This window comes from Nyctibius grandis, chromosome 17, assembly GCF_013368605.1.
Source record: "Nyctibius grandis isolate bNycGra1 chromosome 17, bNycGra1.pri, whole genome shotgun sequence".
Taxonomy (NCBI): Eukaryota; Metazoa; Chordata; class Aves; order Nyctibiiformes; family Nyctibiidae; genus Nyctibius; species Nyctibius grandis.
The window spans coordinates 3143587-3403072 of NC_090674.1; the positions used below are offsets into that span (position 1 = coordinate 3143587).

The window sequence follows — 259486 nt, forward strand, 5'->3', positions numbered from 1 at the left end:
AGGCTCGCCACCCTCTCCTGCTCTCGGCAGGGTTTGGCGGTTCTATATGGGGCACGGCGTACAGCACGGTGTGCCACAGTGGTTACACAACGCGCTGCGCAGCCACGCTTCATTTAACACCGCTGTTCACAGCTTGCAGCCATTAGATCGAGTCAGTACACGTCCCTAAAAATCAGAAAGCAAAAAAACAAGCCCACTTGTCTGGGCTGGTTGGGGAGTTCTGTACCTGCTCAGCATCGATTACCTTCTCGCCCAGCGAGACACTGGGAGCAGCTCAGCAGTGCAGGAGCACACCGGTGCCTGACCTTTACTCTGAGCAGCAGGCCAAGGGATGCTCCAGTTCAGCTCAGAACGTTTTGCCCCTAAGAAATGACCCTCTATGAGGTACAGAAATTTTCCTGTGTTATTTGCCACTTACTTCCCTGCAGCTCACCTGAATTCTATGCACGCAGCTGACAACTGCGTTGCTGTGCCCAGTCCCACGCAGGATCCAGTGCTGGATTTCCTCCTCTGAGCTCCCGTGCTTACCACAACAACCTGAGGTTTATTTAACACGTACAAGGTTCCTTAAGGTCCTCCCCGTTCTGCCAGTGTCACTGCTAACTCCGTCAGCCACAGCCATTGACCCCACAGAGAAAATAACTGCTAATAAACCAGACAGACAACCTGGCTCAAAGCTTGTCTTTTTAGGGTGAAAAGGAAATGTAATAGGGTAGGAATAAAGTGATCCTTGTTAAGACACTGGAGCTCAGTTGAAGAGGTGCTGTGCTTGCAGGCAGTGAGGGAAACACGAGCATGTGCTACACTGGCAGCGCAGGAGGAAGGTGAAAGGGAGAGGGTCAATCTCTGCCCATCAGTAAGTGGGAGCTTATTCTGCTCTTCTGCTTCCTAACACAATCTGAGTGCTAAACTCATTTTCTCCACACTGATGATCAGTCGGTCTGACCGGGAGCTCAGAAGTCCTGAGATGCAGAGGGAGTGGCTTCGTGCCCCTCCAGCACCCAGCCCACGGTGACAGCAGCATAGAAATGGTTCACACCAGGACAGAAGAGTAAATGCCAGCTTAATGGATATCTGCTTCTCTTCCTCATCGAATTATCTCACTGAACAGACGACAATGTGCCACACAAATATGTACGAAAGGGAAAGAAACTCGGTTAAACTCATTACATCAATAGAACAGGCGTTTCATAACAGTAATATTTAACATCTCTAGAAATACCCTGTGCAAGAAATGAGGGTTATTCACAACAATGTTCTTAGTAGCAAAGGATTCTGTAATGGAGGAGGACTCAGGAAAGAACACAGAAAAATTCAGACATTATCCTTAATGAGATGTCATCAGCACCGAATGGTAACGAGTGAGAACTTATTTCTCGTGTGTCAGAAGCCAGTGTTCCACTGCTACAAGGCAGAGGCTCTAAAAAAACAACAACAAAAAAACAGATAAGGATTTTTGCATTTGCTTCAGCACAGCCCTGTCACAAGGAGGGCTGGCAAAATCCTTGCCTGCATGCATGGAGAAATATGGATGCAATTATTCCACCACAGACAACACTACTGAGATCAGTTCTGGAACCACTATGCAATTCTGATGCCTGTGTCACATGAGGAAAACGAAGTCTTTTGTAGAACTCAATGAATTTGAAGCAATGCACTCAAAGTTTGGCATCAGAGACAGCAATTAAACATATTTCTCCCTTCCTTCAGATTACATCTCCATCAGTTATTGGCTGAAAGAGAATTTTGTTTGGTTGGGTTTTATTCTTTCCAAAAAAAAAAAGTTTGAACGCTACAGAAGAGTGGTGCAGAGAGAAGGAGTCCTACTCTAAAAGACTTAGAGAATTCTGCAATCAGTTCATCAAAAGTAAGACTGAAGTATGGCTTAATTAATGTATAAATACCCCTGCAGAAAAGAAATACCAACTATGAAAGGACTCTAATCAGTCAGTGCTAGGCACAAAGAGAAGCTGAATTCAGATACAGCCATTATCTGCTACAACAGAGGACTAGAGGAAATAGTCTGGATATTTCACTTCTCAAGGTTAAATTAAGATGCCTTCCTAAACTGGTACACCCTAGGTAAGCCTTAATCACTGCACTTAATAGAGAAACCAAAGAACGCCCTTCAGGGAGTCTGTGGGTTAAGCACTCTGGCTGCAGGAAGATTCAACGTATGAGAGAGCAAATATATTGGGTAGATGACAGGATGTGGGTATAAGGAGCAATATCTTTTATAGTACATATTTTCTGATGTAATGCTGGCCCCCAAACAGTCTACTCCACAGAGCTTCAGCTGGAGGGATGAGGAGGAGATGAGCCTGGAGATAACACCCTCTCACCTGGCTCTTTGCACAGCCATTCACCCTGGCAAAGCAAGGGCAAAAAAAAAAAAAATAAAAAGAAAACCAACCCTGCTAAAGTCAAGGTGACCCAAAACTTAGCAGAGCAGTAAAAGGGGAGGGGGAGGCTATTTGCATTAGCATCTCATATCTAAGATAATATTTCCAGAGCAGTCTAATCTTTAACAACTGCCTCTTCTTCTTCCAAGGCAGCTGCAAAGCAAGTCATAAAACAAATGCAGCACAGCTTGAAATTCTCTCCTACCCGTCAAGCACCTGTCTGCCCCCCTCCTCTTCTTCACAGGGGAATAAATGACGATTGTTCACGATCAGTAGGCCAGAACATGCCTCCCTGTCAACTTCCCAGGCTAGCTCATCCCTAAACCAAGAGAAATGTCCCTTGCATCAAAAGGCACAGCGCTATTTCTGTCTGCCCTTGTGGGACCGGGCTGGGAGCATCCGCTCTTCACTTCACCCGGGCTGCTAGTCATCAGCCGCAACGATTTCTGAGCAGTGACCTTGGCTCGATGTAAGCCAACGGCCCAGAGGTGAAAGGCTCCGTTGCTCACAATCCAGGAAAATGTTACTCAGCAGTGCTTGACGTACATTTCTATTTCTGCTGTTCTTCCACAGCTGACACATCTCGCATACGAGGTGATGAGCTGTTGGGGATCTCAGGTGCGATGTACTGGTGTCCTCCCTGTCCACTGTGAGTTTTTTTCTTGAGCACACACAATACTCTGTATGTCCTACAGCCCTGAATGTCTAGTTACAGTTGGCACTGGCATCAAAGACCGAAACAGCCTAACTGGTTTTCCTGACTGAGATTTCGGGAGGGGATTCTGCACCAGCAGTGTCCTGTGGTCTGCATCCTTCTGCCTCCTGGCAGCTGCAAGCAGCGTGATACACACAGTGGTAAAATAAACAGCATTAAGGCAGCGGCTTCATTATGAGAAAGCTTTTTCTCCTTACCTGTTTTTGAAGGCAGTCTTCTTCCAAAAAAGCCACAGCTCTTATAAAAAAGGAGTAATTAGTGCTGCTTCATGTGGCAGCACAGACAGATGAAATACAGTATGTAGCTATTTCGCTAAAGAATATTTCAGAAGATTCTCATGCAGGGAGAGAATTACAGTTCAGCAAAATCTGCTCACTCAAAACTTCACTAAAACTGAATGCCATTTAATAAAAATCAGGTAGGCTGCAACACTGCAAGAGGAGGCTGGCTGCTGCAGGCAAGGCAACGCCGTGCCGTGGTGACAACAGCAATTTTTTACTAACAGGTCAGATTTATAATGCATAAGGAATCTTCAGATTTTCTGGGGCGAAAGAGCCGTTTTTAGCCTATGTGAAATTAATATTAATACCGATACTTCAGCTGTTCCCTGTTTGTTGTATCTGCTATTGTTTTTAAAGAATGCAGCTGAATTAACGCACCGGTGATGAACGGCTGCCCACCGACCCCCAGCGATTCCCTTACAGAACTGCCAAGTCCCAAAGCCCAGGACAAGGTATAAAATTCCCCCTCAAGGTGTGGTGATGGACCATATTCTTTAACAGAGATGAATGAAACAGGCACCATTTCTAGGAAGCAAAAAACCCTCCCACTTCGTGCCCTGCTCAAACTTTCACCTTCTGACAGAGGACAGCAACCCAGTCTCTTGAAGTTCATCGCATTGTGTTGCTTCCACAACGCTGCAATGCTTCAACAAGAGGTTTGGCTTTGAATGGAGAGTCCAAACCACAAAGGGCTTCTGTGCTGCGTATCCAAGAGCTTAGACCCAGAGTCGGAAGCTGCCAGGTCTGCAGCGATTACTGTTAGCATGCATGGAGCTTGATGGACCAAGCTGACATTTCTATCTCCTTTCTCCTCTCCTGCCACCCACCAGAAAAACCCCAAACCATTCAGTTATTTCAGAGCTAGAATACACTGGATCCCCATCTTGAAGACTTCCTTTGCTGAAATAATAATATGTATTTCCATGATGCGGTTTGTCACATTAATTTATTGTTTTTTTTCTTTACATGGCAGACAGACAACAGAGCTTTCAGCCTTCCAGAGCAATGTTCAGAACCCAAGCACCAACCAGGTAACACCACATCTCCACAGAGTTTATTTTTAAGAAACTTCTCGGTATCAGCATTGTCATGAGAGCACTGCAGAGCTACCGGTGTCAGCCTTGCAAAATCCTACATGCAAAACCTGAGCTTTTTCCCCATCCTCTCCTTGAATTGTCACAAGAACTTGTGATACTAGTCAAGGGCAAAATTTCACGTTTCATCAGCAGGCACGGGGGAGGTTAAAAAGTTGCTGCAAAACTGTGAAATTCTGCCTTGGGAAAAAAAAATGGCATACTTTCCTGAATTTACTGGGAATAAAATATCCTCATTGTTCCAGAGAAATGACACCATTTTGAAGTTATTCTCTTTTCTGCAAGAAAAATCAACTCCCCCACCCTCCCAAAAAACCTGCATTCGTTATCTGAGGGAAAATGATGAAAAGACTGGTGCAACCATGGGTTATTTCTTGTCAGTGGCATGGATATTTTTCTGCCACAGCTTAGATGGTAATGGATCCTTCAAACAGACCAGTACAATATAAAGCTGCATGCTGTGGTCTCTTGGTTGAGTAACACATGTTATAAAACTTTTAAAAACGGAGCATTTACAACCAGGGACATAAAGACGTGCTTTTAAAATCGTAAATACATATTTACAGGCTTTTGTGATAAACCAGAATTTCTCTGGGAAAAAAGTTCATATGTCACAACAGTTTACACACTCCTCTCCTTGAGTTTGTCAGTTATTATAGTTAATACCGCTCTAAAAAAAGCAGCAAAAATACATTGCACAAAAGTGACCTCTAATAACCTCATTGGTATGCCTTAAAGGCACTGAACTCAGCAGCAGCCGTGCCAGAAACTCTGTACTTTATTTAACTTACTGTTGCTGGAAGTTGAGTGGGTCTCAGAAGAACTGATAGTTCAAAGCAGGATTTAGGCTACATGGCAAGAAAGCTCTTCCTCAGCAACAATCCTTGTGTGACCAGTGAAAATTCATACAAGTAAGTGTGATCTTCGACAAAATGCCTAACAAAGCTGCACTGGGAAAATCAAGGGCATGTCATACTGGTACTTTAAGACAGAGTACATTGGAGCTGGTTTTCATTAGCACTGTATATTCATCCTTCAAATGGTCTAGATGCTATCCAGACACCCAGGAAGATCATTCCTGTTTGAAAGAACAGGGTTTACCATACTAACAGTAGATGATGAGAAGAAGGAGGAAATGTGGAGAGAAAACGATAACACGCAAAACTCAAGTGAGCAAAACTGATTAGAGAACTGTATGTGCATGCCAGCTTCTTTGAGATCTACATAAGGCAAAGAAACTTAATTTCTGTGCTATCTGACCAAGATGTACCAAGCTGCCTAGCAGATTTGGATACTCACTTCCGACTAGTTTTAATGAATAAGGAGAATCTCAGTCTTCCAAGGCTGCTATGAAAAATTTCAGCCTTTGTTTGGAATTAGTACATCACATATTTCAAGAGGAAATTATTGCTAGCCAAAAGCTCAGGAGGGGATGAATCCTAGAGCCTCTCCACCCTAGGAAAGAGACAGAGCAGCCAGCAACGGCACAAGCTCTCCCCACAAAGCCTGCATCTCCATGGTCTCACAGTCCTGAACTGGAAGCATCACTTCCATCACGGGAGGGGATGTAGCTTTTTATGGCTCATCTAGTTCTCAGCATCTCAGCCTTCCCCCAAACCACAATTGCACTTAGAAAGCCTCCAATAGGGGTTTATCCAAAAAAGCTGTAGCTAGATAGTACAAGATCCTGAAGATCTTTTCTTTCCAACTCTAACAACACGTAGCTAAAATATTTTTACGGTGAACAAACCAATGCTTTTACTTAAAGCTTTTGTATTCACTTTGAGCCATTTGATTTTCATCAAAACTATAGAAATTAACTGTTTTCAGCAATTTCATACATATATATTAATATATATGTCATATATATAGATAGATAGACATAAAATTGATCCTTTTTTTACTTTTTCAGGGCGGTGGTGGGAAGGAGTATCAACTGGGCACTTGTTTCTTCTCAACTAACATGTGCATACACAGATGTGTGCTTATCTGTGTGAAGTGCAAAGACAAGGAGAGGAAGAAATTGACTGAAATATGGGGGAAATAGGGCAATCGACCCCCTTGGCCTCCTTGAAATATCCCAAACTCGGACACTACATTAGCAGGGATCCTGCAAAAATTTGTCTTGACAGAAGGAACCCTTCATCTCAGAGGTGAAGTCTGCAGGGAAGCACCCCTGCCTGATGATGATGCACCTGCGTGTGATTGTCACCACTTTGGCAAGAGGTAAGAGACCTTTTTGCCCTGCGTTTTATCAACCACCTGGATGTTTCTGCAACTTGTCTTCACTGGCTGCCAGCTACCTTCATGGATGCCCTCTCTACAGGACCATTGCAACTAAACACGCTTGTATTGAGAGTCACAAACACAAGCTCCATATTTAAGGAAAAGTGTTGTGTGATGCTGCACAGCAACATGCGTGTTTGATACTCTCACTGAAGAAATAAATCCTGACTGGAACAAGAGTACCAGACTGGCAACAAATGTAATGGCAGCTTTTGAGGAATGGGTGCTGGTCCCTTTATGAAACTGGGCTATCAGTGCATTTCAGAGAGATCACTGAACCGGCGGTCTTCCAAAAAAAACGTGGGTCCTGACACACTCTGAAAGCAAAGGCATCGTGCCCATTAAAGCTAATGGTACAAAGTCAAGAGACTGGGGTACCCACAGACTTCAGATGTGGAAACCTCAGCAAAACCTACCGCTCCCTTCAGTGGATTCTTGTGGGATGCCCAGTTCTTTACCCGTTAGGATGTAAAGTAGAAACTAAAATGATGTAACAGTCTTTTCAGAATTTAATTGCATAGTATGTTAAACCCCTCTGTGTTCTACCAGAAAGAGGAGACTCATCCAGACCCACCAACCCTCTGAACACAGTTAATCTGCCTGCAAATGTCTGAACATTTCTCCATGTTATTCCGCTGGCTGTTGATGTGTGGACTCCACGTGGCAGGGGACCCAGAGATCACCCTCTCACCAGCATCCACAGTTCGTCACTCTCTGGAGAAGGCAGGAGCCCTGCTCTGCACTCTCTCCCTCTGGACGGAAGGACAATATGACAGAAGCACGCCATTGCTTCCAGCAGAAGAAACCGCTGTCCTTGTTAGCTACGGAGGAACCGGTCTCACCTCATCTGAGAAAAAGCCGGAGAGGATAATGCTTGAGGATTACTTCACCTCACCTTTTCCAGTCACAAGTTCCTAGTACCTGCAAATACAGAGAGTTGCATTTAATCAGAGTCAGCTTCAAGATTAAGTAGTTAGAGTAACCGCCCTGCTACGCTGAGCTGGAAGCAGGACAAGTCATTCAGCGAGTGCCACGCAGGAGAGATGCCCAAGATTTAAGTTCTGCTTGGGTTTCCCACAACTAAATGGTCTATGCCACAGTTAGGGATGTTAACATTTCATTAGCAACCACTCCCGTTATTCAGGAGGTAGTAAACTTCAGAACTTCACTAACTTTTCCCCCAAATGTTATTTTTTGAACATATTTAACAAAGATTAAATTTCAGGCTGCAGAGTCTTGATTTTGCTGGCACTCATTCTCACTTTTCCCTTTACACATGTAAGTATAATGTTCCTTACCTATCACATCAGTCTAAAGGAGATGATTATCTGCATGTTACAGATGGGGAAATGAAGGGGCAGAAGACAGCGTCTTGTTTAAAGTCAACCAACAGGAGATCAGTTCAGCTTCACCAGTAACACTGGACCAGATCATTAACTTGCCCAAGCCCATATCGCTTCATTACACCAGTTTATCTTGTCACAACCCCAACTCATGTTTTTGTATGTTACCCTGCTATGGCCATGAGGGGGGGTCTGTGCCCTGTACCGGCTGCGGGTGGCCATGAGGGGGGGTCTGTGCCCCATGAGGGGGGGCTGTGGGCGGGCCCGCGGCACCGCCCGCTTTCCCGCCTTGCCCGGCGCCAGGCGGTGGGGCGACATCTAGCGGCCCGGCGGAGCCTCCGAGCGCTCAGAGGCCCCGGACACCCGCACACGGGCTGGGTGCGGGGGGGGAACCCGAGACCCGCTTTAGGGGGCGGGTGAGCGACGAGACAAAACCCTCCTCACCGCACCCACCCTGACAGTGCTGAACCGCTGCTAAAGGCAAGAGGGTTTTTTGCCTTGTTCTGACCCAGCGCTGTCGGTTTACTTCAGTAGGAAACAGACAATGTCAACTGCAAGCGGCGCCCAGCCTCGCGCCCAGACCCTCCAACTGGGACAGACAGACCCACAAAAACAGTTGTGTAAACAACAACTAAAAGAGTCACAGTCTGTTTTCTCAGGACAGTCCATATCAGGTTCTAAAAATACATATTTAAACAAAAGGAACTTTACTTTAAATACGCAAGTGTCCCTGTCTGCGGCAGGGGGGTTGGAACTAGATGATCTTTAAGGTCCCTTCCAACCCAAACCAGTCTGTGATTCTATGGTAATACCAAATCTGGTCATTTCTCCCAAGGTCAAGGTCTGCACTATGCTTTTGCCACTATAAGCAGATAAAGAATGACGCAAACAAGTCACTACAGTGAGCACTGTTACAGTGCCTTCACTGCAGATAAGTTAATTTCACTTCTAATATTGAACTGACTCCAAGAATCCCAACATGAAAGTGAAAATCGGAGATTTTAACTGACAGCATCACATCTCTGTCAACTGTGATTTCAAGAAGAAACCCTGAAAACATGAATCAAAGCAATGGAAATAGGGCTTATGCCCTATTGTAAACATACAATCTCAGTTCAAACGTATATCCAACCTAAACTTCCTCACAGTAAAAGACAAAAAAAAAATCCCCTATTTGTTTTTAAATTCAGCATCTTTTGCCATCTTGCACATACTTGTACCTCCCTGGTGCGTGCAGACGCACGTCTGCTCCCCCTCGCACCTGCGCACCCCCCATACCTGCAGTAATTACATACCTGCCTTCTACACGCAAATTCTTCAAAGGGCTAACCAAAACCAACTACTTACGTTCTTCTAAAGGAACATCTTTTGAAATACAATTTTATTACACAACAACATGTCTAAGAAGTTAAAATTTAGGGTTTTCTCCAGATTATTTTGAGAGTTCAATATACACCCTTTAAAGGAGATTCCTGTTTTTGTTTGTCCTTACATACAGATTTTGCAGTGCAGCGTAACTGCAAGTTAAGACATAAAGTGCAAAATTTTCCATTACAACAGAAAAACAAAACCACAGAAATTTTGAGAAGTAAGCAATTCTATTATTTCCAAATTAAAATTTGTGGTTAAAATCGTCTGCCAAAGTTTTGTTATTGTTATATGTAAATCATACTCTCCAGCCTCTGTGGATTTAATACTGAAGCATTCATCTAGTGTGTAAGAATCAGAAAGTGGTAATGAGGAAGTCAACAAAAGACAGATTTTGTTGTCCCATATAAGGACTGGTACCAAGGGAAACAGAAGAACATCCAAAATAAGTTTAGGTTGTTTGGCTTCAGTTCTTTACTATAAAGTAGATGAGAGAAATTTTAGTTTCTTTTTATTTAGAATGTTTCCATTTAAGTAATGCTTAATGTCAGAATATTAATTATGCCTTGTAAAAGTGCTTCGATAATCAATAACATCTGCGTGTTATTGCATGTAATGAGCCAATGCCTAGGTCTTGTGGGAAACTAAAAAAAAAAAACCAACAAAACAACAAAACAAAGCCTCAAATCCAGAGACAAAGTATCTGAGAAAATCTGACCTGCATTTTCAAATGCACACCCCTCATTGTGCCCCCAAAACCAACATGTTAAAGGGATCTTTCCCCTCTTCCATGTAGGAACAGTTATTGAGATTTGCTATTTTTAGCACTGTCACTTTGCACCTGCTTTCCCCATCACCCGTGCTGGGGTAACTGGAGACAGGCAAAAGAAAAGGAATTCTTAGACGCCCTGTGCAGTCAGGACTTTACCGGGCAGGGGCGAGGGGGCCGTACCCCAGCCCCATCGCACCACCGCGCACAGTCCACATCACGGCCCGAACAACAGAGGACAGACAGCACACCCCACGCTACAGCCAGCCCCAGCCAGCCCATTGTTTAAGAACATCCTAGCAGGAAAAAAAGAAAAAAAAAAAAAGAAAAAAAAAAAAAGAGAATAACATCAGAAAACATCCTATGCTTGCAAGAAAAAGGGCACAGAAACCAAATGTCAGGCAGCAGGAAGGACTCGTCTACACTAAGTTTTCTCTGTCAACGAGGACTTTTAAATCAGCATAAACAGTTTTGGTAAATGTACTAGCTATACCATAAATTAAAGCTAAATTATAAGTCAAATGATGCTATTTTTTTTACATATAGGCAGGGCCTAAAGCACGCGCTCCCAACTGAAAGCATGCCCTAGAGAGAGACAAATCACGGAATTTGGTGAGACTTGCTACAATAAAAACACACTGATCTCAGGTCTTACAGTCTTCCATCCTTGGACCTGAAAGTGTTTTGCAATCAGAGTCAGTACCATAACCCCCATTTTCGGATGCAGAACTGAGTCAGAAGGAAAGTGATTTGCCAAGGTCTCCCAGAAAATCTGCGGTCTTAAAGCAGAAGCAAGAACAAAGGCAATGGTTCCCCTATCACACTGCATCACTGTTCCCCAAGCTAAATTGTCTCCTGAATACTTAAGAAGTTCCACCTTATTTATCTAAATCAAATTCCTCCTTCCATACCCCTTCTTAGGCCACTGAGCCTTGAAATGAGCAGCACACACGAACTAGGCAGCCAGTAAAAACGCCCGAGCCTGGCACTCACCCTTCCCTCAGACATCCTCAAAATATATTTGGTATTTTTAATGCAAATTACCTCGTCTTCTACCACACTTGTGCAATTAACACTCTTCCAAGTTGTTAGTTTAGTTCACTAGAAACATCCCAGAAAAATAAGTCACGTTACTCGTGGGAATGAAGGCCGTAGCGATCTGACATGGCTGCTGCTCACACCAGTGAAACTCAGTGAACACAACAAAGTCATCACAGTATGTGACAGAACATTCAGGTAATTTAGGTTCACATTTTTACCTCAATTAATTATTCTTGCAGAGCTTATACTTTTATGCTTCCAATCTAAAAAACTCAAGCATATGGCCTGACATTTCACAAACACACACACTCCAACATATCTCCTAACAACAGACATTTCAGGGACATATTCTATCAAAAGCATTTACTCCTCTTAAATAAAACAATGTCTAAGCTGACACGGACTCACTTCTAAAATAATTGACTGCCTGGGAAAAAAAAAAAAAGTAAAGAGGTGTGGATGATTAAGCCTAAATTCCTGGCTTTGCAGAAGTAGGCAAGGTAATTTTACAAGCCAGAAGGCAAGAGAGGGGGTTCGGGGCGTGGATAAATGAGATTTCTGGGCTTTCTGCTCCCAGTGAGAACTAAAACATCGTGTTGCTAACCCAACTGGCGTGTACTCTCTTGCACTAGCATATTGCTTAGTGGGAAAGTAAATACAGAAAACAAGGACTTGGAAAAACATCAACCACCAATTACGTGAACTTTTTTTTTTTTTAAGTGAAACAAAATATTTAGCAGGACAAAAAAGGTTTGTGGATAGAATTTTGTTGAGGAGGAGAAAAGAGGAGTTGTCCCTCTTTTCTGTCTAAGAGTCCTGCCTCTGTGTACAAAAAATGGGGGAGCAGCAAAAAGGATCTTAATGTGCTGTACTGCAGCTATTTTGAGACTTACGTGCATTTATTTATGAAAGCGGTGAAAAAGCTGGAACACGCCAGGATTTTATCTTGCAATCACGTGACGCTAAAGGCCGTAACATGAATACTATGGTTTTATGGTCAGGCCTTTCATGAATCTGAACTGGAAAAACCTGTTGTTGGGATCCCTGCATTCCCAGCTTCCAACCAGACACACAGCAGCACTCTAACCACTGCCATTCAAAGGACTTAAACCCTTTAAAGTACCATTTCTCCCTCACAATGATTCAAAAATTGTTTTGTTTCATGCATGTGCTCCACAGTTCAAGTTTCTTCATTGTTGACTTAGTTCCACTCCCAGCAAAATCCTGCTTCAGACCACTAATAACTTCAGTGACGAACACCAAACCAACACTGAGAACTGAAGGAAAAAATCTCACACTGTGCCTATAACTCACCTGGGGGACTACCTAAAATTAACGTATCAATACCTTTTTACTTGAACATAACTAGATTTTCAAAAGCAACTAGTGATCTAAAGTAGTCACTTTAAAGGGAGTCAGCACTGAGGATGGCTACTGAGCTGTTTTAGAAAATCAGTCTTCTTGATTGTTCTTCAAATTGAGCTCAAAGAAATTATTAGTCACTTTAAAAGATCTTGGTCTAGGTCTATAAATTTAGATGAACAGAATCACGTCAGCAATTTATCTTCCTGCCCTTTTAAAGAAGCACTGAGCATTGTGCGAGCCAAAAGGTGAAGAACGTTGGATTAAAAATAGCAGTACTCAAATACATCTTCTACACTGTCAAGTAACCTAAACTGATAATTTGATAAAAAGTTTGTATCTGCTGAATCCCATTCACGACAGAGGGAAATAATGAGAAAAATTGATCACATAGAGAAGACTGTAGCTGATTTTTATCTAGCTTTATACACAAATGGTTACTCCAAGTAAGTTCAAAATGTTGACTGAAGGCTAGCAGAACTAGTATGACCCCTCCACCTTGCACATCTCATTGCATAAAGAAGAACAAAATGTGCTTTTGATTTAAAAAGACAGATGAGTGAAAGCATTTGCCATACTGAATGGGGAATACAACTTCAGTCAAATGCCACTGACAACGGTGTTTGAGTGTGCAACTCTTCAAAGCAGCTCAATGATGGAAGAATTAGTTATTTCTCACTTTCCTACCTTCTTCCACACTGCAATGTTTAGCAGAAAGCACAGTACCTAAATGAAATGCTAAATAAATTCTACCATCAAGTCACAGTTGGGACACAACTAACTGCTGCTCACTCACAATCTGCACCAGAGCGAGTTTGCTTGGCCTGCCTGGCACTTCCAAAGCCAGTTCCCTCCAGGAGCAGCATCAGCGCTCGGGGTTCAACACCAAACCACAGCAAGGAGAACAGACTGAGCTCTCTCCTGTTTCCACTTGCTGCCAGGCCTTCAAATGCCTTTAGCACACCCTCTGCGTTCTCAATAGTACCACTTCCCTAAAAAGAAAGGTCCTTGCATTTACTTTACCGTGGGCATTTAACTTTGCTGAGCAGCATCACCTAAGCTGCAGAAGGAACTGGGGCAGGCTCTGCTGAAACAGGCCCAGATACGAGATTATTATTCTTTTTTTGCCTGGCACAGGGCGTTATGAGTAGTGCAAGTCTCAGTGTTGCCGTTCATCTGAAAGGCAGCACACCTCCAGCGTGCAACACCACCTTGTACCGTACACACTGAATGCTGAGCCTGCGCTTCTCAAAAATGGAACATCACCCGCTGAATAATCAAAGCTGTTTCTCACAACCCTTTGGCAGTTTCTGGGAATACCGTCATCCAAAACATGACTCAGAGACCCTGTTTGGCTTGTGAAACAGAAGTGTCTTACAAAAAAATAAGCAGAGAGATATACAAAGTACACGTTGCTGATTACTATACTATGTTCCACAAACCACTCGAGCTTTGAATAAATTAGGAAAATGAAGCTACTACCTATCTCTTAAGAAAAAGCCTCCCTCCAACTTGATGCCTGCTCAAGCTTCCCTTTGAGTTTCAGTGTTTTACTGCCTTGTATCTGGAAAAAAAAAAAAAAAAAGCAGTATTTCAATGCTCTTTTTCAAACGCATGCTTTCAAAAGTACACTCAACCAATTCTTAGAGACTTACTAAGAGAAGTAAACATGCAGGATCAGCAAAACACGAATGAAAAGTGATGAAGTATGCACGGGACGCAGCTGTCAGAGGTGACTCGATAGCAGTAAGGCTTCCTCTTAACTAAGGAAGAGGTTTAGAAGTAGATGGCGGCTGAAGAGACTGTGGTTCAGAGACAGAACGGGACTCCAATAACTGCAGATGAGATGCAACAGCTATAGTAACTATAAAAGTTGTACATTTCCTATCTGCGATGAATAGCCTATTTAGGAATGAAACTCCTTCCTTGATGACTAGCTCTCACTTTGGAATACAGATGTCCATCATACAGAACCTCATTTGAGAACTGGTGTGCATGAATGTCTGTGAACCATCACAGAGTGGCAACATCCTTGGGACACAACAGGATTTAATATCTCACCAAAGAAACAGCAAAGACAATGGCAACAGGGTTTTTGCCATAATATTAAGGAATGAGGGAAGGAAGCTGGTTTATTTATGATCAGTTCACTGCTAGACATCTCTAATAAATCCTTACAAGGTGATCAAAATACGAGACTGCAGTAAAACCAAACACCAACTGGTATTTCAGTTGTCAATAACAGAAGGAAGATGCGAAATGACTAGTTAAGTTTACATCCCACCCTCGGTAACTTCAAAACTACAGGAGAGTTTTTACCTTTTTTTCATGTTTCCTAATTCTTATAACATATCCAAATACAACTATGGGTATGCAAACCAAAATGTTTTCACTTAGGTAAATATAGTAAAACCCAATCAATACTAAAAACTTTCACTGTAGCTGTCCTACCACCTAATTGACACAATTGCTGCTGTAAGCTAGACTAAGAATTCACCTCTTTAATCATGGTGCAACTATTAAACTGCCATGTATGTTATCACAATGCAGATGTGCCTGCAAAAACACTCTATGAACAATGTTCAAACTTCCGCATCGTTGCACCAGATTTTCCCTATCAGTTAAAATTCCAGGAAAACTTTGCTATGGAGAGGGTAACATGTTCCAGGAATGACATATCCAATGAGAAACTGAACAGGGAGTTCTTGCCGAAGAAACTTACTCAATCAGAAGTATTAATTTGAAGAGACAACTACATGGAATATTAACTTACTCCTGGATTAGTAGTGAACATGCTAAGAAATGGGCTACTGTAACACGGGTGATCTTTACGATGCTACGTTATCCCATCCAACTGCCGCACTAATATGGACACAGATGCTTCCAGCTCCGCTGCAGGAGGCAGAATGCAAACCCTGGGGGTGGAATGCAGCATTCCAAAACTCTCAACAGAGCCAAAACTCTTTACACATATTGTTTTAATTAAACCATTTCAGAAGTTTAAAGCATATAAAAATAGAACATAATAGTATCAGAAAATGTTGAAATACTGTGTCTAATTTTAATTAAAATAGTTTAAATTAATTAACTGTGTAAGTTAAAAATCTAAGACTAACACAGAAGTGTCAAAGTGGTATAAACTTGTTTCAGTGAACTGGGTGTAGACAACTAAAGGATGCAAGCACACTTAATTCCTTCTAGATGTACATTGTTTCATTTTTCCTGGCACATCTGGTTTCCACACAAAAGGCAAGTTTCCCACAAGTTTTTAAAAAGTTTACTTTATTGGTTACAGTTCTATAAAATGTGTCATGATAGTTCCATCTAGTTGGTCATTAAGTGCTTGCAACACCACAGAGATTCTTTTAATACATCTGCAACTTACATGATGTATTGCATGCTGGAGGAGAAAAATCCCTCTTCAGTTGCTTACCTGCATTTACAGTATATCTTCAGCAAGGCTACAATGTTCAAAAGCAATGACAACCCCACTTTTATGTCAAATTGTAATTTTTAATGTTTGCATTAGAATAGTCTTTATATCACTCTCCAATAGAAGAAACAATATAACTAACAGCAAACTTTAATACAGGAACATGCTCCAAGATTAACAACCCAAAACGAAAACAAAACGAAATTAATGTAAAATGTAAATCACATATAGTACAATTGAAGTGTCCAAAACAATTTAAATAATTTTAAATATTTTATTTTTTTTTTAAACTTGCTACAAATGCTTTATACAATATTTCAACATAAAGTCCCCATAACAGAAATGTAACAAAATGGGAATGATAGTGATAGTGAAAGTGGCACAAATTCACCAAACAAGTATTAAACTACAAATTTTAAGAGGTAGATTACTTTTTAAGTCAAGAACAAAAAAATAAAAGGGGTGGCTGTATAAAGAAACTAGTCACTTTCCATCAGTTCTGTCATTAACCTTGAAAGCTGTATGAACACATGACAAACGGTATTTCCATAAAAAGCTGTTACGAACAACAGACCAATTTGTTGTCTTAAGTTATTAGATAGAGGTGTACGACCTTTTAGAGTAATTATATATTTAACTTTCAAAATATACAGGTATGTAGTCCTGGTCTAGCCTTCTTATCAATAAAAAGATACACTGCATTCATTATATATATGGTATTTAGAAATCGATATCGGTAATTCATTGCTATATAAAGTTTCATTTGCATGTATAAATAGGGATTTGGAAAATCCATAAAACATCCAAATCAGGCTTTTTCCCATTGTACGCTGGACATCTAAAAGACTCAGAAAGCGAGGAGAAGGTGGGAAGGGAATTCTGTGGTGCTAGGTTGGCCTCTACTGATTCATCTAGACAAAAGGCTTTAAGAGACTTAATACATGACAAAAATACTTCGAGTGCAGCAACATTTGTCGTCCCTGAATCTACACTGAATTATTGACAAAATTAAGGAACCTGCTTTGCCAATATACAACTGAGCTGCCTGTACGCCGCTCACGAAGGTACGGACAAAACCAGGATCGAAGCAAACACGAGCGCAAAAGATTTGGTTTGGTTCATCCCACTATTTCTTTTGATGGTTTCGTGTGGGTTTTGTTTTGTTTTTCATAGTACCCTTCTGTTATCTGAATCATCCTGTAGCCCAGCATGCGTGTCAGGCATGAAGTAAGAAAATCTATGCCTGACACTGAATATTAGCAAGAAGCCTGCAGGCAATTTTATGATTGTGAGTCAGCTTCAGCTGGTTTCGCAACCTTGGTGGATTTCACATCCATTGTCGTAGTGCTTATCCTAAGTTGAGCATGCAACAGCTCTACCATGGCATTAAGGGATTTTTTTGTTTGTTTTGTTTTTACAGGAGATTCCTAGAAAATAAAAAAAAAAACAAAAACAAAACAAAAAAAAAACCAAAACCTGAAGATAAAAAACAAAACAAACTATTTGTGAACAGAAAAAGTTTACACAGAAAAACTGAAAGGTGAAAAACAAATTTGGAGACAAATATTACATGAAGCAAGTCTTGAAAAAATGTTAAGAATTACGATTTCCTGGGCGGGGGGGGAACAACAGTGCCTACATAGAGTAGAATCAAAGTTAGCCTGTGCTGACATTCATGTATGAAAGCAAAAAAATTCTTCATATTATATACTTGATATAAAAAAAAGCTGACTAGACAATCTAGATTTATGAACATTATTTCAGAAATAAAAAGCAAGAATTTTCCAAGCATAACTATTCAATAAACCAGTAAAGGCTGCAAGCTGCCAAAGTAAACTAACAGTATTTGAGACAGTCAAGGAAATCCTACCCCTAGGTAAACTGTTATTTACCCCAAATACTATTAAATAATTTCCATATGCACAGATTTCCAAGTACTCAGTTATTTTGCTTAAGGTTAAATGATTAATTCAGACGGAAAGATGCGTCATTCTGGCTTTAAATTTTACTGATCTCTGGCATCATGTAAAATACAGTTTCACACTTAACACTACGAGAGCAGCTGATGAGAATTAAGTAACACGAGGATGTTTATGTCCCAAGAGAACAGGCCTGGCAGACAGTTCTTGTTCCTTAAAGGCATTTTTTACACCATTAGTCTCCAAATTCCAGTAACACTTCCCTCGTTCAACACGCCCTAATTTGGGTATTGACTATGTTAAGTCAAATTCCCATCTCTAGGTCTATTCTGTTATACTGAACCTTTACTTTGCAAATTATTTCCTCAAAATTTTCACCTAGGAGGTCCTCACCACAAGACACGCAAGCTGCGAACAGTTTGGATTTTGACACTTCTTGACAAATTCTACTAGGGGACACTTGTTCTGAAGGAGGCAGCCAGTTCCTCCCCCTCCTCCAGTATCAATTACTTTTTGATAAAAAAAATACTACTTTTGGCCATAAATCTGGTGTTAATCACAGCCATGCACTGCAACTAGCAAAACAAAAAGAACTCTTAATTACCAGTGAGCTTTGTGAAAGTTACTCCGCAAATCAGATACCTATTTCCAAGAATAAGAGGGTAGGAGCATGCTAATAAAAATTATAAACAGTTTTCAAAATATCCTATTGATTTGGGAGACTACATGAAGACGTAAGTCGGGACTCAGGCACGTAGATTAATTTTATTTATTTATTAAAGGATTACCCTTTCTTGTGATTAAAATGCTTCTTCTCAAAAAGAAACAGAACTTTAATTATAAAATTTGTTTATACTGAAACATAAGAACATGATACTTCTAAGAAATTTACATGTTCATGTAACTTTTCTTACACATCATTTCCCTTATATTAAGTATTTAGCCATCTGACTCAATTAGTATGCATATACATTTTTGAAGTATTTGGTCATGGTTTTCTTTTTCATATGACACGCAGAGAATGCTTGTTATTAAAAACCAACAATGCAAGTTATTTTAGTGGGTAAAAAACACAGTCCTGACTTTTAGCTTAGCGAACCACCATAAACTAAATCCAAAATAATTTCGGGCCACCATATATGTTAGATATTAAATACAAGGTCATTGTCTCCAATAACATTAAGTTTAATGACATTAAGTTTATTTGCACTCAAGTACTGATACTTTTTCTCCAGAGTTTTCAATTCAGTTTATAATTAAAGACATTCTCTATACAATGTATTATTTCATGACAACATGACAAAATGCATCAAGTATGTACATCATACCTCAGCGTGACTGAGCTACTTAACCGTGTTTTAGGAAATATAACCCTTTTTTTTTATTTAAGTATGAGCAACTCAAAAAAAGACCAAGAAAATTGGCAAAACAGCAAGCAACGTGTTCCTGTGTTGTTTCAACTTCAAATTAAATGCTTACCTGAAATCTTTTAGTTCTTGCTTTGTACTGCTTTCATCTCTCTTGTTTTCTGCTGCCTCTGCATTTGCCGCCTGCTGTAGGCTTCGTGTAATAGGTCCCCCAATCCTCTCTCTAGATTTTACAGTGAATCTGTCTGCCTTTTTCTTACTTGCCACAGCAGACTTACTTGGCAAAACAGCTTTATTATTCCTTTGTATTCTGACGTGCAATTTCCGGGACGCTTTGCTTGAGATTCCAGAGGAACTGTTCTTTGCGACCCCCTTAGTTTTTTTCCCATCAACATGGGACATTTTGGACACTCTTACAGGACTAGAGTTCCTCAGTGACAAAGATGAATTTGGCTTTTTAGATCGAACAGAAGGTACAAATCTAACGTTTTGTTTTGATTTGAAGGATGCAGAGGGCAGCTGGATTTGTGTAGGTCCTGAGGTTCGTGCTCTTGTCTTGCCCAGGTGAGGCTGCATGCTTTGCATTTTGATTTCTGCATCTGCTGTTCGCCTACGCTGGTTGTTGCCTTTTTCACCGCTCACAGGTGAAGAAGAGCTTGCACTTTTTTTTGAAGAATTCTTTCTAGAGGAGGGAGAGATGGGTTTTTTGGGACAGCTATATGACGCGTGTTTATTCAAACTTCCAATATAAGTAAACTCTCTATTACAGTAGGGGCAGATGTGAGAGTCTGAGTCGGACGGATTATTTCTCAATTCTGCCTTCTGCTGGGCAGATTTCTTTTTTTGCAAGATAGCTTTCTGGACAAGCTGGTTTTTCTTTTTCAATGCACTTATTTTTAGTTTATTTGAGGACATCTTGCTAATCTCAACATTGAAATTAAGTCTTTTAGGCTGACCCATTCGTCTGAAGGCATTCTTTCCAGGGCCAGCTAGAACCACCATGCCATTCTTAGGCTGCACTGTCTGTTTCAGTGGTACTGGATTTTTTTTAGGTGTGTATCTCTTTTTATCACTGGCAGATGCACAGGCCAATATGTGTTTGTGTAACTCAGGCATGTTATCAACACTTTTCCCACATTTTGTACATCGAATGGCAGTAGTAAAAGTCTGGGGAATATTGTGGGTAGTGAAGTTTGTTGCCGTAACTCCAATACCCATAGGATTACGATGGTGATACTGAAATGGAGGTGGTTTAAAGCTTGGGTAGTGTTGATTGAGGCCCATACGAACATCCGGATCTTTAGATTTTACTCCAGAAGCCATTATTTTTATAGTAGTATAAAGCTCTTCAGAGGAATCATTTAGATCTTCATCTTCCTCCTCTTTAGAAGGTTCCAAAGAATCTTCTGGCAGGCTCTGCATGTGCTCCACGTTCGCCTTACTGGGGTCAGTGAAATTCTGGGGTCTCAAAGTCCCACTTTCAAACTCATGGTGTGTGCACTCTTTGTCTGGATGGAGATCCCGCTGATGCTGTTGCAAATTGCACAAAAAAGCAAACTCCTTTTTACAGACGGAGCAAACAAAGATATTTCCTACTCCATGAAGCAGAAAGCGATGTTCCGACAAGGCTGTTTTATGCCTAAAAAGCTGTACACAGAATTCACATTTGAAGGGCCATTCTTCAGCATGAATGGATAAATGCTTCGTTAGGTCTTTAATAGAAAGAAAAGGTGATTCACAGACATTGCACACAAAGCTTTTATTGAATGTTTCCTGCACTACTCCTGATTCACTTGAAGTATGAGGATCTTCTCTTGCCTTCTGTTGTTCGTTTTCAGCTTCTTCCTGTTTTATTACTGGGAGAGTGTTTTCAAGATTATCAGCAGAGGAAACAACAGAAGAAACTACAGAAAGAGGAGGTGGAGATGGAGATGATGAAGATGAAGAGGAGAAAGAGGAGGAAGAGGAGGAGGAAGATGAGGAAGAGAGCGTAGGAGGACCAGGTGAAGCAGCAGAAATAAGAGGTTCAACAGAAGGAACAGGAGATGGAGAAGGAGAAACTGTAGGTGAAAGAACTGGTAGTGGGGACTGGGTAGTCGTGTTAGAAAGCGGCGATGGACAAGAAGAAGTGTTAGTGGCACTAGCAGAGACATCTGGAACTGGTAACGGCATTGTCGGAAGAAGGGGAGGAGGCGATGTAGCAACTGTTAACACAGGTGGGCAGGGCGGTGGGGAAGGAGGATTGGTTGGTGTTAACAAAGGAGGCAGCTGGCACACGGAAGGGACAGCAGATGTCTGTGGCACAGGGGAAACAGAGGAACTCAGGGGCTGAGCGTCAACAGAAGAGGCTGCAGACAGACTGGGATCCACATCAGGTTCTGCCTGAGGCTCCAGGGATGTGCTTGGGCTCGCACTCCTGTTTACACTGGGTGTGCTGTCTGTGGCTGCATCCGTTCCATTATACTCATTCAGCAGAACCTTCTGTAACATGCACGTAGTTGGTTTCTTCTTTTTAACACCACTACAGGTTGGCTGTATGGAATTTTCTTTATATTCCCTAATTTCAGGATCGCTGCAAGGCTTCTTATGCACACTTAAATCTAACACAGATTCCCAGGGAACCTGATTCTTATTTTTGACATCAGACCTTTGTTTCACACCACTAGATAAATCCAGTGGCTGCTGGTTGCACACATTGCCAAAAGTTGGAGCTGCTGTCCAGTCTTTTGATATTTTATAGTCTTCAAAGCAAAGAGGGCTCACAGTCTCTTTTTCCTCCCTTCCAGTCAAGCTCCAAGCAGGTGGGTTGCTGTGGCTTTCTAACTTTGGCATTTTTGAACTCCGAATATTATCATTCCACACAGTTTTTCCCTCACCTGATTTGACAAAGTCTCGAAGCACTGGACTGTGCTGTGGAGAACTGGGAGGAGAGCTGGTCCTTCTTTTAAATCTGCTGGTCACTGGAGGCAAAATAGGTGATGATGTAACAGAAGGTCCTAGTTTAGGGATATCACTTGATGGAGTTATCTTCTTATTGTCCTGTGTCTGAAGAAGCTGTTTTAATTTTGATGACAAATAAACACCTTTTTCTTTATGAAAAGGTAAGCTTTCTGTTGAAATGCTAAGAGGAAGATTTAAGGAACTAGTAGGAGTTATAGGTTCTGGGTCTATTTCAGTTTTTATTTTTGGTACAAGAGGAGGGCTGGCAGTTCTCCTCTTTTTGGATTCATTGCTCCCAGTGCTAGAGGGTTCCTTGGGAGGTTCATTCACGTGTGTTTGCGTAACCTTTAAATTTGAGGAGATTTCCACCGTGACTGGACTGATTATGCAATTTAGTCCATACAAATCTGCCGAGTTGGACTCCATCTGAATCACATCACAATTGCTAGTGCTGCTGTTGGACTGGATTTTACCATCAATATAATAATTTAAATTTTCAGAGATATTGCTGGAAATATCCATAATATAGACATCATCTACTTCACCATCCTCTTCTATTTCTGTACTTGCTATATATACACTCTGGACTGGTGGGGCCTGCTCTATCTGAAGCGGTGGCTCTTCAGTAAAGAATCCTTTTCTTCTGACACCTTTGGGAATAAGATGACGCTCATGAACCCTACGCTGATGCCTCCGCATGTTGGTGTGAGTTCCAAAAACCTTTTTGCAGTATTTGCATGGATGCAATTCTTTGGGCTCCTTATTTTCCTCAGCAAAAGCAGAGTTTGACATTTCTTGGGAAACTTTCTCAGAATCCAAGACAACAGTCTCTTGCACAAGACAGGAAACGTTCAGGTCATCTTTAAGACCATCGTCCACAATTACTTGGTTATCAGCAACATTATCCAAGTGTTGTGATGACGTTAGTGTTAAGAATGGTTTCCTTTTTGGCCCTGCCTCATGGCGTCGCTCATGTCTTCGCCTGTTAATTTGAGTACCAAAGGCTTTCCCACAATATCGACACTTGAAAGCATGGTTAAGAGTAGATATATGGATGTGCATGTGGCGTTCAAGTCCTTGCTTTGTTGTAAACTTCCTCTCACAATGCTGACAGGGAAACATGAATGTTTCCTGAACATCACCATTTGATTCACCTCTCGCTTTTGGAATTTTCACAACAAGTTTCTTCTTTGGAGAGCTTTCTGGAGATTCTTCTGACATACTCTTTTGCTCTTCCATAGAGTCTAACTTTTCTTCACATATCAAAGGCATTTCAGCATTTTCTTTAGGCATATTGGTATCTTCTATCTCTTCTTCATCCTCCTCCTCTTCATCATCCTCCTCTTCATCATCATCTAAATCATCTGATGCACAGTTTATTGCTTCTCCTTGTTTGTCTTCAGTTACCATTTGTGGTTCACTGGCAGGACTGGGGATCACCAGCTTTGGAAGTACATCTTGATTTACCATTTCCTGAATCACAGCTGTTTGTTCCAGGGACAGTACAGCAGAAACAGACGGCGTTTCATCTTCCTCTTTATGACCTGATACACAAAGTATGAAAACAAAAGCATGAGACATTTTTACCAAACACTTCAAAGTATGCTACACCTTTCTTCTACCTTTTCCTCTTAACACAACAAATCCAACATTTATGACCCAAGACAATACCACTACTTCTCACTGTTGCGATTCAGTACTGAGAGTAAAACTGTATTCAGAAATTTCCTTTCTGGGACTTCAGCAAAATGTAGGCAACTGCCTATACTTAACAGAGAATCTTTGGATGGAACATTGTGGCCAAGAAACCCAAAACAGCCTGAAGAGTGCCAGAACATTTCAAGGTAGACTTCAGAACATTTCAAAAAACCTCCAAAAAACTTTCACTGACTTTTCTTATGGCAAATAAGTGTCAGGAAAGTACTGCAACATATATAGATAATGTATAGAGGAAGCCAAATTTGGATTTTGACCATTCTCCCCAAATTATTAACAATAAAACAATCTGGATTTGTACTGTAATGCATAGCAAGGTGTACTTTTTATCTGGCATAGTACTTTCCATTCTTTCTATCAGATTTTCTATTAGCTATTGCCTGAATGACTATTTCCTACGCTTCTGAATCAGAGCCCGCATGCAACTCATTTATTGGTGTGAAGAGATTCTTTATTCACACCTCCGCAGGCTAGTTTTACCTATCTGCTGTCAGATAAATCCATTGCTGATGAAAATAACTTTGCTGCCAATTCACACAATGTTGCATAAGTGGTTGCACGCATAGAGCAAGAAGTTCCTCTCCATTCCCTAGCTGGAGTCTAAGATGCCTGGAACAGTGGTGCGGATAGTATGCAAGCAGAAGGGCAACAGAGTGAAGGAATTGAAGAATTATGGGTCAAAAGTTCCAGAAAAGAAGCTTCAAAGAATGAGTACTTATACAGAGCTTGAAACATTATCAGTTACACTCATAACAGTGGCAAGTTTTATATTCCTGTAAAAAAACAAGACAAAAAACTACATATTTAAAATATCTTTCATGCATTTTTACAAACATACTATGTGAAAAAAGCCAAGTAAATCTATAAACATCATTTGCAGATAATCTTTAGGACAAATATCATGCTTAGCTAGTTGGTGCATTAATACTGTAATTTTTTCCCTTTGACACTGAATTCTGTTACATAGCAATAAATAATGACACTATAACTATGCTCCAAAGACATTATTTTAGAATAAGGACTTTTCTTTGCTCTTCTGTCGTGAAGAGTTTAGATTTATGTCTAAATTTTACAGGGCATTAGTTTTTCCTGTTGTCAGAGTTGTATGTTTAATGATATACTTCTGATATCCAAGTTACTTACTAATAAAAAAGTTCAGGCAAACAATATAAATGTTCACTTTGCTACACTAACATAAGATGCTAACATATTAAACACGACAAAAAATGTCCTTTGATTCAAAGAGATAGTTAGAAGGAAACAAAATCAGATACTTGAGAACTTACCCTCTTTAGAATCCCTCATATCTGCAGAAGTAGAATCCAAATCAGCCTTTTTCTGTTTTGTATCCGCTGCCTTCTTTCCCTTGTTTTTACCTTCCTGAGACTTTTTCTTTCCTGGGGAAAAAAACCCAATATTTATTATTCCTGTTCAACAATTCTAATTTTTTATATTTGAGCGGCAGAATTAAAACACCCAGCTTTAGAATATAACACACTTCTGTAGAAACCCTATTTTCCTGAGGAATATAAATGACAGATCAGCAAAAAGGACAGCATTCAGATAAAGCAGTCAGTCTCTAGAGCCCAGAAGACATAAAAAGTAACGTAACAATGAGCTTCTAAAAACCTAAGACTCCAAAATACTTTACTCACTTTCAAAGCAAGAACAGACTATAATAGAAATGTATTGTCCAGAGTTAACAAGGTCACATCATACAGTTACCCAATACCTTCATATGGCTATTTAATTACTGTATCGCATACAAGTATATGGAAAATATGAAATTTCTTTACATACTATTAATCCTGAATGTTAATTGGAAGACCTTATGAAGTAGAAACCCATAGAGGCTTCTCTACTTGAATGAACATTCTGAATAATGACTTGAAGAGAGTTATAATAAAAATAATGAAGTAATAACATTATGAGAAGACTAAAAGCAGCACGATCCTGACCAACAAGGCAAAGACAGTAAAACCAAATTAGATGGAACCAAGTAACAGTAAAATATAAAAGTATTTCATCACGTCCACTGACAGAAACCAGTTTGCTAATGCTTTCTGTTAGCGAAATAAAGCAGCATGGATTAGTTGCACAGGATGATGAGCACAACAGAGATCAGGGCAAAATGCCATTATGTGAAGACCTAATCAGTGCCGCAAGATGTAAAGACATTGAAAACTCCATTTACCAATGCACTACAAAGTTATACCGCTAATTTTTTTCCATTAAAGACTCAGTCCTATAATATGTAGAAATTATGATAAGGACTGTGTAATAACAAATGAAACTTTAAGGTCTTCCAATTCATTTCATTGCAAAGACCACATTCTCCACACAGAGCGGTTATTTTACATACAACACTGTGGTTGAGACACCAGTCTCCTCTGAAACTTCAGACCTCTACAGACCACCTCTTAGGAACAAGAATTGTCCAGAAGCAGCAACCTAAATTCCTCCTTTGCTCCCTCTAACACACAAAATGCTACTTCTTAATGCACTGACCCTTCCCTCTAATCAGAAGCGTACAGCATAGCCCTAAATCCATTTCTTATTTAGAAGCACATTCTTCCAACTCACAATCCTGTCAACAAGTTCCTCCTTTTTTTCCTTGAAAAAATTTTTCACATCTTGAGCCAAGAAATTAAAATGCCTTTTAAAAATGTTCCTTTCTTCAAACTGAAAATTTCCAAAGTATGCAGCCCCTCCAACAGAACAGATCAGAGTCAGGTCAGCTTTAAAAGGAAATGCTTGGTTTTATTTGAACATTCTATCCTATCTAAGTAATTATCTGTATTTCCTCTCAAGGAGCTCAGATTTCACAGGCTCTCCCCAAATTCCAGTGTGTTTCAGTGTCATGCATGTAATTATCCTTTTTTTTCTTATCCCAGTTTAACAGTTTTTAGTCTGAGAAACCTGACAATAGTCACTCAGAATGAATTTTGTCACCTTTGGAAAATACACATGCACCCTTCGTAAAGTCAACTAACAATTATCTCATAATATCCTCAAATATTGTAACAATCCCTGTGTCTAAACCTGCCATAATGAACCAACACTGGTTTATTTGACAACACAATATTCAACCGTATTTTATACCAAACACCTGCAAGTTACCAGAAGATTTAGTGTATATTTTAGTGTTCACACAGGCATGAGGAGTTGAAGCAATCTTTACCTGACAGGCCACTGAATGTCCAACTTGAACATAATTTTACACTATCAGCACCTCTAATGTTTGTAATTACAACTGGTAGTACCAAGGTCTGAGTCTGAAGGATTTCAAATAAGTTTTCAGAAATACCTGCCAAGCCACCCGAAATCCCTCTTGAAACGTACAGTAACACAACCAACAAACAGTTCCATTTCCAGGTAAAAGGTCTCCATGTAAAATTTCCGTACATTCCTAGGGAATCAAACACACATCACAATACACCTCAGGAGCGACGTAACAAAATGTGTTTAATTGCTAGAACCCTTTAAGAGCTACCAACTTTTTTGCAGACCGCTTATCATTTGAAGACCAACACCAGTATCTTGACTTAAATGACAAAATTCTAGATTCATCTCTCATCTCTACAGGTGAGACTGGAAACAAGAAGGAACAGATTGGTCCACAGGCCCCTCTCATCTGTGCCAAGCTTGGCCACGGTCAGAGACAGTATTTTACTAGACGGTGCAGCACACAATGGTATTGCAGATGAAGTCACTGGGCAATTCTACATCTAATTCTACAGCCACACTGAATTTCATAGCATAATGACAGGTTACTGTAAAAGCCTTCAAACCAAGACCCAATTAATTCTTTCTTATAGCAAGATTAGAAATATATTGTGCTCTTTAAAGTGTGAGGAAAGTATGTAAAAGCAATAACAAAACCACTCATAAGTGCTAAAGTGTGCATATGTTTTCCAAAGTGTCATCCATTTATAGAATATAAAATTTATAGTACCTCAAAATGCAATTATAATCTGTGAAATTGCTAGAATTGCAGGATTTGTACACAAAACTGAGTTACTTAAATCACATACTTCCTTACACTATTGATGGAAAGATCATCTGCAAGTTCTCCTGCTACACTCCAAAAAAAACCCAACAAAACACCAGCAACCTGCTCACTGATACAGCTGGAAATGTTTCATGTTCTTGGCCTTTAAGCATAAACGCATTTGAAGAGAAGATTACTTTAGCACCTACTCACCCTTACTCGGAATAGCGAGCAAAAATACATAATTTTAGGTGTGTCAGATCAATTTTTGACACACATGAACTAGAGATACCAACCGATTTTTGATGTTTTCCTTTTACCAGCTTCAGTTTGTTCATTTTCTAGCTTGCAGCTTTCTTTATAAAGGTTAAAAGAACCTCAAGCACAACAATGACTGTTCCAGATGCATCCATTTCATGGTCCTGAATGTTCAATAGCAGATGCCCAGGAAGATAATGTAATGATACAGTAACAGTACAGTGATACTTCATTGGTATGCTCTCCCAGCTTTCAGGTATCTAGAGTCCAGAAACATCTGAAGATATGTAATAGCTTTTGATAGACTTTCCTCCCTGAGTTCTCAAAGTGCTTTTTAAATCTATGTAAACCTGAAAGATTTGCATCATTTTCATCCTGTGTATTTTCAATGAAATCCCCAATGGTTCTGATATAAAGGATATCGATGAGTAGCCCAAGGTCTGTCCCTTAATTTTCTTACAGTTTAAGACGTCAAGAACTAACAGAAGCCTGCAGGAGGGGGAAAATGTCTCAGAATACAGAACCTGGTGGAAGCCTGAGTATAAGTACACACGTGCACTTACCATCAGGTTCCTGAAGGGTCCTACATGGCTGCTACTGCCAGCTGGATCCTCCACTTGGTCTAAACAAGAAAGATACAGGAATGAAACACAGGGAAAGTGAAATGGAAACAATGACAAAAGAATAAATGAAGGGCAGGACTTAATATATGCGTATGTGCACTAAAAGAATTGCAAAAGAAAGATGCAAAGGGAAACGAATGAAAGAAACAGATGGAAAGTAGCTACTTGTCTATAGAGACAAAGATCAAAAGATGAATGCATCAGTTTTTGTCTTGCAACTTATTTTTTAAATATGGCTCCTTTTTCCTCCCCTCTCCTTCATTTATGTTGTAGATAGGTCAGCACAAGCATTATCTGCCTTTACCCCCTTACAATATGTGTGTAACATATAGCACAAGCGTTGCAATAGGCACTGATCTCACACTACTGCCAACGTCCAGATAATCGGCTGACGCTTATACTGTAGTCCCGCTTATTTCAGAGAAGTTCAGATGACAACAGAGTAAGAATTTAAAAGAGAGAAATAATCTTTATTTGCCCATACTTCATTTTATTGATCAAACCAAGACACCTCAAAACAACCTCCAGTTATCTGTGCTCATATTTTTGCTGTTAACCAGAATACAAATGGAACTGTAAAACCACTGAGTTATTTCTGGTGGGATGGGATAAGCATACTCAGATGCCAGGAGGGAAGAAGTAAAACACAGTCTTTCCATACACTTGGAGCTGAATTCTATAATTAAATATTGCTAAATTGTACAAGATGCTATTATCTTTAATAACCTTTAAGTGCAGCACCAAACATGTTCACAGTTAAGATCATAAAGTAAGAAGAACACTCACATCTGATCTCAAACACTGTTTTGATCACTTACATGAAATATGAAAGACAGACATTTGCCTCCCCAAAAATCTTGGGTTAATAAGGGAAAAGAATTACTGGTATGAGTTTCTGGTATCCCTTTGAAATCTGTAGTCAACAACTAACTGCAGCCCAGTAACACACCGACCCCACAGCCCATCTGTGCTGTTGCTTAAAAGCACCACAGATACCTGCCCAAACCTCAAGTCTCCTGGAAACCAGCGGAGAAGCTACCCCAGAAACCCCCTGAAAAGCATTCTCAGGGCACAGATGAGTGTAGCCACCTTGAATGGGCCCTGGCTAAAGTGAAAAGGACAAAATTGCTGTTATACTTTCACAAACAGTGATCACCACACAGCTTCCTGATGCAAATTACAGTGTAATAATATAAACTCGCTAGTCAAAATCCCTTTGGGAATGGTTCAGATTAGTGAAAGTTTGCATCAATCCCATGCAGTAGTTGCTACTATTCTATAAATCAACTTTTGGGTTTTTTTTCTCCTGTCAAAAAAAAAAAATCACTATTTTGGCATTGGAGAGTATGAAATAAAGATTAAGCGCACATACAAGCTAAAAAATCCTTACGGAAAATTCAGCAGAAGTCAATTGCACGGCCATTTCCACATTTATTCTGATTAATGAATTCTAATATACTGATGCTACTTGATTTTTAATTTGAGAAACAGTTTGCTGTGCACCAGAATTTCTCTGTTCCTGTATCCAGAACACTGGTAGATGTCATGCTTTTCAAAGTAAATTCCTTAAACCTTCAGGCATCTGTAAAAATCTGACAAGCTGTTTGTTCTGGAAGACAGGCTAGAAAAAGTTAATGCCTTTTACACACACAAAAGCCATATCCAAAATAACAGCATAAACTGCTCCAAAAAATTAAATCCAAGTTGTGTTGGCTGGAAGAGCATGAAAAAATGCAGAAACATGTTGCAGTGACTTCTTAGAATCTTGTCCAACTCTGAATGTCATAGCACATAAATGTTAAAGACCTTACATATTTAATAAATGGAACTGATTAAAGACTAAATTAACTAAGCATCAAAAAAAAAGGTATTGAACTCAAAATGCCCATTATGAAGATGTGAATACTGAGGCTCTTCTTTTTCCTCTGTTAGCATTTAAGTGTCTTCATTTTGCTTTTTATTTTTTTTTATTTCTACCATTAGCCACAGTTCACTACATAGGGAAATCTTGTTTACAAAACCTTGCATTATTATCTACCAGCACCTGCTCAGACAGCAAAGCCAAATCATAACCCACTTGGCTAAATAAATGCCAAAATACCTGTGTGTTAAGAGCTGCTTCATTACTGAGAACAGCTAAGAACACTTAACAATTAGGGAAAGCTGGTAGGTATGACATGCCTCATATATATAAATATGTGTATATGAGGATTATTCATATAATCATGGGGATTATAGAAATTTGCTGAAAACATGACCTCAAACCCACAAGGTTATGCAAATATTTTATTTAAACATCTAAGCCAACAGCCACATTTCAAAGTATATACTACAGGTTCATTACAGTTATTCATTCATTTTTGACGAGGGGCTGCATGTTCAGCACTGCAGACTTACACCTCCATCACACTTCTGCATCAAAGAATATTTGACTCACAGCACCCACCATCTCACAGCCTATGGCAATTAAACCACTTTTAAATTGCTGTCCAAAGTTTTAAGTCATCTAGGATAGGTGAGGTTATTCCTCTACACTGTTCAAAATGTCACACTGCAAATTACTGGAGAAAGAGTAAAAATGGTAGAGATAAGTCACAAAGCCAGTAAATATTAGGCTAGGAATAGAAAAGATTATAACCTTGAAAGAAAAAACCTCAACAATTCTGCTTTACTAAAACAAAGTTACTTTATTATGACATCAACTTCCAGTATTTCTTACATATTACTGTTAATACAACAATTTACCAAAGTTCCTTTTAACTACTTGCATTTAAATATTGCTTTGAAACTTGATTAGAGCAAGCTTAGCTGAAAAGCCTCTGAAGTGTACATCTGAACACACACACACTTTATTACCTGGGGAGGGAACGTCTTTTGAACTCAAAAGCTTCCAACTTAACATGAAACAAAACACGAAACCAAAGCCTACCAAATGCTTTGGGGAAAAATGCTCTTGTACTGGCAAGAAGGAATTACTACAGAATCCAACAGGATGCCTCCCAAGGCTCAGATATTCAAGTGCTGCCACTGAACAGCTTTGGTGGTAGACGACTTTTTTCACAGACTGAACTGGTATGAGTCAAGCCAGAAAAAACGTTTATTTTTATTTCATTGTTGGTGTGAGATATGCCATACTAGGAGCATTTTCCAGTTTGGCTGTAGAGATGCATCCCACTCGGTGTGCACACACACATGAAACCCTTTCTAACGCCTCCTGACAAAATTCTTCTCCCAGGTAGGAAGGTACCTATCACTCTGATTCAAAAATACAGACTAAGTAAGACATCATTAACCAGCTTTTCCATTTTCAAGACTAAATCATCCTAAAACTGACCATTAAAAAAAGATGTAAAAGGGGTGCAAAAGCAGCACATTTTTATTCATATTCCAGCAATTCTAAGGGTCAAATTCAAGCCACAGAAGGCCCAGATCAATTTTTGAAACAAATATCTAATTGAAGGGGTTATCAATTAGATCTGAAGGGCTACATAGACAGCATCATTAAGAGGCCTATTTCAACAGTGCTGTCAAGTGTGCATGACAACGTGCAGAAAAGGACAACATTTAAATGCCTTTATTACCCTGTTTTCCTCAATCCATCATTATTATAATGGGTGGGGCATTTTTCTTGCAATACCATTATAAAGTTATCAGATACAACTAGTTTACGTAGGCATAATTTTAAGTACTGTTAAGCAAATGAAACACTAAAATTGACATAAGCTGTTCCACAGAGCGCAAAAATTATCACAACATGATTTTCACTTCTGACCCCTGAGAATCATGAGAATAATTTAGAGCTACGGGAAGATCTTAGTTCTGTATTGTCAATCTGCCCAAATTTAATATATAAAATAATCTTAAAGGGGAAGGGAAAAATACATATAGCTATACTTCTGAAAAAAGTCTGATCTATAGCCAAAAAAAAATGATCTATAGCCAAAGTCCCATCCCTGTTCTACAAAACTGGACATACATCCTATGCTGGCCTCACCATTCTCTGCTGGATTGCTTCCTCCCACAGCTGGGGGCTCGTATCATCCGTCAGGCGTTGTGCTTAGCACAACCCCACCACTGTTCCTGCGACAAAGACTTGGCAGGGCACTGCACTTGAACTGCCTGCGGTCCAATGCCAGGGGCTGCCCACCCTCGTCTTAGTTCAGCTCTCCACATCCTTCCCCTACAGCCTGGCAGGGGAGGCAAAAGCAGTGCACGCACACAGTCTGTCCCGCAACAGGTTCACATGTGTCAAGTGATACTGAAGGTCTCCAGGAGGGATCTTTCAAAAGTAAAAGCTATAGAAGCAAGGTGTCTGAAGAGAAACTGCGTGCCCCATTGTACTAGATAATATATTTTCCTTGCTGTAATTCAAAACTCAATGACCAGCACTGCTACTGCTGTTTGAAGACCGCAGCAGAGATAAACGGCTGCTTGACATCAAGAATAAAAGCAAATGCCAGTGAGCAAAGGTTCTCCTGTAATTTTTTCCAGCAGAACTTGCATCTCCTCTTCCTTGAAAATACACTTTCAAGCTTACAAGTTAGAAGCAGGAGAAAGAGGAACAGAATAAGCATGGCAGACAAGCTTCACAGCAGTTCTATTAACATCAAACTGCCTCTTGTATAAACATATTGCTACACAATAACCATCACCTCACATACAAATAGTAGTTTTTTAATCACTGCATTTCCCAACGGGATTATAAATGTTGCAATAAACTCTCACCTTGGGAAGATATTTCAATACACCTGAAGACAGATGCACATACATCTAACTGTACGAGTGTATTAAAATGTTTGTACCAAGCACTAAATACCCATTTTGCAGAAAGAAATAGAGCAATGCATTTAGAGAGACTGTTAACATGACATTTGCATAACAGATGAACTTGTTGCCATGGAAAGTGTAAGAAAATTCTGAGCGGGGCTATTTAAAACACCAATTTCTGCAAATGTTTGGCAAAGCCTCCACTTTAATGATAGCACTGAAAATTATGTTACTGTACCTCACCACTAACTTCTTAAATTATGTAATAATCAGTACAAGAAATGTTAGCATGGCATCATAGGGTATGCTGTGCCAACATAAAGAAATGATGCAACGGTCTGCAAGAAGCAAAACGGAATATATTGCCATTATACCGAGTTCTTCATGAGCCCAGAAAAGCTTAGCTGAAGCTATTCACAAAATTCAGATAAACAAATAATAAAAATAACCATTTAGGCTGAAAAGTCCTACAAGTGGGAAGCCTATCTTAAATGTGTGGTATTACACCAGTCCACAAAAATTGAAATAGGAATTGTCTCCAGTATTCTTCATACACTTCATGTTTTGTAAAATCAATTATGTACCATCACCCTCTGTAACAGAAAGAGGGGCAAAAAGTAGTTTCTATTATCTGTTTGCAATAGTATGGCACCCACATTTGCAGCATCTCATTCAAATCCTTAACGTTGTGCCTTCTGACTAACCTTAGTATAAATCAGAGGAAGTCTTAAGTTTACAGAGTACAAAGCTTACTCATCCGTAATGACTTAAGTAGCACAGAATGTCACCTAACAATTACAAAGTATGGCAAACAAACATCCACAGGGTTTAACTCTACGCAATTTTAACCCACACAAGAGCTGTGCTGAAACAATTAAGTGTAAATAATTAAACACAGAGCTTTTATCTTAGCAAGACTTAAAAATGTTATTTCTGCCTCTACGCCAGTATTCCTAAAACTAAAATAGCAGATACAGAGCACACAAATATGCAATCAGACTTGCTCTAGAATTCCTCACTCACTCAACGTAGTTGTGTACTTCTACCTCCTACCCTCCCTAATCACACACCGTCCCACCATTCACCACAAATTCCTAGCCAGTCACTTGATAGCTAACCACAGCTACCATTGACACAGCCAACCCATTACAGAAAATATGATAAACATTCCTCTCTGTAGTTATATTCCACTAGCTTTTATTTTGCTAAGTATTAGAAAAGAAGCAGCAAAAGAAATGACAGCTGCCACAGATTTTTCCAGAAATAACTGGTGTTCTCTACATTTAGCCAGTTTTTATGTACAATTCCATTAAAAATAGAGCATCCAAATTTTGTATTTAACTATAAAAAAATCAGTCAAAACCTAAATCTCCACTTCAACTAATATAGGCTTTTACCTGAATCCAGAAAATATTGCTTCTACATTCACTATAGCTCTGCCCAAAATGTTTTTCTGACCCTGAAATGAAGCTAATTAAGAAACATGCATTTTGACAGCATCATTTGCAAGATAATGCAAATAAAAGACCTCACATGACTACTTGTACGACAAAGTTTAAAACTATTACTGTTAGATAAGTCTGCCTTTATCTGTAATAAATAACCCAAATATTTTTCATGGTCCTATTTGGATCACCAAACATTTGAGAGGGTTAGATCAAAAATATCTGGTTTTTTTTAGCTAAGTTATCTTCAAAGATAACTACTAAGGACTTTACCTGCCATTTTGTTCTGCTGTTTGACAAAGCAGGCATGTTCATATTCAGTAGTGGTCATACCAATAAGTGACATTTTTAAAAAAATAAAAAGAAGGACTGCTGAGTCCACATGCAGACCCCAAAGCTAATGCCCTTCCTACACTGCTGATAAAGGCAGTGTTCTGCTATCAAGAGCGATTTTGCTCCACCACACCAAACAGAACTCTCGAAAGGTTACTGAAAACCTGCAATTGCACGGAAGACCAAAAATGCAGTTTATCCAAACGTTTGTCCAGACATGGGCTATGGCTTTACTTGGAGAGTGCAGCTGCACAAGGGCTACAATTCCCAGGAAACAGGGCTGCCTTTGTATCTGACCAGAGCACTGGGATTACTGTAACAGGAGTCTCCAACACTGGGGAAACAAGAGCAAAGCCTCTCACAGATGTAGGATCCGGACAGTGCTGCTACCACCAGATTAAATCTCCCATGGATAAAACTAAACCCCTCAGAACTGCTACAAGGTCACACCATTTTTTATTCACACTGACTCAAATTTGTCCTCTGTTATTCATTTTTACCCAACTAAATCCTTTTGGTTACCATACCTTCAAGATGTCATTTGTGAGACATTTTTCTCCAGCAAAATACTGAAGTATTCTCAGTAAAATCACCTCCTTCTGTTTTACAATGCATTTCATTCCCCTCCTAGGCACACATTTCCAGTTTTCTTTCCTTTAACCTTCTTATTTCTCTTCTTTTTCTTCAGTACAACTTGCAGAGGTAATCTTGACTTTGGGGGATTCAATAGGGAAAACACACATACAGCACACATTTTTATTGAAGAAAATCTTTTTTTAATGTTATCAGCAGCATTCCAATAGATTTGCAATAGATTCATATCTTGCATTTCAAAAAGGGAAAATTACTTTGGAAAACATATTCAGCAGTATCTCCCATAGCACACACTCCTTTATTGCCCTCCTTTCACCAGCGCACTCCGAAGTGCCAAGGTATCAGTTTTGACATGCAATGTGAGCTTGCTTTAAACAAGATTTCTTTTTTCTGTACAGTTTTTTTATTAATAGAATTATGATTTATTAATTTCTAAAATTAATAATTTTATTATTTCTTAATTTCTGTACAGTTTATTATTTACTGCAAGCATAGCATTATTAATTTCCCCGAGCCTTTTGCTCAGACACTAAGAAGAGAAATGAAAGCAAATATGTCAAATGACATGCACTCATATTTGTACAAAGTAAGGAAAACAACATTATTAACAACTTAAGCAGAGATGACAAAGATGGAATTACCAACTACCTACTATAGTAAATATTTAGTGTGTTTCTGTTAGTCCCCATTAAAAATATTATAGCATTTTATGAACTGGGTCTCCAATCTAACAAGAAACACCTTTAATTGTTAATAAGCAGGTACTGTCATGACACATTTGCAGGCATCAAAACTTTGCTTCCCTGCACCTGTTAATTTTGGAAAGACTCATCTCCTTCCAACTTCAGAGTGACAACCCAAGGTCGTATGGCAGAATAGCACTGCAGGTCCTTTCTAATATATAAAAGTAGATAAAGGAGGGGGGTAAACATTACATAAACTCATGATTTTAATGTACAATATAGTCCCTGAATCATTTTTATCTCCTGAGAAATTGTGAAAGATTTGCTTAGCTTTCTCTGCGAAACCAAGTGCTTCATTCACTTCAGCTGCAGCCCACTAGTATCTTCTTAGAGAAATGCTTGTCAGACTTCTCTGATAACAGACGATATACTGAATTATATTTACAACGGAACTCTAACTGTAATGCTCCAGTTGCCCAATCAGTGCATTTCTCGAGATGTAGAAGAGAGGACAACAGCAACAGTTGGCGCTCCTGTTAACAGAGCCGACAACAGAAGTTACTAAATTTATAGTTTGCCCCAAACCAGACGACAGCAAACTAGTATATGCTTAATTTATGAAATCAAGAAAGGTCAATAGGCTCATAAAGCACTACAGGGAATGGCAACTTCCTCCATTTTTCAAATAAAGTGAAAACAAATCCTGGTCAGAGCACAGATGTATTTGACTTCTGCTCAGTTAACTGCTACATTCAAGATTAACCTGTTTAGATCGAATTAGACTTTCAAGTTGTAGAAGTTTTTTGCACACATCTTTTCATAGCATAAAATGTCAACTAGAACAGAATACAAAAATAAAACATCACTGAAAAGTAACTTGGACATTTTCATTTGCAGGCAAGGAACCAGAAAAAAACATAGCTCTGGTATACGAGAGTGGAGAGGCTGGAGGCTGACACTTAACAGTTAAGGATTTGGGAGCTATGAGCGAAGTTTCATGCAAGTCCACTCCAACACAAAGTCCACTTTGCTTTTGCAATCCCTGACAAGGGTCCGTAAGATCTGAAACACTGGACTCTTTGCTCTTTACCTGCAACTTGAAATAGAACACGTTGCAGGAAAGTCAATTTTTTACTCAACTCACTGAAACTTAGTATGACTTACTCCTTGGTAAAAGCCCAAGACAGCTCTAGTATTTGGCAGCAACATCACACACGTTTCCTTTTAAGAGCGTGACTCTATGGCAAAGGTGTGCATTTTAACATTCTCATACAAACTTACTGCTGAAGAGAGGTCAGCTATCATTGCAGTTGAGGAGCTTTACACCAGAGCTTACTACCTAGGCACTTAGTTTCCAATTTCACTGGCAGCAACTCAAGAAGTTTGCATTGGACTTGGTTCTGAATAATGGTGATGCATGAGAAAACTTACCAAGATTTGTACGAATCAAGTCACTTTCAGAAACACTAGATCTTTCCCATTCAACAATCAAATTGTTTCTTATGGACTGCCAAATAAAACAAGATTTGTATTTGACTAGACCCGAGCGATGCATCTGGGTCCCAATGCAAGCTAGAATAGATGTACAGCTGACTACCCATTTCCGTGGCATTTTGCAGTAATAACAATCAAGATGATAGATTTTCAGCTATTACAATATTCTCACTAGAGTAACTTTATGTCAATCATTGCATTAATAATACTGTCTCTTTGAAGTTCTAAAGCATTAATCATAGCCGATTAAATGCTCTTGCAGAGTGTGACAACAAAATTAACTCTTAACAGCAACCCTGGTAAGCTCGTAAGTGCTTCTGAAGGTTTCATCTTAAATAACTTACATGTGCTGATGATCCAAATAAATATTGTGCTTGCTTAGTCCAGGGGAAAAGGTTTATAAAAGGTACGTAAATATTTGCTAGTGAATCTGATGATCAGACATTATCTAATTTCTTAGCTGCAAATGTTGAAATACCAGTGAGTCTTATTTCAATAACTGTTAAACCCAAGCAAAAACTTAGACTGCTATAACATTTCCTTGAGGAACTTGACACAGTGAGTGTAGGCCAGTGAGAATTCCTCAGAACAAAGTAATTCTGTCAATCTGTCAAGGCTTTTTGCAGGAATAACAAAACAAATTTGAAGGTTTGATAGATTAAAAAGAAATCAAATACACTCTGGTCTGACAACTGTTTTTCCTTTTTGTTCATTCAGAAAATGTACTAAATAGTTAAGTAGTTAAATATAAAATTACTTTGATACTTTGCAGTTTCATAATGCAGTGACATGAGAATCTTGAGAGACTTTACAAACACGAATTACCTTACAAAGTAAGGAGATCTCACAATTAAAGAAAACTGCTCTCAGCCACACACACAAATGGAGTCTGCCTCTCTTGACGCAGAATTATGGCAAATTGTAATAAAAACAAGCACTAAAAAAGTTTAGTACCATTAATGAAACAGAATCAATACGAATAATATTGTTCAAATGTTTTTTAAAAGATGAAGCATAAAAAGAAAATATCTAGAGAAAGGCAGAAAAAATTAAGATGTATGGAAGATTCTCATTACAAGGAGAACTTAAGAGCCTTCATTAAATTAAGACATGACTCAAGCTAGAGATAAGAATACATTGAAAGTCAATCATTGACTTTACCTTTTATCCACTGTAAAAGCCAGAGTCTCCAACTATAAAACAAAAAATGAAGTAGGAGATTGCACAGGAGGGTAAGGAAACCATACAAAGAGCAATAGTGTCTGCTAAACCCTTAATTTAAGGTGAGACAGCACAAAGGGATTTAAGAAAGGATTATTCATGTGAATAAAAGTCATCCAGATTCAAACAAGACAGCAAACTCAAATACTTTATTATAGGTAAGGCAGTCAGTAACTCATTGAGTTTGCTCTCTTGCATGCTATAAGCTACAGGACAATTCTAAATCACAGAAAAGGTCACTTGAGGGAATAAAAAAAGAAAAGCACTTGTTTCACTCGGGGGAAAAAAAAGTGCCTATTCTCCTGTTCTGCAGGAATTCATCCCCTCCTATTTTTGAACACAATCTCCAAATCTATTTACCTCAAAGCTCTTCCCTAAAACAGCTATCACCAAACATTCTCTGCATCTTCCACACAGAAGCATCTTAACAGTTCTGTGCTTCAGAGGGGAACATTCTAAGGAAGTTTTGGAAAATCCTAATACAATAAAATATTTCTGCAAGAAAAGTAATATTTCAATATTTCAATAGAAACTTAGTAACTTTTAACTTACTTTCAGGAAAACTAAAAAAGTATTTTCCTAAGAAAGGAGGAGAATAATCTCAAAATACACCAGCTTAATTAAAAAAAATTAGCAGTGGAATACCAAGCTTCTTTTCTTCAGGTCACTCATTGTTTCACAGCTAAACCTGATCAATAAAAAAAATTGATTAAGACTGGAAAGCTGTCTGGTGCCTTATTTCATTTCCCACTGTGGGTTATGTAACTGAAGACAGCATTAGAAATTTGCTAGGAAATGCTGCAGCTGTGGTCTAGATGTATTTTATTTTTTTAACTTGTAAAAAAAATAGTATAAGGCAGTGTGGTTGAAAAGAGCAAAAGCATAAAGAAAAATATGGAATCTGAATAACCAAATAAAATATTTTTATTATGTTAGACATAAATATACATTTGCTCTAACCAAAACTAAGTTAGCAGCTAGAAACACGCCAACTTGTCACAATCATGAAGGCCATATTATTTTAAGCTATTATTTTATGTTAAGGACAAAAACCCACAGAGATAAAGTAACAGAGAGAGTATGCAAAGTGCTTGTAGTACTTGTTTTAACAAAGATCTGATAATCAGCACTGAGTCCTGACACTGCATTCCTGACCGACTTCAGACCCTTTGCTAAACTCTTAAAAGAAGTTCTGCTTCCTTAGTGGCATCACCAGTCAGGAGCTTGTGTAGACAAAGCTGGGGGCCCCCGTACGCCAAACATCAGGATGTCTGATCCCACGGCTAGTACGAACGCATACCGTGACACCCTGATAGCTGTGACAGCCCCAACGTGGCCAAGAGAGCACACCGAGAGGATTTCCATTACCGGCTGCACATGTGGAAACTTTTAAAGGGAGTGTATACACAATAGTACATCTGAGGCTTAGAAGAAACAAATCCTACAGCCTTCCCTAACCTTATAATTACAGCACATAAGTAAACAGGTTTCCCAATGTTCACATAAATATGATACAACCTGACTAAAGCTAAAACACTGATATAACCTAGGAAATATCCGCATGTGCTACAGCCTCATATTTCCAAAAGTTTATCTTTAGAAATACGGAGTTTAAGGGGTCAATAAATGCAATTTAGTGCTGAATTACCTCTGAAACGAAGGCTTATCTTCTCCTATTCTTAAACCCGTAGGCAGGAGCAAGGCTGGAATGAATCATCCCAACTTCATTCTGCTGTTTGGGAAAGCTCAGAGCAGCAGCAGCTATCATAGGAACTGGGGGCGTTGCTGTAGAAGTGAAGATGGGAATTTAAAGTAATACAAGTCTCCTATTCAAAGAGTCCCATTTATGAGGGATAAAAGAAAATTTCTGCTGGTTAGAAGACCTCAAATATATTAGATATTCAGCAGATAGAAGCTGCCACGAGAGACACAGTTCCCTTGACATCCCAAATGCAGTTTTTGAACTGAAGTCATGTAATTCTTCTTGTAAATCAGTGTGATTTAGGGAAATCAAAGCAAATTTCATTTTAAGGTTTTGTTCCAGGTGATCTTGTTGACCTTCTCCTTCCTCTCTCATCTTTTCCCAGTCATTGGCTAAGAAGATTTGAATCCTTCAGTTCCTAAGTTTTTCATTACATCTATTGGAGAGAGAGCTTAGATAAGAATATCATTTCATTATATCCTCGCTACAATGTACAACTTACCAAACTTTAACATCCTTCTATGAGCTACATTCCAATTAATACACAATCATTGCTCTCACAAGCTCTTTTCTGTTGGGAAATAAATGTTTAAACTTATTCCAAGTACAAGTCTAACCAATAAATTCATGTAACTTAAAAATCAGACAATCAGGGCATCATTTGGCCATGATTTCCATGTGATGACATCCAGATGGCAATCCAAGGCCTACCTTTCGTAAACAGGATGCATATTTATGTGACTCTCAAGTACAGCTAATTATTTGGAACTAAGTGAGAATGCCCATGAAAGTATTAACAACAAAAACCTGCAAGGATTTCTACTATCGCAGAATTTGCTTGTTTCATCTTTACATTCCCCTGTTCTGCAGCAGCGATTTGACCCTGTTTCAGCAATAGTCATGCTTACAGACATAAGAAAATCCAGTGTAACTTTTATTATGACAGCACTGATTTAGAATCTGTGAAGCAGAAGCCTAAAGTTGCACTTTGCATTCAGACTGATAAAAACCAAGGCATAATAATTATTTATAACAGATCATAATTGGTTCATAATTCACTCAGCTTAATCTCATGCTATCTCTAGGACAGTATTATTTACTAAGAGTTACCCTATAATTCATGCTCTCCCTGAAATCTGATTAAGAACGATGGGAAATAGCAACAGTAGAGCCATAGCAGTAGAGCCATTTAAGGTAGTAAAGTTTTAAAAGATTTATTAGCAACGGTTTGAGACTTTAAAACTGTAGTACAATAAATAATCACCGGGGGCTGTCCAGGATATAGGTGAGCCTGATTCAGGTGTTTTGCCTGCACTACGACAGAAGACTCAATTTTAAGAGGTCACACAACTGGGTTTTTTTTTAAGAGGTCATTTGGTTTCATGACAGACTCCCACTCGAGTTGCCTTACGCAGCATGTGCTTTTGGCAAAATGAAATTACAGACTGCTTTTGCCCCCCTCTTGACAGCTGACTTTGTACAGAGAGAAGATAGGAAAGAGGCACACGCAGTATTCAGTCCAGACAATAGTATGAATTATGCCACTGGGGTTTGCTGCCTAGATAAAGTGATAAGTGGAACACAGCTAAGACACAAACACAGCTGAACAGCACAGCATGGAACCACTACCATAGAGATATAAATAAGCACAGGAGAAGTAAAACATTGCCCTCTTCTCCCTCCCCAAAAAAAGGTTTTTTTCAAAGGTATTATTCACAAGCATGTAGCAAACTTTCATCCTGTGTTACATCCGTATCTTTCTTCCTCTGCGAACAGACTTTTGATCTGCCACATAATCCATGACAGAAACTGCCTAGGTTATTTTAGCTTTGTTTGATTACACTTTGGAGCCTACTCAGCACCTTAAAGCAGATTATAGTTTGATAAAACCACCGGATATTTTTATGTATGAACTTTTTTTTTAAATACTTTTATGTAGTTAGTGAAAAGTTACTTCTGAAAGGAAGACTGAGTCTGAAGCCAGAGACTCCAAAAGAGTAGTTCTTGAAGGAAACGCTCATCTTCCATATTAATGTTTACTACTACATATTAATACTGTCATAAATAAAGGAAGAAATGCCCTGATAAGAGAAAAAAAAGGTCCACACTACTGCTCTAATGGACACATGAATTCAACTGTGAAGTCAAAGCCAAGCTGTTGTCTTCTTTTCCTTAGAAAGGGAATTAATGAAAAACCTTGTGCTAATGCATTTGATTTGAACAAATTTCCCTACAACCTTGGCAGGCAGAACAGGAGCGTATTAACTACAACTTGGGAGAAGCAGATGATAAATGCTTAACAAATAAACGAAATTTCATAAAGTACAAAAGTAACAAAAAATGTATTAGATCATTTTTCTGCTAGTTGTTGACCATGCACTGGCTCTTAACCACGCAGTAAGCCTGTCAAAGATAACAACAGGGCTTGGCTCTGATAAAAATGTTTGATGCTACCCAAGTTCATCAAGTTGGGTTTTCTTTGAGGGGGGTTGTATTCCTCCCCTCAATACCCTTTTATCCTACTAAATTATTTCGAAATCTCAAACGCACTCATCACCTTAGCAACAACATGCAATGTTTCAATGCATAAAAATAGATTAGTAAGAACTGCCTCTTTTCCTCAAGGACTCCGAAGCTACTGCGCATGGTAGAAGGAAGATGTAAAGGATTTACTCCAGCTATGAAAACCTACGACCAAGCAAAGCAGTAACTACTGAACATTAACACCTGGGAGATGTAAAGTATTTTGAATGCAGACTACAAGAACAAAAAGATGCAAGATATTGAACTGCTGAAGAAGCTGTGCAAGTAAAGAGCAGGGGAGTTTTGAGAAACGTGACTGAGGCATAACCAAGATGCCACCTTCTGCAAATGGTTAGAGAAGACTGGTACATCGAGGAGAATGCCAGGTGCCATCCTAAACACGCTCTAAAGGAGATTATGAACCTTGTGTCAGTAATCGCTTGCAAACAGAGGTCAGATCAAGGTCAAGGAAAACCGTTCAATCTGTACTTTGTGTCGACCCTAGACTTGGTCAGCTGTTCATTCTTAAATGTCATCTCAACTTTACAAATTTAGTAAGGCCTACCTCTTATGGTAAGGCAGTCTGAACTGACAGCGTGTGAGGACTTATTCAGAAACAACGAGTATTCCTACTGCAATATGAAAAGTTTTACAATAATGAATGCTTTGACTGGGCAAAACACATCACATTTTTAATACCTGTGAAAAGGTCACCTTTTCTGATATAATCAGAGTTCATTAAAAAAACTGCAGAAACCAGACCATCTGTCGAATGTTAGATATCTTAACTGTCCAAGGACAAGGCTTAAGATGCATTAAAAATTCAAAAGGATACTTGTTTTACTGAACACAGAATAATTATGAGCTATTTAATAACTGCACGTTTTGAATAACTAACTTATAATACACTTCTCAAATAAGGTCTTGTCTAGTCATTTCTAAGCTATTAAACTGTCAGTTTCCTTTTCTGGAAAATGTGTTTCTAAAGGACACACTCATTCACAGTTGTTTAAACTTGGCAGTTCTTGTTTAGTTCTATTTTCTCCTCAATGTGTAAGACGACAACCTGCAACACAGGCCAAAATCAAGTTTATAAAAAAAAGAATTAGTTGATCTGTTTAGGCAGCTAATAAATTGAAATTTCACACCCCTCTGGAGGAGCTACTCTCTAGCAAGTTTCTTAAATAGGTATTTAACCTAAAACATTACTATGTACTGACTCCTAGTTTTTCACATGCATAAAGTTAAGTCACAATATCTTTCTCCTCCCTTCCCCTTTTTATCATATAGTTAGATTTTTTTTTAAATTACTTTTTAACCCTGCTCATCACAATTTCCTTTATTTTCCCATAAAACCTAACCTCAGGGCTAAGAAACTTCCATATCCAAGAGATACTGCTGAATCTGCAAAAGAAGGGTTATCAGTAGAAACCATTTTGGAATCCTAACTGCAGCTATTGCTATCAAATCAGCAGAAAAATATTATGTTTCTTATAAAAAAATCGCTGTGAATTGCAAATATTAGCAGATGTTACTACAAATACTATAATCACTGAGAATAAATGTAGAGAAGTAAAAATAATTTCAATGGAACCTACTAAAACCAGAACTGTACAATTTCAAAATATACATGTAGTAGAAAAGAATAAAGCATATACTATGAATTGTCTTATCTTTTACAGCAGGGATGCTGCAACTTTAATCACAACAATTCAAAGCAACTAAATAGTAAGAATTTGGTCTTTCTGCTTCATGATACAAGAGTATAACTCCATAGGTAATTATTCTTGATTATTCTCAAATGCTTTATCTACATTGTGTTTGGGGTGGGTTTTGGTTGTGTTTCCCCCCCCAATATTTGTGAGCCTTGGTAAGTAGCTCGTGTTTATAAAATGAGGGAAAAGATCTATTGTTCCTAATTATGACAGTCTGAAATCTGTAAAACCATAGCAGTTAAAACTTTAAACCTACAAAATAGCACAAAACCAAAACCCAGGAACCACCCAATTAGTTTACTGATATTTTTATCTATAACTTCATGAATGCAAATAAAACTTCTATGCCATGAAAAATTACCTTAGAAATTATTCTGTCTGGCTTTTCTGATTTATAATATAATCAAATTCTTTCAAGTTGTTTTTCTAGCCTTTCAGGTAAATCACAGGCACACAAATTCTATTTGCTAAGATAATGCACATTTAGGAAAAAGCATAATACAGCCTCTAATTTACCAAGCATTATTTATATACGTGCTAAATATGCTTTTCTTTACAGACAGCAAAATAAAAATCAGTGCTTGAACTTCAGTTTGTATTAGCTTAACCTACGAATTACTCTTCAAAAGAATAACCAATTGTGTTGAACCTCTCCCTTCTCCCAAGCCCCCTCCTCAATTTCTAAAATAAAAAAAACTTATACAATAACTGTTCTCCTAAATATTTGAGCTTGTTCCCAATGCCAGTTCCACAGTCAACTGCACTACAAGTAAGATCACGCCCTAAATTGTAAGTTAAAAAGATTGACAATTATACTGTTTAAAATATTACCTCCTTTCCCTCTTTGGTTCATTTGCAGCCCTCAGAGAATACCAAAATATACATATTCACCTACAAGAGGAATCGATACCCTCGTGCTACAACTGCAAATACTTCCTTTTCCCTGTAAGTGACAGCTTCTATTGCGATTTTGGCCTAAAACGGTAGTCAAAATGTCAGTTACATAAGGCCATGCGTGGAGGCACACGCACTCTAAAAAATATTGCTACTTTATCAATAATGGAAAAAATAATGGATGTCTGATTTGACATACGTATTTACATAGACTGATGTGCATACCCCCCCCGAAATTCTTCTCCCATCCTTCCTCCCCTGCCAAAGTCACCCAAAAGTAGTCATTCACGCTGCCTGCAAGATTTCATAACCAACACCACCAGTACCCTAAAAATAACAAGAAATTAAAACCCACAGAAAATAACAAAGCCTTAATTTTTCATTTGCACCAGCGCTCGACTACAGCAAAAAAAAATAACCCTTGCGCGTAACAGAAACCCGCTCCTCGGCGACACGACACTTGTTAACGCTGCCCGCACACATCTGTAGCACCAACCCCACCCACAGAAAAGTTTAGTTTTGGGAAGGCGGACACAACCCCGCGCGAAGGCCGCTCCCCCGCTCCCGGCCAGCCCCGCGGAGCCGCCGGCGCTGCCCACCGCGGCACGGAGACATTTTCCCTCCCCGCGGAGCGCCCGGTTGTCGGAAACAGCCCAGCGCGCCTCACGCCGCCTCGGCCAACTTTTCCAGCCGGGCCGGGACACACCGCAACTTCCACGTCCCGCCCCGCGGCCCCGCCGGCCCCTCCCGAGCGGGCGGCGGAGGGGGAAGGTCACGGCGGCCGCCGCCGCCGCCGCCCACCCGGCAAAAGTTTGCGGGTCGCCCCCCCCCCCCTCCCCCCGCCGCCATGCCCGGGCGCCGCGGGGTGCGGGCGCGGCAGGGAGGGTCGGGGCCGCGGCGCGGCGGGCGGGGAGGGCCCTACCTTTCTTGGCTTTCGGGGAGTGCCGCCGGCTCCGGGCGCTGGCTCGCTCTTCCTCAATAGCGGCGGCTATCTCCGGGTCGTCCTCCCCATTGTACCACACCAACAGCTCCTCGCCGGGCGCGATTGGCTGCCGGGAGAGAAGAGAGAGGCGCGGCGCCAATCAGGCGGCGGCTTGTTGGCGGCGGGCCGCGGGAGCGGCCGAGGCGGCGCCGACGGCGGCGGTGCCCCCGCGCCGCCCGCGGCGCCCCGCGCGCGAAGGGCGCCGCCGCCCGCGCCCCCTGCCGGCCGGAGGGCGCGCGGCGCCGAGCTCCCGCGACCGGAGTAAAACCCGCGCGGAAACGGGGCCGGTTTCCGCGGACCGGCAGCACCCCAGAGCACCCCCCCACCCGCTTTCCGGCTGTAACGGGGATGCCTTGCCGCCGAGAAACCGGCCTTTTTAATTATTATTAATTAATGACACAATAATACACAATTATCAAACACGCTTGAAACTTCAAGCTGGAACACCCCAAATGTCGGTTTGTCTCAAATCGGGACATCGCTGTAAACCCACCCAGGCTGAACTCACCGCAGTGAAACCCCCCGTGTTTGTTACTAGTGTTATTTACAGGTTAATTCTTTCCCGGAGCTATCAGCACTGCTCCAGCTAAACTCACCTCCCTCACACAAAGCATTAAATGACTAAAACTTCACTCATCCACTAAAGTTGGAACTTGGAATAAAATCTCAAGATACAAGTAAAGACTGTCACAGTGAGTTAAAGGGAATATAGAGGAAAAGAGATAATTACTACATGTTTAACAGATCTGCTTAATCACAATTATGAAAGATTTATTTGCCATTCCAAATTTACTATTTCTAATTTTTTTTTATCCAATTAAAAAATGCACAGGAAAGACCAAATTAGTCCAGTAGGCATCACTGCAGTTACTACTCATACTCCCAGCACTGTCACCAAACTGATCAATATTAGTTTCTCTGGTTGTTTCACATGCTCCTTATAACATTACCAGACTCAAACTCTTAAGTCCCTAAAGTTTGCAGACTAAAGATGTATTTGTACCTAATTTTTAAATCTTCATAATTATCTTTCCATTTGCCAAAGCATTCTATCTAAACCCAAGAAAAATCAACTTATATGCCTTCTTTTACCTTAACGACAAGCCCCCTTTTCCAGGGCTTAATGAACATTGGGCTTGTGGAGATCAGATACTATTTTTAGAGACACTACGTTAGAGCAAAGGGGATCCTTACACTATTATTTCAAGTCTGAAGCCAAAGGGAATTTTGGTATCAAGAACAATAGTAACATTTGTTTCTTCTAAAGCACTTGATAAAATGACAGTTACCTTTATATCCCCAGACACTGGAACAACAAGAGATGCAAGATCCAAACAACTATGTTGTTTAAGTTATAATATAAGCAAAGCCTACGGTTTGGCTTCCTTAGCAGTTCTGGAGGCCTGATAGGATAAATAGTGGTAAACCGATTTGCATGGTCCCATTTCGCAGCTGTTTAGCGGCAAGGAATGCAGGAGAGTTGTCTGATGCAAACAACTTATCATCTAAACAATATACAAACTCAGAGAAAAGAGCTGGCAAAAATTGTAAGCAATGCAAACCCAGGATGATACGGAGCATGTAATTTGTTAGCTGCATGGCTGGAACTAACATTCGACTTGATGAATTCAGTGTTACTACTCCAGAATCTAAATTAAGCCCTCTAACCTAAAATGAGATACAGCACCATCTTCAAAACCAGGCAATTACAACAGCTCCCTCACTAGCTACACGAGGAAGAAAAGGACCACGCTGACCAAGTGCCACTTCCACCGCTGCTCTGACACTACAGAACACACGGCCACCTCTTACTGATGACACCCTCCACAAACCAATCTCCTTCAAGCTATTACCTACAGATTATTTGTGTAGTAGTGACAGGTTGGGATAGCTTGGTTAAAAAAGTTATGAGTTTTGGAACAGCTCATTAGGTTAATAACTCCCACATGCCTTTTGGTGCTTTATGTTTTGACTGCAACATTTAGCATTCCTTAATTTGAATATTTTCTGTTCAAAAGGTTTAAAGTAATTTCAAAATTTGTTATTTTCAAGAGTAATATCCTAACAAGTTATACCCTAAGAAATTCTAGCACAGATTGTCTAAAATTCTATTCATTGTACACGTACAAGCACTGCGATGTGTCTTGAACAGACTGAGATAGGCATTTGCCTGTCTGACCTTATCAGAGCACTTATTTTTCACCACAGAAACTGCATTTTACTGTGACGCTGTGCTTCTGCACCTGGATGTGGCCTCACCTCCCCAAACGTCACCACAGTGGACAGCTGTGGCATTAGTACTTGTGTGCATTTTTCACACTGCATAACCCTGTCACATTGTGTTCCTATGTGCCACAGAGGTTCCTGAGTTATTATAAACCTGTTTGACAAAACATTCTCCCATAACAAATTAATTTCACCTTAATCAAGGACAGTTTCACAGCCAAGCTTACTTAGAAGACTTTTTGAAGCTGAGTTTTCACTGCAATTTTACTTCTTCCAGAATTACACAGTCCTGTACCATGCACAGAACCCCACTATTCAACTAGCTCATTTCACTAGGAGAGGCAGGGAGAGCTTCTGAAACCCCGTAATGAGTTTAAGCTGTTTCAATGAAACATCACAACTCTCACATCTCCATCCTGGGGAAAGCATACGCAAAGCAGCCTACAAATATCCTCAGTCCTTCAGTTAAAGATGAAGAGAAGATGGAAGAAAAAAATATTTGCTTGTGCTCACTTAAAAATTCTATGCTATTCATTTACAGCCGAGAACAGGGAAGTTAAAGCTCTGTGCAGTTTTGAGGTTCGTTTACACCAAGCAAATTTGGACTTTGCTTATCTTGGCAATGAAGCTTGGAAATCAGCCTGTTTAACTTACAAATTAGAAACTCACAAAAAGCTGAAGAAAACCTTGGGAAAAAAAATAAATAGCTACGACAACATTCTAAATGCTTTGAGGTAAAGCAGGACAAAATGACACACAAGCCACTCTAATGCTCTTTTGGGGGTAAATAAAAACTGTGCTGTTTATTTATTACCAAATGGAATTCCTCTAAATTTATGAATTATGATTCTATGATCAGGAAGGAACTATGTGTACATACCTGGGCTGGTAAATTTACAACAGTTTTGAAAAGACGGTGTATACACCTTAACCCATTATATGCAAAAAGAGAAGGACGTTGAAGGTGTTATTTATTACATGCTTTCTTTCGTCTCAGTCGTCAGTAAGGTGTTATGTGAATCTAAGACTGACACTGACCTTATAAGAACATTATCTCTGATACAGAAGGAGAGACAAAACCTAACTTTTAAATAAAAAGCAGACATATAAGCAACGTATTTTGTAAAGAAAGCAGAAAACAGCACAATTTTTTCCAAGGTATGATTTTTCCCCGTAGTTTCTATGGTATAGGATAATAAAAATTAATACCACAGACAATATTTAAATGCTTTAGTGTAGTAACTTGCCCTTGAGACCACACATCCGAAATCTCCTCTTCTACATTATACTTCTCCTACACTGTCAGTCACTTGCAGCTTAACTTCCAGTTTCTTCACCCTAACTTTATTTAAAAAGTCTGGTTACTATAAATTGGTCACTTTAAATCATGAAATATAACTTTACAAAACATTAAACAAACAATCTTTCTTAATGCCTTTCTTTGGTTTTCATATTCCTGCAATGGACAAGAAATTAAACAGAATATTGGATTTTAAATATTCCTATTAAACTACAAGAATAGTCCACTTGTGCAATTAAAAAATGCAAAATGGGATTTTCTAAATCTTGACCTGATTTATGAGTATGCTGACTGAATGCTGAATGTTTAATGTATTGAAAACCATCCAATTTCATGTCAAGCTTTCACTCCAAAAATCATCACAGATTAGCAAGATCAGAATTTTCCTTACATATCACTTCTCTATAAAGTGGGAGAATAAAATATATTGAAATAGATGGTTCAAAAAATAATTGGAATACCAGTATGTACTTTCAACAAACGTTATTACAGATTTGTGAGCTTTTTTTTCCCCCCAATATGGAGCAAAGTTAAACTTTACATTATAACCTAGTTTTGCATAGTGAAGTAACTCAGACAGCCACCTCCAAAATTACCTGCTCTCTGTGAATAAAGACCGAAGAGAAGTCAATAGTCTGGCTGGCAACAGCCAACCTCTACTTGAATGCTATCTCAAAGCTATTAGAAAGCTCAGAAAATGTTTAGAAATTGGTAGGGTTTTTTCAATCTAGTTTGAGTGACCTAGAATATAACAGTTTTACATATTGCTATACTGCCCTATAAAGTTCAAAACTGCATGGTATCAACTCATTCTTTTATTAAGTGAAGATCAGTCACTTACAGAGGTTGTCAGCCTTACAAGGAAATGTAAGAAACAGCAATAGATTAACAGCAAGGCTGCATATACTCAAAAACCACAAAAGCATTTTAAATAAAACCAAAGTCGAGCTACATATACTCACTGCTAGTAGGTTCTTGATCAGAGATTCAAATAATACTTTATAGCCACAATATTCTAACACTAACATACTCTACTGTTACTTAGAGTTAAACAATCTTGGTTTGGGCGATACAATGCCCCAGGAATTATACCCTTTTTCCTGCCTGCCACTCCCTGAATAAAACTGGAATGGTATAAAACTAGGAAAATCTGTTTCACGAAGCTACCTATAAAAGTGTCTTGACAACCAATCTTTGTCGTATGATGCAAAGAGCATAAAAATAACTGATTTCTGCAAAAAATCCTCAGTAGAAAATGTCTCAGTATCTACAGAACTAGAAAAATTTTTATTTTATGTAATCTGCTATAGTTTTTCATTCTAGTTTGTATCAAATTTGGTGCTATAGCAAATCATTAACCAACAAGATAGCGTTAATGTTCATACATACCCTATATTTTAACAGTAGATCTTAATGTCAACTGTATTGGCACAGAAGAATTTATACCAATGAAATGTAGCATTTGCAATACTTTAATTATCTTTCATAAAATGTTTCAAAATCTGTTTAATACAAATAGTAAAAAAATAGGATTTGAATAAAGGGGAATAAAACATATTCATAATAAAAGGTAACAGCAGTAACTGATCCTTCAGACATATACCTTTAAACTTTTGTAGTATATGGTCCTGTTGATCTCCAGAGGAAACAGATTTTGCTCCTTTCCTGAACGTGCCCAGTTTATATACCGTAGCCAGTTCCCTTTCTTTGGATCAGTTGCATCAACACACATCCATCCCAGGTTTGGGTAATACACCTATGAGACAAAAATGGTGTTAAGCAAATGGACAACTGTTAACACCGAAGTGTACACGCACTAGAACACTACACACTTTAAAGCTACACAAAGTAGTAGTTACCATCTAAGGACAGAGAGAACACAGAAGATACGAGCAGAGGTAGGGGTTGTACTGGGGGGTGAGCGTTGCTGGTCTTCTGCAATCTTTTTAGTGGAACTGGCACAATTGGAAAAAAATAACTTTTGGCCTGCAAGCCCTTTTCTAAAGGTTTTGGGCTCAAAAAAAACCTTTTAAAACACTTTTATGCTTTCTTTTCAGTTTGGCAAGCCTCAAATGATTCTCTAGATTTTGCATTTAGTAAAAGGACTGATTTTAAGATATAAAGGCAACAGAACTTTATTTTTTTCTATCTGATTAATTGGGAAAAGTAACTATATAGAAGTTAGAAGCATTTGCTTTAGTTGGAAAGATAAGGGAAAGCATAATTTATATTTAATCTTTTTTTCAGGATATTAAAGAAAATCTTAACCTTTCAGAAATCTTGTGATCACCTTAAAAAATTGACCACGTCAATAAACTCCTGTATGTTCCGAGATGCTGTGTAAATTCTTTGGTTTCCGTTCTTGGAGAAAAAATTTTAACACCTGCTCCTGTTTTACATTTCAAGACAGCTTGCAATAAAGCAAGGTTACTGTCATCCTCAGTATTTTCTGATGACAGGCAACTCTGCTTCTCTTTCAAGACATGTTATGTGTCTCCATTTTTCTTATTACAATCCAAGCAGCATGCCTGTAAGAAGAGCTATTAGTGGATGCTAAATATTTTTTTCCAAACACACCACTGTTTGGCAACTGGAACTATCATTTTTCCAATGCTTTGCCTCAGAACACAGGCATACCAACAGACACACAATGTCTTGGAAGTATTGTGCAGCTCACAGATTTTTAGAAAAAAAAAAGGGAAAATGTGTGCAATTTGATTACATCTTATTATTTGCTTTTTTCCTTTTGGTCAAGTCTCTAAATACCAGCCTCTGCCTGGAAGAGGTCTTTTCAAAACCCAGTCTCCCTAGCTTATCACCTCCTGCAACATTCATTTAGCACCACTGCAGATAAAGAATAAACTAAAATTCCGATTTCACTGTAACTTTCCCATTCTGTTAGATAATGTTGTAGCTTTTTGTTGTTTCTGATACTTATTTTACAAGTAATTTTAAGTCTTTTCCAGCTGTTTCACATTTTCAATTTCAAGTGCACTTCTACAACAGCTCAAAACAAGAACCATTTAAAATTTTATTTCTTTTGTGTTGATACACTGTTGATTTAGTAAAATAGAATTTTATCAATAGAGGTAAAGTTTCAATAAATATATCAAAATCATCTCAGTTTCTTTCCAAGCAAAGAGAAAACATCTCCCTTACTTAAACTATTCCAGTATGGATTTCATCAGCTGACTTTTGGAAGAATGTTCATCAGCACACCCAGCCCTTGCAATATGAAAACAGAAACAATTTCACAGACCCAGACTGTAAAAGCAATTCTTTTGGTTAGAAAAGAAGAAAAGAGCCAAACAATGCTGTGGAAGAGTTAGCAGATATGGAATATATGGCAAAACATAATACTTTCCTACTTTTTTTAATATATTACTTTATTATGTTTTTTTCACAAAACAAAATACTTTATTACTTGTCAGTTACAGCTTCTAATTTACAGAATTTTGTTTAAAGGCTTTGTGCACTGTGAGAAAGGAAATCGTTCCAACTCCTCTATATAGCATTGTGACTTTAAGTAATTCCTGTAAACCACAATCAAGATCAATCAGCACGGTTGTGCCAGTCATCCTGAGTCGGCAGATGGCATTCCCCTCAGTTTTCAGCCACTTGCCATCATTTCCTACCTGTAGCTTTTCTCCAACAGAAAATGAAAATATGTTCAAGTCTCCGTTTCTCTCCTCAGACACAGCAAGCACACGGGGACACACAAAACTGATCTTATTCACAATGATACTCTAGTACGACAGTTCAAAATTATTAACACTGACTGCAGACGCCAGCTTTTAGAAGCCTTACTTTTTCTTCACTAAGGAAACAAACGTGATTCTCGTAGAAAAAGTTGTTCTCCTAGTTGAAGGTCCATATACCTAACTACTCCCGCACACCACCACCCTTTTACAAACTATATTTTCTAACACTTAAGATTCTGGAGTGGTTTCAGATATCAGCATATGGGGCCAACTGCTGCGGTCTCATTTTAGCCGCTTTTTTTTAATTCCAAAATCAGTGTTAAAGCAACACACAATTACTTTGAACTCTAGCAGAGGTTCCCATTATCGCCTGCATTGCAAACTACGAAACTTTATAACAGCTTTCTCGCGACTATCATTTCTCAACACAAATTTTAAAAATATTAAGACACATCCACTGAGAACATTCGAAATCCAGCACTGAGAAACAACTGCAAGGTCAATAATTTACCTGACTGATTCAATCTAAGCGTTCTTGTACCAGATCAAAACTGAAGATACCTTATATAGTGGAGTTTGTGATAACATTAGCTCAATGCAACAAACATTATACTTGAACATTTTATTACTTTCTTGAATGTGAATTTGCATTTATGGGAAATCGTTCTAGATCAATTCCTCTAATAGGGGCTAACGTTAAGTTTTGTATGTGTATCCAGTGTTTTATGCAGTTCAATTTTTGCAGGCCAGGGGCCAGAAGGATGACTATTATTAATATCGATATTTTTAGCCTAAAAATCTGTAAACTAGCAAGTTCTGTTCCAGAACATGCTATGCTACAGTTCCTCCATCCCTCCCCTCCTTGACCACTCGCTTTGCTACAGCCATTTGCTATATGCCTCTTCAGAAAGGCTGAAGAGGTCTTTGGAAGTATTAACAAACTGCCTTAAAGACTCTGTAGACAGGATTCAACTTCAGATTAAGACACCTACACTTTGAAATCTACATAATATCCAAAGTCTTATGACTATCAGTGGAGCTTAAAGAGCTATTCAGCTGTCCAGACAGTATTTGCTTTAAGGCAAGCCTAAACACAAGCAGCACAAGAAATACTGCAACAGTTGAGAACTGTTATAAAAACTCCAACAGCAAAACCAATTCCCATAACAAAGCTGGTTTTCAAAGAGCTAGATGAGGAGGAGTGCTGTGGTTTCCTTAAGAGATTCCATATCCTCCTAATTTCCCTAATTTCATAAGCAGTTGACAGTACTCAGTTGCAGAAGGGATATCACTCAGGGTTCAAGCCAACAAAGCAAAGCTTTATCAGCAATAGACCCTTGAGGTCTGATCCAGAGACAGTATGCAAGAAAATTAATACAGCAGTTTCAAACAATGCCAATAGTTTAAAACTTTGTAATTCAGAATGGCTGCTTAATCCAAGTGTCTATAAGTAAGTGTTTGTAATGGTGGATGGAGATAGATGGCAATTATTTCACATTATGTTTACTTCTAAAAAATCTGGAAAAATTAAAGGCTAAATACAAAACACTGACCTAGTGACAGACACCTTTTTCCCTTTACAAGCTGTTTCTTACCTCCCACATGTATACATTGCTCTTAACTTGAGATCTTTTTTTCTTGTCACCAACAAATGGTCCAAACTTCTTGCCTTTTAAAATTGATTTTGTTGCCCAGACACCTGAAGAGACATATATCAGTAGTTAAAACTGATCTAACTTATCTCAAGCAAATCTTTTACTCACAAATCATATTTCTTAAGATCACTATATGTGCCTGTCTCATATTGGGAAGCATTCTGCAATATCAAGATCACAATAAGGAAACTGACGTTTACTAAAATGAATTTGAGCAATCCTCTCCCCAAAACTCCTTCCATCATGAAAGGTTTAAGCATTTACCTGGTTTCATTCTTTGCTCATGGGCTACTGTAACTCTGAAGACAAAAAACAACCTCGATTTTACTTCAGGTAATATTCAAAATACCATAAGAGCATTACAGGGTTTTTTATTGTAAAGTCCCTGATCTCAGCTGTTTTGCTGAGTAAACATGTTACTAAAACAAAAATACTATTTGCTTTCTTTGAAACAATGCCAAACAAATAAAGCCCTCACAAAAGTTATGAAAATAATTAAGAGTATAATTTGAAGGAAAAAACATTTAGGATTGGTTAAAATATGTGTATCTGCCCCACAAATTTATTGACAAGATTTAACTGAACTGAAAACGGACAGCTGCATTTCACATTTTATAGGACGAAAACTAAGAACAGATTGATAAATAATTGCTAATTAAACATAACATTTCATTCAGACCATGCTAGATCAGGTTGATACTAGATAAGATTAACCTTGCTCCAAGGAGCTTATAACCTGTTACTATCACTAATGCATCTATTGTCAGGCTTATTCCTCAAACCACCAGCCTTCAGCATCAAGTATCCAGTCTGCAATTCTGACCTCCATCAAAGTTCTCCTGTGCTAAACTTTGTTAAACAATAAGCCAAGCATTTTGCACATATTACAGAAACACATCGCTCCATATAGCAGCTTTCAAGTCTGCACTGAATCTGTTCTTATAAATCAAACTTTTTATGTTGATTCAAAGTGAGATGCAGCATTCTACAGAGGCAACAGTAAGATAGTTGCAAAACACAAAACAGGTAAAGTGCTGTAAGTGAAAACAAACCAGTGAAGTAACGTATCAGTACTTTCATAACCTCATCTATTTGCAGCTTGGTCCACCTTTGACCTCAATTCTGATGTTCTAGGAACATCACCTTCGGATACTGGAGAAACTTAGAAGCTGTCCACTCCTTCTAACAGAAATTATTTCTGATAAATGCACCAGACATCATCTCTACGCAGCACAGGAGGGCACCAAACTTTCACAGCAACTGCAATTTATGTGAGCTAGCGTAAAAACCTTCATTCTCTTTTCACAGTTGTAGCACTCACCAAGTCGTGTCTTGTCAACAGCAGATGGGAAGAGCCTCACATCCTCAGGAAGCCCCCTAAGCACATGCTCAGGTACATCATCTAAGGTCTCCACAGCGACAGTAGATTCAGTTGTGTTCTACAAGTCAAAAAGCCAGAAAGGCCATGACCATTAACAGGTAAAAACAATAGCACAAAAGGTGATCAACCCATACGAGCTACAAACACTTGTGACTTGAAATTAAAGTCAAATTTCCAAATTGCCATTTCAACTAGGGTCCCCTCCATCAACAGGCTAATGCAGAAGTATCATTTTATCAAAACATTCAAGTTTTCACTATTATGTTCATTACACTTGTTTATGCTTTAATGCAGAGTTCTAAGATCACATTAGAGAGATATGTAAAACACTGATAACTAAAGTTGTAATTATTCTTTTGCTTTAGTTAATGGATGTGTTTTGATTACAAGCAGTATACAGTGAGTATATCTAACTGAAAGGGTTTTCATGTATCTCTTAGGCCATTTGCCATTTCATTCATTTTCCCTGGCCTCTCCTTGAAAAAAAATTCAAAATTCTCCTGAGTTACTTGGAGACTAGAGCTAAAGGTATTTTACTTTTCCTGTCTGAATATGACTTACCTGACAGCACTACCATATTACACCTAAAGATGAATAAACAGAAAAGTATTGTGGTTCTATACCTTGGAAAATATCTATATTTTTCAGAATATAGTTTTCATATGAGTTCAGGCTTAGTGTTAAGTCTTTGAAACTGCTCATTAATATGGCAATCTAAAACTCATCCATGGAACAGTTTTCAGTTGCATTATTTTTACTGATCAGTTATGCCATGAGAAACTATATTTAACAAGTAATCAGGTCAGTAATAGCGTTGTTATAGGCTACATTACGTTGAGACAATATTCCTTTGTGTCGTTTCTGATTAAAGTTCTTCCAAATTTCATATAAAATACGTTGTAAAGTTGATCTACCTGCCTAGTCTATTATGCTCAGACTTCCTTCAAAAAAGTATCACATAAATGATCACAGAAACAGTCCTAGAGTTTTAGTATCTATGAGTTATCACTATAAAAACCAAAAAACATGTTGCATGAAAACATGCTAGCTCTTATGTAACCTGTCTGGAAAGTCTAATACAATTTAAAAAGTAAAAGAAGTAGATTATTTTTCCCTTTAAATTACAGACAGCTACAACAAACCTAATCTAACATTCAGATCTAATCTTTTCTGAAAACAAACCACAAGAAGTTTTCATTATTTTATGTTTCAGTTGTACACTAGATCTTAAATACTATCTCTTCTGCTAGAAAATGTGTCTGCTTCTGAAAATGAGTATATTTAAGAGCAACACATCATGCTTCCAGTAGAAATCTTTGTTAGCTGCATATTTTTTGAATACCAAATAGTCAGAAGATGACAGAAGTTCTTACAAGTGTTTCAGGACACACATATCATTTGTCCAAATTATACTGTTGAAACATGTTACTGGCAATTAAAGTACCGAGAGGCAAGTGAACTGTCGTGCTAAAATACACTGGTTAAAACCGTACGCAGCAAAACAGCCAGAACACAGGAAGAACAGAAGGTTTTTTCATTTCATAACCATCCTATTGACAGTTTTTTTTAAATCCTGAGTTTCCTACATAGAATAAAACGGTAAAAGCTCCTAAAACAGAAGTATAATGCAAACTGATGCTGCGCTAAAGCATCGGCAACTGCATCCCATTACCTTTTCTTAACACCTACGCACTCATCTTCTGCAAGTTCTGTTTCAAAATGTAGAGCAAATGTGGATCAAAGAAGCCTGCTTGAGGCAGCAAAGCAGTTTCTTCATTATGACCCTCAGCAAGTAAATTTCACTAAAGGTTAGTAAAATCACATAGGCTTGATTGGATCAGCTTCAGATGCGTGGCATGGGGCTTATCTTTATGATAACTGACAGCACAAATTAAAAGGATGACTGGAAAAACATTCATGTTTCATCAACCATCCCTTTCATTTTCCCTTTGACTTACCATAAATATCTGTCCATAAAAAGTACTGGTGACCAATAGCAAAAAAAAAAAAAATTTAACTATTAAAAGCATATCTATTAATAGAAAAGTGGGAAATTAAATGCTAAAAGTTAAGTTTTAAAAATATTTGTTTGTACTTGACACAATTCTAAGCATTTTCCATTTTCTATATGCTTTTTTAAAGAATCCTTCAATTCTTTTACACGAACACTGAGATACACTGCAATTTTCCTGAGTATACCCTACTTTCATACTATTTGTGTTCATAAGGAAAGCTAACTGGTATTTCAGCTTAGAGCATAAGGACATCTCAAAGTTTCAAAACAAAGGGCAATTCCAGCTCCAGAGCACTTATGGGCTGAGGGTCCAGACCTGCTCATGCCACCTTCCATTTTAACTTTGTCAATCATTTCTTAAACATGCACATAAAAGTTCCAACTGAAACAACTGTTCATGCTTCTATGCATAAAGGAAAGAATGAGGTAAAGCTTCAGCAACAGGAATAACTTGCCCAGAAACACACAAGTGATGACTTTGGAAACACAGCGCAAAGCCAGAACATCAGCTACCCGCCACACTGAGGATAATTGCACACAGATTAGCAATTCTTTATTTTCCCTTTTCAAATGATGACTTCCAGGCATACTCAACCTAATCAGTACCCAAAAAACAACCTAAAACAGTTTCTGGTATTGCCTTACATGAAAACTTGTGAGAAAGACTAAACAGTAACTTAAGGACAAATTAAGTTGTCCTTAAGTTCTGATAAGTGCATGCAGTTCACAAAAAGTTATTTGTTTTACCTATTGAATCGAGGATATTGTAGTAAACTAACGACTCCGGTGTATATACTAGAACTTGCACTTGGGATACACCATCTACTCTGCCATACACCTGGATATATCCTGTACTACCCAGCACTGAGCATTAGGTGGACAGAGACAAGCTGTCCTGCACATACTGGAGACCAGCAACGCGCATAACGCCCTTACGGTAGAGTAGCTGACACGATGAAGCTTGTATTTTAATGTATTTCACAGAGCTACTACTGGGTCTCTTGTTTTTCTACTGCTCTATTTACAACCTACAAACCAAAAAACCAAATGCCACTCCAAAGATCAACGTTAAAGTATCTGCACATCAAGTTTACTGCTGTGCAACAAACAGAATAAGCTAAAAGCAGCTTTTAGAGAGAAGGGGTTTAAAACAATGTCATAGAAGTTATTATTTCAGCATCCTAAATGTTAATCATAATTCCTAAATAAATCAACAGCTCAGAATCCTCACCCAGCAGGTTATAATTAATACAAAAGGTTTTAAGGTATTTGTATATTGAAGTTTGAAAGGCAATAGAAAGCTAATAAATTATTTATGAATGTCTAGTAAGTGATCAGTTCCATTTTAAGGAGCCTACAAGATTGAACAGGCTGCTTATAATATTATTCATACTATTATTTGTATAACACAACAGTAAACACTACTTGTTATTAAACAACAAGCTCTTTATTACCTAGTTATAATCAACAAAACACTATTCCTGATAAAAATGACCAGAATTCCAAAATTACAAGCATGCACAGTTTCCCATAAAATCTGTCCACATTATGAAAGAATCATGCTTGGTGAGAACTACGCATATGTTGAACCACATGCAACAGCCCTAAAAAAAGTACCTGCCCTCTGACAGCGAACTTTGATCATTCTGGTCAGGAATAAATACTGGTGGTGATGGCAATAACTACTCTAATACAAAGGATGTTATACTTAAGCTCTGAACAAACTTTAGGAGGCGTTAAACTGAGAAATAACAACAACTTGGGCACCACTAGAGTTGTCCAAGTAAACTCTGACTTTGTGGAAATGATTCTTGCTTTTACATACAACCATAAAGCAGAGATATGATAGTAGTTTTCGCAGGCTGAGTAATACTCAGAGCATTTTTTGTTGAGCACTTATGACATATGTTATGCTGAAAGTTTACTGGAAATAGATTTTAAAATGCATCTCTATATATTCTATCAAATTTAAGGTTTTTATCTCTAAAGCTAAAGCCTCTCAACCTTTTCTACTTAGCACCCACTCTTTGTGAGGGTGCTGAGTATGGCAATTATTCTCTACATTTATGACTGTGACTTGCTGAGTTAAGTTCCAAGAACGTGCCTTCTGCCAGCTTTAACAGCAACAACGAGAAAAATGATAAAACTGGAGTCATAGCAAGGTTATTCTATTGCTGCCTTGGTAAGCCCTAACAGCTGCACAGACACATCCTAGAGAGCTATTTGTAGAGGAGAAAGACCCCCAAATTGGAAACCATGGAAGGAAGAGAATGCCAGAAATCCCTTCCCATCCAAGAGAGTGAAGAGACCAGGGAGGAAAAAAATTCCTTTTTCTTTATTTATAATAGCTGAAGTCTATTCAAAGCAGAGCAAAATTTTATTTTGCATTTCCAACAATTCAAAATGAAAATCAGTGATGAAAGAAGTCTGATTTTCAGACATCTGTTAGCCTTGAACTGATATGCTAGAAGCCATGTCTCTTCAGATGAAAAAGAAACACGCTTTTCTCAACATATCAAACAAACAAACCTCAATATCTTTCCAGTGCATTACCCCATGATTTCATTAGGTGAGAACCAAGCCTGTTTTTCACGGTGGTTTCTAAAAAATTATATATATGCATAGATGGGGGGGGGCTACAGAGAGTGAATAAGACAGAATAATAAGCTATCAGAATAATGCACTTCCAAGTTTCAAGCTAACAAAAGTGAGGTGTATTTTGGTTGGGTTTCATTTTGGGTTTTGGTTTGTTTGGGGGGTTTGGGGTTTGTTTTGGTTTTTTACAACCATAGCTAGGTGAGCAGTTAAAAATCTCAGGCCTGCAAATAAATTTTAACCTACCAAAACTTTAAAAATGAGACTCAGCTGATGTAGACAGAAGTGTACAGCACTGTGTCATATCCTCTGATGTGTCTGGCATATTCCTAAATCGTCACACCTCCTTTTAGCTGTAAATACCCCAAAACTATTCTATCATTTAAGAAGTTTATTTGCATGGAGTAATATACAATCAGAACTTTATTTTGCATCTAGCTACAAAATTCAAAGACTAACAGCTACATTCAGAGAACACAGCACTCAGACTCATTCGACATCTGTCTACTAATGGATTTCACAAGTACCAGAAAATTGGATATGGCCTAGTACATAACAATATATTTCACACCTCAAACGAATGGTAATAAGTAACCAAATACTATAGAGTAAAATAAACAACAATTTAGTTCAGCCAAATCAGTGCAATCTCATTTTATTTGCAATTTAAATGTAGCTACTTAAAACATTTTCCAGATCACAACTTGTTCCCAAGGAATGTCTGTCTACTGAATGAAGAAATACTGTATTTCAATCACATTTCCACCAACACTTAACAATCACATTTAAATTGATTCTTCTGTTTAAAAAATTCACGCCTTGATAAGGATAGTGTACTGGTGCATGTCCTACAGCCAACTTTTGCATTTAACTGAACTCCTAATACGGTATTTTTTCACTCAGTCCAAGACTGCAATTTTGAATACAAAAGCACTTGAAGCTTATTTCATTTTTAAGCTTCTTACTCCAAAGTTCATCAGAAATATTATGTTGCTAGCACTCAAATTAGCCGGGGCGAAGTGACTTAAGTATAATGCCAAAAAATCATTTGAGGGCTGAAGGGGTGCCTTAACTGAAACTGTCTTTTCCTGTTTGCATCGAATTCAGAGACAATCACTTCGACAGTACCTTTCAACACATTGATTAAGCAATTTTTCACACCACCTTCATTATAATTGTACCTATGGACCAACCACAAATTAGACTATAATGTTACAAGCAGTATTTAAGCAGAGTAGAAACAGTACCTGCAACCAGATGTTTACAGATGATCAGAGATTAGAGCGAAAAGAAAAAAAAAAATCATCCTGAACAATGTGATGAATGACAAACATTCAGTTAGTGTCACGTTTTGGTGGAAATGGGGTTAAGATAAATGAAAAGATAATGGCAAGGATGCCATTGAAGAGAGAGCGACATGGCAGAGCAGTTAGAAGAGTTAGTTGTGAAAAGGAGATGAAGTGACTAAGGAAGATTGCCGACGCAAACGGCCAGCTAGTGCAAGAAAGGTAAGTCAGAAGCAGAAAGGTCTCTGCTTGTCCAAGAACTTTATCTGCCTACCCATCTTCGCCACAATTTCATTGTGTGTGCTTAAAAATTAAAGATGTATCGGAAATATTTGAAATAACCATTGCAAAATTGAGAGGGAACAGGGGGAGGCAGTTTTAGTACAAGTGCAGGTGTAATTTGTTAACGTGTGCCTCATCATTTTTTAAATAACTGCCCATGCAGTTTTCCAGGTAGCACACAATCTTCTTCCTACTCTGTCTTAATTCAGTCCGATATGCAGTGAATGCTACCAATCAAAACCGCCTGCCTGCTTGTTTTTAAATAAATTATTCAGCATATTCTGATGAAGTAGTTCACATATTAAAGGAAGATCTCTTTTTAAACCAGATAGAGAGTGCGTACTGTTTATCCTGAGAGAGCAATCTTCCAAGAAACCTAAAAATATTAATTCCAACAACAGCTGCTCTTTTTTTTTATCCTCCTTCTCCTTACTACAAGAAGGCCATATCAAATTATTTACATTTATATTTATTTCCTTCACTACTTCAATATTTCTATGGGATAAACAACAAAACTAGCAGTCTTTTCATACAAACCAAATTAATAGCTCAATTAGTTTCAGGGTCACTGAAGTCACACCAAAAGCAGAGATAAGCAGAATGAAAGAAATATGAGAACACAACACTTGAAAGATGTTTGGCATCAGGCAAAAACATTTCTTATACAGACCTGGCACTACAACTTGTCAACAGTGAATGAAATGACAAGGGCACTGCAAGAAAAAACACCACAGGGTTGATGCTAAATACACACTTAATATGAATGGTAATTGAACAATAAAAAGCCAGATGAGCTCTGTACACTTTGGAAACTAAATGTGAAAGCCAGAAACACCAAGGAGGACTCTTAAGCTATTGTAACTATTCCCAGAGGCAGGGTCACCTCATTATTTAATTGCAAGATGACATACATCACAGCACTGCACAAGCAATATTAGCAGTCCCAATGAGAAAGGTGAAGACTTTGTTTTGATACAGCACAGAAATCTTACTTAATTCTAGAAATATATTTGAGGGGGTGACACACGATGACAGACAGGACACGAGGGGACAGGGACATGCAAATGGGAAGGAAACAGCCAACGATAACAATTAAGGACGAGGATCTACAGCTTTCAGAATTTTAGCAGAATCCAAAGCTTATCAGAATGACTAATAAAGCAAGATTATTAATTATTACTGCACCAGACAGCACAATAGGCTCTTCGCTTCATGCCACTGAGTGCATTCAAAACAATTACAGGTGAAAAAATTTCAAGTCTCAATAGACAGAAATTGTGAAGCAAGTTAACCTAGCTACCCCAAACTAGACTACTAATGCTTCATGGTGTGCTAATGCAAATGTTATTTGTATTATATATATGATAATTTATATTTGTGTGTAGATATAATACAAATACATATTTTTACAATACATATTTCAAGGCTCTGGTAGAGATTAATTTTGCTTTTTACTTTTTAAATACGCACATATATATTGATGATTTTTCACTTTAAATCAGAGGAAAAAAGCAACAGGAAACATCCCACCAACCCATTTCACACTGTAATTACTTATATTATGTAGATACTTCTATAACTTTAGTGAGAACATACTTCAGCAAAGTGCTAATTATATTCAATGCTGCTGATCAAATAAGGGCATAAAGGGCAATAAAAGCACTCATTAGATACAGGCATCAATAAAAGAAGTATACAAAGCATTTTACTGTGGCTGTTTCTGGCTAAGAAAGCTTCTGTTCATAGTCAACCATTTTAGCAAATTAAAAATGGCATTCCTTCAGTGTAATATCCTGTGGTCACATTCCCACACCAAAGGGACTTTGTAAGATCATCCAAAGAAAGAAGTACTTATGAGAAGAATTTAAGGCAACACGTACTTTTTCTGTAAGTATCTCTAAGTAACACAATTGTGTGTGATAGACAAACAGATGTCTAATTCCTACTTGGATAGACAAATGCCAAAGAAAATCATGTACACTTGGCACTGATTAAAACCACACCCTCCAGGCAGGATATTCTTGCATCCATATAGTAGAGCACTGCATCACAAAAGAAATGTGCTTTCCCAGTCTTTTCACATGACTCTAAGGGAAACACTTCGGGTTGCAGAAAAGCGTGAAACTTGCCGATCTATCAATTTCCGTGACAGATTGTTCACTGCACATTTGAAATGGTAAAGTGGTTAAAAAAGGTTTAAAAAAAATGGAAGCCTTCAATTTTCAAGACACTTTTAAAAGGAGCTGAAGTATACCAAAAGCCTCAGGATGAAACAGATTTTTCTGGAGAGGTGTTCTTATAAGAGGTGCCACCAGTAGTAACTTATAGGCTGCTAAAGGGAATTCACACACAAAAAACTCAAATCCATGAAATAAAATAAATCTCCCAATCATACACGTTGTGGAAAGGAAGATTATGAAATTCAATGACACTGAAGATTTTAAAGAACTTCTTTTTTAGTGGATGATTTACTTTTCTTATTAATAATTAACTGTTCTAACATCTAAGTATTTTGATAAAGTCTTACATTTATACTCACCTGATTCATTTTGAATCCCTGTTGTATTCTGAAAAGATACACACAACAAAGAAACTCCTTTGATTACATGAGCCCTAAAAAGAAAAACAGACAATTGTAACACGTACCTACCTACAAATTCACATTGAATTGAAAGTACACACAGACCTGTCGTTTCTCGTCCTAGAGCATTTGTCACAACGGAGCATGTTGCTTCATTAAAACATATGCTCCAAGCTATAGTTTTGTTATTAGAGCTCAAATGTATATGAACAATCTCAAGACAGATAAATATCATTAATCTTTCTCCCAGTTTTAAATGATGATGCAACAGAAATGTGCTCAAGTAGGCTTGTTTCGTTTGTTTTCAAACACAAGTCAGCTTGTTCACAATAGAGTACTTTTAAGAACTTTAATAGTCAGATCTCTTTAGAATTTAATATCAAAGCATTACGAAAGACCTTAAGTGGTTTTCCAATTAACTAAATGCATGCATTTGACTCTCCACTCTCCCATATTAGAAACAGGAAATTCTTTCTTAAAATTGAGCCTTTTATTAAGGTATTTTACGACACTAACGCATTTGGCATTCTTGTTTAACAGAAACCTGAGATTTCAAAAGGTTTCCAACAAAAATTCCTAGTTCAAGCAGGCTTCAAATTTGGAAACTCATGACTTGAAACAAAACTAATCAGGACAACGTCATATCTAAGAGTCTACTACATCAACTCACTTCCTTGCTTTTTTTAAAAAAATACATATCAAAACAGCATTATTGCAAGTTACACTGGAAACACTATCCTTCACGGTGTCATATAGAATTTCTAATAAATGATCACCACCCTTTTTGGAGGTTAACTGGTACCTAATCACTTAAAGCACTTTATTCAAGTAGTGCTATTTCTTTCCTGTCTTTAGTTTCCTTATTATAACAATGATTAACTGATTTTTACTAAGTACTTTGTACAAATACTGATATTTAATTTCAAATACATTCAAGCAAAACATAGTTCAAATAAATTTCATACAATCCCTCACATCTTTGCACTGTAAGAATTCTTAATGCTGCGTAACAACAGTGAAAATACTGCCAAGCTTTGTACAAATGTTGCATTGCTTAAGAAATTCATAAGAAAAGGAAAAACCTCCTTGAAAATAATATTTCTATTGTACACAGCTCTTCTAGCATTAACTCATTTTGTTCTGATATTTCCATACTACGTTAGCATTTAGACAAACTGCTGAAACATCTGTATTTCAGTTCCAGTTTTCCAAGTGATTCTGTGGGATTTACAGTTTGCCAGCAAAGACCAGTGAGGGGATAAGCAGCTCCACCTGCACAGCTTTTAAATCTGAAGAAAAGCATTCCTTGTGGAAGGCACTATTACAACTTTCTGACTTATTTCAGTACATCTGTCAAATACAAATCAATTCCTAGGAACGATACATCCCAAGCATTTGATTCTCTTTAAATTCTCTCTAACACTGACAGAGGACATAGCCAACACCAAGAAACTCCCAAACAAGTAGGGAATGCTCCCCAGGTTTCATTACTTGTTACAATCACTCCTGAAATCGTTAAATCTTGCCATGACAATAACGTCCCTTTAGCTCCAAGTTTCCCATGCGTTAGCAGACAGTTGTTTCTCACACATCTCCCATATACCCTTTACTTCCCTCAGCCTTGATATCTTAACTCATTTTCCCTCCTGATAAAAATGATTTCTACTTCAGACATTTTTACGCAAATGCTTTAGGCAAACGGTTTCTGAGATTTGATCCATAGGCTGACTGTCATCTGCTGAAAGTCGCCTTAGCACATGGAAATGGGGATTAAAGAAAAAGCAAAAGTTGGAGTCAGTATAAACTTCTGTACTTGAGATGAGGCCTGAATAACAGTGAAAAATCCAGTGCTCCTTTCTTCATTGTTCATTGGGACAATACCCACACAATGCCAATTTATAAATGAAATATTTTGGATAGCAAGAGAGGCATCAAAATATTTCCTACTGTGAAAAACAATTTATTTTTAGTAGCAAATGTCTTGTTTTCCTATACTTAGTTACAAAACAAAAAAAACATTGCTCATGTAAAGACAACAAAAGCAAGAACCTTTTATTGACATGATTTTAGAGCACAGCTACTATGGCTGTAGCATATGAGTTTAAGTGGTTATTGTCTCCAGCTGCCTATTTCTACCTTTTCTCCTCCCTCTCACTCAAGATTATCAGTCCTTCCATGACGAGGACTTAACTGTTCACACAACCATTTTCCATCACGGTTCTGGAAAATTATGTAGAAAACCTCCTATAAGAAGTGCACATATGTTACACTGCGGTAAATGACCGTGATCTGAAGTACATACGTGATTTTCAATACTGAATAAATGAGGAAGGCATTTAATCCCGAACTCTAAATATGGAAAGACAATAAGGATTTAAAGCGCTGTCTTACAGAAGCAAACATTCAACACCATCACTACTCAGCCACTAAATGTAAAGAATCTGAGAGACAGCAAGTAAATATCAATTAAGTGATGGGCTGAAGAGGTCAATGCTAAAGGAAAGTCCTGTCAAGCTGAAAATTTCCTCTAAGCTGAGCTTTCTTACCCGAGTTAAGTAAATTAGTCAAAAATTTGAAAAGCAGTAAGAAGCCCTTTTTTTTTAGCCTTGTTTCATTTGAGCAGTAAAAATACATTTTTCTCGTATTTCATATACTAATTCAAGACTGCTTAGAATTAATACTGTTGTCAAAGAATTTTCAAAACAAAAAATAAGCCTGGTATTTTTTACAAATTTTTACAAATGCTTTACTCAGCTTTTATAGAACTGGTTATATCCAAACCTCTCAAGGGTATTTCCTAGGACAAGATGACAAATCTTAACATACCGATGTATTGAAATGTCCACGTAACACTGTTCAAGTAGATTCTTAACAGACTGTGCTACTCTATACTCTTCCAGCTACAAGTTACCAGAGGAACCAGTTGACCATAAAATACAATTAGATGAGAAATTAAGCTACAGTAAACCAAAAGCTTCAACAAGTACTTATAAAGCTATTAATTTAAAACACACACTTCATCTTAAAACTTTATACCTGCAGTTCTGACACGTTACATGTATGAGCTCTCTAACTGAAAAAATGCCTGAAAATATTTCCATATATTTTCCTTCCTCCATGTTACCTATTTTGTTAACAATGAACTCAACTATGTGGAAAGCAAGATGAATTGCGCTGGAAAAAAAATAAAATTAAGACTATATACTGATTTATGTACAGTCACTAGTTTTCTTTCTACCAAAATGAAACATGACATAAGAACAGAAGACAAACTATCCGTAACATTAAATTGGGGTTTTAACTTCTAGTACATAAAGTTCAACAAAAACAAGAAAACGCGAAACAAATTCTGTAACTGCTGCACAAATATTAATTCCTTGTATGATCAATGGCTACCAACAGCGTATTTACTCGTCACTGCAAGCAGAAACAAGCTTTCACTTCATACGCTAATGACTTTTTAGCTACCCACACAGTCAAGTCCAATGCAAGATTTTCCAGGAAAGCCCCAAAGAAAATGATCCCGCTCTGATTTGTCATCAGGGGAATTGTGATACGGTAAGTTTAAAGAAGTGATGATGACCGTATTAAATCAGTTGTAAAGTTAGCAACAGTCAACAACTGTGTTAGTACTTTGAAAAAGTCACATCAGCAGCTCCATCAAATAGAGGTTACAAATATTTCGATTCAACCTTTCCTGCAGACTCAACAGCAACATACACCTGCATCTACCAGTCAAAGACCTGAATACTGTTAATAACATCTACCACAGTAAACTTTGAAGATTCAATGAAGTCCCTAAGAAAAGATAAATAAAGGTTCTATGCCAAAACTGGAGCACGCTCACCAGTACAGTAACCTGATTTTTTTTAAATTAATTTCCAGAAAACATTGCCAAGTCATATTTATTTCAAACTACTACCTACTACTGTATCTCATGAGTACAAAAATACTATGCACTTTCTCAAGACATTAAAGCCTCTGGGAAATAAACACAAGATAAAGAAGATCTACTGCATCATATAATCTTAAGAGTTTCAGAAAAGTGTATTTAGAAAGGCTCATTGTTAGGCAACAAATTATATTTATTTAGTTAAGAATATACAAGGCATTCGTACCTAAGAAAACACTGTGGTCACTCTAAAACAAAACGCTTGAAGCAAAAAATATTTTTACCTTATTTCTGAACTCTATGCTTAAGAATTTTAAATATTCCCTTACAAAAAAATATAACTTACTGCAAATAAAGTTTGCAAAGAAGAGCAAGTAATTTTATACAAAACCAACACTACAGATCATCTTTTTCAAACTAAATCACATGGTACGTCTAGTTAGCACTCCTAGGTTTTACTAAATAGCCTATCTTCTGATTTTATAAGCCATATTTATCATTTCTGTATGTGAGGTTTTTTTAAAAAAATCCCAGACTCAAAAAGCACTTTGAAAGAGAATGTTGCTTCCAATTCAGAGACAAGAAAAACCAGGCATAAAAGTATCAATCCTATTTTGGAAGCTGCAAACGGGACATGCATTACATCACTGCTCCAGTAAAAACATGTTCCTTACAGCACCAGGAACAAAACTTGAGAGTCTCAACTGTCTGCTTTCCTAACGACCAGGGCTTCAGACTGGGACACTGCCGGGCTCTTTTTCTTTGTTTTAGTTTTTAGTTGCAGCACATCATTTTTTATTAAATTTATTTTAACATCTGGATATTTACATTTTTCCAATACTGAAATACTCTAATCTGCAAATTTTCAATGTGTTAGGTCAAATAAAGCTTGCAAAAAAAAATTAAGTTAATGTTCACTCTGAACGATTAATATATGTTTTTGATAGAAACAAGAAGCACTATCTATGGGCACTTAATTGCAAAGATATTTTCAGTTACTCAAGACTGCCAGAATAAGAATGGAAAAAAAACGGGGAAACAATGATTTTCTGAACACTAAAATCTATTACCTATTGTCCATTAAGAAAAAAGGCTTTGCTTACTGCCACGTAACCAAATAAACTGTTATACCTTAGAAAGGTTTATTCAGATAACCAAGAAAATAAGCCAAGAAATCACCAACACAAAAATAAAACCCGAGTTTATTGATTAAACAGGAACTAGTCAAGAGAAGTCAACAGAAAATAACAAGTCTCTAACTGCAACTACACAGAAATACCATTCCAATCTTCAGACAAAAGTACACGTTTAATTCTACTTGCAAAGACACTACATTCAAATGAAAATTTTCTCAGACAAGTACATTGCTGATTTACCACTATGTGAAGAAGTTTCAGTCATTTATTTTTACAATACAGGACTCAGCCTCCGACTTTTGTCTACAGGCAGTTTTATACAGAGGCAGAGAAGAAATATTTTTCAGCTAAGAATACAATCAGAGAAAAACCACACTGGTAAAAAAGAATTATTTCTTTGAGGGGGAGAGACATTAAGTATCAGGATCACACCTGCCCTGTCACGTGCTAACAAATTCAACAGCAAATATATTTAAGTACATCAAAAAGGTATGTCGATGCAGACATTCAACACACGGGAGTTTATGAACTCCAGCTGTTTGTAAGTCCCTGATAAAAAACATACAAGTAGCAGTCTCCAGTCCCCACCAGTAAGCAAATGACTCCTGATGACCAAGGTACTGTGCTACTGCTATAAGCCATAGATTATTTTTTTTAATTATTTTTCTGGTTGAGATCCTCATTTGAAGGTCTTGCAGGCACGCTGCAAATAAACTGCATACCAATGATACAGAAATACATTACCACACCGGTCATCTCTAAACCTCTCTGAACTTCTGTTTTCAACAGACAGCCACCCAGCAAGCAACAAAATCCAGATCTCTGTTTTATATACTATTACTTATTTACCCCTAAGGATCAAGGCTTTTACGTAAAACACCGAAATGGGGACAGCACTGCACTGGAGGGTGGACTTCAAGAGTCATTTTAGTTTTTACAGAAAAATAGTAGTTTGCTTTGACTTTCTGCTTTACTTCCCTTCCATTTTCAAGCAACTATGCACATAGAAAAATAAGGAAGGGTTATATAAATGTACATAAGTACTTACACATCCTTCCCCCTTCTCCCATGCTACTCTGGAAGGCTGTTCTTCAGATCCCCATACCTACACTAAACAGGCATCAGTTCAAGAATCTCCAAGCACCATACTCATCATGGCATTTCCATCTAAGATATATTATCCAAAGTGATAACTTCCCTTTTATTTAATGTAACTAGGGTTTCACTGAGTGAAATTTGGCCTCATTTTTACAGTCTATGCCATGGGCAGACAGGCTGTTGAGACCCTTCTGCCCTAGCAAATCTTGGGAGCTGTATGTTTGGAAACCAACAGGTACTACTGCATGGTTCTGGTTGCTTTCTCTACCAGTCCAACAGCTCTTTTGTTTCTTAAAAGTCACTCCCCCCCATCTATCAATGGTGCAATTCCCCATCTGAAGAGTGCCAATGCTACTGATTCACCATCATGTGTTTGAACAGTTGGAAGAGCTGGAGGCCTCTCTGTCTATACCAAGGAAAGCATACCTGAATTCTTAACATGAACATCATTTTTATTAAGATGTGGCAAGTGTCAAAAGCCAACAACACAATAATTACATACCACACTGCTGTACATCTCCAGTTCTCCTAATCTACTTAATATGCGTGAATAAACTGGAAGATTTTGCATCCAAATTAACATACCCAAAGTCAAGAGCATAGGCTGGGAACAGCAAACTGGGGTGGCATCGGAAATACAAGCAGTCCTGTTTTCAAGAGCTGTCCATTGATTACTCAAACGTAAAATAAGAAAAATATTTCTTTTGCCACTGACCGATCAGATAGCAGGTACAACAGCATCACCTTCCCTTCCTTCTTCAACAGTTGAAAACAATTTAAAGTTTTCTTTGCTAGCTCAGAATTGAAATTTTGCAGCTTCATATGAATTTGAAACCCCTAGAAACTTTACTGAAGACTTCAGCTACCTGCTCATGAGACGGTTGGCAGCAATGCTCCACACGTTGCTCTGGTTTCAAATCTAAAACGTACTTGAAGATACCAGGCTTGATCTGCCCTAAACATCTTACACACAAATTTTCTCTCTCACCCCAAATGTTCTTCCCCACGGTACCACTGCACCATCCTGAAGAAACCTCTGATTTATGTGACGTGTCCTAGGAAGGACATTTTGAGTGAGGAAACCAATTCTGAAAATAATTTCTCCAAGCCCCTTCTCACCCAGCTTGGCATCTACTTGATCTGCAGTGAACTTTAAGGCGTGTGAATTGCCAAAACTTCTGAAGAGTGGGTATTACGAACTATCTGGAAGACGACAGTTGTCTCGCAATGCCAGGCTGGCAGCAGTTACAGAGCTCTGCCTCGCCAGCTGACACCCCCGAGGCAGCGTTTTCAAGAAGAAAACCTGCAGCAGCAGCCCAGGGGATGGAGCACCTTCTTCCAAACGGCCTGTGCCGCCATCCTCCGCCCTCACCCTTGCCTTTCACTCCCTCTCTCCAAGAGGCTCTCTCGCCTCCAGCTCCCGCAGGGCACAAGTCCCACATTCACCCCTCGCACCTGCAGCCGCTGCCCACACGCCCACCCTGCGGCCACGGCTGCCACCTCCCTCCGGGCCCCTCCCGGGGCGGCTCCACCTCCCCGAAGGAGGCTCCTCCGCGGGCCGGGCCGCCGCCGTCCCCCCTCCCAGCCGCGCCCCCGGCCCCGGCGCCGCTGGCTCTGCCCACCGCCCTCACGGCCCGTCCCGCCCTCCGGCGCGGCGGCGCCCGCGGGCAGCGCGGCGGACCCCGCCGCCTCCCTCTCACCTGCGCCGCTGCCGCCGCCTGCGGCCCGGCTCGGAGCGGCGCGGAGCGGCCTCAGCTGCGGCACCATCCGGGCGCCATTTTGTCTCCAGCCTCGGAAGTGACGTTGGGGGGAGGCCAGCGGGCAGGTCCCCCCGCCGCGGGACCCCCTCCGGAGCGGGGCTGCCCCGCGGCCGCCCCCCGCCCCCCCGCACCCCTTTCACCCCCGGTATCTCCCCGAGACCGCCTCGGCTCATCCCACCTGCCGGAGCCGGCCTCCGCACTGCGGCCTCCAGCCACCACCCTCATCCCAGACAATGAGCTGTGGAGAAGAGCAGGTTTTCTTTCCCTATTTCTTTTTTTTTTTTTGTCTGTTTTTCTTCTTTTCATAGTAATCCAGCTCCCCAAGGGAGGTGGTTTTCTCACCTCTGACTGAAAACGAAAAATAAAAATCAGTGGCTGAGGGGAAATTATTTGAATAACTGGAGGTGACGGATGGAAAGCGCCTCACCCCCTGAGGAGGCGCGAGCGGTTTCTCTGGGCTCGCAGCCTGACAGGCTGAGACCCACTTTTGCTGCACTATATTATGCTGTCCCCTGTAAATCAATTTTTTTCTCACTGGGATTTCTAACCAAGTACCTGAGAGAAAAAAAATAACAAACCCGTAGTCACCTACTGGGAGATGTTCGTATTTGTATTGCAGGGTGTAACAGTGTCTCCCTTTCTTTATTAGAACAGCAAAATAATTTTACCTCCCACTTGAATTTTGTATTCATAATACTGTCAAAGAGATGTAACCCTCCTGGGATAGGACTACTTTTTACATGGAAATGTTAAGAATTTGCCATTTTTCCAGAGGAAATCCCCCCTTGACTTAAACCCATAGGATATGAGAGTCATTAATCCAGTTAGAGGTTTAAAGTTCAGATTTTTTTACATTTCTTTGATTATTTTGTTTTGACATTAATTGTGCATGTACATCAAGGAGGAATATTGAAACTGTCCATAAGCCTGGACACACAAAGTACTCATATAGTACCAGGATACAGGAGTCCCATTCCATGAAGCCAGAAGGTTTCCTTAGCAAGTAGCCAAGCAAATCACCTGGCTACCCACCTTTGTCAAACTGAACCTTTTTAAAACAATCCACCGTATTTCCAACAAACATAGCTACAAAGGTAACCTTTCAAGCGTAAGAAAAAGGCACACTCTGAAGCCAGAGAATTTGAATGCCTCTCTGGTAATGCTTAACTTTGCCAAGCAACAGCAGACTGAAAAATAGTAGAACACAGTGATCTTCCCACCTGGAATACTCAGGTTATATTTATATTTTAAAATGGTGCTTAGGTATACCAGAATCAGTTTTGAAACCTGTAATTTTAGTAGCAACAAATCCTCATATAAACATGGTTTAACTACTTTAACTTATTTGGCTAAATTAATTTAATTCTAGTTTAGCTGTATTAACATTTAATAAGCTAGACTCATTACACCTGTGTAAATTTTGGGGTTATTTTAAGAAAAACCAAGGCTTCTATTTGACATGTTAGAGCCTTATACCTATAACAGAAAAAAGAAAAACATAGAACAAGATACAAAGCATATCAGCTAGAATACAAACCTTTCTGCTTTCAAGATTAAGTATAAGGTTTCTCAGAAGCATCACAAATAATACAAATTATAACTTTTTTCTAGATAACATATTTACAGCTCTGGGAAAAGTTTCCAAAAGAGCTCAAAACACACCCCTTTTAAAAAATAAATTAGCCTATTACCTTCTTACTACTTTAACTTTTTTACCCTGTATCTTAGCGGTATTGTGATTGAGATTGTAAGTGAGGCAGGATAGGTATCAACAAGCTAACCAAAAACTTATAGCACTAACTATAAAACACTGATTTTTTTTAACATTTCCTTTGAGCTTATTCATTTTGTTCTGTTTTTATAGCTTCATTACTATAGCATGAATGTTTACTCACTTATTTAAGGCTGAAAGGAGTAAACGCTTTGATCAAGCACTAATACCACTTCTTTATTCCTTCTTGGTCAAAATTGTACTGGCTCTTTAGAGGCTTAATTTGAAGGCTCCCCCTGCTACTGATTGGAGGATGTCCCTTTAAAAGTCATGGTGGAAGGCTACAGTAATTTTAGGTTGAGGTCTAGAGTGAGAAGGTGAATTTCTTTTCCCTTGAGGCTGGTTGTCTTTCTTTTCCTGTATTTTTTATTTTCTTACAGATTTTGTTAGGTATTTTTATAGTGATAGAGTAGGAATGTTGCATAGTGAGATGATTTTTTTTACCTTAATTGAATCTTTTTATGGTATATTTTAGTATTAAATGCTTATTTTTAAATAGCTTTTTATTGGATGGTTTTTAAACATTAAATTTTTCCTACTTCCTCAAGAATATAATTATATTTCTTATTATGTGGAAATATAGTGCTAAACCAATATGAAACAATTCATAGCTGTATAATTGCTTATGAATGCTACCTAACTCTGTGTTGCTTTTAACACTTTTACTTCTTATTCAATTCACTATTTTTTGTTGTACTCTATTATATTGTAGGAGAAGAAGGGGCTCTTGAAAAGCTGGAGCTCTGAACTAAGTAGAGACAGTCTTTTCTCAGGTAGCTCATTCTAACTGTTTGCTTTTGTGTATGTAATTACTACTAATATGAAGTTATAGTTTTATGATATCACAAACTAATACTTTCAAAAAAGTTCTTAATAAAGTTCATAGCTTCTTGAAAGGTTTATGTTATAAATACTAATAGAATTTTGAATGCTAAGACAAACTATATTAATAAAATTTGTATTTTTTTAGTCTGTTAATAAAACTTCAACTATGACTTATGAGAGAGTAAGTAAAAATAAAGAATCAAAATGTTGGAGAGTTTGCTAATGACTCTAAGACAAGATAGGCTTTTAGATTTATTTTATCTATAAACTAAGGAACTCACACTTGTAGGTGTTTTAGAGAAGTGTTAATTCATTTTTTCAGTCAAAATTCTCAGAGTAGAAAACAGTAATATTCTTTCAATATCTGTATGAAATGTAGCTGTCATAAACACATTACCTGTCTGACTGCAAAAAGTGGAAAGAACTTGTCTGGTGTTGTCAGTTTATTGGTAATTTTGTTAACTAACAGTTGCAACATTATTATCAGAATAAGCTTTGGGTAGTCCTGGTCTTCCTGTAGGTATTCCTAAGCCATTTGCTCAACTGTGTGAGCTATTGGGTAGTAAATATATTGTTGTACCTGTATCCTATTTATTTCTATTCTTATACAAATGGGTACACAGTCTCTTCTAGGCTTGATATTTGTGATTTTTAGTTTGAAACATCCCCCAAGACCCCAAGGCACATCTGTGACTGTTAATACTGTTTTTCCAGAACCCATCATTCAATCATACTGAGCAGGAACAAGCTGTCTAGTTTTGGCATAGTCTCTGCTGGTCTTTGTTCCTTTCTTGCCCCTGTTTATTGCCAGGTAGACTTCTCAATTTTCTTTGCCTGGAAGTTTTTGCTTTGGTTGATTATGTTGTGTAGTCACTTATTTGTGCTTGAAATTTAGGTAGATATGGCTATGTGGGTACAAGTCATCTTTATTTTCCCTGCATTTACACTGATAGTATATACCACCTGGTGGTGTTCCATTGGACTTGCACTTAAATTTACACTTTCTGGTGGTCAGAGAAGTCTACAAAGCTTTAATTGGTTAAAGTTCTGAACACTTACATTTTTTGTCTTCTGAAAATATCAATATTGCTGCTATTGTACTCTCTAAAATCATGAGTTAGCCTTTCAGGTTACCTGGGTATGCTTAAGCACACCCAGGCACATAATATCAGCACACAGTAGAGACAAATACTAGCAAAAACTTTTTTGTAAATCTGGATGTCTAGCTGAATATATTCAGGGTGACTGAAAAGGTGACTCTTATGTGGTTAGAGACAGGGAACTTCTTGCGTGTAGAAGTCTTAGTGAGCCATGGCAGGAAAAAATATTTTTAGAAAAGATTTTTCTCATCAGAGGGTCTGAAGTAGCCTTGAAACTAGCTAGAGTCAAGTGATACTGATATGGCCAATTCTTTTCTTGTTAATTGGAACAAGGTCTCTATTATCAAAATTTTCTATGCTATTCTAGTTTGTCCTTATAAACATAAGAGACAATGTGCTGCATGTTATGGCTTAAACTAAAAATGTCTCTGGAAAGGACTGATAGAGCTGGACTGCTAGGGTTACCAGTTACTTAATAGCTCTGAATTTAATATTACCAGTTTTTTCTAAAGGAGCATTTTTCACAGATAAAACAAAGAATTGGCTGAACTACTGAGATATTTAGGTAACTTGTGCTTGAAATATCCTGGAGGATTATACTCTTAGGACTCAAGCACTTAAGTATTTTTGCTTCTTTCACTGCCTTCTGGTTTAGGTGATCCTTTCTAACTTAGCCTCAAGGTCCTTCACAGTCCTTATTTTTATTTCTGCTTTCTACAGCCTGAGTCATCTTTGCACCAGTAGCAGGTTTTTCACAACTTAAAGCAGTATCCAAGCTTATCAGTGGAGTTTTACACTACTCTCAAATGTCTCATGGTTTACTTGTCATTCTTCTCTGAGTTTGTTGCTTGCCTGTTTACTGTACATAAGTTCCTCATCTGCTGGCCAACAAGTGCTTCTTTGCCTGTGGAGAGGTTCCTTTTCAGGACTGCTTTATGGAGTTTATGATATGGTCATACCTAGTTAGTCTTAAGTATTTGGCTTCCATATGCATGTTCCAAGTGGCCTTCCCACAATTCCCTTATGACTGACTTTAGCAAAAAGGTAGCCAGGATATCTGATGGGGCAGGATAATTGTGTCAAGTCAGTGGAGTCAGTTCACTGTCTCTTGATCACAGGCTGTGGGACCTAAGACTTTATTTTCTCTGTTCTACAGAACAGATGACTTCTGTCCAAGACTGAACAGACATGCTTCACTTGAATGTTGCCCTTTCCAGAACTTGATGGCTGCTGAGGTCTTTAGTCTGTCAGGTAAGTTATGTAGTAGTCAGGTGATAGCTAGTAACTGGTTAAAATTCATCTGTGTCAATTACACCAACAGTGACACAGAGATAAAGATAAGGTACACTTAAATTTAGGTCAACTTAAATTTACCAACTGACATTGGATCATATCCATTGTAAACTTGAGTAGGTGTTTTAGGACTGTCTGTAAACTGATTCAAACACTACAAGGTTGTGTCCAGAAACTGGATGACCATGGGTTTCTTAGCTGAATTAATTGCTTATGTTGAGGGAAGATGTTGGCAATACCCTGTGGAAGGGAAAGCATGGTAAGAATAGCGTTTACCTCTTGTTTTGGCTAGCTACTACTTCTGTAGTAACAAGCTGGCTCTGAGGATGAAATAGCACTGAGTATGGAGAAAGCATCTGGTTGTTGTCTGTACTACTGCTTCTTCTAACTTCTAGCAACTGGATCAATTAAAAACACTTGAGGTGCTGTATAGATGGTGTAGGCATATTCTGTGAAACCAATAGGTGACTTTGGTTTTATTGGAAGCATTTTAAAAATAAAATCAGACTAGGAGGCAATATGTAATTTTGAAGCTTTTCTATTACAAACATGTTCAGTTCTCTTGTAAAAATGCCTTCAGTAATTCTTACCACTAGCTGGTGCTAGGATACAATTTACTGAGTGTGCAGTCATGGTGCAACTGCATTATTAGCCTGCAGTGAGTAGTCTTTCATTTTAGTAATCTGCTTGTGTATTTCTTTATACATTGCTTCTTGTCATGTGTATGAAATCTTAAATCTTGTTGTTCTTGCTCAGTTTTCTGCATGAAATGCAAGCATGTTTTACCTTCTCAGATACCTCTATTACTTTCCACTTGGTCAATCAAGCATGCTTATTGTAGAAGTAAGCTAATTATTAATCATGACAAAATGAGCTTGAAAAATCCATTAGGAAGCCTGTTTTCAAGGACTAACTTTGTAATTGAGTTAAACATTTCTTAAGTTCAGCACTTCTAGGTTTAAATGAACAGATGTCAGGGTTTGCCTCCCTGTAAGTTGTGGTTAATAGCAATGGATGTTTTCATAATGTCATTAATATTTTGTCTCTTACAAAGAGACAGATCTTAGTGCCAGGAGTAGTTTCCTCAGGCTAAGTCCAGCTCTGGATCACAAAAGTAACTTTATGGAGCAACTTATACTATATGTAAATTCTTTCACTACTTTACTAGTAAAGCAAAGGCTGCGTGTTAAAAATCTAAGCTGTATTTTTACTATACAACTTACCTTTAAGGGCTAGTTTTGGGGTCAAAATCTCTTGTAGTACCGATTTCTAAAACTGTCTAAGTTGAGAAGTGAACTTTTCTTAGTTCTTTTTGTATAAACAGTTTGTATGGGTGTAGGCAGGAAAACACTAACAGTTCCTCAAATGGCTGTCCCTTATTTCTCAGCAAATTGCATCAGTGCTAAGTGCACAGGAGAGGACATTCCTTCAAGAAGGAAGCTAGTGTGTGTATGCTATGCTCAGTTATTACTGCTTATTCAACTCCTGTGTTTTTTTGCAAAGTGGTAGGTAGGAAATGAGGAAGAGCGGACATTCCCATCTCTTTTCCCTTGAGTACACCTGCTGAACCTCCTAATTCCTTCCCTGTTTCCTGATCAGTATGAATCAAAAATGTCATGAAGCAGACTATGCACAGGACTCCAAAAGAATGTGTTATTTGAGGATGACATGGTTGATAAAAGCAGGAAATGGAGTTGCTTCCCAGCTCAGATGAGACATACAGTACTAATTTCCTAAGACAAACATCAGTATATTTAAAATTGCCTTGTTAGAAAATGTTTAGTCCTTCCAGAGTAGCAGAAAGTAATTGCAACCTGATGTTCCAATAGGGAAGGGAACAAATTAAGAGTGATACTGATGCAATGCAGCAACAATTCCAATAACCTGGGTAAAAATAGAAGGTCCCTCTGGTTTTTGAGGGGAAAAATGGTAGAAAGAACATGTCCTAGTCTTCAGAGAACCCCTCTGTCTTCTTTCTCCTATGCAGAACAGGAAGCTACTGATGTTTTAAGAAAATGGCTTCTCTGTACTACATAAGCCCCTTAACTCATTTTTCCTACAATAAGACTGCCATGTGGTAACAACTTAAAGGCAATACTGGCCAGCAACTGAGTTAAATCATTAACTAGAAGTGGATGAACCTAAATCCTTATTAAAACATTTCTTCCTTCTCTCCCTAATTCTGCAAGAGCAGTCCAGGATGGAAGAAGTGGTTCTTTATCCTTGTATTTGTGCTGTGAGATCCCAGAGAATGCTTTAGAACTATGATTCTGTGATAACCTGAAGTGTAGACCAGGAAAAGATCAGATTGATGACCTAGATCCCCTCTATGCCTGACCTTGGACAAATTTTTTTGAGACTTCTAATCTGTCAAAACAAAACATTTTTAAAAATTCTTTCCCATTGATGCAAGTTTATCTGAACAGTGATGTGGCTTAACATCTGAAATAGTCCCACAGGTGGGCAAGTCCATTGTTTCATTTTAGCTCAATCTGGAAATGTGAATAAAAATTAATTTTTAATGAAGATAGTTTTTTTCAGTTTTCTACTTTCACTACTCCTTCCATTTTCCACTTTTTTTGTGGATGGCACTGTTTGGTTTTGGTTTTGAACTCTCAAAATCACACATCCTTGCCCAACTGCTTTCTGGAACACAACCTTGAAAATGCATGGAATGCGCAGCACTCCTTGCCTGCTAAGACACTTGCCAATTTAGCATTTACCAGAGTCTGAAAATCTGACTTCTCCAGCCTGGAAGAGCATAACAAGCTACATGATTGAATGGGGATCTTTGTGTTGCAGTCCAACTGTTTGTTGCAGAGCAGGGGGAGCTGTGGGTTTGGGCTGATGCCTAAATCCACAAGGCCTGGACAAAGACACATGGCTAGTGTGATGATGGCTTTATTTATACATAAATACCTCCATGCTGCAGCTGTGAAAAAAAGTACAAAGCACTAATTCAAACTTCTCATTATGGCACCTAGTGTCAAGTTACAGATCCACTATTACCTTCTGTATCCATCAGTAGTCTGCTAACAAAACTAGATGCTGAGAATTTCAGTGTGATTAATACTTCAGTTAAAAAAGCTGTCTGGAAAAGGATGGGTATGGTTAATCTGATACTTTATCTAGTTAAATAGATGAGTATAAATAGCTGCAACAGTGTCTTCAGGCATGGTGTAGGCCAGTTATGACTTAAGCTTTAAATTGCAGTGCTTCAGTAGCATCTACACTACAAAACTTCAGATGGTGGAGGAGAAATTGGTTTTAGATGGAATGGTTTTTCATCAAAAACAACCAGAGCATACTTCTGACCTGAGGGTTCTTCGTAGATTCAGTAAGTTGCCTTTTTTTTCCCCACCATGTCCTTTGTCACCATCTTGTAGTAAAGAATGTTAAGGATCATGTTATCATAAAACATAATGGAACATCACTTTGTGTGAATGAATATGAAACTGTGACAGAACTAATGTTTAAAGATTCCTGGGTTGGTGGCTTTTCCCTTACTTGTGGTTATAATCCTTGGCAAGTCATTTAATCTGTATCAGTTCTCCTGAACTGGAGGTAGTACTTGCTGTCCTCATGGGAATGATAATTCAGTGCTTTTGAGTGTGAACTTCACAAAAAGTGTTAATGTGCAGGTTGTACTTACTTTTTAATGAAATAGATACTTGCAATAGCATACTTCAGGTGCTCTTAAAACAGTGAGTAATTACATCTAAAAGCAATTGCTGCATGTTTTAATTGGTATTTGACTGTAGACGAACACTTTTTAAATTTATAGGAGTAACTTGAGATCTCCATAATTCTTCTGGTTCATATTTAATTATTGCTAGTTTTATTGAATTTGTTCTTCTGACATTTTCTGTTCTTAGTGGAAACACGACTTAGATGAACTCTTGTAAGATTTGCTGTACTGATGCCTACCAGTATTATAAACATTGATGCATCAAGTCATTGCTTTCATAGTATACTACTGCTGTGTATCTTCCTCACAGGCACAAATACAAGGGGACAACTATGCTTATGATATTTTTTAGTGACATCTGGCATTCTCACAGGAAGCCTGGTGCCTGCTTGTCTGTTAGGGAGAGCCACATTCATGACTCAAAGCCAAGCTGCAAAAGGGAACATTACTGTTACTAACTATAAAGGAATGAATGTGATCAGAGTAACGACTTTAAGTTAAAAGCAAGTGTTGATATATTGAATGTTGTTCCCTGTGAATAAAAGTCAAACCTGGCCAGCTGGTGAAAGTATGGAGCTGTTGTTTCCTGATGTGTTCTCATGCATAGGAAGTCTCCTGACCTTGGGCCTTGATTCTGCGAGCATGTATACTGATCATTCATTCCAGCTTACAGAAGTATTTGCCCTAGGACAATGTGCTGTTTGGCTCTTTGCAAAGCAGAAAAGATCCCATCTTCCACATAAATTGTACCAAAAACCATGTAGCTTGTGTTCAACCTACCTTTGAAGTCCTGAACTAGTAATGGGAAGCTAGATAATGCAAGTCAATGAAAGCTCAGTCATGGAACACTGCAGTAGTTTGCAGTCCTCCACATGGATTTTTAGTGTATATTTCTAGAATGTTAGTATCATGAATTTACAAAAGGGAATTAAATTAAGAATTCTTCAGTAGCATATAAACACATAACAAATATGACAAAGCTTTTCATGAAGAAGCCTTTGTTTCTTGAGGTTTGCTTGAAGCTGAATGGCATGTTCTACACTTGAGATTTCTAGGCAGTAAGGTGGTACAAATCATCAGAATCTTAAATGTATGATTGGAGCAGCAGTTGTTTCTTCATGATGACAGAATAATGGAGGTCTTCTATTCTTCAGAGCCCTCGCTTTCTTTAGCTGTATACTGGGTATCCTGTACTCCAGCTGATAATCAGAAGGAAATTAATGTCTTCACATTTTTGCAGGTTCAGATTTAGTACAGCACCGTATTTAATACCGAGTCTTCAGTGCTGGAAGCCTCCCAATAATATTTCAGTGGAGCATAGGCCATTTGGTTAGGGGTTGATTTCACCCAAGACTAATAAAACTTTCCTTAAACTAGAGGGCAGATATAAAGGCACAGTTAAGACCAGAGAACTTAGGTCGTTGGTATGTGAAGTTAAAATGGCTTTTAGTGAGAGATTCTGGAGTAGGAGGAAACACAGTTTGCTTGAACAGAATGCAGGCTGTTCAACTCGTGTTCTGTACCTGATCCAGGAAAACACCGAAGTGCCCAAGAAGGTTGTCTGCTCTAATGCTATCCATTTTTCAAATGGGGTCTTGCTACTTCTGGCTGAACCAATATTCAGAACTGACATAAGAATGTTTTTCTCATTTTGTGGTATTTGCAAGTTAGCAGCAACTGAGCTGGTGCGGAAGAAACTGGTGACATCTGTGCTATTCCCTACAATGGTTGAATAATTCATAATTCCATATGGCATATATTTGGTTAGATATCAAGTGCATCTTATGGGGTAATTTCCAGTACAGACAACAAATTGTTAAATCTAGAGTAACAGAAATTAATGTTGGTTTAGATTGCCACAGAAAGAAAAAGCTGTAATCTTCCTGCTTTCATGAGTTTACATGTATTTTTAGTTAATTCATACAAGTCACACAAGCAAATAGAACAGTCATGCATGAAACTTGGTCATAATTCTCTTCAAAAAAACAATGGGATGTATGGACACTTGGAAACAAAACACCTGAAGTAATCTGGCCCCCTTTAAGTGCTGTAACCTAAAAGTATAGGGGCAAAGGATGCTAGTGTGAAAAGTTAAACTTTCTAGCCAAGACAAATGTCTTCAACTGAACTGAGTCACAGGAAATGGAAAGTGTATTAAGGTGTGTGTGAATTGTATTTCAGGGATGGGACCTCATGTGCTCATCTGTAAGAGACTGTAGTCATGTTTTCTTGAAAGATAACTGATTTAATATCCTAGAACTTCCAGAATTGATTTTGTAAACTGCTTGACTTTGTTACATGAGTAATGCTGCAGGATGCAATGAGTCATAGGTAAAAAATTTACTGACACTTAAGTTAAATAAAGATGCTTTTAAAAAATAAATTAAATTGAGGTCCCATGACTTTATTAAAGGTAGTGAGAACTTTGCAGCCTAGTTAGTTTCATTTATCAGTGTCAGATGAGTTGGTTGTAGACAAGACAAGTAGCAAAATAATTTAGGAAAATTGAGGGATGTTTAAAACATTTTATAACTGTTTTAAAGAAAATAAAGAACAATTATTGTAAAATAAGACAATTTACATTATAATTTTTATTTCCAGAGCTTGGATTGATATGAAAGTTCATGGCACATGAAAGAAACAGAAAAGCAAGTCTAGATAAATTGATGTGTTTAGCAATATTGACCATATGGATTATCATGATTTTTACAGCGAACACTTAAGTGCCTTAAAGTTTTGAAAGCATGATGCCTTGCAGACACTTGACATGAAAGCCTTTGCTGTGAACTCTGCATTCAGGTACTGCTGCACTAAATATGCTACAGAAAAGCTGTAGACTCCAAAGATGTATTATACCTCATTAACGTATTCTGATCTAGTGTTGCACACATATTATCAAACAAGCCAACTATACAGTTAGAAAATGACAGTTATAAAAAACTTGTATACACTAATTCAAAAGCTTCTACATGTCAGCTCTAAAGTATGCTGAGTAACTGGTTAAAGTGACCCATCAAAATTGGGTATTTTCCAAGCACCCTTTAATTCAGGATGTGTATTTCAATCCCTGCATGTCTCTGCAACAAGAGAAGACAGGAAATTCCTGGTGCAACAGTCAGATGAGCAAGCTTTCTGTTGGTAGGTCAGGTCCAGCTGGGCCTACCAGATTTTGCCACATAATAACATAAGTATCAAGAGCATAAAATGTGTATCAGTAGTGGAAAGATTTTAGCTTCCAATATCTAGTATTTTCTAAATTTGTAAATAATTGTTTCTCTTTGAAGCTAATTCCTCTTTTTTGATGCATCATTTGGTAGATAAATATGCCACAAGCACTGAACCAGCCAAAACCACACAAAAGATTCTTGATATGTTTTTTAAAGAATTGCATGAAATGTAATGTGAAATAATCTTTGGTAGTGTTTAAAAATCAAGCTAGCACATGTTACCTGCAAATCACATTTCAGACGTAAATCTCGTTGCTGCTGGGTTTTTTGTTACTGCATAATCTTTTTCTTTCTTCTAGTAAACTCCTGGTTAGTAAAAATCCTATGAAATGTTCCATACTGTGTAGTCTGGGGTGGGGTGGGGGGAGTCCTTAGCGTTGTGTGCGATCCCCATAGATCTGGAATTCTTTGACCATATTTTCCATGGATCATCTTATCACACCAATACAGGAATAGTCTTTAGTTCTTATAAAATAAGAAGCACTTATATCTTCTGGTGTAGAATGGCATGGTTGCTTGTTTCAACTATTTTCAGGGCCTGTAAAACAAAAAAGAGACATTTTATTGTTCATAGTTAGCCAAATGTGTTATGTGATCTTTTTCCTCCCTCTCCTTGTCTTTCCTGTCACCACTTTTTCTCTTCCCAGTTCATATTTTTCTTTCTTCCAATGCTGTGTGAATAGTATTTATTAAATGTAGTGTGGTTTTCTTACTACTTTGGTATTTGTAAAGCACTTTAGATTTGCATGATACTAATGAACCTTGTTGGTACCAAAACAACTTCTGCAAATGTCCAGAGCAGTAAGATAAAGATCACTTGTCAGTGTTCACCTGTTATCCAGCATTTCCAGGAGTTGGTCTTATAATACTTTGTAGTGAATTTTACCTCTGTGCAGTAGAGTAATCCAAAACCCATGCACCCGATAAATTTTGTAACAGCATGCATGCAGTATCTGGCAAATTTTTCTGAAGCACATGAGGTGGTTTATATCACCCCATCCCATTGACAGCTCTTGCTGAATCAATAGGCACTGTATAATGTGAAATAGGTTATTTTGTCAAAATAGAAGCATTAGAAATCTCCAAAGCGATTCCTGTGACCTTGCTCAGAGGATGATGCTTGTTTGAAAAGCCTGAGTAGCAATTTACTTACGAGTACCTGCCTGACATCTTCCTTACAACAGCGATTATTATTCCTGCAAGGATTCCAACTGCCACTATGATTCCAATAATTATTCCAACCAGTGCAATTGTTTCCAGACCACCTGAAAGAGGAAATTAGGAATGTCAGCATGTTTCTCATGGAGACCATTGATAAGAGGCTACTGATAGAACTGACACTGTTCTGCTGCATCCCACTCCTTTGGAAAAATTTCCTTATCTTGTGAACTTGGAAGTAGATTTGGTAAGTTCAGCAGGCTTATTTGTAGCCTGCAGGCCTGCAAATGTGCCTCTGGAGGTAGTTCAGGGAGCAGGTCCTGGCTCCTCCTGAGATTTTTGTTTAAGAATAGCATGGGCATAGCTAGTGGCTTCTAGAAGGGTATTGCCTGGCAGTTAAGTGCTCCCTTGTCTTTATAAGCAATTCTTCTCTTTAATACCTTTTTCAGTTTTCTCTGGTTCCCCACTCAGTCCACCTGTAAAGCCAGAAAGAAAATAATTACTTAATTACTCACTGTGTTTTGTACAGAGTTTTGCATTCCAATTTATAATGCTATATCCAAGGAAAACTTTTATTGACTATATCACAATGATTTAAAGACTGTGTAATAGGTTGTTCTTTTGATAGGCAGTGAGCAGAAGAAAAGCTTGAGAGAATGAGTGCAATGAGTTCTCTGAAGTAATAAAAAGAAATTAAAATCTAAAGGACTGATTGTGATCTAATATATACTGTTATTATACTGGCCATTTTAAAGTGAGATCCCTTAAACTTAGGAGCAGTCATTGATACTGTTACAGGACTGGAATATCAGAGCAGAAAGTATGATGCTTGTGTTCTTACTTTTTATTGGTATGCACAAGAGTGAATCATGAAGAACAATCCTGGTCCAAAAGCCACATAGAGCATGTGCCCATTTATTTGTGCCCTTACATTCTTCTGTACGTAATCAGACACAAAAGCATAGGTGCTCAGCAAGCTGTCTGGAAGACAGCTAAGCAGGCATAAGGTAAACAAGGCAAAATGCACTTTATCAGCCTTTTGCACCAATCTGTTGCTCATTGACTACCGTATGGATGTGGGTGCAATTTGCTTTATATGTGCATGACAGTAATTTCTGTCTCTCCAGGGAAGCTAAGGCAGACAACTTGGCAAAAATCAAGAGGGCAGCCAGGTTGTAACAGTTGTTTTCTACATTTGAGGATCTTTGAGTTGGTCCAAAAAATCCTATTTTTTTTTTTGGAGAGCTGTTTGATTTTCATACTAATAATCTGTAAAGACAGTGAAGGCTTCAGAGTTATTGCTTGCCTTGGGGCAGTGCACTGGTGAACAAAATGGTACAGCTACTCCTTCCTCTTGTCAGCGCACATCTGTTATGAAGCTAGGATGCAGAGTGATTATTATGAGTAATTTCAGAAATCTTATTTTCCCTTTCAAAAATCAGCAGTGCTACCTTTGAGAGCACCTTGAACTTGGTATTTCAATTTTCCAGATATTGTTTGATAGATGGCAGTAGAACTTTAATATAATAAAATAGAAAGGAAAGATTTTTTTACCATCAACATTTTCTGTGTTAGTTGCATAACCAGTAGAATTATCACTCTCTTCATCTGGGGCAAATGCACTTTCTGTGGTCATCAGTTGTCCAAACTGCAAGAGATTTGTTACGCTCTGTAGTTTTGTGGGCAACTACAAGAATTGAAGGGGGAAGAAGAGGGAAAAGAAAACCTCAGTACATTCAGTCTATGTGCATGAAATAAGCATTTAAATTTCTGGATCTGTCAGGTGCCCTGTGGATGATTTTCACCTATCACCTGTCATCTCCAACTCGTGTGTAGTGACCAAAAAAAAAACCAAAGCAAGCTGATTTGTCTTCCCAGCTAGAGGCTTTCTAGATCAGATGACCTCTCACTAGGACTACAAAAGGTGCAGGAGGGGACTGCAGAATACTACAGACTGTGGGGTTTTTCTTGTTTTTTACACTGGTTTGTCAGTTTAGTTTCATTGGAGCTAATGGAGAGATACTGAATTAGAAGAGGCAAATGACAGTGAATAAGCAGGTTATGAATGCTTTTTGCAGCACAGAACAACTGCCAAAAACGTTTTCAACTTTGTCACCTTCAACCTGATTGCTTCCAAAGCAAAAGCATAGATGTTTTTTTATGTTAGAACTCAAGGTTATTCTTTACAATTTATAATGATTATTCAAAATCTAAGCCACAAGACAATACCAGGAATGTGAAATCAGGGTAACCTAAAGGAACCTTTATTTAGAATGATACTCACCAGAGTTGGTAATTCTTCAAATTCTGTGTCATTTCTGTCTCTGAAATCAATTGTTGCACTTTCTTCTCCTTCTAGAACCGAGCTTGCTGAATAAAATTTTAGAAAATGAGTTAGGATTTTACTTGGTAGTCTGGCTACTTTGACATGTAAATTTTGTTAAATATGAGATCTCTGTAGTGTTCTGTCTCCCTGCCCCTGTGCACTTAGGTTTGCAAAAGTCTTTGGATTCTGCAATACTATTGGACAAAGAGCTTAAGTACACATCACTTAACCCTGGCACAACCTTGAAACATACTGGTTACTAAATGCTTTGTCCAAGAGAAGATTTATTTTTTTAAGAAAAGGTTCCCCTCTCCCCCCTGGGTGGGTGTGACTACTCTAGATTTCAAGTTAAGCATTAGCTTATGTATTTGGATAAATTTAAGTATCGTCCGTTTTCTAAAATAGTAAGAGCTTTCTCCCATCTTTCATCTCAGTCCCAGCTGCAGCTTTTAGTTTTAGAACTATCATTAGTGTTTATAGGTGTAGCTATAGTTTAGAAAATATCCCTACACAAATCTATTCAGAGATTTTTCTAAAGTGGCAAACCTTACTTGCCATAATTTGAATTTTTTAGGTAACGATGTAAGATCTCCCTTTTTATTCTAGACCCATATATGTCATCTGTGCTCTTTGGTATAATGGACATTTAAATTTTGGCCCACACACTGCTTTTTTCACAAATACAGCCAGACTTCTTCAATAGGAAAACTGAGGTGGAACAAGGTATAAGGTGAAAGACATGGATATGTGAAGATAGGTGGCAGTATCAAGAAAATGTTGAAAACGTAAGTATAATTTGAATAAGTTTCTTGCTGATTCATAAAACTATGACCCTACACAGTATGATGTTAATGTAGTGTGATATCTCTTGGGAGTTTCTAATTCACCATGATTATAAAGCTAGGTGAGGCTGCTTGTTATGCTGTTGCCTGGGGCATAAGAGTTCTGCTAATTCCAGATACCAGTGTTTAAATTTAAGCAAAGAGCTAATAACAGACATTGTCCTGAGCAAAAACTTCAGGCAAAATAAAATAATTACTAATTTATATTTAGTAAATACTAAGTGGGAGATTGCTAGTGCTGTGCAGTGATCTCTTTGGGGAGGAGCACAGCTATTCGCATGAGTTATTTAAAAACAGGGATTTACTGTATCATTTGAATATTTTATGTAAGAGAAATTTTCATTACCTGTTTGTTTAATTAAATCTTAACACTTTCTACTCATTTCACCTGTTTTTATTTAGTGACCTAAAACCATTCTAATCTCCTCTGCATTTGAAGTTAAACTATTTCTGAATTGTTAGACTAGTTCCAAATAGTAAGACTATTTCTTATGAAAGACTAAATGCACCGTATTTGTGTTGTATATGATACAGAGGCAAGTAAACAGAATTTTTGTTCTGTGACTGAAATTAGAAAGAATGGGCATTTTGCTCAATATCAATCAAAATTGAAAAAAGGATAGAATCACTTTGGATCAGCTGCATGTATATTACTTGGAAAATATTTTTCTTTAATTGTGAGTTCCATTTAACTTCTGCTCATTTTTTAACTGTCCCTTTTAAAATAAAAATGTTATTTCAAATGAAAAAGCCAATATTTAACTTTGAAATGAGTAAAAAATGCACTGGCACTTTAAAGGAAACTTTCCATATGGAGGATGAATGATTTGACATTGGAAAAAAAAAAATCTGTTTTTTCTTGAAACTCTCATCTGAATTCTCCTGGAAACTTGCAAATATTTTTCCTTCTCCCAAAACTCATTTTTCAACCAAACTAAAAATTTTTCATCGATCTCTAGCAATGTAAGACTGAGAGCTCTGTCCCGTTGCCAAGGGACTAAACACTGATCTAAACTTAGATTTCTAATTCCATGTTTACTCAAGTAAATAGAATTTTATATTTTTATACCTTTATAAGCCTGAATACAGATACACTTTCTATTTAAGAGCCAAAAGGGTGTGCAAGTAGTACTTTAGGCACTAAGAGATGAAGAAAGTACATTCATGTTATGCCAACATGAGGCCTAATATAGTGGCTAATTAAGCCAGCCAGTCTCCCCAGAATCACCTTGTAATCCCAGTCGGAACTGAAAAAACATCCTTTATTCACTAGTTGCAAAATAAGCACAGATGGAGAAAACCAATTACCAGAGGAAAAACCCCAAGTAGAAAGTGAAATAGGTTTTGTGTGTTAACAGGAAGCAGCTTATGCAGAGAAGCTGCTTGTACTCTTGGCAGTAGCTTTCAGCGCTGAAGAATTACCTGAGAGTGAAGGCAGGAAAGGAAACACCATCACAGAACAAAGGTGTAGAGAATTAGTGAATGTCACAAACATGAAACAATCATTCTTTGTGTGATAAAGTTATTGCAGATTCTTGGCAATGAGTGGCATGTAGAAAATCTATTTCAGTACACTTGCCCTCTGTGTACAGTGATTGACAAAAGGAGGTGGCCCAGATTAATCTTGCCTAATTTTAGGTTCTTAATAAAGGTGCCTAAATAAGGTATCTGCTTGCCCTTATCTTTTATAGTCTATAGGGAAAGATAAATACTTCTAGAAGGTAATTCAGCTCACCTGAGATTTGGGTCATCCTTGATAGTGCTTGCCTTTCCTTAACTGTAAAGGGAAACTCAAAATAATATGGCTCCCCTATTCACTTCCTAAAGCTCACAGATTGAACTGACTTCTATCAATGTAAAAGTCTTGTCCCAGCCCTATCCAATCTGCATAATACTGCGTTCAAGCTGAGGTCCTGTATTTGCTGGAGAGTAGTCCTTGGACTATATTTTCAGGCTTGTTTTTTCTGGACAGACACTGGAGGTGGTCTGGGTGGTAGTTAAGTGGACACTCCTGAACTACTACGAAAGGAAAGACTAGGAGGTCATTTGTTACCAGTGTATTACATTTGTAGGAAGGAATATTTGATACGAGACAACTCTTTGTCAGAGTAGGTCATAATAAAGTAAAAAAGATTTAAATGAAATGGACATCAGCTATTGGACTTGAAACTTCTTTCCCTGTACCCAGTACAAGGCACATATACCACTGGCATCGAAGAGAATGTAAATAGGATGGCAGGGTGTATGTGCTTTAGTCATTTGTTGGTTTCATCTAGTGTGGGCCAAATGTAGCAAGAGCTGTAGGATTAAGTGCTTCCACGTATGTTCTTAATATTATCTTAGAGGAGGCTGTAAATAAAACCAGTGCCTCGCAGTGCTGTGATTGTCTCCAACGAGCTCTATGGCCTCTTCTGTTTGCAGATATACATTGCTGCAGATGTGAATTAATCATTGCATCTTTCTGCCAAAGTTCCAGCTGGGTGTGTTTCAGTTCAAAGTCCCCAGCTGCTATCAGGCTGCAACTTCTCACACCAGGAGAAAATTTCATATCTTTAAAAGTTTAATACTGCTTTGAAAACATCCCATGGTTAAGCATCCCATGACCCAGTTAGGGGAAGATGAGCTCACTACTCATTGTTATGCAAGGAGTGAGAGTTTACTAGAAAAACCTCTTAGGGTTGCTTTCAAAGCACAGTGGTTGTGTTGGAAAGGAGAGTGAGTTGTAAAACTGTTGTTCATTAGCATTTCTTTCAGGTATCTCCAAAACCAACAAAGATACTTCTGAAGATGAAAAATGTTGTAGGATCTTGTTTCTTTTCCAGCAGTCTGAATAAACCCAGACACTAGTGGGCAAAAGCAGTTGTAAGCCTGTATTTTAGCTTAGTCCCTGAAATAGGAAGCCCTCAAAATAGAATGAGTTTCCATCTCTGCAATAAGAGACCAGTAGGTAAAAATTGCTAACCCTAAAGGATTCTCTCTAGCAAGAGCTGAAAAAATCTTCATTGCTCATTGCCCCTCTGCTTCTATTTAAAAAAAAAGAGAAGCAGCTTCAGTTATTTATAACAGCTAAAAAAATTTACTAGCAGATTAGCTGTCAAACAAAAGCTTTGCTCTTAAAATTCAAGTTATTTTTATCTGTATCTTATCAATATCATATTTTATCCTATCCAGCTGTGCTAGGTGCTTTGTGGAATGCTTCTCTAGAAAAGTGAGGGACAGAATTCAGTGGGACTGGTCACTTGGGAGATACCGCTCTTCTGTTTGTGATGTTACTGAGCTGCCTATCGAGAGTTGAGTGGTGTTTTTCAGCATCTGCTTCCTGAATTGTTACAGACCAAGTGGTGGTGTTTGAAGGACTGTGGATGTACGTGTGTGTTAGCCATCCTGTTTTGGCCATATTTTACTCAGCATTTATGTCCTGATACAGGAATTCCCTTTCTGAGGAAGCATTTTTTTCTCACAGACCTGAATTTGATTGTGAGCAAAGGGAGTCTTAAAGTCAATATCTCATTATTGGAATCAGTTCAGTTGTAGTTCAGTGGAAACTTATTCATGGTGGTGGAAGTTTAACAAAAATGTGTGTTTGATAAGGTATCTGCCTTTTGAATACATAATGTCTGAGCAGCAGCTCTGTAGTTTTCAAATACAATTTTGTGTTATTTGGCTTCATCCTCAGTTTAAACATATTCCACAGTCAGATCCAAAACCTACCTCATCAGCTTAATTTTCTCTGAAAGTAGTTTTCTGTTTTCCTATAAGCATTTTCTGGTATTTAAAAAAGCATATAGGTGTCTTTCTGTCATGTGAAAGGGTTCAATGCTGCAAAATTTTTTTGACTTTGAAAATTTGATGTTTTGAAGAATATAATGTAGTGGATTCTGGGTTTTACCTTCTGGATTTTGAGCCTTTGGACAGTTAAAATTTTCAGACTTTCGAAAGGCAAGGAAGTTTCTTAATGAGAACTGAATTTCTCATTTGTATGTGTGGCTCCTGCAAATTCTATCACATCTGCAGTATCCTTAGCCTGCTTGGGGCCACAGCATCAGATTTTCTTTTTTCTGTTCATTCCTTCTGGAAGTTGCAGTAATAAATCATGCCATGATAAAGAAATGCCCTGGCTTATGTTTAAGTGTTTAGACTTTTTCTTGTTCAGGAGAAAGTATGTACTGTCAATCTAAATCCTGAAGTGCTTACTGCAGTTTCCCTATATGAAGACTGACAACTTTGCTTTATATAATGAAGGAAGCTGGATGACAAAATACCACGGACTTTAGAAAGTATCTGCCAGTTAAAAAATGGTCATGATGCACAAGGAAGGATTTAGCTCAGCCTTATTTAGAGTATGACTGACTTTGTTCAGGTATGCCATATAGCTCATGATGACAGTGTTTTGCTGAATTGTCAGAAACATTTCCTTTGGTCACCACACCCTACTACAGATGGTTTCCATTGCTGCAGCTGGCTTAGCCAAAGGAACACAGCCAGAGTTTAAATCTACAGTGCCAAGTGGCAAAGAACCACTCAGCTGCTTCTGAAGTAAATCACATGTCTTCTGAATGTTACAATATTCTACATTGCCCATATACCAAAGTTATGAAACAAAGCCACAAGAGGATAACGTGGTAACTTACTAAGCTTTCTCTTATGCATGATAAAATCGCCCACAGAGCTGTGGGCATTAAGAAGGAAGAGGCTATTTAACTCTATTATGGGATATTTCTTGAAAATATTCCTTGCAGAGCTAGAGATTAGTCTTCTAAGGGTAATGCTTTTAATAATGTTGTTGTGTCAATCTCTGATTTCTCGTCTTGTAAGTACACTGACCTCAGAGTTGCTATCCCATGAGTGTGGGATAAAACCACTTCCTTACTGATACTTGCTGCCCCATGACCCTGTGGCAACTGTTTGCAGTCTTACTAGTGATTTCTTTGTTTTCTCTGAGCAGTAAGGGTTTGATTGGGGCAACAAGATTGGAGCTGTGATCAAGGTGTAATTCTCTTTTGCATCATTCTGTAAGTGGAACCTAAAACTGCAGCATTGCAGTACTGTGTTTATCACTCCATGGCTGACAAGGAATGAGTGTAGAAGCAAAGACAAGGAGAGAAGTACATGATTTTGTGTAATGGATCAGCAAATTTTACAGTGTGTGCAGCAGAAAGCAGACAATCTGTGTACAAATATTGGGATATGTAAATGCAGACAAAATGAATTAAGAAATGACCTCTAATACAGTAATAAACTAATCTTTTCCCTGAATCACTTCCTTCCCAAAACTTTGAGGCTGTAGCCGTGTGCCCTTTCACAGCTGCCTTGATGAAGGTTACTAACCCCTTGTATCTGCCAGCAGAACTGTTTGCATGCTCAGTTTTTAACTCATTTCATTGAAATATGCATGCTAAACACTGTAACTGGAAACTGGTTAGGCTTTAATTTTGTTCACACAATGATTTTTGGCTAGCTGCTTTATATTGCCACACAGCAAGCAAGATCCAGTCAAGTATGTTTAGTCTGACTTTCATACTAACTAATAACATGCTAGCTAGTATTTAGATGGGTGTCATAAAAACATTTTAGTATTCATTTGGAATTAAGTGTGTCCCCTTTACAGATTTAGCAGCAACTCATACTATTCAAGACCTCCTAGGAGTCCATGTTTGCCTGAAATGGTGTATGCAGGGGAATTGTGCCCTCACAAAAGATTATTCTGATGCAGTTTATGCTGGATGTTGTAGTGTTTGTGATCAACAAATACAAAGATGGAAAAACAAAGTCATGAAGCAACATGAGAATGTGCACAGCATCACAGTTTGTTTCCTTTGCGAGTCCTTGGCCAGGCTTCTGAGACAGCGAGTTGGAAATCAGTGGTAAATTTGTCTCTTCATTTGTTTCTCTTTAGAACATCCCAACATACCTATACTCCCAATCCTACATCTTTTTCTGAAATGCTGTGCAGCAAGTTGTGCACCACAGAGCTATGTGAGCTTTGCTGCAGCATTAGTTCAAACTGAGGGTATGGTATGTGCACACACAAATCCGAGGAGGCCCTTTTAGAGGCTGCCTGTGTTTGGGATGGATCTGGGATGCGGTGAGTAGTAGGACCTGGCAGCATTTGGGTTCCATCCTGTAGTCCCTGACTGACTGCATCCAGACAAAAAGCAAACAAACCAACAAAACAAACGTGCAACTGAGACAGACCATATGTTGGAGCTGGGCAAACAGTAGTCATTTGTGGTACACATCTATGTACGGCTTGCCTCAAATGACACAAGGGGGAAACACTGCATGCTTCTGTCAGAACCCAACAGCCTGCATGCTGTGGGCTCTCCTTCCTTTACTGTTTTTTTTTAATTATCTATTAAAATGCTCTTTTATCTCTAGGTTCTCAGCTGCTTATTTTTTGCAGATTACAACTACTAGATATAGGGCAAATGGATGGGTTCAGGGGAAACTGGTGAATTACAGGAGCTGAGAATCTGGCCTCTGTTTCCAGTTTTCACTGTGCAGCCTGAGTTAATGAAAGGTCCACTTGTGAGCTTTTAAATGTGACTGTTTCCTTTGCTTGTAAAGCTACAGAGATTCAAAAACTAACTTTTGAGATACAGATGGGCAAGCCTCTGCTTTCCCGATGAAGAAGAAAAGACAAATTTTATCTGTTCTCTGCTGGTCTTTTACTCAGACACTGCAAAATACAGACTCACTAATTTGCGGATCCACTAACTGAGATGCAGTAAGATGTTTTTCTCTTTTTTTTTTTTGATAATTAAGTGTTGGGTATTGGATGTGTAGAACTAGATTCATATACTAATGTAGCTTGCAAGAGGCATATATGGGAACATGTGCAAGTGGACTCATCATTCATCATGCAGCCAGATGCAGGGTGAAAGGCTTTGTCAGGCTTATTTTGTGGTAAACTGGCTCCCTTTTGGAGTCACGTGGGACTGTTCATTTTGGTGGTTTGTTTTATTTACTACCAGCAGTTACAGAGTTTGGTTTTCAGAAGAGTTTAGAGTTACCTGACTATATTGTTTAGTTTTGCCACTGAACTGGCAACAGAGTTTGGGTAAATCAAGATACTTTTGAAAAAATCCTTTCTTGTAATTCTGTCAATTCTGGTTTTTATGATTTTTGAAAAACAGAAGACTTTTTAGTCTTTCGTGGTTGACTGTAAACTTCATTTTCTTTCTTACCATATAAACGCTTTTCATCTGAATTATCCTGTCCACGTGCTTACTTTTAGTCCAAAACAAATGTAAATTAACATGACCTAGTATAAACCCCTTTAATTTTGAGACTTGCATAAGGAGTTATAATCTAGTATTTGCCTCTAGGTGAGATCAGGCACATGGACAGTTGATACAGCTCAAGTGACATGTAGTAACTTGTTTAACAATCATGTTAATTTTTGTTCATGTTATGTGACAGCCAATAGAGTAATCTTCTCTGCAGTGATACTGGCACCATGGGAAAGGTGTCAAATTAGGAAATGTGTTGCTTTTGTAAAGCACTCATTTGAATGCATGTGCTTTTAATTGTTTGATTAATGCTGTGCCGAGAAAAAATTTAGGCCAACTTCCATTTTGGCTCATTTGGTCTGATCCTATGCATGAAGATTTGCCTGAGTTTTTATACCCTAAACAGGATCACAGAAGGACAAAAATGTATCTGCTAATTCAATAGGAAATGCTTTAGTCTAAAAAGTCATCAGCTTGTCTAGTGCTCAGGGCTCTCCGTGGTTGTAAGACAGACAAAATACTTGACTGTTTCAGTCAGGATTTAAACTGTGAATGGATAACACCAATAGAGCACGTGTGAATGTGTTTTAAGTAGACAGTGATGTAAGATTTCTTACTAGGTTTTCTTCCTGTATTTTTGCTAATTAAGCCATTAATTTTATTTGGAAGCTCACATGTGAAGTGAATTAATAAGTTAATTCTCCTCCCCCTCCACATCAGTATAGTATTTCATAATTTTACAGCTTTGTCTTGCTTTATGTGACCTAATTAAAGGAGGCTTTATACTTTCTTTTGGAAACCAGATTGCTGACTTTGGGACCAAATATTCCTCTTTACAAACGCAGGAACTTTAACAGAAATCTTCATTCATTTTTAACTTACTAATGTTAGATATAATTTGCATGTTCTCTATGAGCAAAGAATGTTTAAGCATTTCCCCTTCAAGGTTCATAGATTTTCACTGAAATATTGTTCCTAGGTTGGCTGATAGTTCTATTATGGGATCAGTGGGAACTGCCATTTTTCAATCGCATTTCTGGTTCACATTTGCCCTGAAATGGTTTCCACATCTGTCTTTTTTGTAAAGTTACAGCAACTCAAAGACAGCAGATACTAATGAAACTACTCAAATTGTGGATCACTACCTGGAAGGGGAAAAATGCTATGCTTACAACTAGGATCAACAGCTGAATTCAATGTATTTGGCAAGTCAAGGAGTAATTTGGAACCAATAATAATCATTTTAGAAATATGCTTCCTGATCAAAACTAACCTGCTTTTCTTGATTCAGTCTCAATCCAGAAAATGGAGTGCCCAAATACAACAAAAGGGTAGCCGCAGATTTATTTATGGCCTGATCAGGGTTAAGAGGTATCAGAATCTGATAAGGAAACTTTTTTCTCCAAAACTCTCAGGCCAAACTGTCTGTCACAGAGGTTCAGGTATCTGAATATACCGCCTCCACCTAGTACTATACGAGCCAAAAAAATTTCTCCATCTTCACTGCCAGTGCAGTCACAGATTGCCGAAGGTGGCATTGTCATTTTAAGTCTGTTCTAACTTGTAATTGCTGATGGTTATCAGTAAACAGCAGTGATACACATGCTAAATATTTGGGGCTTGCTTATATTATATCCGGAGTCTGTTTTCCTGGTGTGTCCTTTGGAAGCTATCCTAAATGACTGACGCCATGTGAAGAAAAAGTCATAAAATCTAAACAGACACAGAAAGCCTTGAATACTGTAAACCGTGTTCTAGATCCAACTGTGGAGTTCGATGCAGCCTACACTGGTTATAAAACAGAGGTAGAATCTTGCAAGCAGGAAATATTTTGAGATTTTTCTGGCTTAATAGGGTTTCAACCTGGTTGTTGCTTGACTCCTTCTCTCAGAGTTGAGAGAAAATATGTTTAAAAATTCCCCAAAAGCCTTAAGATGAAAGACCTTTTTTCCTCTAATTCTAGTATCCTAGAAACTGCTTAAGGTAATTCTACAAAATCGTGGTGGTTTTTGCCTCATTTTTAGTGGCTTTAAACTTTGGTAATTCTAATATTGATGCTTTATAAGGATAAGCTAGCTGGGTGAGCCGTAAGTGCTTATCCCAGCGAAAGCCTAAAAAGCAATATTTGGGACTTGCCTAATATCTGTTGATTTTAGATTTTCTGTGAAGTTTTGAAGAATAACTCCAAACCTTGTGCCTCATATTCTGACATACAGAATACCAGGAATTCCCATGAGAAGTTTCAAGCCAATATCCACACATACTGTATATTGATATAGATCCATTATATCCAGCAGAATAATATTGATTGTCACCAGGCCAGAATCGGGTCATATGTTTCAGTTAGGGGCCCCAAATCCAAATCGGGCAAGTAGATTTATGCTTTGGAAGACTAGTGGGTTGAGTTCGAGGTTATTGTTTTTGGAGTACTAGTGCTTGGAACATGTTCCATAGCAACAGTAGCTGTATTTCACCACTACAGTCATACTTTGTTTGCACGTACATCAGGCACACTGCCTGATGGCCAATTCATTCATAATGAGTTAAATACTATGCAGAAACACTGAATTTGAATGTGATGTTCCTGGAATCAAGTACTGCTCAGGGTAATTCTGATTTACTGTTAAATCAGACTATTCTCCTTTAGCTGTAAAAAGACTTAAACGTCTGTTTTACTGAAAAGTGTATTTTGTATTTTTCTTACAAAAATTCAAAAGAAACAGTGTACCTATTAAACTTTTTCTGAGTAGATACATAATGCTTTTCAAATTTGTCTTAGGTAATAATTCTTTTTGTTTTAAGTCCCCTCGCTTGCATATATTGCTTATGGCTAAGTTAGTATTAGCAAAACCCTGCATAAGGCTTAAATTCTAAGCTGTTGTAATGCCTGTAAGTACAGAAGCTAAACTCTTGAATGGAAAAAATTGTAAGTTACTTTCATAGAGAGTTTCATCACCTAAATGTCAGTTACAACTAAACTATTGCTTGTAGTGTCCTCTGCATATATTACAGTGAAGCTGAAGACATTCCCAAGGGCTGTTGATGTAATCCCTTCCCTGACTGCTTGTACCGTTCTGCCCTTACACAGACACACAGAAAAGCCTTTTCTAATAGAGCATAACTCAGCCCAGCTGAAAACTTCTGGTGTGTTTCTTTCCTGATTACAGCCATAATAGATGCTTAGTAGTAGCTTAAGAATTCAAAAGAAAGTTTTATAAACAGGACAGAGCAACTATGTTGCCTATTAGTAAGCGCACAAACTGTTAAATTATAGGAAATGAGTGGAAATAACTTTAACCAAAGTTTCTTACCTTCTTCAGCAAGTGCTGTGAAAGGCATGCTCCCTAGAATGAAGATGAAGAGTTGAACTTTAATAAACATCTTTGATCTGCTTAGAGAATAGCTTTCCAATCCTGAGACCAGATGGATTCAACTTCTGATTAATTTTTTTAGAGGCAGAGGAGAATTGAGATCACAAAGAAATCACTGCAAAAAAAATACTTTGGTATTCCAAATATTCCTTTAACTGCTGTAGACTAAAGGGGGAAGGTTTTCCCAGATGATAACTAAACAGCTAAAGAAAACTGAGTGGAGTCGGCATTATTTTCTTTAGCCAAGGGGTGGGAGCGTGCCTAAGGTGGTCCTCAAAGAAGAGCCAGGCCCGCCCTCTGCTCTCTGTTTGGTCAGTACTAAAATTATGATCTCAGCCCAGGTTTAAAGTTACAGGAGCTGTTGTGGCTTCCAGAAGACTTTTATTTAGCAAAGGGGGAAAGGGTGTTTAGGCAGAGCGAGATGTTCAGGGAGTTCCCTCCCTTCTGCAAACTCTCCTTAAAAAATATTTAAGGAACAACACTAAGGACATTTTTCCTGTTATTTCCACCAGTGAACTGATGTGTTTTTCATTTCTAAGTGAGCCCCCATGTTTATCTGAGTGAGTGTGGTAGTGAATGTGCATTTAGGGATACTGAAATAGTTTTAGGACAGGTTATTTAATTCTGCAGTAAATACTGTCTGAATTTTTCTGCATGTCTAAGTCTCTCAGCTTGTGTCCTCAAGTGACATCCTAGCTGTACTCTCGCATTTATCTCTGCCCACAGGCTTGCTGGCGTCAGTGTGCTAATATCACCCTACAGAGACGGAGGATTTTTCCTTTTCATATGTCACTATTAGTAGTACCGCTGTAAAATGGTCTGTACAAGACTAGTTACTCTTCTTGCATGTGTTTTTGCGTATCAGCATTATGTGGTGTGTATGCAAGACTAGATTAACATTCTACCAACATCTGTAACAGATACTCTCACAAATAATGGTTATTAGACAGGGACTGGGGCTGAAGCTGGACTTGGGGAGCAAGGATTTATATTAATCCTTTTCTGAATATTCCCTTGTTTTGGGCAAATAATAATCTACTAATTTACATCTATTTAGGAATATGGTGAGTTTTAATAAGTGCTCACATGTGAACTAACTATATCAGTGTGCCACACAGCTGAGTGGAGGAAGTATGTGACCTTCTCCCTCGGTTTCTGTACCTTGAAGTCCTGCACTGCTGGGACATCAGACTCTGAAACATAGCAGCAGAAGCATAGATTTGTTTCTTTGCTGCTGACTGTTGTGGAGTAGGTAACCTCTGCAGAAGAGTGGGCCAGACTTGTGGGAGAGGTTTTATCTTTTTTTTTTAAAAAAAAAAAACCAAACATAAACCAAAAGTGGCTAGGGTGTTTTTGCTCAGTGAATATGAGTCAGAGCCCTCATTAAGACCCCACAACACTTTGTGCTATAAAGAAGCAACACAAGTCTAAATGTAAGCAGGGATAAAGTCATGTAAAGAGGGCTGCAAGTAGGAAGTGCAACACCTTCCGTAGGGCTTTTCTTTATTTTTGAAAGTGGTAGGTGCCAAAGGAATTTGTTAGCTATAGATAAAAATTATGGGGCTATAATTGTCCTTTGTATTGAAGATCACTAAGAGTAAGATGAAAACAGTCAATGCTAATGCAAAGAAACAACAGGCAATATTGGCTTGTTGTCTTTAGAAAACCAATAAAATAAATGTTCCCATAAACTAACTTTCAGCATGTCTTGAATCTTAAAATCTGGGGTTATTCCTTGATAATGCTGCTTCAAATTTATTTAAAAGAATGTTTGCTTATTGGGAAATGCCACTCATGTGAAACTGAAATTTGCTTGTGGATTATGTCTGTTTTAATGAAAATTATTTTGAAAAATCAAAACAAATCATTATTTATATTATCGGAATAGAATGTTTGGATTTATGTATTTTCAGAGTGAAAAATGAATTTAGTACACTATGAAAGACAAAATGCAACAAACAATGACTCTTCAATATTAACAAGTTCTCATCAGGAACAAAAAGAAGGTATTTTTAGGTTTTCATTCAACTTTCTTCAAAAATACTCTGAAGACCTTTCATTTTTATGATTATTCAAATAAATTTGTCTCAGGTTTAGGAATAAGCCTTTCTAAAGAAGGATAAGCTATTTTCTGAATTAAATAATTTCTTCCTTAAAACTATACTGTGTTCTGTGTATAGAACTGGAGCTCTTGACCTTTCAGGAATTGGAGGTGTCCGAGTTCCAGTGGCTACTTCAACACTTTCTAACATTTTTATTACTCTTCCCAATAAAGAACAGTTTCTCCTATACCAGCCTATTTTTCCTGCTCCAGCCTGTTCCTCAAAGAAAAACTCTTTAGATAAATTTATTGAACTATGAAGAATTTAATAAAATCAGCTTCTGTCATGGTATCAAAGTGCAACAAAGGGAAAGAAATTTGCCTAAAGACGCAAAACAAGTTAGTGAAAAAGCTAGGGCTGTCTTACTAATTGTCATCTTGGGATGAAGTTGTTCCTTAAGGACAACCATGACACGAACTTGCCTTCTAGTGAGGAGAGCATGTTGCTGAGTAAGGAGATTAAGGCCAGGAGCCATTGCTGAGCCCTCTGATTTAAAACGTCAACAAAATTCTTTCAGAAGAGCCAATATACCCTTGGGAGGGGGTAGGGAGCCAGAGAGAGACGAGCAGTTTTCCTCTGAACTGTACCAAATTACGGTTTTCTTTTAATGAAACTATAGTTCACTGTATTATAATTCTGTTAAGCCAATAGGTTTTGTGAAAATAGAGGAGTTATTCTAAGGTTCTGGTTTAACAATCTATGTTTGAAGCAGCTCTTAATTATGCAGTCTGTTTGTTTAGAAATAAAGTAAGCGCATAAGTAAGTGTGTGTCTTTGCTGCTTGGTAGTAGACTCTTATGCACGTGTACTGAAATGAAATTTAGATCTACCCAGAGATGTTGTCATTTGGTCTTTTTTGTTCTGTGTGTGTTATGACAATTCCCACAAATTACCAGGATATGAGTGCATGGGTCACCCTCTTTTTTTTTTTTTTTTGTCAGACAGCTCTGTGTGTTTTTAATCACAGTGGTTTAAGGGAGGAGGTGGAAAGGGTCTAGAGTACAAGCAGCCCTTATGTTTTCATTTCATAATCTGTTCTTTCCATCTGACCGTTTCACTCATCTGCACAGCCTTGTGAGAGGCTTAGGCCGTCTCCAGTTCAGTAAGAGCAGACAATGAAACATAGCTGGGGGAGTAGAAAAACAGTGACTGTCCTACAAAGTGTTACGCCTCAGTGGAAGAAGTTGTGTGGGATGATATGTTTTCTCCTGAATCAGTCAGTGTTGCAATATGAACCCAGGAGCACTGAAGTCAATGGAAGACTCCCCGTTGTCATAAAATGGCTTTGAACAGGAACTCCAGTATCAGCAAGGGCAGCCTTCCCACTGACTCCATATAACTCTGCTGATAAGATGGATGTCATGCAGGGGGTAGATGTGTAGGCAGCTCGATTTCTGTGACCGTGCGTGACCATGGATGGTTGCCTGCAGTGTTAGGGTTGGTCAGTCTGCCTGAGTACACTCTTCTGAAAATAGTGCTTTCTGGTGATCTCTTCTCTGATATTGGTTTGGCCTTATAATTGGCAATTTGTCTGGCAGTTTATCCTGGAATTGATTGCATGTCTGTTGAATTAAATAATCTGTATGTGTACATTTAATTCATTTACTCTGCAAAAACCTAGCTCCAGATTTGCTTTCCCTGCAAGTGAGCATTACTATGATCCAGAAAGTAAAGAATACTACGTAGGGCAAAGTGTGGCAATGAACTCTGGGGACAATGCTGATTCAGCTTCTGGGGTAAGTGGGCTGGAGAGAAGGGATGGTTGTTACAGAGCTCCAGGTGTAGCATGAATATGTTAATTGTACTTAATCTCAAATGGCAAAATTATTACCGTTTTCCTGAAATATCTCAGGAATTATTCCCCTTTTCACTACAGCTGTCTCTAAAACACAAGGAATTATATGTATCAAGGTCTAAACTTTTTAGGGCTGTATTACCAGAATTGATATTTGATTTTTTCATATTTGATTTTCTTAGAAACCCTCTGAGGACGCTTGTGTGTTCTAGGACTGATGTTCAGGAGTGCCAAGCATGCAGAGCTCCTGTAAATTGTCTGAGCCTGTGCATGTTTGTCCCTTCTGCAAACTGAGGCTCTAGTCTCTCAAACTGGATGGAGGATAGTTTCTACAGTTTTGGGTTACATATCAAAAGGAGCTGCCTAAACATCACTTATGGAAAATGCAACCAGTGAATAGAATTTGCTTTCTATTTCCACTTCCAGAATTTGTTTTGTGGACACTCTCTGCTTGTGACTTACACAATGTTTTCTAAGACTAAATCTATGTAAAGGATTTAAAAATTGAGATGGGCAATTCTATACAGCATGATTTGCTGAAAGATTACCTCACAGTAAAGAGAAGTTGCCTTGTTGGAAGCAGGTGATGAAAAGTTGTAGCTATCATGCTGGGTCTTGTCTCCTTTCAAGTAATAGAACATTTCCTCAAACTGCATCGGGTGTTTTTGTATTTCAGCACCTGCCAAAAGGGGTGGGTTTGGCTGCAAAGGGAAAACAGGAAATGGCCTGAAAATTAATAAAGCTTGCAGAAAACAGTTTTTATCCTTCTGACCAAACATTGCAGGGCCCACAGCTGCCCCGAGGTACAGAAACAGGAAATTCGGCAACAGAAAGGGACAGTATCTTTTTAGTTACAGAGCAAATTTGCAAGGGATACAATCAAATTGAATGCTTAATTTATACTTTTTGAGTGTATTTTTAGTGAAAGAGTAGGAAGGAGAAATATGGGTTTACTTTCTGTGTACTAGAGATGTTATAAGCTAAGATTTCGCTTGTACTGGAGACAGTTCTGTGGAAAGAGAAATTCCAGCAGCACATGGAGCTGCACATTCATGGAAAACTCTGTAATAAGTCAGGCAGAAGCCAGGACATTCAAATCTGTCACCATGCTACAGTCTCTGAAAACTTGTGGGACTTTGTGGGACAGTAGAGGGATAATTTGAATATTCCTCTTTCAAGAGATGGGACATTTGTGACCTTTTTATTTGTGTGTATATAGAGAGAAGTCATCTGTGTATGTACATACATATGCTCAGGTCTACATAGTGGACTTTAAACTGAGGGTATGGATGACTATGTTCCCATCTTATGGGGTTATTTACATGGAAGTCAAAGATTCTTAGAAGGCTTTTGCAGAAATACAGACTCTTGCCCTCAGAAATGGCTTTTACCTTCCCTTGTTCACCAGTTGTTAAAGTTGAAGTCCATCCTATCTCTTCATTGATTTGCATAGGCCTTAAATAGCTGTGGCTTTGTGGGAGCTTTTGGTTTTGAGTCACTGCTTTTAGTTTCTAATTTCTGGAAATGCATTTGGTGTGCAAGATATGAGAATACATATTAGTCTCTGGCTTTTAAAATGGCAATCCAGAAGTTTCTCATCGGGCAGGTTTCAGGGAATGGGAGAACTGGGAGATGCTGCTTTCACCCTATTTGTGTTTCAGGCAACCTTTCTTGACTGACAGGGAGACCACTTTTGATCTGAAGTCAGACTTGGAGCAGATATAAGACAGAAGAATTCACTGTTTGGAAAATAAGATGTGTTGTATAGAAAGGGACTGATGTTAGTATTGACAAACTCAAATATTCATATTATGCAGCTATTTTTAAGATAAGCAACTATAGATCAAATCCTGTTCCTTGACCATCTGTGTTCCTGACTGGAAAATATTATTTGCACAGATGTGTGAGCAACCCTAGCTGTCAGATGTAGAGAAGAGATTATTAAATCAGAAAATTGCAGAAAATCAGCAACAATGCTTGAAGTTGGAGATCTTAAGCTAGAATAGTACTGGTATTTGTCAGTCAGTTTTAGAGATGGGGCTAGATTTTCAGCTGATATAACTCAGTGTTACCAAAATCAATATATACCAGTGTTCACAAACCAGCCCTCCAATCTATGTGGCATAGAGGCACCCTAAAATGTTTTATGATCTGATAAATGGGCACACACTGAGCCAGTGCCTCTGGACTATACAGCAGGCTGATGGAGAGAGAGCAGTTCTGAAGCAGCCGTGTCCTGTCCTAGCCAGGAAATCCAGATGTATTGAACTGGCTCTCAAAATAAGCTAGTATTTAGGGGAAAAGAAGTAAGCATCTACACTTGCATGTACATTACTTCATTTGAGATTTGTGGGTAATTGTTCTTTGTACAAGCTGCTTTTCTCCATGATGCCGTTTTAGTCAGTCCTGAAAAGACTTGATTAAGATGGACTGGGACAGGGGAAGGGTAGAGAGGCCTACACAGTAGTTTTAGGTAAGAGCGAGTTGATCTGTGTGAAATGTCAGGATTTCTCTGATGTTTCAAAGTCTGTGGTTTGATGTTAAAGTGACTTTATTTCCTGCTTTTATCATTTCAAAATTGAAATTGATTTTTTGTTCATACTGTAAGGCTCTTCATTAGAAGCAGATGAATTTGGGCTGTTTAACACAAACACATTAATCTTTCTAAATTTAAGAGTAACACCATTGCCTACCTGAAACAAAATACTGGTTTGAAGGGAATAGGACACATTGGGTAGATAGTCTAAGCTGCCTTTCTCAAGAGGATATGTATGTTTGTTTATAAAGACCCCTGGAGCAGAGCTTCTCAGCTGCTTTCTCTATAAAGCTTTCTCCTGAGAGAGTGAAGTTCTCTGGGGGCACAGTCCTGAAAATATAAATTTCACAGAATGCAACAGGTTACATATAGTATAAAAGCTGGTTGCAGGGAGTGGGCATGCTCCCAAGGTCACACTGGAGTTGGGATTTCTGTCAGTAAGTCCTTTATCTAGAAAAAGTCTTTCCAAAGTCTGCCGGCAGTTGTCTCTACGTGACATACAATGGAGTGACTCAGAGTTAAATATGGAATGCCCACTCTTTACTACTTTTAAACCTGTGGATGACCACCATGTATTTAACAAAAAATTATAAGGTTGACGTAGGTTTTCTTAGGTCAGATGTGTTCTTTTAACTAGGACAGTTATATAAGGAAAGTAACACAGCAATGGAGCCAAAAGGGGGGAAAACACACACATATACTGTGTACTCAGTCTCATTTATTACAGAATGGTTCTATGAGTTTGTTAGTACTTTCAAAGACTTTCACTGCTTTTATAGGGAGTTTATACAGATAAAGCAAATGCCTGTCATTAGGAATGTGCATGTCCTCATTTTTTTAAATATGCATTGTGTTAGTGTGCTGAAAATGCACCAAGGAATGTTGTAATCCTGACAACGTGGCTGAGATCACACCTGCTTGGAATGTGAGCAGAGCCCAGCACAGTCCCTGTGCTATTTGAAGCCGAACTGTGTCTCAGCAGCCAGGCCATCAGCTGTCTGGGTGTCTTCAGCGTGGGGCAGGATTTGCCTGGGTTTACAAGGAGATGGGCAGACTAAGGCACAGAGAGCGTATGGGTGCAGCCAGTTTGTCTGTAAATGAGTAATTGTCTCTTTGAATAAGCTTGTGTGTCTCTTAGAAGAAATTAAATGCACAGGGGTGGAAAAAATAAGAAATACTACCCCCATTAAGTTCTGTGACAAAATTCCCATTTCAACTCTGATTTCGGGGAGGAATCACATATAAAAGAATGTGGTTTCTTTTCCTTTCTGTATACAAAGCATGTTCCCAAGAATAAGTGGCTTCATGAAGGAAGGGCAAAGATGAACAAAAGCTGGTGGAAAAAATAGTTGTGCTTCAAATGGGGGGGAGAGCAGGCGGAGCCAGAAAAGCAGGCTGGTTGTGGGGAGGGATACTTATGAATGTGGGGAAGGAGTGAGCGCAGAGTGATGTTCTCCAGTAGCCTTTCCTGACTGTGTGACACTTTTCATATAACTGGGATTTTTCAGCAAATAATATAAGTGAATAAACAGAAAGAGAACATCCACCTCATACTCTGCAGCCACCAGAGCAAGTGATATGCTCTCAGGTCCTGTTCTGTCCAAAATGCGCTCATGCAGGGCTGGATTCCACCACTTCCCTAGTCCCGGTGAGGAAACTGAGCAGAGTAACATGCTCCAGACAAGCTTTTGGACTGCAATTTTTTTGCCCCATCTTCAAGCAGCAGCATGTTTCTCCACCCTGGCTACGTGTCCAAATGGGTATGAAAATACATGCTTCAGTAAAGGGTTCGGTGAGAGAAATAAGGCATAGTGGTCTTTCAGGAGTAGAAACCGTGGCTTTCCTTGAAATGACAGCTGTTGTGGTGACCCCAGCTCACCTTCTGACTGGCAACCAAATTCAACAGATAGCAGCAATTTGAAGAATTTTATTAAGGGGCAAAGCATACCTCAAATGAAAATGAAACCAAGCACTGAAATCGGGGGAATCATAGTTGTTTCAGCTATTTTGCAAAGTCTGGATTCATTCACATATTATTCCACTGACATGTAGCTGAATCATATCCTGTAATCTCTTAAAATAAAATACTATACCACTGAATTAATAAAGGGCCTCAGCTGCAACTGCTAATGCTTTGTCTAGGAGAAATCCTAGACTAATAGCATGGCTTTACAAATATTTTTCCCAAATGTTTATAATATTGGATTGTTTTCCTGAAAAATAAAGTGAATAAGTATCATAGAAAGGGAAACAAGAACAACAGAGGACACAAAAAAATCTAATGAATGTTCATCGTAGTTAAAACAATGATTAGATTCAGGGCTTGATTAGTCTCTGAACTACACTATAAATCATTTCTGTCTGTATAAAATGAAATGATTACTTGATAGAGGGGTGGAGTCCCAGTCTGAGTGTAGAAGGTGGACCTAGAGGAATGCGATTAAACTGGAATTCACAAAGCTAGACCTTACCTTTGCATTACTCAAACCATTGCATGAGATCACTTTTTGTGATGTTAGCTTGTCAGTAATAACTCGAGGGGGCGAAGGGAAGGCAGTTCAAATGCAGGATTTTCCTGTCTAAGGGGTAAGTTAATTCATGCTTTAAATTAGGAAATAAATGTTTTATGCTTTGCTCTGTATTTGCAAGACCTGTCTTGCATAAACTAATTCTAGGACACAAAGGAGAATGAGATAGTTGCTCTCTTGAAGGCCTGCTCACCACTTTGATAGCCCCAAGCCATCTATATGCATCTTCAGATCAAGGCACTATTGTATTGTCAAAATATAAATATTTAAAAGCCCATGCCTTTTAAAATGGAAATGCTGAAAGCTTTTGAAGTGAATATCATCTAACTTTAAAGCTCCATCTGTTGCTGCTTCTAGTTATTTCCGTATGAAACAGTGGGGAAAGTGAGGCACTGAGCACTGTAGTGACTTCTCCAGGGTTACACAGTAGATCAGGAGTGGAAATACGTATTGCAGATTCTCCCTCCAGTGCCAACACTGTCTCTATTCTGTAAATTATTTCATTAAATGTAAGTAGTGAATTAAGAGATTTTTTTCTCTATTGGAATGTTAATATCCTCTTGGTTTCACTGCAGGAAAATGAATTAGAGGACCATGATTCATGTGTTTGTAGGCGTAGGCAGCTGTACACCAAGTACAATACAAAGAATATTAATGATTTAAATTGCCTGCAAGCACTATTGGTAATACAGCATCTTTACGAAGAAGATTACTCTTAAAATAAGGGATTTAGATCCATATATCTTATACCCTGTGTAGGCTGTAAATCTTACAGCAGTTTTATCCCTTCCCCTGTTTAAAAAAGGGAAACTGAGGCCCTGAGGTATTACATTGTAAGTGTGAGTAAAGGTAAAATGCTGCTTTTACATGGATTTTTTGCCTTAGAATGTGTATGCAGGGAGTTTGACCTGTACTTTATTAACATGTAGAATATTTATGTTGCATAAAACTATGTGCATGTAAATCTTCCAGAAAGCTTATCAGGAATTATGGAGCTCTATTCTTGGCTCAGCAGTTGTGGCCCTGCATCCTTTTGGTTTTCCCCTCTGTCCACTTAAGGCAATAATGTGTCACAAGGCAGCAGGCAGTACCAGACAGGACTTTTCAAAAGTAACAGTAAGGTGCCTGTTCTACTAAGTGATGCTCAGAAGCCATGCTATCAGTGACAATATTTAGGTGTACTATATTTTCTGAAAAGTGACAAGTCTAAAAGCAAACTAAAATCATTAGGGCTTTCCTGAAAAATTGCATTAACTAATCCTTTATTGGATGATTTTTTTTTTAGTATTGAAAGCGTGCCTAGAATGATTCACCTTACTCCAAGACTAGTCATTAAAATGCTTCTCAGTGGTACAGCTTGTAGCTGTATTCCTTTGGCCATCCCACAGAACAGCATGTAATACCTGGTTGGAGTAGTAGCCAGAGGAGATGCTCTTCTGGATAACATGGGACGACTTATGTCATTTTGGTGAAATGTCCTGCTTTTAGGGACCCAACAATAGCAATATAACAAAAAGTAATTTTAAACTAAGTGCCCTTCCCACCACCATCAATCTTTTATTGTTAGTAACTCCAAACACTCCAAACTTGTTTCTTGGTGGATAACTTTTAAGGAGGACTGCACAGATGCAGTGTCAATGCCTTGACAGCTATTCCATGCTTGTGTCCACGATAGTCGCATAAATGCTTTGACGCTGATGTAGTACTGTCTGTGGTAGCTTTGAATAATTGGGCTGCTTATGCACCCACTAAGAAGTTAACTTCAAACCATCTTCCTTAAAACAAATAAAACCTTGATAAAGGAAAAGCAGGAAACTAGACTTCTATTTGCAGCAAAAGTAAATAAAGTGTTTGTAAAGTAAAATCTGTATCAGAAGAAGCCACATGTATAATTTTACAAGTGTTTGCTTAGATTTAGCAGAAGAACTCAGTAATTTGTATAAGTGTCCACGTCAAGAAATAAATTGAAGCCTTTTATTATATGCTTAGATAAGACATTTCTGACTAAGTTATAGGAGATGACTTTTTGGAAAACTCAGAAGATGATATCCTACTGAGGAATATCGTAGAGAAAATGTAAGAATTAACAAATTAAATCCATGGTTAGAAACTGAAAACACTTTCTAAAAAGCAAACCAAAATTAGCAGTTAAAATCAGTTTTTCAATTTTGTTTTTTTTTTTTTGTTGAAATGTTTTCTTGGACATTTTTGGCTTCTCTGTTTTTAGTCTGCAGCCATTCCATGATCCCTAAAAATATCTTTTTGCTTATAGCACAGCCTGAGAAAATGGAGAGTATAGTACATCCCACGTGTTACCACATGAACAGTATTTTTACCGTATTCATCTTCTGTGCCATTAACTTCCTGAAAAATTTACAAGAGCCTGAAGCAAGCATACTTTTTCTTCTGGGTTCCCTTCAAATTTGAGATTTAAGAGACTCCACTTATTCCATTTTTGTGAGGTTGATTTATTTTTGATATTACTAAAGAAAAAATGTAGAACCGTCCCAGAGGCTGTGATGACTGAGAACTACCCTCTGCGTACTGCCAGCACTAATGCCCAGTAACTTCACTAACATTTCCCAGGGAGGCAGTCCTGTGTTTTACCTTCTTTTGGTGATGTTTCTCAGCTTTGATATCTCTGAAATGAGGCAGCCTCCAAAATTGTAGAAGACTGTATAAGCAGATGTATGAAGGACTTCACCCAAACATTAATTATATACACAAAACAGATACGCCTGCTGACGAAGGGCAGTGAGTTACCCTCGCACAATAGCACAATGTAGTAGTGTGGGACAACCCTGCATGCTGGAACTGTGCACCCAAGTACTAAGACACCTCCACCTACCAATACTAAGGGTCCTACTGAAGTTCTAGTATTTAAAACTACTATGTACCACTGCAGTATCAGCATGTAGGCTGAAAGAAGTTGTGTTAAAGAGAGCAGCTGTGCTAGTGGCTACTAATGCACCATTCAAAGCGGGACTGTAATAAAATTCTGGAGGTTATGTATGATATCACTGAGTACCAGAGGAGCATCCCCAATTCGCTGTCAGTGAGGCAAGTAATTTCTGAAGCAATTATGAAAGATAGTTGTTGTAATAATTAGCATTGGTTATCAACATGTTTTTGAAAAGCAAATCCAGAGGCGGTATTACAAGGCTCCAAACATCTCCCTTTTGGGGACTGCTGCACTCGCTGATATGATTTCACCTGACATTTCACCCATCTTCTTAACAAGGCGAGTGAAATGTCAGAAGGCATTAAGTCAAAATATGCTGCATTCCCTAAGGGACACTATACTTCTGTATAGCCAGAGAAACTTGTAAGGGGATAGAAAGATCACTTTTGAGTGAAGACAAGGGAATGACCAGGATCGTCTACCATGAACAGGACTGTAGATACTTCAGTTATACCAAGAAATTGGTAACTATAATGAGTTTTTGTCATCTTGCAAACATTTTTGCATACAGTAAAGTGTACAGGCCTTTTCGACACTTTATACATTAGAGGTAAAAACAAGTCCTTTGCATCAGGGGATTTCGTCCCATTGGTTCAAGGATCTTTGTCATCGTTTTAGTTTTGTTCTTCGTGAGGGTATAAAAGAATTAGGTATTTCTTGACTCTCTTCTCTCTTTAGCTTCACTGCTTGAAACTTGGCTGCAGGTTGAAGCAAGTTTCAGATATGAAAGTTATGTTCAACTACAACTGCTCCTTTAAAGTCACTGACTTTCATACATTTTCCTCTACAAATCCTATGTTGGTTTTCTTATATGTATTTTTATTTAGAAACTCTGAGCTTCTAGAGTGTCAGATCTCTGATCTCCCTGAGGTTTTTCAGATCTTGGCAGACCTATCGGTGAATCTGACCAGATAAATTGTGTTTGAGAGAAACGTGAGACTGGTTTTACTTGTGGCTTTATTACATACAAGAGTGGCAGTGGATATACATGAGCAAGTCTCCATTCAACAGCTTAGGGGAACTTTCACTTTTAGTTGTCTTTAATTTGCTTTAAAGCTGTCATAATACTGGACCAGTATATAAACTATGTCGAGGGCAAGCAGTTGACTACAGTGTACTGGCTGGATACAAACTCCTTCCTGAGGGGAAAAAGGAAATATAATTTACACTATTCCATCTCTCATGAGAGCTTTTAGTGATTGTAAATGGTTTACAATAAAATAGTGACCACATGTCTGCATAAGCCACATTATCTAGAACAGATGATGGAAGTCTTTTGATGGGTTTAGACTGGTCTCATTTGGCTGCTGAACTGCAATGTCTAAAGTTTTCAAATCAATCATTGCTGCTGCCATGTTGATCAATTTTGATGTAATTTCCCTCCCAGTGGTGTGGCAGCAGCAGTGAAGGACTGGGCAGGTGTAATACAAGCTTCAGTTCACTTCACAGTTACTATCGTCTCATAAATTGTAAGACAAAGGAATATACCATTTTTCTCTCTTGCTTTTTCAGTCCTTCTTAGATGTAAGATCAGAGGGAAAATGGTCCAAAGGTGCCCCTTGGCTGCATTCATAAAAACATGCCTGGTCATAGCAGGGGAAGATTTTTCTCAAAAGAGAAAAGCACTGAAGCTGAAATGGTAAATATGTGAATAAAAATGGGACTTCTGTTCAGAGATGCTGTTTAGCACTTGCATTCAGTGTTTGATCAATTGATTACCATACTGTTAGTCATTCAAGTCTGAACATTGGTTCCCATGACACATTGCTAATGTATGATAATGAGGAGGAAAACACGTTGCAATCATTATGTGCACCTGGTACAGCAGCCTCGGACATGACATGTACCTTAACTCAATGAAGCATGAGCCTGGAATAATAACTTCCTTCGTGGGAAAATATGCTCAATTAGCTCCTCAAAAAAATGAATGAGGATGGACAGTTTTCAGTTTCAGTCTCTTGTAAGCAAGGATTTATCAGCTGAGATCTGAATCCTTCATGTATGTCTGTACTATGATTGCTCTTTCTTTTTTCTTCCATTACTCAAATTATTTTGGGAAGTTTTGAGCACTTTTAAGGGGAGGGCTGGAAGTTTCTAAGGGAAAGATGAAACCTCTGTCACTTTTCTGTGAAGCTATTTCTTACTTCACTAGGCAAGGAAGCGAATGGGTTTTCTGTTGTTTCCTACTGCTTTCCATGATATAGTACTGCAAGCACGCTAAATATCCAGGACCAGTGTGGCTTGTCACTCCCTGTTTTGTTATAGAGGTTTCTCTTAGTAGTATCCTGAATAGAAAATTAAAGGAATAGAAAACCAGTTCTTTGTTATTTTAGTCCAAAGGCTGCCTACTGTTGTGCTTGTTCAACTCTTACAACTGGTTCCCTTCTCAGGTCTAGGCTCTCTAAAAATAGCATGTAAGAACACCATCTGGATTATATCTTTTATTTTCTTGCATGGAGTGATTGGGGTTTCTTTAATAGGCCACTGGAAGAGGAAGAAGTGAAGCTCAGAGTATAGGTAAACTATAGGAGTATTGTAAAACTTGCTGATAAATTATTGTGAGACCAGCGTGGTGTGGAGTGACCGCAGTCCTGCAGGGCACAAGAGGGTGCTGTGCACTTAGCAGATAGCAGGCTAAGCCCCAAATCTAGTAGTACAGGTTACTGTAACTGGCTGATGCAAATAAAAGATAAAAGAAGTAAAGCTTTAATATGTCATTAGATAGAAAGCTTTGCAGAATCTCCTTCCTGCTATCCAGAATTGCCTGAAATGTCTGGTAAGTGAATGAAGCTTCAAAAAGATTCAGGACAATTTCTATGCTGTGAGGGGAAACAGATGAGGTACAGAAATAAGCAGTAGCTAAGGAATGAATAAAGCTGAGCAGACAAAATGAAACAGGAAATGTTATACAGAGAAAGCCAGGAAGAAACTCCCTGAAATCAAAGACAGCAAGAGAAAGGTGTCAGACCGTGGCAGGTGGCCTGTGATGGCAGTCACTGCAGCTGGCCTTGTGTAGCTGAAGATCGGTGCTGTTTCATGTTGGCAGTGAAACTGTTTGCCTGGATGCTGTGGGAGCAGGGCTGATGTTTGACAAACCTACGGGATACCTATCCCAAAATATCCAGAGCCTGATAGTAATCCCTAGTCTCCTGCCTTCACAAACGCCTCAGGAAAGCTCCACGGATTCTGTGGAGAAATTGCAAACTGCATATGAGTGTGCAGGATAAGCTGTGAAGATGGTGTTGCTTACAGTGCTTCCCATACAGGGGGTAATATGTAAAGAATACATATGAGCAGCTGAGCAAAAGGAAGGTCTGTTTCTTACAGAAAACAGTAGTAGTTTTAGCAAGGGCTGGTGGAATTTTTAGGGAAGCTGAGTCTCATTCCTACCACTGCCACTGACATGTTCTTGGGTCTTTCACAAATTGTGCCTTATTGTCTGTAGTCTCCCATCTGTGAAACGGGCATAATAGCGCTGAGGCATCTTTGAAAAGAAAATGTCAGAGCCTGATTCTGTACATTTGATAGAAAAAGGGTGGGTCTGCATAGGAGGAGCCATGGCGACCCTGAAATCCTGTGTATTGATAACCACTAAATAGAGAGCTAGATCTCTTATATAAAGTTATCATTACTACAAGATACCAAGTCAGTTCTGCTTTCTTGTGTTAGGAACAGCTGTATCTCTGACCTAAAGCCTTAATTGAATTAGGGGCAGAAAAACAGTAAATTACAGCAGGAGCAAGTGTTGGCAAGGTATGGGCTTAAAAGTTTAAAAAGCATCAATTCTGCATGAGAAATACCAGTTGCAGTTAGTTGTTGGTGCTGATTCATCAAATCCTGACCACTAGAGTTATTTTGCATGTTTTTGGGTTTTTTTTATTCAGAGGTAGCCTATCAAACTTCCACTCCCTCTGTAATTTAAAGGTAAGTATTTTAAATAATCATCTCAGGAATTTAACTGGGCTTTGCCCTGGTGATTTATAGAGGCAGCTGTGTCCATTTCTGGGTGCTGTTTTAAAAGTGATTCAAGACATGAAAGACACCTGGAGCATGATGTGTGTTTATGGGAGAGATCAAGGTGGTCTAGCTAAAAGACCTACGAATTAGAAACAAGGTGTGTTGCAAAATGTGAGAGAGGTGTTCAAAGGTATAAGCCTTCCTGGCGTGTGCATTTCCTAAAGGCAGTTCACAGAATTGAGGTTGGACCTCTGGAAATCATTTCGTCCCATCCTGCTGCTCAAGCAGAGACAGAACAGGTTGCCCAGTGCTGTCTCCAGTTGGGTTTTGAATATCTTCACAGATGGAGACTCCACAACCTTTCTGGGCAACTGTTCCAGTGTCTGACCACCCTCGCAGTAAACAAGAAGTGTTTCCTTGTGTTCAGATGGTTTTTAATCTGTGCCTATAGCCTCTTTTTCTGTCAGTGAGCACTTTTGAGAACAGTCAGGCTCCCTCTTTCTTCCCTCCAAGCAGTTCAGTGTTTCTATGTACTTACTGAAGGAGAGGTTGATAATTCTGCTTTCAGTATTTAAGTGCAGGTATCTTGGCTGTCTTAGAAGGAAATTTCTGTACCCTGTCCTGGATGAAAGATATTCTGAATTTAGTTATGAAATAAGACCTTAAATCAAGGTTACTGGCCTCTCTTTGACCTAGGAATGAGCTTTCCAAAGGTGTTTGAGTTTGTGCTCTAATCTTCAGGACACATGCACCCAAATACAATCTGTCTCTTTAGAAAAATCTTCCCTCACAGCGCATAGGTGTGGCCCAAGCACTGGAGTCCCGTTTCTGTCTGCTTACACAACGTGCATAAGGAGGGAGGGATGGCGTTAAAAGTGAAGCTTGGAGCTGGCTGAGGACTTGCCTTTCTGGGTGTGGATTTGGGGATGTCAGAAAAACACACATGCCTTGTTGCAAAATCATCTCTGCTGTCCCATGGGAGACAGGCAGGTTCATTGTCAAATACTTCAACCCCGTGAAAATGAAGAAAATATGTTCAGTTTTAACTACCTGAAGATTTGATCCACAATTTGCACTTTTATGTGACCTGACAGATGTTACTGGTGCTATATTAGGAATTAGCTGTTTTGGCCATTACAACAGGAGGGGGAGAAAAACCCTCACTTTTGAGACCATATTCCTTGTTGCTACAGTAGGTTATACTTCTTGGTTAAAACATAATGCATCATATGTTAACCTGCTTGCTCTAAAAGCTGAAGAGGCATCCAGAAACAGGGATCCAGAAAGGGGCTCCCCTCCCTTGCTGCTCTTCTGCTCCCTGTTTTACAAATCAAAGAGAAAACAGTCCTTAGCAGTCAAGCAGGATACTTCCCTGACCCTTGCTTGCATTTCTCGAGGGTGTTGATCACCTTGATGTAGGCACATGGGGAGAAACAAAATAATTGATTTCATCAGGGTTTGTTACCTGAAGGGCTTTTTAAGCAGAAGTTGTTGCTGTCGGAGTCACGGGATCAGGTGTGATTTCCCGTTTGCTGGAATCGACAGCAAATATGCAAACAGGCTCTCAGCTTTTTTTAGCTCACAAAAGCAAGGGAGTCCTTTGAAAGATCCTCCGTTTACCCAATCATCGCTTTCCCTCACACTGTACAGCATTATAACATTCTGACAGTGTAAATCCTCACATTTGCCTCCCTCCCTCCTTCCTTCAGTCACTCTCCCTCCCCCCTCCCAAGACTGCTGCTATCGGATCTGTGATGATATGTGATCTCCTGGATACAATCACACACACACACACAAGTACCAGGCACTGCTGCTCAGCTGAGCAAAATGTCTTTCTCTTAGAATTGGTGCTCATCACAGCTTTCAAATCCTCGACGATGTTGCCATGCTTTCCTTTCTGCCTTCTGCCTTTTTCTGTCTTTGCCTGCCTGCTTTTCTTACCCGTGGGTCATTTTTGCCCTGCTGCCTGTAGCTGTATGGACTACCACACCATAGATTGCCGGGATCAAGGACTCCCAAGTGTTCCTAATCCATTTCCATTGGATGTACGGAAACTTCTTATAGCTGATAACAACATTCAGGCAATACCAGCTGATTTCTTTATATTTTATGGAGATCTAGTCTATTTGGACTTCAGGAATAACTCCCTCACCTCTTTAGAAGAGGGCACTTTTAGCAGTTCTACCAAACTGGTGTATTTAGACTTAAGCTACAATAATTTAACGCAGCTTGATGCTGGGATATTCAAATCAGCAGAAAAACTGATAAAATTGAGCCTTGGAAACAATAACCTGGTGGATGTGGATGAGGCTGCTTTTGAGAACCTGGAACAGCTCCAAGTGTTAGAATTGAATGACAATAACTTACAGAGCCTAAATGTGGCAGCCCTAGAAGCGCTTCCCTCCCTGCGGACTATACGCTTAGAGGGCAACCCTTGGGTCTGTGACTGTGACTTTGCCAATCTTTTCAGCTGGATACAGGACAATGCATCTAAGCTCCAGAAAGGTAAAGCTTGGTGGCTTACAGTGCAGTATGTACGTGTCTCTGTGTGTGTGTCTTGGAGGGAAGGAGGGTTCTTGGTCAAATTGTCTGTGTGCTGCCTGCAGTGACCCAAACTGCGTTTTGGTCAAACTGTAATTGCATGCTTTCAACAAACGAGTCCATTAAAATGACGTTGGCTTCTTTTCAGCAGCAGGTCCTCCTCCCAGTTCAGAAATAAAATTTAAAAATGAAGCCCTAATAATTTTGATTTATAGCCTAGACTTGCATAGGCAATGAAAGAGCCTTTTAAAATTCATTCAGCCCAGAGCTGATTCTCTTCCAGACTTCAGCTTCTCTCTGGTAAATATATTTTCTACAGTCAGCCCTTTGAGCAGCTAAATATTCTGTGCCAGTTCCTTAGGAAAACTGATTTTTTTCTCTCATTTTACTGATCAGCCATAAAGCTGCTACAGAAGAGTTAAATCCCCATTTTATGCAACTGTGATTGTCCGCCCTTTCCTGGAATTATTTTGTGATACTCTGTGTTTGAAACTCTCTTCAGTAGCTTGATTTTGGCTCTTTTCATTAAAATAGCACTGTTTCCAATATTAGGAATAAATTGAAATGGCTCTGGAATACCACAAAATGCAGGATGTATGAATCTGGTATTTGGGCCAGTAATTCTCAGAAAAGCATGGGGGGAAAAATAAAAGTATTAAGACTGCCATGTACAGGGAATCCAGGCTCTTGCTCTACATTTCCCACCATGACCCCAAAGCGTCTCTTAATCCAGCTTTAGCAGGAGATCATCTCACAGTTCATGCCTCCCAACAAGCACTAGGGCATAAACTCCTGCCATTGAGCTGCCCAGCCGCTCACAGAAGGCAAACTGCTCGGAGCATAAAAACTTCATAAGGGCTACAGAGGGTATACAAGTATTACCCGACACGAAATCGCTGTGTCTGAGGGGGGATGGCTATGCAGAAGACAGTCAGAGCTAAAGGGCTGGGGAAGAAGAGCTCGGGAGACTGGGTTGAGGTCAAATACCTGTTTCATTGAATTCAGACAAAAAGGGAGAAAAACACAGTGAGCCTACAAATTTCAGAGGTCTTTTCTCTCCTTCCTGGATCATCAGAGTCTGTAGTCAGTTATTAAAGTTCTTCCCATGCTCATGACCTTGGGTAGAATTTTTTTAATACACTCATCTAGGTCGCCCTAAATATTCTTAGCTGTAAAACAGCTGTTTTAAGGAAGAAGTAATTTGAGGAAAAAGCGTTGGGTTTTTTCCTGTCTCAGTGAAACTTTCGTCTTGATTCTTTCTAAACCAAACCTGGGCCTGTTCTCCCACCTTCCCTGATGCTTTACCTAAAGTTTACTCGATTTGAATCAAGTATTTGCCCATCTCTTATGCTAAACATCAGTTCACTTCCCTGTGCTTTCCATCCTAGGCAAACTGGCTGCCCAGGGCTTGGATGGGTGGACTCTTAAATGGGTTAAAAACTGGCTGGATGGCCGAGCCCAGAGAGTGGTGGTGTATGGGGCAAAGTCCAACTGGTGGCCAGTCACTACTGGTGTTCCCCAGGGCTCAGTTCTGGGGCCGGTGCTGTTCAATATCTTTAGAGATGATCTAGACGTAGGGATTGAGTGCACCCTCAGCAAATTTGCAGATGACACTAAGCTGGGTGGGAGTGTCGATCTGCTGGAGTGTAGGAAGGCCCTACAGAGGAATCTGGACAGGTTGGATAGATGGGCCGAGACCAACGGCGTGAGGTTCAACAAGAACAAGTGCCGGGTCTCACACTTGGGCCACACCAACCCCACGCAGCGTTACAGGCTGGGGGAAGAGTGGTTAGAAAGAGCCCTGGGGGTGCTGATTGACAGCCGGCTGAACGTGAGCCAGCAGTGTGCCCAGGTGGCCAAGAAGGCCAATGGCATCCTGGCCTCTATCAGGAATAGTGTGGCCAGCCGGTCTAGGGAAGTGATCATCCCTCTGTACTCCGCACTGGTGAGGCCGCACCTTGAATCCTGTGTCCAGTTCTGGGCCCCGCACTTCAAGAAAGATGTTGAGGTGTCGGAGCGAGTCCAGAGGAGGGCGACCAAGCTGGTGAAGGCTCTGGAGGGTCTGACCTACAAGGAACGGCTGAGGGAGCTGTTATTTGATTGCCTTTTACGTCTAGTTTTCAGTTTTTAATGATGTCACAACATTATACCTGTCTGGTTATACTTGTCCAAAGCCACGTTCACCTGGCCTTTCCTGGGAGGGGTGGGAAGAGCAACTCACTGAAAGATTCAGCATTCAGACTCTCTGGCTTCCTCATGACACTGCTGTAAGGCTGGAGTCAGAAGTATCTTGCAGCAAACACATCAAGATAAGTAGGGCAGCAGGCATTATGTCTGGAAATACTGCAAGAGAAAAAGATAGGGATACGTTTTCAGGGCCCAAGAAAAGAGCTTAGTTATCTTGGCGGCATGCTTTTGCTTTATCATTCTGCAGCAGCTCAAGCATTTGCATCACATGGTCTATACAAATGGGAATTTGTATATTTATTTCTTTAAGAATAAACTGTGAGTAGCAGTACAGAACAGCTCCATGACAGATCGGAGTTCCCCAGCTTTTAAATGGCCCACTTTGTAACCTGGGTTTACTGAGAAGGGGAAGTGTGGAAGGGTGAATGGCAGTAAACTTGCACCAGTGATCCCCAGTCCTCTCATGAAAAGTGCAAAGCACTGCAAAGAAACTAAAGGCTCTGTACACTGTCATGTGTCTTATGCTGGTTTAGGATGCCTCAGAATGGGCTAGACAAGAAAGGATATGCCAAAGCAGAAAGGAAGCATGCTCCAACCAGTCTGTGGATGAACCAGGATCCAGGGCTGCAGTTTGCAAGTGTCCCTGTAGCAGAGCAGTCCCTCAAGATTCAGAACAGGCAGCAAGAAACAGGAGATAACTGGCTGGGAGAAATACATTGACAGATAGATTGAGGTTCTGGGCATTCATTTTGATTCCTCACTTTGAATGACACTTAATAGCTTAATGTGCCCTGTCTGCATGTCTGAGAGAAATCACTCAAGCTGTTAACTATTTACTAAGCCCAGCCACTGCTCCACCTTTCAATTTTAGCACTGCAGTGAAATGACATGTTACTCAAAGCTGCCCTTGTTGTTTGCAAAAGAAATACCGAGTTGATTTAAAAATCGGAGTTTTGTCAATGTGAATTGAAATCTCAATAATTGATCCTGAAGCTCCGCCTCTGTAATTAAGGCCTCTGGAGAACTCAGTGGTCTGAACAAAAGCCATACTTCAACTCATTAGTTTTGCAAAAGCCAGGTCCATTTTCTTTCTGGCCTGTTACCAGAAAGAGCTTGTAAAGTTATAACTTATGCTGACCTGTCTGACTAGCTGACGGTAAAGCCTCTGCCCAGCTGAGCTGCCTTTGCACGTCTAACTTGTCGCTTCACGTGAGCAGCTGGGATTTGAATGATTTTACAGATCCCAGCATTTATTCATCTAACCTAAATTTCTAAATAAAGGCTTAATTGGCAGTAAGTGAATACTCTCACATGCCAGACTTGCAGGCAGACTTATTAAAGAAACTGCACTAAAAGTTTTGCAATTAAACTCAGCACTTTAAAGCAGCAAACATTTTTATACTTGTGAAAAGATATTGAAACCAGCATTTTCATCATACTCCAAAACCAAACCACATTTTTCCCCTCTGATTTGCTTATTAACTGATTAAAAGCAAATTAGTGTGTATGGTGCAAAGTAGACAAAGGAACTGTGAAGATCAGTGGAATGGTGATAAGTGGAGAATATATAATAGTTGTTCTTTTTCCTGGAGAAGATGAAGTGTCCACTATGGGTCAAAATGGTTAAGTTATAAAACTTAAGTGTCCACTATGGGTCAAAATGGTTAAGTTATAAAACTTATAATGATTTTCTGTAGAAGGATGTTTGATTTTTATAGGCCTTTGTTAAACCTGAATGGCAGCGTGGTGGCCAGTGATTGGTATTAAAGGCTTCTGTTAGGAGGAACAGGGAGATTAAGAATACTGGATAATTTTTTGAAATAGAAAAGTTGTTGTAAGATCTCGGTTCCTTCAAAGATAGGTGTGAAAACCTTCACTGAAGGCTTTACTCCACGGGGAGCATGCAGACTCTCAGAACAAAAAATATCTTGAAAGAACCAAGGTCTAAGTTGGTCTTAAACATGTTATTCAAAGAATTCAAGGAAACCATGAATCTGAGGTGTATGCTGTTATGTTCTCTCCTCTGCTTGCCTATATTTGATCCATCTTTTTGAATTTTACAAAAAGCAGTTGACAAGGCTGATGTTCTCTAAAGTGATGGAAACAGAAGAAATTAAGAAAAATATGAATAAAAGCAAGAGAGGTACTGAATAAAGGGAAGGATGGTTATAGGTTGAGTTAAATAATTTTGGGGCATAATGTTTCAAAATTTTGAATTCAGTGAGGTCTAAATAAATTTGACATTCATTTTTTTGAGATCAAGAGTCACCTTTGAGAGTTCTTGTGTTTTCTGCTTCAATGGGAGCTGCAAATCCTACAAAAATACACTCAGTAATTTCTCATATTTGGAAGGGCTTTTTTCTGCTTTCAGAGCTTGTTCTGTATCACATTTTATCTTGGCTAAAAATGCCCTTTTCCTTTCTTCCCTAATCTCTTAACCTACTTTTTTTAGTAACACTGTTTGAAACTCAGGGCTCATCCAGCAAAATGTTGTTGCTGGTGCACGTGACCTGCAGAACTGAGGTTTATGAACACTTCCATTTCAGTGTTAGATACAAATGGCTTTGATGGAATAAATTTTTGGTGAAAGGTGCTGTTTAAAATTAGTGCGTAGCACTGCAAAAGACAGTGCTTGAACCCACCTGGGAATCTCACCTCGATGAAGGGATTGGATTCAGATAAAATACGTGTAACAAAAAAATACAAGTCGTCTGCAATGGCCACGTTGAAGTGCTTTGTAGAGGTCTCTGTGGCTGATTTTTACTTTCTGTGAACATGCTTTGGGCAGCTGTGCTTGTGACCTTGTTTGCTAATGACTAATGCATTTTTAACATTACTTTTAATTAGAGTTTACATATTCCTTGGAGTGTGACTGTAGTGTCTCCTTTCTGTCATCTTGCCCTCATTTTGCTTTTTAATTCTTTTTCTTGGTATCTTTGGAAAAACCTTTTTGGGAAGTTGTGTAGAGTTTCTGGGATTGCAAGAAAGTCTGTGTCTATGCTGTTCGTGCTAGATGAAATGGTGTTTTCTCAACCTCCTGTGTTTAATACATACTCTATCTAAGTTCCCCACTATCCGTTGCAATAATGAAAAATTTTGCTACCCTCTACTAGAACAGTATTAGAAAGTCTTTTAGCAATTTGATGAGAAGGTTTAGACTGAGCATTTTTACGGGTAGCCTGTGTACACTGATATCTCCAGAAAGACTTGAAAAATTCATTCAGAATTTGCCAGTGCCAGAATTTCAAGTAGATTTGTGCTGCCTGTGTGATAAATAAAGGAAATGGGTGTTCTGAATGTTTGAAATTAAAGCAGCACAAGTTTAAGTGAGGATCGGTGCTCAGTGTTAGACTTCCCTGTTACAGACGGGATGAACTGGCACAGTGTCAGTGCACCATCCTCCCGAATGCTAATGTTACGTTCACACTGCTAGAAGCAGAACTGGTAAAAGAAGGCTGAAGAAGGCAGAACTGGGTCCACTTGCAGAACTGTATCCTAAACTAAGGTAATCGCTGGGCTTTACTGGAAGAATGTTCATTAGTGGCAGCAAATCCCATGTCACAACACAAAGGCCTTAGCTACGACCTTGTTTTCTTCATTAGGGCAAATGTTCACAGAATCAACTAGGTTGGAAGAGACCTCTGGGATCATAGAGTCCGACCTTTGACCTAACACCACTGTGTCAACTAGACCATGGCACTAAGTGCCACATCTAGTCTTCTCTTAAACACCTCCAGGGATGGTGACTCCACCACCTCCCTGGGCAGCCCATTCCAATGCCTAATAACTCTTTCTGTGAAGAAATTTTTCCTAATGTCTAACCTGAACCTTCCCTGGTGCAGCTTGAGGCTGTGTCCTCTAGTCCTGTTGCTCCACTTTGGAAAGTTGTGTGGACAAGACTACCAATTTTTGAGATACTCAAAGAGATTTTTAATGTCAGTACCAATACAGATGCTGTTTAGCTACTTTCACGACTTCTCTAGCTAGTACGTCCTTGATATGGACGGATAGGTAAATTCTGGTAAATTGGCATATTTCCAGGTCAAGACTGTCTATGCAAAAGAAAAGGAGAGAAGGATGGCAGTGAGGGGAGGTAGGAAAAAAAGGAAGAGCAGGTGACAACAAGACTGTAAGCAACCTTCTGGAACATGAAACTCAACCTGAATTCAGTACTAAAAGCAAGCAGTTATAAGATTCAGGAGTGAATTAGTGTAATGAGACGAATGGAATGATTTTTGTAGTCCTGTTTAGAAAAACTGTGCCATGAGGTGATCATTTCTTGCTTCTCAAGCTCTTTCTATAATCCCATTCCAATCTAAGATCTATTACTAAACTTATGTAAATAAAATAACATCTGTCTTCAGTAGTCCAGGCCTTTATAGTAGCCCTGGGCTCACTGAAAATGTTAAACATTGTCTTCAAAACAAAGCATCATAATTAAATGAGTGCAGGTTTCATTTGACCTTCTAACCTAGCTAAAAGGCAGTGAAACAACTAAGCATTTTGCAAGTCCTCTTGACTTATCATTCTTTATCAGTACGTATTTATTCATCTGCTATGTAGAGGAGGCTGCCTTAACTGCGTGTACTAATACAGAACCAGAGCAAGCTTCAGCTAAAAGGGACAGGCTGTTCTGTCCATTACAGCCGTGCAGTTCCTCCCCAAGTATCGTGCACATGCTAGCACATCACTAGTACAGAACATAATATCCGTTTTTTGGGAAAGGAATTAAAAGCCCTAAGACATTTCACACATTCAGCAGCTTTTATTCTGTTCAAGCAGAAACTCCTAACAGAAATTAGATTCCTTAACAAGTGCATCAAATCTGTTTCTATATATATATATGCACACACATATAAATATATAATTTGATATCCTGGTCATTTTTAGTAAAATGATCTGACTGCCACTGGCTTTTCACTCTTTCTTCCATCTTAAGGTTTTTTGGAGTCCTTCCATCTTTCATGGCTTTGAAGATGTGAGGACAGCATTTGCAGATGTGAACACCTGATGTTAAACTTTATATTTAGGCACTGAGACAAACTGTTAAGTACCCTCTGATGTTGATCTGTGAGACTCTAGGGCACTTGGCCATAAAAAGTTTTATTTAGGGACCTAAATCTAAGCTTCAGAGCTTTTTAAGCCTTACTGTTCTGATAGCTTGAGGCTATTTCCAATGAAATTTCATCTCTCTTCAGAGGCAGTGCCTCTCTCACTGCTTATTAATGCATCTAATACATTAGTGACAGTGTTTAAGTAGACTAAAGAGAACAATAGCTGGAGGCAAAATACCATACAAGAAATAAAATGCCATATTTAAACATTTCAAGTCTGCGTCAACTACATTCAGCAGTAAGAGAGATCAGCTAAATTCCACCCAAAAGAGCAAATACCAGTTTTACTTGAAAAAGACAAAAAAAATAGCATATTACAGTGCTCTTACATTTATTGTATAGATAGTAATGAACACGTGCATTAAGCTCACTTAAATGTTTATGGCTTCAGATATTTTTCTGAATATATTTTCTATACATACCACTGTATGTATTGAGTGGGTATTTTCATTATCTCATACTGTTGTACACTGCTGAATGTTAGGAAACTATTTCTCTTGGTACCTGTTTTTTGTGAGCTCTACAAAGACCCAACAGAATTGAGGCCTCTTTCTCTTTTTTTTTTTAAACTCAGCATCCAAAATTATAGCTAGGAAATCTTGCTCTGAGGGTTAACAGACAGACCATAATATTGAAGTAATAATGACTTTTAGAAGTTCTACAATAAAAGATATAGTTATCATAGGTATTAGAAATAAGCAAAGACAGAAATACACAAGGAACCCTTCAAAATAGAGTCAAGTAGACCTGGAGTGATATCTCTTGCTGCTTGTCTTTAGCTAGAGTAATATAAAATGAAACTCACAATACAGTATGTCATCAGTCAAGATGTCTGGGGAGAACTCATGCCAGATCCAAGAGCAGGGATTTCAATGCACTCGATGGTCCAGCCAATGTACTGTTTGAAATTTCCAGGTCAACCAGTACCTGTGAGAAACATGGTTGAATTATGGCTGCAAAGTACCAGCAGAATGCTAATAAAACTTGGGGTCTGGGGTTTTTGAGACTGGGAGATCAGTACAGTTGTAACTTGGGGCATTACAGCGTTGTCAGTCTGTTTTCATTAATTTACAAGGAAATTATTATTTGTATAAAGACTGATTTCAGGCTGCATCCATTTTCTAAGAGTTTCATTTTTACATTTCAGCCTCTGACTCTGCAAGGCAAGTAGGCCTGTGCATGGTCCTTTGCAGAAACAAAGGCAAAGTGTTTATTAGGATCTAGCTGCAGCTTAATTGCCTACAATTTATTGTCAAGGTTTAAGTGCTAGACTTCAGTGGAGTTCTAATCCTCTAACAGTAAGGCATCTCAAAGTCATATTGTTCTAAGACCTATTAGGGAATTTCATTGAAATAAATTCTACCTAGAACCTCCTGCGTCACTTCCTTATAAACACATGCATCTTATTTTCTTTTTAAAATCCTGCCTCTCCTTTTAATGCCTAAATTCCATCGTCTTCACACTTCACATTACTTAGACGATCTGTTCCTCAGAGTACAGACCCATATTTTCATCTTATTTTATTTTTTCCGTGTTAGGAGACAAGCCTATATAGAATCTAGCACCTGTCCCTTGACTGAGACTTCAAAGCATTCCCTTTTTAAAAACAAAAAATACGTTACAGTTTGCCAGTGTAGTACATGTGCTTCTTCAGATGACTTAACAGAAAGATACAGTGTGTGTGACATTGTCCTTGGGACAGCTGGAGTTATTACAGGTAATGTGATGGCCCTGACCAAAATAACATAAGCTATATATTTATAACACACTCACACTTGTTACTTCATTTACAGATTTGTTTGGTATGAAGAAGCAACTCTTTGAACATGTTGTGGGAGCAATGAGATATATATAACTATCATCAAAGGTTTTCTTGCTGCAGCCAAGCACTAAATATCAGTCTTCTTTGAGATACCCTTTACAAGAAGTCCGGCTGATTTTTTAAAAGTATAAATAGAGCAGGTTCTACAGATTTAAAAAACAAAACAAAAACCAAAACAAACAAAAAAACCCCACCAAACAAGCTATAAAAAATAATACAGTTCAAGTGGTTAAAGCGTGTGAAAGTAGAGCACTGAGGTTAAATGGCGCTCTCCTGTACTCTGGAAGTCTTGTGTGTGGGGTCAGATAATTCGATTGAGCCAGTCTATATGCAACAAAATTGCCCAGGGGGAAGAACTCCACACCTTGTTATTAATACTGATCACTTTATATAAGTAATTCTTTTGTTCATTGTTCATGCAGAGGCTGTATGATGACCTGGGATTACTTTCTGCCTAAGCAAAGAACAAAATTGGCTCTATTGCTAGGCATGAATGTAATAGGACAAGTGGGGTACAGACCAGCAGCTCTCCACACGCACTGGATCCTCAGTCATAAGGGCAACCTGCTTTTAAGTAACGTAAATAAAGTAACATATTGCTATGGAAGGAAGCAGATGAAATGGTATTGTTCATGTGTCATCTTAAGCAGACATCCATGTGACCTTCAGATTATGATGTTTTCAGGTAAGCAGTTAGAAGTTCTGGTACAATAACACTGCATTAGCTTGGGAGGAGAAATTCCTGAGATATAGCTGCTAATCTTACTGCTGTTACAAATGAACAGCCTGCTCCAAATTCTCTTTAGTGTCAAAAGAAAAGCTTCTATTAACTGTGCTGGGTTTTGCAATAGTGTCACGACACAGCAAAGAAAAACATTCGTTGAACAGGATGGACTAATAAATGTTCCTCTCTCCCTCAGTCACTGGCATGTGCTTCCACAGAGCTCTGCAGTCCTTCTAGGTTGCTTCCAGCAGAATTTTAGTAGACTGCCTTGTGTGTGGATAGGAAAGGTCAATTCATTCCTGTCTCGTTGAAAAGATGGTGCATACACAGGGTGGCTGAAACTATAGTTGGGAGCTAGCAAGGCCTCTGTGTTGGCCCCTGGATTATGATGCTATGTTTTCCCTATTGGCATCTGTTATTCTCAATGACTAAGAATTCCCTAAAAACCTGAGGCTAAGCTAGCACATTGGAGTGTTGCAGAGTAAAGCAAGTAGAAAATTCCCATCTAATCTATTTGGTTTGATATCATGACCTAGATTCTAGTACCCATGGCTACACAGAGAGGAGATTTTTTATTTCTCTTTATTGTATAATCAGACTCAAGTCTGTACACTGATTCTTATAACAAGAAATACCCTCTAAGTAGCTTGGTTATGTTGCAGATTCTTCTCTATTTGTATTCTGTGTTGTGATGTTAGTTAAAGCATCTGGGAAGTAGGAATAGAGCTCACAGTCTGCAGGCTTAGTTTGATCCATGGCAAAACTGCTGTTGGTAATGAATAAGTGGGCTCTTACTCTTCCATCTCTAGGGCAAATACTACCATACAAAGTTATTTTCTAGAGGCAAGGGCTGCAGTATGTAGAACTGCTTAGAACAATAATTTTATTCTGGAGTCTTTTTTTTCGTTCTTTCTTTTTAATATATTCTTTTTCTACTTCCTTCCTTATGGAAGTGCTTCCAGGTCTCCAGATTTAGATGCATCCAGGGTTCAACACTCACTTTTTTAAATCTTCAAAATCATGGTCCCAGGTCATACCTGACCTTCTGGAAGACTGAAGGTGAAATAACTTAATTTCCAGGAGCCGCTCAAGGGGGTTATGTAATGGCGTTTGGATAGCGACAGATTTTGTTCCACTTTTTCCTGAATTTTGTACAAATTCAAAAACCTAGAATTAACCCTCAAACTTTTCTTCAGCCATTCAATCTCTGACCAGAGCAACAGTAGGATTCATCAATATTCCACTGATTTGTTTCCCTTTCCTCTTCTTTGCAGGTCTCCATGAAATCCAGTGTTCCCTGCCTGTAGAAAATAGAAGAATCTTTCTGAATGAATTATCTGAGGTCAGCTTTAGTGAATGCAAATTTAGTTTGTCATTGACGGACCTTTTTATCATCATCTTCTCTGGAGTCGCAGTCTCCATTGCTGCTATTCTATCAAGCTTCTTCTTAGCAACTCTAGTACACTGCTTCCAAAGATGTGCTCCCAGTAAAGATGACGATGATGATGAAGACGACAGTGAGGACTGAACTTAGTCTATATACTTAAGTTTCTTTGGTTTATAAGTTACTAGTTGGTTACTAGATCATCAGCCAAAGTCTAGGAAGAAAACAAGTAGAGTAAAAGCTTTAACATGAATTAAATGAAATCACAATGTGTCAGTACCCTTTCTAATCTCATGGTGGTCACAGGTAGGAATTACAGTTTGCATCTGAGACTGTTAGCTTTGCTTACATATGTAACCTGATGCAATGAGACTGGATTAATTTCTATGATCCTTAATCAAGATTGGAGGAAAAAGGGAGAAACGGGAAAAAAAAAAAGTTCCCATGTTTTTGAAAAGACTAACTCACAGCTTCCAGATTGTCCTTCTCATGAGATGCAGATTCCTGTAAGTGCTTAATAGCTTGTTCTAAATGCACTTTGAAAAGGACCGACTAGATGGAGGTATTTCAGCTGGAAAATAAAGCAGCAACTTAAGCAGTGTCCTTCCTAGATCTAGATAGTGGGAGATTCTATTAAGCTCACACAACTTCCTAAATAAAATGCAATTAAAATGTTTCCTAGAATTGTAGAATGCATTATAGGAAGGTTGGCATTTTCTCTCTACAAAGGTTCTCTATAAACATTCATTCTCCATTTCATGACAGCAGTTGCAGGCATCATTCAGCCAAAAATTTTTTTTTCTATAAGCGAATATGATTCTAGATCTGAGTCATCCACTGCAGCTGCCTGGCACCTCTTTGGTCATGGCACAAATACTAAATATAACATTCTTCTGCATTTTTAGAAGCGATGAAGTAAAGGATTTCCCTTCCCTGTAATGCTAGGCACGAGTAACTGTCGCAGTATCCAGTCCATTCAATTCTTTTGAAACACTAGGGGCTATATTCTGCTCCTGGTGGAGTAACGCAGCTGAAGTGAACACCATGATCTAAATTGGCAACTGTATAAACAAGAGTGGAATCTGGCCCAAGATGTTTCTGACTGTACTATAGATTTGTCAAAACTTGAGCTCTTCTATATAACAGTAGATATTTTTGTTAAAATTAAAAAAAGACATTTATTACAAGAGATTTTTGGAATAGTGCTGGACAGCTTTTTAGGATAAGTATATTTTTAAAATATTTGTAATGGAAATATTTTTTTAAAGCTCTATGTAAAGTATTATCTAGAGTAGCTGTGAGGGCTTAAAGTAATGAATAACATAGTCATAAACAATCTAAAGACTGTATGCTATTATAAAAATTAGATATGATACAAAGTAGCATCTATTTAACTACTGTAAATGCTATTATTTCTTAAAAAACACTCTTTGGTTAAAATATTGCCTTGCTCAGTTAATATGAATGGTCTTTTATGGACAGCTAGTTTCAAATCTCTTGTATCTGTTGTGCTAATCGTTCAGGCAGACAGGAGTGAGTTACACTGTGCGTGGTAAGGGGTAACGCGGTCCAGCAGAGAGGGTGCGAGTGCTCAGGACACCTGGGTGTTGTCCCTGTCTAACTGATCAGCTAGGAGACCTTCGGCAAATCTCTGTCTGTCTGTGCCTCAGTTTCACTACCTATAAAATGAAGATCATAATAACTATTTATCTTTCTCAAGTGCTTTGAGATATGCAATGGGGGGCACTATGTTGGGGCTATGTATAATGATTCTGTATGTCAGGCTGAAGCAGATGTTACGCATTAGGTCTAATCTGATCTCCTATCAGTATGACTTTGCTGACAGATTGGCTAACAGAGTTTGCAATGGAGTTTGCACCATGCTGAGGTCAAAACCAGGACAAAAGTGTTTATTTCTGTTAGCTCTATAGCTTATTCAATGCGACTTAATGCTGTAGTTGTTAAGATTATTATTTCTGAAAACACATTGGAACAGAAGTAGGACAGCGAGAGGATATTCTGTATCAATACTGTCTTATTCTATTCTTATTCTTTGAAGAAAAACAAAATGACATGATTTTCACTGTGTAGTGCCATGATTATAAATAACATAAATATATTTATAATTTCAACATGGGCTTTCATGTTTATTTGTATGTGGGTATGAAACAAGGAGAAAAACCGTGCCTGATTCTGTCATCATTTATAAGCGGGGTTTTACGGTATGGTTTGGAAATATACTACTTGTTGCCCGGTGCACTTCATGAAGTACGCTCCCTTTGCAACAAATACGGATACGTTATCAACAGTTTTATATTTAGAGCTGTGCAAATTGTTCAGTCATGGAACAAGAAACTGGGTCACGCTTTTTTCTCTGCAAGTTTTAGTATGGACTTAAAACTTCCAACCAGTTAGCAAAATGATTTGTCCTACCAAACTTTTCAGTGGGGCATCAGTGAATGTTTCAGCAAATGTCTGCCCTTCCTTTGGTAACAAATTTATAGTTTTGTTTCATTATCCTGTAAGGCTGAGTAATTTTGCAGAGGTCACATCTCAAACTTAACTATTTTGACTGGGTTCTGCTCTTACTTGCAGGTTCATCCTACCGTGGTGCCTCAAAATGAAGATCTAGATTTGTTTATAGTTTGTAGTTTTTTGTTCAACCCAACATAAAGCCCTGAAAGTACTGATTATATTTGGAACTTAGCACCCCTCAGAACAGCAAGGAACAGACCAAGCTGACACCCACATAATCCAGTGCAAGCTGAAGAGCAAGGCTTAGTAAACCTTTATTTATGAAGCTGACATTCTGGATACTCCATCACATCAAAGTGATTTTACAAAGTATGTTTTTTTCCAGATAAGAAACTTTAATTATATTTTCCCCTACTAAGTAATGTATATTTCATAAGTATTGAACTCATCTAGTTAGTACTATTTATCCATTGTAAGCATCAGCAGTTACCTACTATTAATACTGATTTTGCATAATTCTAATTGTTAGTAAATGAGAAAGAACTTGGATTTAGTTCTTACTGGGCTTTTTCTTATTTTATGTAATCTTCAGAGCAAAACATTCGCCTGTTGGAAAATTGCCAGAACTAGTCATCACCATAATGATCCCCTGCAAAACTTTGAAAGCAAATTTTACCATAAATACAAAGTGGCCTGAAGGCTGCATTATTATTGCAGTTTTACCTCCACAAAGGTAGTAACATGGAGGTAATCCCATCTCCAGCTTTGTGGACATGGGAAGTCTTCCCTTGCGAGGATGCTTCTGTGTGTGGGATCTAGTGAGCACGCACTCCCTTCTCAGACTGCGGCAGCCCCCGTTAAGATTACTGAAATTACAGTGGTGCCAAGTATAAGAGCTGAATTTAGCTCCCTGAGCAACACATTGCTAGCTCAAGCAGCACTGCCTGTAGGTGATTATAAATGTACAGTAGCAAGTTTGTCCTCATTTACAATTTTCCTTCTAAAATGGGTTTACTTCAGTGGTGATATCTCTCACTGTCAGAAACGAGCAGACATTTTACCTGCTTCAAGGGGAAGGAAAGATACTATGCATGACCCAAATAAAATGTTGCAGGCTCAAAGAGCCAGGAAGCAGCTGTCACATTGCCTGCAGATATGTCTCTTTGATGAAATGTTGGATCTTGCTATGTGTGAGGATCCAAAAAATGTGCAAGAAAGCAAATCTGCATGATGTAATTGAGATAGAATCTGACTTTTTAGAAGCATATGTATTGGTTTAAAGAGCCTCTAATCCACAGAATATTAAAATAAAGATCACCTGAAGCGACTGTCCAAACCTAGCATTTCATCCTGGGTCACTCAGCATCTTTCAGGGGCAGCTTCAGTCCTGCTGTGACTCTTACTCAGATGTGAATATTAATGGATCCCTTTTTAGAGCAGCATAAAAATGCATTGGCAAAGTACCTTGAAGGGATGCTTCTGGAAGCTCATAAAGAGGAATATACTGCTCACCTACCTCAGATATATAGTAGAGAGTGAAGCATTGTACACTGACAGCTAAAATTTAGCCTGGCATACTTACAGGTGACCAAAAATGGTCTTGTCTTTTGGCAGTGGGAAGAACTGTGTGCAATCACCTATATATGTGGATAGAGCGCGCACACTAGTGCGATAGGGAGAAGGTATGTGTATTACAATACTAGAGCTTGCTGTAACTATCACCCCTGTAGACAGCCTCAGTGGAACAGCTGAAGCCTGATGGGGATGCTGAGCCCGAGACAGTCCTTCATCCCCAGCGGAGGTTCCTCTGTGCTGGCTTTCAAACCCACGGGAGCAACTCTATGCAGGACCTTTTACTGATTCAGCATGTGCTGCCTACCTGCTACGTGAGTAAATTACTTTAGTTTCCAGGGCTACTAGCTGGCACGTTTCTAAGTTCAGCTCGTGTCCCACACATTTTGATAGCTTCTGAATGTTACCATTCCTCAGGAGAACAAGGTTGTCATTTGGGGTGTGACCTGTTCCACGGCCTCTAGTGGCAACTGAGATGCTTCACTGTGGAGGTAAGTCCTCCTGATTCCTTGTGGTGAAGGTGATGTTGAAATGATGAATCCTTGCCATACTCTTTCCAAAAAGAAACCAGAAATACACATTAGGAAACTAAATTTCTTGGTGAGTAAGATCTGCCAAGCAGCCTGTAATATGCATAAGCCACCAGAAACATTGATTTCGTGTCCTATCTGTTAACATTGGAGCAATACAACTTTGTCACAGAAGTGGAGAAAATAGCTATGGAAGAACCTCAAATGCGTCATCTAATGGTAGCTGATACTTTGTAATAAAAATACTTGGTTTTCTAATCAGATTCCTACTCTCATCTTCCCCATTTTGTCTTGGTTTCTGTATCGTCATATCTTGATTGTATCTAGGACAACAGAATCCCAGTTTGGTACTATCTCTGCATGGTACAGCAATACAAATCACCAATGGCAATAATGAACCAGCAGACTAGGAAAAACACAGTTTTGTTTATACTTACCAACCATCCATCTATGATTGTAAAGAGTTAGCAGGAAAAAAACACTTGGATTTTAAGCTGACAGAGCAACAGGAGACCTTCTGTTGCAAAGCAGAATGCCTGAATTATGCTGTGTCTCTCCAGTTCCCGTCAGCTCTCACACCCTACCCAGAGCTCCATGAAGCCATGTGAAATTGTCTAACATTGGGTTAGCAGCCCACAATGTGCTTTTTTTAAGGGTTGTCAAAAAACATACGAGTAAACACTTCAGAGCAAGCTTCTACTGTTAGTTTTGTGGGAAGTGAAAAGTTTGCAGGGAGGTGAGCAGCAAATAAGGAGTGAAACAGCTTGGGTCAGAGATGCTCAGTAAAGTCAAGTTTGCCTCAAAGCAGCATTATTTTGATCTTAGAGCTGCTTTTTCACTGATTTCTGTTAGCAGCGGTGAGGCCTTAAAGGTTAGCCAGTTCACACCCACGTATGAAGTAGTATAGTCTATTTCAAGCAGAAACTGATGTCAGTTGAATTCTACAGTTGACTGCTCCCAGCCAAAGCACTATTTGCATATTTAAAAGCTTTAATTTGAATCTGAAATGTGATATGTCACTTAGTAGGCTGTACAAAAACCCTCTTATCAACTCAGAACTAAAAAAGTCAAAAAATGCCTATCCAGTGGTGCCAGCAAGATATGCTTTGATTGTTGCAGTATGTGAGGTCGTTCTTCTGTGGTGACATCACTGGAATATAAGCGATTGGATTTTGGCTCTTGCTTTTTTTTTTCCTGGTCATACTACTCACTAATAGCTAAGCAAAGTACAAGATACAGGTGTTGTACACAACCTTAGAAACTCCCCTTAGTTGGAAGAATGAGCAAAAGAGAGTTGAGACATGAGCAGGAAACCCAGCTTTGTGACCTTTGCTTAAAATCTAAACGTGATACAGTCCAGCTAACTGACATTCCAAGGCATAGCTTGGTGGTGGTGTGGGGGGGTTTTGCCTTTTAATTAGGGCAAGTGTTGAAAGACTTTGCAGTAGAAATAATGTTTGGTCTTCATGGTAGTTAACAGGGAATGAAATGACTGTGAATATATTTGACAAACAATTCTAGCCTATTTTTGCCCACCAGTTTTTCTCAAATTGAGACACTGTCACTCTCTTAAGAGTAGATTAGGTTTGCAATCTGCAGTGGGTTAAAGCATTATTCTTTATCCTTTGAAGATCTGCCTTCAAATGTGAATTTGGGTCACAGGAGGAAATGACCAGAATAAATCTCTTAGGATCATTTTGGTTAGTTGGGCAAATGCATTGAGATGCCCTTATTAACAGTATGAACTCTGTACTTGATGGGAAGACACTTCTCTGAACTCCAAAAGATTCCATATAAATATGGCGTTTGGTTTTAAAATACAAGGCTAACCAGAGAGTTGAGACAGATGTATTGTAAATATCATTAAAAAGGAAACTGAGGCATAGTTAGATTAAGGACTAGTACTTTCATAGATGACCATTACTTTTGAGTTACTTACTTTGTTGAGTGCTTACCTTAATTTTAACATGGTGCTGTTAAAGCCTATATACTGGCAGGTAAGTGTGGAATATGGGCTATAATTTAGTCCTAGTTGTGGGTTTAAAGCTGTGGTGTCCTAACTAATAACCTGAAACATCTCCCTTTCAATGCTGATTCACCTTGCTTTGTTCAGAATAATTCAGTTGCCTTGTGATTGTATTAATTAAAAAATAAAACAAATTCCCAAAAACAAAATTAGTTTGCATCTTAAAAGACAGAACAAGGAGATATTCTGTAAGTGGATTCACTGCTTTCTTCCTGTGGCAGGCTGATTTCTTCAGTATTGGCATATTATTATCCACCACTGCGTAGTGTGTGTTTTGTCAGACTGTGCAAGGGCATCAGAGGAAGTAATTGCTTTCTCTTATGTTATGAAGTATGTTTTGACAAAAATAATTGTAGTTGTATGTTGGCCTTGATTCTGATTTCACTACTAAATTAGTTGGGATCTAGTCCTTATCTGATAAAGATTGGTAGGGCTCCATTAACTTTACTACTGCGATATGCTGATTTACCTAATGAAGATTCTGCCTGGACAATGGAAACTCTGCAGTCGTGTATGTGTGCATGTTTATTCTCTACGTTTTCTTACAGAAAGAAAGGAAATAACTCCATGTGGGCCTTTTGTACTGGTGATCTGTGTGTACATTAGTAACCTGAGTTTGTGGTTTCGGCATTGCAGGGTGAATGCTGATTTTATTTAGGATTATAGGTGGCATTTTTTGGAGATTGCAGACATTCTGGGTGAAGAGAGGCCATACAGCCTTTCCAGGTTCTTTCTCCATTCAGTGCTATTGCTCTCCGGTCTGTGAAAGGAGGATCTGACCCTGCTTACCAAAACTTGACTGCAGTCTTGTGTAGCTCAGGCAGCAACATAGAAGTCATTCTAAGCACATTCTCTCCATCTCATAATCACTGTACATCTATGTCCTAGTTTGATGATGGATTTATAATGAATGTCTTTAACCTCAGCCCAGCCCAGCCATCTGCTCTGTGAAGCAAGCTGGCACTTCAAAGCCATTTTTTGCTTCAAGGTGTCTCCTTGTAGTCTTACAGAACAAATAGTGAGTCATCTCCTCTCACCAGATAAAGCAAGATTGTAACCTAGCTCAGTGTGAATGCCCAGTAGGAAAGGCCGGCTGCAGAGAGCACCACAGTCAAACACAACAATAACCTTTCCACTGAGGAAAATAAAGGCTTGTCAGAACAAGTAGTATAGACATACCTATGTCCTCAGCAGGGGCTGTAAAGGGGCCTGGAGTAGTAATTATGTTAGCCAGGCTTGTGAGGGGTCATTGGTAGAATCTCCTTGGTGGTAGAGTTATGTAGAGACAGGCAGATATTTTTTGGTGAGCCTTAAAATGCAGAGAGCAGAGAAATCAGATGTTTCCTGTTTTGTTGCATCCCTCTTACTGCAGACTTCAGAGCTGTGTATTACTGAACACAGGCACCAAACTTTAGCATTATTGCTTCTCAGCTGAACTGTAGAGAGATGACACACTAATCTCTTGAGGGATGTGTTGGGTATGGGAGTGTTTAACTTCTATGGTGCATGAAGGGAGGGATTATCTTGCACATAGGACTGGTGACCTGATTAAAACAAAAATCAGAGATAATTGCTTTGTCTGGACTAAGCTGTTGGAGAAGTATCTCTGCCATGCTGGTTTAATTTATTACTTCTCCAGATGTTGTATCAAATGATAGGAATTTTAGACCGATTGCTTTGTTTTGGTTTGGGTTTAGGTTTTCTTTGATTTAATAGATATTTGTGGAAAAGATTTTAAGATATGAGGTCGTTACTGCTACCTCATTTTCATCCCTGCAGCATCACTGGGTGCGGTTTGTATGGAGTACACACGTAAGGTAGCACGCTTTGGCGTAGCGTTGCATATAGTACTTTACATACCCCTTTCACTGTATTAAATGCACAGAAACTGAGGCTTAGCATGGTTTCTCTGTGAAACCCATGGTCACACAGGGAATCAGTTCCAAAGCTGAGTTTCAACAGAAAATAATAGATTTCAAATTTTCCTATTATTTTACCACTTTGAATCTTTGAGAACCTGGTCTAAATCACACGGCTACTGAAGAGAAGACTCCCCACTGACCCCCTGCTGGATAGGCTTTTATCAAGCAAAATGCCTTTGGATTCTTCCAAGGACATATGTTCTATGTATTTATTTAAGGAAAGCTTGCCATTCAGTTGCCCGTTTGCCCATCCTGAAGTCCATCTGTTCTTCTCTTAGATGCAGGAATTGAAATTTCACTGTCAGCAAGATACACTGTTCCTGCAAGCCTCCATCTCATGCCCCTTTTGCAGCAAGGTGAAGACCCTGGCCTGCATCTACAGGCAACAGGGGAAACCCAGGACTTATTCTACCTCTCCAAGCCTTCCTTTGCAGTTCCTGATGAACTTCTCTCCTTGCCTGTTTCATATCTATATCACCATAGATTCCTGAGACTTTATTCTTAAACTTTTATGCCAACTGTTCATTTTTCTTATTAACAGGATGGCTCAGAAAGGGAAGGTGTAAGTGAGGGCACTCACTTCCTTATGGAAATAATTTTGGGGTTATAAAACTGCTCTCCACCTGCCTACTGTGAGCAAAAATGAACCTTTGTCAAGTCTCCTGGATTTTGGTGTGTCTTCTATTGCAGCGCTAGAGAATTTTAAATGGAAAAGTATAAGAAGCTTTGTCTTATAAAGTGACACGTAAGACTTGGCTGTCTTTTTTTCCATGTTCTTTACTAGATGATCCCCCTGCTGCCACCTTCAGATGAAGTGATTTAAAATGGATGGGAAATTAAAGCTTTAAGATAGGGTTTTAAAATAAATTAAATGCTATCAGGACTGTAATAGTAACAGCTGTTGTGTCTGCCAGCTGGATGGTAGAATTAATCACTCAGTCAAATCCCACTTCCCACAGTACGGTGCTTGTTTTCTCTACCTTCTGCCCTTTCACCAAAACCACAGCATAAACTCAACAGAGGGATGCTTTCCTGCGGTCCATGGCTGGCTCTGTCGGAGCCATGGAGGGAGAAATCTCTTTCTCCAAATTGTCAGCACAGCATACACTGTGCAGCTGAGTTTGCCTTACCTGGAACGTGATTTCTGGAGTCCCAAACCAGGAAGGAACAAAAGCTCAGGCTTAAACTGCTGCCTTTTAGGCTAGCACTGTCATTCAAAGTGGTTCCAGGTACCAGCCAGTTCACCTGTCAAAACTCACTGGTGAAACAAATTATTTCCAACAGAGTCATCTCAAAACAACTTGTGGTTTCAAAATGACAGATTTCTCTTTGACTTTGACCTAAGCTTTATATACAGTTTAGCAAAAGAGTTCAATATGATTTCCTTTGAGATGAAACTAATTTTTTTGGTTGACAAAAATTAAATTTTTTGTTTTATCTCACTTGGTTAAAAGATCATTAGAAGAAAATTGGTTTTAGTGAAACTGAAAACACCATTTCTCTGATTTGTGTATCAGCTACCAAATCAAGAAATTGATTATTTATTCAGGTCTGGGCTCTCACTCCCAACAGCGCAGCTAACTTAGTGAGCAGCCATGCACAAGGCAGTTAACCTTTCTATTGTGTGTTTAACCATCTGTAAAATGGATATGATACTACTTACCTGCCTGACACAGCTGCACAGAGGCTTAATTTTTAATCAAGCTCTGTTAAAACACTTTGAGCTCACTGTATAAAAGATGCATGGGGAGGCAAAATAGTTTTATTACGATGTTATTGCTTTTATAAGATTTACATTTCCAAGAGTAGTATATGGTGAACTATATCAATGTTCTAGAAATAACATCAAAAAGGAAAGAAAGTATCAAGAAACATAAGAGATGTAGTGGGACGGAGTACAGACTTTCTGACAGTCTAGGGTTCCTTCGTCCCTATTAATTATACATGTGGAGCAACTTGTTAATGCATTTCTAAAGACATGTTGACACGAGCTTAGGCCTCTATCCTGGCAGGCAGTCTTTTGAATTAATTTAACCCTGGATCAGAAGGAACTGGGCAACGTAGTTGAAGGCATTTCTATAACAACCAAAGCAGACTACTGTCAACAAAACAGATTTCCTGAGTCCGTGAGAGGGAACAGGAAGTAATGGTACACCTTCATGAGGAGCTCGTTATGAATAATTTCTGTAGAAGGCCCTGGCATTACATTTCAGGTTGATTGTCCATGGAATATGACCAGGTATCATTCTTGATGTTATTTCTCTACCCTCTATGCCCTCCAACAGTTCCAAAAATAATCATAAAAATACTTAATTTTACTAATAAAGTACTTGAGTCATTCAGGAGTTATGTTTATGGTAAAATATAATATGTAACAGCCAACAGAAATAGAAAACAATGATTAATTATATTTTAACAGATTGCCTAATATATGCTACAGTATTCAAATCCTACCTAATATTTTTAAGCAAATTTGATACTCAATGTGCTTTGCAGGCACAAAAACCACACAAAATTACTCTAATTACTGCTCACTTCCACAGTAGTGCAGTGCAATGTTGGAAGTGCGGTTCTGCGATGTGAAGTGACTGCAGACATAGTTTTGTGAGGTTTCCTTTGTGCCATCTCAGAACCTCAAACCACATGTGTGTTCTTTACAAAAGAATGGAGAACAGTACAGCCTGAAACTTCCATGGACCAAATTGTGGCAATTTCTTGAGTCTGTCGATAAATAAAGTCATAAAGAACACACACCTCAATGTGATATGAAGCTGTTACAGGAGATGCAATCATTAGCTCACAAGATTTTTATTGCGTCTTTTTCAGAGTCACTTGGAAAATTAGACTTTCCAGATAAAAAACTGGAGTGGTCTAAAATAAATGAGAAACATTACTGGAAGAGACATCCACACTGAGTGTCAAAACTGTGACATTAGAAATACATTAGTTTGGTTGGTTTACATTGCTGATTGATTCACAGGGAAGTCCCCCCACAGCATCTAAATATCACTGTGGGTGTCTCAGGCAATTTATAAAATGAATTCTTAAAACAACCAAATGACTTAAGCAAACACTTTCTAAAGTAACTACTGATTCTGAGTGTGCAACTTGAGATATCCTGAGGAACTTGACCTTAAAGTGCTGAGCACATGCTGTCTGGAAAATGCTAAAAATTGGAGGTATCCAAATAACTTCAGTATGTTTGAAAATCCTAAATCTTAAGTTTAGCATTACCTCTTTACCTGAAGACCAGATCGCTTGTATAATATGAGTTCCTGTGGAGAAAAAAGTTTTAAAATGTAACCTGAGACATTATAGCCATTACCAATATTATGGCTTTGGGTTTTGTTGATTTAGTGAGGTTTTTTCCTCTTCCTCTTCCTTCCCAAGCTGTTCAGAAATAGCCTGAACAGCTATGAGTGTTAAAGCTTTATCCACCAAGATGTATCCTCTTCAGGCACAATCAATCTAATCCATAGCCCAAACAACCCTGCAGTATTAAGCCTGTAGTTTATGCTTGTTGCTAGAATCTATGGAATTGACCAGACTAATATTTTTTCTCTATTTACTCAATAAAAATAGGCTTCTGGATAATCTTTAAGAGCAATCACAGCACTGACACTTGTCACTGTAAAAATCCAGTCAAGTTTCTATCATTCAAGTTGGTTTGGTCAATCTAAGCTACATGGTGGTTCTTTTTCTCCTGATTCATTGACACAACCGTGGAAATCAGTAGAGTTCGCTGGGTGTGTGACTTTATAGGAGAAAGTTTTGAGAAAAGCACTGTTTCAGCTGTGTTAGTACAGGTGAGAACCACTTTTAAAGGGTGTTACCTATTGCTGCTGCTTTAAATAAAGCTCTGTGTGTGAATTCCAAATCTCTTAAGACTTTTTACAGGAAAAGCTTAGGAAACTTCTCACAAAAACACTTGCAAAAAGTGCCAAAGGATGGAAATATAGTTTTAAAACCTCAACAACTAGTCAAGATCTGCTAATTGCATGTGGGCATTGGGAACGATGTCTTTCTTGGGGCGTTGGAAATTAGTAGATGCCAGACTTCAGACTGAGGCTGTACTTGACTTTTTAAAGAGTTAATGTTCTCTTACTCTTCCTTTCCCCCCCGCCTCTTTCTCTCTTTACTACTGGCTTTCATTTGAAGGGCACAGCATACTGAGTGATGTTCACATGATACCAGTGACAGCAGCATGATAAGCCTATTTCTGACAGTGTGGCAAATTACTATTATGAAATCCCAGTACATTTGATTGCAGAGTGACTTTCAGAAGGGATCACACATAGCAAGGTTATGAAAGGCTCAGTGTTTATTGCAGTAATGCTGACTTACTGGGAAAGAATATCAAGAGCTCTTTAAATAAAAAAGCTTGGGAGATTCTCAATTCGTAAAACTTTTGGCTGAGTATATCCAACCAAGTGTAATGTTTCTCTAAAATGAAAGGGAAAAAATTATCAGCAAAAATTATTAGGCTTTTTGTTTCCCTCTTTAGTGACTCAATGAAATATGTTTGCTAGAGGTGCACTCAAAAGGGATCATCCACTTGAGGCTGTCCTTCCCCTCTGACATTGTTCACTTCAGGAGGAGGTTACGGGTGTTCTGGCTCTCCAGGACTGCTGCCCCATCCCAGTCAAAGGTCAGGATTTCCTGTGTCTATGCAGTGCCAAAGTTAAAAGGAGAACAAGATTCAAATAAAAAATTATGACAAAAGCAGCAGTGGGAGGAGAAATAGGCAATTCATGGGCTAAGAAAGCATGGAAGTTGCCAGTAAAAGCAGCATATCTGCAAAATACAAAATAGCAGTAACCTACCTGCTGAATTACTGTCACATCCAAGAGTGTGTTAGAACATGGAAATAAAAACCCCCTAGGTTTGTATGAGTTTTTTGAACAGCAAAGGAGTAAAATTTGTCTCCAAAAGCCCTCAAACACCTGTAATTTCCACTTCTTAGCAGATCTTTAAGCTAGGCGAAAACATGTCAATAGATCAGTATACAAAGATGATGATTCCCTTTCCTAATTATCTCCATTTTCTTGGCCAAGTAGAGCATTCATGTGATGTTTATTTTGGGATACACACACAATACGATCTTGTTTGTCTGCTGGCTGGAATGTGACTATTCCAATCTGCTTTGATTACTTTTCCCAGCTGAATTAGGGAATTGATCCCTTAGTTGAGTAAGGGCAGACTTGTAGGTTTTTTTGTATTCTACCTCATTGCAATATGAATATATTTAGCTGATGATGGAATATGGCTTCCATACGTGGGTGGTCACAGCCTGCCGTAGGTTTAAGCGGACTGACCAAATGTCCGAGGTTAGATGTGTAGCATCAACAGCTGTCTCTTTTAAAGGTTATTTTTTAAAGGCACGTAGTCTTGGAATGTGTTTCCTGGGTGGCCTGTTGTACCATGGAGAGGCCAAGTGTTTAAATAACCTCTTCAAACATGTGTTTTGCACTTTGCTCTAAGGCCTGAAGGCAATTGTGTCTGAAAGCAAACTCATGATGGCAAAAGCTTTGGTGCAAGTGAATGGATAGTTATTGCCTTTCCCTGTCAGTGAAAGGGGAAGAAATTACAAAATGGGGTTCTTTTTGCATGTCTAACAGATTTGGATAAATGAGACTTTTACCTCTGAGTGCAGTGGGACCAGAACGTTGCCCAGAAGTTTTTGGAGAAGAGAAATGTTGATGCTGGTAATGCCTTATTGCTGTATACAAGCTGGGAGGATGAGTGCTATCACTCTTTGCGGTGATCAAAGAGATACCACTACTGTGACTGCAGCGTTAAGTAGCTTGGGTGCAAATAAATTTGTCTAATCACAGCTGTACAGCACGTGGTACAAGCTGCAAAACCCCCCAAAAGAGCTGAGCTCCTGCACTACAGCTAGACTGCCACAAGTACACAAGTTTGCTACGTACAAGTTGCTGTGTTCCTAATACTGAGCTCACAGCAGTGACTTTTTTGTAGACCCACCCATGTCTACATCAATGCCAGCACATGCTTTCTTGGCTAATTAAACACAGACAAATTGCAGTCGGTATCTTTTGCTAAAACATTTTGTGATCATTTATGGAAAGTCCCAACATTTTGGGAAGAGGGTGCAGGGGGTATCCAGCTTTCACCGTGGGACTCTTCCTCTGAAACCAAAGGAAAAACATCTGATGGTGCTGCGCAGCTACCTGCCACCATAATCTAATTATGACAGTTCTTGTTTCAAGGTTGAGACTGACTAACTGGACAGTGTGTGATTTAATCTATAAAGAAAAAAGGGAGAGAGGGGGGAAAGAATGTCCCCCAAAACTCTGAAGTGCGAGTGGACAACTGGGTACAAGAAAAGGGGGATTTCTTGTGAATCATCACAATCTAGAAATAGAATTATTTGTGACCCAAGAGCTGCAGTTCTAGGTATTTACAGCCTGACCATAAGTCTTTTACAGACAGTTGGAAATCTTTCCACTGTTTTCAGTTTACTTTGGACCATATTGTATGTAATGCATCTCATGCTGTAGAATTCCTAATTTCCCCCTGGAAGCATAGTCTGGGTCCCTGCTGTGTTATATATATTACGATGCTATTTCCAGCAGTTTAAGGACCTATGATGATAAATGTTAGTTTCACAGCAAATTTTTGCTTAGGTATTTCAACTTAGTTATACAGTGGCTGATATTACAGTAAATCTGCATGTTAATATTTATTTTATATAGGCAATTTGTTGTACTCCTGACATAGGAATTCCATCACATATGTGAAAATAAGGAAATAATTACTGTTGCAGAATTCTAAAGGGAAGAAAATAAATGGCTATAATGGGTCTCCTTAAAATAGGCCTTAAAAAGGTCTGGAAGTTTGCTATGACTCAATATGTTTTAAGGAAAGAAAAATGTTATTTTAACTATGAAGCTGGCAAATTCTACCATTTTGATTCCACAGCAGTAACCTCTGTAAAAGACATGATTTAAAAGCTACTATTTCTCACTGTCTGAAGCTAAATACACTTTTTTATTCTAACAAATCTGAATAAAATTAGAGCACTCTGAATAAATTCCCCCTGCTTCTGCGCCTGCTGTCTTAGCTTGAGGCGGAAGCAGATGACTGATTTCTAAGATTGTCAAACTAGCACCATAAGCCAAAGCTACATTCGCCTTAAAAAACCATGAAATTTATTGCAGCTTGGTAACAAGCTGGTCCATTATTTCAGGGTTTTGGTGCCAGTGTTCAGTTTTTTAAAAGGCCATCTGAAACCTCACAGGCATTTTTGACGTTTTTCCATTGACGGGGTTGGTATTTGGGGGCTCGAGAGTGCTTTGTTTGTGTTCAGATTTAAACTTTTAACACCTTAGATCTGTCACCAGTTCACTGGAAGATGCTGTTTTGATTTTCCTCATTAACAGCTCTGAAAAAAGGAAAAAAAATACCACATTTCTCATTTAATATTAATTGGAACATATTTTTCCCTGTTGCAGTTTGCTGATTATGAGATTTCAGTGCCGCTGACTGAGGTGGCTTTGCAAATAGTCCCTATAAATAGAAAATAAGAAGCTGTTTCTGTGAAATGACCAGCTAGAGAAAAGACTCATTAATCAGGGAAACAGGTACAGACCAACAACCCTGTCTGACACTGAGCCTGTAAACACAGCCTGACAACGCTGCCTGAACCATCAAGCAGAACAGTTTGGTCTATGCTAACATTTTGGAGGGAGAAAGTTTAGCCAAGTGTTTAAAATATGGAAATAAGGATCAAAATGCCTGTGTTGTTTCTCCAGCCCTCCTGCTGACTCGCTGCAGGCAGATCACCTTGCCTCCTTTTAATTCAATCACTGACAAAGGGCTGGTTTCTGCCTGAAAACTGCGGGAGCAACATTTCTTGGATATAGCAACGTCCTCAAAAATTACATCACGGAGTGTGAAAGGGGCCAGCGTGTAAATCACACGGATTTGTGTGACAGTGCAGGTTGTTCATGTTAAAACACTGCAGGTCATTTTGGGCTGGCTTGCATCGACGTGTCCTGTCTTCCACGTACCCTGTTGGTAAGTGCATGGACTGTTTACAGAAAAAAAAATATTATTCACGAAGGAGAGCGAGACCTCTTGCTTCCTTGTCTATCAGCCATGTACCGTTTAACAGCTACCCGTGCCAAGGTCTGCTTTTTGTGTTGACTGCATAAAATCAATAAAATCAAGCACAGTTTACCTTTGACCCTGCTTTGACCTCGTTTCTACTGTAGTAGAAATAAAGAATAGTAACAACGGCACCTTTCATCTCCAGGGATTTGAAAACATTTGGAAAAGCTGCATCATCTGAACAGAGATATGGCACTGTTGTAAGGAACATGTAGAAATTCCTTCCCTGTAAGAAAGGGTACTCGTTCCCCTTGAATCGAAGAGGGGCTCTAGGCCCCCGGGGATTATGCCAGACCTGCACTGCCGGCAGTGCTTCGGTTAGCACAGGCCGTGCAGTGAGCCTCGGTGTCCACAGATGCTCGGGCTGTCACGGGTCAGAGGCCAGGAGACAGCTCCTCATAAGCTATCGTTAGCTGCCGGAGGAGAACCCAAGGCACCATTGTTCAGTCTTCAGGGACCCAAGGCACCATGGTGCAGTCTTCAGGGAATACTAAACCAGAGCAAATTCTGCCACCTGCTGCTTCTCTACACGTCTACAGTGCCCTTATTTTCAGTGTGGACTAAGCCTTGGGTCTGCTCTAACCTGGCTGAGATTTTACTGAGACTGCGTTTACCAGTGGGGTTGCTGTATTTAAGCCTAAACCACTTGAAAGGCTAGATTAAGTGATTTGCTTTCAATATTTATAAGTGATGGCAGTAATGAAAAGTGTCCGTGCAGTGTGTAGTGATTACATGGTGAAGATGTCCACACGTGTTTTACAAAAGCAAATACTTGGATTGTTCTAAGTATATGTTTTAAAGTGAAATTACTGATAACAAAATATCAGGAATACTGAGGGAGAGTGGGCTGTCCAGTGAGAGCACTGACGTAACTAAAGGTCCTTTCAAAGCTCAAGCATTTGAGGGAACAGAGTTAAAATGCAGGCTTGCCTGTACAAACCAGTGGATTTTTATAGCATTCCTCTAGATATCTCAAAGTGAAGAGTTTAAATTAGAAACCTGACTCTGTGGGCAGTTATCAGCAACCAGCATGTGCAAAGCTGTAGCTTCTGTATCACTGTAGGAATTCAAAATTTCTTTATTTTTAATTTTAAAAATCCAAGATTTTCCCCATATTGGCTGCTAGGCTGAGACACACAAGAAGCTTAGGCAATGCCTGGCCTCTAAGCCTCTTCTCCATACGCACTTTTCTGTGTGGTATGAGTGTTCCCCACCTTGAGGTGAACTAGGGAGGACAAGGCTATAAGCTTCCATGCCAGCTGAAGCTGCTAAAGTGCTGATATGAAGGATGTTAGGGTTGCCGTGGCAGAATGTGGTGGCTTGGAATTTAAGGGAGACTTTGGCCGCTTTCCTCTAGGGATCCGTAACTACCTCTCAGGCCAACCACTGTCAAGGACAAGGGCTACCATCAGGTCAATGTTCTCTTTATATATAGTGCTAACTAAATTTAGTGTTAAATCTGCTGTGAAAATTTACAGCTTGTAATATTTACCTGACAGGCATCCAGACCCTCTTGTCCAAACACACAGTTCCTTAAATTAGACACAAAATATGTCACGAGGCAGCAGCTTAAATTACATATTTACAGCACTGAAGCAGGTAAGTACATATTTATGCACCCAATCCCAAGTTCTTATTTTTAAAAAATGGACTGGCTTGTTCAATGTATTTTTTTAAAATCCTGACAGAGTATTTAAACAATCCCAGGTTTGGGAGCTCTCCGGGCCACGGGCTGTCTTTGTATTGTCTGGTTACAACTGAGTTCTGCACAATGAGGCTGACGTCCTTAGGGGTTGTTGCAATTGAAAGAATAAAAGTATGTGACAATAAAGAGCAACTCCCTGTAAAATGACTGTGCCTAGAGATTTTTTCCTTCTTAGCAAACGTTATTGCCCCAAAACTACTAGTATATTACTTATATAACAATTTCCTTGTGGGTCATTGTTGAATAGAACTTGGGTCCTTCCATACCCAGAGCAAATACCCCCATTACTGCAACTACACAATTGTTTCCTTTATACGCTGCCAGAATGGAGTTCTTCGCTACACCAACTAGCTTCAGAGCTACCTCACAGTTACATATAGAAAAATAGAATTCTATTCTACAGCAGTTCTTCAATAGCCCAAACTTACTCCTTTGTGAATTCCCACAAATAGCCTTTTGAACTTGTGTAGATTTTAAATCACAAGAAAACAAGACCAAAAAAAAAAAGAACCAAGGGAATGTCAATATGTTACGTTCTAGGAAGTTCAGGCACTCTTTGTTTAGGTAAGCAGGGCCTAACCCTGCTTAAGAGTTAAGTTAATCTTATTGAAATCAGTGGGACTGTGCCCCTACGTGGTCCTCTGTGCCACTGTTACGAGCTGTGCAATGCAGCGCTTTGTATCACGTATTTGCTTTGTTTGATGGAAATCTTGATGGGAGCTGTAGTTCCTGCTAATGTATAATATTATTTCTGTGAGGAAAGCCACGCTGTCTAGAAAAGAAGGAGCAAATATGAATTATTTTTAAAAGCTAGTAAATCTAATTTTTTTTCCTGAAGTGTTAAAACCCCATATGGCAGTAAGATTATTATCACAGGTGTATTTCAAGTGAAATCTGTTTAGACTGCTTGGACTTACAGGGAAAAAAAGAGTATTAATGGCATGCTTTTAAGATGGTGCCTTTTAAGAGCTGATCAGTTCAGCTCAGTTCAACAAACAGTACAAAAATTTAAAAAAGGAAAAGGCTAATTACTAATGACAATTTGACGTTTTCATCACCAGTATGAAAAATACGTGTTTAAATAGACAACAAGCTTTGCCAGATATGTGTGCCTTGTGTAACTGCCATCAAACAAAGCTTTTTTATATTCTTATGGGAGCAGGGTGAGTCTGAATCCCAGTCCCAGGAGCTACATGTGCTTAAAGGTACTGTTCAAAGAAATCAGTGCAATGGAATGTGTAGGTTTGGAGGACAGGACTTGGCAGCCATTGTGTCCCTGTTAGGTAGGGCTCAAATTTAGACCAGTGAAGCTGTTTTACCAGTTAACTGACTTGCATGGCTGTTTTTAAGCACCTTCCAATGAATATTTATAACTTTCTGAAAGAGGCCTCCTGACCATGGGAACAACCTCGTCAACAGCCTGTTTCTCTTCTCCCTGAAACCCTGCCATTTAGTCTCTGTGACCACTCTCACTTCACAGCTGGCATCCAGAGTCCCCAGTTATTGCAGAACTTGCCAGCCAGAATCAGTGTTCCTTGTCTGAGTCCCAACCCTGACAGATTCTCAGTCCAAAGAATCTATCTTCTTGTTTATGCAGCTCATCTATGTTGACATCAGTCTCCTTCAAGGCAAGAAATATGCTTGCTTTGAGTTCTGCATCAATTCTAACTACCACTTTGTCTATTTAATGTCACAGAAGTTCAAATACGAGGCTGATTTCATGCAATCAAGACTGTCTAGAATGTTTTCATAACAGAGAGTTGTATCAAAACATCTCTTTGCTCCATGAAAAATTGAAGAGACTGGTGCACTCTTGCTTTCCAGTCACAAGTGACCACAAGGCTCTGAAACTAAAAAAAAGTTTCTTAAAAAAAAGCTTGCATAAATCTGACACATCAGCAAAATGTAGTCCTTTGCATATTATAATGATTCCCAGGAGTCCCGAAGTGCTTGTTGTACATTAATGAATTATGTCTTACAACATCAGAGTGTACCAGAATAAACATTAGCTATTTACTTGTCTCATAGAAGAGTACTTAAGTTCTGAACTGGATCCGTATTTCAGAGGTCTCCAAGTTCAAGAGTTTTTATCACCAGGTCTATATTTCGAGTTGATCTCTTTTCTTTATAAGGTTATGCTATTTTCATCATTAATATCGCCTCTTCCTGAAAAGTGTGTAGTGTAACCCAGCATTTCTGTTGTAAGTTTTCATGCTGCGTTTTGTATTTACTAGTAAGTGGATTTTTGAGTTATTGCAAAATTTTTAATGATGAAATTTCAGATTTTCTCATTTCTTTTCCATGGCAGCTGTGAACATCTTAATTGTTTCAGTTTTTACCTGTTCTTGAAGCACAGGCAAAATGACCCCTGTTTTAGTGGTTTTATCTTGAATAAAAGTCCTTGTAATTTCTGAAGATTCGAGGGAGTTGGGCAATGTATTTGTGTTAGACACAACAAGGGTATTTATTATTAAAGGAGTCTCTAGCACAGCAATATTGTAACTGATCAAACAGCATTGTTTGTCTCAGCAAGAATTAGTGTCTATAAAATACAGGTGTAGGTATCCTTCATTTTTACCTGCCATTCCTACTTCAGTGCACTTCTGCCAAATGCAGTAGAGTACTTGGAAAGAATTGTGTATATGCTTACCTCTACCTATTGGCAATAAAACAGAGGTACAGGATCAGAACCTAGGATTATGATCTAATCAGAATGGTCAGCAAGCAAATATAAATGAGGTATTCTTCGTGTAGCCATGTGTTTGCAGCATTGTTTTCAGCAATGGCTTGACCTCACAGTTTTGGGGAGCTCTGTCTGGAATAATCTAGGTCAACTACATTTTGTAGGAAAAAAAAAGTGAGGGGAAAGCTTGATTATCAGTGCTATTCTGTCTGAAATTTTGTCTTGTAGCATATTTGAGCAATGTGTTTGAGGTAAAGATACGTTCATTCAATTTTTATTACGGGCTGGTTGGTGTTTGATTCCACCTTCGCTGAACTCAGATCAAGATATGGAGAAGCCTAGACTCTTTCTGTAATCTGTTCATCTTGAGGCTTGAGTCACCAAAAAGCTAGCTAGATATCTGTGGTGCACATTTAGTACTGCTGAAGTGAAAACAGCTAAGCAGTTGAACAGTTCAAAGCAGATATTTTGCTACCAGGTATTATTAATCACAGCTGACATGTAGAGTTGTGCATTTTTCTATTGAAGAAGCTCTCTATCAAAATGCATTTCATCCATTTAGCTAGTATGTTCCTTTGGGTGTCGTAGCCACATATTTTACTTGCAAATGGCTCAACAGTTGAACAGATTAGAGCCGTGCTTGGGGAGCCTTGCCCAGGCAGCTTACATATTTGGAATTAATGTTTCCATACAAATTTCATAGGTGGTACTTGCACATCTAAGTAATTCCTTGTACGTCAAGCTGGTCATTTCTTTCCATATATGAGCTTTGGTTTTAGAAGTACAGTAGATAATAACCATAAATGTTTCACTTACTATAAATATTTAATAATCATGAATGATTGATGACTAGATTTTTAAGCAAACTTAGAGTTGCGTGAAATGGAGACTACCTTTTTATAATTGTCTAAGCTAAACATATAATTCTAAACATTATATGGACTTTGTTGTGTCATTAAGATGCATGGCTGATGATTGGTATTTTCATTAAAAATATAAGCAGATGGGTAACAAACAGGAAAATACACTTTTTATAGTTGTGTTGGCAATATTAATCTGGATGGACTTCCCTGTGGATACAAGAATTTCTGTATCTGCCAATTTTCATTGCATTGTAAGGCATGCCTTCTTTATGGATTATTTTAAAGATCTTTTTTCAAGAGTGTGTTTTTTATAACATAGCGCTAATAGCTGGCTGTGTTTCGCTGACTACTTTCACCTATTTTGCTTTCAATTTCTTCTAATTGCCTTTGATCTCCTGGGGGCTTTGAAGCCAAAAAAACCTCCTATATAATGCTTATCTAATTATCAGGGCTTTTGCATCTCTAAAAGATTTCATTAACAGTGCTGCGTTCTGATTCATGCAGCCAGCTGAGGGTCTGCGTACCTCGCCTGCAGACGTTTTTGGATCTCACAGATGAGTGAAGAATCACTTTGCCAATAGGTGCCACTGTTGCTCTACACGCACATCTGAATCCTCAATGTCCTTCAGTTGAAAATCCAACCTTGAAAAAGCAAACCTAAATCACAGTGACTAAAATGTTGCAGAGATAAAACTCTGTACAGACCATGGCAAGAGGCTTGTCCATACCAAGACTAAGGTATATGCTTTATCTTGTTCCTAAATATATTTATATTATTGCTAATCTTGAGCAAAATTGATGAAGAGAGAAATATGCATTGAATTAATTCCAGCTATATTTAATCTAAGCCTTTAACTTACTGCAAGCTTATTGTTGAGCCTCAGACCAATAACAGCTGAACCTTGCAAATATCTTCTCTGCATCAAATGTGGTTTCAACGCAGAAGTTGCACATCAGTGCAATAAGCATTTGGACTTCTGTCAGCACTTTTTACGTAGGTCATTCACATACTTTCTCAACTGAGTAAATTATCAGGGTGGCCTATCCTGCAGTATAAAGTCTACCTACAGCTATTTCTTCTAGGTTTACTATTTGGTAATGTAAGGTCAGCTAATGTAGTTCACTTTGCAGCTTATCTACTGTGAAGTGCCACTCAGTATGTAAAGCCAAGGGCAATCAAGGTCTGCTTGCTTACTGCATTGGGAGAAACCTTGGTTCACCTTGTCCTTAGGTAAGCAGCCATTTCATATGTTTACTTTATTCTTGGATGTTTCAGATATTATGGAATAACACAAGTTTCTTTTCTCCTCTTTCTTCAAAGAAATGTATAGCAAGCTGTGTGAAAATTAAAAAAAAAACAAACTAAGGACAAAGCAATTAAGAGATTTATATCCTTTCAGGTTCAATCCCACTCTGGTTTTTTTCTTCTTTTACTGCAACTGTTCATTGAATAGAAACCAACAGATGAAAATGTTGTTTTCAGTGATTTAATGTATCTTCTGAAATATTCCCAGCCATCTGCAGGTCAGAATGTAACGCAGCAACTTGTTCTAACTAGTAGACAGCCCTCTGTGTATATAACCTAATTCTCTTCCTTCCGCATGGAACAGATCACACTTACGTATATGAGCAACAACCTATATTAAGTAGTACTTAAGATCACCCTAAGCAGTTTACACAGAGGCGTCCCTTGCTTTGCTGTCTCTCATAAGTTGGTCCATGGCTTGCAGATATCTCTGACCCCTTCATAGTCCAGGATTCTAGTGACGTTTTGGGGAAGATGTCCCTGGTTGAAAGGGAAGTCAGGAGTTCTAGCTGGTTTTCTCAGCTGACGAGTAGCAAAAGCAGAAATCGGTGGCCTTTCGTAGGAAATGGTGTAGACACTCTTCATCACTTCAACTTCTTTCTGGTGCCATTTTTTCTTCAGGTACTCAAGAAGGCCATAGTTGGTGGGTGGTTCTGCGACAGGAAATGATTAAATGTTAGCAATGATAGAATTAAATTTTTGCTCCTGGTGTTTTTATTCCACAGTTGTCATAGGGAATATTTATACTATTTTGACAGCAGGTTAAGGACAGAATAGGTCTTTTTGTTCCCAGGGCATGTATGTCTACCCTCTGGCTGGAAGGGAAAATCACTGTTAGATATTGATAGGGCAGCAGTAATGTAAGGTATAAATGTAAGGAGTCCAGGTTCTTCATAGTCTCTCTGGAAGATATTAAAAAAGTTAGCAGAGCTGTACATGTCACTTAAATTCAGAAACATAACAATACTCCATGAATTCTCCTGCTAGTTGTATGTCACAGCTCTCTTTGTTTTCAACCAGTGTCTTGCATTATTGCATAGGGACAGAAATCTGTTCATTGACACTATCCTTCACTGCTTCCTGTGGTGATTATTGTTGTATGGATAACATTTCCACTGTATCAATCAGAAAAATAAGCTACTGACTGGGCAAGAAACCAGCTAAAAGTCACCACAAGATCCATTTTCAGAAATAAAACGGGAGGAGGTTCCTGGCTCTAAGTCTATATATTGACCACTGTACCATGTGCTATCTGTTTGAATTAATAATGCCAAAAAATACCAAGAATGGGGAATTCTGATTTCTGAGGAAACCAGAGAAACTTGCGTCCATTCCAGCCGCAGAGGGCAGGCAGCACAAGGTTGTAACCACGTCTATTGTATTTATCGTCATACTCCGATACTAAATTTCGTCTTCTTGGTTCCTCATGATGACTGAAGAAGAGCTGCTTCGGCAGGCCCTGAAATGAGATGTACGTGAAACCATGCTGTTTGTTTTTGTACACAGCATTCAGACAGCTTAGTGGGCTTTTGAGTCAGACTGTGCGACCAGTGATATCACAAAATTTTGTCAGTACTTGTATTACTTTTACTTATAACTTAATCCCTGAAAATAAGGGCATCTTCATTTCAAGTAAAGTGAATTTCCACTTAAATTGAGCAACTACATCTGTACGTCATGAAATCTGATTAGTCTGATTTCAACACATGCATCAGGGATTGGCAGATACATTTAAGCCTGCAAATGAAAAGCTGATCATCTCGTGCTGCTTAAGTGTTTCATTGTGCACTAGCATTACATATACTACCTTCCAACTGTCTGTCAGGAGAGAATGATAAGAATATTTGGGGGTGGGGAGGCACCTTAGTGGAAGGGACATTCTAGCAGATAAGATACTTGTGGGAAAAGTATTGTTCTGAAAGATCTGGGACTCATTTAAGTGCAGTTCATTCCTATGAATGGGAGGTGTGCTGATGAAAATAATCCTCTTTTACCAGCAAGCTCATATTATAGCCCAGAGAATGTCCTGAAGAGACAATACCCAATCCTAGCTGGTAATAACATTGATTTTCGTCATGCGCCCTGGTCACCCTGAGGCAGAGACTGGCAAACAACCAGAGAGTACCAAGAGGTATGTGCCATTTGTCTTCCTCTGAAAGGCATCCTACTGTAATCAAACATACAAGGGAGCTCTGGATCCTGTAAACTGGCCCCAGGGGCTGCACTGCCTTCTTTTACGCATATAGTTGTTTAAGGATATAAGATATGATTTGAGTATTAATCAAAGATCATCGCTGTTTGGAACATTGGCACACAAAGCACAACATTAGAAATTTCTTTTACTTTACCTCATATTTTGTCAGCATGGTTGTCCTTAGTGTTTGGTCTGGTTTGTGATCGGGGAACCAAATGAAGTCTGTTCTGTACGTGGTCCTGCCATCGAGTTTCCAAGTCTCTTTTGTGAACTAGAGAGATATACAACACTATAGCTAAGGCGATCTGATCATTACAGAAGCTCTGTTCCAGTGCTGCTTTCTTCATCTATGCACTTAAAAAGCACTTCTTTGGAAAGAAGTCTGTGCTGTGTACTTTTCCTCAGATGGTAAAGTCAGCTGGTATAATCAGCCATTGTAAAATTTTTGATTGATTCCTTGGTGTAAATAAAAGATACTGTACAGCCCTTGAAAAATTATTCATAAATACTTTCACCTGCCATGTGAACTACCGTCTGAAAAATGAACCCTTTTTTTTTTGTCCCTTTGTTCCTACACCTGCCGCAGCAGGCCAGTCTCTGCAATATAGACTAGCATTTTGCTCCAGAAAAAATAAAATCTACAGGAAGTAATTTTAGCAGAGTCAGGAGGATTTGACCTAACAGCTCCAATATTGAACCTAACTGGCATATTTTGACAAAGTTAAATGTCTAATGATAAAATTTTACTCAGCTCTTAAGCAGGGCATGCAATGTATCGAGCAGCTCTACTAGCAAAGATGCTTTTGTTTATACAAGCAAATGCAGCCAACATCCAAATTATTAAAGATCCTTTGATACAAGTAATCATAAGAATTAACTTATGGAAGGGTTAATGAAGCCTCTCTTGTATAATGTTGTTATATATTATTAAGCTGTATATATTGTTGTGTAGTTGTATTTAAGTTGTATAGCAGACTGAAGTGATTGCTATAAAAAGTGCTACAGCATTTTTAACTGGCTAATGTTATGACCAGCGTGAAGCACACAATATGACCCATGCTTGGGCAGTGCTTCTGGCCTGCTTAGAGAGAAGAATGGCAGATCATTAACAAAATGAATTAATGTAGGCCAAGCAAGATGCTTATCCTTCTCCCTTTTATTACTCTTCTGAGATGAGCCTGGTCTCTAGCTTACAACTGCAGTAGTATAATACCTCCAGAGCATTGGTTCTGACCCACCCTATTCCAGCTCTCACACTTCTTTCCTGATCTTACCCTTTTCCTCTCTTCCAGCCAGTTTCCAATGAGAACTTTATTAGAGTATTTGGGTTGAACTTTCCACCAATCCTCTCCCATCTTTTTGCGCTGCAATCACATTTCTTCGTCTCACCAGCACTGTCCTCCCTGGTTGTCAGAACTGTCCTTCAAGTTATGTGGGTGAAAGATTACTCAGTAGTTCAGTGCTAAAACTGGGACAGAAAGGGGCTCCACCTCTGCCTGCCTGTGTGCTGAGAAACGTGGGTGGTGTGTGGAACTGCTTGGTCATAGAACCATTTGTGTTTGCTGTCCCCATGGCAACTGTCGCTCTGGTAACCACATTCTAGACTGCATCATATTTACTGGTGACAAAACAGTGGCTCCTAACCTGCTGAAGTCAGCTGGTTTTTTTTTCTCTTAATAGAGTTCAGAATCAGAGCATAGAGTACATCTCAAAACATTGTGATGTAAGTAACATATTCCTCTATACCAACACACCAGACATACCGGCACGACACAGTCTCTCTTCCTAGACAGACACATTTTATTTTAAAAAAGTGGGACAAACCAGGATGTCCATTCAAAATAATGATGTTCTTTATTGACATAGCTAAAGATAAGGGCTTGCTGCATGGTACAAGCTTGTATAAGGTTTGCATATTCCATATTCCAACTAACAGCTGGCTTGAGGTTCTGATGAGCCTTGTTTATCATTGTTAATGGCTGCCCTTGATTGACTACCCATCACCTGATATTAAATATCCTAAGAAGATATTTTCCTAGGTTGAGGCATGAACAGACTCGTGGAATCTAAGATGTTTACTATAAGCTTTTTAGGAAGTTAACAACACTGTCCAAGCCCCTTTTCCCGGCTGGAAATGAGAAACCACAATAATCATACAGGCTTATGATTCCATGGAATCCATCCTCGAGATGGTACCAGGTCACTCGAACACCGTTGTCCTCCAATCTCTTCTTGTAAAGCAAGCCGTCGTCCCTCAGCACATCATACTCACAAGTCAGGATGAAAGACTCGGGCAGCTGGTGAACAATTGCATCTTCAGCTAACAGCGGACACAGGCTGGGCTCACAGAATCTTTTCACTGTCTCATAAACTTCAGCTATAAAATCAGTAGGCCTAAGTGGCTTCACACCTCTGACCTTAAATTCTTCGGGGATGTTATCTGGACTCACCCACTTCCTGTACTTCAGCCTCATGTCTGGAGGAATATGAGAGCCCTCCAAGACCTCTTGCATATGCAATGCATCCCCATTTAGGTACTGCAAAGCAAAGAAAGCGGCACGTTCTCGGAATAACAGAGGGACTCCTCGATTTTGATGATAGGATGGTAAATTGAAGTCCAGTGCCTGGAGGCCTGGGTAGATCAAGATCTGAGCACGTAGTTTGGGGAGGTCTGATCTACCTGCAAGGGTCTGGCTAACAGCAGCTGCTAGATTGCCCCCAGCACTGTCCCCGCAGACAATTATACGAGCAGGATCCACACCATAGTATTCTATATTCTTCATAAAGTGTATGGTGGCATTAAGACAGTCTTCATACGCAGCAGGGTATTTGTGTTCAGGAGCTAAACGATACCTAGTATAAAGAAAGAGACAAGTATAAGAGAAGGAAATGTCATTTCCAGGAAATGGTATCCTATGCTGTCTTCCAGCCCTACCATCTTGGGGTGGTTTTCCTCCAGGTCAGGATATTCATTACGTCCTAAGCAGGCATTCCTCAGTTAGCAATTGCAGATAAGCTGTAAATTGTGTATTCAATTGAAGGACTCAGTCAAGTAGGATTTTCTTCTGACTAAGAGTCTGACCCAGACTTTGTACATTTCTTAGTCATTCTGAAAACTCCCGGTGTATTCTTGACAAGATAATTTAATAATTTTGTGCCTCTGCTTCCTATGTGTAAAACAGGAGTAATACAGTGTGATTACTCTTTTTTCTATAAATCACAATTGTTCAGAGCATCTTATTACACGTTCATATGTTCAGGACAAGGAAGACTTTTTAACCTAAGTTTCTGATTGGCTTTTATAGATTTTCTTAGTGTGCCAAACAGTTCCATTTGAGTCTTTTCTGAGTATATCAGGGCATGAACAGTTAAGACCTGTGAAATCTTTGTTATCACTATTTGTCCCTTTATGGACTTCACTGAATTCTATAGAAATTTCTCTGCAAAAAAAAGAACATCTCCAAAACCAGCGCAGCTCTGCTGTGGCACCACAGCAACAATCATCTCCAAACAATAGAACTGGGTAGGGTTCACTTACTGAACAGATACAACTACCGATTCACTTTCTCTGGATATGTAGCGGCATACTTTTTCATAGGTATCTGGAAAAGAAATATTTTCATTAGTGCTTTGCTATTGCCCTGATCTTTGAGACAGCTAGGGAGTGTTCATTCCAGAAAGGCATGTATATGTCTTCAGACTTCCTCCCAAATCACATGCTGAAACCTCCTCTTATTTCAATGTTATAAAAAGATGAGAATGTTCTTCCTACATAACTATAATTCCTCCAGCAAATATCTTACCAAGACTTCCAAATACCCAGCCTCCTCCATGAAAGAAGATGATGCCTCTCCTTCGCCCATTAGAGGTAGCTTTAGGCTGATAAACCCTCACAGGTACTTTGTTAAACTGCAGATCCTGGATAAAGAGCTTTGGATCCAACCCTAGTTTCCGTCCCTGTCGCACGTATCGGCCAAAATTGATTTGACTGCAAAGTCCAGTCTTCTCCAAAATTCTACCCTGTTAAAGGTAAAAGAGATTAAGGCTTCTTTAAAAGTCTTGAGTTAGCCAAGGTATAAAAACTCTGCACCATACTTACATTGAACTGTATTTGAGGGAAATTTTAAAGAAACAGACTGTAAAAAATTTATTTCCATTACTCAAATTCAGTGACATTCTAATATCACATCAGAAATTTTATATAGGCCATCCAAATTGGCTGTCTTGAAGTATATATTTTAATTGCCTGGCTCACCTTTGTGCTCGTTCTTGTTTCATTTATACTTGATAACAACAATGAAATGTCATATATAGAAACAGCAATAAAAGCTTTAATAGTTCTTCATTGCATAAACTAATATTCCTGAATTAGACCATAAAGCTCAGTGACTTTGCAAATCTTATGTGCTGAGTTTTGTTGTGCTAGTTACTGCTTTTTATTTGCACAACAGATTGACTGAGCAAAATCAAGAAGCTAGACTATAAATCTGATGTAATAGGTAAATGAATGGGAAGCTGGGAACAAAATTAATTAATGGAATCAAACAAATAAACTGTTACAGTTCAGTTACTAAACAATATCCCAATTTTAAATGCCCAGTGAGAGTCTGTCTTTATCCATTCCCTTGTTGTCGTCACCAGGACAGCTAGGTAGCTTTGTCAGTAAATTTCAAGAGGATGTAAACGGTGTAAGAAAGTGTGGAGTAAAACAAGGTCTGTGTTTTAGCAAAGGTGATCTTGTGGCTAAAGGAGTGAAGGAGAAAATTGAAGATTAAAAAAAATTTAAAGATACAGCAGGTGACAGAGGAAGAGTTCAGAAGAGCTCTAATGCTGTTTATGCAATGCTGTAAGAGGGAGTCCAGGGATTAAGTAAAGCAGCCCTAACCGGATTTTGTACCGTAGATGTCAGCCCTCGCAGGAGCAGTTGAAGGGCTGTAGTTTTCCTTGTGCAAGGTGACTTCGCCTAAAGCTGAGGGCAGTTATCAGACAAAACCACCAGCTCAGCGCTCAATTCGAGACTTCAATCAACACTGCCGTTTGGCAATCTCTGCTAACAAGCCCTAGCGTGCTACTTCCGAACGCGAAAGGCGTTTGCCCGTGACATGAGCAGCATCCCGACTGAGGATGCTCCCCCGCAGCACTCCCCCCGCGATGTGGAGCCGCATCACATGAGGGCGGCGGGGGTACGCGGAGCTTAATCCAGGCTCCTTCCCCACCCTCCTTCCCAGCGCAGTCCGTGGGCCGGGGTTCACCCGGGCCGCCCCGGGTTTGTGGCGGGCGGCGGCTGCCCACCCTCGCCGCGGGGGGACCCCGGCCCGGGCGGCTGCGGACCTGCGAGGGTGGAAGGAGGGGACCGTGTAGCCCCAACCCCGGCTCGGATGGAACCACTCCCCCGCCCCCCGAAACGCTAAGCGCGGCGGCGGGGCGCGACTCACCAGGGCCGCCGTGCTGAGGAGGACAGCCAGGACCAGGCGCAGCTTGGTGGGCTGGTTCACCCCGGGCGGGATGTCGTAGCTGGGGAGGCCGAGGAGGACCGTGGCCAGCGCCATGGCCAGCGCCACCGCCAGCGCCGCCAGGGGCAGGAGCAGCAGCAGCAGCGCTGGCAGCAGCCCCATGGCCCGGCGGCGGCCCCGCGGGGCTCCCCGGCCCGTGGCGGGGCCCGGCAGCGGCCGCCCGCCCCCCTCCGAGCCGCCACCGCGGCCCGGGCCGGCGGCGTCACGGGCCGTTTGTGACAGCTCTGCAAAGCCGTTGCCAGGGTCATGGTGCGGGCGGCCAGCGAGCACCGGGGGGAGGCCGCGCTGCCGGCTTGAGGCGCGGTGTAATCTCGGTTCAAGGAGGCAGTGCGTGACCCGGGCACGCAGCATCGGGGCGCTCAGAAAGGGCATCGTCCGCGTCCTGCCGGGAGCCTGCAGCTCAGGCGTTGGGGCTGGTGCTGCCGCTTCAAAAGAGCCAGAAAACCTGCAGCGCCCGAGGGTTGCAGAGCACCTGCGTTCCTGACGGATTCATCTTAAAATCGCCGGGAGTATGTCGTTTGTCCTTAAATTTAGGGATTCTTTGTCTAACGGCAGCCTGCAGGCAGCTAAAGGAAGGGCTGCATTTGCACTCTGAAATCTAAATGGAAAGCAGCATTTGTTTTGGTGAAAATTTCTGATTTCCAAAAAAGTGAATTTGACCAAAAGTTAATTTTTGTCACTTTCCCCGCAGACAGTTATACGGGCAGGATCCACACCACAGTCCTCTATATTCTTCATAAAGTGTGTGGTGGCATTAAGACAGTCTTCATACACAGCAGGGTATTTGTGTTCAGGAGCTAAACGATAGCTGGTACACAGAAAGAGACAATAAAAGTAAGAGAAGGAAATGTCATAACTGTAAATACAAATTTCCTTCAGCACCTTGGCTTTCCCTGTGTTTTTTGGAGTATTTTTCCTTCAGAAAAAAAAGAAAAAAGCAGTGTCATTATCTGCTAAATAGGTATTTGTCCAGCGAGTTATCACAGATAAGCAATAGCCAGTAGGATGAAGTTGCAAGGACATGGCATGGTTGGGATCTTCTTGTGAGAACATCACTGATCAGAACTTGAGTGCTTCAAGTTCATCTTGCTCTTCTGGTGTAGACTGCATCTGGCTTGTGGATGAAGTGATTTAATCAGTCTGCACGTCACCTTTACTTAGGATATTTTCTCTTGAGAATTATTTAACTTTATTTTTCTTTATTTAAATAACTGGGACAGAGTTATATGTTTCTGTATTATTAGTATTAAAATATATTAGCATTTGATTTTACTGTTAGAAAACTCTTTGAAGTTTACAGGATGATTACATCTAATTAAATAGATCACTGAATCACCAGCTTCCAAATTTGTTTATTAGTCAGTTCTCAACATGTAAGAAAACTCTTCCGGAAAGCATTCCTTCTTTGTGTGCGGTGCCAGCATAGCTCTGTGTTGTGAGATAGATGAACCTTACTTTGGGGTCTGTTTGCACTCTCCCTGTATTAGCAGATTGGGGGGGGGGGGAAGAAATGAAAATAGTCACCCCTGAAATTCTGTCTGACCATCTGTGATCCTGGGGCAATGGTTTGCTGAGGAGGAGTGTTCCCACTGTGGTGCTAGGAAGTGAAAAGAAGCAAAAAGACTTCCATGGGGTGGTACTGATGTAACTCACCCGACAGACACAACCACCGCCTCGCTTACTCTGGCGATGTAACGGCAGATCTTTTCATGGGAATCTGCAAACAGTTGGGGGGTTGTTTGCTGCCCGCTCCCCTTCCAGGTGCGACAGCCAAGGAAGGCGGACGCCGCCCTTTCCCGCCCGGCCGTGCCCTTCCCGCCCCTCACACCCTCATGCCCTCAGCGCTGCCGCCTCCCCTCAAGGCAGGCAGCAGTGGCTCGCCGAAGATGACGGCACAGCTCAGCCAGATTTCTGCCCTTCTGCCAGCTCTCGGGGCAGAATCATTCCCCCCGCCTCCAGAGGATAGCGGGGGCAGCGCACAGCTGCGCTGCGGCTCGGGAAACGGCGCGGCCCGCCCTGCCGGTGCAGCCGCCGCCGGGGAAGAAGATGGCGCCCGCCCGCAGGCCGGCAGATGGCGCACGGCGCCGGTAGACACCAGCACCCGGCCGACCCGCGCGTCCCGCGGCCGGAGCTGCGGGTCCGGCCCCAGCTTCCTCCCGGAGCTCACGTAGCGGCTGAAGGCGATCTGGCTGCACACCCCCGTCTTCCCCAAAATCTTCCCCAGTTCGAAGAGAGAGAGGAGAGCCCGTCTGAGCGGAGGGCGGCCTCCCCGGGGGCAGCCAGCAGCCGCGGGCCGCCTCGGGGCAGGTTACCGTGAGGGAGGCCCTGCGCCTGCCTTGCCCCGGCCGCTGCGAGGCCTGAGGGGGCACCCAGGCTTCGTGTTGGCAGGGTTCAGCCTGCTCCAGAGCTGCTCGCCTCTACCCTTGCCTTTAGCGGCTGCTCCGGTTTGGTCTTCACCAGAAAGCTGGCACAGGAGAAGATGAAGCCGTGGCGGTCCCCTGTGAGGTTACGCGCCTGTGCGAGTGGGGTTGCTTTGGCACCGTGCGCCTGAGCAGGTAGGCCCACGCGTCCAACTCACGCTCTGTCAGGCAAAATGTCTTAGGCAAGAAAAAAGTTGTTTCCTTCTCAGTATCACCAAGTCCTTCGGTTTCATACCAGCTTCCCACCCTTACAGGCTTACAACCCAGATGTCCTTCCTCTAAGGCTTCCTGGGAGTCTCTGGTTTTATCTGCTAGAGAAGCACCTGGCCTTCCATCAGTGTTACTGGAAAGCCCTAAGAATGGCCTAAAAACGTCATCTGTGCTTAGCTAAAATGGAAATCAAAGCAATCTCACTTTTTATAAATAATTAATTTAAACCGAATTAGGGAAGCTTAGCTGATAAAGCTTGGACTCTTATGGTTGGCTTCATCCCTGTGTAATAGGGAAAACCTGACTGAAACTATCTGAGATCTAACAGAAATCATTTTACAAAAATTATCCTCTAAAGTCAGCCCCAAAAAAAGGAAAGCCTTCATTTAAGTCTTAATGCAGCCAGAAGGATTCTGGTATTTACACATATAACCTTACAAAAATAACACCTAAACCACATTTCTGGCAGAAATCATGGAAGAGTAACTCACCATAGCAGATGTACCAATCATAGAAGCAAGGACAATTCGAAGCTTTCCAGGATGATTTACTCCAGGAGTGATACTGAAATTGGAGTACTGAGATTGAATTATTTCCATAATTGCTAGTATGAACGAAGCAATAAAAATCATCAGCAATATCACTGGCAATATATAAAATAATGCCATTTCACTTAACCAGAGGTGAGGTGTCTTTATGCCTATCTTTGATTTAGCTTTCTAAGGTAACAGTAAACCTTAGAGCAGTCCAAGTTACAACAGATCTCTCAGGTGCCACACACACTTTCAAGTCCTTGGAAATGTTGTGCAAGGTGCCAGCATGCGACACATAGGAGAAGAGTTGGAGGAGAATGCGTTTAATTTCCTGTTTAGCTTCACATTAATTGTGGATACAGGGCCTGGCATTCTACATGGTATTATTGTGGATGATATGACATGAATGACTGTTCAGAGATAGCAGTTAAGTGCTCAGTGAAGTTCTAGTTTATGACAAGTTGCTATTTACAAGGAGAGCCAACTAATGTGGAGGTTAAATTGTCTCTTACATCTGGTCTGCAGCCACAACATATTGTTTCCTGTATTGTAGACGTTCTTTAAGTGGTTTGGAATATATAGTTGTAACAAGCATGTTTAGATAAGAAAACTGGAACTAACATGAGGGGGGGGAAAAAAGCTAACGTGTGCTCTACAAAAGTAAATGGATCAATCTTATTTTGTCGTTAGAGTATTTAAGCACAGGAACAAGTTTTTCAGCATACTTGTATGTTTGATAAACATCAGAAAGTACTTAGAGCCTTTCCTCCATTGTAATTTAAACAAAGCTGTTAATAGAGTATCTCCAGTGGGGACGACTGCAATTTTGACTTCATTTTTTTGAGTCTAAAATACCAGTTACCTAGCCCATAGACATTTTCTACAAGTTGGTGACTGGGAATCTTAGACTCAGATGCTACGTGTAACATATAGCACAGGCACTGCATTATAGCATTGTAATATCAGTATCTTCCTCCTTTGCCAAAACACGCTTAGCCTTCTAGGAAGAATGAAACCATAGATCATAATTGATAAAACGAGTCAGACCAGATGCTGATTTAAAATTTTACTGCATCTTTAGTATTTACTGAGAGTGCCTAGTCCAAATAGATCATTAAAATAGGCAGACTACACATGGAATACTTCAAACAGCACTAAAAGAAACTTCATAGCATGCTTGAAGTATCTTTTTCAGTGGTCACACTGGCGTAATTGCTCATTAACAAATTGTCCTATCTAAACCTCTTATATGGAATTTAGAAGCATAAAAGACCACAGAAAATTGGTGGTTCTTACAGAAGGAAAAAAAGTTGTTTCTATAAGCTTTTTAGAAAGTTCACTATATTGTCAAGACCCCTTTTTCCAGATGAAAATGACAACCAGTCGCTAGTAAATGAATTTATGATTCCATGGAATCCATCCTCGAGATGGTACCAGGTCACTCGAACACCGTTGTCCTCCAGTCTCTTCTTGTAAAGCAAGCCGTCGTCCCTCAGCACATCATACTCACAAGTCAGGATGAAAGACTCGGGCAGCTGGTGAACAATTGCATCTTCAGCTAACAGCGGACACAGGCTGGGCTCACAGAATCTTTTCACTGTCTCATAAACTTCGGTTGTACAGTCAAGTAGCACATGTGGTTGATAGCCTCTGACCTTAAATTCTTCGGGGATGTTATCTGGACTCACCCACTTCCTATAATTTAATTTAATATCTATAGAAATATGGGAACCCTCCAAGACCTCTTCTAGATTTGATGCATCCCCGTTTAGATACTGTAACACGTAGAAAGCGGCACGTTCTCGGAATAAGAGAGGGACTCTCTGATTCTGCTGATAAGATGGTAAATTGAAGTCCAGTGCCTGGAGGCCTGGGTAGATCAAGATCTGAGCACGTAGTTTGGGGAGGTCTGATCTACCTGCAAGGGTCTGGCTAACAGCAGCTGCTAGATTGCCCCCAGCACTGTCCCCACAGACAATTATACGGGCAGGATCCACACCATAGTCCTCTATATTCTTCATAAAGTGTATGGTGGCATTCAGACAGTCTTCATACGCAGCAGGGTATTTGTGTTCAGGAGCTAAACGATACCTAATACACAAAAGGATACAACAAAAGTATTAGAGGGAAATACTAGTTTTAAATGTACTGCTGAAAATACTGGTTCCTGCAACCAGCAATACCCTGATGACCTCAGAATTTTCCCTTTATCCACAGGTTGATCATAAATAAACTGCAGCTAGTTGGACCAGGTGGTGCAGATTAACTTGTTAGGATATCATCTGTTCAGGACATTTCTCAAGTCTTTAACAACACAGAAGTACTCATCTGCCAACTATGTCTAGGTTTCACTGACAGTCATGTAGTTGTTTTATGCCTTAGCATACTTCTGGTTTATGTCTGGTTTGTTACAGTGCAACTACATCCTCATAATCCAAATTGTTCTGTCGGTATATTGATGATGATATCAGCTTGTCATTCACGTAGCGCTTCTGTAAGCGTCAAGCAGAGTTTCCTTGAATAAGGATTAAGTAGAATATATGGCTTACTATCTGTTTACTGTCAATTTTCAGTTCAGAATTTGAAAACATTGACTGACAAGTCCCACAGAAACATTTCTCTTGAGAATGGTTGTTGCTATGATCAGGGAAGCTATAAGGAGATATTTACAGTATAGGAAACAATCTCTAAAAAATAGTATGAGGAGAGACTCACCCAACAGATACAACCACTGATTCACTTCCTCTGGCAATAGACCGGCATAGCTTTTCATGGGTCTCTGAAAGAAACATATTTGTTGGGATTTGGGTTTGATTTGGTTTTATGCCAGAGTGCTAATGTTATCTATTGCATGAGTCAAAGAATTGCAAGAAGAAAATACTCTCTGCTTTTCTCTGCCCCTTCCTCCATAGCTCCTCAGAACTTTTGTATCCCCTCATGTTCCTATTTCAGTATTTGCTTACTGTATTTTTTCCCCTCATATCTCATTGTTCTTGTCTTTAAGAAAAATCACATAATGCACAGCAGATGCTTTCTTCTGACAGCAAAACTTAGGAGAGTGCGTCTGTGGTCATTCTAAAACTTAATAATTGCTACAGATCAAGCAACAATCACCTTTACCATTTATGAAGTAGATACTGCTTTAACTAAATTATAATATTTTTTTTATTAGATATCTTACCAAGACTTCCAGATACCCATCCTCCTCCATGGAAAAACATAACTCCTCTCCTTTGGCTGGCAGATGGAACCTTAGGCTGATAAATCCTTACAGGCACTTTCTCAAACCACAGGTCCTTGATGAAGAGCTTTGGGTCCACTCCTAGAGTCTTTCTACCTTGCATGTACCGGACAAAGCTAACCTGACTGCAGATGCCAATATTTTCCAAAATCTTTCCCTGTTCAAAGGCAAAGAGAATAGGGGGTTCACTCAAGAGATTATCTATTTTCCAAAGTAAAGAAACTGTATGGGCAGTATACTCATGATGTCTAAGTCATATTATTTTAGGGCAATCATAAAATATTTGACTAGTTGCACAGGTATAATACAATTGAACAAATAACAGTAGCATCATGAGAGGTCACATGAACAGCAGTGTTCACCAAAGAACATAATCCCAAAACAATGGGACAATTCACCAGCATTAACAAAGACTGGTGAAATCTATCCCTTTGCTTTCTCAGCGGGTGCTTTACCTAACATTGAAAATGAGTTTGGTTTTCACTGGTTATTCTGTCCTTGCCCCTGAGAAGATATGAAAACATAGAGAAAGATGATAGTTCTGGTGCTAATTTTCATGATATGGACACTTGACCAAAGTAGAGTTGACTAAATTGAGAATATATTTGATAATTACTTTTTAATTCATCTCGGAAGTCTTCACTGATGTGTGTGATGCACTGGCAAGAAGATCCTCAGATATTTAGTAGGCCTAAACTTCTTTCTGTACGCTGTAGTGATATTCATGCCAGGCACCAGAAGATGGAAAGAATGCAAATGAGAGCTACTGGTCCAACATAACTTTGCAAAAAAAAGGCATAACTTCTGTTATGAAATACGTTATTTAGTCATGCCAAACCAGTATTTTGATCCTTATGAAGATTTGGATTAAGCTCTTAATATTCACTATTTTATTGTGAATATTTCTTATTAGACTGCCACGTTTGTATGGATTGTCAGTAGTGTTATGACTCAATATATTTACCTATGAAAGACCTTTTCTTCAGTGACTCCAGCTATTTGTAGTGTTCTCCATGCCGGATTCTGAGGCTGAAGAAACTAATACATTTTGCAACATACTGATTTTAATTCATTATAGAAACTAGTCTAGTGTCTCTGATTGTATACAAACATGATAAAATGGTTTATTCTTTTGTATTTGCTATTTTCCAAGCAGAAATGGAACAACTACAAAGAATATTCTCACCTTTACATTCGACTTGTTTGATTTCTTTCATCCTGTATTGTTGACATTGCAACATACAATTGTGCTAATGGGCAGTGTATGGATGATAAAAAGAGAACTGGCGCTTCCAGATGCTTAAGTGAAGTAATCTCTTTCTAATTACAACTTGTGTGCAGCCAAAGCATGAGAATATATATCTAGAATTCTTTACCATGGTCCACTATAATCTAGACCATTTCTGACAGAGAATTTTTTATTTTATTTTATTTTTTCATTTTAAATAGTTTGTCCCTCTTGTAGATGTTTAAGTAATTTATTAAATATATGCACAACTTCTGGTATCTCATGTATTTCTAACACCTTCCGTCATCACAGCATCTATACAGCTATCATTACAAGGAAATACTCCTGATTCAGTGAAATCCTTTGTCAGCAGAGATCACCATAGGTTGTATTTTGGTAAGAGCTTCAACTCTTGTGGACTGGTTAGCTGCCCACTCTTTTACAGGCCAGTTCACCTCAACAAGTTGGGCTGGCCAGAACTCCCCATTTGCATCAGACAAGCCTGCTTAGTTGCTGCAGGAGTTATAAATATGTGTTCAGGGGAGATGGAATTCCTTCAGCTCCTGTTGGGCAACATTACCTAACTGTAACTTGTGTGACAAAAACTGCCTCTTCCCAAAACCGATTCTAAATGCTCCATTTCTATTTTTATCATCAAAATAAATACATAACTCCTCATCCCCAAGTCCAAGAAAAGCTTGAAAGCATGGCCCAAAGACATCTGATATATTCTGAACCTGGAATGGAAGTATAAATGATCCAACATGTATAAGCATTCTTAATCAGTTATTGCAAGGTTAGCACAATGCACTGTAGAAGCACAGTCAGACTTTCAAATGCTTGTGTTAGGCAGTGTTTACGTACTGCCTAATGTAAGAGCCAGGCAAGACTGTAATAATGCAGCGTCATGTAAAAAATCTGGTAAAGGTTTCTTTAGCAAAACTGAGCTTCTAAATACAACATGCAGCGTGATAGCAATGCCCTGCTCTCCCCTCTGAAAATTAATTCCAAGCAGAGTTCTAGCATTGAATCTACAGGTTCACCGTTCTTCCCCCAGAAATCACACCCGGTTAACTTACCACCACAGCTCTGCTTATTAAAATTATATGAATGATTCGGAGCTTTACAGGCTGATTCACTCCAGGAGGAATTTCTGAGTTGGAGATATCAAAATTAATTGCCCCCATGACCAACAATATAAATCCAGCAACAAAAACGGCTAAGAATAACACCAGCAGTGTGTACACAACTGCCATTTTGCTGAGCAGCAAAGTGATCTGAAATGTCTTTGACTTGACTTTGCCAGATATCTTTGGCTTGTTACTTCCTGATTCTTTGTTCATCGTAAGGTTGCTCTAGTAAAAGCCTTTCTCCTCCCTTTTACAAATATACTAGTAGGTATCTTTCCCACTTTCTTTCCCCCCGCGCCCTTTATTTCACAAAAGATTAGTTGGTCAAAGTCCTGAATTTGTTAAAAGATCTATACCGGCATAAATTTGGAATTTTTGCAAGAAACCAGTCCTCATCTGGGAGAAGAGTGTTATGAGCAAACTGCATTAATATTAATTAGAGGTGGAAAATGGACACAGGGCATTTGTGTGCTTTGAGTTCGTGACGCTATAAAACACTATTCAGAAGGAGAGTTTCTCTAGGGTTTCGCATAGATAGGAGCCTGCATATGATTATTGCTCTAAAGGGCCAAGTGGATCATTACCAATCTTTTTTTGGAAAAGTGCACCTATAAAATTATGTCATTACCTCAATCTCAGTTTTTTTAGTATTTGTGTTTTCTTCTACAAGAAAAACACGGTTAAATAACAACACAAGAGGCTGAGTTTAGATTCATGATCAGGTTACCTCGTATCAGGTAAACTTAGTAACTCTCAGCATGCAACAATTGCAGCATAAAAGGACTTAAGGTAATCAGCAATTAAAGAGTTTCAAATCAAACTGCTTTATCTTGGTCTTGCTGTAGGATGGGATTGTTCTAATGTAGAGATGCTGTAGTTTAAATGATGCTTGAGGTATTGTGAATCTGAGTCTGCAACTCTTCAAACAACTAGGATGTCAGAACATTGTTGAAACTGCAAATGCCCAGGGAAATGAAAGAGGTAAAAATCTAACTTCATTAAGCAGCCATGTTATTTTTTTTTTTGAAGTTAAATTGTAAGTGGTGGGTGAAAGTACCATGTCATTTTAGGTAGAAAACTTCATAAAAAATGAAATTTCATTTTTTTTCCAGTGAGAAGTTGAGTGTTTTTAATAGGGCACATGGTAATAGTAAAATATTCTGAAGTAGAAGGAAATATTTTGTTTAAAACCAGCAAAAGTCCAGATTTAAAAAAAATAGCCCACCCAATGGTGTTTCTGGATTTTCAGTTTGTATCGTATTTCCACAGTTATGTGATCATATACAATAGTCCTGGATAGTCCAGTTGTCTGGTAAATTAATTACTGTGCACAGCACAGATTTGACTAGGTAGAATTGGCGAGATTGTGGTCTCTGTCTGCCGGTGTTGCATTGTTCCTTTAACCGTGAGGTGTTCATTTAGGTTTATCAGTCAGTATGTGTTTAGCAAATGTAACTTACTTGTAACAGAAGTATTTGAAGTGCTAGTTTTTATTTTATTTTTTGTTGAAAGCCACAGCAAGATAATACAATGTTGTGCTTCTCTACCTTCTTATATCTGTGATCTTCAGAACTTTTTCAACAAACATAGCATAACAGGTAGTCTTGAGAATAAGATAATCTTGAAAGAAAAACAGAGAGTACAAAAAGGAAAAGAAGTCTCACCTCTGCACTTCCCTAACATGTACACACCTATTAAAATTTAGGAATTCCAGTTTATGAATCGAGTACCAAAACGAAACATCATTTCTCAGATTCCAAACAAAATCAAACCCATACTAGTTCCAGTTTAGAACTTCTGCTTCAGACAGAAGTCTTTTGACTACGCTTCTTCAAGGAAAGTGTAGTCTCTGTGCAGTCTAACCCTAGAAATTAAAATGCACAGCTGCAATTTCACTATCTGACATAAGACTTCACAGAACCTGAGTCTCTGGGTTCTCCATCTGATACCCTAAACATCTCCTGTCTCTGTCAAGGGCCAAAGTAGACCCACTTGTTGTCTTCAGCATCTTTGGGCAGTCGAAGAATCTTCAGGAAGAGATGTTCTTGCGGCTTGCCTTGGTGTGCCAACCACGCGAAGATACTAGAATTGCTAGTGTTAAAGTGAAACAGTACGTGCCACGTGCCTTGCTTTGCATCTCGATCTTATTGGTCTGTTTTTATAATAACGTTTTCTAAAAAGGTGGTGCTTTAAATAATCTTAACAGTTGTTTGAGGGTCACCACAGATGCAGAAATTAGAAAGTATAAAATGCAGTCAAAATCCAAAACATAAAAGTGTTTACATTCTTTGCCAAGTATTCGCCAAGGATAATGTAAGACTTGCATCTTTGTTCTGAAAAATACTTTTATAAACTGTTTATATAATTCACAGTACTATCCATTATTTTTTTTCCAGATAAAAAGGAAAAAATCCCATAGCCAAAAAAGGCTAAAATTCCATGGAAACCACTCTCAGAATGATACCAGGTTACTTGAACGCCATTGTCCTCTAGTCGCTTCTTGTATAACAGTCCATCATCCCTCAGTACATCAAACTCACATGTCACAATGTAGCATTCAGGGAGCTGGGAAATAATGGAGTCTTCAGCTAAAAGTGGGGAAAATGTTATTGCTAGAATTTCTTTGATTGCTTCATGGACTTCAGGTTTATATGAAGTGGATTTCTGTGGTACGTAGCCTCTAATCTTAAATTCGTCAGGAATAATGTCAGCACTTATCCATTTTTTATACTTCCGTTTCATACTCTCCGGAACATGGCAATTTTGTAGGACATCTTCCAAAACTGTTGGTTTTTTATTAAGATAACGAAAACAGAAGTAGATAACTAGCTTCCGAAACAATATGGGGACTGAAGCATTCTGCTGATAGGAAGGTAAATGAAAATCTAGCCCCTGTAGTCCTGGATAAAGTAAGACCTGCGCACGTACTTTTGGAAGATCTCTTTTGTTCAGCAGTATTTGGCAAATAACTGTAGCAAAATTAGCTCCACAGCTGTCACCAGCAATGATGATAAGAGCAGGATCCACATGATACTCTTCTAAATTCCTCATAAAGTATAAGGTGGCGTTGAGACAATCAAAATATTGCCCTGGGTATGGGTGTTCAGGAGCCAAACGGTAACTGAAATGTCAAAGATATTGTGGTTATTGTCAAAGTAATTATAAAAATTTAATTAGCGTTGTTCGTAACTGACTGGTATGGTAGTTATGTAGGCCTTTTTCTTCTGAATTTTAAAGATTATATTTGGTTTCAACTAGTGTAGATTGGAAAGACAAACTAATGGTATAACAGCCATTTTAGAATAATTTGCCTGTAAGCGCGTTTCTAAGTTAAATGAAAGGCTAAAGCGAAAAATAGGGAGCACAATCTGAAATAGTACATATTTTCAGCATATTTTTCAGAAATGTTTCAACTGTGAACTGTATTACCATAAATACTTCTATATAAAACTAGCACTTACCCAACAGACACAACCACTGAGTTGCATTTTTTGGCAATATAGCGGCATATTCTTTCAAATGCTCCTAAAGAGAAAATTTATCAGAAATGATGTTTTAAAAATCATATATCCTTTTGAAATTAAAATATAGATCCTTGAACATACGCTCTGTGGAAGGCACTGCAACATGAGACTGATGAGTAACTTCGGCTATGCAATGTGGTCTTTACATGTTAATGTATTTTCTGATTATTGATCAGTGGCTGTTAGGGCGTAATATAAGCATGTAAAAATGGTAATACTAGGAAAAAATAGAAGTCTGTCTAGGCTGGCATCACATCTCATCTGATGGTCAACAAAAGATGTCTAAGGAGAAGCATAAGCTGAGGACAAGCATATAGTAATAAGAAGCATTCAAGAAGTTGAGGCTCAGGGCACTCCTATGAGACAGAAACTGTCTTTATATTTAATGCCCTTGATTAATGTTTCTTCTCTGAATTATTCAAACCGCTTCTTGAACCCATGATTTTAACATTAACAACTTTGTGCAGTGAAGAATTCCATAGCTTGCTTACAAAGGTGTAAAGAACCATTTCTGGCATTTGCTACTTCCATTTGGTGACATTGACTCTTGTACTCTAAGAAATGGTGGATAATCATTCCCTGTTTAACTTCTCTTGCTTCACATGATTTTGTAGACATGTAGTGTATCTCTTTATCTGTCTTGTCCAGCCTGAAGAGTCATAGTCTATTCGTACAGAAGCACTTTTCTCACCTATGCAGCCTCTCTCTGACTCCTTCTGGTACTGCTATATCCTTTTTGAGGTATGGGAACTGGGACTATGAGCAGTGTACTGTATTTAGATGCACCGTGGATTTATTACAGTGGCGTAAAGAAGTTTTCTGTTTTGTCCTTTCCTAATAACAATTCCTAGCATTTTATTTGCTTTTTCACTGCTACTGTGCACTAAGTCAACATTTCAGGCAATTTTTTACCATAATCCCAAGATCTTCTTCCTGTAAGGGAGTAGTCTGCTTACAGTCCATTGTTTTATTTATAAAGTTAGGATGCTCTGTTCATCTGTTTGACTTCTCTACACGCCATTTCACCTGTCATTTCATTGTCTCAGCCTTTGCTGTCATAAAGACATTCTGCAGTTTTTCAGCCATCCATTTACTACCTTGAAGGACCTGGTATATCAGCTTTCACCATCTTTTCTGGGTTTGAATGTATTGATTAGCACTGGTCCCAGCACAGATGTCCTTATGGGAGTTTCACAGGAACCTTCAACAACTCATCTTTTTTCTGTCTTTTAGTCAGTTTTTATCCAAATGAAAGACTTTCCCTCTTGTGTCATGGGTATGTAGCCTCTTTAAGAGACTCTTTTCGAAATCAAAGTAGGTTTTGTCAACTCAGTCTCCTTTATTCAGGTATGTGCTGACTCATTTAAAAAGCTTACATTGATTTGTGAAGCATGACTTCCATTTGTATGGATTTTAAGGAGTAAGTCATATTTATCTGCCGACTGATTCTGTTCTTCATTGTAGCTTCTGCTGATTTGGTAGTTGCAGACTTAAGGCTTACTAGTGTGTAGATTCCCCAAGTCCTTTTAAAAATTTGTTGTTGTGTTATTTGCTTTCCTGTTACCAAGTACCAACAGGAATTCAAATGACAGGTCACGTACTACAGTCAGTGTATAAGTATGGGTATTATGTTAAGCCATGGCATGTGATATAGGTCCCTCAGTGTGCTGATTGTGCAACAGCAATTGTGTTGTGAACAACAACTATGCGATTTTGTGGCGTGCTTTTTATCTTCCATCAAAAGGAATTAACCTTTCCCTTAGATCTCTTGAGTCCTCGCTGCCACCCAAACTAGCTCGGCAACTAGAAGCATCACAGCTGGTGTCAGCCTAACACTCTACCCAGACTAATGTGCTCTGCAATAAAACAAGGGTAGGTTATTCCTGCTCAGTGCAGAATGGAACCAAAGTTACTAGAAGTTATGTTATCGCGTCTGCATGATGCTAAGCAAAGCTAGGTAGACTCTCAAACTCATTTGCAGTCAACTGAAGTCCACCTAGCGTTGTGCTAGTGGAGACTTTGAAACAGTAAAGGATTCAAAACCCACCAACTTCCCTGTCTGACCCCTGGAATGAAATCTAGATTTCTGTGTTAGGTGCCTTGGCTTCCAGGCAAAGCACACATAGACTTGGTTGCTCAGAAAGAGATCCAGAACAGTTAGGAGGCTGAGCCAGCAGCTACCGAGACAATCAAAGGGTTGTCGCCCTTTCTGAAAAAGAAATAAAGTATTCTGTGCAGTGTTACCACAATAATCGAACTCCCCCCAGTTGGTTCTGGTTTTAATGCTCATTTGTTATTTTTCTTTTCATTCATTTTGATTCTTTATTTGCATGAATGGGAATATATTTACAGATTTTTTTTAATGTATTCTTTAAATTCTTTCTTGGACCATGTTATATCTTTTAGACTTCCTTTGATGCATGGACTGCAAGTTGAGAAACACTGACTTTTGTAGTGTTTCTACACAAAAGTTGAGTGCTGAGCACAGCAGTATATCTTAAATTCTGTACTTTGAGGCCCTGTCCAAGCTTACAGGAAACACTTTAGTCCAATTGAGATCCAAGACTGAAAATTTCTCCTTGAGAAGTAACCAAAGCATTGTTCCAAAGAATGAAGCCAGAATGTATTCTTTTAGCAACAGCATTGCCATTTTCATGATACTGGAATTATTCCAGAAAGTAAACGTAGGCTGAGTTCCATATCAGCCTAAAAGGATTTTAAGTTACATTTTCAGAAAAGATGTAGTACAGAGGAGAAGGAGGGAAGAGACATGGTTTCCAACCCTTACTCCAGGACTGTTGCTATATCTTATTTTCAGCTAGCCGTTAGTCAAGGTACAAGAATATCCTGTGAGCTGAACAAGAACTTCCCTCCCAGTGACCTAAGCATATGTGTTTTGTTTTAATGGTTTCTCTTTCTCTGCCCCAGCAAACTGAATCTTTCTCAGAACCACTTCAATGGGAGGAGGAGCAGAGTCCCTCTGCAGTTAGCTGACAGCTGATTGGGGGGTTTTTGGATCACAGTTCCGGATTTAGAAGTCTCAGGTCTGCTAAGAGCTGCTTCCATCAACTTTGCCTGTAGCCCAAAGGAAGTAGAAATGTGATTACCCTTAACTGTGCACTGGACCATTGATTCCACAAGGTGCTTTGCAGTTAGTATTGAGATTGCAAAGACTGTTGTCATTAGGAAGGACAGGTGAGATATTGACTGACATGTCTGAAGGTAAAAATGTAAAGGTTTAGATTTGATTTTAAAAATAAAACTTGCATATTTCTTACTAATGCTCCCAAATGTGCCAGCGCCTCCATGAAAATACAGTATTCCTCTTCTTTTGCCAGTTGGTGGCCATTTAGGCTGATAAATCCTCAACGGTACCTCATCTACTTTGAGATCTTTGATAAGAAGTTTTGAATCTCTCCGTGGTGGTATTCCATCTAGCACAACTCGCAATAAGCTTAAATCACTGCAGATCCCTAGCTTCTCCAAAATCTTTCCCTGTTGAAAAGAAAGAATTCAGAAGAAGAGGTGTAATGTAGGCTTGCTTCTGAATAGATAGCATTATTATATGTACATGCAGTTCAGTAGGTACAGTATACAGAGAGTTATTTTTTTTTAATTTTCATGTGAAATGAAATAGTTTTCTAAGTGGCTGAAGTTTGACAGATGCACTGAAAAAATCTAAATAAGCTTTTAAGAGTAGTCGTATCAGTTTAATGAGTTAATTTAACATGATTTGGTTCTTGTAACAATGCTTACAGGCTTCAGAGGGGTGAATGCTGCTTCTTTTCTTTTTTTTCTAAGGCATTATCTTCCCACTCCCAAATATCCTACCAAAATAAAAGTGGAATCCCCAGTTTTAAGAAAGTTAACTTACCGAGATCATGGTTGTAATCAACAATGAATGGAAAAAACGAAGCTTTAGAGGTTGGTCAATTCCAGGTGGTAGTTCTGAATTGAAAAAATCATAAAATAACCCCCCCAAAAACAGTGCAGGTATTATAACAGGAGAAATGAAAACCATTCCTATTATTGCTAAAGTCGTATAAACAAATGCCATTTCACTTCAACGGAAGTGAATGCTAAAAAACCCTGTGCTGTCTTAAGCCTTGTTTTCAGGTGTTTCTGAGATGTCTTCACAGGAGACTAAGCACTCAGTTCATGAGCAGAAATTAAGTTTATTAATGTTGCAATACCCTAATTTTCTCCACCCTTCTTTTGCTAATGATAATATTGGCAACACATCCTTATAGTTAAAAAAGTGGGAAGGGGAAGTTTTTACCCTTTACAAAAGGTGGAATTCAAAGTATATGGAATTGATTTATGAGTTCTTCACTAACAATGAGAAATGGCTATTCAGAGGGGCCCTTATCTGAAGACTGTCTGTGTTTGGTTTGTTGTGGATTCATTGTGGATGGACATTCCTGTTGTAGCGTTAAATTTTAGTGATGTGGGGCTGCTTGTGGTTGTCGTCAAGGTATGTACTTCTCTGAGAAGAAAAATATTCAAATCCACATTTTTTTTATAAACTTTGTTTCATAGTGGAATGCACAGACACGTTCATGCTTTAATTTTGATTTAAATAAAAGCACATATAACCTGTGATATGCTCCGGCAGAAAGATTTGCTCTGTTTATGTGATGTATGTCTACATTACGTTAGCTGCGTGTGGTGTTCTGTGCATAGATACTGTTCTTCACACTGGCACAAGTAAAATCCATGCTTGACCGTGCAAGTCTTAATGTACATTAAGGTCTTTCCAGATACACAGTGGTGTGTTTGTAGATTTAAGCCACTATTGTTTCTGGTAAAAGCTTTTCATTAATTAAACTCTCCGAATTTTATATTCATTGTAATTCTTGTCTGTAGTTCAATGTAGAAGCGTTATGAATACATGTCTATTAGTGAGGCATGATTAAAATTGGTGGCAGTCGTTTGGTGAAATAATTTTTCTGTTTTGTATTCTTCTTACCGGAATTTCGTTTTCCACACAATTTTAAAGTTACAGCTCCCAAACTTTTTTCCTGTCCTAGCTTTTAAAGTGGAATTCCAGTCTGAAAACTGAATTAGTCATTAGCTTCAGTAGCACAGTATTTAAAGCAAAGCAATCATGACAGCTGATTTGCACAGTTTTAGCTTGTGGAGGTAAGAATGTGTGGGATAAAGCAACGTAAATTTGCACCAAGTTTGTGAAATAGGCAGATTTTCAGCTGTTCATGGAAAGGGCTTTTTCTTTGCTGAGGTTGTCTGATTTGGGGCCGCCTTTCACTTACATGGAGTACAAATTTAGCAATATTGTTAGTTACAAACGTCAGACTGCAGAGTGTTGAGCCAAACCCAGATACCCATGATCAGCTCTCATTCTGTCCTAAGCTTATCAACGTTTGTCCATAGGGTTTTTTCTGCAACACAGCAGGGTCATCCTGTTGATGGTTTTGGTTATCGTCTGTAAACAGTTTCTGTGTAGTGTGATATTCTAGCACAGCCTGTGTTTTTCTAATTGAGTATTTGTTTTGCCATATATTCCTGGCAAACAGCAGAACAACACAGTTCTTACTAAGTGCTTATTTCTGATGTCTCAGCCACCAATCAAAATATCCTGAAATAAATTATCACATGGAGATCAGCTTTGAATGTTGTATTTCAGCATTCTTGATGATTTCTTATGTTTGAATCCTCAGAGAAGGAAAATTCTGTGCTTTCAACCTGCCCAGGGAGGTGGTGGAGTCACCATCTCTGGAGGTGTTTAAGAAAAGACTGGACATGGCACTTAGTGCCATGGTCTGGTTGACATGGTGGTGGTCAGGGCAATGGTTGGACTCGATGATCCCTGAGGGCTCTTCCAACCTGATTGATTCTGTGATTCATTGAATTTAGTGTTGCTGGAGGCTGACATGTTTAATATATCAGTTGGTGAGTACAGAATTGACGATAATTCAGTAAATTCTTCCCATTTTCTCATCAGTGAGCCTCTGTTTATGCAAGAAGTTAGTAACTTTTAAAATTAATTCTTAATTTTTCAGCATATTTCTAATGGTCATAGTAATGATGGGAAGGCGAAGTATTATAACAACACCTATTCAAAGAAAGATGATCTTTGCTTGTTTTTCCCCACACTTAACCTGTCTGGCTTTGTAAGGCTTATGTAGATGTGGAATCACAGACTTCTTTGTGGACTGAGAATGTATAAAACTCATCAACTTCACGTCAATTGTTTATCAAAATAAGAGGTAGGCAGCTTTCAAACCAAACACTAATAAAGGCAGAAGTGTCAGGGTAGTTGGTGCTAATGAGTTATATGAATGTCACGTGTTACTGTTTTTCTTGTAATGTCTTTCTCTAAAACGTTGCAAAACATTTCACGTCTGATTGTAAGCTGTGTTTCCTAACACAGCCTACAGTTAGCCTGTAGTTAGTTGACTATTGCGGAGCTACTATGTGTAATACAGGAAATACTACGAGGATTAACTAAAGCATGGTAAAGTAGCCAGCTATAATGACTGAGGTATCGATTCCATCAAGTATAGCCAGGCTTCATAACTAACCGGAAGGCATAAAGCTAAAAAAACAGGAAAAAGTAATGTATTCCAAAGAAGAATTAAGGGCAGAAATAGTGGCTTCTGTTACATTCCTTTTTTTTTTTTAATGTACATTTCCAAATGAAGCACTCCGGTAAATATAATTTGCCTGGCTTTTGGGTTTTGGTGGTTTGGTTTTGTTTTGTTTTGTATTCTTTTAATTTACTCCAGGTAATTTAGTAGGACAATTAGACTCTGTAGTGCAATTTAACTAACTTTGGTTTTGCCAAGTAGAGCATGTAAGGAACTTACTGTCTTCCAGTTCAGATTTCTTTTCTTGTATTTATGTAAACAAATGACTGAAAGCATCTCAGACCTCTTCATACTTGTGAGCCTTAGTCTTCCAATCTGCGAGATGGATTCAGTATGCCCTTTACAGTGACAATAAGAAGCTTTAAGAAATTACAGCTTAGTACGTGCTCTATGATACTGTTTTTTAAAGGTGCTATGTATTTGCTTGATCTATCTGCTGCTTCGTTTAGCCTGCCTCCTACCTATCTTTCAGTGTCCTCCCTTTTTGTTGTCTATCTCCATCACCTCACGCAAATTAGTAGCTACTCCCTATGCGTTTTGCTCTTACTCACGACTGAAAGCCATCCTTCATTTAGTCTCCTGTAAATCTTTATTTTAACCTTTCTTCCTCTAAGTTATTCTTTGATGTCTATGCCTTCCAAGTGACTCCTGGGTTAAACATCTGCTAACAAATTCTTCAGTAAAAAGCTGTACTGTATGAAAAAAATCAAATAAAAATGCTGACAAATATTATGTATTAGCATTCAGGGATGGAAATTCAGATCTCGTGCTGTACAATTCAGAGCAGGTACATTTTTGAAATGGTGACTCGACAGAAGGTTTTTGTTAGGTAGCATTTTGAAATGTGGACAAGTTCTTGGATATATGTGTCTCGGTAGCTGTGCAGTTCTGTTCCTCAGAATGGAAGACCTCTCCTCCACACAGATGGAGTCCAAGTCAGCTGCTCTGGAACAGCCACCTGGGATATCATGACAGGTCACCACACCAAAATGTATTCTTATTAAGTCATAAGTAGTTTGAATGCAAATATAAAAACTGCAACTGGCCTTAAATTGCTGTGGCCAGATTTGTCTGAGACTCATTACTCCAGATATTTAGGTTAGCAGTTTCTTCACTATCATGAGAGAGTCAGGAAACATGATGAATCATTGAGGTAATGGGCAATCAGAGAAAGATTGACAGGAATAAAACCAGCCATAGTTTGCAGGATTATGCCTATTTATTTCAGGAGCAGGACAGAGAATGTGCGTCATAGGGAGACAATGATGTTAAATGCTTTTAAATAAATAACATCATTTATAAATAATAAGAGTTAATAAATTTGGAATGTTTTCTAATTGCCTGCTTATTTTTCAAAATACTTGCTGTTGTATGTTGAGTTTTAATGAAAGTGGTACAAAGAGGTCATGTAAAGATAGCAAAGCAGAGCATAATTGAAGTTGTAGACATCTGTAATAAACCACTGTGATTGGTTTAGAGCAGGTAATCTAACTTTAAAATTGTTATGGCTTAAAACGTGCTCTGTTATTAAACATACAGCTTTAATATGCAAAGGCATAACAGTAAAAATATTTAAGTCTAAAACACAGATTGACCTTTTGTAATGTCTTTCGGTTCCCATATTCTGTGCCCAGAGCACAAAGGCGGACAGGCTCTTCCGCTGGCATTAACGACTCCGGTGTGTACTGACATCTGGTGATGGGAATGATGCACAGCAATTTGCTTTCCCTTTCTTCATTTCTTTTAACATCTTCCTGTAACACATAGCTGTTCAAAGAGTGTTCTTTTCTGCTATATTCAGTTCTCTTTAAGCTTGCCTCAAATTCAGCTTTCACCAGATACAGGCTTTGATAAATCATTGACTGTGCTCATTATACACTTAACCTGTAGATTCATGCCCTGTTACCTGCCCCAAGTTGTCCTCAAATCGCGGTTTGTGTATTACTTTTACCAGAACTTTATTGAGCCAAACTGCATTGCAAAACACTTGCTATGGGGACCAGATCTTTTATCGGTACAGGAGAAAACTCTGAAGAGGTGGTAGACGAAAGAAAGGTTAAGTTCACCTGATCTTGCCTGTCATAAGAGAAAACGAAGCAAAAGTCATCACCAGATCAATTTATTGAGTAAAAAGAAGACAGATGCAATGCAGAAATTTAAGAAGATGATTTAAGGAAAGGAAAATTGAGGATGTTTTTTAAAAATCTGTGCAACTAACGAGAGATAGGAATCAGGAAAGGAAAGCAAGAAATGGAATTTTACATCAGTCTTAGAAAATTTACTATTTTTACCAGGCCTTTATTTCCAGAATGGAATGCTATTGCCCTGCCATAAGCAGCTAAGAATACTGTTCCATGGAATCCCTCTTGCAGATGGCACCAGGTCACTTTTATACCATGATCATCTAATCGTTTCTTGTACAGCAGTCCATCGTCTCTAAGCACATCAAATTCACAGGTCAAAATGAAAGTCTCAGGAAGTTGAGCAATAACACTATCTTCAGCTAGCAGTGGTGAAAAAACAGGGTCAAGCATAGGCTTGGCCAGTGTATGGAGTTCTTTTGAGAATGGATGTCTTGTACTTGGTTTGTAGCCTCTTGCTTTAAACTCATCAGGGATGTAGTCAGGACTCACCCATTTCTGATACTTCAGTTGCAAATCTTCTGGAACGTGACAAGCTTTACGCATTGCTCCTAAGACTGACAAGTCTATATTAAGATACTTCAAACCAAGAGCAAGGGTTCGTTTCTTTAACAAAATGGGGACTTGCTTATTCTGCTGATAAGAAGGCAAATCCAAGTCCACGCACTGGAAAAAAGGATATATTAGAATTTGTGCTCTCAGCTTTGGGAGATCTCTTTTGTTCACCAGTGCTTGGGCAACAGCAGCAGCGAGTGTACCTCCACTGCTGTCTCCACAGATGATAATGCGAGAAGGGTCTACTCCGTAATCTTGTGCAGTCCTCATAAAGTGTATGGTGGCAGTGAGACAATCCTCAAACTGGGCTGGATATGGATGCTCAGGAGCTAAGCGATACCTAAATAGGAGTGAAAGTGTTTTAACATAGTCATATCTAGTGAATGGTCCCATTGTCATCTTTCCATTCATGTATTTCTTTTGAAGATAGGAAAATATTCTGAGATTATAATTACAGCAATAGAATTAACCGTAATTATTGCTTTTGATGTATTATTTGCTACTATTGCTAATGTTTGGGGGAGTCAATACACTATTCTATCTTTGCAAAATACTTCTTTACCTATCTTTTGGGTGACCGAAGGCACATGCTGAGTTATTGTAGAATTAGGTGGCAAGGCAGGTATGTATGAATCAGTTGTCAGCAATTCTGGTTAGAAATTGAAGTGAACATTTCCCAACAAATTGTTAGAGAATACGAGCATGGAAAATTGATAATGAAAATATGAAAGGTTTTCAGTGGGTTTCTATAAGATGAATTCTTTATAAACAGAATCAATAAGAGTTAATATTCTTTAAGTATTTTAGGGTGTAAATAGTAATTAGTGCAATTTTAATCCATTTCCAAGGCATCAGCTCTTTTCCTGAACTTTTAGAAACTGGTTCTTTTAAAAATGCATTACAGCTCATCCGAAAAATATTTTGAATGTTCATCTCAGGTTGATTGCAAGTTAAATGTGGATACCTTCCTCTCCAGTTTTTCAGAACTACTACTAAAATGAGTATTTAGTAGTCTGGGCAACTGTGCTTTTAACAGAAACAGTTACACTTCATCACAGTGTTGGCTTTCAACTTCAGGTGGTTTGGATATGGCTTTAGGAAGCAAAGAGATCCTCACCTCTTAGTGGTGGCTACAAATTATAAAATTATTATAATGGATTTTATTTGGAAATAAGCAAGTGGGGATTAGATGACTAATTTTTCCTAAGAGTAATTAGTGCTGGTGAAGCGTATGTGATCATTAAATATAAGTACTTTATGCACTTTAGAAGGAACTTGGCTCGCAGTGACTATGCATGCAAGACTGACAAACCTAGAAGGAGGCACAAATGGCTATCAATCATATTGTGTGTCTGGATTGACTCCACTTACCCAACAGACACAACCACTGAATTGCTATTTTTAGTGAAGTAGCGGCATGTTCTTTCATAGGCCCCTGTAAAACAAAATATTTAAATGGAATTGTAACTTGCTTTAAAAATAAGTTGAATGAAATATTCTGAAATTCTTATTTCTATTCTGTGATTAATGCTACACTGTAACTCTCTTATTGTGGCATGGTCTAATCTGGACATTGCTCACAATTTCACTACATCTGTGGGAATCTTCTGGCCAGTAAGAAACCTGGAATTTGCACCAATGCATTGTTTCAATCTCCTCTTTGAAAAGTTAGTTAATAGAAAGCACCACTACTGCTACTTCTAAAGCGACATGGAAGATGAGAAGTTATTTAAAAAAAAAAACAACAAAACAAACACACACAAAAAACCCCTGCTAAATCTAGCACAAGAATTTTTCTTGCGCATGCGCCACCATCTAATCCCTTATGCCTTTCCATTTCAAATGCCAAAATGTATTTTTTCCTTATTTTGCCACTATAAAGGCACACAGCAGTATACACACATACACACAAGCTTGCACACACATGTGAACACAAATTGCATTCTTTAAAATAAGAAATAAATTCTAATGAGATTTTTCAACTTTTCTCGTAAGCATGAAGAAGGAAGAAAACAGGTATTACAAATGATCAGAGAATAAAAGTTCTAGATACACGACCTGTATAAAGACAATTTAGCATGATGCCTACTGCATGTAAATAAAATTATTCTGCTGTCCTGAAATTAATTTTGTTATTTATAATGCTTAACTTACTAACTCTTCTTATCATTTAAGAAATACCATATCAGATACTACACAGTATTTGTAGTTATAGCTCATATTATTTATATTACTTACGAATGCTTCCATACTGTCCAACTCCTCCATGAAAATATAGGATTCCTCTTCTTTGGCCAGTGGTTGATATTTTTGGCTTGTAAATTCTTACTTTAACCTTTTCAAACATTAAGTCCTTGATAAAAAGTTGTTTATCTTTAAATGGTGGTATTCCGTCCATTACAGTCCTGAGGAAATGGATCTCTGACATGATACCTACTTTTTCAAAAAATTTTGCCTGTTAATAAAGGGAAAGGAACCACAAATTAGTGCAAATTTCCATCTTACCTGGAGATTGCTAATGAAAAAATTAAAATTCATGGTCAATTCAAACTTTGTCTCCTGATGGTTCTTATAATGAAGTGGCCAGCTATGATGATTTGGATACATCTTCATTGTGATGTAATACCTACCAAAATTTGAAATTCAAAGAGCAGTAGATTTCAGGGGAATGGATGAACTTATCTTCTGTAGGTGCCTTGTGTCCATGCTTCTCCAAAAGCAAGGCCTTTGAGCCTGTGGGAAAGACGGCCTGAGAGTTGCTTTCACAGAAGTGCAGTAACTTGGCTCATTAATACCATCTTACACCTCTGGCAAAAATGTTACCAGTACTATCTAGCAGAACATAGGGTTAGCTTTGGTGGTAATTTCTAGATTACATTAGAAAAGTTAGATGAGAGCATAGTGTTTTTCAAATTATAGTAATGTCTCTAGGAGGGATGTGACAGAGGTGTGCTATCTGTGGTGTTAGGGTCCTTTGTCCTCTTTACACAGGTGCAGAGGCCTGCTATGTACACCCCAGAACTCATCTATCCCCAGCCCTTCAACCTAAATCGTTACTAGAATAAATTGGGTACAAGAAGTTTACAGGACTATTAACACAGTAAGTAGCATAATTTAATCAGCCCCTCTATTTCCCAGACAGGATCAGTCATAAGTCCCCTGGCTATAGTTTAGCTTTACTCATATGTCAATTTTTCTTCTTATAGACTGAATATTAGAGGAAAAAATAAAGGATGAGTTAATTGATTTTTCAGTGAAGAAGTGTTATTAACATCGATGTAGCTGGTTTTACTTCAGTATATCCTCATAGGCAAATGCAGATATTTCTTCATAAAATCTGTCAGATTAGGCATAAGTACTTCAAACTGGTTTGTCTCCAGTGACTTCACATGCATCTTTTGTCCCAGCTGAAGACTGGATATACTAGTAGACTTTAATTTTCCCTGCAGTTTTGACATCATGGGTTGTCATCCCTTGATAGGATTTGGCTTCTTTGGCATAAGTATCGGCCTAACAGCAATACCAAGAGCTGCTACATGACTCGGACTTTACTTGCACTTAACTTTTGTATAACTGTATGTTATCATTCTTATCTTTCTGCTCCTTTGAGGTCATGTGGTACAGTGCTTTTGCTTGGCTTCCCACTGGCCAGCAGAAAGGATATAAAATGATAAGATCAGAAGTTAAAAACTACATTAATCACCAGTAAGTTTCTAAATTCTGCAGTTTAGCCTTCTACATATGAATTACACAAAGATAAAACTTTGTCTGATGGATATGGAGTATCTAAAAAGTGTTTTGACAGTGTGGGAGTCCACACATTGCAAAGCAGAGGTAAGAAAATGTAATTTGACTTCTATTACTATCCTATTTTATTGAGTGGCTTTACTGTCATAGTAGTGTTCAGAGCTGGGTGGGGCACTTCTCAAGAGACAGGATGATTCACATTCTCAGGAGCGTACTGGCTGACTTCAAACAAAACCTAATAAGCAATGTAGCAGGAAAAGGGAGGAAGAAATAATAACATTAGAACATGGAATTGAAGTGAAATGTAATGCACAAGCCAAAGAAACTGAAGGGTTTTTTCACAATTTAAACAGCTAAAAGAAAAGAAGCTTGACTTAGGTATCACAGAAGAAGTGTTTTTAAAATGACAGGCAACAATTAATTCAGGAACAGATAACTGATGAAACAGAAAGACAAGTGGAAGTCATGTTTTAGTTTTGAAGAGAAACAAGGATGAAAAACAAGGGAGGATCAAAAATGTGCCAAAAACAATGACACAGAAACACAGCTTTAGTATTACGTGTACTATCTCAAAAAAGAAAGTCATATAGACATATTGAAAGTTAAAAGATGATGAATGTGGCAGCTGTCTTTCAGATGCCTCAGAAGGAGAGCCGTACAATTGTAGAAGAGAACTGAGATCACAGACGTCATTTAGTTGCTCATTCTCTAAATAAGCGCTGTGTTATACAGAGCGGAAGTTCCACAGTGCACTAAGCTGCTTAAGTCTTCCCCCACTGCATTGAGGCAACAGGATTAAAAAACTAAAACATTAGGCCACCAGAAAAAAGTGGGAATTACACAGTCTGCAGAATTTTCTTTTTCCATATTGTTACCTTTGGTGCTGTATAGCAAGCAGTAGAGTCTATTATACCCAGCTGAGCTGAAGGTATCTGCAGTGGTGCTCACATCACCAAATTAATCCATTTGCATATTTGCAATATATTTCAACATTGATTCTAGAAAACCTCACCAATCCATTACCCCTCTATCAGAAATTAAATCAAAAACTCCAGCTTTAATCAAATTTTACTTACCAGACCAAACAGAAAGTTTATGATGTAATGAAAAACATAAAGCTTTTGGCGCTGACTAAATCCGTGAGGGATTTCTGCCTTGGGGTGTTCATAGTAGAATGCTATCACCACAAAGACAGTCAAAACAGCGAAAAAAACCATTAGGAGGAGTTCCATTTCACCGTATCGTCAGGAGCCAAATGGAAGAACCAGTTGTGGCTTCCTTCCCCCTCTGACTTTTGAAGTATTTCTGAAGGTAAAGGCGCAGGATTAGCAATTCTCTTCGTATCCCATCATGCAGCTTTTAAAAAAGCTACTAGGATGATGAAAACATGTGGCAATCCAACCATACAATTAAACAGACAGTAACAATTAGTTGTGGGCGAGGCTTGCATAAGCAGTTTTTCATATTTGCACCTAACATGTTTTGAGTCTCTGCCCATCACCATCGAACCAGTGCTTGATATATCATCTGTAGCGTCAGTGTTATTAGAAGACAAAAACTTGTTATGCCTCTCCCTATTTCTTGCATACAGCCAAGTCTCTATTCTGAGTTCCTGTGAGTACCCATGGAACAGGATTTCTTAGTAATCATCTTCAGAGCTACTCGTTTTCTTGATATATTGTGCCTCCACACCTTACTTCTTCAGACTTCTAGTGAAATCAAGGTTTTAGTGTCAAAACCACATTTCATCACGTTTGATGACTGATTTTGTACACTGCTATGCCATTGCATCTTTGAGTCTAATGGAACCAGAAGCAGCTGCAGCCTGAAGTGTCAGTGCTTTGCATCGTGCTTCATCCTCCTTGATAGCTTTTCTCCAGCAGGTGAAAGCCTGGACCCACTGTTAGGTTTGGTTATTTGCCTTGTGTTTGTTTTTTTAGCAGCCTCTTGGCTGAGCCTTACAGTACTTCAGTCTCTGTCTTCTCATGAATATATTACTTACGGGTGTCATTCCAGGTAGAAATATGATTACAGCTGATGAAAACTAGACTTAGACTTCATGGTTTCAGTGCTAGCAGAAATGACTAGACATCAGCAGCCCACTCTTTTCTGCATACTCTGTGGTGAGCTTTAGGATCTGTGCCTTCCTCTGGAGCTAACATATTTTTCAGTACACAGATCATTAGTGATAAGATTTAACCTGAAACAAAAAATCTGTGAAGCAAAGCTTTTTCAGCTCATATGATGTCACCTTTGGAAACAGTGTCTTTTTACCAATCTGCTCAAACTGTGACAGCAACAGATTCTCGCTCTGAAAAATAGCAGTACGGGTAAAATGAGCGTGTAAAATTTTTCCTTAAATTAAAGAGTGCAAGGACTGAGCTGACCTTGAGGTGTATATTAAAATGAAACTAAACACAGAGAACCTCAGAGCTTTAGAATGCATAATCCATGACATGCATAGGAAAGAAGACCTCAGACTTGATTCCTGACTATAGAAACTGTTTATTAATTGTTTAGAATAAACAGGAAGGAACTTCATGTTCAAGTCTGGTGATAGGCTCTCTAAGAAGCTGATTCCATGTTCTTCTCCCCCTGCCCAAACTTTCTTCATTTTATCCAACAACTCTTTGCAGACTTTAATTTCTCAATGTCCCCGTTCCCTCTCCCTCCTTTGCCAGAAGGTTGTTTACATGCTAAGTATAAAATCAGGTTCCTTTTTGTTTATTCTTCCTTGTGGCGCTTGATACAGTTGCCCAGCTTGATAAGGGATGTTGGTGAAAGGCACATTACCTGGTGATTGGGACACTCTCTTGGGAAATGCAAGTGGTGAATTCAAACCTGTCAGGACCGAGGTGCGTCTAGGGTTCAGCTTTCTTATAGCTCGGTCAAGAACATTGGGAAATACTGTTACACAAAACATAGTTACAGCTCCCTTCTTTAGTGTTTAACAGTGAAAGTAATTAATCAGCTTTGTGCTAAACTGTGCTGTCCCAATGAGTTAGGTGTGGTCTAAGTATGCTTGTCAGATTTTCAAGTCTTCTGACACTTGTGAGAGATCCTTTGTGCTAAGGTTGTTACCACCTATTGTTCATCTGTTGTTGTTACCACCTATTGTTCATCTGTTATCTAAATCTTTTTGGTGCCAGTCCTTATGGTAATCAGTTTACCAACATCTGGTACGTCTTGGACTCTTCTGGGTGTGTTAACTAGGTCCAGACATCCCCACCAACCCCAGAGGCTCCACACAAAGATTGTATGTGCAGGAATCTGGTATCAGCTGTAGAAGGAACAAACTAGTTGATTCCTGAAGTAATAAACTGTTTTTTCCCTTGGGCATTGCAGGTACACAGAGTAATACTTAATGTTTTACAAGCATAGACTCAGCAATTTACAAGCTTGCTTGAGTCCCAGGATGGAAACCATTCCCTAGATAATCTTTCAAATGTATGCTCTCTCCAGCTTCTTACTTTTTTAACCTTATCTCTTGCTCCTGTGAGGTAGACCAGAGAAATTGACTCCTGGGGCCAAAACTCCCTTTCTTATTAATTACCAGTGAAGAGCTAAATGTCAGTGCCTGAAATCTTGTCAATACTGGGCTGACATCCTTAAGCTTTTTCTCTGTTGTGTAGCTGCACATGCTAGGGGAGACAGAGACTGAGACAGCTGCAACAGATATGAAATACTCTCTCGTGTAGTCTTCAGGCAGTCCCAAGAACTCTCTGACTGTCTCTGCATCATGGTGCTGATTAGGTACCAACTAGGTACTCACCTGCTTAGACTCAGACACACCAAGTGTGAATGGATGCCTGTACTTGGATACTGGGAAACATTCCCGAGAGAAGGTGCTGCTTGACCCAAGAAGCTCCTTTGAGTTCTGCAGGGCATGAGAGCCATCTGGTGCTGGGAGTCTGAACTTGAAAGCTGAACTAGCCTAGCCAAGTCCTCACCAGCATACTCGGACTGCTTTAGCTGTAAGCTTGTATGCAAAGCACTGACAAGATCTGTTAATGGCTTATTTTGTGCAATAACTTGTGTGTCCACGCTCCTCTCTGTCTGTGTTTCTCTGTATGCATAATTCCTTGTGGAAAGACATTGGTGTGCGTAATTCTGTAGGTGCACTGCAAGTTTGTCATTGGTTGTGTTTTCAGTACTTGAAAACTAATCCATACTTTGGAAACTATAAAATGTCTTCAAATGAACAAACATTCTATCTTAGCAATGCAAGACATAGCAGATCTGTAATTAATGAAAATAAACTAGAGGACGGGAAGTTCCACGGAGACAATTAAATCTTGTGACTTTCTAGATTTTAGAAAATATGAGAGTCACTACTAAAAAAGCAATACATTGTTTCAGCACTTGCTGTTCTCTACTTACCCATCTGCACTACCATGCTTATAACCCTCAATACAGATTAAAATGCATGTGTTCAAGAGAGCTAATAATTCCGCTGACATTTTATAAAGATAAGTTTATTAGTGTTTGTAGCAAATTAAGACCTACAGATAAAGGACCACAGAAAAATCTCAGATCAGTGTAGAGTTTGGACATTGGCCCATAAATGAGGCATAAGTCCAGAGACTGAATAATGAAAAGAAAACAAGTATTGGATTGCTGAACTGACAAGGAGTATGATACACACTGCACTGAATGAGAAGTGTGTAAAATAGTATGTGAACATATGTGCTCATCTCATACCTTAAAACATATAAAGTGGAATTGTATGGACATTCTTAGTTCTAGCACTTCCATCTCTGTACCTGCAAAGAATCGTCAAAGGAACAAGCCTGGTGCAGAAGATGCAGAGTGATACATGAATAAAAATGATCTTAAATAAAGGTAAGCCTAATGACTCTTACAGATTTGACTGAAGTTCGTGAAGTCATACCCAAACTAACTTGAAGCCAGCTTGCTCATGGGTAGATAACAGTACAGCCATGGCAGAACAGACATGGATTAACTGCTCAAATATTATCCAGCTTTTTGTATAGATTTTACAGCAGATACTGACTCTGCTGGCCTAGCTTCAGCTACCAACATGTAAGCTGGTAAGCCAACCTTCATCTTGAGATCAGAAACTAAAGTGAATCCCCAAATTCACATCAGGTTGCATAACCAAGGCCAATCCTGTAATCCTCAAAGAGTGGAACATTTGGAACTTGATATGTTATTTACTCCTGCAAGAATTTCTTTGCTTGAAGAGTAAATTGCTAATACCTGCAATAGGAAAAATGAAAGAAAATATCTGTTATGTCAAGAGGGCATGAAGAAACATCATTTCATTTTGCTGAGAGAGACTGGAGAACAGGTAAGAACTTGTTGCTCCAGAGATTTTTAACTGCTAACTTGTCACCACATTTAATTAACATGGTGACAACAAGAAGAATTTAACCCACCATTTTCTTCCTACTCACAGTTTGGCTGGCAGAGAATGAAGATACGTGCTAACCTCTTTCCACACTTGTGTGTCCATAGATATTACAAGTGTGAGGCTGTTGCATAACAATGATGAAATATTTGACAATTCCAAGGCATTGCATGGCTGGTTATTTTGACATGCAATGACATCTGTGTTTAGCAGGGGTGGATCTGTCCTAATAAGCAATGTAACAATTGAGCTGAGAATTTTTTGTTCCCTTCGTGTTTTGGATATTCACAGAAATTATTTTGGCAGCTTCCATGCTATTTACATACTTTCTTCCCAAATTCCATGTAAACAAGTTGATTATTTATCTGATTACAAAAAGGCAAAAAACACTATGTCTCTGTCTTCCCTGAATACAACCAAATGCTTCTCAGAAAGGAACTTTATAGAATATAGTTTAGAGGACATTAGGTTATGTTTGTACGGTTCTGCCTCACTGCATCGGTGTGGCCAGTCTCGGATGCTCACAGGTAGCCATCTTGTACAGCTCACATTTCTGTACCTCCCTTCTGTGTCAGCTATTTCCCTTTAAAATCAGATTTGTAAGTACACCCAATTCCCTCCTTCAGATTTTACAACCAAGTCCAAACCTACTGGTTGCCTATACACATAGTCTGAAGATGATTACTACTCATCTTAGAAGTACTGAAAGTATCTCCAATTTCCAGAGGCATTGTGGGGAGAGGGGGGCATTTTATCTGTGCTGTCCTGCTGATTTTGTGTGTATTATGTGGATATGCATATGCACATTGCTGATTACTCATATATTGCATGCTTTAAAATGTTTTTTGCTATGGTGAGGTCTTATTCTTTGATGTAGGAACAGAGCAAAAATTCTTACAACACAAGAAGAGAACAGCAAAACAGGCATACCAATTAATGGGTTAAAAAAAAAAAAAAAAAAAGAAAAATACATTATGTTCCCAAGTAATAGCAATTGAAAAGCAGAATTCATCAGACCATGTTAATCTTAACTTATTATTTCTTGCCTATATTCTAATGTACAAATAGCTAGTAAATAGTTAATTGAAATACACTCTGTCTGCATACCAGTTCACTGTATTCAAGAAAACATTTTAGTAGCCTTTTACAAAGTTTACAATGTGGTTCACCATTTTACTTGATGATGGAAAAGAGAAAATACCATAACCGAAAAATGCCAGTGCACAGTGGAAGCCTTCTTCCATGTGGTACCAGGTCACTTTTACATTGTTGTCCTCTAACCGTTTCTTGTACAGCAGTCCATCATCTCTGAGCACATCATGCTCACAGGTAATTATACAAGTATCAGGTAGGCAGCAAACAACAGCATCTTCTGCTAACAGTGGGGAAAGTCTTGTCTCAAACAGTTCTTTTGTTTCTTCATGGACTTGAGGTAAAAATGAAGTGGGTAACGGTGGTTTATAGCCCAGTTTAAATCTCTCTGGGATAAGATCTGGATTTATCCATTTTCTATATTTCAAATTCATGCTCTCAGGAACATGAGAACCTGCCAAAATAGCCTCCTTCATAGAGCAATCCTTTTTCAAGTATTTCAGAAGAAAAAGGACTGCACGTTCCCGGGACAATAAGGCAATGAAAGCATTTTTCTGGTGAGATGGCAGATTAAAGTTCAACGTTTGGAGAAATGGATAGATCAGTACCTGGGCACATATCTTCGGGATATCTCTTCTATTTGCCAGTTCTTGGCAAACACTAGCAGTAAAAGTGCCCCCTGCACTATCCCCACAAACAATAATCCGATCAGGATCCACCCCGTAGTTTTCTGCAGTCTTCAAGAAGTGTACAGTAACAGTGAGACCGTCCAAGGTTTGGGTGGGATACTGATGCTCAGGAGATAAATGATACCTGAAATGTACCAGAGACAGCTATTATTACAAGTACATATATTTGTAAATTGCTTGAATGTGTTATCTTAAATGCATCCCATGCATTTGCAAAAACTCACCAAAACCAGTATTACTTATTTAGTTTTGCATGCTGAAGCAAACCAGAACAGCTTCTCCTCCCATATCTGTCAAAATACAGAGACCATTGACCATTGAGCTTTGTTCTAGCATCATTTAAGAGCATGAGGGCTTGAGCAGCGCAGTCCAATCACCTACGTTACACAAAGCCACACATTTACTCAATTCATGATCTGAGTGCACCTGCCTGGGATCGATCAAAGTCCGTGCCAGCAGGGAAGTCTGCAATTCTCCCCTGTGGACTGACCTTGCCTGTATATATAGCTACGAGTCAATCCTGCTTACCCACAAGATCCAACCAAGTTCTGGCTTTTTACACTGGTGACACTGATTATTGTATTATTATATATTAGTACAGTATTGTATATTATTATTACATTTTAATATAAAAATAATAATTTAATAATATATTATATTATAAAACACCATACAGTAAATATACTGTGGTGACAAAATAGCTTCCTGTAGACAATTCTTTCATTTGTTTTATTAATTGGAACAAGTGAATTACAGAGGAGTGATGTTAAAGTAACAGTCTCTTTGTTTATTTCTTAACTAACAACATACTTCCATATGATGAAAAGCAAGGCAGGCATAACAGTCGGATACCCAGTCAAGGTAAAGTGATGCAATTTGATTCCAATGACATATAAGACTACTCTGAGACTACATTTTTAACAGCCATGGTTCTTTTTCCTCTGTATTCGGGGTCTTAGGGCTTTCTGGAGAAGATTAAGTTTAATAAGGAAGAGATAAATACTACAAAGGTAACAGTGCAGGCATTCTCTCTTAACCCTTCACTGTTTGCTGAGGCACGCTGCTTCTGCTTTTCTGTTTTTTTCAGTATTCTGTGAAATTAGTTCAATGGATTCATAAATTAAACAGCCTAATAACCAGGGAATAAAAGGATATCAATATCTTATTTCAGAGTCACTTTAAACGCATCGTGACTTACCCAGATGAGATATGGAATCTCATTCCATATCCAGATGAGATATGGAATATGCAATTCATTCTCAAAGCCAATTCCTTCCAACTTAATAAAATTCTTTAGTAATGAATTTTTTCATGGAAGAATTTGTTGGAAACTAAAGTTTCTTCATACCATCAGCTATTTTCCATAAGCAAAACATCTTTAAAAGGAAGCAGTGGTCCATGCTGTTTTTTGAAAAAATATTACATTTTAGACTTCTTATTTACTGTTTAAAATCATCTCCAAAGCCCCCTAAATATTAAAAGCTGAAATTGGGAAAACAGCTTATAATTCCTTGTTATCGAACAAAGGCAATTATTTTTGTGGTAATAAGGATGTAAAGCAAACAAATCTCTTTGTTCATCTGAAAAAGGCTGGCATACATACTGCTTTTGTGACTTTATAGACCTGTATCAGGTATTTCTCATTGTCATTTCATGGCACATGCTTGCTCAAACCTATCACCAGCATAGGGGTAGTCAACACTAGAGCTTGGTTTCTTTTCTTATATTCAAATAAATAAAAGTACAGAATGAGCATCATTCAGGGGAGCAGGGGAGGTAGAGGGGAGAGCAGCAGAACTATCTAATTCTGGGAGTAACATTGGGTGGAGCTCACTTACCCGACAGACACAACCACTGAATCAGATTTTCTGGCTATGTACCGGCATATTCTTTCATGACTTCCTGAAGAACAAATGTTGTTAATGTAACTGATATCTTAGAATATGTGAAGCAATATCATCCCTTATTTTTTTATGACTTCCTGCCATGATTGAGTGTGGGCCCCTCACCTATTTAGTGAGCTACTCAAATTTTCTCTAGGATAAAAATAATCTAGATTTTTGATCATCAGGACACACTGTAAAGTTCATACATTTAGGCAGATTGTTGATCTATAAGGAAAATAAGAAATTATTATGGTGATGATTGCTATTAGACAATGGGCAATGGTTTTAAACTGGGAAAGCATAGAATTAGATTGGATATAAGGAAGCCATTTTTTATTATGAGGGTGGTGAGACAGTAGAACAGGTTGCCCAGAAAAGAATACCCCATCATTAGAAGTGTTCAAGGCCAGGTTGGATGGGGCTTTCAGCAACCTGACCTAGTGAAAGATGTCCCTGCCCATGGCAGGGGGGTTAGACTAGATGATCTTTAAGATCCCTTCCAACCCAAACCATTCTATGATTATTATGCACAATTGCTTATAGTGATTGTAAGGGATAAAATAGCTTGAGATCTTTGTAAAAGCTTATTTCATTGTTTTAAGTAACTCTGAGTCTGAGACTGGCTTAAGTGTGTCATATCATATTGCTGTGGAAATGCTAATTGTAGTACTATAGCTAAGTCTAAATGAATTTTGTGTTTGAAGCAGAGATTTGACTATTTTCTGAAGAATGAAGGATGCAGCTGGTATGCCCGCTGCAAAACCAGTATATTTCAGTGTGGCTAATTCAGCCAGAAATCTAAGGCATCCAAACTGTGTTATAATAAATTGTCTAATTATATAATTATTCCATGGTAAGGCTGTAGGCAGAAATATGCCTCTTTTAATGTATTTAAAGATACATTGAGTATCTTTACTCATATCAATTTCAACCCTAATTCTGAATTTGCTGCATTTAGAAGATTTTGTTTACAGGTATTTGCTCAATGATGTGTTCTTTCAGTTACAGAGTTCTGATGCCATTTAATATGTGTGCATGTCTACTGCCTGTTGAAACAGTATCTTTTAGAACTTTTTAAATTACATGTTTGCAATTATCTGCTTTCTCTAATAAATTAAACTGGGAAGAAAAGACAGCATAACTAAAGTACATGCATCATGGACACACATTTTAAAATGGCTGCTATAGGCCACTTGACTTGCCATGAACACTGTTTATACAAGTCCGAATAAACATGCTGCAGTTAGAGATCAAAGGGAGGAATGCAGGTGTTAATAACCTCTGTCAGGTTTTCAGACAAAAAAAAGGAATAGATATGCCATAAAGAGCGCTATATCCTATAAAAATAATTTAGATACTAAATAAGGGCAGATTAGAGAGTTTAAAAAGTAAAAATAAACATTAAGAGCTTTCTATTTCTCAATCTCTCCAACACAGCTGCAGTCGCTTCTTAGGTTCAGGAGGGGTTTTAAAAATATATAGTTAACAATCCTAAATAATAATTTTCTCTCTTTCAGTTCCTTACTGATGCTTCCGAACATCCCGCATCCTCCGTGGAAGAAGATGACTCCTCTCCGTTTGCTTGCAGATGGTGCTCTTGGGAGGTAAATCCTCACTGGCACCTCATCAAAATGCATATCCCTTATGAAGAGCTTTGAATCCCTGCATGCCGGCAGTCCATCAGTAACCAACCTCAAAAGTATGTGCTCCTCAAAGATACCCAAACGTTCTAAGTTCTTTGCCTAGATAGATATAATGGGAAAAATGAGAAATTAGTATAGGGAATTCAAGTCTTCCCACTCTTTTAAGGCCACAAGCTACCTTTTTCTATACTATATTTAGGGTAATTGTATTGGTTATTTGCTACTTTATAGGATTACCATAAATAACTAGTGGCTTTGTGATTTCAGTTATGAAAGTAAAAATGTACATCTTCATGATTTGAGCTATCGTTATTTCTGGAAGAATGTTGTAATACTTGTTCCATGAAATGTATTATATAAACATCTTCTAATTTCTGTTGTCTGGATTTGCCACAAGTAACATCAGGCATTTGCTTCGGTATGGAGGTTAGGAGTCATGAGGTCTGAGGCTCCCTTTCGAATCAGTGAAAAGAAGGAGGCATTTCTTGAGGACAGTTCCAATTTCAGGTGTGTTAAATCACTCTCTGGAGATGTCTTTTCATCTCTATTGATTATAAAGGGAGGCTGTTTACTTCAGATGCTTCAGTTAAAGTATTTAAGGTTAGGTGAGATTAAAATGTCCCTAGCATGACAGCATTTAGTATACTGGGAGAAAAAGATTCATGCCAGTTTGTGTGCAAGGTTCAGTAACTCACTGGTCTTGGGTCATCTCCATGCCACAGGGTCAGTAAGAACAACATTTAAGAAAATCATTAGTGCCTATAATCAATAATGAAGGGCTGCTGGCCTAAATGAAGAACTGATGAAAATGGTTCTGAATCTTTGGCCAGGAGGTTAGATTAGATGACCTCTGGAAGGTGCCTTCCAACCTCCATGATTCTGTGATATTTAACTAAGACACAGTAACTCAGTCACTGCAGAAATACAAGCAGGATCACGGGTAAGAAAATTACTGCAGATAGTTCAAAATTTAGGAAATTACCTTAAATATATCAAAGTGCATTGAGATACAGAAGGTTTGGTTATTATTATTCATGTAAATGATATCCACAACCCTCCTGTCATCCACAGGACCAATCATTTCATTATAGAAGGTAATCAAATTACAATTGCAGCATAAGAATGCACATCTCAGTATTTAAAAGAACTCATCTCATACTGGCTGCTTTTATATACAGTAATAGAATACCATATCAAACCTTGGCCTTAAATCTTTAAATCTGAGTTACTGTGTGGTTCCCATTACACACAGTTGCAATATTTAGATGCATATCTTCATAGTTCTACTCAAGCATTTCCTTTCCTGAAAATCACAGTATCCCAGAGCATGATAAACTCACCAGAATTTCCATCAGAGTAAATATGCAGTGATATAAGCGAAGCTTTGATGGCTGGTCAACATCAGGAGGAATCTCTGCCTTGAAGGAATCATGATAAGTTGCAATTAAAACCAGTAATACAAAAGCGACTAGAATTCCTGCTATTAAAGCCAGAGCATAAAAGGATTCCATTTTTCTTTGGTGGGAATAATTTGAGAACTGTTTGATATGATTCTGTCAATATTTATATCCTTCAGACTGACTCCCCAAAGAAGTAATTTGCGTACCAAAATTCCTCCACCCTCCTCCTACAGGTAAGGCTGCCACATGCTAGAAGCATACAAACATCCGGCTATTACAGGTGTATTTACCACGGTCAAAGTTAAAGCATAGAAGACTCACGTCCAGGAAATATAATTATTTTTTATATTCCAAAATTGCAAATGAACTTTATTTTTTATCTATTATTTATTATTTATCTATTATCTATTATATATGCAATATTAATTGCATTCTGCTTTATGGGCATGAAAAGCTATGTGTAATGTTTTGCAAGTGAACTAGTCAGTGTAATGAAAGATACTACCTCTACTTATGAACCCATGGAAGACTGGCCATGCTGAACTCCTGTCTCCATGTTCAGGAACTGTAATGGTTCTGCTCTTGGCATAGGTCTGAAGTGTGATTCTAAGGCTTTTTGCTTAGTGCTGATCTAGTGACCAGGTGCAACTCCATGTATTTCTGTCCACCATGTGACTGGACAAAACTTGTTTGGGTGAAAGTAAAAAGCGAACAAACATCAGCTCAGCTTGACATAATCAGTACAACCTATGCTTATCCCCTGAACACTCTGAAATTTTTCTTTATCCCCACTAATCTCCCAGATATTCCAGTTTAAAACCCTTATAAAAGCTTGTAATCATGGTCATAGGAGAGAAATACTCCTTTTTATGAGCCATACGATTCTGCATTTAGCTAACAAACCAGTAGTGGTATTCACTCAGAAAGTGGGATCTTGACTAAAAAAAGGTGAGTCCTTTCTAGCTTTTCTTATACCCTTGAAAGAAGCAGATGAAATAGATCTACTTAGGAAAATCCCATTTGTGCACAATATGCATTACAGAACTTCAATGTGAATTAGTCAACAGGGTAAATAAATAGAATCACAGAATCAACCAGGTTGGAAGAGACCTCTGGGATCATCGAGTCAACCGTTGCCCTGACACCACCCTGTCAACTAGACCATGGCACTAATATTTAGCTGTGTGGAATGAGAGTAAACAACATGAGTCGTAGGAGATAAATACCGGATGGTAAGTGACCAGACTGGATTCTTAAGAGAACGGGTCTAATCATTAACTTCAGTGGAAGTCAGCAAGTACTACTGATTGAATTATGTGGTTTAAAATTTAATTAAATTAATAAATAGGTGTTAAGGGTAAGAAAACCATGAAATCCACATAAGTTATAACATGGAACTCTTGGCTTAACTCAGCAGGCCTAGAACTTGTGATCATAGTAGGCATCTTTCCAATACTGACTCAAATTATTTGACTAATTTGGAATAATTGATCTCTTCCATCACTGTGATGTGCAGGACGCTTAACTGAGCCCCTCCCAACTTCTTACTCCATCCAGACCTGTGGGGGTACACTAACATGAATGATTTAAAACAAAAACCAAACAACAACGTATTAAAGGAAAAATTAAGGCTACTTTTATATTCTGAGAAGGAATACCTAGGTTGGGGTTTAATAAGTTTTACTAATCCATCCTAAAATTAATAGGTTTTGAGTACTGAATGTCCCCATATAAACATACTTTTAAATATGACAAGTGAAAGTTCAAAGACAATTCTTCTTTATTAATTTTTAATTCTCTTTGTGGTGGATTTAAACACCCCACTGGTATTACCATCTGAGGAGATCACAGAATATCCAAATTTCCCCTCAGAAAAGCTGGATGTCAAAATACCAATCACCTTCTGCCAAATCACTTTGGAGCTCCCAATATACATGTTTTTTTTCTTGTGATATCAAAACTTTCAGACCAGCAACCAAGCATCTAATGAGAGATTGGAGAGGAGGTAGGAATCCTATGAAGAGGGGTTCTTGGACCTTGGGGTTGGTTGGTTGGTTGGTTTAGGGAATTACTTTTTTATCAGATAGTGTTCGACAAAGTTAATTGGAGGGCAGGGATGAGTGTTCTGGAAAAGCATCTCTGTTAATTATTTTACAGGTCAGGTTCTAGGAAACATCTGGATTTATGCATGCTACTGTTATAACAGATCTTTCTTCCTCCAAAGAATCAGCTGATCCTCACTGCCCTGTGCCATTGTGCATATTAGGAAAGATAAAATCACTTTTTGAAAGGCAGCAGTCCCCATAAATGAGTTAAGGGATCAGTTGGCCTTTGGAAACCCTAATGTTGTTTACCCCATGTATCATTCACTCCAATGTCCTTCTCCAGAACTGCTCTTCCCTTAAAAAGATTAGTGATACCAGTTTGTAGGGGTAATGGCAGTGATTCAGCAAGAATGAGCAACACTGGGTAAAGTTCTAGAAATATCCAGATAAATTATTGAAAATCCAAACCTTATCCTTGCTCAGACCATCATCAGAAATGCTGTGGGTTCTGTTTGAATGAAGAACCCAGCATCCCCCTGTGCCTTCTTTTAGCTCAACTGAATCTCTCCAGAGATCTTATTTTTCCATCATGAATTTATAATGTGATCTTATTCCCCCACATCAATTCATACACCTAAAGCTGATTCATCCTAGCTTTCCAGCCAAAAAAGTTTGTCTTTGACAATGGCATTCTCTTCCTAACACTCTTCCTCTTCTTGGCTTCCTTTCTAGAATTGCCAAGTTTGAAGAAGCTTATGAGAGTTAGAGGACTTGAATTATTTCACCTCTGTGTGTATTCATGAACCACTAGCTCTGAAAAGAAATTATAGTGGCATGTAATGAATTCTTTTAAAAAGACATTGTTAAAAGGATTCAGGGAACATTTTATCTAGAAATTCTTTCCTAAGCTAGTTTACAAGTGTCCAGTGCAAACTTATTACAGGCATTAGCCTACTGTTCTGTTTTTGTCAAAATCCGTATCACGTTGGTTTAGTAGGATTTCAGTTCAGACAATTGAAACAATAAGTTTCTCTAATTTTGAGGGCCTTAATTCTCCTGCCTCCCTAGTTCCTTGTGTGTCTTAGAAATTTTGTCAGGACTGAGGAATTAGTCAGAAGTAATGGTAAATACTGACTGGCATAAAAGTGAGGGAAATGCACTAAAGAGAACATAAGATGAGTCAATCAGTGTCACACAATGTAGGCACTCCATTCCTGTTACATGTGGTATTTTTTCACTGTTCTTTCTTCCAATGTGAAGCAGCAGACTAACAGACTGAGACAGATTTGGCTTCTAATTAAAGATAGGTGAGAAAAAAGAAGGGCAGTTAGTACAAATGATAAAATCTAACATGTACTAAAATGACTGAGCAATTGAAAGAGGTAACACATTCTTGATGTTGCGTCCCTTTTTCTGAATTCCAGGTAGCACCTACACGCACTTTGAAAACACTGTACTTCTGCTTATAAAGACAATTATTTTTACACATCCTGAATCTAGAAAGGGATGTCATCTAGGTTTTAGAATTACTCAGTAAGACTTCTGTTATATCTTTATTCATGATACTGATTTGTTGTGAGACCCTGGGAAAGCAGTAAGACATCCAAATGTAGCTTTTTGCACAAGGCTGGACACAGACTGTTTTCTGTCAAGGCTGGAAGTTAAACAGAAACCTGGTCCCTTTGAGCTTAGTCCATGGCACAACTCCACTTACAAGGCAACAGTATCAGACTCTTAATACTTAATAGCATATAGAAGGACAGTGTGAAATCATAGAACCACTGGGACGCATTTCAAGTGGAAAATGTGAACTCAAGGGAAGAATGAAATCAAGAAGCACAAAAGTTTAGCTCTTGATTTATCCAAATCTGACAGCAGTACTTCATGTAACGAAAAACAGATCAGCTTGGCAAAAGGTTTTCCTTTTTTAAAGGAGGTTTAGTTTTAATCTGTGATCATGATAGATTGTCCATGGTCAAGAACCCTGCACTGATGTAAAAAACTGGTATTACTTGACACCCTAGTAACACAGGCTTTCCATTGTGTAACAGTGCTGTCCTGTGTTCCCAATTTTTTCACATCTGCTTACTAATGTACTATATATATTCGTGTGGTTTTTTTTGAGAACACAGAATTGTTAGCCCAAATGGCTTTTAGACGTGCCTTGAGCATGCTTTTAATTTCCAGCTCTTTTTCCTTTCAAAAGTTCTTGCAGTTCAGCAATTTCATTTGCATGCACTTCCAAGTTTGCTAGGAACTTGGCTACAAAGGCTCTATGAGCAAATTTAGAGTTCTGCCAATACGTATAGGTGCAACATCAAGATGTAAGCATTCAGACACTCTACCTGAGCCCCTTCATAGATCCATGGAACATTGTTCTGCAAAAATGGACTTTTGTTATGCAAGTGATGTGTATAGAAACTGTATCAACTTGTTTTGGAGGTAAATGTTGCTTTTTCACTGCTGCTTTTTCCTCCAAGACAGGGCAAGTAAGAAAAAGTAGGTTTCTATGACTGTTATTGGGAGTATGAGTAAATCTACACTAACTACAATCTGAAAGCTGGCTTTCAGTTACTATAGGCCTTCCTAACCTACCTTTACATTAGTTAGTCTAAATATGAACAACAAGTTTAGTTTTAAGCTGGACTATTACAGTTAGGCACTATTGTGGTTAAGTACTCAGAAAGCATAAACACATCTTTTGAGCTATGGTCATAGGAATGGGTCATTCAGGGGTGATCTAAATTTAATTCAGAAATCTATTCAGAAATCTATTAATTCAGAATAGATTTGTAAAACTGTATTAAAGCAGTCTTCCTTTACACTTCTGTTAAGAAGTACAACCCCAGAAATTTAAACAGACAAGTGGAAGCCAAAACTGAATGAGTTACCATTGAGATGTATTTAATGACTACTTTATCGCTCTTGTTGCAAACTGGAATAAAACATAGTTTAAAGTGCCATGAAAATGGCTTAAACCAAGCTGTTGGGGTTTTTTTTGCAATTTATACTTTGTTGTGAGTATCTCTATAGGAAACAAATAGTTCAGTACTGTGCAACTATCTAAAATGCAAAATTAATTCTGCAACTAAGTGATAGCATTAGCGACTGATGGAATTTTACAAAATCAACAGGCCTTCTTGTTGAATGGTCCAGTGCACTGGTTAAGGACTTCTGAGTAGAAACATGGGATTCACTTTGGGACAACTTCTAACTTACAATTAGGAGCAACTGCTGTGATGTGACAGATCCTTGTTACCATCAACAAAGGTATGTACTAGTCAAAGGTATGTCTGTTTGCACCTATAGACATTTACTGAAAGCCACTTTTCAGAGTGGAACTGCAATTAAAAGGGACAAACCTCAGCTGTTCTCAATGTTCTATACAGTATGTGTAGAATTTACAGCTATTTGTCTTTTTGGTTGAATTAGGTGAATTTTAAAATAACTTGCATATATTTTCCACCATATTTGTTACAGGCAAGATGCAGTAACTTCAGTTTTACTGTAAGTCTGCTTTTGCTTCTTGCTTTGGTACATTTGTACAAGATACTAACTACTGGTTTTCACTGCTTCAAGGTAAATGTAAAGTAAAATAGAAAAGAAGCAAGATAGTTCATATTTTCATGAAATTTGAAGAGCAGGCTAGGAAAATTTTAAATATCTAGAACTATCTTTTTACTCCCACTCCAAATCTGGTACCAACTTTGCGCATAGATAATAAAACAAAATCATAATGAAAAAAAAACCACTTCCAATATATTTTAGAATATTATTCAAGCTGGAAACAGATACAAGATATCAATATTCATAAGATTATTCCATTCCAGCTGGCTTCAAAGGACCTGCAAATGTTTTAAATTAATAATTAATTTTGTTTTTAAACTGAACAAGTTAACTGTGTAATATTGCTGACTTTTCTGTTTTAAATGTGTCTGTGGTGATTTATGCATAAAGAGACTGAACTCAGGAATCAAAAAATCAAATTTACTTCCATGAACTTCATATCCTTTCATTTTTAACACTGCTCCTTATTTCCATACCAGAAAGTTGTTATATTTGTTACCAGTCCAGACACTGAGTCATTCTTGTTTAAACCAGACACTAGGCTCTCTGTGTAATTTCTCTCTCCCCTTCAGAGTTTTTGGACTGAGAGGAAAATTGTAATGCCAGGTGTCTCCCCAGCTCCATTTCTAAAGGTATTACTGTAAAAACACACAGAGGTGCTAAATGCTGCCAAGCGGCAATGGAAATTCTCTGAGCTCTGGTTATTTCAGATGCAGCTAAGTTAGGGAATACCATCTGATTCTGACAATATGTACAGACTTAAAGTTTCCAGTTAGAATGCTTCAACTTCTTCTCTCCGAAAACCTCTCTCCTGACACTTTATGATGATGCAGTGATAGTCATAAAGCTTATTTCATATGAGGTAACCTGGCATTTAAAGGTAAAAACTCTGCAAGTTTCTGTGCAAGTTTTATTTTCTTTTTTTCTGAAAAATTTTGTGGAACTTATAACAGATTTGAAATTCAAGGATTTAGAGATTGTTCATATTTTGTGTTAAAAAAATTATGTGTGGTAGAGATTTTAAATGTGGGTGGCACCAGAAACTCAATTGCTCTTCTTTTTGCAAATAACCCCTGAGCACTCTGTTACCATATGGCCGCTTTGAACAACGCCTGTTTTCAAAAATAGCTGTTTGATTCCAAAGCATAAAATTGAATTTATTTCAAAAAGGGATTCAGCTTCCTAACTCACTTCTATTGCTTGTGTAATAGAACTGGACTGCTTATGTATAGATGCTTAGACTCATACACTCCATTGCAGTGGTGCTTTAGTAACTCTACATGTAAAGAAGTCTTTCAACTTTGTCATTTTTCAGTAATTCTAGTTTTTACCACTAGATGGCTTCCCACGATAGTGGATATAGCTGCAGATCTCCTGAATTAACATGTGGGATTGGCTTCATTTTGGCATGTTTTTAATGATATATACAGTCATAAAACCGATGTTCTTTCCAGCTCAGCTGTGAAGATAGCAACGTGAGGTCTGACATCCTTGAGCACCTTTTGACATCCTCAAAGCTTTGCATATTAGGTTATTTCTGATTGCTGCTGCGACTACTAACTGTGCATGAAGAGGTCTCAGGTCAAATGTGCAGTTAGATCCTCCTCAGAAATCCTTAATCGGTACAACTGAAAACATAACTTACCTGCCTAATGCTTAACAGTGCAAACAACCACGCTGGGGGACCTAGTTGCAATACACTTTGCCCTTTCTCCTGTTACAACATAGTCTAAAGTACTATGGAGACCTTCTTGTGTTGCAACTGTGCCCTCGTAACTGGACAAGAAAGTCTTGGAAAAGGAGAGGGAAAAAAACACCCTTTGTTGTGAGAAAGCGGCTGAGGGAACTGGGGTTGTTTAGCCTGGAGAAAAGGAGGCTCAGGGGAGACTTATTGCTGTATACAAGTACCTGAAAGGAGGGTGTAGTGAGGAAGGTGTTAGTCTCTTCTCCCAGGTAACAAGCGACAGGATGAGAAGAAACAGCCTCAAGTTGCACCAGGGGAGGTTTAGATTGGAGATCAGGGACAATTTCTTCATGGAAAGGGTTGTCAAGCACTGGCACAGGCTGCCCAGGGCAGTGGTGGGGTCACCATCCCTGGAAGGATTTAAAAGATGAGTAGATGTAGTGCTTAGGGATATTGTTTAGTGGTTGACTTGGTAGTGTTAGGTTAGTGGTTGGACTCCATGATCTTAAAGGTCCTTTCCAACCAAGATGATTCTGTTATTCTGTGAAAGTGAGTCTCCCTCCTTCATTCAGAGCCTGCCTTTTTTATTGCCCTGCTACTAAATCCCCACTTTTCAGCAAGGCAAGCATCTTCCAGCTTGGAAAATCCATGAGTTGTCACGTTGTCCACAAAATATTGGTCCAACGGTAACAGATTGTGATGATTATCAGCCCAGGCTGGATTCAGCTCGGCAATCTAGAGCTGAAAGAATTTTTCCCAACCACCCCAGCTCACCCTGGGCAAGCAGATCCCTGCCAGAGCTCCGTGAGGCAGAGATGGCTCCCTTGAACTCAGCCTTAACCCTGACTGTTCCTGCAACTGCTTTTTCCTGGGCTCAACTCACACCACGGCACCTTCCTTCTGCCGTGGGGACGTTAGGGAGGAGGCAGGGGTTGCCTGGCCGGGTTACAGCGTGCTTGAGTTACAGCCGCCAGCCCAGCGTGGCACGCAGCGAGCCCCGACTCGCCCGCTGCAGCTCGGCAGCGAGCGGCCGGCTGCGCCTCGGTGCGGGTGCGAGTTTGTGTGCAGCGGCTCCAGGGGAGCTCGGGGGAGGGGAGAGCAAAGCCAGCCACTCACAGAAACAGTAGTGAAATCTCCCCAACACTTTAACTGTCAATCAGGCTTAATGGGGTATAAAAACTCCCCAGCGCGGCGGCTGTGGTAGGCAGAGAGAGCAATAGGGAGAAATGAGTAAGAGCCAGAGCTGAAATAGTGTACGGCATAATTCCTGCTCTGTGATCACAGATACTCCAAGTGAAAAAAAAAAAAAACAGGCGAGGGGGCAGAAAGAGGCGGTTATCAGCTCAACCTTTGCAACCGGCTCAGGACAGAATGAGTCTGTAGATATTTATAGATATTAAAACAAAAACAACAACCTTACCCTGAATAGAGCCTTTCTTAAAAAGAAGGTCCTGGCAATTCTGTCTTATTTAAGCAATTTCCTGAATCTAAGAATAGAAATGAGCTGCCTGGAAGGCACTGCAGGCTGAAATTTGGAGACATAGGCTGCTTTATTTTCTTTTTCCAAGTATAAAAACCTTCCATTTGGATGCTGGATTTTTATGTCGGTCTTTGAAGTGAAAGGATGTATGGTTACTTTTAATTTTACCTTTTTTTTCCTCTCTTTTGATTTTAAAAAACTGTCTTCCAGTTAAAAAGCAAGGAAACCGTTTTACCTGCATGTGACAATCCCAGAGGACACCGATCAAGAAACAGGGGAGTGACTTGGTCTGCTGCACTACTTTACTCCTACCCCAATTTTTTTAGGGGGAAAGAAGGATTTTTTCCAGCCCAAGAATCTCTTGACCCCAAGTTTTGGAAGGGGGTTGAAGACTTGTCACCCATCTGGGGGTGCATGAAGGGTATTGGTTTTCTTTCTCTATTAACTTGGTTTTGTGAAGGGTTAGAAGAGAATTTTGCCTTCCTGACTTGCTTGGAACAAGAGGATGATTTGGAAGTGGCTGGGCGCTTTGCTGCTTTTCCCCGTGCAGATGGTTTATTTGGTGGTGAAGGCTGCCGTGTGCATGGTGCTGCCGCCAAAGCTCCGAGACCTGTCCGGGGAGAACGTGCTCATCACCGGCGGGGGCAGAGGCATCGGGCGCCAGCTGGCCAGGGAGTTCGCTAAACGAGGAGCCAGAAAGGTGAGCGCTGGCATGAAAGGGAGGGGGGGAGGCAGCTCCCACCTGCTGCTCTCCTGGGGACTCCTCCGGCTCCGAGGCTTAAAAGCCTTTTCCCTACCTCTAGGTGGGATTGCTGGGATCACTTTTTAAAGGGGAGAGGGGGCACAAATTCTACAAACCTCTGGCGTGCTGAGCCATTACATTTCAGAAGTTGTCCACTCCTCCTTCCCTGCATCCTGTCCCTCCCCATCTCATCTAAGAAAATGTGAAGGCGAGAAAAGGACCCCTCTTGAATTCTCCTCTGCTGACTAAGGAGAGGTTTTCACTCCAGCTTAGGTTTCCTGTGGCAGGGAGAGGAGAGCTACGTGATCCCCATCCGTGAAGCTAGTGCTCACTTGCATTTCTGTTTACTGGGCTGCTTCCTGGCAGTCCTGGTTGCTGGGACCGTCTGCTAGCAGAGAGGGGGGCAGCTGACTGCCGGCTCCAGCCTCCGGGCTGAGCACATCTTTAGCTCTCCTCAGGCACAGCCAGGCTGCCGCTGCCACGTGTGTCACCCCGGAGGAGAGGGGCTGGACCCGGAAAGGGGCAAATGGTGTGTGCGGGAGGGCTCTGCCTCCCGGTCCCAACACTGCATTCTCTCGGGCAAGTGGGGAGCAGAGCTCCATTTCACTCCCATGGTTTTCCATTCGTGAAATTAATTTCTTGTGCTTTCTGAAGTCCCTTGTATTTTGCTTTTTGCCAGCCCAGAGCTGTTCAAAGGTAAGATGAATGAGACTCCAGCAAGGAAGAAAAGCACAACATGAGTAGGAGCTGTGAGATTGCACGTTTCCTTTAGGAAAGAGGGAAAGGGAGAGAGGCTGAGAGACTGGTCTGTCTGCACAACAGCCTAGAAATGCCAGTGTAGCTGGTGTGTCCATTCTCTAACTCAGGAGCTGGTGGTTTACCTTGAAACTTTGTGTTTTCATAAGTACAGGTGTCTCCATATGTGTGAATCAATCAGGAATACAAAACCACACATACCCTGAAAGGAGGCTTGAGATTGACAGTTCCATATCCCCCTTTATGGGTAGTGAAAGGAAGGAAATGTGAAATTAGACAGCTGCATAAATATTTCCCCATGTGAGAGAGGACAAATGTGAGTAAATAAAGAAGGAAAATATAGAGTGAGAGGATATTTAAAGAAAAATTTGCATTTAGTTTGGGGTAGTGTTTTGTCACTTCCTTACACATGCACTACAGTTTTCTATGTGTGGTATAGAGCTATTCTGGCATACAACTTTGAGGTGTAAAATGTGTCAGCATTGAACTTTGATGTTTGTATATGCTTGTGTTTAAACATCATGTTGAGATTTACAAATTCTTGGAGACAGAGCAAACAAGTTGACTGACCTTTGGACCCAAGCAATTTACTGAAAGTGTATTTATATTATCTGTTAGAACACCATGCTTCATTACTTATTTATTTAGTCCGGGTGGTTGCTATGCTGAGCTCTGGTATTAAAGTGCCAGCGTTTCTACAGCTAATTCAAGAGCTGCTTAGCTGCAGTTCAGCTAGAAGCTGAACAATGGCAGTCAGCCCTAATGAACCAGGTGACATGGGCCAAAAGGAGAGGGAGCTATTTAAGATATAGAGCTGAGGATGAAATTACTGTAAACAGATAGGGACTGCAGTCCATTTGTATGTCTTATCTATAAAATCTCTACATCTCTTAGAAGGAAAGAATAAATGGGAGTAATTGTTGGGAACCTTTGTACTTGTCTCACATGATGTTGTGAAATGCTGTGTGGTTGCTAGTTATCGTTTAGAATTTGGGGGGGTTTTGCCTTCTGGGTTTTTTTCATGTCTGTCATCAAGGTGTTTCAGTTTTTTGCTTTTATTGGATTTGAATCAGATTCTCCTTTCAGTTATATCATGTCTCTCCGATCAGTCATATATGGCACTCGGCAAGTTTTGATCCCCTCTGGTAGTGCCACTGCCTTTCTGCCTTTGGTAGTGGCACATTTTCCATGCAACACTGAAGTAGGCTTAACCTTTTCTTCCTTAACACTTTAAATGACAGTTTTACCTAGATGTGGTAGTTTCCATTTCCTTTGCTCTGAGATTTCATTTCTTTCCTGCCTTTTGTGCTCAACCCTAACTTTGTGTATTTAATGCAGTTTCCATGTAGCATGCAAGAGCTCTGTTTGGCACTGCTCTTTCTTTTTACGCTTGCCTTAGACAATCAAAAAGAAACTAAAAAGTCTTGAAGTGGCTAGCAAGTCATCTTTCAATAAGGCTTGTGAAAATTAACTATTCTATTTTTTTGTTGTCTTCTTATGCAGTTAACTGTTTTACAGTTATATGCAAAGCTTGACTTATTGATCATAATTAATAATCTATAACAGATTCTGATTATCAGATGGTGTAGTCGCAATATTCCACGTTTAGAAAAGCGCTTCCACCAAAGGCATGACATTCTGAGGCCAAGCACAGTGACATAACATACGGGTGAACAGAAACAGTAACACAGATTCAGATTCTAATAGTGGGTGTGCAGCATATCTTGAAAAAGTCATCACAGCGCTTGCGCACGCAGACATAGTGGCGGAGTTTTGGAGGTAGGCGGCGATATATAACCATATTTTTGAGATTAGAATCTTCTGAAAGATAAGTTAGTTGAGGCTGTTAGCATATGAAATTTCCTCTGATAATTAGACTGGATTGGATTTAATCTTTATTTTCAGAGGCGGGTTGTGTTAATCACAAATGAGATGTATCTGAGCAGTTTTCATCTAGGATGACAAGTGTTGTATCTCACTAAGATTACGGATAGTCACATCTGCAAATTTTTTACTGTAAAATTTGATCTGGCATTTAAAGCTCTGAAGATGGCAAGAAATAAATCAAAAAAGGGCTTACACAAATGGAAATCCAGTGTCTTCTGCTTGACAGATGAGCATGGAGACTGAAATTCTTAATCCAACAGAATGGAGATCTCTTGTGCATGATCATGTAAATCCATCCTGATCCCCATTCTCTACCCCCATTCTTTTAAGTCCATTGCTCTGCCATTGTGCCTCAGATATGACTTGGACAGACAAACATCTAGGAGACGTTTCTTTCTAAGGTGATGTTTCCTTTCTCATGGTTGTTCATTGGCCTCTCTGATGAAATGGCCCATAAGGGGACAAAGTGGTGTCAGTTGTATTCCAGTTACAGAAGCGTGTATTGTCTGTTTCTTTCAGTTAAGACTACCAGTGATTTTTAGGCAATGAGAGACTTTAATCATCAGATCATGCCTGTTCAGCTGTATACTAAGAGGTCAAAGGATCCATACTCCATTTTTACTTTTGGGTAGAAGTTTTCCAAAACTACTTGGTCATGAGCGTCACTGTGTATTTAAATGCTTCCTGTAGCACTTCTGCAAAAAAACAAAAGCAAGTAAATTTGCTGTATGCAGAGAAAGAGTGGTTTACAGATGATACGGGACATGTTAGTGTTATTATGAGGGATGAATAGCATTGAATTTTCTCGGGAAGTACTCAAGTATTGTAATTCAACTTTCACGCTGTTCCCCAGAGATGTGTCCAGATTCAGAAGTGCCGGCTGAGGAGTTACTTTGCTGCAGCTGAATGGCTGCAGAAACGTACTTTTTTGCTTTCAGTTCCTTTCTGATTGCTTGCAAAATTCAAAATTTTCACTGTTGTTGGCTTTAACTTTTGAGAATTTTGACTACACCTTAAAAGTATTTGACCAATAGAGCATCACCTGTGCCTCAGCCTCACACATTGGTAGCTTTGTTCAGGCTCTTAGCTTTTGATATTCTGTGGTTAGCCAAAATGGCAGAGTGTATCTGTGTTAATGAAATGGGAGGAGAGATTTTTATGAGTTTATGGTCTAATGCCTATGAAATAAAAATCCACTTCCAAAGCCTAATGGTGTTTTGCAAAGAATAGACTGTATAATGGAGTTAATATTGGGAAGACTGGCCCCTTTGAACAATATTTCTTATGTGGAAGCACAGCCCTCTACAGATGTGCGTAGCCAGGGGGATGTAGGAGCTGAATGGGTTCATTCACTGGTGGTTAGACTTGGAAAATGCTTCTGGTTTCCTCTAAGCCATTTGCTTTTCCTATGGCATTTTCTATTATAGTGTAGTGCCCTTGCCAGAGTTGTCAGCCCTGGTTTTGATGATGTCCACTGATGACGTTTTGATTCATATGTCTTTTGTATGTCATTTGTATGTCTTGCTCTTTGTTAGGTTTTCTTTTAGGGCATTTCCTTGATGTCTAAAAATGTTCCTTGTTTTTTAACTTACTTTGTTCACGGATTATTTAATCTGAGGTCTGATTGAACAGGAGAGATGCGTGGTTCTTAGACATTCTGTATTATTAAATGTCACCAAAACCTAATAAAAATAACTGAAAAAGATGTGATTATATGATAGAAAGAGATTCTCCAACTCTAGTATGTATTTTAGTATTCAAGATTATCTGATAGTGACTTTGGAAGAGTTTCTTAGGCCTTTCCTGTTGGGAGACTGATCAAAAGCTATTGATTTTCATTATTTTTTTTTATTTACACTGAGGGCTCTGGGCTCAGAAATCAGCAGTATGGGTCTATATCTACAAGGGAAGTTATACAGCAGTACTTTTCTATTGTTCCTTTGTGATCATTTCTGTGATCTCAGTTTCTTTCAAACTATGTATATTTTGTCCTCCTGATTTGCTTTTTTTTTTTCCTCCCCTCCAGCTGTGATATGTTTGCCTTTTTGGTAACCGTAGCTATTGATGAATGAACAAGAGGCTTCTAGGGAATCGAGGGTGTTTTGACATGAGAGATGTCTCCAAAATACCAAATGGGTTAGGGGCAGCCCTGTTAGCATGACAGTACTGCAGAGAAGAGTTGCACATTTCCTATTAACCTTATTGAGAGTTCTTCATATTCATCACTGTGCAAGAAATGACCTCGTAAATACACTGAAAGATGTCTCCTGTCACTGGTTTGTCCTCTGGACATTCACTTCCCATATTGCAGGAGATTGTGCGACTCAAAGGGTTTGCACGCTTGTGCAGCGGGTGAGGTAAGCAGGCTGGAATATCAGGACAGACAAGAGCCCTTACTAGATGGCAAGGACCTGGTGTCACCAACGAAAACAAGAAGCGGAAGCTTCACTCTCGCATGGAATGTACCGCTTGATAGCCATGACCTCGCTCTGTCAGCACTGGAGTCTAGACGATTATGTCTGCAAGTCTGCAGGGTACTTTTAACAGGATGGCAATGTGATGGGCAGAATGCCACAAATGCCATAATACAGTGATTATTTTGGGATAGTGAACAAAGATCCTGAAGGCACTACTTGAAAACTTTTGCTTCGAAAACTGATCAGAGAGTGTTGTTGTTTTGGTTTGTATTTTGCTTATATCACTCCTGATTTTGTTCAGGCTACAAAAAAAGACCCCTGAAATATCAACTGTTCTTTCCATCATTACTTTCACAATGTTTTCAAAGTCAGCTTAATGTCTTCATTTAGGAAGATACCTTGTCATTTGCGTGTGCAAAATTCCTCCTTCAGTTCAGTTACAATTGCATGGTAATAAGAAGTCAGTGGAAGAAGGATCACCAATGAAGGGAGGGATGAGAGCTGTGCAAGCAGGTTTCCCTCAGTGTTCCCTTGAATTCAACAGAACTGAAAACCTCAGAGGAATTGCAGGTGCTTGAGAGCCTTGTATAGTTGGAGAGTTTTAGCTGAGTGAGATTTTAGGCTATAAATTCTGTTTAGGATGAGAGAATTGCAGAGAGATTATGTAAAAAATGGTATCAGGTCTTAGAATTTGGCCTTGTATTCCCAGTAATGGAAAATTTGGCAAGTTTTGAAATGAGTTTCTGCAATGGCACGCACCTCCACGTTATCTACACAAACTGTGCCTGTAGTTCTACGAATATTTCACTTTGTTCTTTATGAATCATGTTGACATATTATTGTCCTGGTTTGTATGAATTAATATATACCTTCTAAAAACTTCATACCAATGCTATATGATAAAAGAATAACTGCATTGTGACTAGAGCTGGAAATGAAATTCATACTTATCTCCTGAAGTGAGAGCAAAATGCTGAGACTGATGCTAAAAGTCATTCAGAGCTGTGATCTTTTTTTAAGGTGTAGGACAAAAGCTATTAATATCTCACATGGATTTCAGTAAGACTTCTTAATGTCTTAAAATGTCTTTTAAAATACTGGTCATTCTCAAACATTCATCTCTGATTTCACTTTCAGAACCTGTAGAGTACTCTTCCTAAACTGTATTTGAGAGTTAGCTCTTGCCTAAAGAAGATCTAACATCAAATTCTTAATGCACAGGAATGTTAATCTGCCATGGAGTTCCACCCAGATGGGCTGTAGTGTTCCAAACCTGAAAACATTTCTTTTGTCACGTACAAAGGCGTATAATTTCTCTCAATGTGCTGGAGGAGTGGGGAAGGGATGAGATAACTTCAGGTATGCTAACTCAGTAAGTCCTTCTGCTTGCTGTCTGTCAGGTTTTAAATCCACTGTGGCTGAGCCAGTCTTCAAGAAGATACTTGTATTCTGCAGGTAATAACTGATTTCTGACATGAATCGTGCACTTCCCTCTGAGTTCAGGACATGAATAGACCTGATCTGGCCACCCCAGAGGAGATTAGTTCTCCACATAAGGAAAAGAGCTGATTTAAAATTACATAATTTTAGAGCTGAGAGGAACTGGTTTTCCATAGAATATGACTAATCACCACGTACTTGTTTTTAACAGGCACCATGATCTAACATAATGAAATCATAAAGCCCTTAAAATGATGTTTATAAAAAAAATGGACACAGTTCTGATGTACTTTACCCAACGCAAATGCAGTATGTAAATGTACTGTACAAACAGATGTTGAGTTGGCCTGGTGTATAATAATTTTTTACAGTCTCAATGTGAAATTTACATATATATTTTTAGATTCCAGTACTAATACAATGTTGTCAGGAAAGCATCTGTCCACATCCTGAATGCTTTTTATGCCCTGTGGAGTTACCACAATGACATCGAGTCCATGTATCTAATGGATTTCCCTGTAGTAGTTTAGCAATGCAAACAAGTAACTAGCCGTTTTGAAAAGGCAATCTGACATGTCTCAAAGTGGAAAAGATAATGTGATCTAAAAGGAAATTTTTGCTTTTTTGATGTTGTAGATATTTTAGTATAATGCGAATAATTACCCATAGTGGAAATACCAGGTTCTAGGTAATTAATCTCTCCTGTTGTGTGTGTGGAAAAAAGCATAGGAACTGAACAGTTTTAGGCATATTTTTGATGATGGTTACTTTAATATTATTTAAATTTAAACACTTAATCTTACAGCAAACTATTAGAGCATGTCATAACTTACCAGGAACCAGAAGTATGTGAAAAGAATTGGGGAGTGAATGTTTTTCCATGTCATACAAAATAATATATTAATTTGGAACTTCTGGTAAACTATGAGAGCATAGATTTGATTGAGTCCCTTTATGGTCTCTAGAAAGGCTTTCCTTCTATAAAGATTATATACTGACAGCAACTTTATTTAATGGCTTCCTGTTGGCAGCTCACTTCCTTGTTGATTGGATTTAAGGATGGGCGGAAGATCCCTTGTTTCAAGTCCCAGGCTTAGATGGCGTTAAGCCTGTCATGTGTGCTAGTGCCAAGGGCAGCAGTTTGAATAACATGCTGAAGAAGTGTCTCTGGTTGGCAAGCGCAGCCAGAATTCATCAGCTATCAGATCTGTTGGTGTCTGTGAAGCAGCATTCTGGCTGGAGCTGTTTTAGCTTATAATTTAGAACATACCTGTCTTTTGTTACTGAGCATGTTGTAAAGGGAATAAATAATGTTAACAAGAAGTGGAACTTGCAGAGTAACAGGCTTGTCATCTCACGTCAGGATACAGTGATATCATGTGAAAATATTGTCCCAGTGAGACCGTGCTGTGTTGGCACGCCAAAATTCAGCACTTTTTAAAATGCTTAAGGACTGGCATCGAGACAATTAAATGAGGCTTCCCACAAAATATAAGGACTGTGTCAATGCTGTAAGAAATTTTAAAGTAAGTTTTAAAGATGAGGTTGTATATTAATGTTCTAGTGCCTCAGAAACCCACTCATGCAGCAGAAATTGTTTAGCATAAAGATGCAAAATGTGCTGAATAAGGACAACAGAGAAAAACAATGCCTACTGCAGCGTTCACAATGTAGATCTAAACCAAAAGGCAACGATTGAATACACAGAGGTCTGTACTGATGGGGATTGTAAAGCAAGTGATGTCAGCACCACTCATTTAGCCATTTTTAAGTTTTTTGGAAAGGTGTCACAGCAATGGAGGTTTTAAGGTGGGATTTGAAGAGCAACAATAAAGAGTTTTGGAGAATGTTTACAGAGGTGCAGGCAGTGTGGTAGAGCACACAAAGGTTGTTTGAAAAATTAATGCTGGGAGGTAAAGGCTGCAATAGGAGCTCTGATGCTAAATGAAAGGTGATCAGTAACGTGGGGATAGCAGACTTGAAAGTGAATACAGAAGCTTAGATCTGGAAAGCTTGAAGAGAAGGCAGTGAAATGACCTGGTCAAAGCAGTAGACTAGGTACCTGATCTTCAGCAGGAGGGTTGGACCAGCTGACCTCCAGAGGTCCTGTCCAGCCTCAACCATTCTGTAATTCTGTGATCTGAGTCTTATTTGTACCGAAGAAAGAAAAAAGGCTGCTTTTCTGAATTTCATGGCTGACAAGATGGTTTTGGTCTATGATGTTTCACCTTACTTATCTGAAGAGATGCATCCCTATTTTATTTGTGTGGTTTCATCACCTACAGTGACTTGTAAATGTGCTGCTGTGTATTTCTGTTGCATTTATGTCATGAGTCTGGCAGAGGCTGGGAAAAAGTTGTCTCAGTTTTGTAGCACTATTTCCATCTGAAGCACTGACATATATAGGTAGTTTTTGCTGCATTATAAAATGAATTAAATGAGCTAATGTCTAATTAGTCTGGCACAGCAATTTGCTTTAAGAGTGACCATAAGCACTGCATATATTTCTAAGCATTCTGACTAAAAAGTTTAGAAGGAATCAAACATTTATTTTAGTGGGCTTTTTTTTTTTGCCTTGCTGTGGAAACCTGTCTTGATGGGGTGATACTATGCAGTAGGTAGTAAAAATGTGAAGGAGGAACTTAGAAAACTGATTGACTCTGAATTACATTCCTCAAACAGAGCAGCAACATTCAGATAGAACATACACAAAGTTAGTACATCAAGAACTAGTTGATCTGACATCATACTACCATAGCCAAGACCAGGAACTTAGCCTTACAGTAACCTGAGAGGTATGAAAGTATTATGATAATTTTTCCAATAAAAGAACTAGGGACAAATAGCTGATTATAATGAACTGCACAGAAGTAACCAGTTAATTCTAGAGGAACTATGGAGAGAAGAATAAAAGAACAGTTCTCTCTGTTCCCTTCCCATAAAATTGGACAAGTGTGTAGAAATTCTGTATCTGTCCTTCTGGGCAGCTTGGAAATGTAAGCTAATGATTATTGATTTTGAGTGTTTGTTTTAACATCCATTAACAAATGTTGGTTAGTTTTTAACGTTCATTTTTCACTTTGATTTTTGGACTGAATTGAAGATACAAACCTAATACCATTGCTGCTTTAAGGTATTGTGTAGGAAAGGGAGGCTGAGAAGGAAAAATCTTAAAGACAGAGAAAAGCAGCCTCAGAGCTGACCACTGAGGGAAAACAAACACTGGAATTTTTTAACCTGTGTGCTTATCAGGAATATAGAGCAGAAATTATTAGAGAGATCTTTTTAGCTGAGCCCGGACTCTGTTCTTCAAAGCTTCATGTCAACATGCTGAAGAGTCGGACAAGTCAGACCCAGGCACTGCCAGATCCATTGGCTGATAACACTGACGCCAGTAGAAAAGGGTCAAATACATGTTGTTTGACCTTTATCCCAGTGGGGATTAAATTGATTCTAATTAATAGACTTGGGAATAGATGGGTACCTTGGCAGAGTTTGTAACTAATTTAAATTGTTCATCCTATTAGCTTAGCCATAAACTATGCATAATTACAAAAGGATGTTGTGGACAGCCACCCTTATGTTGCCACCTTCTTAATTACAATTTATTGAATACAGTGCTACAGAGCTCACTTGTTGTGATTAACATAGGGATTTCTGTTGTCTTAACACTGCCTGAGCAAATGTGTCAGTGCTTCACTTACAGCAATAAAATAGTGTTTGAAAGCACAAGAGCAGCTCTGCTGAAATCAGTTATGCTTTACGTATGTGACTGTGAGATAAGTCTGGCTCTCAGTATGCCATCAGTGGCAGTTGGACCTCTGAGTACACTTAAACAACTTAAAATTATACATGTTTTGAGGTGGTATAAAAATGACGCCTGGGAAGATTCTGGGCTGTGATTGTCCTGTCCTATGATGTATTTTTAGCCACAGGTTAGAAAGAGTCTATATAAAGGTGGGGTGGCAGTTGGTATGACCTGCCTAATATATTTCATCCCTTATCTAAATGAAAGAGCAGATTAAAATAGGTGCAAATGGAGTTCAAGCTTGACTTCTCCTTCAGTCAATGTTCCTTCTCTTGGTCAGCACAGATACCAGCTTGTACCAGTTGTATCGCTAGGTCATGTTTGTCTTTTAGACGTGTCCTCTTTCCCAGTGAGCCCTGCCCTGAAACTGCTAGTTAAGATTCTACGAGTGCTGACTTGTATCAGTAAGTGAAAACTTCAGACACTGAACAAAATCTTTTTTCAGTGTTTCTTAGAAGCTTCACTGTGTAGCAAATATCTCCTGTATAGCTAGGCCTACGTCCAAAAATCAGGAGTTACCACTCAAAAGAAGCATGATATTTTAAGTAATTATAATTGGGTTTTTGCTCTGTTTGCACTTTGAATCACTGGGTACACCCCAGTTACATTTTCAAGATTTTCTTCATATCTAAGGCATGGACAGACTTGCACCACTTCAACTGAAAGCAGCAGTTGTTAGATAATCTTTTAACTCTGGGTGCTGGACCTTAAAGAAAACCCTCAAATATACTAGGCTTAAAATAAATTAATGGGAAGATGCTGTTGTAGAGACACTGCACAGTTCACCTTTCCGTGCCCTTAAAAAGAATGGATCAACAATAACAGTGGACAATCAGATATTTTCTGCATGAAGATTAAATTAGTGTTTGTCTTAGATTTGTCATTTTAATCTCCTTGCCAGGAGTAAACAGAGACACCTCGTCTGTCAGATCAGTACCTTCGCTGGGCGAGACTTGGCTGTGGTAGTTGGAGAGGGAATGGGAAATCCTGACATCCACTTTCAGCAGCTTGGTTTTATGTTGACTACAAACTCAAATTCCCTGTGCCTTACCTCCTAAAAAAGCCTTACCAGTGAGGACAAAGCTCAGCTTACTGCCTTAAAGAGAAGAGGTCATGCTTCCAAGTAGAATATTAAAGACATCCAGCTGGTACAAATACTTCTTTCCCGAAGTGGTAATAGAACAGGGCTGGCTCTGACCACAGCGAGCTGTCAGAAATGATGTAAGAACATTTCCAAGACTCTTGGGAAACACGGGAGTCCTGTCTCACTGAGCTGAGTTGTTTGATTTTAGGTTTTGAGATATGCTGATTGTGCAATGTTGTAGAGTGTTCTTTGTGTTGCTTGTTATTTGATTTTAATCCAGGCCCCTGTGAGACTATTGTCCGTGTTGTGTTTATATTTGAGAGTGTGCTTTATGGAAGCAAGAGGTTTGCCTCTTTAAAAGCAAAACGTTTAGCCATCAAAGGGGGTTTTCAGGGTTCCATTTCCCTCGATGATGATGTGCAACTGTTACAGATTGCTCTGTGACACCTTTTATGCTGTCAGGACGTATGTGTTCGTATGCACACATGTGTATGTGCGTGTGTAGTGATCTGGCACCTTGCATCTCCTTTACAGCCCCGAGTTCACCAGTGGGTCAGCCAGCTCCTAATGACATCACTACACTTGTTTACTGCTCACACAGAGGAAGTGCTGTGCTGATGGGTTTGACCGCTGTCATTATCTTGTTTTAATCCAGCATTTTTGCAAAATCAGAAATTTAGAAAAGCATCTCACTTCTATAAAGTGATTTTTAGTTTCTCTTCCTGGCCGAGTTAAAAGGGAAAATAAAAGATAGAAAATTCTTAACCATTGACATTATATTACAAGAACAGTATTTCATGTTGTCATTGAAATTGTTAGTGGAACGCAATAATCAGAATGCTCGTTATAGATTGAAAAAAAGATCCATCTCAAAGGGAGTCAGTGTAATTGGGATTTAACTATTCTGCAATACATGAAGGCAGAATGGCTTCTTTAGCCACTAGAATCAGTAAAAGCAGTTAAAATACTTCTGGTTTGCTTTTGAGTCACAGATTTAGGCCAAGTGGTGTTGTTTGTTTCAGGATGTAAGCTTCTCAGTGCAATTTCAACAGTGACAATACGTTACAGATTCCCACTGATGCTCGTGGAGGTCGCTGTCAGTCAGCACTCCTGCAAATCAGGTCAGTTAGTTCAATTATTTATAGGTACACAAAAAGACTATAATATTTTTTAGTGGAAGTAAAGATTGTTCTACAGGGAGTGTGAGTCAACCAAAAACAGGCCTGTTTTTTAGGGCTAAATTTCACACACTTCGTAGAAGTAGTTCACAGACCCCCAGTGCTCTGAAGCCTACTGGTAGGTAGCAAACCCTGATGGCACAGAGCTGTGCTTCTTACCGACTTTGAACACGTTAAGGAATTATTGTGCTTCAATATTGTATTACTGCCCCCTCAGCTGAATCTTAGGTACTGGCCAGGTTACTTTATATAGTTTATTTTGCTGGAAAGTAAAGCTTATCTCATGTTCTGTGATAGCTTAATTGATTTTATGTTCATGTTGAAGTGAATTAACTTCATTTTGCATTCCAGTGGCCTGAAAAGTATGCGATAGGCAATCACATGCAAAGGATGGTAACTTCCAGGGAGCTGTAACGTATTGATACACTAGAGCTTGGTTTGTGATTGCCTGACCAGCCCCTCTAGTTTAAGTAAGTATCCTTGTAGCAGAATCTAATTAAATTGCTTGATCATTTCTAGATAAAAGTAATTATCATAAGTTTCATTTCTACATTTAGATATCATTTTATTTAACTAGAGCTGTACTGTTTTTTCACAGCTTTTATAAACAGGGTAGCTGCGTCATCTTAACAGTGTGTTGAAAAAAAAAAGACATAATCAGTGAAAGACCCTTTTTAGCCATGCTGTAGCCCTTTGGGGGATGCATGCTCTGGGAGCTTATAGTCCTCTGATTTCCATCCTCCTTCTTTGACTTAATAGCCTGAAGAGTTAAATATGTCCTGAAAACTGTCGTTTGTACAACAGATGACTAGATTTTAGAAATTCTGTCCTGTTGCATAGCAACAGCCACCCTTAAAAAATAACATTTTGAAATGTGCATAAAAAGATAGGAAACCAGTTAAGTATTTAAATATTGAAGCTTTCTTCTAAGCAGTATCCTTTATTTCTTTGGCTAAAATACTTATAAGAAAAGCTCCTTTTGACAGCTTTTAGATGGTTTTAAAATTGTAGCAATTCTCTTTTTCTGGAGGCAAAGAAAGGAGGCTTATAGGGGAGCTTGTCTGGAGCTGTTGCTAGCATTCAGTTTATATACGAATTTAATGTAGGCTATTTTAACTCCCAATACTTCTCCAGTAGCCTCACGGGAGAAATTATTTTTTCAGTCAAGAGCTGCATCATATTATGCACGTGGATGATCTGGAGCATATTTTAGGCCTTTCTGGAGGGTAGTTTGTAATGACAGCATTAGAAACAGTATTCATCCTTAGGTTTCCATGTCTGTTTTTGTTGCAAGCCTTCTTCCAGTTTAACAAATTTAAACACTTCCCCTAGTCTTCCTTTTCTGTGATGTTCCTACAAGAGCTGGGGTTGTCTGTCTGTCTGCCTCTGTCTTCCTCTGGCTTGTAAACGTTCCTTGTGGCTTTCCTCATTCATCAGAGCTTCTAATACATTTACCATTTTGTCCACCTTATTTTTGGATTCTGCTAATGTGACTGTACAGCAAAATGCAAAGTCCCCTTGGCTGGTAACAGGACTATAATGATGTATCACAGATCTACATAACAATGTGGAGTAAACTTAGCTCCAGTTCACATAGCAGTGATCACAGATTACTGCCAAAGTTCAGAACCAGTCTAGCATCAGAAGGCTAATTAAGGTACCTTTTGAGTATAGAATCTGATTGATAAAATTGTATTTATTTTTTTTAATAGAGCTTGTAGTGGAATTTTATATGTTCCCCAAAATAAGTAAAGTGCTAATGAAATACGCATAATGATTTAGCTTAAATCAAAACTGAAGATGTTCTGAATTAAAACTGGTGATTTTTTACCCTAAACAGGTAATCCAGCATAATCCTAGCCCTAGGAGTCTGAGTGCTGCCTCAAAGGTGGTGATGCAGTGGGCAGCCTTCTCCACTAGACGTTAAAACCGCTCAGCATTTCAAGTTTAGGCAGAAATCATCTCCTAAATATAAATATAAAGGCAAACTCTAAAAAAATAATCCAGTTCTCTTGGCACCCACTTTGTAGCTCTTTAATTCTTCTTTTCCATCAGTTTCTGTTAGGTCTGATTTTTCCCATTTGTTAGTTGAGAAGTAGCAGGCTTTTCAGTTAACTGTTGGTTGAACCAGGCAACTTTAGGAGTTTCACCCAGTCAGGTAATGGAAATAATACTGTGTTGGATCCACGTTTTTAATTTCACATGTCCCTTACTTCTAACATTACCCTGTAATCTAAACTTTTGATTGTTTTTAGCTTTACAAAAACAAACACTTTTACTGTTCAGTGTCAACATAACTCTCTGGCATAGTAAATGTTTAACTATATTACATGAACATTTAACCTGCCACGTGTTAAGAACGCTCTACCCTGAGAGGTATATGCAATAAGTAAAAATAATAATGCAGCATTTTGGAAGGAAAACATGCAAACAGCAAACCTGCAACTGTGTTGAAATGCCTCCTTGGACCATGGCATTTTTGTCAAGCAGGTTTTTTTTTTTTCCTCTGAAATGTTATTTACTGACTTTCTATCCCTTCATCCTGCCTGCTGTGCTTGCAGTACAAAAGGGCTTTCTTCACCTGCATATTTACCCTCCCCACAATTTCCTGAGATCTCTGTGGACATTTTAATATGAGTCTGGCTTATAGGGATGGCATGCCAAGCAAACGGAGGCGGCAGCACACTAGTTATTTTTACAGGATGGAGTATTATATTTCTGTTGGTAGATAGCTTCAAAGCCTTACCTCAAATATATAACTTTAAAAACCTTACCCTTCTCCCCACCCCCCAGATATACCACTTCTTTCTGCTTTGCAGCCAGAGAATTTTATTGCTGGATATTTCTTTGTGTGCCTTGGTTTCCTGGAGCAGAGGCCGGTTCTAACACATGGTGTGGCAGACATTCACCATTAAAAATCTGTCGTTTTTTCCCCCACAAATGCTTCCATGAACCTTTGCAGGGTGACAGCTTGTGGCCACTTGGTGCTTTTGTTGGAACGTGCACTCCGTTTGACCCTGTCCCAGCGTTAATAGGATTGTAAAGGCTGACTCCTGCATGACCTCTTCTTGCAAACAACCCTAACCCTTCCCCTTCCTCAACTGTGCTGTACAACAGAGCTGAAAAGTGTTGCTCCCAAGGCAGTCTGGAGTCGCAGTTCATGTTGCAGACAAAAGCAATTGGAAAAACCACTGGAAAAAAGTCAGCATGGGGCCACCTGTCCTTAAAGAGTCCTGACTGTGAGAACAGTAGGCATTTGTTCACTTCTTTAGAGGGAACTGGTCTTAAATGCCTGTATGCAGACAGAAAATTACAAATTTTCTTTCCAGTAAGGCTCTATTGAATAGAAGACAAGTGTTTACATACTTCTCGCTGACTTTTTAGGTGCTGTTTTGTTTTCTTCAGAGGAAAAAAAAAGGTGACTGGAGTACAATTGGAATTGACGGTGGTTTGGGTGAATAATGTTAATCCCATAGGGTGCTAAATCAACATATAAAGTAACAAAAGTTCTGACTCTAGACTAAAGGAATTGGAATTCACTCTTTTAGTCTCCTTCTGAAGTCTCTTTAGACGTAACTTGTAATCTCATTACTGTATATTACTTCTGGCTTTAGCTCAAACCAGTTTGTAATAAAGTCTGTATTCGGTGTTCACCGTGGTGGCAGGATTAAATTTAAATTAAATTCTTATAGTCTAATGTCTTTACAACTTATAAATACTAATCTAGAAAAGCTTGTGTGTAAAATAGGTAAATGGGTTTAGTCTCTTGATTCCCTCATGCTTACCTGTAATCTCTCTCATACCCATCCCTTGCAGCTTTGATATTCTCTTTCCACTGTGGGAACTGAGAAAATTTTGCCACTGGCCTGCTTTGTTTGCTTACTTTTATTCAAGTGTCACTAAGGGGCTGGGTTAAGTATTTTGACCCACTTCAGGCATCAAAAGGTTCTTTTTTTTCCTTTCTAAAGCAAAGATTGGCTTTTCACACTGAACGGCCACACCTTTCACTCTTCCAGTAATCTGTCTTTAGCGCGCCTCTCCCTTGAAGAACTCCTGAAATAACTTGTCTGACTTTGCCCTGGGGGCAAGAGAGGGGAAGGGGTGGAGGAGAAAACCCTTATGCCATTGACAAACAAAATACATGAACACTTTTGAGGCTGTAGGATTTAGCCTCCTGTTCTCATGATATGCAAAACTCTGCCAGGATTATGGGATACACCGGAATGCATTTCTTCGGAGGACCAACTGTGAGTCAGTACCAGGCTTTGTAAATACATGGGGATAAGACGGACATACTTCAGTGGATTATCTACACTTTGTACTTCCTAAAAGTATGCAGGAACTTTCAGTATTGGGCACAGAAAGGCTTTCTCTGTTTGAACGAAGGTAGCAGTCTGTGCAATTACAGATACCAACGCACACAGAGCAACTTTTGTTTCACTGGACTAGGAAGGAGGTTGAAAGGGGGAATGAAACGTGTTGACCTACCAACTACTTCCTATCTCTGCTGATCTGTGGTGAGGAGTTGTGGTTGATTTGTGGAGGCAGCAATAATGAGATCAGGCAGGAAGGGCACTTTTGTGTCTCTCTGCCACACTTTAATCTTTCAGTGTCTTTAAATTGATACAGAGAATCACTTTGTGAATCCTAAAATGCAGACAATTTTGGAATGGAAGTTATATCTGCTAATCACTATGCACGTTGTTGTGTTGGAAAAGGCTAAGAGTGAACAATTCTGTACTAAAATACAACCCAGATAATCCAAGGGGAGTGTCAAGAAACGGCACATGGTCAGTCTCAGAAATGCTTTTGTTGTGGGACACCTTTCCAGTGCTGGTCTAGTTCACTGGAGGGATAAAGTCTAGCACAGCAGGTTTGCTGAAGATACAGCGCCAAATTAATTGACTATGTAAAAGGGCAACATTCCTTTGCTGCTGTTCTTGAATTGTGCTAGCAATAAAATCAGACCAAACAAGTTAAATAGCCTTGTAAATGATGTAAAATTAGCTCTACCCTCATCTCCTGCACCAATAATATACTTAAGACTCTGGAAGCATAGCTCCTGTGTGTATATTGTGGTTGATAGGAGCTTCAATCTAGACCAGTTTATATAAATCAGTGGCTTTATCTGATTTTGTGGCAGTCAAAAGCATAACTCTTACTGACTTGTGTTACGATGAAAATCAGGATTTAAACCTGCAGTCAGGTTTGGGGCTTTTGGCAAGTAGCCAGTGCTGGCCTCTAATAGAAAGTCTTGCCTTAGTACAACAGCAGCTAAAACCTTCCTTTTGACTCCCCTCCGACCTCAGGGCATGTCTCATTAGCAGATTAAGTCCAGAGTCAAACGAGTCCTCTGGGAGTGGAGGCTGCAGTGTCTACTGAGCCTGCCACTCTAGCTGAAACGATTTTCCTAAGGCCGGATAAGGAGTTCTGTGACTTGCCAGAGGGGAGAAGATCTAGAGATAAGGTTTGTTTTGCAAAATCTGCTCGTGAATAAATCCTGGGAAAATCTGCACTAAACTGTGATGTCACAGCCCTTACCTACTTTAAAGTTAATTAAGAGGAGGGCGTGTTAAGTTCCTCTGTCATCATAAATCTATTCTTTCTCATGTCCAATGGTAGGAAGACTCCTACCCTGCTGCTTCCCAGGGCTCTCATTGCCTCTCGCCAGCAGCCTGGAGCATAAGCGATTGCTTTAACATTCCACCTGCCTCCCTGACTGCCAGCCCTGGGGTCACCCAGAGGTAACCACGGGGCAGGAAGCCCCAGGAGCAGGCCTGCCCAGCGGGGATTAACCGCCTCACTGGGCTGTTGCCCTCGACAATTTTCTGGTCAGTAAGTTTTTGAAAGGAGAGCGTGTCTAGTGCAGTAGGGAGGGGCTGGCGGGAGAGGATGACGAGAGATGAAGGGGGAAAAGAAATAGGGGCTGGATTCTTTCCAGGACGGAAAACTGTCTGTCCAAGAACTTCTCCAAAACACAAATTAAATATTCCTCTATCCACCATTAAATTACCGTGAATGGGTGGCTGTGCAACATCCTGACAGGCTGTGTAATAAGGAACGCCGCGTCTCTTTTCTCCTTTATTCCTCTGCATTTTCCTCTGTCCCAGACAGGAACTTCTGTGTCTGTAAGAGTCATTCTCTCCAGGACTTAGCCTCCAGTTGGGACACACTTATTGCCAATTTAGGATTAAACTTAAAAAGGAAAGGGGAGACAGACCAGACTCTGAGACACATGTCTGCATTTTGAAAATTGTGCTTCCTATTAAAATGGACCATTTCCTAAACTGCAGATCTAGACTCCTTACAAATGCAGAGCCCTCAAATCCTAACTAGGGCAGGATAAAGCTAAAGGATGCCTTTCTTGATGTTGACTGAGCAAAGAATAAAATGAAAGTTCCTTACATGCTTGCTTGCATTTAAAGGGAAGTGCAGTGCCAGCTGTGCAGCTTTAGGCTAACTGGAGCTCACAGGGCATCAGCAAAACACAGGCCCAGGCCCACAATCATTCATCACTGAGCAAAAGTTTTTGTTCAGGAGCATTGAGAACGTGTATGGTTATCCCTGACTCTTAAGCTGTCTAGTTGAATGGTTTAGTGAGAATGTTACAAATAACAGAACCTTATGAGCGCCAAAGAGCAAATTGTCAAGTTCCAGGTTCTGCAGAAGGAGGTGAATTCAGGAGAGCAGAGGACTGATGAGTAGGCTTGTAGAAAATCTCAGGAAGCGCTAGGACCTAGAAAAACATTGGTGAAACTGCTGCAAGCAAGAAAAGAAGAGAGAAGTATTGCGTACACAGGAACACTAAGCCAAAGCCCTCTGTAACAATAAGAGTCCAGGAGCAACAGAAGCCTCAATTATAAGGCTAATGCAGCAACTCAAAGTCTTGTCTCTTTGTGAGATCTGATATCCTAGGAGGCCAGAGGGAAGCCTGTGCCAATTTAATTTGGCCAGATGTAAGACAGAAATTAAAAGTCTCATATGATCTTGTAGGAGTAGTCAAGCATGAATTTGGACCAAAAGTATGTTGTATTGAGTTTTGAGTTTTATCCATCTGTAAAAAGTAGCAGAAATGACAGCAGGAAACCTCACTTCCCACTGTGTCATTAGGAAACTTTCACCTCTCACAGAATGGTCTTTTATTTACTGCTTTTCTCTTACGCAGGCTGAAGCCTTCACCTGAGCGTGAACAGTATCAAGGACACGAAAGCTTTTCATGGAAAAAAATCAGTACTGAAGTTAATGCTGTCAGCAGGATAACCAGCAAATGCTGTCTTCCCCAGATGGCCCAGATTTTAATGGGGTCACCTTGCAAGACATACTTGTAGGATATTAAGGGTCCCAAAGTAACTGTTGGGGCATAAAAAATGTTATGTCCAAGAGTTGCATCACAGACAGATGTTCCTTTGACAGGTCTTCCTTTGCTTAACTATTCTTCCATGTATATTTCCTGACATTCAATGCATCAGTGGCAACTCTTGGGAGTAGGAGGCTGTATGGATGTTTGAAACAGATGAAAGTGAAGAGTGAGGGATCTACTTTTTATTTTGCAATAGCAGTGTGAAACCCTGGAGTGCGAGGTATGTGAGGTCAGTTTCTTGCCTTACTCCCCTTATCTGACACCTTCTTTCTCTTTCTCTCCTCTTCCTCTTCTACCTTCCCTCGCTCTTCAACTTGTCAGTTGCTTTTTTAGTGTCTGCATTTGACTGATCCAATCCTGCTAGGAGGCTGAAGTTCACACTGATGAAAACTCTGTGGGCATCAAACTTGATGCTTACAGTTGACATTTTGTAGTGTTTTTTTCTCCCCTTTCCACAGAGATGTAGGTTGTGAAAGAGAGAGCGAGTACGTGTGTATGCTTATAGTTGAACAGTATTTTGTAAATATTTCCTGAAAGCTTGTGAAATTTCTCACATGTTCTTGATTTCCCTTCAAGTCTGCAGAGTAGGCATAAGAAATATCACCCAGTCTAGCTCTGAGTTCAGAAGCGAGTAAATAGCCGTCAGTTTTACAAGCTTTCTGTAGATGCCAAAGCCTGACGGCCAAGGGTGATACGCTGAGACTTTCGAAGACGGGCCAATACACAAGCCAAATTTTTAGCCATATGCTTTCTTACAGTTTTTAATTCCTTGAAAATTACTTCCCTGAGATAAGATTTCCCATGAAATGACTCTGGCATATTTATACGTGCTCTGAAGTTTCTGGTTAACCAACTCATTAGTCCTTTGGTGATTTTGAGAATATAAGTCTATCAGTCTGTGTGTGTTTATGTTCACAGATGTGCCGATGATTTATAAATGGGATTAATTGTAAATTTAAGTCATTTAGGAAATGTTTGAAGACACGGGTGCTTCTAGATTTTAGCCCTGCTTAGTGGCACTAGAAGAGCTCTTTGACCCTGCCAGAGATTAGTTTTAGTACCAGTTGTGAGATAAGCTTAACTAGTCCTTAAAAATAAGCGTGTTAAAGCTCTCTGCAAGAGTTTTGTTGTGAGGAGGGAATACCCCAGGTCCTAAATTTTTATGTTTATCTCACTAAGTTAATTCAGTGATATAATTTAGACTTTTTTCTCTGTTCTTTCAACTTTTGGAAAATTCAAAGATTATTAAATCTCTAAAGTTTAAATGTGCTTATCCGTAACCATTAAAAAAACCAATATACCAGTCAGATTCATACTGAATACACAGTGGAAGGAACTGTCATCCCGGATCACAGGTGATAAGGCCACTGCTTGGAAATAGCACCGTTCTGAGAGCAGCAAAGCTGTTTCCATTTTGAAAGCCCATTTTCCCAGTCCCCTGGTCAGAGCAAACCCGCATTTGACTATGTGAATGTCCTCATTTATTTTTTAGTAATAAATAGTAATTTTGCATTATCAATGCTCACAACTGCAATTATGAGCAGTAGCAACCTTTTCTGCTTCCTCTTTTGGGTCTTGCTGTTTGACTCACAGAGCAGTCAGCTGATTTCAGTAACATACTCCATTCAGTAATTTATTTTTTGCAGAATGAAGAGTGACTCACCATTCATAACATGATGAATGCGGAGAAGACTTAGCTTGAAGAGCAAAAAGGATAGATTGATTCATGTATAGATGTCTTGGGTAACAGAGGGCTGAAATTATATTCCTTCCAGTAGCCTTAAAAGAAATATAAAATAAGCTTATATACTCGGAAAAAAATATTTTAGTAAAATCTGTTTAGCTGTAGATCAATATTTGAAAGACAGTGGGGGAAGCACCATCTCATACTTCAGACTAATATTGTTGTCTCACTAGAAAAAATCATACTGGATAAAGCCCCACAATTAAAGTTAATGAACCTGGTAACTTTTCGAGTTATTTCTATTTCTGACCTCCATGATGGAGTAGAAATACAGATAGGGTTGCACTGGTTATGTCTTCATTATATATCGAATCCATGGTATATGATTTGAATGTTTTGTTTCCATGGATATTCAGAATTATTCTTTGTACAAGAAGTATTATATCATTTTTACTGTGCTAAATGGGAGTGGCAAGTGAAATCTTGCATATATTAGTCGCAAAATAAATTCATGCTTGAAATTTCTCACTTAAAATGCCTGTATTAGGATGAACCTCTTGTTTGAAATGCACCTAGGACACCGGCCTGCAAACAGCACTGCAAATAGTTACATATGATATGCTGAAAAAATATGTTTTACTGCAGAGCAGATACTGTTTCCAAATGTAGAACAAGAAGTAGATAACATACCAGATATACAGGAAGGTCTGTGATTTTAGAATAAGTTTATCTTTCTCTCTGTGTGTATAGCAAAAGGAGGGGTAGGTTTGAAATTTCATGATACAGAAAATTTGATGAGTGTTTCGTATATTTGTTGTGTTGGGCTAAAGATCTGATTTCTTGTGTTAGCTATTGTGTTGCTTGTAAAGAACCTGTAAACAGTATCAGCAGTGGGACACAGCTACCACCATAATACTCGAGTCCCATCTCCATGTAATAGAAAATCCTTGTTAGTATTAAATGAAACAATGCAATGGGGCTGGCAGTGAAAACACATCAAAGATGTTCGTCAAATTGTTGAAGTTAGAAGCATGTTTTAATTATTTTAGATTTGAATCAGAAGCAGTTTGAGTCTAACAAAAGTTTCTTGCTGCAGATCATCCTGTGGGGTCGAACTGAGAAATGCCTGAAGGAGACCACGGAGGAAATCAGGATGATGGGGACAGAATGCCATTATTTCATTTGTGATGTAGGAAATCGAGAGGAGGTCTACCAGCAAGCCAAAGCTGTGCGGGAAAAGGTTAGTGTCTGTGGAAACACTGTTTGTGGGCGGAATTTAGTAATGGCTCATATTTGATAAGGAAAAAAATATATTGGCAAATTGGGAAAAAAGAAGGGTGACCATCCAGATTATGTTGTACAAAGTCTAGCTATGTGTTTTAAGTGATCCAGAAGGATTACAAAGCCTATAGGTAAGAATGTCAAAAGCTATGAAAATAATAATGTATTTAGGCAATAATAGATATTCAGATATAATGGCAACTGCTGATTCATGAGGAGAGATATTAGTTGTAACAGGTCATTTGCTTTTTTTGCAGGTGGGTGATATCACTATCCTGGTGAACAATGCTGCTGTGGTCCATGGTAAGAGCCTGATGGACAGCGATGATGATGCACTGCTCAAATCACAACATATAAACACCCTGGGACAGTTCTGGGTAAGATAAGCTCTTGTGTCACATGTATTTGGAATTGGGAATGAGAGTGACAGATTACCGCCAGTAAACACTTGGCTGCTACTAGGTCTTTCTAAGTGATGCTTGGTAAAATCAGTCTGACATGAAAAGGAGACAGAAAAAGCAATGTGAGGAGTTAAGGCCAGGGGAGAGAAGTCTAAAAAAATCCACTTTTTCCAGTCGTAACACAGTGTTTGATGCTCTTGTATGCCTATTCTGTGATTTCCAGTAAAACATTTGATTTCTTTTGGGAAAGCCGTAGCTCACAGAGGTTAGTTTTTTGTACAGTGATGTGTATGGAACATCAGAGGAGCCTGAGACTACATTGCTCAGGGAAGGAAGCTAGTGTGAAACTCATTCCATTCTGAATTAGATAATTAAAAAAACAGCTTCTTGTGATTTCATCACTTTGTTGAAGACTTCATCCTCTACAAGAAGTTCTTAAACATACAAAGCGTTCTGTTCACGGCCTTTATCTGTGGGTACTGCTTACTTAATGTGCTAGGAAAGATTTTGTTTTGTTTCTATACAAACTTTGCCTGTTTAGAATCTTTCAGAAAATTACAGAGCAACAAGGTACTCTCCCACTCCTTTCCTAGCATAATGAACAGCACAGTTTGGCTTGCTGCCTTCGTGTCACCTTATTTTTTTCAGTAAATTTTGGTTTTGTTGTATCTCTGCTGAGCAAACCTTTTTTTTTTTCCCTTTTTTTTTTTTTTTTTTCCACTCTGTTGTTCTTCAGACCACCAAAGCATTCCTGCCAAGGATGCTGGAGTTGCAGAATGGACACATTGTTTGCCTGAACTCTGTCCTGGCCTTGTCAGCCATCCCTGGTGCCATTGACTACTGCACCTCCAAAGCCTCGTCCTTTGCCTTTATGGAGAGCCTGACCTTGGGGCTGCTAGACTGTCCTGGAGTGAATGCCACAACAGTCCTGCCCTTCCACACGAGCACAGAGATGTTTCAGGGCATGAGAATCAGGTCAGTCCAGGGGAACTAGAATAAAGCATCTCATTTTAAATGAATCATCAGAATACACTCCTAATTAATGCTTCATTTACTTAAGAGAATTTGATGTCTCATTTGGCTGCCTGAGAACAGAGGGTCACTCTAGGCCACCTGGGACTCATCAGACTGGTTCCCTCAGTTTGCTGGCGTATTCGTACAGCCTGCCTGGACTGAGTGAGACACTTGCTTCTACAGAGAAAACTGAAAGCTATTTTTCCCTCAGTGTATTTGGGCCATATGCAGCCACCAGAGAGGGAGGAGATGCAATCTGAAAATTGAGGTCATTCAAAAGGAGCAGTCCACAAATTACTTGAGAATTAACAGTACAAATTCCTCCTTTACTTGTTGAAATACTTAATTCTTTCCCACTGAAAGGAACGACAGCCACTTACCGAAGTAAGGCTATCAGTGCCCCCTTTTTACCTCTATCTAAGAGAACAAGCTGAATTCAACGGCTGACCAAATTAATCTTTTACAATGGACAAAATAACCTGTTAATACAGTTTGTGCTCACTTAGTCAAGAAAATATGCAGTGTCTAACTATTGCTGGAGCTGGGCAAAGCCTTATGTTTGGTATTAAAAACAGTGGGGGAAAATATTTGTCTTTCACCTGTCAAGCATTTGAATCAAGCAAAGAGCAACAGAGAGGATGAGGAAAAACACCAACACTGAACAGACAGTGTTTTGTTATTGGTTTGCATACAGTTTAAGAAAATCCCTGAATCAAGGTTCTGAATACACTCTGCCACTTCACCCTAAAGGCACCAACACATACATTCTTAACCATTCAGCTCACCCAGTAGTATTGGTTGGAACTGGGCTTTCTGCTTCCCAGCTTTCTGGCTGGAACTGGAACTGCTTTGGGGCATGTTTGAATGCCAGTAACCAGTGATAGCTTAGTGAGTAGCAGGACTTGGACAGTGATATCTTAAAGGAGGAGTTTGGTTAACAAATAATTATTTTATTTTTTACTTTATTTATTCAGGTTCCCCAATCTTTTTCCTCCTCTCAAGCCAGAGACAGTGGCTAGGAGGACAGTAGAAGCTGTTCAGATGAATCAAGCCTTCCTGCTCCTTCCATGGACAATGCATGTTCTTGTCATCCTAAAAAGGTAAAGATTTCCTTTGCCCAGCAATAGCCTAGCCAGTTAGGCAAGACTGGCTTACAGTCCTCTGTGTCTGTCCACCAAGGCAAACCTCAGTTTGACTGTAAGCCAATACCCAGAATCAGATTGGTTCACCCCTTCCCACGATAGACAGTCAGAGAAGCAAAAGGGAGAAAACTCTCTGAGATTCCCTTTGTAGATGTTTTCCCTGGGTATAACCCCTTTACGAAACCAGTTTCACTCCCAAAATTTGGATTCCTAAAGTCTGAACCGGTTTTTATATCTAGGAAATTTCTTAACAATTAACATATGCATGTAATTGATTTTGATTTAGTAAGCCACTCTTTGGACTCCAGGCTTTATATTGTAAAGGATTTCTGTACAATATGGTATGTACATCACAGCTGTAGTTAGAGAGCACTGCTTGTGTTAAAGCAATTAAACTATTAACAAAATATTTTTCTGTATGATGAGGACAGGAATCTTAAAGTCCCTAAGGAAGGAAAGTCATAACTCCATATGCTGAAACAACTGAAGAGAAAAGACATTTAAAATTGTGTTTCCCTGAGAGTTTGCACTAAAGCCTTTGGAAAACCTAATTCAGTCAGGAACTGAAACAAGGCGACGAGATTTCTGTGGAAAATAATTACAATATTGCGTTTCAAACAAGAAAAAATAATTCACAATAAATGCTTTGCTCTGAATGTAAAATCTGGGATACTCTCAAAAGTTCCCAGAAATTCTACAGACTGAAAAAGGGCTGTTCTCCTTCTCCTTTATTGTAAGAATTAATCATTTATTTTCCATTACAGTAGTTGTCAGGAAATTAGATCTATAGCCATACCTTATGATAAGGAGGCCACACGCCTAGGACAAATAGATGGCAATTTAACCAGAGACCTCAGTTTAAATTTGTGTATTTCGGAGTGCAAGGTTCTGCACAATATTTGGGAGGAATAAAATATGAGGGTATCTTCCAAGTTAGTTTTTACAGACCTTTTTTGGATAAATATTTCTGTAGAGAAAGAGCGACTTGATATAACTTTCTCCTTTTAGGCCTACTCACAGCAGGATACTGACACATGTTTTGTCTGTGCACTCTCACTAATTTTTGAGAATATGTATACTTAGGTATGTGTGTACATAAATGCATATTTACACATCATCTTATTAGAATAGACTAAGAGGTTTGCCCGATCTGATTATTTTCTTTCTGCTTCTCCTGCAGCATTCTCCCTCAGGCAGCACTTGAAGAAATCCACAAGTTTTCTGGGAGCTACACCTGCATGAACACTTTTAAAGGACGAACATAGACCTAATGGTGCAAGGACTGTTCTTCAGTGAAACCAACACAAGCATGAAAATCCTGACAAGACTGTGAATCAGCAGTCTTGGCTTTTAGCCTGTTCATGTGACTTGCGCTGCTCTGAGGCAACACATTTCTTGCAGGTCATAACCATAGTAACATGACCTTTGCACAGGATTGAATGACTAGACTATGGACCCTTGGAAAGAAAAACAAAAAGTGTGAAATGTTTGTATGATGTTTAATTCTTTAGAGTTCAATTGTTAAATCTACTCATAGTTTTAAGATGTAATTTTTGTTTCTAATGTGTCTGTAGGCTGTCTCAGCTGAGAGGCAGCACATCTCACCCCATACTTTATCCCCTCTCTTCAGAGGATCTGCAATTACAAACTGCTACTGGTTTCATTTCAGCTTTTTGAATGGAGAACTTAAAAAATACTTTGAAGAACTAAAAGTTATGGACATTTAATGGAAGCTTCCTTCCCTTCCTTCACTTTACATTCATTGATGAAGCTGTTCCCAACTCCCATCAGGGAAGGAGCTAACTGTGGAGCAATGTTTGCTTTGTTAAAGGCCACCCAGGACTTCTGTCTGGAAGGACTGTGCTGGGCCCCAAGAAAGCTGTCTGTCTTCACCTGTGAAGGCTGGAGAGGAATGCTCAGTCAGGAGAGGAGACAGTTTGAACAGTGGAAGATTCTTTCTGTCACTGAACTCATATATGAAATCTAATTGTCTTTCTGAATATTTTTGTTCATTTATGATAAAAAAAATATATTTTTAGCATTAATCCCAGATTGCCACGCATGTAGGCAGCATCACATTGGGGATGAGCTACATCTAGAACTAAAACTAGAGCCTGCTTGTACAAACATACATTCACTGACGTAATCCATGCAGAGGAAAATCCATTGTATCAATCTGCACAGTGAAGTAAGTGGAATAATGCTCTAAAAATAGAAGAGACAGTACCGTAGTGCTCATGCAATGTGAAGTTTGGAAGCACAGTTAGCAAAGACCTGATTAAATGCACGTTGAATTCAACTGGGAATATACCCATTGTTTTTTAGGGGCATTGAATCAGGCACTGATCAGCCAAAAGTGACAAATACTGCTTGGACTGAAATGCCAGAAGCAGCTAGACATTATTTATTTTTGTAATGTTATAATCTCTTTGACAACCTAGTAAGAGCAACACTGCATTCCTATGCCAGATGCAGTGTGCAGCACTAGGCATTGTAATGTAGTTGAAACATATTGGAACACTACTAAAAGAGGAATTAATATAATTGCAATACAGGAAGGTAGCAAGCCTAACTGGAGAACACCTGAATGAAGCGCCTCAAGGAAGGCCATGTCCTTAAAGTAAAGGAGTGAATTTAGGGCTCCTGACTTGAATTTCGAGCTTTTCCGTAGATGTCCTGAGTGACCTGGGCAAGCTGCATAATTTCAAGGTGCACTCTGACCTGCAAAGCAGATATTTCTAGTGTTTCCCTACCTCAAAAGTTGTAAGTCTCACTACCTAAATGTTTGTCAAAAGCTCAGCAAATTCAAATGCAACATGCTATAGAAAGGAAAAGCAGTATTTGTTCATAAACCAAGAGGTTCTACACAAAAATTTAGAAGAGGAAGAACCCATATGCTGTAATATATAATTTCCTAAAAGTGATCTGAGTTACAGCAGAAAAGCTGTGAGCTGTGTTGGTTCAGCCATGTAGAATGGAGACCAACTGTTGAGGTGCAATGATGTGAATATTAACATCTGAAGGGCTGAACCTTACTGAAATATATCTCTTCTTGAGCAGTTCAAGAGGAAGATGTTGCCAAAAGTGCCGTTGATGCCAGCCCCTCTGCCTGCACGGGTATTATGAGGAGCTCTCGCATCTGGGTCAGTGCTTTCCTTCTGAGTGCAGAACATACAAGCTGTAGCACTGTGCCAGCTTTGAAAAGGTTTCTTACAATGGAGTTTTGTTTTGAATTCCTAGATGTCTGAGGCTCTCTGGAGAGGATGAAAAGGAACTTTGATCTCTGTGATTTTGACACCCACCCTAATAGATGTTTTCAGCTTTATTTCTTGTCAATTTTTTGAGAAGAGAACCAGTTCATTGAAAACACAAGTGCAATGAGGGGAGAACCCTTCCAGGATCTGCCAGGAACACTGAAGGTACCATATTTATCAAGAGACACTTGGGAGGGGAAGGGATGATGATATGTACCTCCCCTTATGCACTCCAATCCTTTCTAGTTTCTCATTAATCACAGTCAGGCATGCCAGGCTCGTAGATGCAAAAGCAAACAGAATTGGTAGAAGAGGGCACCCTGCAATGTCCCCCTGAAATTAAACCTTTATGCTGAGATTCTAGTCATTGATGACGTCCTAGTGTGAAAGTGAGGTAGAAACTAGTACACACATTGAAATTTACTCCCCACTCATCCCCAAATCCTGTCCCTTAGATGAATCTGCTCTTTTCCTGCACTGCATAAAAGATGTTCCCTATCTTCAGAGGTTGTCTTACATACTAAGTGCTGTTAATTTCTTTCTAATGAATATCAACATCTCTGAACTGTAGCTGAGACTCTCATCATCTCACTCCTCTCATACCCATATACACAAACTTCCATCTCGCTTTCCCTCAGGATCTCTGAGCGGACAGCAGGTCAAATAGCAGTCACAGTGGGGGAGAGGTATGCAGCAAACAGAAAATAATGAGGAAAACATTGACTTTGCTTTTCAGATAGTAGGGAAGAGTTGGGTAAGAGAGTTTCTTCTCTTGTGAGTGTTGCAAGATAGAGTGCTCTCCATCCAGTGACCTACTTGCAAATTTGGATGGATACATTTGAAGACTTTTTTTTATAGAAAGGCTCCTCTGGAATGCCTGCTGAGGTCTACTGTCCCTTTCACATAAGGTTAGTATTGGGTAATCTTGAAGTGCTGCAAATGTGGACAAGCTTTGTTGAAGCCTAAGGCCTTCTCAAAGGAATTTCCGCCCTTTGACTTATTTTAATTTTGGTTTTCCCTGCTCTATCCACTGCCTCCTGCTTTCCACTGCACAATTATTTTTTTTCCTTCTGTTTTTCTATGTCATTACTGCACTTTTCAGTGCCACCATCTTGAAGCCAGATGTCATACAAAGAGTCTGGAGTAAATCGAAATCAGGGTACATATTTATTATCCCGCTGGAGGGATCTAGGTAAAGCTGTAGGAGCAGGTCACAGAAGTTTCATATGAAATTAATTTTACTTGCTCCAACGTATGAAGAAGTAGAAGACCCCTTAATATCGTTTTTACACAGGAGATTGCTGCTGTTTTAAAATTTGAATGATAGAGAAATGTTAGCTGTTTTGGGACATATGTTCTGACATAAAAAGACCCTATTTAAATGGGAGGATTTTTCAGTTCCAGGTGTTTTCAGAGGCTGGTGTTTATACAAAGTAATTTTCAGAATTAAGCGAGGCAGAGCAGGGAGAGGAAAAGTCCTTTGTAAGTAAATCTGATTCCTCATGTTCAATATTTGATTTTGTATTTTGGTTTTTATGAGGGGAAAAAAAATCCTGTTCCCTCATGCGCCCTTGGTGAACTTTAAAAAGGTCCCTCCAGCTGTGTCCCTGCTGATGGCATGTTTTTAGCAGGGTGAAGAAAAGGAGTGAGCCCTGAAAGTGAGAACTGTACCCTACCTACTCATCCATTGTTCTGTTGAGGTTAAAAAGTGACAGAGTCCATCCCTATAGTTCTTCTAGAACTTGACAGAAAGTGCCTGGGCAAGTGATTCTGATGTTTGCAAAGAGAAACTTCTTGGGCTTTTATGCAATGTGTTAATTAGTGTGGGTGGGTATGATCAGATCTAGTCTTGCAAGCCTTTCAGACAACTCCCTGAACACTCCCACCTTCAGATATTAACAGATAGCACTGCACTTGCCAAATCTCATAAAAACACAGTAACAGACTTAATGCAGGCAGAGCATAAGTGGGTGCATTTATTTCAAAGAGAACACATCTGTTTGTAGCAGACGTTAATTTGGCCTAGTGTTTTCCTCTAGCTGAAATGCAACTGTTGAGAAAAGAATACAGGGTGACCTTGGATCATCTGTTTTGTTTTTACTCCTCCTTGTGGCTTTTATAAACTTAATCTGAGTGACAGCCACTTTTTTGACAGCACTTGTTCATAAATTTTGGGGTAAAGCAAGATTATGTCAAGTGTAATCTTTTGCATTTTTCACCAACCAACCAAGAGCCCTGAGAATCAGAATATTCTGCACCGTCTTTGTAGCTCTTACCTCCCTGGTGCTAAGATCCTTCAACCTGGTATTGCTTTTCAGCCTGCTGGAGTTTGGAGACTGAGCAAAACCTCTCAGTCACAAGCAGCAGTTACATTCTCTAGTGAACAGAATCCTCCTTGTTAGAGTGCTTTTCTGAAGGAGATTTGGAGACGTGAATAGTGGCAGGCACCTCTCACAGATTTCAGCAACTAACTTAGAGAAAGACGTGAAGAAAACCAGGACTTCACCTTCTCCCTCCTACTCATTCTTCTTTTACCCGGTGTTTCCTACGGGAAGCTGGCAGTTCAGTCACTTTTCTGACTGATAAGCTGCCCCTCTTCCCATTCTACTGATAAACTGCCCCAATTCCCTATTCTACTCCAATTACCTCAGTACCTTTCTTCACTACCTTCAGGGAGTTGACAGCTTCAATAGAAACAACCCTTTCTGTATTCTTGAGGAGAGTCAGATCAGCAAGGTAACGTGGTAGAGAGAAGACCAGACGCTGTTTTGATGGGGCTGAGGTACCCCTGCCTGTAGACCTCAGATGGAAGACACAGGACCTGACATAACTTGAATGTTGCCAGTACCATAGAAGGTAGTGAGTTCCCCCTGCTCCTGTCATCTTTTCTTGGAACATAACACCCTTTTTATGTTTCTGTAACAGATCCCTGAAACTGACACTTTTAGCAGAAACATACTGATCCAGCCTGTGTGGACTGGATACAATGGAACAGCATAGACCTCTGAGGGGACAGTTTGTATCTTCACACCTTCCCAAAGAATCCAAACTTATTAGTTCCTTATGCTCACCTTTGCTGTGGGCATTGTAACATATTAACGCAGAAAAAAAATCAAGGCAAGTGTATGTGCTGATTTTTCTGCATAAATCTAGAAGAGAACAGTTCCTCCTTAAATGAGGGAAGAAAGCACTCGAATTTGACCTTGAGAGTGACTGAAGGGAAAGTATATGAGAAAAAATAGAGGATAGATGCGATCTTAGGGGGAGTGTGGTGGCCCTAAACAGGCAGAGGCAAGATGCCACCTTATATTCCTGAAGTTATATAATAATAGAGGCATGTGATTTCCATCCAAACACAAAGTCTGTAAAAGAAGCGTGGTGTTACTCCTGCTCATTCCTATGGGTCACTGTGCCCTAAAAAGCAGTCCATTAACTTTGTAGTTTGCTGGCTTGGAACACTCCACTACCCCAGTTACTGTTTGCTGTCTCTTGTTTTTTTGAGGAAGTAAAAGCAACCCATATATGTAAAAACAAGGAAGAGTCAGTTTGACTCACCACTCACTTTTTCCTAGCCAGCTGCAAAGGTCATCCATCATGCTTAGGTATTACAAGGACATGTGGTTCTGTGGCTTGTGTTAGTAATCATCCTGACCCAGTGCTACTAGGTGGATGTGGCTCAGTTTCCTGTTTTTTTCTTATGCAAAAGCATTTTTTAATTTGAATTTTATTTATCTGAAAGAGTTGCCTCTGTGTTGTACAGGCTTTTCACAGACAGGCATCCTAGGCATGAAATTTCCCTGTCTGTGTTAATCAAATGATAACAGAAAGAATACAAAAGTGAAGAGTTGCTGTTTGACATCTTCCCCAAGCATCTTCTTCCCCAAGCAATGTGGAATTAGCGTAAAGGAACACTGTTGGAACATCAGTGCCTTAAATCTAGACATCTCAGAAGCCTGCTGACTTCTGTATGAAAATAACCCTGGCTTCCAAAATGGTCTTCCTACATGTCTCTGAGGCAGTTTGCTGCTGAGATAGGTTACCTGAGCAAATCACTATTACGGTGCACTAGTACAGAGGAAGACTGCATGGAAAGCTGTGGTACATCTGATCACTGAACTCATTGATTTAAAATTATGGTCCCGCAAGACACTTTTGAAAAAAACAGATTAAAGAAAGAGATGGGATGTGATAGCCAGTACAAAACCAAGTACAGTGGTGAGGTCTCTAGTTGCCCTCAGGTGCCTGAGAGTAGTCTACGTGACTCCCAGATCTGCCTTAGATTTGACCCCTGACTGGCTCCTTCCCTTGAACCACCACGTGCAAACATTGGGCATTGTGAATATATTAACTGAAATGCTTTTTCATCTTCCTTTTTTAGCATCAGGCACTTTGGAGCATAGCCACCAGCTGGTGCTCCTGCTTTGGGCATTGCTATTGATACGATGAGTGTTCCCAGATACTGTGCTGGCACATTACAGTATTAGCATTAGCTGTAAGAAAAGGAGGCAATTCATTGCTATCTTTTCCAGGAAAGTCAACTATTAGTGCCTTTATGCAGAGAGAGGACTGATATAAATGCAGGAGTGGTATGGTTTCTGGAATATTTTGGCCATATGAAAAATGCTGTCATATGGAATAAGGCTTTATAGTTAATAAGGGCTCATCTCAGAAGAACATTAACAGAAGATGGAAATGGTCCTAACAGAAAACAAGTGATATCTGAACACGCAGTTCCTCTTCCTGGAGCCTGCTGGGCATGCTGATTTCACACAGACATGCCACAGCGACGTCAGTTCCCTCGCATGGTCATTATACCCCCTGCAACTTTGCCAATAACAGAGGTGACGAGCTCATTGTCTCTGCTCTCTCAACTGTTGAATGTAGCAAAATAAGACCTTTTTTTTTAAAAAAAAAAATCCATCAATCAGAGAACAAAGCAATTCTTCGGTTCAGTGTCAGCCTTAGATAATGGAGAAGACTCAGGTACCAGAAAGAGAAGCTACAGCATCTCCTAGCTGATTCCTTGAGGCCACAGGCCACATTTCCCCTTGTTAATAATAAATAAACTGGGAAGAATATGATTGACTCAAATCAGCAATAGGATTGCACAGAATCACAAACCACTTTGTGAGCTATTGCTTGGCTTGCTTTTCCCCAGCAATAAAATACCTTGTGGTCTCTTCCGGACTCCCATCAGGGCTGCAAATTCATGGAGAATAATTGCAGAGCTGGGCAATATTTTATTACTGTTCTAAGGGCTATGCAAAAGACAGTAGAGAGAGAGACACAATATTGTGTGTGCTTTGGTGGTCTGTCACTTTCAATATTCTAATATTCTTGAACATTCAGTATTAGCAATCTGACATGTTTCTCAGCTGTCTGCTATTGCAAAAAAATGTTCTTCACCCACATCAACTATTATAATACTTTTGAACCCTAAAACACATTCAGCTTCTTGAATTTCTATAGGAGGGATCTGATGCTGACACAGAAAAATAATTTAAAAAAAAAAGTGTTGATGTGCTGCAGCAAAAGTTGCTACATACGATAAAAACCAAAGAAGTCATGTACAAACAGCTATGTTTAATCATTCAATAGAATGCTCTGCTTCCATCATTACAGGGTTATAGTACTGAGCCTTCTGACCTCATTTTGCTTGTTTTAAACAGAGTCAATGCATCTTCATTCCAGTTCTACAAATAGGTTTCCCAATAAACACCCCCTTTGTTCAAACAAATTACAGAATTGTAAGTTTTCTTATGTAAAAACTATAATTTGTTTTTTAATTCAGACAAGTACTCCTCACAGCTCTCATTCCCTACATCAATTAAGAAAATAACCTTAATTCTTTCAAACTCTTAAGCCCAGTATTTAGGAGCACTGACACTTTCTGGCTGGAGATGTCACGTTTCCTGTGATGCAACCTGGTAGGTAGCGTTACAATCTTCAGTACTTCCCTTTAAAAACCTCTTCATATTGTCAGTCAGGTTTGCCAATGGCTCCTAATTGCACACACTACAGGAAGTTTTATTCTTTCTTCTTCAGTGAACTGAGTTCCTGCAAATGAACTCTCAGAGAAGACGTTTTGAATGAGCCGCAGGAGCCATGCTGAGTTTATTTTAGTTGGGTTTATATTAGCACTGATTTTTGCTGATCCCTTCATTTTTCATCATTTTGTCTGTCTCTTCCAATCGTTCCTGTTGGGGAGGACTGTGTTTTGAGAGTTTCTGAGCCAGAATGCTGTGCATGCAGATCATTCGTCTCTACGCCTTGCCTTCAGGCAGTCTCTCACCTGTGTGTGCCTGTGTCCACACCTTCTCATACATTAACAAACTGCCCTAAATATCTTTGAGATTTGCTTCCTTTAAAGCAGTAAGTGTGCCAAAAGCCCAGAGAGCTAGCGTTACTTCTGCCTAACGATTTGATAACTGCATATTCTTTTTAACACTTGCAGGATCTGAATTTGAATTGGGAAGGACTGTTAGTGGTTGGCCAGAACATCACTTTATGGTTAAAAGGGAGAATCATAAGCTAAAAGTCAAGCAATGGAAGAAGGAAGGTTTGCTGAAATGGGCATCATATGCATGAAAAGTCCAGAGAGCGCGAATGGTAGGTTTAGGTGCAACATCCCCTCTTTCTGGGACAAAGAATTGAACTGTAGATCTAGCATTTATAGATCAGTACTGAAGTAAAAAATAAACAGTCAGTAAAGCACATGAACCCTTTCCATAATGGAAATATGGTGCAAGCCCTGAATTGCAGGGTACCCAGCACTGCTGTTTGATTTCTTCTGATAATTTACCATTCAGGAATATTAAAATAGATTGTTCTAATGATACCTAAAAGTGTCCTTTTGCGGTATAAAGTACATACCATGTTGGGTATGCTTTAAGGCTGGATGGGCAACTCATATTCTAGTGATCTTCATTACAGCTAGCAGTACTGTTTGACATGGGCAGTTCTTGCTGTAAAATTAGCCTGTTTTCTGTCAATGGATTATTTTTAAATAGACTTCTTTCAAAATTTCATTTATCAAATACTTTATATACTTAATGGTTCTCGGCCAATGATTTGCTTTCAAGCTATTCACCATGACTACCACTTTGAGTGCTTGCCATTCATTAATGTATAGTTTTCATGTGGAACTGGCCATCCAGATCACATGGTGGCTTTGCTTTCCCCTGGCTGGATGCCTTCCAATCCCACAGAAAGCTTTCTAGGGGCTCCAGTATGTCTGATGATGATTGTGAGATGGCTTCTGGCAACGATATTAATGCAAATGCATACTTGAATGCGTTCTCATGACATATTCCAATCTTGTGATCAAAAACGTGCTTATAGACATTTTCAAGGGAAAAAAACTAACTTGGGATACTGTCAAAAGCGCATTTGCCTTTACTTAGAGCAGCAAATATTCAGAGTTTGGTTTTGTTTCTTTCATTGGGTTCACCTCTCTCTTAGCCTCAGATTGTCAGAGGAAAAAAAAAGCACACTGTGCTGATCCTGGAAATAATTAATATAAAAGTGACCTCCTGACATCAGAGCATGGCGTATTTCCATATGAGGGGAATGGCATTGTGATTTTTTGGGATTTGTTTTGCTGCATACTCACCCGTAGTTCATTTAAGAAAATAAAACCGCAGGTGGAATAAAGTTGTGCTGCCACTTAAATTGGGAAAGTGAGCAAGTGTAGAAAAAGAGCAGAATGTCCAAACGCACTGAGAACACAGGTGCATTAGCAGAACGGTTGTGCTTGCTGCTGAGCATAATTCAATTCACCTGATGTTCATATTCTCCCTCTTCACTCTGTCTTCTCTGTATTGATTTGAAACTCCTATATCAGAACTGCAACCATAGTATTTTGACATACACCTTTGCAAACCTTGCCCTACCAGAGCATTTCAGTCTCTATTATATACTTAGGGCAAGGGTGAAACAGAAAACTGTACAGTCTTGCCTGGTGTCACAGAGTGAGACAATGTATGATTGCACTGATGGTATAACCCTTAGGGTCACCCTAAAGCCTTTGCCTCGTAGCAGACTGGATCGTTACGTTCCTGGCCCACAGTTCAGAGGCAAGTGCTGCCGCTGCTAAGATCCAGGTTTGACAAGCACAGCAAAATAAGGTATTTGCCCATGAACTGTACCTTACTTATGTTGCCCTGCACAGACAAACCCTAGTGGCAAATTTGTAATCGGGTTTTCACACTTGTACTTGACCCTTTAGATTACAGCTTCCTCTTAATGCCATGATTGCAACATTTCCATGCCTTAAAACAAAACAAGGCCTGAAAACCTGGCCCTCTTGCTCCTCCCGGCTTGCTTGCCAAGGTGTGTTTTGGGGGAAGGGGAAGACGGCTGCTGTGCTAAATTTGCCTAGAAACGCGAAGGCTCTGAGGATTTAATCACAGAAATGTTTGCTTGGGGGCACTCATGATGGGTTTTTTTCTTGGAATTTTAGCAAACGTAGCCTTTGTTTGCATTTTTCTGTGGTATGTGTTTACTGTTCATTTGCGCTGCACATGCTGTGAGAAATAAGCCATTATGTTGGTATTTTTTTTCCTTTCTTCTGCTTTCATTCTTTTTACCCCCCCCTTCAAAATCCTTACAATTCCTTTCGCTATTTGATGTTAACAGGACAAAAGAAATAAATACTTGAAAGAAGATACAAGCTGTGTTTCTGTTTTACTTTGGAGCTGCTGTGGTAACTGAATACCAGTCTGCAAGGTCAGAAAAGAAAAAAAGAAAACTGCCAGAAAACCTCAGCGCTTAAACCACAGGTTGCGTTGCCTATTGTAAAGCAATTTTCAGCCCACATGCCTAAAGAGCATAACAGTTGCTCTGTAAATCTCCGAGTGTTTCATATAGTTTCCTTGTCATGTGGCCATTAAGTTTTATAACCTTTATATTTCAAGTGAAACAATGAATGTGAATTCCTTCTAAATGTCCTAATAGATTCCACATGTTAGCAATTTTTAATATTTTGGTTGCTCAGTAGGTAGCAAACCCGCCTGTGGGATGGTTGGTCTTGGCCGCGGCCCTCGGACGTTGCCTTGCCGGGGATAAACTCCCGCTCCCGCCGAGCGGCCGCTGCCCGGTGCCCGTCCCTCCATCTCCCGCCGACGCCTGACATCACTCTCAAAACACGCTTCGGCACCGCGCTGTCCGGCCAGCAAAGCCCCTCGGGTTTGAGCAGGCTCCGCTGGCAGTCACGCCTGTCACCAGCGGCGCGGCCAGCACGCGTGTCCTGTCAGGGGTGTGGATCCTGTGAAGGGTATGGATCCTGTGAGGGGTATGGATCCTGTCAGGGTATGGATCCTGTCAGGGGTATGGACCCTGTCGGGATATGGATCCTGTGAAGGGCATGGATCCTGTGAAGGGTATGGATCCTGTGAAGGGTATGGATCCCATCAGGGGTATGGATCCTGTGAAGGGTATGGATCCTTTCAGGGGCATTGATCCCGTCAGGGCTATGGATCCTGTGTGGATCCTGCATGTGCCTTCCCCTCGTGCTGTGCACCCCGGGCGAGGGCAGCTCCGCGGAGCACCGGGCGGCCCTTAGGGGGCGCTGCGCCTCGAGCCGCACCTGCTCGCGCGCCGCGGAACTTTCCAGAGAGGCGGGGAGGGCGCTGAGGCGGGCGCTGAGGGCTGAGGCGGGAGCTGAGGGGAGGCGGCCTCCGAGGTGAGCCGAAAGGGGGTTATGGGTTTTTTTGGGGGGGGAAGGCGTTGGGTGGAAAAAAAAACAACCCACCAACCTACCCCAAACGAAAAAAGCGACGGCGTTTTTCTGCCCTCGCTGCCCATGTTGTTCGCCAGCCTGGCGGGGGAGGTGGGGAGGGGAGTGCGGGCATCCCGCGGAGGGGGGACGGAGGGAGCGGGGCTGTATGTGGGGGACACAAAGGATCGTGATCGTGCGAGTAAACCTGGCTGTGAGGCGGAGAGCAGGGCGCGCCCCCAGGGATGAAAGCTAAGTGCTCGTTATCAGCTTGTGAAGGAGTATCAGTGCCACCATTACACCGTGATGGCCCGCGATAGCCGCGGGTGAGGCTGGCGACCCGCCTGAGCCGCGACATGCCCCCGGACACGGAGAGGGGACAGGCCCGCAGCCCGGCGCCTCTCCTGTTGAAGGGTTTTCTGGTGGAAGCCCACTGTCCACAGATGGGTGATTTTCATGGCATTGTCTTTAATTTAATTTCGTTTCGCTTGAAGCATAGTATTTAAGGTTCTCGGTAATTAGCCTGCCCCTTAAGTCTGAGGGTCTGCTGTCAGAAGTAATCCAGATACGCGTTCGTGACAGAAGCAACAAGTGGAAGTGCATTGAACCCTGAGTATCTGGAAGTGGAGGATTTATGTGTGTGAAGGTCTGTCTGCGATCGCAGGGGAAAGAGATTTCCTCCGACTGGTAGAATCGCAAGAACAAAAGAACCTGCCAGAGAGACCGAAATGCTGAGTTTCCGATTGCTGCCCTCTTACGTTTTCATACTGTGGGTTTTTTGGGGGAGGAGGAGGCGGAGGTGTTGTGGTATTTGTTTTTTTTTTTTTTTTCCACAAACAGCAGAAACCTTTAAGTTGGATAAGTTGAAAAGAAGACGTTGGTTTCCTTTAAAGCTCGACCTGTTAATTGTCCTTCTGTATGTTGTCACGTTTCTCTGAACGGCTGGGTTTTCACAAGCTCTTTTCGGTTGTTGGCAAACACTGGCTTTTATGGGATAGGCCAGGATGATTAAAATCGCCGCGTCAAGGTTTGTTGTTTTGTTTTTTTTTAAATGAGGTGATTCTTAAACCGCAAGTTGTAAACGATTTGAGCTGCATTTCAGTTCAGCTTGCCTTTAATTTTCCCATGCTGGTATGGTCTCTTTTGAAGTATTTTTGCTTTTCTGTGTGGTGGCTGGAAGGAGCAAAGAACTGGAATATGTGGCACTTGAACTCTGCGATTGATTTTATGCATCATCTTTGACATCTACTGTATCGATCCTGTGCCTTTTTACCTGTCTGTGAATAGTTTCAGTAGTTTTGTAGAGGTGTTAAAATCTCTAACAAACGCTTTGAAAGTTTGCACAAAGAACTCCTTGTATGGAAGTTGCTGTTGTCGGTTATTTTAATAGTTTAATTATCCTGATGCAATGGTGAGTATCTGTGCTGATCCTGCTGTTGAGAAATACAGATACTGGGTGAGTTATGCAATGTGGGCTAAGGGTTTGGTGTGTTTTCTTATGTAGCAGTTTTGAAGTTTGATGTCTTCCTGACAACCTTTCTTGGCTCTTCTTAGCAATTTTCATGCCTTGAAAATATGCAGGGGTTAGGTGGGGGATGCTGGATCATGTTCTTTGATAAGGGCCCGGGATTCCTTTAATAACAAGGACTCTTTGTTGCAAACTGGTCTTTTGCTACCTTGGTGTGGGAGTGCGGAAGTTTGAAATGAATGATGTACTAAATTAGTGACCACATCAGAACTACGCCGGTCTGCACTGCTTCCAGACAAATTAAGCCATGTGTCAAGGCGAGGTCATCTGGTGATCCTGAGAAGCCAGTTTAATATTATTCTTAGACCACAAGGAATTTCCACTTACTGTAAAGCTGTCGGGCTGTTTCTGCCCCCCCCCAACAGTGGGACAGCAACTTTGTTCTCTGTGTGTACAGTGGTACTGTAGTGGAGTTTTGGGGCACTGAGATGATACAGATTATTATTAATAATAAGCTGTTTCTGAAAGTTTCTACTGGAGCTAAAGCAGCTTATGTGTATCATCAAAGCCGCAGAACAGCTATAAGGTCTGTGGTCAGGTCAAAGAGTATAATGAAGTTAGGGTTTACAGGAAACATTTATTCTTCTCAGTTAGCAGAGTCTAGTCACATCCTAACTCACCATCTCATAGAGGCAGAGAGTGCCAGCAGGTGGGTGTAAAAGTGTGTTGATTCTTGGGAGTCCAAGATTAAACATGAACGAGAGCACTAGCTGCTCGGTCGAGCAGTGAAAGCACAATGGGTTTGGTTTGTGCACTGTTTTCTGATGATGTATCCAGTCATTGAGAAGGCCATCAAGTGAGCTTTGTGTTGCCCCAGAGAGTCCTGGGAGCAGTCCTGAGCACAGCAGGAAAATAATGAAAGCCAGCCAGAAATGCGTGTTCCTGGGCAGTTTTTGCAGTAGTTTGCATCACCTGATGTGAAGCTCTGACGTGTTGAATCAGGAGGTGGCATTGAGTGTGTTTTCTAGGAGGTGAAACTGGTGCCCTGCTACTGCCTGCACAGTGGGGGTCACTTCAGGGTGTTCTTGTCACACTTTTTTGGGGTACAGGGGGAGGATGTGTGGGAAAGTTGTAGACTATCACTGAAAGGGAAACTGCTCAGCAGTTTCTGAGCAGAACCTTTTCTGTATTCTGCAGTATGAGTAACTTAGGGATGCATAAAGGTCCATGGATCAGGGAATCCTTTTCTCCAAAGAGCAGCAGTAGCACGTGCTACCCCAGCCTTTCATTCACCGACTTCATGGGATTTGAGGGGAGAAAAAACATGTAGGGTCTTCCTGCTTATGCCCAGTGTTACTGCAGTTACTGCTCTGTTCTTTGTGATATTTTAAGTATGTCTGTTGTGTTCCTTTTGAGGATCTAGAGCTGCAGAACGGAGGTAATGGACACACTGGGCTAACCGATATCTTGGAGATCATGAAAGTACTAGGAACTGTGTGACAGTCCCCTTGCATGGGCTGCCAGAATGGGCCAGGGGTCCGTTATAAGCTGCGAGATCCCTAGGAAGTGCTGCATCCTTGGGAGAGAGGGTGCAGAGGAGGTGGGGGTGCAGGGTGGGTGCCATCCAGCTTGGGAAAACTGATAAGCTTGAACACAGTATCAAGCAATGTTGCTGACTGTAGAACTTTTCTGTTTGCTTCTGAAGATGAGGCCTGTTGAAGTTTAGAGCATAAATAATTATTATCTCTGCAGTGCAAGGGCTCTCACTCTGTGCTTGGCCCTCTGTCCCAGCCCCCGCTCCATTCAGCAGGGTCAGGGAGAAGGGAACAAGAGGCGGTGTCTTTGGCTGACATGAACCCGCTGGGGAGGGATGAGAGGAAGGGGGTCTTGGGGGCTGGGTTCAGAGCAAGGTTAGCCAAATATCGGATAAATTAAGCAAGAGAAACAGACAGCTCAGCTTGCAGTGAACTTTTCACCCAGCTAACCTGTTCCTCACCCTGCCTTGCACAGGTGGAGTACAACTCAAGTAGAGCACAACCCTTGCTCTCCCTGCCTCCCTTTTTTGCTGTAGTGCTGCATGGCCAGGGGGAGAGCAGGAACTGAAAGGGGTTTGATTTGCTGTTTTGAGTCCAAGAAATACTATAGTTCTAATTGCTGTCTTAAGAGCACTGAAGTTAACACCACTAATTGCAGAGGGGTTAGTCATTATTTGCTCCAGTGTAGAATGAATCACAGAATGAGGACCAATAATTTCTGGTCATAGAGGATCAGGAAGAAATTCCATACTGGAGAGGGCAAGGAACAAATGACAGTGTCTATAAACAGGGATGATTAGAGATTCTTCATGGGAAAATGCAAGACTGCTGGGAATTCAGTGAATTCTGGTGTTTATATTTCTCTTGACTTTTCTTCTGCATTTGCAGTGCAAGTAAATACAAATAATTGCTGACAGATGTTGTAAAAGCATAGCATTATGCTAACCGTTGAGCTTAATTTTTTTCTTAGTTAATAATATGTATTCATAACTAGACATGGCAGAGCTGGGCTCTTACTCACATCACCTCTATGTGATGGGCTTTGTGCCAGATGTCAGATAGGGAACCAAGAGCTGAATTGGTTCTGTTGACCCTTTCCTAAATCCGTGGTGCTTCCTCTGCCCGTCTTCTCTCCCAAGAAAGCTCCAAGCAAATTAAAGTTACTGTTTTTTAAGTAGTTGCTCCACCACAATCAGTGCGTAGTGGTGAGGCTGAAGTTTTTGGTATGGTTTCTTAGACCATTTTTCTGATGTATGGTGTGGCAGGTTTGTTGGAGAGTAATACCTGGTAAAGCAATTCAACCTAGTTTTTAGGCTAAAAATCACTGTTTTGAAATTGGGACTGTCAAGTTCTCTTCTCATCTTCCTTTTCACTCTTCATAGGTAAAGAAGGTGTGAAAGCAGTAGAAGCTGTCTAATGCACAGTATTTCCACGCGTTAAGGCCTGTATTTTTGTGTATGTGTGCCTAAATGCCATAAAACAGGTGCCTTAAGAAACTTCTCCCAGTAGTGCACTTTCAGGTGGTAAATGCCAGGAGCTCTGTGTCTAAAACGGAAAGAGCATTGTATAAACCTAGAGATAATCTCTGACTGGAGGAAGCTGTGAGCCTTCCTGGCGCAGTGAATATTTTCAGTTTTGCCTCCTGCTCTGCTCAGCGCAGAATGATGATTTCCACTCCCCATTTTGGATCTGGGAAGTAGGTCAAGTTCTTCTCAGACTACATGTAAATGTCAGTTCACGTAGAGCTCCTCAGCCACTGCCAGGTTTATGTTAGGTGATTGGCTGCAAAGTCGTACTGACAGCATCATGAACGTAATTTTGCTTTCTTAACATTCCAGTGTTTTGCCCATCAGGTGAGAAACAAATGCAGACTGGATGCAGAAGTTGGGTATTTCTATTGACAGGAAAGGGCCATGGTTCTGTAGACTGGGAAAAGTGGGGATGTGTTTAGTAGAACGTGTGGAGGAAGGGAATATGAACTGTAGTGTGGTTGCCATTGAGTTCCTGAGCTTGCCTGTTGCTAGTGCTGCTGGTTGTTTATCGAACAGTTTTCCTTCTCATGCAGTTGTTTCAAAAGGTAAAAGCAGCAGTTGTAACCTGCATAAGGCAGCACTGCTCTCTGCTGCCCCTTCCCCTGCAGCCGCAGGAGCGGTTTTGTGCCTTTGGTGAGCCCAATCAGAGAATGGATTCTGTTCAAACTCACTTTTTTTTTTGTTGTTTGCTTGTTTTGGGCTTTTGTTTGTTGTTCTGGTTTTGTTTTGTTCCCTTGGGATGGTTCTGGCTGGATAATTTTACAACCTGTAGTTTCAAATACAAATACCAGCACTGGGGAGGGGATGGGGCAAGGACAAGTTCAGGGGTCATCAGATAAGCAAGACCACTCCTTTTCCATCAGTTTAGGCAGATTCAGCAGAGCTCTAAGTAACGTCGTAATCTTGCTAAAGACAAATTCGCTTGTCTGGTCTGTCAGAGTGTATATTCTCCACAAAAGCTGCTCCCTTTTAGATGTGTTGGTGAAGTTTCCCAGACCAGTTTGGCCATTCACCTTGTGGCTCAAAACCCTTGTGTCAGGGCAGGCTTGTTTCTTCTGCTGTATTTTTTGCTGCCTCTTGAGTGACATAAGTTAAATGATGAGTCTCTGAGAGATGATTCATTCCAAAAAAGATCTAATAATTGTTACCAGTTATTCAAATCAGTGTTACTGATTTCCCGCATCCTCCCACTGGTCCCTTGAGCTCCCCCGCCCACTCGTTTTTCCTAATAATTCCCAGGCTTTCTGGCTGTAGGCTCAGTGTGCCCTCTTCAGTGTTACTGGGCTAAGGTGTAAGCATCTAGCTCTCCCCAGGGAAACACTTAGGGCTGGCTGCAGCAACTTGCACAGACAGATATGAGCTGGAATTGAACTGCCAAGACAGACTGACTACGGGCAGCTCCAGCTTCACACCGCGTTCACAGCACATCTTCTACTTCGCTCTGCTGTGGCGGCGTTGTTGGCAGTCTCTGAGGTAGCTAGTTCAAAGCTAGATGAGTCATGTATCTGCAGGCTCCAGTGTTGGGGTGCACAGAACTACAAACTGGATTCTCTAGAGGAGTTCTGCAAAGAATTACGCTAATTACACGCTCCGCACTAGCAAAGACTTGCACCACTAGTGACCGCATGTGCTGCTGCTGTTCCAGTTTGTAGTTGTGATTGTTTCTTCTCTTTCACAAATAAAGATCTTCAACTCATGAGGCTTGTTTCTCCAGCACTGTGAATTGAAATCTGTATTGTGCAGTGAGTTGTGTTGTCAAATGTAAACAGTAACCCACGTTGAGAGCAGCCACATTTACCTCAAGCAGCTCCTAAATCTGGCCCCGTTTTCCCATCTTCTTCTCTTTTCATATATCTATGCATTCTTCCTTGATTTTGACTGAGTCCCTTCAACATCTGTATTACCATTTCTTTTACCTTCCTCGCTCGTTCTCTCTTAGTAATTTATTCTGTTGGCAGGAACACACTTGATTTTGCCCAGAGTTAGGTGGATCTAGAGTCCCAGAGATGGAAAAGGGTGAAGCTGGATCAGTTCTGGATGCCCGCAATGAGGTATTTCAGAACACATTGACATCAGGGCAGCTGGAGTTCTAAAGTTGATTTGGATATGAGGATATGTTATAACATTAAAGAAAGGGATCTAAAGCGTAATCCATCCCTCGCACAGGATTCCTGGACTTTCTGGCTCACTTACGGGTTATTTTGGTGGTTCTAGGCCATGCAAATCACTAAGGTGATCACAAGGACTATGGCTTGTTAGCCATGTTTCTGCAGCCTGTGAACTTGGCCCCCAAATAAGCCAGCAGCCCTCCTGGAGAGAACTGCTTTACATAGCAACCTCCTCTTGTGTTGGATTGTATTCACTGTTCTGTTTAGGGGTGAAAAGTCCTGTGTAGCATGTGTTGGCCTAGCACAATGAGCTCACACGAAAAGAGCAATATAGCTGCCCCCTTTCTTCCTTTCTGGAAAAGCAAGTGAATTTATGGCTGTTCTTGTGTGTGTAGTAAAGCTGGCACCACAACCCCTACTTTGTCAGCAGTGGGACAGTTGAGGGGAAGAAAAGCTTGGCGTAACCTTTGGTGTGTTATTTATTATCACTTTGCAGCCCCCTGGAAAATGAACTTTAGAAAATTCTGAGCCGATGGTAACGGTGAACACTGGGAAAACCCGGGAATCAGCAAATCCATTGTGTTGTGCTGACAGAAAGATACTGTTACAACACACTTTAGCTGCCAACTTGCTGCAGTCACTCAATCCATCATGGTGGGCTGTTGGATCACAAGCCAGTGAAACTCAGCCTGGCGTGTTATTTTAGTCTTACATGGACTGTGAGATAAACGGGGCATGAACCGGCCCCCTGGCAGGGGGTCGACCCCTAGCGCCCTCATTAAAGTGCCAATCAAAAAGAGTAATGGAACAGGGAATGGAAAGCTGGCTTCTTCAGCCTGTTACTGCTCTCTGTCTGAGCAACTTTTGCAAGCCAAGGGAAACATTTCTCTTCTGAATAGGAGCCAGACCTCCAGAAATGCCTCCTCTCTGCTCGTCTCTGTGAGAGCAAGTGCTGAGGCTCTTCCGGGTGACTTGCTTGTGGTGGAAACCTGTTGTTTACTACTACCTGTTCAGTGAAGGCAGTGGGGAGAAGTGTTGCTGAATGCAGCCCAGAAGGGATGCAGATGCTTGTTGTGTGGAATACGCAGGCACTGTGCTGTGCTCGCGTTGATCATCAGTCGGTCAGTGGCATGGCTTCTGTTACAAATTGCTCATATTTTAGCATTTGTGCGTGAAAGATGCAGAGAACCCTTCTTTCTGCCCAGAGCAGTCCAGGTACCAATATGAGTCTAGAAGGCTTGCTCATGTGGATGTGGCTTCTTGTGCAGAGTGGGGGTTATTTCAGACTCCCACAGGAACCCACAGCAAATGGATCCTGCAGTAATGCCATAGTCTTTGGGTGAATATACAGCTGAGGCTCAGGCACACATGCAGTACTGAGCTGCCTGTCATTGATGGTTAATATTCAAATAGGCATGTGACCTCTGCTTTGACACTGGTATGTGTCTTTCAAATCCTGAGTGCATCCAACACTGCTGATGCTGTGGGAATTTCTGTATGTCCTGTGATACCTCATGGGTTTCTGGTGTATAAATACATGTTCTTCTGCACGTCAGCTTCCCTGTGGTGTGTGCTCGGAGGAGAGGGCAAAAAGGTAGCTGGTGAAAAGAAAGAAGGGTGGGTGAAGGTCTATGTGTTATGTGGATTTAGCATTTGAAATCAGGAAGCTCAAAGCTGGGGAGTTAGCTCTTAAAGCTGCTTATAAATGTCAGCGCTTGATGTGATCTCAGTGTGAGTATGAACTTGGCATCTGTTCATTTTTGCTCATAACGTTTTATAAGCAGATATTTTCTCCAGGTGGATATTGGTTTGGTTTAAAGTATTTTTTTTTTTTAATGGGTAGGATCAGCAGTTGGAATTAGCATCAGCAAAGCAAAAATGTACAAGTAGTAACTAGCTTCAAGGCCTAGGAGTGAGCAGTGTGTGCAATAGATCCTCCAGCCACATAACTAACAAAGGGGTCAAATTTCAGGTTGATGATGCACTATTGCATACTGAGGCTGGTGCAGATTAGCAAAGCCCCTAAGAAGCATTAGAGGAAACTAATACAGGTAGCAAGTAAATAGCATGATTGAAGATCAGCTTTATACTGAGCTAGGTCAGAAAGAATAGTTTTATCCATTTACAGACAGTATTGTGTTCTTGTATTCTACACATGTGTCTGAACTTGGGGTGTAAGGATACTGTCTCTGCATAATCCTCTGAAGACTCATAGTATAACTGCTATTATACCGCAAATACAGACGTATTCTGGCACAGAAGGTGGTGCTAAATATAACCTTCACCTTTCTGGGATGTTTACCTCAAATACTGTTCCCTCCATACTTTGAGATTAAAAGGAATCCTGAAAAATGAATTGCACATCGGCAGAGGGAAAACATCATCGGTGGTGTTGTCCCAGTATTTGAGTTGCTGTGTCAGGGGCTCGACCTTACCAAAAATAAGGCTGGGGAGGGAGTCTGGTCCTGTACGTGGTGGTTTGCTTCCCGCTGCCCCCAACCTATGTGCAGGCACAATTTTTTTACTACGTCATTATTCTGATAGCCGGTGGCTTGTGCTGCTGATTGCCAATGGTTTGCCAAGGGCTCTGAAGCAACATTCATTAGCCACGGTGAGTCACCCTCTGGGTCAAAGCAGATGTCTGCTGTTGCTGTGTCTAGAGGGTTGAGGGACAGTTCGTGCGACAGATTTCTCTCGTTAAAATTTCTCTCCAGCTGCAGCATCCAGAGGACTTTTTTTTGCTGGCATTTTCAGTGTGCAGAAACAATTGTTCTGTAGCTCCCGTACGCAGTCCTTGTCCTTTGGGTGACCCATCCATTTATCCAAAAATGTAAATGCACATGAAAGCTGTTTACTTCTCTCGTGGCCTTTTGGTACTTCTGAGTCAGAGCAGAGCAGGCCTGAGGTGCAAGGTTATTCTTATCCACAGAGAGAACTCTCTGTGCTGGGCACATTGCTTGGGCAGTAGTGTGTCAGCTACACAGAAAAAACCAAACCAAAACAAAAACCCCACAAAAAAAAAACCCCCAAAAACATGTGATACTGGAGCCTGGTTGCATTGAGGCAACTTAACTGTACAACAGGCCATTAATAGAACTGAGATAATGCAGTAGGCATGTATCTCTTATGTAACGGCATTTCGCTCCAAGATTATTTTTATTTTTATACTAGAATGTGCTGTAGTTTTACTGAGGAAAATAGCAAAAAAAAAATAATTATTTTTTCCCCCCAGTGTTTGTCAGTGGTTAATGAGTAACCTTTTTTTTAACTTTTGGCAAGCCTCCTTTAATATGATTAACACCACTCTTACATCTATGAGACACGTGCAAAGCCAGTCACAGTGCGAGGTCCCAGCCTTATGTACACATCTGGTGCTGTTTTTTCCCTTGCATTCTCCTGCTTCGGAAATTCTGATGATAGAGAGCTATGAAAAGCATATGGGTTAATCACCGATCTGTGGCCTCTGTTAATTAAACATTTTCTCAGCTAGGTAACTTCATGGCATTAGTGAGGCAGATGGCTTTGCACTGTCCCAATTCCTTTTTTTCATGCTGTCAGAGCATTGGGCCAACTACCAGTAGGCTGTAATAAATAGGCTGTAATGAAGTTGAACCAATAATACAAGTGGGGAATTGGAAATGTTTTGGGCCTAGCTGTACATTTGATGCAGCTAAGCAGCATAACGTGTACTGATTAAGAACCTACTATCAAGCCTGAATTTTACAGGAGTCTGGACTGGAATACAAAGCTCTGGGCATAGTTTGACTTTTTCTAAGAAAAAAATAAGACTCTGTGTTCCTTCTCTGTAACAACTATGCTTTTAAGAATAGAGGAGTTTGGAGTATGGCTATCATGTTTCAAGATAAGAGTTAAAAAAAGAAAAAAAAAAAGTATAGCTGTATATGCATGTGTGTGTCTGTATATTAAAGAAAAAGAAGCAAATATAAGTGCACACACACAGAGTGTTATTCTTTGTGTAAGAAACCAAGCTGCATAAGTTGATTTTGAGCAACTGTTAATTAATTTTTTTAATATCTTTGCAGCAGCCTGTAACCTGAAGAGAGTATACTCCTCGAAAGTTGCTTTTTCAGACCCAGGTACCAGAGGTGAAATCATTGTGATTAGCAAATAGAAGCATTTTCGTCTAAGACGAGAAGCAGAGCAAGCAAGGTTATTCCTAGAGGAGTCATCACCTAGTGGTTTGTGCACTGTAGGAAACAGGTCAGTGCTAAGCTGTGTTACAGAGAAAGAAAAGTTTAAACAATATGTATAGTTGGCCTAGGATTCTAGAAAGTAAGTATGCTATTGATGAGAAAAATAGATAAATGCTGAAAAAGCCATCATGCAGTCTAGGAAATGGGATAGCAATAGATCAAAACCTCCTTGTCGTAGGGAAATGTTATGAGTATTTTTCTGTTTTGAGCTGTGGACCATTTAGCCACTTACATTCTCTCCACAAAAATGTAAGCACTCCACATATTTGGTAAACAACATTCACAACTTAAGCTGTTCAGATAGTATCATCTAGCTGATTTATTGGCCATATATTCAGGAGCAGAAGGAAGGGAAGGATGATCACATCTTGCACACAGTTTACCTCATTTTTCTATTCCCTGTTTCACTGCATAGACTTTATAAATGGCTAAGTTTAAGTAGGTATCAGAACTGTTTATGATCCAGGAATGACTATAACAAAAAGTCTGTTTCAGCCTGATTACACCATAGTAAAATGCATAAGTGCATGTAGAACCTCACCCCTGGTCTGAGTAAAGTGTCTAAAAGTTAGCAAACTTTTTTCCTGTTTATTCTGTGACTTATTAAACGGTTAATTTGTCATCTTCCAGAGGCAGCAATCGGGCAGGCACCTTATCTATTCCTCCCACCTGTACCACGCTAGATCCTGTTACCAGCTGAGGACTGTCACCAGGGATTACATTTGGTTACAAAAAAAAATCATGTATTGGTGAGTGGTTTGCCTCTTTTAGCAGCCATATTAGGCATATATTCCCTGTATCTTGTCTACCAGTAATATTGTTTCCCCAGCAAAAAAGCTCTCTTAGTGGCCTTGTCACATTCCTGTTAGTTATGAGCATAGCACAGAGCTTAAAACAATATGATCCAAACTAGTAATTCTCCATGTTTTGATTGCTTTGTCAGATACAGGGCAGCAAAACAGAAATTTGCAGCCACAGCTGTGGATTTAGGTCAGAACAGAAAGGACTTTTGTAGTTCTGCTTGTCCAGAATTGCTTCTAGAATAAAATGACATCGCCATCTGTGTTCTTCTGCATATCTTGCACATTAAAACTTACCTAATTCAGTCACAAGTCTGTCTCATTTTAGTGACAGCAGAATACATGGTAAGTATTAGAAAGGTGTAAGTGTTAGAAATATTAGGATGCATTTTTCCCACACAAAATTACATTAATACCTAAGGTGCCATTTTTTTTTTTGGAAGTGTATTGTTTGACTTAACTCTGGCATTGTATAGCTTGAGTAGGTGACATGTACTGTGAGGCATTACTGTAGCACAAAAGCATTTATTAGCTGTGCAGGTCACCCAGATGTGTATGAAAGATGTCTGGATTTTATTTTACGAGATGTGGTTTTTCTTTGAAGTTTCAATAGCATTGCCACTCTTAAATGGCTTTTGGAAAATTAGACCATCTCAAACGCAGATTATCCGAGTGTCCAGGTCCGAGAAAAGCAGTCTGAAAGTCTGGGTTCAACCTACAGTGACAACCAACATTCCAGGGGGTTGTCCACGTTCTACCTCAACCAGCAGAATTACGTGATGTAAGAACAGTGTTGAGGGCTGTTCTGCCACTCAGGAGGCATGTGGCTACCCTAGAGAATTATTCATTCCTGTCCTCTACAGTCATTTTCTATTCCTGCATATAATGAATGGTTTTG

At 39.4% G+C, this 259486-nt stretch overlaps 10 protein-coding genes across 25 annotated transcripts; 2 read left to right on the plus strand and 8 right to left on the minus strand.

Annotated features, from left to right (window-relative positions):
• Positions 1-4335: 4335 nt before the first annotated feature.
• PRDM2 (PR/SET domain 2) lies at positions 4336-74193 on the minus strand. Of its 5 annotated transcripts, none has more exons than XM_068414315.1 (9): positions 74109-74193; positions 66241-66314; positions 57465-57582; positions 56084-56187; positions 52391-52543; positions 47202-47328; positions 25323-25433; positions 19493-23864; positions 4336-7699 (listed from the first exon to the last, which is right to left on the minus strand). In XM_068414315.1, the coding sequence occupies exons 2-9, from the start codon at positions 66247-66249 to the stop codon at positions 7693-7695; spliced, it is 5001 nt and encodes a 1666-aa protein (XP_068270416.1). In that variant the 5' UTR covers positions 66250-66314; positions 74109-74193; the 3' UTR covers positions 4336-7692. The 5 variants fall into 5 exon arrangements, with proteins under 5 accessions (XP_068270416.1, XP_068270414.1, XP_068270415.1 ...); XM_068414313.1 differs by lacking the exon at positions 4336-7699 and adding an exon at positions 14178-14225; XM_068414314.1 differs by lacking the exon at positions 4336-7699 and adding an exon at positions 15926-17521.
• A 104-nt stretch (positions 74194-74297) lies between these two features.
• DHRS3 (dehydrogenase/reductase 3) lies at positions 74298-236261 on the plus strand. 10 transcript variants are annotated; one of them, XM_068415239.1, is made up of 15 exons: positions 74298-74422; positions 76652-76712; positions 79021-79115; positions 82371-82494; positions 130543-130610; positions 133248-133496; positions 134858-135013; positions 197467-197648; positions 204172-204307; positions 207979-208468; positions 231221-231364; positions 231663-231782; positions 232543-232781; positions 233795-233920; positions 235143-236261. In XM_068415239.1, exons 10-15 carry the CDS (start codon positions 208274-208276, stop codon positions 235225-235227), a joined length of 909 nt encoding a protein of 302 aa, XP_068271340.1. In that variant the 5' UTR covers positions 74298-74422; positions 76652-76712; positions 79021-79115; positions 82371-82494; positions 130543-130610; positions 133248-133496; positions 134858-135013; positions 197467-197648; positions 204172-204307; positions 207979-208273; the 3' UTR covers positions 235228-236261. The 10 variants fall into 10 exon arrangements, with proteins under 10 accessions (XP_068271340.1, XP_068271336.1, XP_068271339.1 ...); XM_068415235.1 differs by lacking the exon at positions 82371-82494 and adding an exon at positions 199169-199225; XM_068415238.1 differs by lacking the exon at positions 82371-82494 and adding an exon at positions 204518-204544.
• On the minus strand, positions 85454-101233 carry PDPN (podoplanin). 3 transcript variants are annotated; one of them, XM_068415247.1, is made up of 6 exons: positions 100942-101233; positions 89515-89600; positions 88785-88917; positions 87671-87706; positions 87232-87337; positions 85454-86610 (listed from the first exon to the last, which is right to left on the minus strand). In XM_068415247.1, exons 1-6 carry the CDS (start codon positions 101009-101011, stop codon positions 86604-86606), a joined length of 438 nt encoding a protein of 145 aa, XP_068271348.1. In that variant the 5' UTR covers positions 101012-101233; the 3' UTR covers positions 85454-86603. The 3 variants fall into 3 exon arrangements, with proteins under 3 accessions (XP_068271348.1, XP_068271346.1, XP_068271347.1); XM_068415245.1 differs by having other exon boundaries at positions 87226-87337; XM_068415246.1 differs by lacking the exon at positions 85454-86610 and having other exon boundaries at positions 87222-87337.
• On the plus strand, positions 118722-132756 carry LRRC38 (leucine rich repeat containing 38). The gene is made up of 2 exons (XM_068415232.1): positions 118722-119385; positions 130543-132756. The coding sequence occupies exons 1-2, from the start codon at positions 118758-118760 to the stop codon at positions 130794-130796; spliced, it is 882 nt and encodes a 293-aa protein (XP_068271333.1). The 5' UTR covers positions 118722-118757; the 3' UTR covers positions 130797-132756.
• On the minus strand, positions 154235-157416 carry CFAP107 (cilia and flagella associated protein 107). The gene is given in 5 exon segments (XM_068415090.1): positions 154235-154305; positions 154308-154520; positions 155149-155326; positions 156216-156332; positions 157336-157416. Coding segments are annotated over 5 exon segments (660 nt in total).
• On the minus strand, positions 157902-161691 carry LOC137671199 (arylacetamide deacetylase-like 4). The gene is made up of 4 exons (XM_068414612.1): positions 161497-161691; positions 159865-160081; positions 159600-159663; positions 157902-158914 (listed from the first exon to the last, which is right to left on the minus strand). The coding sequence occupies exons 1-4, from the start codon at positions 161674-161676 to the stop codon at positions 158140-158142; spliced, it is 1236 nt and encodes a 411-aa protein (XP_068270713.1). The 5' UTR covers positions 161677-161691; the 3' UTR covers positions 157902-158139.
• LOC137671200 (arylacetamide deacetylase-like 4) lies at positions 166054-170462 on the minus strand. The gene is made up of 4 exons (XM_068414613.1): positions 170286-170462; positions 167919-168135; positions 167453-167516; positions 166054-166828 (listed from the first exon to the last, which is right to left on the minus strand). Exons 1-4 carry the CDS (start codon positions 170460-170462, stop codon positions 166054-166056), a joined length of 1233 nt encoding a protein of 410 aa, XP_068270714.1.
• LOC137671466 (arylacetamide deacetylase-like 4) lies at positions 172683-177917 on the minus strand. Its single transcript, XM_068415064.1, has 4 exons — positions 177735-177917; positions 177139-177355; positions 173798-173861; positions 172683-173457 (listed from the first exon to the last, which is right to left on the minus strand). The coding sequence occupies exons 1-4, from the start codon at positions 177915-177917 to the stop codon at positions 172683-172685; spliced, it is 1239 nt and encodes a 412-aa protein (XP_068271165.1).
• On the minus strand, positions 182727-188143 carry LOC137671457 (arylacetamide deacetylase-like 4). The gene is made up of 4 exons (XM_068415047.1): positions 187988-188143; positions 185403-185619; positions 184536-184599; positions 182727-183504 (listed from the first exon to the last, which is right to left on the minus strand). Exons 1-4 carry the CDS (start codon positions 188141-188143, stop codon positions 182727-182729), a joined length of 1215 nt encoding a protein of 404 aa, XP_068271148.1.
• LOC137671496 (arylacetamide deacetylase-like 4) lies at positions 193416-199103 on the minus strand. The gene is made up of 4 exons (XM_068415092.1): positions 198933-199103; positions 197475-197691; positions 195902-195965; positions 193416-194187 (listed from the first exon to the last, which is right to left on the minus strand). The coding sequence occupies exons 1-4, from the start codon at positions 199101-199103 to the stop codon at positions 193416-193418; spliced, it is 1224 nt and encodes a 407-aa protein (XP_068271193.1).
• Positions 236262-259486: the final 23225 nt, after the last annotated feature.

Coding starts and splice junctions, on each gene's coding strand:
- PRDM2 (XM_068414312.1), bottom strand. Junction 52,544..56,083: donor GCAATGTATACATGTGGGAG/GTAAGAAACAGC, acceptor TTTGTCTCATAG/GTGTATTACCCAAACCTGGG. Junction 17,571..19,492: donor CAAGAACTAAAAGATTTCAG/GTAAGCATTTAA, acceptor TTTTATCTTCAG/GTTTTGGTTTTTTTTTTGTT.
- PDPN (XM_068415245.1), bottom strand. CDS start 101,011: ATGTTTATTAAAGTTCAACTCTTCATCTTCATTCTAGGGAGCATGCCT. Junction 87,707..88,784: donor TAACACAGAAAATGTTGATG/GTAAAAAAATCT, acceptor CTGGCTTTACAG/GTGGACTGAGTGGGGAACCA. Junction 87,338..87,670: donor ACCAGAGAAAACTGAAAAAG/GTATTAAAGAGA, acceptor TTCCTCTTTCAG/GTGGTCTGGAAACAATTGCA.
- LRRC38 (XM_068415232.1), top strand. CDS start 118,758: ATGTTGCCATGCTTTCCTTTCTGCCTTCTGCCTTTTTCTGTCTTTGCC. Junction 119,386..130,542: donor TGCATCTAAGCTCCAGAAAG/GTAAAGCTTGGT, acceptor TCTTCTTTGCAG/GTCTCCATGAAATCCAGTGT.
- LOC137671199 (XM_068414612.1), bottom strand. CDS start 161,676: ATGGGGCTGCTGCCAGCGCTGCTGCTGCTGCTCCTGCCCCTGGCGGCG. Junction 160,082..161,496: donor TCCTCAGCACGGCGGCCCTG/GTGAGTCGCGCC, acceptor TACCTTTAACAG/GGTAGAATTTTGGAGAAGAC. Junction 159,664..159,864: donor CTGGGTATTTGGAAGTCTTG/GTAAGATATTTG, acceptor TTTCTTTTCCAG/ATACCTATGAAAAAGTATGC.
- LOC137671200 (XM_068414613.1), bottom strand. CDS start 170,462: ATGGCAGTTGTGTACACACTGCTGGTGTTATTCTTAGCCGTTTTTGTT. Junction 168,136..170,285: donor TAATAAGCAGAGCTGTGGTG/GTAAGTTAACCG, acceptor GCCTTTGAACAG/GGAAAGATTTTGGAAAATAT. Junction 167,517..167,918: donor ATGGGTATCTGGAAGTCTTG/GTAAGATATCTA, acceptor TGTTTCTTTCAG/AGACCCATGAAAAGCTATGC.
- LOC137671466 (XM_068415064.1), bottom strand. CDS start 177,917: ATGGCATTTGTTTATACGACTTTAGCAATAATAGGAATGGTTTTCATT. Junction 177,356..177,734: donor TGATTACAACCATGATCTCG/GTAAGTTAACTT, acceptor TCTTTTCAACAG/GGAAAGATTTTGGAGAAGCT. Junction 173,862..177,138: donor TGGCACATTTGGGAGCATTA/GTAAGAAATATG, acceptor TTTTCTCTTTAG/GAGCATTTGAAAGAATATGC.
- LOC137671457 (XM_068415047.1), bottom strand. CDS start 188,143: ATGGAACTCCTCCTAATGGTTTTTTTCGCTGTTTTGACTGTCTTTGTG. Junction 184,600..185,402: donor TGGACAGTATGGAAGCATTC/GTAAGTAATATA, acceptor TTTGTTTTACAG/GGGCCTATGAAAGAACATGC. Junction 183,505..184,535: donor TCAGTGGTTGTGTCTGTTGG/GTAAGTGGAGTC, acceptor ACTCCTATTTAG/GTATCGCTTAGCTCCTGAGC.
- LOC137671496 (XM_068415092.1), bottom strand. CDS start 199,103: ATGGAATCCTTTTATGCTCTGGCTTTAATAGCAGGAATTCTAGTCGCT. Junction 195,966..197,474: donor CGGGATGTTCGGAAGCATCA/GTAAGGAACTGA, acceptor TTTGTTCTTCAG/GAAGTCATGAAAGAATATGC. Junction 194,188..195,901: donor TCAGTGGTTGTGTCTGTCGG/GTAAGTGAGCTC, acceptor GGTACATTTCAG/GTATCATTTATCTCCTGAGC.
- DHRS3 (XM_068415239.1), top strand. CDS start 208,274: ATGATTTGGAAGTGGCTGGGCGCTTTGCTGCTTTTCCCCGTGCAGATG. Junction 231,783..232,542: donor ACACCCTGGGACAGTTCTGG/GTAAGATAAGCT, acceptor GTTGTTCTTCAG/ACCACCAAAGCATTCCTGCC. Junction 232,782..233,794: donor TTTCAGGGCATGAGAATCAG/GTCAGTCCAGGG, acceptor TTATTTATTCAG/GTTCCCCAATCTTTTTCCTC.